At 42.9% G+C, this 232,850-nt stretch overlaps 5 protein-coding genes across 22 annotated transcripts; 1 reads left to right on the top strand and 4 right to left on the bottom strand.

The window, feature by feature from the left end:
* Positions 1-2,343: 2,343 nt before the first annotated feature.
* Positions 2,344-7,490, bottom strand: LOC110506360 (dnaJ homolog subfamily A member 2). The gene is made up of 9 exons (XM_036963416.2): positions 7,317-7,490; positions 6,078-6,137; positions 5,683-5,909; positions 5,452-5,532; positions 5,143-5,276; positions 4,642-4,838; positions 3,777-3,921; positions 3,531-3,658; positions 2,344-3,148 (listed from the first exon to the last, which is right to left on the bottom strand). Exons 1-9 carry the CDS (start codon positions 7,392-7,394, stop codon positions 2,963-2,965), a joined length of 1,236 nt encoding a protein of 411 aa, XP_036819311.1. The 5' UTR covers positions 7,395-7,490; the 3' UTR covers positions 2,344-2,962.
* Positions 7,491-8,837: 1,347 nt separating this feature from the next.
* On the bottom strand, positions 8,838-25,457 carry LOC110506357 (neuropilin and tolloid-like protein 2). Of its 2 annotated transcripts, XM_021585920.3 has the most exons (9): positions 24,934-25,457; positions 22,133-22,189; positions 21,833-21,979; positions 20,038-20,286; positions 19,678-19,725; positions 19,207-19,334; positions 18,310-18,538; positions 11,051-11,164; positions 8,838-10,925 (listed from the first exon to the last, which is right to left on the bottom strand). In XM_021585920.3, the coding sequence occupies exons 1-9, from the start codon at positions 24,941-24,943 to the stop codon at positions 10,261-10,263; spliced, it is 1,647 nt and encodes a 548-aa protein (XP_021441595.1). In that variant the 5' UTR covers positions 24,944-25,457; the 3' UTR covers positions 8,838-10,260. The 2 variants fall into 2 exon arrangements, with proteins under 2 accessions (XP_021441595.1, XP_021441597.1); XM_021585922.3 differs by lacking the exons at positions 21,833-21,979; positions 22,133-22,189 and having other exon boundaries at positions 24,934-25,336.
* Positions 25,458-25,929: 472 nt separating this feature from the next.
* Positions 25,930-144,885, bottom strand: itfg1 (integrin alpha FG-GAP repeat containing 1). 4 transcript variants are annotated; one of them, XR_016492228.1, is made up of 18 exons: positions 144,449-144,864; positions 143,946-144,030; positions 143,595-143,734; positions 143,403-143,454; positions 143,159-143,236; positions 142,851-142,945; positions 126,216-126,274; positions 122,589-122,670; positions 115,551-115,645; positions 104,203-104,375; positions 72,199-72,349; positions 70,648-70,756; positions 57,108-57,151; positions 53,992-54,070; positions 35,041-35,718; positions 33,015-33,097; positions 30,658-30,775; positions 25,930-27,272 (listed from the first exon to the last, which is right to left on the bottom strand). XR_016492228.1 is itself a non-coding variant. In XM_036963415.2 (18 exons), exons 1-18 carry the CDS (start codon positions 144,630-144,632, stop codon positions 27,213-27,215), a joined length of 1,812 nt encoding a protein of 603 aa, XP_036819310.2. In that variant the 5' UTR covers positions 144,633-144,885; the 3' UTR covers positions 25,930-27,212. The 4 variants fall into 4 exon arrangements, 3 of the variants coding, with proteins under 3 accessions (XP_036819310.2, XP_090078242.1, XP_090078243.1); XM_036963415.2 differs by having other exon boundaries at positions 35,594-35,718; positions 144,449-144,885; XM_090222116.1 differs by lacking the exons at positions 53,992-54,070; positions 57,108-57,151 and having other exon boundaries at positions 35,594-35,718.
* phkb (phosphorylase kinase, beta) lies at positions 144,865-204,459 on the top strand. 14 transcript variants are annotated; one of them, XR_016492227.1, is made up of 34 exons: positions 144,902-144,996; positions 147,796-147,899; positions 148,639-148,759; positions 150,052-150,138; positions 155,453-155,591; positions 158,265-158,364; positions 159,762-159,869; positions 159,969-160,049; positions 162,281-162,396; positions 165,520-165,583; positions 169,412-169,507; positions 170,063-170,260; positions 174,563-174,620; positions 174,768-174,845; positions 175,838-175,996; positions 176,339-176,433; positions 187,297-187,352; positions 188,405-188,498; positions 191,671-191,754; positions 192,506-192,610; positions 192,767-192,849; positions 193,153-193,243; positions 193,698-193,756; positions 193,890-194,052; positions 194,205-194,286; positions 195,742-195,799; positions 196,055-196,145; positions 198,585-198,675; positions 199,760-199,956; positions 200,131-200,265; positions 200,342-200,471; positions 202,340-202,447; positions 203,134-203,271; positions 203,700-204,459. XR_016492227.1 is itself a non-coding variant. In XM_090222111.1 (33 exons), exons 6-33 carry the CDS (start codon positions 158,281-158,283, stop codon positions 203,835-203,837), a joined length of 2,949 nt encoding a protein of 982 aa, XP_090078237.1. In that variant the 5' UTR covers positions 144,899-144,996; positions 147,796-147,899; positions 148,639-148,759; positions 150,052-150,138; positions 155,453-155,591; positions 158,265-158,280; the 3' UTR covers positions 203,838-204,459. The 14 variants fall into 14 exon arrangements, 11 of the variants coding, with proteins under 11 accessions (XP_036819305.1, XP_036819306.1, XP_090078240.1 ...); XR_016492226.1 differs by lacking the exon at positions 148,639-148,759 and having other exon boundaries at positions 144,876-144,996; XM_090222111.1 differs by lacking the exon at positions 196,055-196,145 and having other exon boundaries at positions 144,899-144,996.
* Positions 204,460-205,105: 646 nt separating this feature from the next.
* Positions 205,106-207,118, bottom strand: LOC149971369 (type-2 angiotensin II receptor-like). The gene has a single exon (XM_090222118.1). It carries the CDS (start codon positions 207,010-207,012, stop codon positions 206,077-206,079), a length of 936 nt encoding a protein of 311 aa, XP_090078244.1. The 5' UTR covers positions 207,013-207,118; the 3' UTR covers positions 205,106-206,076.
* Positions 207,119-232,850: the final 25,732 nt, after the last annotated feature.

Genomic DNA, 232,850 nt, shown 5'->3' with positions numbered 1-232,850 from the left:
GCAGAGAGCTGGGACCAAAGTAACAAAGCCCACCATCAGTAACACACTACGCCGCCAGGGACTCAAATCCTGCTGTGCCAGACGTGTCCCACTACATGTCCAGGCCCGTCTGAAGTTTGCATTTGGATGATCCAGAAGAAGATTGGGAGAATGTCATATGGTCAGATGAAACGAAAATAGAACATTTTGGTAAAAACTGAACTCGTCGTGTTTGGAGGACAAAGAATGCTGAGTTGCATCCAAAGAACACCATACCTACTGTGAAGCATGGGGATGGAAACATCACGCTTTGGGGCTGTTTTTCTGCAAAGGGACCAGGACGACTGATCCATATAAAGGAAAGAATGAATGGGGCCATGTATCGTGAGATTGAGTGAAAACCTTCCATCAGCAAGGGCATTGAAGATGAAACGTGGCTGGGTCTTTCAGCATGACTATGATCCCAAACACACCGCCCGGGCAACGAAGGAGTGGCTTCGTAAGAAGCATTTCAAGGTCCTGGAGTGGCCTAGCCAGTCTCCAGATCTCAACCCGATAGAAAATCTTTGGATCGAGTTGAAAGTCCGTGTTGCCCAGCAACAGCCCCAAAACATCACTGCTCTAGAGGAGATCTGTATGGAGGAATGGGCCAAAATACCAGCAACAGTGTGTGAAAACCTTGTGAAGACCTACAGAAAACGTTTGACCTCTGTCATTGCCAACAAAGGGTATATAAAGTATTGAGAAACTTTTGTTATTGACCAAATACTTATTTTCCACCATAATTTGCAAATCAATTCATGAAAAATCCTACGTGATTTTCTGGATTTTTTTTCCTAATTTTGTCAGATATAGTTGAAGTGCACCTATGATGAAAATTACAGGCCTCTCATCTTAAGTGGGAGAACTTGCACAATTGGTGGCTGACTAAATACTTTTTTGCCCCACTGTATATACGCTTAACATGGGAGGGGGAGAGCATACAGTAGGCATCCATGCCCAGGGGATGTTTGGGGCCCTAGTAGTTGCCTTAGACAGTCCAAACAGTGTCACCACGAGCATGCCCAGCAGTGGTCGGAACATTTGTTCCTTCAATGCATTCAACTGAAATTGTTACAGAAGAATGCTGTCCACGCACTATTATACATGACATTACAAAGTGACCTTGGCTGTGGTGTGACAAGTGCACAGCGCTGACACTGAGCCAAGGTAAGGAAGGCTCTTAATCCTTGTAGGCTCAGGGCTGCGGTCACACATCTTGTGAGGATCCAGGGAGAGACCGAAGGGTAAAATCGCACTTATGCCTGGCCCTGGAAGGCAAACTGCAGAAAACGCCTGTTCCGGTAACACAGGGATGGGAACCATTCCCTTGCGGCTAAAGTCTAGAGAACTTTTTTAAACATTAAATTCTGAACTGGACAAAAGTGTCTGTTTAGGTTGAGTAAAAGCCATCTTTAACTTCTGATCGCGCCCTTCCCCAGGAGTAGGTCAGGTGCTGCTGGGTAAATCGGCCGACAGCCATTCCGTTTCGTGGGGGATGGCGGCATCGCTGTCTGGTACTGGCAAGCACCTGTGTTGGGCTGAGTGTGTGGCAAGGTTCACACGTCATGCCTGGGATGTGGGTTCCAGTGAGTAGCCTAACTTCATTCTACGTTCGATGGCCCGCTCAGCAGGGCTGAAGAGCAGTCCGGGGACCACTAGGAGCTTTCTCAGCGTCCGTCTAGTTATCGGGTTTGGGCAAGCCACAACAAGGATGGACAGTCTAGCTCTCTGGTCATGAAAGCAAACACTTGCAGAGGTCCAGCTGGAGCATTATGTTCTGTGCTAACATGAGCACTGAAGAATTCCTGATGCGGGACGCTGTGTCGTAGGCCTGTGACAGTAGCTCATCTGTGGCCCTGCACTGAGGTCTTTTTCAGCGGGCCATGTTTTACGTTGCTCATGGCAGAGCGTCCTTGCTGCAGGAGCTGAACAGCACCTGCATAATGTATTTTTGCATGAGCCTAGCTATGACCAGAGCTGGAGCATGTTTAGACTTATTTATGCAAAACATGCACGAATGGCTGTTTGGTAAGCAACGCTAACAGTGGCAGCTGTGTGTGTGTGGGGGGGGGGCTAGAACATACCTACCGTCTGTGACAGCATGGGCAATGCCATTGAGGGTACAACTCAGGAAGCATGTTGGAAACCCTCAATGGTGCTGCCCATGCTAAAACATCATTTTGGCCACTAGAGGCCTCTATCATTCTTTATGATATATATCAACATTAATGACAAAGGACTGAGGCGGTAACTAAAATATAATTTTCCTGACTGATTTCCCAGACAAGAACAAGACAGAATCACAGACATCCAGTATTGCTGTTTGAGATTTGAAGAACGTTTATTTAACAACTTAATAAACCTTGTTTCACAGAAGTTATGCTGCTTTTAAATAGTATTTTTTCCCAGCTTCGCTCGATAGGTTGGATGTTTAATCAGTGCAGGAACCAATGCGGTCTTAACATGCACCAGGGTTGAGTACAGAAATAGGTGTTTTCCATTTGTATCACCACTGTATAAGCGCAGCTGATATAAAGCTCACCGACAATCACTTTCATATTATACACAATGTCTTATGTTTGAATTTAATATATAGAAAGGAAAACAAGTAAAAACCTACAAAAAGAAAAATCAAGTGGTAAAAATCAAGCACAGATACATACAAACCTAAAAATGCGATGTTTGTGTCCTGTGTCCTTTCAGGATCTTCCTCCCCTAACTCACACCTCACAGTCCAGAGGCTGAGGCCAAAACGGCATTTTATGGTTGGTTTAAATTAAATTGTAAATACTATGAAAAAATGCAAGTTACACACCAATCAAAGGAGAAATGACTTTTTCCCCCCATCTTATCTGGTGTTGCCACAAGGAGAGTGAGGGATGCGTGTTCGGGATGGAAGATTGGGCGGGTGCAACACATACATTCTCCCCTGCGCCAGATGCTACTGGTGGGCACACTGTACTCCAGGGCCGTGGTGGCCTCCCTCGTCGTCTGAGCTGTCGTTGTAGGCCTCACGTCGTCCTCCAGACGAGCCCTGGCTGACGTCGTAGTCCTGCAGGTCCACCTCCTCCGCATCCCCAGACACGATGGGAGCCTCGGCACGTGTTGGCAGCAAGTCCTCCAGCTCCTAGGGGTTGACAGAGGGTCACAGAAAATTAGAAAAACTATGCCTAGTTAGCAAAGCCCCCTATTCAGCATGCAGCTATCGCTACAAAACCCTTAAAAATAAATAAGACACTTGTGGGGTACCTTAGCTCTTAAATACCAATCTCATTAGTAATGGTGTTTAAAAGCTGAAGTAGCACAAGTGGCAGATTCACATAAGGGCTGTTTTTTAAAATGATATATAACAAAGCCCCGCTAAACATAACCAGTATGGTTTGGGTCAAAATCCTAATCTGTTAGGAATGATCAAATTGTGTCATTCAATCCCATAATAGAACAAACATTACCATAATATTCAAGCTTGTGACAGAAATGGACACGTCTTTTCATAGTCCATGACTTACATTGAGTTTATCGGGGCTGATCCAGTTGTTTTCTGGGAACTGCACATCAAATTTAATGTATAGGTCCCCCTTTTCAAATGGATTACGGTACTGTGGCATCCCTTCCCCTCGAACAACTCGGACAGAGCCTGTAAAATAAACATTGTATTAAAAGAAACATTGCTTTCACATACTGCACGGATTAATATTCACATGCTGTTGTATCATCTTCCACATGTAAAACTAGAAAAAAGATACAATTCTTACCTGGCTCAATGACTTTGCCAGCAGCATACTTGACTACAATCTGTCTGCCGTCTAAGTGTTTCAACGTAAACTGGAATCCACAAAGTGCTTCGACAAGGCCAATCTTATGGGTCATGTGCAGGTCATGGGCCGCTCTCTTGTATGTCTGTTGGCATGAGAAAACAGGCAGAGTGTCAATATAGTAAGAGACATGGTTATAGGCCAATTTAAAATCACACTTGATAGAAATGCAACTAACCGATACTGCTGGCACATAAATAATGAACATAAGATAGCAGCAGCAGCCCCCCCCCCCCCAGGAAGCAGTGCATATACATCCTGTCAGGGTATTGTACTGGTCTGTTTTCCACATGAGAGGCTGGTGCCATTAACATGTGTCTGTTCTCCCATCTTCAGAGAAGTGAGTGAGTCTGGAGGTGACAATGGAGTGGAAATGCTAGGACTACAAGATTAGGAACTACGTGCCACTCATGACTATAATTAATACCAAGTTATGCCAGACATGCAGGGGGGCTCAGAGGGTGGGGGGACAGTACTGGAAACTGGATTACATTGTGTTCTCATTGGCCTAGCAGCATTGTGCTGTCACTACAATCTGCTCCCAAAGGATCCCAGTCAAGAGTGCTGGAGGACCCAACTCAGCCAGCTGGACGCTTTTGTTCAACCAGCTACTATTCAACATTCGCCACCTATACTATACTCCTCATAGACATGCGAGACATAATAGCTGAGTAATAACAAGTTTACACATCAATGTTGCAGCTTCACTAATATGTTTCCACATTGTAATATTGCCCTTAGTTTACAAGAGCCAGTCTTAAGGTGTGGGGACCATGGTGTCCAGAGCACAGCAGTTAATCTCTACCTCGTGCTCTTTCTCTTGCAGGACGAGGACAATGTCTCCTGGCTCTACCCCAGGCGCCTGGTCGGCTTCCCCTCCGAAGGTGATCTTCTGCCCATGCTTCATGCCTTTGTCGACATGGACCTCCAGGATTTTCACCTCCTTGCTAACCTTCTTGCCCTCGCACTTTTTACAGCGGTCTTTCTCATTGATGACCTCACCTGTGGGTATAACAATAGAAGTCAAAGCCTTTTTGCTAACCACTAGGCTACCTTGGGCGGCAGGTTGCTGGATCAAATCCCCGAGCTGACAAGAGGGGAAAAACATCTGTCATTCTGCCCCCGAACAAGGCAGTTAACCCACTGTTCCCCAGTAAGCCGTCATTGTAAATAAGACTTTGTCCTTAACTGAATTGCCTAGTTGAAAGGTTTTTATTATTAAATAAATAAATAAATATATATGATTAAAATCATGTGTATCTGTGTACTACAAGTATAAGGGTTTCTAAACTGTACTGTTACTTACCTTCTCCATTACAATCAGTACAAACAGACTGCATCTGTTGGACCATCCCAGGAGCCAACTGTCTGATCATGATGCGCATACCACGCCCCCTGCAGGCCACACACTTCTGAACTGCGCCAGTCTTTCCACCCTGGCTGTTGAGAAGTTAACTTTTAGTCTAACACACCAACAAACCTACATGATCAACACGTATGAAGCAATAATTGACAAGCAAAAACAGCAAGATCTCAACACTGCTTCATGTGGGCTAGAGAAGTAATTGTGGGAAAATTGTTGCAGATACAAAAGGATGAACGTGGAAACACTTACCCATTACAAGTGCCACAAAGAACATTCTTGCTCAACTGCAGTTTAGTTGTTTTTCCATTGTACAGGTCTTCCAGTGAAACTCTAAAAAACCAATGCGCATAATTGGAGAGCGTAGCAAGGTCATAGAAACCACGGGTCACTTAAACAGTCAGACAATGAATCATAATATAAAAAACATTTAATTATCACTAAAGAGATCTGTGACACCACCAATCCATAGACTAAGCTTACTTGAGTGGGTGAACCATGTCCTCTCCTCTTCGTCTACCACCATTTCGGCTGCGCCCCTGTCCGCCCATGAAGCCAAAGAGTCCACCACCGAAGATGTGTGAAAATATGTCATCCATTCCCCCACCACCACCACCTCCTTCTCGCAGTCCCTGCTCCCCATAGCGATCATAAAGCTCCTTCTTCTCTGGATTAGTCAACACTTCATACGCAAAGCTGATCTCCTTGAACTGTTTTTGAAGGAGACCGGTGTACAGTAAGTGTTATGACATTTACAGATATTTGTTAACATTCGTTTTGCATCTACTCATTAGTTTAATGAACGATTGAACACTTTCCTCACATTAGACCACATCGTATCCCTTCCCCCCAAAATGTACTTCAAGCCATTTCAATACCTTGTCGCCAGCATTTGGGTTTTTATCGGGGTGATATTCCTTTGCTAGCTTCCGGTATGACTGAAAGAAAAGGCAAGCACATGAATACAACAAGGCACTGGTTTCGATTATTTATGCTAGCTAACGTTAGCCAATGAGTTGTATAAACATTTCCACTTTTTACGTAATCCCAGTAGTGGCCATCAATTAAATAGTGACAGGAATCTGACGTTGCTTTGTACGGTAAGGTTAGTTAGCTGGCCTAAATTAGCTAGCTAGTAAATTGAATTTAAAAAATCTGCGGAAGATAGCTAACTACTATATGCACGTTGACGGGCTAGCTAGCCACTTTCTCACAATGACTAAAGTAAGCTACTGGCTAAACAGTTCAAATGTTTTTCACAACTATTAACCAACTATGAATCAAATTTTCCCCCAACAAAATCAACCCAAAATGTCCGACCTTGGAGATTTGGCCCCAAAATGCCATTACTGTGAATGAATCTGTAAACACGTGAGTTAACGTCGTAGGTTAGCCGGCTAAATAACGCAACTAGCCAGCTAACTCGTTTGGTGGCACACACTACGTTAGCGAAGAGTTAGTTAAACGTTAAAAGATCAAACTGGGGTAACCTTGATATAGTAACTTATCTATAGCAACCTGGTATGAGGTGACTCGGTTGCGTCTTTTATCTGTTATAAGCAGACAGACGCACGAGAGTTAGCTAGCTACTAGCTAGTCATTGTCTTGGTTAACAACCACCAGTCTGGAAAAACGTAAACAAAACTGCTAATCCAGTGCTATCAAACGAGTTGATACAGTAAAATGTTTAATATTTAACAATACAGTGCGTATTATGCGGACTCTATACATGTGATAGAGCTACCAACCGCATGCTAACTTTTACAAAAAAGATACTCGAAGCCGGTGTTCGTTTTACGAGATGCCATCATTGTTGAAACTGAAAGCTAACGTAAGCGCAAAGTACAAACATCTAAAAGACTTTGCGCCAAAGACAGAGGTAGTTAGCTAAAACATTAAGGCAGAAAAATTGTAGTACAGGACACAGTTGACAAGTATTTGCTGATTGACGCTAACGTTTGTTAGCTAGAAACAGAGCTAGTCAAACTAGTTACCGTTTCTAGGCCAGACTAGCTTTTAGCCAGAATAACCTATTTCCTGTTTCTACGAACAATTCAAACTCCACAGCACCTAGATTAAATTTAACTCGATAAATCGGGAGCTACAGTCAACGTTACCTTTTTCAACTCATTTTCAGTGGCAGTGGGGGACACCCCTAGGATGTCATATAATTTAGTATCGACAACGTTCGCCATGATGAAGCTGGAGATCGGACCTTCTGCACGGGAAGCGAGAAGAGAAGGAAGAAGAGCCGGTCGAAAACGTCATACGCAACGTCAACTTTAACCTTTCTCCTGGCGTTAGAAAAAAAGAGGTGCATCTCAATTATAGGGTGACTTCCTTCTTTTCGCCTCATATATTTTCTCCTCTCTATTATACATGAGCAATTGATTCAGGTATTTTACAAGGCAGCAGCTACTCTTCCTGGGGTCCAGCAACATTAAGGCAGTTTATACAATTTTCAAAACATTACAATACATTCACAGACTGTGTGCCCTCAGGCCCCTACTCCACCACAACCACATAGATACAGTACAAAATCCATGTGTATGTGTGTATGCTATTGTGTGTGTGTGTGTGTGTGTATGCATGCATTTATCTGTTTTTTAAATCAAATTTTACTGTTTGCATGAGTTACTTGATGTTGAATAGAGTTCCATGTAGTCATTGCTCTATTTAGTACTGTGCGCCTTCTGGATTTGGGGACTGTGAAGAGACCACTTGTGGCATGTCTCTAAGATGAAACTTTGACAAAATCACAACCACACACATACAAGCTCGCACATGCACTTAAAGACACACAGTATTTGCTCAGTCTTCGTATGTGCTTCAGGAGTCATTTGTCCTCTCTTGGTTGACACAGTCCACCATATCTTTACATCAAGGCCTACAGAATCACATCATTGGGTCTATGTTGGTAGGAATATAGATCATAGATCATTTTTTGTGGGTTTCTCAGGGCTTCGTTGTAGCTTCAGACCCCATTGATACTTGTGGCACTCTGTGTGTGTCCTCTGCCTTTTAAAGACAGATGAAGCCCTAAGCGCATATCGTATTGTCTAATGCAACATGACAGCAGAGAGAGAGAGAGGTTGGGATGTTGGGTGGTGGAGAAAGAGATTCGGCTTCTATGACTGATGTCTGTCTCCGTGTTTTGTGTGTCTCATCTAACAATGGTGTTGCAGTAAATTAAGTGAAATAAAATGTAATTGACATTGATTGCTACAGACACTAATGGACATAAGATCCTATACACTGCATGCTACAGAGTGAATTTTGATTGAAGAGGAATTTTAAAAGGCCCGGTTGCACAAAACTCAGTCAAAAAAATGTTTTATTACATCGGTTCAATGTATAATATAATCATATAAATACATTTTTATAGGACTGAGCAGAGTCAATTATGGTAATTAATTACAATATACATAATATGAATTGGAGACTAATATTACATTTTTCTAAAATGGCTAAGAATACAATGTATTTGTACACATCAACTAAACAAAAACTTAACTTCAGGCTATTTTCAGTAGTTTCAATTCCCATGCTGTTTCATTAAGTTGTTGTGGGGTTTTGGTATTTTTTTTAATGTAGAGCAACTGTTAGTGTTTTCTTATCAAATGAAAGGCAGACACAGGTAAGTGAGTAGGGTCTCTTTTAATGAAACAATGAAATCCTACAACCAGTGATTGAAATAATAAATGGTGGCCCATGTCTGTCTGTCTGTCTGTTTGCTTTAAATGTCATATCAGAAGACAAAATCTCATCTGTGTAGTCCTTATTCCACCATTCAGGTAATATCAACATTTCTGAATTAAAAGTTGCTAGCCTATTTAGGCTACTTTCTCACATCACTCTGAATTTATCATCAGCTCCCGAATGACCCTTTTAGCTTTTATTTATCATTTAAAAACTTCATGGATATTCAACCCTGTACCAGGTGTGTTTGTGTCGGCATCCCAATCCCTTTATAGATTCCCCGTTTTATACTCTCTGGGTTCACCAACATAGTCCGCATCTGAACTCAAAATCCCCAAATGGAAACAAAATGTTAAAAAGCACACAGAAAACACATCTATTCCTCTGTCTATTTGATTTATTTTTATTTATCCAGGTAAGTTGACTGAGAACACGTTCTCATTTGCAGCAACGACCTGGGGAATAGTTACAGGGGAGAGGAGGGGGATGAATGAGCCAATTCTAAACTGGGGATTATTAGGTGACCGTGATGGTTTGAGGGCCAGATTGGGAATTTAGCCAGGACACCAGGGTTAACACCCCTACTCTTACGATAAGTGCCATGGGATCTTTAATGACCTCAGAGAGTCAGGACACCCGTTTAACGTCCCATCCGAAAGACGGCACCCTACAGTATCCCCAATCACTGCCCTGGGGCATTGGGATATTTTTTTAGACCAGAGGAAAGAGTGCCTCCTACTGGCCCACCAACACCACTTCCAGCAACATCTGGTCTCCAATCCAGGAACTGACCAGGACCAACCCTGCTTAGCTTCAGAAGCAAGCCAGCAGTGGTATGCAGGGTGGTATGCTGCTGGCAAATATCCTGTAGATATCCTACATGAAAATCTGCCACATCTGAATGTATATTTAGTGTGTTCCCTCAAGACATAGAATATTCATTGGGGCTCTGCATGTGTGTAGATGTGTGTGTGGTAATCATAACCTGCATCACATCATTGTCATCATATATGCACATTTTTATCAAATCAAACAATATCAAATGAATGGGTTAAAAGCAACAACATGAAGCTTGATACTCTGGTTTTAATATACAGTACATAGACGAAAATAAAGATGAAAATAGAAGGATAATATATATGTGCTTGACATGTGAATGAATGTAAATACAGTAAACAGTCAAGTAATTTTCATCTGACTGTTTCTCTGTGTGGCAGTGTCCCGTTATTTTGAGCATACAGGGGAAAGGCTGAATCTGCATGCGAGAGTCCCCCCTATTAAACTGATCAAAAGAAGGAAAACCAGAAAATAAACTTGAGTAAGGTTCCTCTCCTCCTTTACTTCCCCCTCTCCCATCTTCACCTAGAAGTCCATGGACATTGAACGCTGCTGGGGGTCGACGATGCTGGTGTTATTGCGGCCCCCGTTGCGGGAGCTGAGGGTGCCACAGCCTCCTGGCCCAGCACTTGGCCCGGCCGCTCCGCCGCGGACGTAGATCTCACAGGGGATCTCCTCCATGACACGGTCTTCAATGACATTCTCGGCGCAATCGTGAGTCTGTTTGTAGCCGTAGCAGCTTTTCTTATAGGTGCTGTTAAAGGTCTTCATGGGCGGTGGCTTGGAGAAGTCGTTGTGGTAGGAGAGCTCCATGGAGCTGAGGGTGGTGCGGCTCTGCTTCATGCTGCCTCCCGAGGCCTGCAAGCCACAATGGTGCTCGTGGACACAGCGCGACGTGGTGGAGGAGCGGCGCAGCTTGTGGTAGCTCTCCAGCTCCTCTGATAGGTCAGCCAGGTCAGAGGAGATCTCCTTGTCACGGAGGGAGAAGAGCTCGTAGTGGGGAGGGTCAAAGACCTCCTGGAAGCCAGCCTTGTTGAAGACTGGCCGGCGGGCTACCAACTTCTTCCTGGGCTGCTTCATCTGGACCAGGATGGAGATGATGAGTAGGACGAGAACCACGCCTGAGGACACGCCGATCACCGTGCCGTGGGTATTAGTAATCTGATGGAACAGGCCATTGGATTTCTTCTCTGTTTGTGAAGCGGAAAAAACAGTAAGTCTACTATAATGGTTTGGTTGTCGCAAGTCAAGTTACCACATGATAAAAGTACTAAATGATTAAAAGTAGAGAATGGGAAATGTAATTTTCACTCACCCTTACAATGGTTCTCATCCCAGGGGTAGACACAGTTCTGGACCCCATTACACACCAAGGAGTTATTGATGCACATGTTGCTATGGCAAAAAAATGTGTTGCTATTGCACGGGGCTGAAACAAGAGACAAGGTAAAGTTATTAAAGATGAAAACTACTGCGATAAAATGCTAGATGTCTGCAACTTGAAACCATACATCATCATTTACAGCTTGCATGACATGATCGGCAATTGAAATGGCTGCTTCTCCTAGCAAACATGCAGAGTGAAAAAAAAAACAGCGTAGAGTATGGAGTGCAGTAAATCAATTTAGACGGCCATCACGAGGCACAGATGGCCAGGCGCGCTGAGACTCCTGACTAAACTAGCTCTTACAAGGCTAGTCACGAGACAGCTGGGAAGGCTGGTAAATTGAACGTGGCTGCTGGGCCCAGGAGATGGATGTGCGAGGCTGGTTCTGTGGGTCCTAACAGGATGCCCCCCGCCACACATTTACATCCCCCTTCCTCCTGCCCCCCCCTGCCTCTCCCACCATTCTACATCAGAGATCTGAGCAGCTTGTCATCCCAAACCCCCCCCACACACACACACACCTCAAACCCCATCAGACAGTACGACACTAGCCCCCACCAGGTCCCACTGCACCCCTGACACATACACGCTGTTTAGGGCCGAACACCAAACCATTCCCCTCCACTGCCGCGAGGCTAAGCAGTTCTGACAGCGGGATGAAGGGGTCATAACACGCCTTTCGTCTCCCGTTGAGTGCGTAGAGTTCCCCTGACTATGCGCTCACTTCCAAACTGATTAGACATCTCTCGCCTTCAAAAAGCTTGTTCTCTCTCTGCGTGTCAGCGCCGGTTCGTGTTCCCCATCTTCACAGTTCCCCCTTGAGAGAGCCCAGAACCACAGAGGTAATGAAAATGATGATGCACAGTACTCTCTCTGCGTGTCAATGGTGTTCTGAGATGGACAAGGACTAAAATATCCAGGTAAAAGTGCCTTGACTGATTACTCAGATGAATGTCTCCGTTTTGTCCTTTAATTGAACCCCGGTCTATGACGTTGGGACAACATGAATTTGAAATGCAAGACAAACACCATGAAAAATGTGATATTTTTTCATATGCATCAGAATGTTTAAGAGCTCTTAAAAAAACATCTCTGTTGAATTTAAAAGGTAATGAAGTGCTGCAGTGATGGGAATAAAGAAAAATGATATCCAAAATGAAGACAGGAATGAATATATCTCTGATTATTCAGGCATTTAGTTAAACTATTACAGCGTGGTGGAGGAACAACTGAAGAGATTATTTCCAAAGTGCTATATCGACTAATTCTTCACATTTGTGTTTTTTCATGAGAAATGAATGGTTATGGGTGCCTATGTGTGTGTAAAATATTACTCTTCTCAGAATTTTAATTCATAGATTTTCGATGTTTATTTTTTATTTTATTTTATTTCACCTTTATTTAACCAGGTAGGCTAGTTGAGAACAAGTTCTCATTTACAACTGCGACCTGGCCAAGATAAAGCATAGCAGTGTGAACAGACAACAACACAGAGTTACACATGGAGTAAACAATAAACAAGTCAATAACACAGTAGAAAAAATTGTCTATATACATTGTGTGCAAAAGACATGAGGAGGTAGGCGAATAACTACAATTTAGCAGATTAACACTAGAGTGATAAATGATCAGATGATCATGTGCAAGTAGAGATACTGGTGTGCAAAAGAGCAGAACAGAAAATAAATAAAAACAGTATGGGGATGAGGTAGGTAGATTGGGTGGGATATTTACAGATGGACTATGTCCAGCTGCAGCGATTGGTTAGCTGCTCAGATAGCAGATGTTTAAAGTTGGTGTGGGAAATAAAAGCGATTTTTGCAATTTGTTCCAGTTACAGGTAGCAGAGAACTGGAAGGAAAGGCGGCCAAATGAGGTGTTGGCTTTAGGGATGATCAGTGAGATACACCTGCTGGAGCGCGTGCTACGGGTGGGTGTTGCCATCGTGACCAGTGAACTGAGATAAGGCAGAGCTTTACCTAGCATGGACTTGTAGATAACCTGGAGCCAGTGGGTCTGGCGGCGAAAATGTAGCGAGGGCCAGCCGACTAGAGCATACAGGTCGCAGTGGTGGGTGGTATAAGGTGCTTTAGTAACAAAACGGATGGCACTGTGATAAACTGCATCTAGTTTGCTGAGTAGAGTATAAGAAGCTATTTTGTAGATGACATCGCCGAAGTCGAGAATCGGTAGGAAAGTCCGTTTTACTAGGGTAAGTTTGGCGGCGTGAGTGAAGGAGGCTTTGTGGCGAAATATAAAGCCCACTCCAGATTTGATTTTGGATTGGAGATGTTTGATATGAGTCTGGAAGGAGAGTTTACAGGAGAGTTTACAGTCTAGCCAGACACCTAGGTACTTATAGATGTCCACATATTCTACGTCGGAAGCATCCAGGGTGGGCATGCGGGTGCAGGCAGCGAACGGTTGAAAAGCATGCATTTGGTTTTCCTAGCGTTTAAGAGCAGTTGGAGGCCACGGAAGGAGTGTTGTATGGCATTGAAGCTCGTTTGGAGGTTAGATAGCACAGTGTCCAAGGAAGGGCCAGAAGTATACAGAATGGTGTCGTCTGCGTAGAGGTGGATCAGGGAATCGCCCGCAGCAAGAGCAACATCATTGATATATACAGAGAAAAGAGCCTGAGAATTGAACCCTGTGGTACCCCCATAGAGACTGCCAGAGGACCGGACAACATGCCCTCCAATTTGACACACTGAACTCTGTCTGCAAAGTAGTTGGTGAACCAGGCAAGGCAGTCATTAGAAAAACCGAGGCTACTGAGTCTGCCGATAAGAATATGGTGATTGACAGAGTCGAAAGCCTTGGCCAGGTCGATGAAGACGGCTGCACAGTACTGTCTTTTATCGATGGCGGTTATGATGTCGTTTAGTACCTTGAGCGTGGCTGAAGTGCACCCGTGATCGGCTTGGAAACCGGATTGCACAGCGGAGAAGGTACGGTGGGATTCGAGATGGTCAGTGATCTGTTTGTTAACTTGGCTTTCGAAGACCTTCGATAGGCAGGGCAGGATGGATATAGGTCTGTAACAGTTTGGGTCCAGGGTGTCTCCCCCTTTGAAGAGGGGGATGACCGTGGCAGCTTTCCAATCCTTGGGGATCTCAGATGATACGAAAGAGAGGTTGAACAGGCTGGTAATAGGGGTTGCGACAATGGCGGCGGATAGTTTCAGAAATAGAGGGTCCAGATTGTCAAGCCCAGCAGATTTGTATGGGTCCAGGTTTTGCAGCTCTTTCAGAACATCTGCTATCTGGATTTGGGTAAAGGAGAAGCTGGGGAGGAAAAATGGGTTTTGTTGCAAATCGCTTAATATCCATTGTTTAGCTGGAATGGAATGTTTGTATCCTGTATATTTAACATATATACTAAACCCATCATAAATCTAACCTAATGCTATAGTGTTTGGTTAGTGTTAGGCCTTGTTCGACAGGGCACCCAAGTCCCTATATAGTGCACTACTTTTGACCAAAGTCCAAATTTCATATTACTGTATTGATTGATATACACTACCGTTCCAAAGTTTGTGGCCACTTAGAAATGTCCTTGTTTCTGAAAGAAAAGCACGTTTTTTTGTCCATTAAAATAACATCTAATTGATCAGAAATCAACAACAAATGGGACACAATCATGAAGTGGAACGACATTTATTGGATATTTCAAACTTTTTTAACAAATCAAAAACTGAAAAATTGGGCGTGCAACAAGACAATGATCCAAAACATAAAGCAAAATCTACAATGGAATGGTTCAAAAATAAACATATCCAGGTGTTAGAATGGCCAAGTCAAAGTCCAGACCTGAATCCAATTGAGAATCTGTGGAAAGAACTGAAAACTGCTGTTCACAAATGCTCTCAATCCAACCTCACTGAGCTCGAGCTGTTTTGCAAGGAGGAATGGGAAAAAATATGTGCAAAACTGATAGAGACATACCCCAAGCGACTTACAGCTGTAATCGCAGCAAAAGGTGGCGCTACAAAGTATTAACTTAAGGGGGCTGAATAATTTTGCACGCCAAATTTTTCAGTTTTTGATTTGTTAAAAAAGTTTGAAATATCCAATAAATGTCGTTCCACTTCATGATTGTGTCCCACTTGTTGTTGATTCTTCACAAAAAAATACAGTTTTATATCTTTATGTTTGAAGCCTGAAATGTGGCAAAAGGTTGCAAAGTTCAAGGGGGCCGAATACTTTCGCAAGGCACTGTATATTATATACAGTTGAAGTCCGAAGTTTACATACCTTAGCCAAATACATTCAAACTCAGTTTTTCACAACTCCTGACATTTAATCCTAGTAAAATTCCCTGTTTTAGGTAGGTCAGTTAGGATAACCACTTTATTTTAAGAATGTGAAATGTCAGAATAATAGTAGAGAGAATTATTTATTTCAGCTTTTATTTCTTTCATTCTTTCAGCCTTCCACAAGCTTCCCACAATAAGTTGGGTGAATTTTGGGCCCATTCCTCCTGACAGAGCTGGTGTAACTGAGTCAGGTTTGTAGGCCTCCTTGCTCACACATGCTGTTTCAGTTCTGCCCACCAGTTTTCAATCGGGTTGAGGTCAGGGCTTTGTGATGGCCACTCCAATACCTTGACTTTGTTGTCCTTAAGCCATTTTGCCACAACTTTGGAAGTATGCTTGGGGTCATTGTCCGTTTGGAAGACCCATTTGCGACCAAGCTTTAACTTCCTGACTGATGTCTTGAGATGTTGCTTCAATATTTCCACATAATTTGCCCTCCTCATGATGCCATCTATCCCTCCTGCATCAAAGCACCCCCACACCATGATGCTGCCACCCACGTGCTTCACAGTTGGGATGGTGTTCTTCGGCTTGCAAGGCTCCCCTTTATCCTGCAAAGATAACAATGGACATTATGGCCAGACAGTCCTATTTTTGTTTCATCCGACCAGAGGACATTGCTCCAAAAAGTACAATCTTTGTCCCCATGTGCAGTTGCAAACCGTTGTCTGTTTTTTTTATGGCTGGTTTGGAGCAGTGTTGAGCGGCCTTTCAGGTTATGTCGATATAGAACTCGTTTTACTGTGGATATAGATACCTTTGTACCTGTTTCCTCCAGCATCTTCACAAGGTCCTTTGCTGTTGTTCTGGGATTGATTTGTACTTTTCGCACCAAAGTACGTTAATCTCTAGGAGACAGAATGCGTCTCCTTCCTGAGCGGTGTGACAGCTGTGTGGTCCCATGGTGTTTATACTTGCGTACTATTGTTTGTACAGACGAACGTGGTACCTTCAGGCATTTGGAAATTGCTCCCAAAGATGAACCAGACTTGTGGAGGTCTACAATTTTTTTTATGAGGTCTTGGCTGATTTCTTTAGATTTTCCCATGATGTCAAGCAAAGAGGCACTGAGTTTGAAGATAGGCCTTGAAATACATCCACAGGCACACCTCCAATTGACTCAAATTATGTCAATTAGCCTATCAGAAGCTTCTAAAGCCATGACATCATTCTCTGGAATTTTCCAAGCTGTTTAATGGCACAGTCAACTTAGTGCATGTAAACTTCTGACACACTGGAATTGTGATATAGTGAATTATAAGTGAAATAATCTGTCTGTAAACAATTGTTAGAAAAATGACTTGTGTCGTGCACAAAGTGTCCTAACCGACTTGCCAAAACTATAATTTGTTAACAAGAAATTTGTGGAGTGGTTGAAAAACAAGTTAATGACTCCAACTTAAGTGTATGTAAACTTCCGACTTCAACACACACACACACACACACATATCATTTTTGAAAATATTGATGTCACAAATGTATCATTTTTACACACCAATTAATTTCAGAAGTTCTGTAGCCCTTTACACTCAAACCCGTTTACGGGCTGAGAATGGCAGATTTGGACACTGATAAGCACCTAAATTCAAACGCAGTGGCTGTACAGTAAGTAACATGTTATATTTAACTTCAGAGGTCAGGCTCTGCGCTTCTGAACTGGAGCACTGCACGCGACAAGACATTTCCCCCTACCCTTCCCGCTAGTTGGGCAACTCTTGCACATTTCTGTTGTCTGAGTGAGGGAAATGCGATCAATTAAAAATGACAATGCGTTTTGAAAGAGTGGACGTTGAGGATTACAATAAATACAGCTGTGATGTCATACAAACATGGAAAACACCTGAGTCCAAATGTGCACTTTACATTTCCGTGTCATAACACCCATGTCATATACAGTGTCAACATTCAGGATCTTTATGTTTGATGTCCAGTTACAAGATGACAGGGCGTGATGGGTCGTACTGAACAGAAGGAGCCTATGTTTGTCTATTGTGAAGGACATTTGCCGCACAACATGCACCTGAATGCACCTAGGACTCCTTTCTACACGCACCAAAATTACTATCTGTTTCTCTGAATTTCCTTGTGTAAGCCAAAGAAACATTTAAATATAGCCCTATCCATATAGGCCAAGAGTGTAAAGGTTTAAACAAAAAAAAGCTAATTTACTAACATTTCTGAAAATGGATATAGTGTTTTGGAATAAAAGTCTTCAACTGTTTCCTCCAAGGAAATGTTCTGTCATTTACAAACAACCTTTAAACCACATCTGCCATGCAAAAGGCAGCGCTTTATTCAGAGCATCTGATCCTAATGACATACTAACAATGACAAATGAGTCAGCTTTTCCATTCCTCAATGGGAAGATAAATCCCATTTGTCCATTGTGAATGATGACACATAATTATGGCCAATGCGTTACACCGTTATATGCATATTCAATAACTTGTCATTTTCTTTGAGGTACTCGGGCAAAGACGGTGGGAAAATAACTGGCTTTGCGATATCACTGCTTAGCATGCCACTTTAATTAACTTTCCCATTTCTAAAATGAGAGTTGAATGTCAGTCAGATATTTACTATTCAGAGGATGTGGATGTCGTCAATAAATCAAGGAGAATAATGGGCAGTTGGCCCCATCTATCTCTTCCAACCTTTCATAAATCTGCTGTGTGTCTGGACAAAATACTGACCACTAAATTGTGAGAATAAAAAAAAAATAAGGAGACAAGAGGACTTGCCAATTGATAAAGTCCCCAGACTGATCTGCAATTATTTATCTCCAAATTAACTCCTGGTTTAGACGGCCCACAATAACGGCAAGTAACATATTTTTTTGGGGGGGGGACGAAAGAAGGGGAACACTCACGGTCGACAAATGAGGTGAAGAGCATCTGGAAGCGGCTGAGTCGGCTCTTCTCGTCGGCCCACATCCGCACCACTCCCACCCCGTTGGTGAGCATGACGTCGTTAGCCACGGTGCTGCAGAACTTGGCCTTCAGGTTTTCGATGGCACTGCTGCCGTCGTACACGGCCACAAAGTTCTTGTCGCACTCGTTGGAGTGCTCCATCTGGTATTCCAGGAAGCGAATGAAAATCTACAGCCAGAAAATCACCACGTTACAACACGTTACCATGGCGACCCAGCTGACACTCAGAAAGGAAATGGTACCCAAAATGAAGTGGAAATTGAAGCATTTATAAAGGGATATTGGTACTGAATGACAATAGACTCATACTTGGATTAAGCCTATCCTCGTAGGCTTAGCCCAATTGTACAGCGCAAAACCACTGGGAATCATTGACCTCAGATTAATAGTTGTAGAACTAAATCTTTTGAGCGCAAGATGTATGCTGTGCACCCGAATAGGCTCTAATCTTAACAAACCTGCCTCTGTATCGCTGTAGAGATCACCTTGTGAATTTAGCCCGGGAACAATCCAGCCTCTTTAGCACATTTGAACTCGTAAGACCGCAGACATCAAGTGACTGCTTTTAGCTTCATTCCCAGTACTGCCGATTCTATTTTCTGCTATTTCTGCATTATTGGCCTAATACCCGCTGCCCTGGTTATTCTACTGCCAATTTGACATACTGCTAATTTGGTTTCCACAGCAGAGAGAGGGTCAGGGGACTGGTATGTCTTACTCCCAGTCTCCTGTGTTCAAATCAATGGGTGTGTTTACGGTGGCTGGACCTCTGCAGTGAGTGACGTGATGACCCATTTAGCCACTGGAGAGAAGGAGTGGGGGAACAAGATGTTCACCTTGGACTGAGGAGGAGCGCGGATGGTCCAGATACAGTCCAGAGCGTCACCAGGCTTAATCTTATCCTCCTCTTCTACCTGACTGGAGCGGATAACACCATCATAGCCACCAATCTCAAACTGACAATCTGAGAAGAGAGAAAGGTGGAGGACAAGGGAGGGGGGGGGGGGGGGGGGGTTATGGATAAGAGAAGGATTGCAGAAGAAAAGGTGAGCATAAGGGAAGATATAGAAAAACATGAACAAAGAAACAAGAGATGTTAGAGAGGAAGAGAGAGAGAGAGAGAGAGAGAGAGAGAGAGAGAGAGAGAGAGAGAGAGAGAGAGAGAGAGAGAGAGGAGAAAGAGATGTGTCTCTGTGTGTGAGAGCATGTGAGCATGTGTCAGTGAAAGATAGCAGCCAGTAAGCTTTAGAGCACAGAGCTCTTCAAATCGGATCGGACAAACACCGGTGAAATATTGAAGCGCTTACCTGGAATCGGGTTTAACAGTCCACCCACGTGCAGATGAAAATCTGGGTCTGAAATTAGAAACAGGAAAGAACATAAGTCTTGATCCACAGAGCTGGAATTCATGAGTAAAGAAAAGTGATAAGATTCCATTAAAGGAAGTCAGATAAACTGGGGAAGACCAATGGGAGCTAATATCTGTGACCCGATGTGAGACGCTGATTTTAGTGTCTTAGTATATACTATTGGATGGTAACAAACAAGTAAAATGAGGCCCTTGACAGTAAATCTGTGGATGTGCTGTAGTCCTTATTATCCACACCTATGGCTGCGTTTGTAATGAGGATATGCCCATTAGGCTAGCTCTAACTGAGAATGTGTACCTGCTATAAAGGTGTATTTGATACGGAACCCAACACCCTCCAGCTCCTCGTCGCTGGTGAACTTGATCCACATGAAGCGGCCCGTGGAGGTGACCAGGCCTGGGCTCTTCGACCCACAGAAGCGGTCGATGATCGGTGAGAAGCCGAACGGACCATCCCGCACCTCGATGTGATCAAAGCGGCACTCAAAGGAGGGCTCCATGTAGTAGTTCTTATCAAAGGCCAACTGGATTCTTTGACGAGGGAGAGCTGGAGGAGGTGAGAGAGGAGGAGGAGGAGGGGTGTGTTGGGTTTGGTTTCTGCTATAAAAGGCTTTGCTCCATGGACTGTGTTTACCAGTACAGCAGCATCTCAGTCTGCACACAAACTTGTTTAAAAATCTGGTAACAGCTAAACTCCTGTTTTCTACTCATATGCACAGTCAGTTTATGCACGCCTGCATAAATACACAAAGGTACCCAAGCTTAGTGCTCGATTCCATCCATTGATGCCGAAGTTCAGCCCTTACACTAATGCACATGTGCTGATGCATACACACAGGACTTAGCATGACTTGAAACGACTTGACATGTCAGCATGTTTCCTTACAGATTCTGAACCAAAACACAAAACTTCAACCATACATTTGAGTTTAGAAGTTCATGTCATGTAAATCACACCCCACATGACTGGCTCAAGTAGCCTCCCAGAATCAACATGACTACCACTTGCACATACCATTTTTATTAAAAATCTAGCTCATTCCTGTCTTCATAGATTAATTACATATGCATCAGACTGCCTGCAATGCTAAAATGTCAAACGGTAGAAAAATTGATAAGAGCGGGTAATGCCTTTGAACTGAAACAAATGATACCGCCATTTAAATGACGACGTCACAGCTCAGACACACGCGTAAATACAAATCATGTCACTAGCTCGCCCACACTGACACAAATCATGTCACCGCCGGCACACACACCGAAACAAATTAGCTGTACTTCGAAGGTATGTGGGAAGCAGTAATGCCACTATTTTAAACAGGAATAAATGACGGAAGCCTACCGTACAGATTCAGCCAAACCGGCAGTACTGTTATCAGAACACTAAATCACATGTATATTTCCCCTGGTAAGGACTAGAAACAAGAGCTTTCGGATAAAAGTAGCTACATACATACCACATATAGCTTAGCTTGATAACTCAATACAACAACATACTGAAACAATCAAACAAATACACAAATCGCTAACCAAGAGGCACACCATCTGAGAGACAAGAGAGTCTCTGGAATGCAGTCAACAAGTCATATCTTGTGAAATATAAACCAGGTTGACTGACATTTCTGACCGATCCGTATTGAGTGACTCACTCTCCTAAGACTTTTGGAGATGAGCGATGCCATTCATTATTGGGTTTGAGTCATTTATGATCTGGAGAATTGGCCTCGTTTAGCACTGCTCATTGTACAATGCACACGGATCATTTGGATCGTCAATGCCGTTTTGTCAATGTAGGTTCTATGGCTATGCTAGTTGATGTCTCCACAGGGGGAGCCCTTGAGCTTCACCAAGTCTTCAATTTATCTCCCTACTGACGAAATCCCACTATCAGTTCCTGCAGCCGACTTTGACTGGACTGAGTTTTACCCACAGACATATAGGTTTTGGACTTTTAAGATGACAGGACTCTGATAAGACGCATATAGTGACTGACAGGCTGTTAAAATTGCAACAAGCTAATAAGCAGCTGTTATCCACGTTCAAAGGCACTGCTGAGGCCATTTTCGTTTGAGCGGGCAGAAACGGACATGTACCTTCCAAGATGTAAACACACTCCTTGTTAGGGGGGTATGTGTTGGGGTAGTTGGGGGACGTGAAGAGTCCCCCGTTGATGTTGCGGACCCAGATGCCACATTCGTTAAGATTCTGAGGTGGACTGCCTTCATTCTGAGAAAAGGACTCTGAGAAAAAGACAGTGAAGAGAATCAAGACCATGTTTAAATTGGGAAATGTATGGGATTAGATCAATTTATTGTGCTGCTGCCAGTGAAAGTGTTTTACGTGCAACAACATGACCGATTATTCCCCCCATAAGATGACAACAGAAGACGCACCTTTAGTTCTCTGTGCCAGAGCAAATCCCTCTTCTATCAGAATAAGGAGTACCCAGGCTGCAAGGGAAAAACATTCCAATGTCAATGATTTGCACCGTTATTTTTCCTAAACGGACCATCAAATACGAGTGGAACAGGTACAAACAATTGAATCAAAGTGTTGAAATAATAGGCAATCTAACACACTAGCTCGCACACCCCTCATTAAAAAGCAATTATGTGAAGCTTGAAATCTGCTAGTTAAGATAGGAAATAGTAATTACCAGTTTAAATGAGAAACATGCCTTCTATTCTGTTGGGTGAGATAATTGTAAACCTTTTTTTATTTTTTATTTACAAAATGGTGTATGGATGATTATTGGAACAGCAGTGATGTAGGGGCTAGACCGGGCATCAGTAAGAACTATACCCCTACCATATCCATCATAACCTAACACAACCGTGCACGCAAGCACACACATAAGCACACACACTGTGAAAGAGCCAATGATCTACAACACTGACAGTAACATATAGTTAAAGATGCATCTTGCAATTGATGTGTACGATGTACAACAATACTTGACAGAATATTGATCCTTGGGTCTTGTAGATGTATCACTGCCTTGTATTTCATAGGTTGTGCCATTGAAAGCGTATCTAAAAAGCATCGTATCGGAGCCAAGACATATCACAACCAAAAGTCTGAAGCCAAACTCAGATGCCTAAAGAGCTCTCTCCTCCATACCATGTACAGCTAAACAAAGAAGGCTGTATATCTATGTATGTGTTATCATATTGTCCTCTGATGGTGTGTCAGGGAGCACTCATTGGTTGGCCCGCATCATCACGCCTATCAGAGCATCCGCCAACCCTTCAGCCTCCTGTCCTGAATGAAGACAGAACCAGAACAAATGGGATAAGGCTCACAGGCGGGATGCCATAATGAGAGACAGGCATCCGGAGGCAGCAGCAACAGCACTGCATTGTGTATTATATCTGTGCTAAAACTGCCGTACCCCTGTGCACATTTCAGCCCACGACACCACTGTCTTCTCCAGATAAGCCCGATGTAGGTTTACCCCCAACGGATTTTAATAGACTGCGCTGCTTATATCACATTAAACCATGAGCGAGAGCCTGACTGATGCATATTGAAACGTGGATTGACTATAGCCACCCAGGCTTGCAAAAAGAAATCAGACGGCATGTTCTCTACTATACAGAATTTAAAACACATATCCATGCGCACATACACACACCCTCTCTCTTCCCAGGCGTGATACGCTGGAGGCCAGAAGGCCAGACTGCAGACACACACACACACACACACACTTTTCCATGCACGGCCTGACTATGAGGCTATTCACAAAGATTTGCCCTTTCCGGATCCTACTCCGCTATGAGGGACCACTGAAAGACCATAATAACTACCTCTTAAAAGCAGTCTATGGCAGACATTCATTGTAGCACACAGTTGGTTCAAATAGCTTTGAATGGACCTGAAAGTCTGAATTGAAAAGGTTGAATGCCTTTACAAGATAGCCTACACTAATGGAAGAACATGAGTAGGAGTGCATTGTAAATACAAATGGATGGCCTACCAGATTGCTTGGTTAAATTAACCCAAAAAGCATAGATATGGCCTCTTTGGGTGTTTGCTGATGCATTTTGATCCTGCAATTATATTACAAAATAAAACATGGGGCTATGCGGAGTTAGAACGCTACAGTCATTTGTTGATAATTCTAAGACAACTAGACTTTGTGCCCTTCGCGACTGAAATAGCCCAGTCCTACTGAAGTGAACTCAACACGATTTTCTCCCCCTGGGTGATAAGATTCAGTGCAGTTTACAGGCTAGGTAAACTTGGCAGTCCCTTTAATAATAGGCCTAGAGTACAGTACAAAACACAATGATTTCACAGCAGAATATATCGCGTCTTAAAATGAGCTGCAAACCACAGCTGTGGCCTTGTCCCAGATGTGGCGCGAATCACCAGGAGCTGTCACTTCAGCACCATCCGCCGTTCAGCTAAAACATGGCGATTTTCAACTCCTAAATACATTAGGCTATTTGCTTTTACCATTTGTATTCATCACACATGACTTGAGATGTTCGGGATGTCTCATGGTCTGACAAACACGCTCTAGCTCTTGTCACCTTTTACCACAGACGCAGAAGTGTTACACATTGAGACGCATCCAATGCAAAAAAAAAAACAAAAAAAACACACATCTAGTTTAAATTGACCGATTTTTTTTTTTACAATTTGAATTTCTTTATGCTAATTAGATTTCCGCGGTGGCGCCGACATCGACCTTAGGCGTTAATAGAAAAGTAGCCATAATTGGAACGCATTCTTCCGGATTGTGTAGCCTTGTGCAAAGATCTCATCTTTATAAGTTCGGATATTGGCACGTTTCAAAGATGACTCCTTGCAATAGTCTAAAAAGCTAATATAACTGAATAGATGTAAACCTGCAGGTGGCGATGCCATTCAGGGATTTTGGCTTCTTACAAACATGCAGAACACAATAAAAACAACTTGGCGCAAGAGAAAATACAACGGGAGACATCTGGTAAGGGCGAGTTTCGTCTATCTTGCAGAATAATAAGGGATGAATTATATCACAATAAAAACAACTTGGCGCAAGATAAAATACAACGGGAGACATCTGGTAAGGGTGAGTTTCGTCTATCTTGCAGAATAATAAGGGATGAATTATATCACAGCCGATGCGAGTGATTAATAGCCTTTTGTATAATTTCAGTGGTCCTTAATACGATCCAAAAGCGCTGTGATGCCAAGTAAAACTCACCTCTTTGCATTTCCTCTCCCTGTGTGGTGGTGCCAAATACGTTCTCCTTCTTAAGCTTGGGGAGTTACACGCTTTCTCTCTCCATTTTATGGATCCAAGGCATTGAGTCGCTTTTTTATAAAATCCAACTTTTCATTGACCGCCTTAATTCCATAGTCAGAAAGACAATCATCAACTCCGAACTTCCTCTGAGGAAAATAAGCACTTGTTCTTCAACCACTCCCGATAAGTATTAGATACAACGTTAATTCCATCTAGACAGGTGTCTGGTAGTTCCACATGCAACATATGCTATTATTAAAGTAGGTTGCACTGTCCAGTGAGGTTGAGCAGCAGAGTATCCGAGAGACGCGCACAGAGAGATGCACAGAGTGGTCTGTGGCTGAACTGAAGTAATGGCACTAAACAAGGCTCATTTAAGCTCCGGGCGATGTTTGCGTGAATGAGCAGCTTGTACGCATGCACCCCATCACCGAGTGTAAAATCGGATGCGTTCTCTCTCGCTGCATACAAGTCTCTGCTCTGTTTATGTTGCATTGAAAGATTATATTGGTAACATTGAGCAAAGCCATTTATGTTATAATACAAAATGAATGGAGCAAGTTACAATGGGGTTATGTGCTTTGCGCAAAAAAACGGAAAAGTTGACAGCCTACCATTAGGATAATATTTACTCAGCAAGTTGTTGCCAAGAGACAATCGTGAAAAAACATCAACAGACAGTTAAACATCAACTGCTATTTAAATGATGGCTGCCATTTTATTAGACTACCATTTTACCATAAGTGCCAGATTGCAATACATTACGCTACATGAGCTAAAAAGAACTCAAAACTGTAGGCTATGCCAAGTTGTCACTTCCAATCGTTTCTTTGGTCATCAGCTCACTAGGATAATTCCATTTTTCGGATGGACGTGCCAGTCTATGAAACGGAAGGCAAAAGTGAGACGGAAATACATTTAAATGAATTCAAAACAAGTGAGAACCACCATGAATTAAGCACGATAAACACTTTTAATTTTCAACCCATCATCCCATAAACATTCTCAACAGAAATGATCATACTTCAGTTGAACATTTCCGATTATAAACACAATCCACACACAAACACAAAAATACAATCAATTAGACTGATCACTATCAATCATTATTTAAACCACAGACATGAGATGATAGCATGTGCCCCACTTTAATTCCAAATGAAATAGAATGATTAATAGAAGAAACTTGACATTGGTGATAATATTGATGATTGCACTTTCTGTTGGTTAATGAACAAACATATTTCCCCTTGTAAGTAGAAGTAGTTTAAGTGTTGTGTGGACCATTCTTCAGTTGACCGCCACAGTTTCATGTACGTTTTTAATGAACACATAAGTGTTTGAAACCCCAAGAACACACTGTGTTTATCATGCGAGACAAACACGATTATTAAGAGTGAGAAAGACTAAAAAGCGAAGGATGTGACCAAACCAGAGGCGTCAGTAATACAGGCCATTCCAAGACCACTGTGAGTGACGGCAGTGGGAGAGTGGGAGAGGTCAAACAAGGATAAGACATTGTGTCAGGGATTTGGAGGGGAATTTGAAAAAAGGAGAGGAAAAATACATAATGAACTTGACACATACAGTAACCCCTCATTATGGACCATGTACTATGTGCATTATATACAGTAGAGCACAATGGATGCATCCAGCGTAAATACCCTGTTTGGGTCAGTGGACTCTATGTGTAAGATCTCACTATAACAGTCCACGGAAAACAATAACCTTTGCAGATTGACATACAGGAAGACAATGGGTTTACAGACATAAATATTCAAGTAGAATTACAATAGCAATGCTTCCCCCAAAACAAACACATCGGTAATGTGTTTTGCAGATCAGGATGGCTTGGATTGAACATTATTGCAAAATTCATGACGTAAACTGTTAGTGCCCATTTGACAACCATACATAATGAGCTGAGCCAAACCATTGAATAAAAAAGTAAACTGGGATATAACTCAGTGTAATTTCACTCAGTAGTCCTGTTTAGATTTGAGTTCATCCATCATTTTGGCCCTTGAAATGTGCAAGTATACCAGAAGTAACCTGTCTGTCTCTTTTACATTTGATAATGTCTAATGGATATATAAACACTTTAAATGGCTCATCGTCAAGAGCCCGAGAGGATCAAATAAATAAACAATTCCATCGACCAGCAAACATAAATAAATAAATAAAACAGAAAGCTGGCATGACTTTTTTTCCCATGGTCCATCTCTTCCTGTGCTCCTTCACATGGCATCAAAATGGAACCGGTGTGCTTCCTGTCTCTTCTCCCGGTCGTCCGCTTTCTGAAACCCACACAGGGCAATGGTCAGGGGTCACGAGTCAGACCAACACAGACAAGCAGAGTCTAACAGTCAGTGATGGAGGGAGAGAGAGAGAGAGAGAGAGAGAGAGAGGTGGGGCTGACATCATTATAGAATTGTAATGAAACCGGCAGACCTACTGAGTGGTCATGGCTACAATCTGAGACAGGCAATCATTATTGCAAGTGTTAACGGGATCTCACTTCCACGTACGATTACGTACCCTCTGCGGATTCATCAGGATCATTCACGTTTATTTTTGAGCTTTCCCTTGACAACAGCACATAAAAGGCACGTATGATGAAAAAAAAAGGGGAAGCTTCAAAAATGCAGCGGAGATGAAGCTGACAGATGTGTTCTGGAACTACTCGCCATACGACAGACAGTCCTGATGGAGGACACCGACATCTAAGCAGCCGTGTCTGTGTTGCTCAGGACTTAAGGGAGCAGACTGTCTTTAGGACTGAGTGTTCAGTTACTTCCACTTGTTCTTATGGCGTGTACACAGTACATGAACATACTTTTATACGCTCCTCAGGTCTCATTCAGTGAACTGGCTTGTAAATCCTGTCAATATTTCTATTTCACTGTGATGTAGGAACACAAAATAATTGAGTGTTCAGGGGATATAATTGTGTCGTTATTCCGTGCGCGATATCCTCAGTGTCATTTATGGAAGGGTCTGAAACCTCCTGATTGAATGTGAAGTTCAGTAACACGATAACTTGACCTATTTGAGAGGTCTACTGTATGCTGTAACCTATCCATACTCTGTGCTAAGGCTATGGGGCCTTAAACTAAGCATAAAAGAAGACCTTTGTCACAATGTATGCATTATGCAACGCGGAGACATAATGCACCCTTCACTGCTCTGAAAAACCCTGCATTCTGTTTAAACCCACACCAAAATACAAATGGCTCAAACAAACACTGATTGATTCCTCAGGCATGAAACCAAAGTTATCGGATAAGTAAAGAGAATCCAAAATACCTCTCAGATTTACAGCTAGGCCAAAACAGAGAAAGCAGTTTTATTCAAATTTCGACAAGCTTTCTTATCGTTAACAGTGTTCTAACAACACTTCCTGAGCCAGTCTCGGCTGTTGCAGGAGGCACTGTTTCTCCAACCAGCCTCTGACGTCTATTTGATCATTGAGATTTGTGGAACAAATAGCAGGGGTCAGCGTAAATATGAAAAGTAAATCACCCATCGCACCGTGACCTGGTCAACCCCATACCGCAATGCAAATGGAAAGGTTTATGGAGATTATTTCTCTCCAAATGCTATTTTCCCCTGCGTGAAAGGTTAGACTCTCTTATCTAAGAGAGCCCCTTCAATGATGGTGTGTTATTGTGCTGGGCAGAGTGAGTCAGATAGAACAGGAGCACTCAGCAGCAGCCGGGCTCAGATATGACTTCAAGGCAAGCACACTTACAATGCATATGGCACACCCGACTAGACAAAAAGATGACAATGGGTCACGACCCTCCCCCATTAAAAGCAAACAAAGGCAGGTACCCACGCTCAAAAAGACCCACCACAGCGGAGATGTCGGCCATCCCAATACAACAGGAACAAAAACACACAGCCTCACAAGAACTGAGATGTCATACTGACACAAAAACAGGATGCAGATTCAAAAGATGTGACTCATCAGCTGCAACAGTAATAACATGAAGCAGATATAAAGGTAACTGCCAAAATAATTGAAACACTTGATTAAATAAGGGATGCAAAGTATATTAAAAGCAGGTGCTTCCACACAGGTGTGGCACATTAGTTAATTAAGCAATGTATAAAACATGTATTAATCATGAAAATGATCATGTTTAAACATGCTGGGCAGGCCATTATTTTGGCTACCATGGCTATGCCCCCATTGGATGACAATGCCCCCATCCACAGGGCACAACGTGGTCAATGGATGGTTTGATGAGCATGAAGAAAATGTAAACCATATGCCACGGCCGTCTCAATCACCAGATCTCAAACCAATTGAACACAACTAGGAGATCATTGAGCGGTGCCCGAGACAGCATTTTCCACCACCCTCAACAAAACACCAAATCATGGAATTTCTCGTGGAAGAATGATGTCGCATCCCTCCAATAAAGTTACAGAATCTCTGCCAAGGTGCATTGAAGCTGTTCTGGCTCGTGGTGACCCAACACCTTACTAAGTCACGCTATGTTGGTGTTTCCTTTATTTTGGCAGTTACCTGTATCTATGAAAATGAAGGGGGCTCTGAACTGAAGTACAGATCATCTAAACAAATGAACAGCTAGCTATTACCTGAGCTCCCATTACCTTGGCCATCATGAACATTATCAGTCAATCAACCTCTAATCAACAACGGACAAGGAGCCATGCCTCTGCCTCGCTCGCTTTCTGCTAAAATATAATTGCTGGGCTCAGTTCCTCAGATATGGAGCCAAACATGTTATTTTAATGCAGACTCAACTCCAATGAAGCTAGTGTTCCCGGAACAGTTCCCTGAGCGGAGAGCAATTATGGCTTCCTGCGTGCATTATAAAGCACCCACAGCAGATGGCTTTGAGAAGACGCCAACGTTGCTCGGCCTCGCTCGATGGAGAAACAGACCAGCCACGGCTGTACTGGGATGGGGATGAATCGCTCCGTGGTGTGTGCACGGTAGGCTGGACACACACCACACATGCATGTCGGCAACAGTTGCATGCAAACACATGCAAATGAGCACAAGTTTGCGAAATTCAAACAATACATGATTACCTTAAAACTCTATGTAAAATTCACAAACACCCACAGGAATGTAGCAAGACAACCAACACACACACACTCCCTAAAGGACATATTTACAGGGATTACGAACAAAATATTTGATATGCTGAAGGGGCAAAACAAAAGCAATTACAGCCGAGCGTCCTCACTCTAACAGCCGTGCTGGAGCTCTGTGGGAGGCTAGAGGACAGGGCCCATCTGCTGGTTTTGACCCATCTGTTCCTCTCCGAGTGAGCCCTGTTCCCACAGCGGGTCTCCTGCTCTCTGGACGAGCACCAGAGCTCCCCAGCAACCCCCTAGGGCCAGGAGAAGAGAAGACCCCCACCAGATACTATGGACTGGCAATGGTGGGGAGGATGAGAGAGGACACACACTGCTCTGACCAGAACATAACCGGCTTTGGCTCAGGCTATTAAGAGGAGGGGGAGGAGAGGATAGTGAGGAGGAATGCAAGGAAGAAGAGGAAAAATGACAAGACAGTACAGCTAATAATGAAGGGGAAGAGAGGAGGTTGATGGTGCTCATTACTATCGATTAAAACAGCAAGGGATGATAATGACGACGATAAACGGTGTAAGCGACGTATTTGTGTCATTCCGTTCTTACCTTCTCCTGCCAGTGGAGGATGCCAATGATGACCAGGATGAACACACACACTCCGCTCAGAGCGATGGCGGTCAGCAGGACTATGTTACTGGGGGTCAGATATAATTTCGCACTCCAACTAAAACAGGGAAAGGGTAGAGAGAGAGAACGAGCGTGTCAACTACTACGTGACGTGAAACTCGTTCAAAAAAGGCACGTCTCTCATCTCTTCCAACCCTATCAGAACGTAAGAGTCAACGTGCTATAATTTGGCATATTTTGCTTTATCAGAGGTGTTATTTGACACTAAAGTTCCTGTAATCACAAAATATGAAAATACCCTGAAAGTATGACGTGTCAGGTCAAAACGAATCGAGAAATGCTACATCCCCGTCAGAGATGAACCATTTCAATAAGATCAAAAACAAACAATGACAAGCTCATTTTACAGTCTTTCGATGCACATATTTTGTGACTATTGAAAAGAACGGAGAGTTCATTTGAACGGTTTGACTAAAAACAAGAACAGGCCCAGATTGTGGAGATACAATATTATTCTACATTAAATGGCTGAAGAACAATACATCTGCTCAAATATTAATCAAAAAAACCTTGTGAGAGAACTTCATTAAGACATTCTATCAGAACTAATAAACACATTAAATATTAGTGGTGAAAACAAAAACTACCAATAGCAACGTAGGACACAAAATTAGACACAATATGTTGCGTTAACCTGTGCCCAATAAACATTATGAGACTGAAAACACCTTCTTTACACAGCTATACACTGAGCATTCACGATAATGTAGGAACAGTACATGATGTATGCATCTACCTAATGTGGGTGTGTTTTTCTGAGTAATAAGGTAGTGTAGTAGCTATATACAGTGCATTCGGAAAGTATTCAGACCCCTTGATTCTTTCCACATTTTGTTACCTTACAGCCTTATTCTAAAATTGAATAAATATATGTATTTTCCCTCATCAATCTACAAACCACACCCCATAATGACAAAGCAAAAACCGTTTTTTTTGCAAATGTTTGAAAAATAAAAAACTGAAATATAACATTTTACATAAGTATTCAGACTCTTTACACAGTACTTTGTTGAAGTACCTTTGGCAGCAATTACTGCCTCGAGTCTTCTTGGGTATGACATTACAAGCTTGGCACATCTGTTTTTTGGGGAGTTTGTCCCACTCTTCTCTGCAGATCTCAAGCTCGGTCAGGTTAGATGGGGAGCATTGCTGCACATCTTTTTTTCCAGGTCTCTCCAGAGATGTTTGATCGGGTTCAAGTCCGGGCTCTTGCTGGGCCACCCAAGGACATTCCCGACTTGTCCCAAAGCCACTCCTACGTTGTTGTGGCTGTGTGCTTTGGGTCGTTGTCCTGTTGGAAGGTGAACCTTTGCCCCAGTCTGAGGTCCTGAGCACTCTGGAGCAGGTTCTCATCAAGGATCTCTCTGTACTTTGTTCCGTTCATCTTTCCCTCGATCCTGACTAGTCTCCCAGTCCCTGCCGCTGAAAAACATCTCCACAACATCGCCACCACCATGCTTCACCGTAGGGATGGTGCCAGGTTTCCTCTTGGTTTCATCACACCAGAGCATCTTGTTTCTCATGGTCTGAGAGTCTTTAGGTGCCTTTTGGCAAACTCCAAGCGGGCTGTCATGTGCCTTTTACTGAGGAGTGGCTTCCGTCTGGCCACTCTACCATAAAGGCCTGATTGGTGGAGTGCTGCATAGATGGGAGAACCTTCCAGAAGGACAACCATCTCCACAGAGGAACTCTGGAGCTCTGTCAAAGTGACCATCGGGTTCTTGGCCACCTCCTTGACCAAGGCCCTTTCCAAATCATGTCCAATCAATTTAATTTACCACAGGTGGACTCCAGTCAAGTTGTAGAAACATCTCAAGGATGATCAATGGAAACAGGATACACCCGAGCTCAATTTCAAGTCTCATAGCAACGGGTCTGAATACTTATGTAAAAACATTTGCAAAAATGTCTAAAAACCTGTTTTCGCTTTGTCATTATGGGGTATTGTGTGTAGATTGATGAGGGAAACAAATAATTTAATCCATTTTAGAATAAGTTAAGGGGTCTGAATACTTTCCGAAGGCACTGTATATGCAAGTGCAAGCTTTTGTCAGAGTGTGTGTGTTCCATGTGTTGGTGAGAGAATGTGTTAGCTGGCCATACGGAGAGAGAGAGAGGGGGGGGGTTCTGCCATCTGCTGGCACTCCTGGGGGTAGAACTACATGTGAATGACACAGAAAACCAATGGAAACATGGCCTGGGCATGTTTGTGGGTGTCCCAAGTACAGATGTATGAGTGTGTGTGTGTGTGTGTGTGTGTGTGTGTGTGTGTGTACCTGCGGGGCTCGTTGTGTGGGTATGGAATGACTATGAGCTGCGAGTTGGGGATGATGGCTGTCCACTCCTGCTTCCTCACATCCTGCAAGGCAGAAACAGAGAAACTATGTTATTAGTGCCTCGGGGAGGCAGAATGAAGGGGCAATAATGGAAAAAGTCTAGTTCAAAGCAGGCAATATATCCCATACTTCTCAGTGCAGATTCAATGTAGGGCCTGAGTCATTTCCTATACTGCACTACTGCTCTCCGGCTTCAGAGTTTAAGAAACTTCATTCTATGAAGATCAAGCTCAAAAGCTTTTCAAAGCCAGCTTCTATATTAATTACAAAAGGTAATTTTCCCCTCTTCAAGTTGCTACTGGATGGCAATCACTGGCAAACGTTAAATTCATCTTTCTCACAGAGTCCTCTAGGGAAGAGAGACTCATTTCCGACCACACATCTATCATTTGGCAACATTAAGGGATAAGGAAAACACACTTGCTCGCTCACGCACGCAGACGCACACGCAGTGTGTGCCGCCGGTACTTTGCGTCCTCGTTTACCCAGAACCACCCTAATGAGAGCCCAGGGGTTTCAGCTACCTATACCCGAGCTATTTAAAAGCCATGCATTTAAAACACAGACAGGCTAATAAATTAAATAAATGAGGTCTGCTGAAGTATCCCCCTGGTGTCAGCCTACTTCCTACAGTCCCATTAGCTGGGGTATCGTTACAATGCTGAGGGTTGTGTGGGTTAGGAAGCCACGCATATGACTCCGTCCTGACACTGAGAAATGTCAATAGAAGTGAATGACACACCTACATCGCTCAGCGATGCATATACTATGTAAGGCAAAGACTCATAGCGATTCAGAGCTGCAGATTCAGGGATTTTGATTTGCCAGTTGCTAGTGATTGTTAGGTTAAAGGAGAATAATGGCGAACTGGAATGAGTCACCTTGAGTCAGTGCACTGTGAACAGTGTGCTAGTTCATTACAAGTTGCAGTTCTTAACCTCCTAAGCTAACCCTGACATGTTGCTCTTCAATGCAGTGTGGTTTATGCAGAACGGCGGTGAGAGACAGTGACAGGCTGCGCTTCCGGCGCTTTGGCTAAGAGAAGACGCCTGCGTTTTAGAGGAGGAAAGCGTTTCTGGGTTTTCAGAGAGCGTTTCAAAGGAGAGCGCTGGTTCTGAAGTTGGGAGTGAAGTGGGTTTTTTGGAAGGCGAGAGCAGAGCGGGAATCTTGATTAGTGAAGTAAACCTTGTGAGCGGAGGAAAGGATCCTCATGGGATTGAGACAAGTGTACAGGAGGAGAGTAGAAGTAGAACACACTCCTCCTCTCTTTCTCTCTCCCTCCCTCCCTAACTCCCTCACAGGCCTCCTGAATGTTGAAGAAAGGGAGGGTTGAAGAAAGACCTGAGAGAGACAGATAGGAACTATCAGAGACAGTCAGACACACAGCTGTTCATTAAATGTGTACATCGAGTGTACATTTTTTAGGAACACCTTCCTAATATTGTGTTCCCCCCTGTTCCACAGGGATGCTGGCCCATGACTCCAATGCTCCCCACAGTTGTGTCAAGTAGGTTCGATGTCCTTTGGGTGGTGGACAATTCTTGATAAACGCAGGAAACTGTACCCAGCAGCATTGCAGTTCTTGACACAAACCGGTGCACCTGGCACCAACTACCATTTTCTCAAGGCTTAAAAATCCTTCTTTAACCTGTCTCCTCCCCTTCATCTACACTGATTGAAGTGGATTTAACAAGTGACATCAATAAGGGATCATAGATTTCACCTGGTCAGTCTATGTCATGGAAAGAGCAGGTGTTCTTAATGTTTTGTGCACTCAGTGTATGTAGCACTGAACACACCATATCCCTACACCCTCTGAAGGTAAAAATTGGTTAGCATAATACAAAGCATTATATTTTATTAACTGCTGTGTGGGGAAATGTGAACCTTTGTGGAAAGATTTTCTTGCATTACTCAAAGGGTGCGAGCGATAACAGAGCACGTTGCTGTACTTCAGATGCCTTACTCTGTACGAGCCTCGCTCCCAAGGTAGTGAGGTATGGGCAGAAATTTGCAATGCAAATCCGCTATGATGAAGACCTCTGTTCTTTTCTTTGACAGGCGAGGAACGGGAGCCGGCGTCTCAAATTCAAATAAGCCGCGCAGGGGAATCTATCGAGGAACCAACAAACAGCATTTCAAACGGCCTGCGATACGAGAGACAGAAGGCTGTCGCTCCACACGAACCCACACCACATGCCAATGTTTGAGGTAGCACAAAAGTGGGGGAACGAAGAAGATAACAAATTATTTACTGCACAATAGATCATCTACTTATCATATTGCAACAGGAAGAAACATGTACAGCATTTACATCAACCTGCAGTATAGTTAGTGTCAGCATCAGTGGCTCTGGGTGTGTTCTCCACATGGGTGCAGTGACTAGAAAAAGTATTTCGATGGTTCATTAACTAAGACCTGCTGTAGCTCCTACTGCATCCTGTCCTGTCCTGTGTTTTGTCTGGCATCTCCCTCCTCTCTGCTCCCCTCCCCCAGTGCTGCGGCGCACCATCCAGTACCTTGTCCCCGAGGGGCCGGGGGATACCCACGTACAGGTGGTCCAGGAAGTTGGCGCTGCGCCCCAGACCCAGGACGGTGTAAGGCAGCTGCAGGGAGAGGTGGGCCGACTGGCTCAGCTGGCCCGCTGCATGGAGGGGAAAACAAAAGGAGCCATTAGAGCCATAAACAAGCCTCATAAAAAGACACAAATCAGACCGTCCTATTCCTACCGTCGCCCAGCCAAGAGGCTTCTACCACCCCCCCCCCCTCCACCACCCCATCACTGGCCCCACGCACAGGCCCTGCCAAGCGCAGCCGACGACGTAAATCACCCGCTTTACAGTAAACAAAGAGAGCACCACAGCAACAAATCAGGATAAATGTGGATGGATTGCATGGCTGGTCTGGACCCACACTCAGATGGAAGCCTGTTTTTACATTTACAACGTGCAGCAAGCAAACGCTTCAATGACTGATTATAGTAATATATACAGTCCACATAAAAAAAACACACTGTGTTCTGCCTAGGTATTATGTACACACACAGCCTCAGTATAGAGCCTAAAAGCCCGGGGTTGAATGCCTGTCTATCAGTGAAGCACAAGTGTAACTCCATCTTGAGAGAATCTATATACTACCTTCCACCAATCTCCATTGTAACAGTTTGAAACGAGGACCATTAGTCCAGCTCCTCTGAAATAAAAGTGTGTGAGTGAGTGAGAGAGTGAGAGAGAGAGAGAGTGAGAGAGAGAGATTTTGAGCCCTGTTCCTGCTTTTCCGTAATTGATTGCAGTGACGGAGCAGGTTACATCGTGCAGCTTCAGAGCAGTTGCTGTAAAAGCCAAATGTAATCGCTTCAATCATTACAGGTAGAAATATGGTACCGTCTACATTTCTGTTAATAAAGTGGCTTGTCCATTGTAGCGACACTGATTCGGAGGTCCACGTCACAGCGCGAGTCACACCAGCAGGCTGACTGCTAATATGGACACCACACTGATCCCTCCCATCAGCGTTATGATACAATAGCAGGGTATTAACTCTGACACAATGCTACAGTGCAGTGCTGATTGTAGCGTGAGTGGAAGTAGGGAGAACATGCATTTTATGGCTTATAAAAAGTATAAGTGTTGACGGTGCTGAATGACAACTTAAAAACATGAACTTACTCATAAAAACAGCAGCTCTTCTCTGTGTTCACGGAGTCTCTACCAACCTTGCTGTACGTTCAAGGCTTCTTTTTACAGTCTATGGCTCTAAGGAAACTGAGCTGTCTGATTGGCCAGCAGTAGGCCCAGAGGTGCACTTGATTTGCTATCTGGGCCTGACGGGCAGGCAGAGACATGAAATGGTTCAAAATGGGAACATCTTGCCTTCCCGCCGTTAGGGCTGCTGAATCAAATGGCGCCAACAACGCAAAAAAAAAAAAAAACAACCAAAGAAAGGCACGCAAATGAATGCCTTGGAGATCGACCAGTTGGTGACCACTGGTGTAGATAAAGGGGCCAAGAGAGGTTAGAGAACGATTTTAAAGCCTTGAGACAGTTGAGACATGGATTGTGCATGTGTGCCACTCAGAGGGTGAATGTGCAAGACAAAATATTAAGAAAGTGCTTTTGAACGGGGTATGGTAGTAGGTGCCAGGTGCAACGGTTAGTGGGTTTCCCACGCTCAACAGTTTCCCGTGTGTATCAAGAATGATCCACCACCCAAAGGACATCTAGCCAATTTGACACAACTGTGTGAAGCATTGGAGTCAACGTGGGCCAGCATCCACGTGGAACACTTTTGAAACCTTGTAAGGTCCATGCCCTGACTAACTAAAGCTGTTCTGAGGGGAAAAGGGGCTGCAATTCAATATTAGGAAGGTGTTCCTAATGTTTTGAACACTCAGCGCATATGTTATGTGTGCAATCAATTTAGTCCTCTCTGGACACTCTCTAAAGACTGTTATGTATGTGTGGTGGGGAATGAGGTGCAGTTTCATGATGTTCTGACCAGGGGGCATCCAAGACCCTACAGCGGGGAGAGACGGGTTAATGATACTATTAAAAAGAAAAACACCCTACCTCTGTTCGGTAAAAAAAAATAAAAATCACAGTTTAGAGGTGTTACCGTGCTGGAAAAAAGGACTAAGGAAAGCTAATGACTTCATCCATGTACATTAAGATATTGTTTGAATTCTGGGTAACTGTCCTGGCTCTACTTTCTGGCTCTAGAGAGCTGAGGACGGAGTTGCAGTTTCGGCTTTGTCCACAAATGAGAAGACTCACACGAGGAGACCACACATAAACTGACAGAGTAACCTGATTAAGGTGTATATTGCTTCATCAGAATTACTCTTTGGGATAAAGTGATATGGTTCTAAACGTGGACAATGCATAAAGAGATGATAAACAATACTTTTGGGGGGGGGGGGGGGGTTCTAACTGGGCTACCAGGACCGGACCCAAGGATCTTTATCTATACTGTCAGGCACAGGACCAAAGGTTCAGACACACACACACACACACTAGTCAGCAGAAAGACGTGTGAGCACTGACTTGTCCCCATCTGAACTGTTGTCTCAAAACACACACACACACTGCAGCTTCTCCCTCCAACTGAATGGCAGAGCGAGCTCAGGAAGGTCATATCTGTTTAGTCAAGGTAATAATTGTTTGAAACTAAGAAACACACACGCACCTCTCTCTCTTCTCGACTTTCAAAATCCTCACATTAAAACGACCTTCTTTCCTGTGTTTTCTTCCCCCCGTCTCACTAACGTAGTGGGTGAGCACACTAAACCATGTGACACAGACGGGGTGACACGCCACAAGATTCTTCCCTTGATGTGATTAGATAGTTAACTCAAAGCAGCCTTATAAAAGGTTTTCAGTCAGAGATCCACGCTTGCCATACTGAGTTGAAATATCGAGCCAACACATTTTGACTTGAATAACATCGCTCGTGAACTCCAGAGCTGAAACGATTTGACACTTTGGCTTTGGTTAATAAAGGCAAGTACAAACGCATACGAGTGGCAGGCATGGCCTCGGCTGGAGAGTCGACACATCCTGGGTGATGCGGAACAACGTCATCATCTCACTGGCTTCTTCTCTGGCGAGCTCTCATTGGCCTATTACTGACCACCGTTCTCAAAAGTTGTCGTTGCACATCTCACACTACAAGAGCGTTGCAGATTTTGTGCAAATAAAAAAATCTAACGTTCGACAATATCGGGGCGTCTGGGATGGGTCAAAGACAGGAACAGTAGGCTTCTGATTGCGTCTCTGACCCGCTCATATTAAACAAGCATTGGTGACGGCCCGGAGTAGACAATGACATTGGGATTTTGTCTCCGATATCAAAAACGTACCCTAATCCTAAAAATGAGGGCCAAAATCGTCTAGTGCACGCCCAGCTTAAGTAACAACCATCTCTTAGGAAGTATGTGTAAGGTCTGGAGGAGAGGACGGTAGATGACAGACATTTTGAGGTTAACCAGCTACCCTAGCGACAGGCTGTTGTTAACTAAAAGATGTGTCATGTTGCGACTGGTGACAGTGAGGGGGGGGGTCACAGTGGTGCTCGGGACGCTGGCTGAAGGATGTGTCACTCAGAGAGAGAGGAAGCTGGCTTAGGGACTGCCACTCTGCAGGTGCGGAGGCTGGAGCAAGGCAATGCACTGGGGGGGGGGGGGGGGGGTGCTGGAGGAAGGCTGGAGGTGGGATGGGGATTCTGGCTAGCTGCTGCGGTCTACAGCCTGGAGTGGGAGTCTTATCTCCCTGCAGCGCGGCCGTGGAGCACACAGACAGACCTTGGCCAGGCGCTCCAGCCTGCAGCACATGACTGACAGGCTCCAATCCCCCTCTCAGACCACAAAACAGATTCAGAGCAGCCAGCCAGCCAAACAGCTCCCGAAGAGCAGGTTTTACTCAAGAAACCTTATGCTTCCACAGCTTATCACATTCACTCATTCCCAGGCTCTCTCCAATCTGGGTGTGAGGAGTGTCAAGCATGTTGAAAAGTACCACACACACACACACACATTCTAGAGCCTCTGAGTTTTGTCTGTGTGGCAAACAGAGCAGAACACATCATCACACCCAACAAGTCAGGATTCCTCAGCTCCAAAAGTTAATTCAGAAACATGTGCGAGTACAATACACACAACGCACACACAGTTAGCCAAAGAGACACCTCCCCACCCAGCATTAAAAGCCTCAGAACATAAAAGTTGCAGTGCTTGCTCTCCTGCCCCACAGAGTTCAGTTATCGAGTGGAGAGGAAGAGGTGAGGAACTTAGCCAGCTTCACAACAAACGGGAAGGAAAAGCTACTCTCCAGTCTCCTCCCCAACCACTCACTTCCAATGCTGCTCTGGTAAGTCAGGGAACAAGGGAGGAATCTCACAAGTTCAAACATACAGTTGAAGTCGGAAGTTTCCAAACACCTTATTCCCTGTCTTAGGTCAGTTAGGACCACCACTTTATTTTAATGTGAAATGTCAGAATAATAGTAGAGAGAATCATTTATATCAGCATTTATTTCTTTCATCACATTCCCAGTGGGTCAGAAGTTGGCATACACTCAATTAGTATTTGGTAGCATTGCCTTTAAATTGGTTAATTTGGGTCAAACGTTTCGGGAAGCCTTCCACAAGCTTCCCACAATAAGTTGGGTGAATTATGGCCCATTCCTCCTGACAGAGCTGGCGTAAATGAGTCAGGTTTGTAGGCCTCCTTGCTCACACACGCCTTTTCAGTTCTGCCCACAAATATTCTATAGCGTTGAGGTCAGGGTTTTGTGATGGCCACTCCAATACCTTGAATTTGTTGTCCTTAAGCCATTTTGCCACAACTTTAGAAGTATGCTTGGGGTCATTGTCCATTTGGAAGACCCATTTGCGACCAAGCTTTTACTTCCTGATTTATGTCTTGAGATGTTGCTTCAATATATCCACATAATTTTCCTGCCTCATGATGCCATCTATTTTGTGAAGTGCACCAGTCCCTCCTGCAGCAAAACACCCCCACAACATGATGCTGCCACCCCCGTGCTTCGGGGTTGGGATGGTGTTCTTCGGCTTGCAAGCTTCCCCCTTTTTCCTCCAAACATAACGATGGTGATTATGGCCAAACAGTTCTATTCTTGTTTCATCAGACCAGAGGACATTTCTCCAAAAAGTATGATCTTTGTCCCCATGTGCAATTGCAAACCGTGGCTTTTTTATGGCAGTTTTGGAGCAGTGGCTTCTTCCTTGTTGTGCGGCCATTCAGGTTATGTCGATATAGAACTCGTTTTACTGTGGATATAGATACTTTTGTACCCGTTTCCTCCAGCATCTTCACAAGGTCCTTTGCTGTTGTTCTGGGATTGATTTGCACTTTTGCACTAAAGTAGGTTCATCTCTAGGAGACCGAACGCGCCTCCTTCCTGAGCGGTATGACGGCTGTGTGATCCCATGGTGTTAACACTTAATTTTTTTCCTGAGGTCTTGGCACAACCCCAAATCCGTAAACACGGGCACCCTCAAAGATATCATCCTAACCACCTTGCCCTCCAAATACACCTCTGCTGTTTTCAACCAAGATCTCAGCGATCACTGCTTCATTGCTTACATCCGTAATGGGTCTGCGGTCAAACGACCACCCCTCATCACTGTCAAACGCTCCCTAAAACACTTCAGCGAGCAGGCCTTTCTAATCGACCTGGACCGGGTATCCTGGAAGGATGTTGACCTCATCCCGTCAATAGAGGATGCCTGGGTATTCTTTAAAAGTGCCTTACTCGCCATCTTAAATAAGCATGCTCCACTCAAAAAAAAAAAACAGGAACAGATATAGCCCTTGGTTCTCTCTAGACCTGACTGTCCTTGACCAGCACAAAAACATCCTGTGGCGTTCTGCATTAGTATCGAATAGCTCCCGTGATATGCAACTTTTCAGGGAAGTTAGGATCCAATATACACAGTCAGTTATGAAAGCTAAGGCTAGATTTTTTAAACAGAAATTTGCATCCTGCAGCACAAACTCGAAAAAGTTCTGGGACACTGTAAAATCCATGGAGAATAAGAGCACCTCCTCCCAGCTGCCCACTACACTGAGGCTAGGAAACACTGTCACCAATGATAAATTCACTATAATTGAGACTTTCAATAAGCATTTTTCTAAGGCTGGCCATGCTTTCCACCTGGCTACCCCTACCCCGATCAACAGCCCTCCACTCCCCACAGCAACTCGCTCAAGCCTCCCCCATTTCACCTTCACCCAAATCCAGATAGCTGATGTTCTGAAAGAGCTGCAAAATCTGGATCCCTACAAATCAGCCGGGCTAGACAATTTGGATCCTCTCTTTCAAAATTGATGTGCCGAAATTGTTGCAACCCCTATCACTAGCCTGTTCAACATCTCTTTCGTATCGTCTGAGATTCCCAAAGATTGGAATGCTGCCGCGGTCATCGTCCTCCTCAAAGGGAGAGGCACTCTAGACCCAAATTGTTATAGACCTATATCCATCCTGCCCTGCCTTTCTAAAATCTTCGAAAGCCAATTTAACAAACAGATCACAGACCATTTCGAATCCCACTGTACCTTCTCCACTATACAATCGGGTTTCAGAGCTGGTCGTGGGTGCAACTCAGCCACACTCAAGGTCCTAAACGATATCATAACCGCCATCGATAAGAGGCATTACTGTGCAGCCGTATTTATCAACCTGGCCAAGGCTTTCGACTCTGTCAATCACCACATCCTCATCGGCAGACTCAATAGCCTTGGTTCCTCAAATGATTGCCTCGCCTGGTTCACCAACTACCTCTCTGATAGAGTTCAGTGTGTCAAATCGGAGGGCCTGTTGTCCGGACCTCTGGCAGCCTCTATGGGGTTGCCACAGGGTTCAATTCTCGGGCCGACTCGCTTCTCTGTATACATCAATGATGTCGCTCTTGCTGCTGGTGATTCTCTGATCTACCTCTACGCAGACGACACCATTCTGTATACATCTGGCCCTTCTTTGGACACCGTGTTAACTAACCTCCAGACGAGCGTCAATGCTTCTTTTAAAGGAGCAATCACTGTACAAATACCTAGGTGTCTGGTTAGACTGTAAACTCTCCTTCCAGACTCACATTTAGCATCTCCAATCCAAAATTAAATCTAGAATCAGCTTCCTATTTCGCAACAAAGCATCGTTCACTTATGCTGCCAAACATACCCTCGTAAAACTGACCATTCTACCGATCTTCGACTTTGGCGATGTAATTTACATAACACTCTACTCAACAAATTGGATGCCGTCTATCACAGTGCCATTCGTTTTGTTTTTTGGGGCAAAAAAAGTATTTAGTCAGCCACCAATTGTGCAAGTTCTCCCACTTAAAAATATGAGAGAGGCCTGTAATTTTCCTCATAGGTACAACTTCAACTATGACAAACAAAATGAGAGAAAAAAATCCAGAAAATAACATTGTAGGATTTTTACTGAATTTATTTGCAAATTATGGTGGAAAATAAGTATTTGGTCAATAACAAACGTTTATCTCAATACTTTGTTATATACCCTTTGTTGGCAATGACAGAGGTCAAACGTTTTCTGCAAGTCTTCACAAGGTTTTCACACAATGTTGCTGGTATTTTGGCCCATTCCTCCATGCAGATCTCCTCTAGAGCAGTGATGTTTTGGGGCTGTTGCTGGGCAACACAGACTTTCAACTCCCTCCAAAGATTTTCTAAGGGGTTGAGATCTGGAGACTGGCTAGGCCACTCCAGGACCTTGAAATGTTTCTTACGAAGGCACTCCTTCGTTGCCCGGGCGGTGTGTTTGGGATCATTGTCATGCTGAAAGACCCAGCCACGTTTCATCTTCAATGCCCTTGCTGATGGAAGGAGGTTTTCACTCAAAATCTCACAATACATGGCCCCATTCATTCTTTCCTTTACACGGATCAGTCGTCCTGGTCCCTTTGCAGAAAAACAGCCCCAAAGCGTGATGTTTCCACCCCCATGCTTCACAGTAGGTATGGTGTTCTTTGTATGCAACTCAGCATTCTTTGTCCTCCAAACACGACGAGTTGAGTTTTTACCAAAAAGTTATATTTTGGTTTCATCTGACCATATGACATTCTCCCAAACTTCTTCTGGATCATGCAAATACTCTAGCAAACTTCAGACGGGCCTGGACATGTACTGGCTTAAGCAGGGGGACAAGTCTGGCACTGCAGGATTTGAGTCCCTGGCGGCGTAGTGTGTTACTGATGGTAGGCTTTGTTACTTTGGTCCCAGCTCTCTGCAGGTCATTCATTAGGTCCCCCCGTGTGGTTCTGGGATTTTTGCTCACCGTTCTTGTGATCATTTTGACCCCAAGGGGTGAGATCTTGCGTGGAGCCCCAGATCGAGGGAGATTATCAGTGGTCTTGTATGTCTTCCATTTCCTAATAATTGCTCCCACAGTTGATTTCTTCAAACCAAGCTGCTTACCTATTGCAGATTCAGTCTTCCCAGCCTGGTGCAGGTCTACAATTTTGTTTCTAGTGTCCTTTGACAGCTCTTTGGTCTTGGCCATAGTGAAGTTTGGAGTGTGATTGTTTGAGGTTGTGGACAGGTGTCTTTTATACTGATAACAACTTCAAACAGGTTCCATTAATACAGGTGACGAGTGGAGGACAGAGGAGCCTCTTAAAGAAGAAGTTACAGGTCTGTGAGAACCAGAAATCTTGCTTGTTTGTTATTGACTAAATACTTATTTTCCACCATCATTTGCAAATAAATTCATAAAAAATCCTACAATGTGATTTTCTGGATTTTTTTCCCTCATTTTGTCTGTCATAGTTGAAGTGTACCTATGATGAAAAGTACAGGTCTCTCTCATCTTTTTAAGTGGGAGAACTTGCACAATTGGTGGCTGACTAAATACTTTTTTGCCCCACTGTACTACCCACCACTGCGACCTGTATGTTCTTGTTGGCTAGCACTCGCTTCATACTCGACGCCAAACCCACTGGCTCCAGGTCATCTACAAGTCTCTGCTAGGTAAAGCCCCGCCTTATCTCAGCTCACTGGTCACCATAGCGCACCCACCGGTAGCACTCGCACCAGCAGGTCACCCCCAAAGCCAATTATTCCTTTGGCAGCCTTTCCTTCCAGTTCTCTGCTGCCAATGACTGGAACAAACTGCAAAAATCACTGAAGCTGGAGACACATATCTCCTCCATCAGCTTTAAGCACCAGCTGTCAGAGCAGCTCACAGATCACTGCACCTGTACATAACCCATCTGTAAATAGCCCATCCAACTACCTCATCCCCATACAGTATTTATTTATTTATCTTGCTCCTTTGCACCCCAGTATCTCTACTTGCACATTCATCTTCTGCACATCTACCACTCCAGTGTTTAATTGCTATATTGTAATTACTTCGCCACCATGGCCTATTTATTGCCTTTACCTCTCTTATCCTACCTCCAGTTGCACATACTGTAAATAGTATTTTTCTACTATTATTGACTGTATGTTTGTTTATTCCATATGTAACTCTGTGTTGTTGTATGTGTCAAACTGCTTTGCTTTATCTTGGCCAGGTCGCAGTTGCAAATGAGAACTTGTTCTCAACTAGCTTATCTGGTTAAATAAAGGTGAAAAAAAATATATATATACATTTAGATTTTCCATTGATGTCAAGCAAAGAGGCACTAAGTTTGAAGATAGGCCTTGAAATACATCCACAGGTACACCTCCAATTGACTCAAATCAGAAGCTTCTAAAGCCATGATATAATTTTGGGAATTTTCCAAGCTGTTTAAAGGCACAGTCAACTTAGTGTTTGTAAACTTCTGACCCACTGGAATTGTGATACAGTGAATAATAAGTGAAATAATCTGTCTGTAAACAATTGTTGGAAAAATGACTTGTGTCATGCACAAACTAGGAGGTCCTAACCGACTTTCCCAAAAATTTGTGGAGTGGTTGAAAAACGAGTTTTAATGAGTGTATGTAAACCTAATACTTCAACTATACCTTTAAAACCACTAGCTTTACCCCACACCTACCACATGTAACCCTCAAAAAGACATACACACGAACAATGGCAATTTGCAATACTCCTCACCGAGACTCAGAGACAGAAGAGAGGCACTGACGCCCAATGGTAGAGCAGAGAAGAGACAGGTGTGTGACCCCCCCCCCCCCCATACAGTGCGTTATTTAGAGCAGGACTCTCGCTCAGTGAGTAGAGGGACAAAGAGATAACTCAGGTCCTGAATTATGTCACAGAGTGTGACTCCAGCCCAGTCGTATTCAAGCCACTTTAGTCCCTCCACTCGCCCAGAGACACCAGCGGTAGAAGAGACTAGTTCTCTACGTGGGCCCACACACACACACACACACACACACACACACACACACACATCACACAAAAAACACACCGCAGGCTTTTGACCTTCATTGGTCACAGAGGAATGACAGCACATATCGAACACACAGAGAGTGGTAAACAACGGGAAGGCAACAGCCGCCATCAGGCAGACCCTAATGGAGATCAGCATGAGTATTGGGAGTATTGGTCACCCATAATTACGCAAAAAAAGTATCTTATGAATCATCATCTCAAATGGTGACCAGCGTGACCAGTAGCAATCTTTTAAACACCAGTGTATAAAGAATTCACACTGGCTACATCAAATCCTGCGTAGGTTGCACACAGCGAGACACACAAAGCCTCACCCTCACATCTTCCCAAGGCCCCGGATCATCTTTGGGCAACCTGTTTGCGGATAGATTCTCAACATCCGTCGCTATAGAACCCCCCCCCCCGATAGGGCACTTTCACAGCAATGGAAGGGACGGGAAGGACACATAGGGGCGATTGCGGACACTGCGGCGGCAGGGCCTGGGGGATAAAGGAATGAAGTGGTACACACTGAGCCACAGCTAAGCCTGGGAGAGGAGAGGGGGCCCTCAGCGCCCACACAATGCAAACGGCAGATTCAGACATTGATTTGTGGGGAGAAGCGGGTGTCTGTAGTGGAGGAGATAAGTGGCATGCCCATAGGGCTCCTCTCTTATCACTGGTGCTCTCGCAGGAGGAAAAGACCGAATTAAAGCTCACGGCACCGTGGGTGACACAGTGTTTGCTGAGATCCATCAGCGCGTCACGTCTGATCATCAGAAACACAATGAGGAGACGGTGAATGAAGCAAAACTGAGACCTGGGTTTGACAGATCCAAGACTGGCATTGAGAGAAGAGGTAACCAGAATAGGCGGTGACTTCCAACATGCTGGTTGTTTTCACTTGTTCCCCCATCTCTCCTTCTCTCTCGTTCCCCATCGCTCCTTCTACATATCCATTGTTCCCTCTCTCTATCGCTCTACCTCTTGTTCCCTCTCTCTCTTATCTCTCTCTCTCTCTCTCTCTCGTAATTGGACACCAGGCTGCAGTTGAGATGTGCCCTCTAATACAGGTTACTGTGGCGACAGAGCAGCCACTGAGAGGCATGCATATCTATTACATTAGGGGAGCACGGAAGATATTAGGACTGAGACCGTTACCACTGATGGAACACAGTGGTGAACATAACACACACACACCACAGGGAGAAGAGATGTAGAGACAATATTAACACACTACAGGGAGAAGAGGAGATGTAGAGACAATATTAACACACTACAGGGAGAAGAGGAGATGTAGAGACAATATTAACACACTACAGGGAGAAGAGGAGATGTAGAGACAATATTAACACACTACAGGGAGAAGAGGAGATGTAGAGACAATATTAACACACAACAGGGAGAAGAGGAGATGTAGAGACAATATTAACACACTGCAGGGAGAAGAGATGTAGAGACAATATTAACACACTACAGGGAGAAGAGGAGATGTAGAGACAATATTAACACACTACAGGGAGAAGAAGAGATGTAGAGACAATATCAACACATTACAGGGAGAAGAAGAGATGTAGAGACAATATTAACACACTACAGGGAGAAGAAGAGATGTAGAGACAATATCAACACACTACAGGGAGAAGAAGAGATGTAGAGACAATATTAACACACTACAGGGAGAAGAGGAGATGTAGAGACAATATTAACACACTACAGGGAGAAGAGGAGATGTAGAGACAATATTAACACACAACAGGGAGAAGAGGAGATGTAGAGACAATATTAACACACTGCAGGGAGAAGAGATGTAGAGACAATATTAACACACTACAGGGAGAAGAGGAGATGTAGAGACAATATTAACACACTACAGGGAGAAGAAGAGATGTAGAGACAATATCAACACATTACAGGGAGAAGAAGAGATGTAGAGGCAATATTAACACACTACAGGGAGAAGAAGAGATGTAGAGACAATATCAACACACTACAGGGAGAAGAAGAGATGTAGAGACAATATTAACACACTACAGGGAGAAGAGGAGATGTAGAGACAATATTAACACACTACAGGGAGAAGAGATGTAGAGACAATATTAACACACTACAGGGAGAAGAGGAGATGTAGAGACAATATTAACACACTACAGGGAGAAGAAGAGATGTAGAGACAATATCAACACATTACAGGGAGAAGAAGAGATGTAGAGACAATATTAACACACTACAGGGAGAAGAAGAGATGTAGAGACAATATTAACACACTACAGGGAGAAGAGATGTAGAGACAATATTAACACACTACAGGGAGAAGAGGAGATGTAGAGACAATATCAACACATTACAGGGAGAAGAAGAGATGTAGAGACAATATTAACACACTACAGGGAGAAGAGGAGATGTAGAGACAATATTAACACACTACAGGGAGAAAAGGAGATGTAGAGACAATATTAACACACTACAGGGAGAAGAGGAGATGTAGAGACAATATTAACACACTACAGGGAGAAGAAGAGATGTAGAGACAATATCAACACATTACAGGGAGAAGAAGAGATGTAGAGACAATATTAACACACTACAGGGAGAAGAAGAGATGTAGAGACAATATCAACACAATAAAGGGAGAAGAGGAGATGTAGAGACAATATTAACACACTACAGGGAGAAGAAGAGATGTAGAGACAATATTAACACACTACAGGGAGAAGAGATGTAGAGACAATATTAACACACTACAGGGAGAAGAAGAGATGTAGAGACAATATTAACACACTACAGGGAGAAGAGATGTAGAGACAATATCAACACACTACAGGGAGAAGAGGAGATGTAGAGACAATATCAACACATTACAGGGAGAAGAAGAGATGTAGAGACAATATCAACACACTACAGGGAGAAGAGATGTAGAGACAATATCAACACACTACAGGGAGAAGAGGAGATGTAGAGACAATATCAACACATTACAGGGAGAAGGATGTAGAGACAATATCAACACACTACAGGGAGAAGAGGAGATGTAGAGACAATATCAACACACTACAGGGAGAAGAGGAGATGTAGAGACAATATCAACACATTACAGGGAGAAGAAGAGATGTAGAGACAATATTAACACACTACAGGGAGAAGAAGAGATGTAGAGACAATATTAACACACTACAGGGAGAAGAGGAGAAGAATGACAGAGAGAAAGAGAGGGAGAGAGAGAAAGATATAGTACGCGTGAGAGAACGAGACAGAGTGAACGAAAGGAAAGAGAGCGAGTGTGTCGTGTGGTTTTGTAGGAGAGAGATAAACAGGAGGAGTTGAACAGGCGGAGGGGTAATCCTGCATTCAATTTGAGACCAATTAACTGGCCTGAGTGCAGAAACCCACAGGAGGGAAATCATGGGCAGAACAAAGCTCTGATCAATAATAATCCTCCCGCCCTCTCCCTCTCCAGTTGGTTAGCTCTGCTCACTTCCACACCTTCCACTGACTTCAGCCTGACAAGACACAGGTCCAGCCCAACAGGTGCCGTGTATGTGTGTGTGAGAGAGAGTGTGTGTAGTGTGCGCAGTGTTTGGTTACCTGGACATCTGTACGAAGAGTGACTTGTTCGACCTGACTTGATCACTCATGAGTGTCGCACAGAGGGTATCAAATCTGTGCCTCTCACAGCATAGAACAGTGATTGTGTGTGTAGGTGTCTGTGTCTGTGTGTGTCTGTGTAGGTGTCAGTGTCTGTGTGCGTGGGGGGGGGGGGTGTTATTCTCTGCTGTCCTTAATCCTCCATCCTCATTTGCCTAATTAAACAGAGCCTGCCGAAGTTCCCTAGCTGTTTGTTCCTCACCCCTCCTCACCCTCTCCTCCCTCCGCTCCTCCCTTCCAATGAGCCAGCCAAAAGCCCCGGCACCATGGCAGAGAAAAAGAGAGGGACGGAATAGAGAGATAGGTGGACAGAGAGAGCGCATCTCCACTCCTATTTTGTACTTGTGGTACGGTTCACTCACCATCCGTCATTTTTCAAATGACTGTGATTCCTCTGCTTCATTTCATCCAGTATTCTCTGTGCACAGAGAGACAAGCCCTCACACCCTCCTTCCTTCCCCTACGCAGTGGAAACAACACACACAGCCGTTGTCCTGTCAGCACCAGTCCAGGGTAATCGATCTTGTCTGCTTATTATGCCTGACACCACTAGCTTTACCCCACACCAACCACATATAGATTGTACCTTTAAAAACCACAGGGGACTGTAGATTACTCTATATGGTCTACTGATTTACTAACTGTGCAGAACAACAACTCCCTTGATCCAAATTGCACAGAAACCAACGGTACGGAACTCTACCGCTAAGGTCAATATTCATCTCTAATACAGCTGAATTCTAATTCCATAGGGGATAAGGAATGAGGGGAAAGGTAAGCTATTGCATACCAGGGCCTTATATAAATAGCCCGAGGGGTGAGGAGACTAAGGTGAGACGTTCAGATGGAGCATTGGTTCTCTGAGGACCAGACAGCACACAGACAGCACATGCATTGCTGCACAAACAGTAAATGAACTACCCCCCCACACACAGTCAATCAAGTACGCACATACACACAATCAAACACGTATGGTCGCACACACACGCACACACACGCACACACACACACACACACACACACACACACACACACACACACACACACACACACACACACACACACACACACACACACACACACACACACACACACACACACACACACACACACACACACACACACACACACACACACACACACACACACACACACACACACACACACACACACACACACACACACACGGCAGGCAGAGCCCACATTCATATTCTGTTGGTTGATTCACTAGCTCCAGCTGGAGATGTGGAGATGGAGACCGCCTGGGTCCTGGGGATCGATACACATCCAAAGCAGCCAGGCAGAGCAGCCAGGCAGAGCAGCCAGGCAGAGCAGCCAGGCAGAGCAGCCAGGCAGAGCAGCCAGGCAGAGCAGCCAGGGATCATCTGACAGGACCAGCCAGCCAGGCCTTTTAAATCCCCTATGTCCCTTAGCCTCAGTATCACAGACCCAGGCCTCCACAGAACCACTGAAACAGAGACACCACAGGTCACCGAGGCTAAATCGGCCACTGCCATACATGATAGTATGACGGGAGCTGCCTGTCCAGCACTAAAACCAAGGCTCAATACCATAACGAGATGGCAGAGCTGGGTCTGAGTTACGTACGCAGGTTCACCAATCAGAACTTGAAGCCCTGTGACACAGCGGTAAGAGCACTATCAGTGGACCACAGCATAGCGTAGTGTGTAGTGTGCATCCTACCTTATGAACCTTTATTTCCCCCGTCCCCTCTACTCCCTCGTTTCCATTGACCCAGATCTTCATTCCATTACCCATTACGCACTTGCCACTATTCGCTGCATTTGCTGCTATTTTTCAGCCATTTTAACCTCTCCCTCCACAGTATGTCTTTTCTATAGTCCTTTCCTTCCACATCCATTCATGTATTTGACTTCCCATCCCTCTGTCACCTCTTTTCCCTCTCTTTTAGTGCTGAAGAGTAAATGAAGAGCGTGGGGCCCCAGTAGAGAGAGCAGACAGTCCGCGCATCATCGCTCATTTCTGTCAGTCTACCTGCCTTCTCCCCATGCCCCTAGAATAAATACACTTTAAATCACCCTGCACACACTGGCTTTGTCCCGCACTGCACTTTATTACTGTCAAATAAGGAGCCCTGGGAATAACCCAGCCAGGGCTGACCCAGCCACTCTCCATACTGTACAGTATATCTAACCTATACTCTGAGCATCTCCCTCAGTCAGTGTACACACAGCTCTGGCCTTTCCCTCTCCTTCTCATTGGCTCAGCCTCCAGGAGGGCAGGTGTTGGGGCTTTTTCCTCAGGTCAGCCTGTTAGATGACCTTCTCAGGGAGAGGTGTCTGGTGCACACACAGCTGCTCTTAAGCCCACAGAGCAGAGCTCCAGCACAGGGGTCAAGAGGACAATCCTAAACCGCTGCATGTTGACACACCCGTTGGGTGTTGAATCCCAAATCTGGGCTTTAAATGAATCCAAGTCGTCTTTAAATAGCCTTGACCACAACCCGGAGGCTCAACATCCACACAGAATACAAACATGAATGGGAGAAAGGGAATTCTCCTTTTTTCCCCCCCTTGAAGATTACTCTCTGCAAAGAGAACTATCTGGACTTCTATTCTTCTTCATTCCCTCCAGTCAGACATGTATTATACTAGGTTTACCTCGCCGTTTCCCTCTCCTCTGTCAAGGTTTGAGTTTTTTCAATGTTTCCAAACACTTGAGAGAAGTTTACCTTTAACACAAGAAATAAGAGATTTTTTAATCTCACGGTTTGGTGTCTGAGAGTCCTGCAAAATGTAATAGCGGTTGGGGATTATTGAACAATAAACAAACTGTTTGGAAAGACGGAGGGCTTTCTGACTGTGGTTCTTTTGATTGTTACTCCTTGTGGACTGATTGATCTATTCTCTTGCCCCTATAAACGGGGTCCTGTCACAGAGAGGGAGGAGTGTTCTTCTTCTCAAAATTACGATTGTAATTGTTGCATTTTCCTTTAGTGAATGATTCCAACAGAACAGGATGTAGCTAGATACTAAAATAGATTCTCTGCTTTTTAGGCCTTGCTGTCCTATTCATCGTTGATACCCAGACACACACAGACGATGGATAAAATAAAAAATAAAAAATGGTGAACAGAACCAAGGCTTTTTAATAGATGGAATTACTCACTGAGGAAATCTTGCAAATACTTGAATCCATTCCTCAGCTTTCTGAAAATAACGTCTGTCCTCTAAGCAATTTTGCAATTTTGTCTTTGAAATGGCCTTGTCACCTCCTCGAGACAGCGGGGGAGACATTAGGCCTAATTCAACTCATCTGTCCTGTCCAGGCAACAGAACTACCTCCCTGAGTCATGCTTTAGCTGGCCTGCTTTTCACTGGCACCAGTCACACCTCGGACCGGACCAACATGGGCAGGTCCAAAACACTTCATTATCAAAAGTGTAACGCTGGTTGTCTATCAGTTCAGTTCTCAGGTGTTGAAGAATGAGACTGAATGGGCCTTGGTTTAATGTCTAGTCTGCCTTGTTCAGGCTGAACTAGGTTGGGTGTAAAGACCACTTCACAGTGCAGGTGTGTACTTACAATTCAGCCATTTTAACCAATTTTCAGGTTAAATAGCTCAGTCTGACATTGATTGTTACACATTCCATAAGTCATACAGCTTTGTATTGAGGAATGCGGCTAGCTTCATTAGAGAAATTCTGTCATTCTGTTGAAGCCTTTCTGATGAAGGGGACCTGACTGAGTGACCCAGAACGTGGCAATTCCACCTCTGCCTCCAAGCCACCCAGTCACACAGACGTAGACACAGAACCTTTCCTACAGATCTTTGTTAAGAACTCTATTCTTTCACCCTCCTCTTCACTGAGCCCTTGAAACGTTATCTCGGACGTATAGCTCGGTTCTTTTTCATCAAATCACTTTTATTTTTCCCAAAGGCAGGAGGCTCTTCTCCTCCTCCCTTTCAACCTCCTAACAAAGAGCACAGCAACAAAGCCCGCCGTTTCTTAGCAAGCAAACCAATAGCCCTCTACCCATCATGCCTTTCTCTAGCAGGAAACGCGCTGTGTCAACATTATCAGGCCGGGCGGTGAGATAACCTCCGGTGAGATGGGCAACAGGGCGATTGTCTGGGCAAACACAGAAGCCATGCTTCAATTAAACCCCTGGGGCTACAGCCCTGAAAAGGCCTCTCACCCACACACACACACACTGACCAACACCACAGCCCCGTCACTCAGACCAGCTACCGCAGCACAGATATTATGACCTCCAAGTAGAGGGGAAGTCTGTAGTCAACCCCATTCCCAATAGAACAACTGTCATGGCTGACGGCCCACCCAATCTGCACTATTACCAGAAAGCCTGTACAAGACGGCTGGCCGACTGTCAACTGTACACAGTATCTGTCCATGTTGGACTTACCCGAGGCGTTCTTCAGGTAGCCGTTGGAGTCCACAGTAGTGTAACTAACATACGGTCCAGGCTGGTTCACACCAAACGGCTGCAAGATCAAAACACACACACACACACACACACACACACACACACACACACACACACACACACACACACACACACACACACACACACACACACACACACACACACACACACACACACACACACACACACACACACACACACAATTAGAGACGAACACGCATATTAGTGGATCCATTATCCCTGAAACGACTGATCTCCCACCATTTAATTCTCAACACAGACGCCAAAGTCTTAACACAGACATCTGTCCCCTTCCATGACTCGCCTCAGGAGGTTTTGGCTGTGTGTACAGAGCGTGTGCGAACCCTCCTTGACCTTTCTGAAGCCAATGGGGATCTGGGTGCAAACCCCGGCAGCTCTAAGAAGCTAGAGCTGTCCTCTGGGTGAAATAAAGCACAGGTTCCGGGCAGACTGAGAACAGGCTACAGTGAGCCTGACATCACAGCCAGCTCCATCACATCCTCTGCATTATGCAGTCCTCCCCACTGCTCCTGGTAATCCCTCAAAATGCTAATGAACGGCACAATGTGGCGAATCGGAGATGAATTTTTAAACGGTTGGGAAAAGTAAATTAGGCCTATGCTATGTAGCTTTCTCTGTGTCTTCAAGGGAGGACTGGGGAAAGTTTAGGCCTGGACAGAGTGATCGTACATGAAGTTAGTTCGCCTTCTGATTTAGAGCCTATTGTCATCTTCTGGGTGGGTTACCATAGATACCAGTCACCGATGCAGTACCACCTCTGAGCAGATTTCTGAAAGGTCCTTCTCATTGAGGCAGCCATTTACAGATATGTACTGAATTATTATTTATTTTTTTAAACGACAACCAATTTTATTCTCAAGTTGTTGCACTCCAAAGCCACATAAACGCTAGACTTCATGATACACAAGTTGCCACTAAAACGGCTTGGGATGAAATCCACTGCCCTAACAAACTGCAGTGTAGCCCTGGACTGAGTCGAGGCTGCTTGGTAAAGGATTTTCACAATTCTTGACCCACCCAACCGTTTCTCCGGGTTTCCTATCTGAGAGAGCCCTGACCTCTGTGGCCTTCATCAGCTCTACAGTGTACAGCGTACGGTTGGGAATTGCCAGGGACCTCACGATATGATATTATCGGGATACTTCGGTGCCGATAAGAAACACGAAGTGGACAAAACATGAGGAACACCCACTCTTTCCATGACATAGACGGACCAGGTGAATCCAGGTGAAAGCTATGATCCCTTATTGATGTCATCTGTTAAATCCACTTCAATCAGTGTAGATGAAAGGGAAGGAGACAGGTTAAAGAAGGATTTTTAAGCCTTGCGACATGGATTGTGCATGTGTGCTATTCCGAGGGTGAATGGGCAAGACAAAAGATTTAAGTGCCTTTGAACAGTGTATGGTAGTAGGTGCCAGATTTGAGTGCGTCAAGAATTGCAACGCTGTTGGGTTTTTTCACACTCAACAGTTCAAAGGTACTTAAATCAACGCTCAACGGTTTCCTGTGTGTATCAAGAATGTTCCATCACCCAAAGAACATCCAACCAACTTGCCACATCTGTGGGAGGCACCGAAGTCAACATGAGCCAGCTTCCCTGTGGAACGCTTGACACCTTGTAGAGTCCATGCCCCAACGAATTGAGGCTGTTCTGAGGGAAACAAGGGGTGCAACTAAATATTAGGAAGGTGTTCCTAATTTTTTGTACACTCAGTGCATGTATTGCGATTCACACGATTCCCACAGTTCCATATGTAATGCGATTCACACGATTCCCACAATTCCATATGAATTGCGATTCACATGATTCCCACAGTTCCATATGTATTGCGATTCACACGATTCCCACAGTTCCATATGTATTGCGATTCACACAATTCCCACAATTCCATATGTATTGCGATTCACACGGTTCCATATTAATTGCAATTCTCACGATTCTATATGTATTGCGATTCGATACTGTGATTTTTTTTGCTATTGGATGTTCAAACGCATTGCTCATCCTATGTCTGCTGCAGAGAGACAGAATAGAGTTTTGATCAGTCATGGAAATAAAAGGCTCCCTATTTAAAATGAAGTTGGAAAACAAGTTAGGAAGGAAACATACTGGAGTTTGGGTTCAAGTACAGCTAACGAGTGCAAAAATAATATTGCAATATTGTCAAAACGACACATCGTCAAAAAATCATATCCAATTTTTTCCATCCACCACTAGTACTGTGGGGAGACGGTTCTCTCAGCATGCCGCGGGGTGGGGGTCTGAGGAGCAGTACATGACCTAGTGGTAATATGGAGGCTGTATGATCTCTTCATTATAGGCCGATGACGCCTAATGAAGAGAGCTTTCTGTCTGCCTCGGTTTTAACAGCCTAATGAAACGCTATGGCAGGCTGCTAGAGAATGCAGCCAGGCTCCCACACCGACAGACCCTCCCACACCGACAGACCCTCCCACACCGACAGACCCTCCCACACCGACAGACCCTCCCACACCGTACAGTATTATACATTGCATGTAGGCCTATAGCTTCATCAGACTGAACAGTTGTACAGTACTGGGATTGGAAATTGAACAAAGGTTCTGTGGAAACTAAAGGGAGGTGGATAGTGATAGACAATGAGACAATAGGTGGGAAGACAGACGGACAGAAGAGGGTTAGAGTGATGGATGTGAGGGACTTAAGGAGGAGGAGAGCGGAGAAAACAGCCCAAAGCTCCAGACATGGGCTCCATCAATCACCCGGCTGAGTCAGGCAATGGTGGGGTGAGTGTGAGCGGACACACAGTGGAGAGGCAAACAACCCAAACAAACACTACGACAGGACCAGCACCAAGCCTGTCTGTCACTAGCTCTGGGGACATTTCCATTTTTAGTCATTTAGCAGACGCTCTTACAGGACCAAGATGACTGACTAGTTACAAGATAAGCCTTTTCACTCTCTCAAAAATCATTCTAGAATTTGTATTTTTTTAATTTCAATATCTCCACGGCTATCTTTTTTTCATTGCGTTACAATGCACACGCATACACAGAGACACTAGTCTTACCTTGACGTTTCCCGGGCAGTCGTTAGAACAGAGTCCACTGAGCACTGAGGTGGAGAAAAGGAAGACTGATTAATTAGCAAGCAACAGGAATTTTATTTGTCCTACACAATCCCATACAGTGTGGGAGTTGTCTGTGACTAACAACACGGCTCGATGACGGCTCGAGTTAGACACTGTACGGTTAACGTCGTCATCCCGGTAGGAAAACCCAAACTTGGTAGACATAAGATAGACCTGCAATGCTTATTTTGTTTTTTCTGTGGATGCTTATTAATGGGGAAGCTAAATAAATTAAGTCATTGCATTAACATCGAACAGCCCCCAGGATATGCAACATTTCAGGGAAGTCAGGAACCAATATACACAGTCAGTTAGGAAAGCCAAGGCTAGATTTTTCAAACAGAAATTTGCATTCTGTAGCAGTAATTACCCAAAAGTTTTGGGACACTGTAAAGTCCATGGAGAATAAGAGCACCTCCTCCCAGCTATCCACTGCATGAGGCTAGGAAAAACTACGATAATCGAGAAATTCAATAAGCATTTTTCTACGGCTGGCAATGCTTTACACCTGGCTACCCCTACCAACAGCTCTGCACCTCGCGCAGTAACTTGCCCAAGCCCCCCCCACTTGTCCTTCACCCAAATGCAGATAGCTGATGTTCTGAAAGAGCTGCAACATCTGGATCCCTAGAAATCAGCCGGGCTAGACAATCTGGACCCTCTCTTTCTAAAGTTATCCGGCAAAATTTTTGCAACCCCTATTGCTAGCCTATTCAACCTCTATTTCGTATCGTCTGAGATCCCCAAAGATTGGAAAGCTGCCCCGGTCATCCCCCTCTTCAAAGGGGGAGACACGCTAGACCCAAACTGTAAAAGACCTATATCCGTCCTGCCCTGCCTTTCTAAAGTCTTCGAAAGCCAAGTTAACAAACAGATCACCAACCATTTCGAATCCCACCGTACCTTCTCCACTATGCAATCTGGTTTCCGAGCTGGTCCTGGGTGCACCTCAGCCACGCTCAAGGTCCTAAATGATATCATAACCGCTATCGATAAAATACAGTACTGTGCAGCCGTATTCATCGACCTGGCCAAGGCTTTCGACTCTGTTAATCACCACATTCTTATCGGCAGACTCAATAGCCTTGGTTTCTCAAATGACTGCCACGCCTGGTTCAGCTACTTCTCAGACAGAGTTCAGTGTGTCAAATCGGAGGGTTTGTTGTCCGGACCTCTGGCAGTCTCTATGGGGGTGCCACAGGGTTTAATTCTCGGGCCGAGTCCTTTCTCTGTATATATCAATGTCGTCGCTCTTGCTGCTGGTGATTCTCTGATCCATCTCTATGCAGACAACAACATTCTGTGTACATCTGGCCCTTCTTTGGACACCGTGTTAACAAACCTCCAAATGAGCTTCAATGCCATACAACACTCTTTCCGTGGCCTACAACTGCTCTTAAATGCTAGTAAAACTAAATGCATGCTCTTCAACCGATTGCTGCCCGCACCCTCCCGCCCATCTAGCACCACCACTCCGGATGATTCTGACTTAGAATATGTGGACAACTACAATGGTTCCTCCTTTAAAAGTTGCGAGCTTACACCGCGGGACTTAGAGGTACCCAGCGTCATGGCTTCATTGCTCCAGGCCACCACAAGGGGGAGTTAGAGCACTCATTATGCATTTGGGACCTTCTGCACACATAGACAACAGCCACCCTCGAAGCATTGTTAGCCATCACTCCACAAAAGCAGAGCAAGGGGAACAGCTAATTCCAGGTCTCAGAGTGAGTGACGTCACTGATTGAAACGCTATGAGTGCGCACCCCGCAAACTAGCTAGCCATTTCACACCGGTTACACCCAACTTGAAGAAAATCCAAAAGTACACATTGCGAGATATTTGGCGAAATAGACAGACATGCCTATATTTCCCCCCATAGGAAACAATGGGAAGACCGCATAGTTCCAATATTATTTTTGTTGTTGACATTTTGTTGTTTACATTTGAACTATAAAGCAACGTGAGCAGGTCTCATTGCCAACAATAGAGAAGCAGGCATTGTGACGTTGAACAATAAGCTGGGAATAGAACGTTCGGAAGGCAAGTTGGTGCCACGGTGCTCAATAGAACTAATAGGAGCTGGCAGGGTGAAAAATGCACAAAAATAAGGCCTGTTTTTTCCCGATTACTTCAAAACGGCGGCCTTACCAGCTCTGTTAGGGCGAGTAAAATGGTCAGAGTGGTCTCATTTGTGTCTGGAAGTAGCTAGCCAATGTTAGCTTGGGTGCTTGACTGCCGTTGTAAGGCCAGAATGCTCAAATCAACCCTACTCCTCGACCCGAATGTCCAGTGTGCACTCCGAGAGGGAAACGGTCTGAATTTACAAAACGGACAATTTCTCTCTGAAACACCAAAATATGAATCAAATTATTTAAGCCACATTTCTTAAAATCAATCTCATTTACTATGTTATTACAAAAAAGGTTTTAAATTCTCTGGTAATAATACGGAATACTATCAAATGCTTCTCAAACATGCCCTCTGGTGGTCAAATTAGAAATAACTTGCAGTAACAGAAGAAATAGCTGAGAATTAAATGACGTGCCACAGAATGCTGCAGCAGCACGCAGGGTGTGCCACAGTATGACACAACTTTTAAAGGAGGAATCATTGTACAAATACCTTGGTGTCTGGTTAGACTGTAAACTCTCCTTCCAGACTCACATTGAGCATCTCAAATCCAAAATTAAATCTAGAGTCGGCTTCCTATATCGCAACAAAGCCTCCGTCACCCATGCTGCCAAACATACCCTCGTAAAACTGACTATCCTACCGATCCTTGACTTCGGCAATGTCATTTACAAAATAGCCTCCAACACTCTACTCAGCAAATTGGATGTAGTCTATCACAGTGCCATCCGTTTTGTCACCAAAGCCCCATATACTACCCACCACTGCGACCTTTATGCTCTCGTTGGCTGGCCTTCGCTACATATTCGTCGCAAAAACCCACTGGCTCCAGGTCATCCATAAGTTTTTGCTAGGTAAAGCCCTGCCTTATCTCAGTTCACTGGTCACCATAGCAACACCCACCCGTCGCACGCACTCCAGCAGGTATATTTCACGGGTCATCCCCAAAGCCAACACATTCTTTGGCTGCCTTTCCTTCCAGTTCTCTGCTGCCAATGACTGGAACAAATTGCAAAAATCACTGAAGCTGGAGACTTATATCTCCCTCTCTAACTTTAAGCATCAGCTGTCAGAGCAACTTACCGATCATTGCACCTGTACACAGCCCATCTGTAAATAGCCCACCCAACTACCCCATTCCATATTTATTATTATTTTTTTGCTCTTTTGCACCCCAGTATCTCTATTTGCACATCATCATCTACACATCTATCACTCCAGTGTTAATGCCAAATTGTAATTATTTTGCCACTAAGGCCTACTTATTGCCTTACCTCCCTAATCTTACTACATTTGCACACACTGTACATATATTTTTCTATTGTGTTATTGACTGTATGTTTGTTTATCCCATGCGTAACTCTGTGTTGTTGTTTCTGTCGCACTGCTTTGCTTTATCTTGGCCAGGTCGCAGTTGTAAATGAGAACTTGTTCTCAACTGGCTTACCTGGTTAAACAAAAAAGGTGAAATATAATTATTTTTTAAATGTAATTGCACTGTAAATAAAATAGGAAAAAATACCAAGAGAAGAAAAAAAATATATTGGTAATAAAATAAACACAGAAAATAAATGAGCTCAATAATAAGCTGCAGGGGAAGTGTATTTGGGTATTTGTGTGCATATGGAGCAGCAAGGAAAAAAAATCCTGAATTCTTAAATCAGCAATAAGAGGAATTAATATATTAGCATACTAATTGGCTGGCGCTGGTAATTTGCACATTGAAGTTGAGCTGCTGAATACTTCTTTAATTAGGATCTACCATCATGCATCCTGTACTGCTGCTGCTCACTGACTGGACTCCTTAATGCAGATAAACAAACAACCCCACTCAAAAGTAAAACACATGAAAGTCATTCCTCTTTAGTGCCGCTACTAGGCTTAGTCCCAGAAACCGACCATCACTGTTGGACCGTGTAGCCGTGCCGTATGGAACTGAAGGACGTGTTTCGTGTTATCCAATTGGTAGTTACATTCTTGTCACATCGCTGCAACTTCAGTACGGACCTGTGACAGGCGAAGGTAGAGAGCCGTGCGTCCTCCGAAGCACGATCCTGCCAAGCCACACTGCTTCTTGACACACTACTCGCTGAACCCGGAAGCCAACCGCACCAAGGTGTCAGAGGAAACACCGTACGCCAGGCAACAGTGTTAGCATGCATGCTCCCGGCCCGCCACAGGAGTCGCTAGAGCGCGATGGTACAAGGACATCCCTGCCGGCAAAACCCTCCCCTAACCCGGACGACGCTGGGCCAACTGTGCGTCGCCTCATGGGTCTCCCGGTCACGGCCGGCTGCGACACAGCCCGGGATCAAACCCGGATCTGTAGTGACGCCAAGCACTGCAATGCCTTAGACCGCTGCGCCACTCGGGAGGCCCTGAGATGAGGCCCTTTGACCTCCACGTGGAGATATTCGTTGGGTTATATATATATACCTCTGTGGTCGATGGGATCGATACTGCCCACGTTGAAAGGTATATGTTCTGCTGCTGCTGATTTCATCGGTTACAGCCCTAAACAGGACATGAGAATACAGATATCTATCTGATCAAACACTGACCTGGGCCCGGTTTCCCAAAAGGATCTTAAGGCTACGTTCATTGTTGAAACCATTGAACTCAATTGTTCTAACGATTAACTTAGCCTTAACATGCTTCTGGGAAACCGGGGCCTGGGATCAGGTCTAACACCTGTCAGCCGTGTGCAGAGGACAGAGCAGGTCACTAGATCATAAAACGCTGGGCCTCTAAACCCAGAAGGGTGTTTCTGTTTTGCTCATTGAAAACCATGCGCAATACTGACCCAGTCTCTGCTTGGGTTGAACCGATCTCATATAGCTAAGGCTATCCTCTCCAAATTCATTTTGATTTTTGGAACTTGTATTACTATTCTCAGCATGCCAAGTTCCCAGAACGCCAAGTTAATTCCAATCCACACTGACCCATGGTGTAGAGGTTGGATTACAAACGCCTTCTCTTTCTAAGTGTTCATAACAAAGATGTGATCCCGAGTCACTCGTGGCCACTATAAAGAGGAGCAAGTGCAACATCTTCTCTGGCTTGTTTAAAGGACTATGGGGACTGTGATCGTGTGGTGCCGTAAATTGGTTAGTAGAATGGGTAAATCCAATCAATGGCGCTGACATAGAGACTCCATAAAGTGCCTGACGCAGGCAGTGATGCGTGGCTCGGGGAGAGAGACCGAGACGGGGAGCGTGCCTCGCCGCTGTCCTTCACGAATCACTGGCCATGCTTCTACTGCTCCAGGATGTGAATGCTTCTCTGTGTGCTAGGATAGACAACTCTCCCTCTCTGACTCTCACAGAGCAACCCCCCCCTGCCTTCTAAGAACCCGGTCTTACTTCACAGCTCGCTTTTTCTCTTTTGTTGTCATTCATTAAACTCGCACGCAACAGGTAGCAAAGTAAGGGTCACATACAGACCTGGGACCGCTAACACAGTAAGTATTCAGGGTTTATCCAGAAATCCACAACTGTGCACACAGACGCTGGTCTGCTGCCTCTACTCTGTTGGATAGAGCTATTTGTCAGAGGGAGCTGCGACAAGGGCAATGTCAATGCTGTCGGCAGCTCCCCAGCAGGACTTGCCCACTGACGTGGAGGATGAAATGGTATGTCAGTGTATTCTGCCTGCGTACGCCTGGGCCTGTCTACTAGTGTGTGTTTGTGTTCTTTGTGTGCACAGATGTAGGATCTTAATTTGATTCAGTTTGCTACAGCAGGAAAATAATCCTGCAGCAACAGGAAATGTGAATTATTATGTGGATCATATTTAATGGACATTGTTGTAGGGGTTACTACAGTTTACATTAGGGCAAATCAAGTATGACATTTCTAAGTGGAAATGACAAACTTTTAGAAGCCTTTTTAAAACTCAAATACACGACACGTTTGCATTCTCAGCAGCACAATAGTGATCAAATTAAGATCCCCCATCTGTAAAAAGTGACTGTAGAGAGTGAGTGCCCTCTAATGATATGCCAGTCTAGAGTGAAGTGTGGGACATACAGAACTCACAGGGTCGGGCTAAGAGAGCAGCTTTAGAGGAGAATAAATAAACATTCAAAAGACCTGATAAAATGTTTTTGATGAGCTTTTTATGGATTCATCTGATGGATAATGCGCTTCTTTATTGCCAGGGCTTTGTCCAAGAGCTTCATATAGCCTATAGTAGAGATAAGGGATTCTAAACACTGCAAACTATGACATCTTCAAGAGGGCTTCACATAATTCTCAACAGACATTCACTGAGGCATTTGGAGAGAAGACTTTTGGGTTTATTGAATGTCTATGCCTGCGAGGGACCATGCAGCAGAATGAGAACTTCGCTATCTCAGTTGCTGGCTGTCGCCATGAGTTAGGTGGGATTTCTTGTGGTGTTAGGATGTATGTCACACTGCTATCATGCTGCAATGTTTTAAGAGGTGGCATGTAGCTACTTTGCCGTCAGGCCGGTGCATGGGCTGTAGACTTATCAGACAGACGGGTTGATAAGGGAATGAGGGTCCGGTTCATCGCTCCGCCTCATTGAGCAGAACACCAAGCATGGCTCGGAGGAAATACCATCATGTGCACAAGCGCGCGCACACATGCATGCGCGCACACACACACACACACAATCGCACACACACAGATGAGGACAGCTGTCTGAGCTTTCTCTGACATCCTAATGAGAGCAGTAGGAGATGCCCTCCCTCTGTTCTTGGCTGCATCAGTTTGACCTGAAATCAGACAGCACCATAATTCAGAGCTGCACAGTGCTGTTGATGTGCTCTGAATGAGACTCTGTTCCATGACTGTAGAGTGGAGCTAACAAAACAGCAGGGTACATGCATCAGAGTCGGTAGCTGATCTGGGTTGACAACTGCCTTCCCAGGTCCAACGGTCCAAATCCTCCACCAGTCCAGTCCCTCCAGATCCTACCCATCTGGGTGTTGTCTGACGGCTCCCACATTTAAATCGCCTTCGCATCATCATCATAAAAAAATAAATCCATAGGGAACCATGGAAACCGAGCCAACGTCACAAGAAAAGAAGAGCCACTCCAAGCTGTCAGATGACGTCACACACGGAGCTGGGCTGGCTGCCTCTTGACAGGGGGAAGACATGTCATGTCACCACGCCACGCCAGTGGCTACAAATTTCAATCAATGAGCAATCTTACACTGACAGCTGAGCAGTCCGAGGTGCTGCTTTCCTTTTCCTCAAGGCCTAATCTGGGCTGGTGCTGACCCTAGGCTTCTTGTCTGCCAGACAGGCAGTGACACACATTTACATTGACATTTTAGTCATTTAGCAGACTCTCTTATCCTGAGCGACTTACAGGCGCAATTAGGGTGAAGTGCCTTGCTCAAGGGCACAGGCAGATTTTTCACCTAGTCGGGTCGGGGATTTGAACCAGCGACCTTTTCTTTCACTGGCCCAATGCTCTTAACTGGTAGGCTACCTGCCGCCACACACACACAATCATAACGCATGCACGCACACAGTCTTTCTACCCACTGCTCATTCATAGTTGAGTAATCCACGAAGGAAGTGTGTGTGTGTGTGTGTGTGTGTGTGTGTGTGTGTGCATAATGTCAATCTCCTCCAAGACGGTTTTGAAGTCTAGTTATCTGTCATGTCGGACTGATCTAATGGTAAGTCATGGTCATACCTCGCCTGCTGCTCTGACATCATTCAACTACCTTTGTTTGAGGCTTATTTGAAGGACACGCTTTAGCTGTCAATCATCTGCAGGCTGCAGACGTGAAATGAAATATTCCATCTGTACTCCCGGAGATGTATTATATTTGAGGGTGGTGGAGTAGACAGAAGACCTTTAAGACCAAAGTGAACAGATGACTACTGGACATGGGAGAATAGTTTACTTCAGCAAAATGATAACACTGGAAGTACTTTCAAAGTTGTGTCAGATTGACAGCTATTGGAGAGGGGAAACACAGTAATCAATATATTTTTATACTATATCCTTGTTTTCCAAATCTTCTTCTCACATTTGATATTTGCCTGTTTGAGCCCTTCACACATGTGCTGCCTATCTCAGTTTAATTCTGTATACTTTAATTCACCACTCGACATTACACACCAAATGCAGAATTAACCAATAAACCAGCAGGGAAACCTCCAGAAATATGGACTTGTGTCTTGAAATTCCAAAAGAGAGCGAAGAGCAATGTCTCTATGAAAGCTCCCTCATCTGTTGAGCTGAATTAAAATGTGAGCGAGGGCGGATACTTCCTGACTGACAGCTTGGCAGAGGCGGAGAGAGAAAGGGAAAGGAGGATGTGTACTGGACTAAACAAAGCCTGCAGATGTTCCTCAATGCAGCGAATCTGCATCTCAACTCGAGAGGAGGAGAACGTAAATCAGCTCACATTGTTCTGGTCGGTCCGTCACACACACACAACATCTCTGCAACCCCTTTCTAACGTTTCTACTTTGACTCTCAATGTCTCTGTCTTTTTATGAATCACCTGGTAGATCATGGGGGATTTGACTGCTGAACTCGGCTAGTTCAGTGTAGTAAATACTTGTAACATTGTATGAGCAGTGCCACACTGCCTATTTCTTCAGTCAAAACAGATCTCTGACTTTCTGTGATAGACGGATCCTGGTCTCCCCTAACGGCTGAGAATCATCTTCCCTGGGTCCCGGTGTGACGCTCAGCTACCTGATTAACTCCCCTAATTGAAGGGCCAGTTTGAGTTAACACTGGCCTCAATGAGGCAGTAATTAGAGCCAGTTTTATAGGCCAGGGGTCGTCAAACTTTTCTTGCCATCAAACTTTTCTTGCCCAGGGACCCCCATTGTGCGTTTGTTCAAAATCATCAGGTGAATGATAATTGCAAAGGAGAAGTAATCTACATTTAAAAATGAATAGATTTGGAAAATCGTTTTTCATTATTATAATTGGGAAGCTTACACTGTAACATAGCCTATTAGATAGAAAGGTACAGTAACTCCAAACACATTTTCACTAAGAGCAGCTGTTTAGCTGGTTACACAAATTGGTGCAAAAATTGGCCCAGCGCCACCTCAGTTAGAGGAGGTTTTGGCTTTACTTGGCTTATCGTGCACTAGCGACTCCTTGTGTCAACTGCGTTTATTTTCAGCAAACTTAACATGTGTAAATATTTGTATGAAGATACCAAGATTCAACAACTGAGACATAAACTGAACAAGTTCCACAGACATGTGACTAACATAAATTTAATAATGTGTCCCTGAACAAAGGGTTGAGGTCAAAATCAAAAGTAACAGTAAGTATTTGGTGTGGCCACCAGCTGCCTTAAGTACTGCCGTGCATCTCCTGATCATGGACTGCACCAGATTTGCCCGTTCTTGCTGTGAGATGTTTCCCCACTCTTCCACCAAGGCACCTGCAAGTTCCCAGACATTTCTGGTTGGAATGGCCCTAACCCTCACCCTCCGATCCAACAGGTCCCAGACGTGCTCAAAGTGATTGAGTTCCGGGCTCTTCGCTGGCCATGGCAGAATACTGACATTCCTGTCTTGCAGGAAATCACGCACAGAATAAGCAGTATGGCTGGTGGCATTGTCATGTCAGAATGAGCCTGCAGGAAGGGTGCCACATGAGGGAGGAGGATGTCTTTCCTGTAACACACAGCATTGAGATTGCCTGCAATGACAACAAGCTCTGTCCAATGATGCTGTGACACACTGTCCCAGATCATGACGGACCCTCCACCTCGATCCCGCTCCAGAGTACAGGCCTCGGTGTAACGCTCATTCCTTTGACCATAAATGCGAATCCGACCATCACCCCTGGTGAGACAAAACCAAGACTCGTCAGTGAAGAGCACTTTTTGCCAGTCCTGTCTGGTCCAGCGACGGTGGGTTTATGGCCATAGGCGACGTTGTTGCCGGTGATGTCTGGTGAGGACCTGCCTTACAACAGGCCTACAAGCCCTCAGTCCAGCCTCTCTCAGCCTAATGCAGACAGTCCAAGCACTGATGGAGGGATTGTGCGTTCCTGGTGTAACTCGGGCAGTTGTTGTTGCCATCCTGTACCTGTCCCGCAGGTGTGATGTTCGGATGTGCCGATCCTGTGCAGGTGTTGTTACACGTGGTTTGCCACTTTGAGGACGATCAGCTGTCCATCCTGTTTCCCTGTAGCGCTGTCTTAGTACGGACATGGCAATTTATTGCCCTGGCCACATCTGCAGTCATCATGCCTCCTTGCAGCATGCCTAAGGCACGTTCATGCAGATGAGAAGGGACCCTGGGCATCTTTCTTTTGGTGTTTTCCAGAGTCAGTATAAAGGCCTCTTTAGTGTCCAAAGTTTTCATAACTGTGACCTTAATTGCCTACGTCTGTAAGCTGTCAGTGTCTTAACGACCATTCCACAGGTGCATGTTCATTAATTGTTACTTGAACAAGCGTGGGAAACAGTGTTTAAACCCTTTACAATGAAGATCTGTGAAGTTACTTGGATTTTTAAGAATTAACTTTGAAAGACAGGGTCCTGAAAAAGGGTCGTTTACACACACACACACACACACACACACACACACACACACACACACACACACACACACACACAATTAGGGACGAACACGCATATTAGTGGATCCAACTCCTGTGTTCCAATGGCACGTTGTGTTAGCTAATCCAAGTTCATCATTTTAAAAAGCTAATTGATCATTAGAAAAACATTTAGCAATTATCTGAAAACTGTTGTTCTGATTAAAGAAGCAATAAAACTGGCCTTCTTTAGACTAGATGAGTATCTGGATCATTTGGCTACCTACCGGGGAGGTTAACCCACTGTTCCTAGGCCGTCGTTGTAAATAAGAATTTGTTCTTAACTGACTTGCCTAGTTAAATAGAGGTGAAATACATTTTAAAAAATCTGCATTTGTGGGTTCAATTACAGGCTCAAAATGGCCGGAAACAAAGTACTTTCTTCTGAAACTCGTCAGTCTATTCTTGTGAGAAATGAAGGGTATTCCATGAGAGAAATTGCCAAGTAGCAGAAGATCTGGTACAATGCTGTGTACTACTCCCTTCACAGAACAGCACAAACTGTCTCCAACCAGAATAGAAAGAGTAGTGGGAGGCCCCGGTGCACAACTGAGCAAGAGAACAAGTACATTAGAGTGTCTAGTTTGAGAAACAGACGCCTCACAAGTCCTCAACTGGCAGCTTCATTAAATAGTACCCACAAAACACCAGTCTCAACATCAACAGTGAAGAGGCGACTCTGGGATGCTTGCCTTCCAGGCAGAGTTGCAAAGAAAAAGACATCTCAGACTGGCCAATAAAAAGAAAAGATTAAGATGGGCAAACCAGTAGACCAGCAGACCAGTGACCTGCAGAGCACCGGGCGCTGGCACGTTAACCATAATAGCACCGGAGCCTCAGGAACCAGAGGCGGGCGCCGTTTGAAGATGAGTTTAAATAGATCAATCCTGGGCCTAGGCTGGCCACTGAATACAGAAATGAGCTGTGTCTCTGGGTCCCACCCTGGGCCATATCTTATCATTTCATCCCGCAAGTGACCCAGACTTAAAGTCAATACCACAGCGAGGCCGCTCGATAAGAGCTCAGGGGATCTGAAGCCGACGGAAAGCAGCCCCCGTCACCAGGGGGGGCCGCCACCTCCTGATGTACAACACACCAACAAGGGGAGGAGGGTGGGGTTGCTCGGGTCTGAGCCTTGTCAAAAGTCACCTTATGGACTGGCAGCAACAAAACCCCATCCATTATTGATTGCATGTTGGTAGAACCCCAGAAACTGTCATCCTGAATGGACTTCCATTAGGCCAGATCACCTGCTCCTCTTCCATCAATGTCCACCTTCTTCAATGTTCAACACTGACAAGTCTGTCAATCAATCCCAACCTTAAATTCCTTCACATGTTCCCGTTCCCTCCCTCTCTAACCCTGACACCGTCACTCTGTTCACCACAACAACACAGTCAGACTGTGAGTGAACCCCGGGTCCATCTTCCCTCTGCACCCAATCACAGTTTACCTACCCATAATCCTTCTAAACACCTCCGACCATTACTACGTTCACATGCTTTCTTCCAGCTGAGGGCTGGGCGGGAAGGAAGACGCGGCTCGTGTTTCAAACAGTCACAGCCGAATTGCGAGACAGCAGAGTTTGCTCTGCATGCCCACCAGTGTGTGGAGAGGATATCCACACTGCGCTGAGCGCTCTAGCAGACGGGAGGAGTACGTTAGAGCAATAGGCGGACGGCGCTCGTCTCTCTGGGTTCACGGCGTGCGTCGTCAAGAGGCGCATGCACAACGCAGCAGGCCACTTGACGTGTACTGTACGCCACAGCAGGAGAAAGAGGGCACAGGCAGCCTGGGAGCAGTTTGAGATTCATAGTTAATTACCAGAGTGCTTCCTCCATCTCCGGGCCACTTGACAACTTCAGCACACTCCTTATCTATCAGTGCTTTACTGAAGAGAAACAACCAACAGCTCAGAAAAGAGAAGTGGAAAAATCCTCCTGGGGTCAGTCGTGTGAGTTGAGGGAGTGTATGTGTGCAAGTCAGTCTCCGTGTCTGGGCCTGATGTTATAGGCAGAGGAGCAGTCATAGCTAAAAAAAAAGCCCACCAGTGGGGCTGTGAGGGAGAGAAGGGACGAGAGAATGAAGGAGAAGAAAATAAGTGCTTTTCCTTTAATTAAAACCCAGCAGGCAGAATAAAAATGGCATGAAAGTAGCTTTTTAGGGGACACTTTCCGTTTTCCAAAAATGTCAGCTTCCCAAATGTCCGCCATCACTACAGCCACACTGCTACTTTTTCTTATAGGTTGGGGAGGGGAGCCACACAGAGGAATGGAGGTGAGGAGTTCAGTTAAAACACCCAAAGGATGCTGGGAGATGCATGCCCTGCAGTCATTCGTGTTTGTATCGATGCGTGTGCTGTTGTCTAATGCAAACTAATAGGGATGTAGCCTGCAGTCAACGGAGCGTATGCACCGCTGCCGACTCTTGTCTCAGGGAATGAGGACGTCCTTGTGATATCCTGAAAACAGTCCGATAGAAAAAAAACTCCTGTGCTCTTCTTCGCCCCCCCCCCTTATGTTGAGAGGAGTGCATTAAAAAAACAAAACTTTTATGCAGTGGGGAAAAGGGGAGATTCACATTAAAATGTTCAAAACAGAACTGTCGAGTCTAAACAGAACTGGAGAGAAACAAAGGCATGCACACAGAAAAGGAATACAATGCATGCATACATACAAATGTGGATGTTCACAAACATGGACTCATGCGCGCGAGCGCACACACACACACACACACACGCGCGCGCGGTAACTGCAGAAGGTGAAAAGTTCCGACTCACCAATCACTTTGACGAAGTACGCGTCGGCTTCAAAGTTGTTCTTCAAAGCGTGGATGATGAAGCCCTCTTTCCCCTCCTCTTTGCTGAGCACGATCATATCCAATATTCCCTGCAAATGAGAAATGGTAATACATGACGGACAAAAGGAACCGGGGGCAAAGCTTCCTTTGACGGTCTCTTCTGATGTACCACTTCATCCCCGTTATAAACGGAGGACAAATCCTCCATTACAGCAGTTATCTGCACTTCTCTCACACGCTCTCTGTCAGGGAATTACAGAGAAAATGAGCCAACTCCCAGAGACAGGAGATGGATACCTACTCCCTCCACTGAAACGATGAGACAGGGTATACCGCACTAAAACACACGTCATAAATAAATCCCACAGCCAAAACAAACACATTGATTATGTAAACTCTAAGAAGGCCGTCTTGGACGCGGCAATGAAGGAGAGGGATGCCAGGAGGCAGGCAGTGACGGAGTGAAGTCAGAGCGAGACAGCGCTCTCACGGAGAAGGATGGGGACTGAGGAGTGGAGGAAAACTTTGACTAAATAAGCTGTCCCAGATGGTGAATCTTGGGCAGGATGAAAGCTACGTGTGTGTTTAAAGATTTTAAAAAAGACCACCAGATTTGAGATGCAGCCGAGCCCCACTCTCCAAATCTCCTGAAGAGCTGTTGGGCCCCAACCTGTCTTATCTACACACCTCGTCCACACACATCTCATCTCAGAGGGGGGCTGTGCTGTGAGCTGATTGGGCTCCTAGGGGGACAATGACCGCGCTCCGTCTGTCAGGCCCTGTCGCTACACTGTGCCAGGGCCGGGCTCGCATCCTGCGCTAGTCGTGCCCTGCAGTGACATGCTCGTCTTGGCACACCCTTCCGTCGGCCCAGAGTGGGATTAGGAGAGAGATGCTGCTCTAATCTGCAGGCCAGCGTGGGAGAGAGTGCCTCATGAGCGTGCCATTTCCAGCCTCGGCTGAAGCCTCTCAGGGAGACTGTTGTCAAAAGAGGATCCAAGGCCACCCACAAACAGGACAATTAACAAGACTAACCATACTGGAAGATGCATTGAAAAGAGCCAATTCTTGCAGACATAATGAAAAACACTCCCAATGGATTTCTGTGCCATTCAAATTTGGAATTTGTGGGGGTTGTCATACAAATTGAAACAAAATCCTACTAAACTCTGCTCTGCGATGATATAAATTAGACTACATGACAAACTTGACTGTCAGGGTGATCTAACCTGCCCTATCCACAGCTGCGGGTGGGATCTAGACTACAAGACAGAGAGAAAAACAGCTATCCTAAAGTGATTGACAGCGGCTAGTCTGCCAGTTTCCTAGTAACAACTCCGCTGCTGGTTAATGATGAGACGCGAGAGCCCGAGGTCACCATTGGTCTTCCTTTAAAAAAAAAATCAGCAGAGCTGTTGGTTGTGTGACAGCGTCAAGGCGTGAAGAGGGAAGCCTGGGCTAATTCGAGAGAAAGAGAGCGAGAGAGTGGAGGAGAGGTTGAGAGGAAAGAGGAATAGAGGGATGTGCTCACATCCTCATAGATGTCGAAGAAGGTGGCCACGGCGGCCCCGGGGATGGCCCCCAGGTCAGACTGGTCCCAGTGGACACGAAACATGCGGCCCACATCCTTACAGCTGGCGTTGTCACACGGAACATTCTCCAGGAGGAAGGCCTGCTGACCACTACAACACAGAGGAGAGAGGGGGAGAGATGCCGTTAGGGACTGTACAAACACATCCTGCGTTAAAATCGATGGATACTGTACACACACGGAAAGGAACACAGACAAGGTCGGACAAAACAACAGAGGAAAGTAGTCATCGAAAGAGGCTTCAACATAAGTGATCAGAGCTGAAAATTGACTAGAGCAGGGTTGTCAAACTCATTTTGCCCCAGGGGCCGCATTTGGTCTTCACCGAGGTCTGGAGTGCCACACTGAAAAATGTGTTATATTTCCTCGCCGTCAAAATTAGCTAAAATTAGTCCTCTAGCCATCCTTTTGGGAATGTTTTATATTCCCCCTACTGCCTTCCATTTTGGTGATTTTAAGCGAGCTGGACACAGTAAAGAAACTGTATGCATGTAGGTCCATTATCATTCCTATTGGAATTGGGCTGATTGGGCTGTACGTTTGGCTCCCCTGGACAATGTATCCTCTGCGACAACTTACACACAGAAGATATCGCTGTGTATCGACTATAAAACACACTCATCAATTAGTGAAGCAATACCCAAATGAAAACACAAGTGCGGTAAAACATGTAGAATTACACAGAAAACAGAGAATGGGAGCAACGACACAACAGAGACCTGGGCAGAAAATACTCAGCTAATAGGCAATTAGTAGCACTGTACAATTACGTCGGAGATACAAACATGAGACTTATTTCAATCCATTTGAATGGAGGGGGGGGGGGGGGGGGGTGTAGAACTCCAGACTGTATTGAATAGGGAAATAGTTTGGTTGCAGAGCTTTCATTTCCACACCATTATCCAACATTTGTTAGAGGTGTGTTTTTTTTCCCTTTCTTCTTTCCTGTACCCATTTTCTGTCGAGACGGTTACCCGTGTATACGGAGTGATCAGGAGTGTCGAAATGGAGCAAGCCTAAAAATAGAATCAGCATGAAAATGTTCTCATTTTCCGCCTGTCTTTTCCTTCCATTCTCTCTCCCCCTCTCCGTCTTGAGCATTGAAGGGAGCGAACCAGCGGCTATGTGGCTGATAGAAACTCTCACCCTCGAGGACGGCTTGTCAGTGTGTGTGTGTGTGTGTGTGTGTGTGTGTTGAGAGACAAGGTATGAGTGAAAATGTGTTTCCACCTTTGTGTGTCGCAGAAATACTGAGAAATGTGACACCGCAACGAGGTTCCATTGGTATGCTCAACACAGAGCCTAGCGCGATGGAGAGAGATCAACAAACTTGGAGATGGAAGACAGTCTCCCACTCCGACACACACACACACCAAAGCATGTCCTTCCACATTATGAAGCCAGAGGACAAACTCACACATTCCCTATATGCCCAGTCTCTCTCTACTCCCACCAGGACACACACGTCTCTATATTAATTTTACCAGAACAAAAAAAGCACAGCTTCTATCAGACTGAGAGGACCTTGAGACCAAGCTGCTGAAATAACAACCTGCTGTACTTCCAGTACGGAGCCGTCGTCTACCAGCCACTTCGGAAGGGATTGGAAGGATAGGTGAAATTACACATGTAGTGAAGGTTTGCTTTTGACTTCTCTTGTCAGTCAATATGGCCATTTGCATTTTCCTCTCCAACACACCGCATTAGCCTTTAAATTGTTAGAATAACCATCCAGAACTTTCTATTAACATCAGATGTTAAACTAAAAGAAGTCTGAGCAACACAAGGCACTGTCTGGACACAGATTGAAGTCACAAATTGGTCATCAAACTGTTCACTTGAATGATTGACCCGTCATAAAGGCTTTGATGTGCCAAATTCATTAGGGCGTGTGGTGTCACTCCCAATGTGTGGCATGACTAGGTCTAACTAATGCCACTCTGGAGTGGCACCACACGCCCTAATGAATTTGGCACATCAAAGCCTTTATGACGGGTCTATCGTTCAAGTGAACAGTTTGACGCATTACCGTACATCTGAATGCCCATGTTCTGTGCAGCTCACAGAATCTCACGCCTGATACAGGGTTAGAAATGTGGTTGAGGACCTTTTGGCTGTAAAAGCCTAACACAAAAAGGGTATTTTTCCCTCATTCCAAATCGGATAAGGCAGACAACGGTCTGGAATTGTCCCCTGTGGATGCCAGTCTGAGTGAATGCCCCCAGTGCCCAGCCTTCAGGGGTGGGCACAGAGACCTGCAGAGAGGACTGTTACTACACACACACACTCATGTGGACATGCATCCTTCCACAGCTAACCAAATACACACACCGTGTCCTGTTGGAGACAAGGATTCCTTCTAGCTTCCAAGTGGTTAACCACATCAAGCCCAACACCTCCTAGAACAGCATCCTGGGTAAATACAATTCAGCACTCTTGTCAGAAAGAGATTTCCTTGGGAGGACACTCAATCAGTAATATCTATTTGCAATTGGATGAAAGTTCTAAGATTCTGTCTTTGATCGTATCTTCACCCCATAATCAGCCCCACGTCTCAATCGAACTGATGCCTGTGCTTATCGATCTCCTCTGTACAGCTAACGATAGCGTGTGTTGCGTCAGGAGAGTGATGCTGGCATTTAAAGAGTTTCAGGCTGAACGGTAGCGAGAGCACCCATTGTTATTTAACGCTGTGTGGGTGAGTGTGTGTTCTCGCTCTCTGGGCCTTTGTGTCTTCTGAAGAGCCTGTCTTGCGCCACAGGGGATGTGATGGCTGTGATGAGCACATGGTCAGGAGAGGTGCCAGCGTCACTGATAAAGGGCAATAGCCTGAGTGCATTGCAAATCATCAAGGTAGGATACACTAGAGAGAGCGTGCGTGCACACACACACCTAGATTCTAGAGCATCCAAGTCTTGTCTGAGTGACAAACAGAGCAGAACACATGTTCACACCCAACGAGTCAGTTCCAAAAGCTCACTCAGAAACACACCGCACACACACACACACACACACACACACACACACACACACACACACACACACACACACACACACACAGGTAAACAGACAGAGATGCAGTACACAAGTCTTGCTCTCCACCAAGTTCGATTTTTTACCGCAGCAGAATAATTCAACTGCAGTCACACTTGTACGAGCTGCACCAAATTGAATGTGCTTCTCAACCCTACACAATTACTTACGGTCACAGAAATTCAATAGTATTACATCCTATAGACCAGGGTTTTCCAAACTCGGTATACAGTGCATTCGGAAAGTATTCAGACCCGTTCCCTTTTTCCACATTCTGTTACGTTACAGCCTTATTCTAAAATGTATTGAAAAAAATACAGAAATCCTCTACCCACAATACAATGCAAAAACAGGTTTTTAAAAATGTTTGCAAAAAAAAAAAAAAAGCATCCGGTTCTCATTGATCATCCTTGAGATGTTTCTACAACTTGATTGGAGTCCACCTGTGGTAAATTCAATTGACTGGACATGATTTAGAAACATTTCAGCAGCATTGAAGGTCACCAAGAACACAGTGGCATCCATCATTTTTTAAATGGAATAAGTTTGGAAAAACCAAGATTCTTTCTAGAGCTGACCAATCGGGGGAGAAGGACCTTGGTCATGGAGGTGACCAAGAACCCGATGGTCACACTGAAAGAGCTCCAGTGTTCCTCTGTGGAGATGGGAGAACCTTGCAGAAGGACAATCATCTCTGCAGCACTCCACCAATCAGGCCAAGCATGGTGGTGGCAGCATCATGCTGTGGGGATGTTTTTCAGCTGCAGGGACTGGGAGACTAGTCAGGATTGAGGGAAAGGTGAATGGAGCAAAGTACAGAGAAATCCTTGAAGAAAACCATCTCAAAAACGCTCAGGACCTCAGACTGGGGCAAAGGTTCACCTTCCAACAGGACAACGGCCCTAAGCACACAGCCAAGACAATGCAGGAGTGGCTTCGGGACAAATCTCTGACTGTCCTTGAGAGGCCCATCCAGAGCCTGGACTTTAACCCGATTGTGGTGCAGCGACTCCCCATCCAACCTGACAGAGCTTGAGAGGATCTGCAGAGAACTATTTGAGAAACTCCCCAAATACAGGTGAGCCAAGCTTGAAGTGTCATACCCAAAAATACTTGAGGCTGTAATAGCTGCCAAAGGTGCTTCAACATAGTACTGAGTGAAGGGTCTGAATAGTTCAATAAAATGTGATATTTCAGTTTTTTTTATTATTTATACATTTTCAAACATTTCTAAAAAAAAAACAGTTTTTGCTTTGTCATTATGGGGTATTGTGTGTAGATTGATGAGGGGGGAAAAAACGATTTAATCAATTTTAGAATAAGGCTGTAATGTAACAAAATGTGGTAACAGTCAAGGGGTCTGAATACTTTGTACTCATTTTTGCCCTAGTACTACACAGCTGATTCAAATAATCAAAGCTTAATGATCAGTTGGTTACTGAATCAGCTGTGTAGTCCTAGGGACAAAACCAAAACGTGCACGCAGGGTGGGCCCCAGGATTGAGTTTGGGAACCGTGCTATGGGCGAGCGATTCCACGCCAGCGTAGACAGAAAATATTTTTGTTATCTCCGGTTTGTTTAGGCAATCCTCACAAACTTCATTGGGAGGGAGGAAGGATGTCTGACATGCTTTTTTTAAAAACATTTTATCACAAACCATTTCTGAGAAAAAAAATGATGATGATAGTGGTTATTTTAGGCCAGTTTTAGTAGACCTATCCATTCCTCATGTAAGTCCCTACGATCTGTGAACCGTACACGATACAGACAACACCTTGCTGTTATTATACTCCTTATAGTGAGCTCTAACATTCTGAAATACACAATTTCCCATTCATTTATTCAATTTTAAAACTATGAATATTCATATCTCAAAAGTACTTATCCCCCCCCAAAAAAATCCGCCGACGCTGAAAATCGGCCATACAAGGCAATAAATACCCTCTCAGCACAGAGCCTACTTCTGCAATGAGACTGACACTGAACAATGAAATCACACAAGAAACAACTGGAGACTGCAGACAGACCCTCTGAGTAATAGAAAGCCTGAACATCAAAACCCATTTCACCACTCAGCACAGCAGTGTTCGACCGAGGGAAGAAGCATTTTAGCTGTCATCAGCCCCCTGCAGCGGTGGACTGTGGACGCGGAAAGATCCAGACAAATCAATGAAATGCACAGAATCCATATTAAAGATGTCTCAGATCCACTCTCATTAGCAGGAACAAACAGATAGGAGATCAGGTAACCGGTTTTTAGAAAGATGTGTAACTCTTCGACTGTGTGTGTCTATGTGAGCTCAAGGGCTCAGCACTGGGCCTGTTATTTCAGACACAGAGCCCCCGTCCCCTCCAATGCGGGTGCGAGTCCTGACCGGGGACCTGCCGTGCCAAAGCACTCTCGGGCTCCTCACTAATTGGCCACTGTGGACCCTCTGAGAGGCCAGACTGACAGGGTGCCTGTTGCCTGACCTCTCTCTCCTCCTTTTCCTCTCCTCCATCCACCAGCCAGCCCAGCCTGTCTGGAGAGGACACCCATCCCAGGGGGTTTACCAGCCTAGACCAGCCAGCCTCCCCCCGAGGAAGAGAACTCACTGGTCATTGAAACTCAGCAAGACCAACTACTTCTGCCATAGAATGTGTGTGTGAGAGAAAGAGGGGGAAACAGAAAGAGAGAGAGACACAGAGAGCGAACAAGAGATATAGGCAGGAGGGTGTGGTTTTAGAGGGAGCTGGGTGATCCATAGAGGCTGAAAATGACAGAAAGACAGTGTGAGGCTTCAGTTCCTTCCTGTCTGTCCATCCCCCTAAGGGTGCTTCAAAGGGAGAGAGATGGAGAGACAGAGATAGAATGTGAGTGAGACAGAGGTAGAGAGAAGACAAGCCCTTCATAATGACATACTATTCAGCCCTTGCCCATTCTACCCGTAGCATATTCCGTGCCCGTCCACCTAGCGCCTTCCCCTAACCTGGCCAGCCTCCAGCCTCAGCCCCCTCCTTCTGTTCCTCTCCCTGCTACTCCCTGAGCACCGTGCCCTCTGATCTTCAGCCTGTGATTATTCATCTAAAAAAGGACACTGGCCCATTTAAAGAGGACAATACACCACAAACCACATTCAGATTCTTTGTTTGAGAGCATGCCCTTTTCTGAGTGCGCCTAAATCTTAAAATCTACAGTAGAGAAATAAGATTACAAAACGTGAAAGGGTCATTCGATTGTTGTTAGGATGAGAGATGTGAGCAAGCATGATCTCTCCTTCGTATGTAGCAAAAACACCTTTCAGTCCACCAAAGGGCAACAGGCATTATCTGTCAGAGTCATAGACTGTATATTATAGTCTGAGTGCTGGTCTACTGAGACGAGATTAGCCCTGCCATTCGACCAGGTAAGGGGCACAACATCACACATGTCAACATACGTGCGCCACCTCTTTCTAGGAAGGCAAGTGTCTATGACAAGGTAACATTACATTTCCACCTCTTCCCGTGAATTTAAACCAAAGCAACATTCATAACCTCTCCCCCACCGGCTCAGACAGACATCCCTCCTCTCTTTTCAAGGTCAGTTAAAGAGAAGCTACGGTGCTGTCGGTGTCACAATAACACACTTATGTTCACAGGACTCAGGGATTTATGGGTCCATGATAATGTAATGACATGTACAATATATCTCTTTTAAAGAGGTATCAGCTAGTTGTGGCTAAGCCTAACTGACAAAAAAGCAACTCCTGCTTTCCTAGGCTTGCTACCCACGTAAGTGATTTAATGGCATTGCCTAGCAACACCGTGTCTGGCTGTGGAGGACCCAGTAGGGGTGCATACAAATAGAACACCACAAAGAGCCACAGCTCAGTGTGTGAGGACATAGTACTAGTGGAATGGAAGGTCAGTGTGTGTGGATATAGTACTAGTGGAATGGAAGGTCAGTGTGTGTGGATATAGTACTAGTGGAATGGAAGGTCAGTGTGTGTGGATATAGTACTAGTGGAATAGTAGGTCAGTGTGTGGATATAGTACTAGTGTAATGGAAAGTCAGTGTATGTGTGGATATACTACTAGTGTGATGGAAGGTCAATGTGTGTGGATATAGTACTAGTGGAATGGAAGGTCAGTGTGTGTGGATATAGTACTAGTGGAATGGAAGGTCAGTGTGTTTGTGTGGATATACTACTAGTGTAATGGTAGGTCAGTGTGTGTGGATATAGTACTAGTGTAATGGAAAGTCAGTGTATGTGTGGATATACTACTAGTGTGATGGAAGGTCAGTGTGTGTGGATATACTACTAGTGTGATGGAAGGTCAGTGTGTGTGGATATACTACTAGTGTGATGGAAGGTCAGTGTGTGTGGATATAGTACTAGTGGAATGGAAGGTCAGTGTGTGTGGATATAGTACTAGTGTAATGGAAAGTCAGTGTATGTGTGGATATACTACTAGTGTGATGGAAGGTCAATGTGTGTGGATATAGTACTAGTGGAATGGAAGATCAGTGTGTGTGGATATAGTACTAGTGTAATGGAAGGTCAGTGTGTGTGTGGATATAGAACTAGTGTAATGGAAGGTCAGTGTGTTCGTGTTCGTGTGTGTGTGTGTGTGTGTGTGTGGATATAGTACTAGTGTAATGGAAGGTCAGTGTGTGTGTGTGTGTGTGTGTGTGTGTGTGTGTGGATATAGTACTAGTGTGATGGAAGGTCAGTGTGTGTGTGTGTGGATATAGTACTAGTGGAATGGAAGGTCAGTGTGTGTGGATATAGTACTAGTGGAATGGAAGGTCAGTGTGTGTGGATATAGTACTAGTGGAATGGAAGGTCAGTGTGTGGATATAGTACTAGTGGAATGGAAAGTCAGTGTATGTGTGGATATACTACTAGTGTGATGGAAGGTCAGTGTGTGTGGATATACTACTAGTGTGATGGAAGGTCAGTGTGTGTGGATATACTACTAGTGTGATGGAAAGTCAGTGTATGTGTGGATATACTACTAGTGTGATGGAAGGTCAATGTGTGTGGATATAGTACTAGTGGAATGGAAGGTCAGTGTGTGTGGATATAGTACTAGTGTAATGGAAGGTCAGTGTGTGTGTGGATATAGAACTAGTGTAATGGAAGGTCAGTGTGTTCGTGTGTGTGTGTGTGTGGATATAGTACTAGTGTAATGGAAGGTCAGTGTGTGTGTGTGTGTGTGTGTGTGGATATAGTACTAGTGTAATGGAAGGTCAGTGTGTGTGTGTGTGGATATAGTACTAGTGGAATGGAAGGTCAGTGTGTGTGGATATAGTACTAGTGTAATGGAAGGTCAGTGTGTGTGTGTGTGTGTGTGGATATAGTACTAATGGAATGGAAGGTCAGTGTGTGTGTGTGTGTGTGTGTGTGTGTGTGTGTGGATATAGTACTAGTGGAATGGAAGGTCAGTGTGTGTGGATATAGTACTAGTGGAATGGAAGATCAACGTGTGTGTGTGTGTGTGTGTGTGTGTATAGTACTAGTGTAATGGAAGGTCAGTGTGTGTGGATATAGTACTAGTGGAATGGAAGGTCAGTGTGTGTGTGTGTGTGTGTGTGTGGATATAGTACTAATGGAATGGAAGGTCAGTGTGTGTGTGGATATACTACTAGTGTGATGGAAGGTCAGTGTGTGTGGATATACTACTAGTGTAATGGAAGGTCAGTGTGTGTGTGGATATAGTACTAGTGTAAAGGAAGGTCAGTGTGTGTGGATATAGTACTAGTGGAATGGAAGGTCAGTGTGTGTGGATATAGTACTAGTGTAATGGAAGGTCAGTGTGTGTGGATATAGTACTAGTGGAATGGAAGGTCAGTGTGTGTGGATATAGTACTAGTGGAATGGAAGGTCAGTGTGTGTGGATATACTACTAGTGGAATGGAAGGTCAGTGTGTGTGGATATACTACTAGTGGAACGGAAGGTCAGTGTGTGTGGATATAGTACTAGTGGAACGGAAGGTCAGTGTGTGGATATAGTACTAGTGGAATGGAAGGTCAGTGTGTGGATATAGTACTAGTGGAATGGAAGGTCAGTGTGTGTGGATATAGTACTAGTGGAATGGAAGGTCAGTGTGTGTGGATATGTGTGTAGATATAGTACTTGTGGAATGGAAGGTCTGTGTGTTTGGATGTAACTGACGGGTGGATTCTAGATTTGGCCTAAATCTCCATACACTCTGATTACAAAATGAAGAGAAGCAGTAAACCTTGTTAGTCTTTGATTCCCTTCCTCATTTGCATTGGTTTGACAAGCCAAATTATGTTGGTCACAATAATTGGAAAACAAGTAGGGCAGTCAGAAGTGGGGCAGAGGCATGTTGACCAGGTCACAGGCAAAGTGGAGTCAGGGTTAGTTCTTCTGATAGCCCCACTAAGAAGAACGGGGTACGCTACTTTGATGTGAGAGCAATTACAAGATACACCTAATTAAAAACAAATGTATCGCTGATCGTGTTTGTACTTAGGCAGACTACAAGTGTCAGAGTTTAAATGGATTATGCCTACCCTTTGTGCCAGATTGCCATTGACCTACAGTGCGAGAAGCACCAAATCATAATTTCTGCTGTGTGACTTCTTTCACACCCACCCCACCTCCCCGAAGAGTACACGGTCTCCTCACTGAAACAACACACCTATCACAAGAAATATCCCAACATCATAAAGCTGCCGTTTATTGATGATTAGCATTCCTTCATGGATTTAGGTGGTCTGCTAACTCTTTCGCTATCCCTTCTGCAAGTGAACGCTCCCTTGAGTTAGATAGCAATCAGGGTAAGCCATTTTCATTAGTGACCTCCTTTCCCTTTCTAGAAATACCCTCCAAGACCGGAGCACACACCTACAGTTCTAAGCGGTGTGACGTTCTTCTCCTGACAGGGGCTCTATTATGAAGCAAGGAAACCATTGCACGTGAAACGGTGTAAAACAGTGCTAACCAGCGAGACACTTGCTTTCTCTGTATGAGAGAGTGGGTGGGTGGACTGCCTGGGTAGAACCAATCTTGTGTAAAAAATATATATAATTGCCCCCTATACGCTCTAGAAATATCCTAAATCTTCAGAGAAAACACAGGTCTTTCATCATCTTTACGAAAACATGAACTCTACAAAGTACTCAATGCTCTCATTGGTATGAGATTACGTCTCAGGTGTGTATAAACCGACGCAACACTGAAACATAGGAAGTGGCATCAGTCATACTTGTATGCTTACAACCCTGTGCACAATTGAGAGGGCTGAGAATAAATGACTATTCCTCAAAATGGCTGCCTATTTACCTGCTCCTTGACGCCGCCGACAGATGCCGTCAGGGTGTAGTAAGACAGGCAGAGGACATCTGAGGAAACGATTAAGAGAAACATGCGTAATGCATACTAACTCTGGGGAGTTGCATGCAAACCACAATGGCCACGTTGCACGAGTGTTTCAAAATACACTACCGGTCAAAAGAACACTTACTCATTCAAGGATTTTTATTTATTTTGTATAATAATAGTGAAGGCTTCAACACTATGAAATAACACATATGGAATCATATAGTAACCAAAAAAGGGTTAAACAAATCTAAATATATTTTATATTCTTCAAAGTAGCCATCCTTTGACTTGATGACATCGTCGCACACTCTTGGCATTCTCTCAACCAGTTTCATGAGGTAGTCACTTGGAAAGTATTTCAATTAACAGGTGTCCCTTCTTATAAGTTAATTAGTGGAATTTCTTTCATTCTTAATGCCTTTGAGCCAATCAGTTGTGTTGTGACAAGGTGGGGGGGAGTATACGGAAGATAGCCCTATTTGGTAAAAGATTCATAGTCCATATTATGGCAAGAACAGCTCAAATAAGCAAAGATGAATGACAGTCCATCATTACTTTAAGACATGAAGGTCAGTCAATAAGGAACATTTCAGGAACTTTGAAGGTTTCTTCAAGTGCAGTCACAAAAACCATCAAGCGCTATGATGAAACTGGCTCTCATGAGGACTGCCACAGGAATGGAAGACCCAGAGTTACCTCTGCTGCAGAGGAAAAGTTAATCATAGTTACCAGCCTCAGAAATTTCAGTCCAAATAAAAGTAACAGAAAACTCAACATCAACTGTTCAGAGGAGACTGTGTGAATTATTTGATTTGACCTTTATTTAACTAGGCAAGTCAGTTAAGAACAAATTCTTATTTACAATGAGGGCCAACACCGGCCAAACCCGGACAACAGGGCCAAACCCGGACAACGCTGGGCCAATTGTGCACCGCTCTATGGGACTGCCAATCACAGCCGGTTGTGAAAAAGCCTCGAGCACTGAGATGCAGTGCCTTAGAGCGCTGCGCCACTCGGGAGCACTAAAAATCAGGCCTTCATGGTCAAATTGCTGCAAAGAAACCACTACTAAAAGGACCCAAATAATAAGAAGAGAGGTGCTTGGGCCAAGAAACACAAGCAATGGACATTAGACCGTTGGAAATGTGTCCTTTGGTCTGGAGTCCAAATTTAAGATTTTTGGTTCCAACCGCTGTGTCTTTGTGAGACGCAGAGTAGGTTTACAGATGATCTCCGCAAGTGAATTTCCCACCGTAAAAGCATTGAGAAGGAGGTGTTATGGTGTGGGGGTGCTTTGCTGGTAACACAGTCTGGGATGTATTTAGAATTCAAGACACACTTAACCAGCATGGCTACCACAGCAATCTGCAGCGATACACCATCCCATCTGGTTTGGGCTTAGTGGGACTATCATTTGTTTATCAACAGGACAATGACCCAACACACCTCCAGGCTGTGTAGGTGCTATTTTACCAAGAAGGAGAGTGATGGAGTGCTGCATCAGATGACCTGGCCTCCACAATCCCCTGACCTCAACAAAATTGAAAAGGTTGGGGATGAGCCGGGCCGCAGAGTGAAGGAAATGCAGCCAACAAGTGTTCAGCATATGAGGGAACTCCTTCAAGACTGTTGGAAAATAATTCCAGGTGAAGCTGGTTGCCCAGACCATGCAAAGCTGTCATTAAGGCAAAGGGTGGCTATTTGAAGAAAATACATTGAGATTTGAGATTTTTTGGTTACTACATGATTCCATTTGTTATTTCATAGTTTTTGATGTCGTCACTATACACTACAATGTAGAAAACAGCAAAAATAAAATAAAACCACTGAATGAGTAGGTGTTCTAAAACTTTTGACCGGTAGTGTACATATACACGTACAGTTGAAGTCGGAAGTTAACATACACCTTTGCCAAATACATTTAAACTCAGTTTTTCACAATTCTTGACATTTAATCCTAGTAAAAATTCCCTGTCTTAGGTCAGTTAGGATCACCACTTTATTTTAGGAATGTGAAATTTCAGAATAATGGTAGAGAGAATGATTTATTTCAGCTTTTATTTCTTTCATCACATTCCCAGTGGGTCAGAAGTTTACATACACTCAATTAGTATTTGGTAGCATTGCCTTCAAATTGCTTAACTTGGGTCAAACATTTTGGGTAGCCTTCCACAAGCTTCCCACAATAAGTTTGGTGAATTTTAGCCCATTCCTCCTGACAGAACTGGTGTAACTGAGTCAGGTTTGAAGGCCTCCTTGCTTGCACACACTTTTTCAGTTCTGCCCACACATTTTCTAAATGATTGAGTTCACGGCTTTGTGATGGCCACTCCAATACCTTGACTTTGTTGTCCTTAAGCCATTTTGCCACAACTTTGGAAGTATGCTTGGGGTCATTGTCCATTTGGAAGACCCATTTGCGACCAAGCTTTAACTTCCCGACTGATGTCTTGAGATGTTGCTTCAATATGTCCACTTCATTTTTCCTACCTCATGATGCCATCTATTTTGTGAAGTGCACCAGTCACTCCTGCAGCAAAGCACCCCCACAACATGATGCTGCCACCCCCGTGCTTCTCGGTTGGGATGGTGTTCTTCGGCTTGCAAGCCTCCCCCTTTTCACTCCAAACATAACAATAGTCATTATGGCCAAACAGTTCTATTTTTGTTTCATCAGATCAGAGGACATTTCTCCAAAAAGTACGATCTTTGTCCCCATGTGCAGTTTCAAAACGTACTCTGGCTTTTTTATGACGGTTTAGGAGCATTGGATTCTTCCTTGCTGAGTAGCCTTTCAGGTTATGTCGATATACGACTCGTTTTACTGTGGATATAGATACCTTTGTACCTGTTTCCTCCAGCATCTTCACAAGGTCCTTTGCTATTGTTCTGGGATTGATTTGTACTTTTTGCATTTGCATTTGTACGTTTATCTCTAGGAGACAGAACGCGTCTCCTTCCTGAGTGGTATGACGGCTGCGTGGTCCCATGGTGTTTATACTTGCGTTCTATTGTTTGTACAGATGAACGTGGTACCTTCAGGCGTTTGGAAATTTCTCCCAAGGATGAACCAGACTTGTGGAGGTCTACAGGTTTTTCCTGAGGTCTTGGCTTATCTTTTCTTTTCCCATAATGTCAAGGAAAGAGGCACTGAGTTTGAAGATAGGCCTTGAAATACATCCACAGGTACACCTCCAATTGATTAAAATGAGGCCAATTAGCCTATCAAAGCTTCTAAAGCCATGACATAATTTTCTGGAATTTCCCAAGCTGTTTAAAGGCACAGTCAACTTAGTGCATGTAAACTTCTGACCCACTGGAATTGTGATATAGTGAATTATAAGTGAAATAATCTGTCTGTGAACAATTGTTGGAAAAATTACTTGTGTCATGCACAAAGTAGATGTCCTAAACGACTTGCCAAAACTATAATTTGTTCACAAGACATTTGTGGAGTGGTTGAAAAAAACTAGGTTTAATGACTCCAACCTAAGTGTATGTAAATTTCCAACTTCATTAACTGTATGTTAGTCAAACATTTCACCCACACCTCCCAGCCACGTGAACGAGCGTCTGCATAGCCAAGTGCTAAGAGAGTCATTTGTTTACAGGAGCATACAACCCAACGTGGGTATTTGAAAGATTAACGAGGAGAACGATTAATCATAGATAACCCTCAAAACTTGAGACATCTCTGGCATTGTGTTGTGTGACAAAACTGCACATTTTAGAGTGGTCTTTTATAGTCTCCAGCACAAGGTGCACTTGTGTGATGATCATGCTGTTTAATAATCAGCTTCTTGATATGCCACACCTGTCAAGTGAATATATTATCTTGGCAAAGTATAAATGCTCACTAACAGGGATGTGAACACATTTGAGTACAACATTTGAGAGAAATAAGCTTTTTGTGCGTATGGAACATTTCTGGGATCTTTTATTTCAGCTCATGAAACATGGGACCAACACTTTACATGTTGCGTTTATATTTTTGTTCAGTGTACGTTTGCCAAACAACTTAAAATTAAAGCATGGGCTCTATGTAATCAACATAGATGTGTTCTATGGAAAATAATGAACGACGTGGAAAGTGTGTTCCTAGAAATGCTGCTAGAAATGTGGTAATTTGCTGGTAGAAATGTGTTCAACATCAACTGACGTAGCTAGCTAGCTAGCTAGCAAGCTTACTTGATAGCTCCAGTAGTTACCTTGGTAACCAAACAAGGAGACTTGCTAGTTTAGCTAACCAAACATCACCAGTCCTAGCTTGCTTTTTTGAAAATCGAATTCAACAATGACGTTTTCAATTCGTCTTTTGCTTTTAAAAGCAGCTTAAACATAGAACATGTAAGAATGAACTACTTAACAGCCCTTAAATTCTACCGTGCTGATATACCGTGCATTATAGGGAAATAATGCACTCTAGAATGCCCTTCAAGCCAATCAGTATTAAACAAATAAAAAATAAAAAAAGTATTCAACAAAGCCATTGTATAACATAGCAAGAAGGCCCAAAGGGGTGTGGTATATGGCCAATATTCCACGGCTAAGGGTTGTTCTTAGACACAATGTGATCCCTGAGGTGCCTTACTGTATAAACTGTTTATTAAGGTAATTAGAACAGTAAACAAGTCATTTTGTGTCATACTCGTGGCTTTCATCCAATCAGCATTCAGGGCTTGAATGACCTGGTTTATAACTCAAAATATAACTTTTTGTAGAATATTACAGCCACTATTCCCATGCCTTCTACATATGAGCACTTGCGGCAGCATAGGCTACTATGCACAGACTAGTAAAATAATTGTCACGCCCTGACCGTAGAGAGTGTTTTATGTCTCTATTTTGGTTTGATCAGGGTGTGATTTGGGTGGGCAGTCTATGTTCTATGTTCTATGATTTTCTATTTCTATGTGTTTGGCCGGGTGTGGTTCTCAATCAGAGGCAGCTGTCTATCGTTGTCTCTGATTGAGAACCATACTTAGGTACCCTTTTCCCCCACCTGTTTTGTGGGAAGTTAACTTTGACTTTGTTCAGGGCACATAGCCCAAAGCTTTGCGGTTTGGTTTTGTCAGCATAATTTTTAATAAAAAGAAAATGTACACTTACCATGCTACACCTTGGTCCAGTCCTCCAGCCAGCCGTGACAATAATACAACTTAAATGATGATATTCTGTTCTTTTGAAATACAATTGATTTGTTTTTTTTATGTTTCTAAAGAAATGCCTAAACAAAATAATAATGCATTTCTTTGTGATGGTGTATAACACTTGAATTGTGGTGTTATGCATTTCAGGTAAAATAACAACCCATTGTTCATCTATCAGGACAAATTAGCTAGCAATAGCAAGATAGCTACATTTCAATGAATGTCATCTGTGTTTGACATGCGCCCAAGTTAATATAGTTGTTTCACAGTTGGTTTTGATATTTTAACCTGCGTGTTATGATCGTGTCTGGTGTGGATGGACAAAATCAACATAAGCACGAGGATGCAGGGGCGTGTCCGGTGTAGTCAGTATGTTACGGAAGCAAACAAACAAACGCCAACCCACCCAACCACATCCCAGCTAAATCACCCTATCTTTCCCACAGTGAGGGGATGATAGGTGTTTGATGAGTGCTGATGCGTTGTGACATGATTGGCAGCTGAGAGAGTAATCAAGGCGACAGGAAAAGAACACACCTGCTGATCTGCAAGATGTGCATGATTCGATTCACCAGAAAGAGACGATTCACAGCTTCAAAAGCACTGCTGCCAGCTTTATTCAAAGTCTGTCTGTCTTCAGAGACAGCTGGAGATCAAAGACTTTCCAAACAACATTAGCCAGCTGAGACCACAGTGACTGCAACACACCTGTCATTCATCTCAGAGACAAGCTGTAAGGTCAGAGAGTGGTCACACAGACCTAAAGTGACCGGGCCTGAATTGGTCATGGTTGTGGTTCAACTACGTAAGCAACAATATACATAGACCACCACCAAAAGTTAAGTTATAGAAACGCTTCTCTGACAGGTTTGTTTGATTCGAGCCCAGGGCCTGAACTGGGCCTGAACTGTTTGACAACCTGTCCTCTCCTGATATGACTTGATTCGACAAATAAATACAAAATGAATTCTCCTCATCATGTACTTAATAAATAGTTAAATTCATTATGCTAATAGTATTGGACCTAATGTAATAATTATATATGTCCTAGTGTGTGGGGATGTACAGTAGGAGGGACAAACCATTGAATTATGTTACAAAATCAATAAACCAGAATAAACCGACTGACTTGAAAAGGTTTGGGGAGAATGCTGTGGACCATAAGCCCTTGTCAACCCCCCCCCCCTCCCCTTGTCCAAACATCTTCACCATTAATCAACATGCTACACCTCTCTTCGTCCCACTCCAGCCATTGAGCCCAACAGCCCAAACCGTTAATGCAGAACGTTAATTACATTTCAAACTAAACGGATGGAGAGCGCCGGCTATTATCTCCGGGCTGAGCTGTGGCGGGGAGTGACTTTGATCTGCAAAAGCAGGGAGAATAGAAGAGGGGGGAAAGAAAGAAAAACACTCACGTTTGAATGGCTCTCCAGTGTGCTAACGGACAGAGGGAGAGCGAGAGAAGACATGTCATGGGAAAAACATATGCGATACTATCCAACGTGATCAATGTAAAGGGAAATCGCTACATCTGGGGATTCTTCACTGTCAATGTTTGTGTGCTCCTGGCTGCCGCTGGGCCGGTCCACTGCAAGTAGAGCTCCTTCCTCGCCTACACAAACTGTGTTGACTTTATTACGACAAACAGCCACTTAATTTGTGCAAAGACTGTAAGTGAGATGCCAACGTGCTGCACAGCAAGATACCTTCCTGATGAAAGAAGAGACTATTGATAAAAGTCGTCTCTTTTACTCCATTAAGTCTATAGACATTACGGAAAATTGAATTATATGAATTAAGGAACAGCAGCAGATGGTGGTGAGCGACTGGCTAAACATAGATATACTTAGGGGACGCTAGCCAAAGAGTGTCGCCATTATCCGAATCAGAAAGCCAAGCTGAGAATTGTATCAATTTCTTGAAAGAGGAAAAGGTCCACGGACCATGGACCCAGGGATGGTGGCGGTTGGCTGAAATGGAGCAGATGGCCCGGATGCTGTCCAGGGATACTGTAACTCATTTGGTTCCTGGCTTTCGGGACACGTTAAGAAAAGCAGATGAGACGTGTCAAGAGTGGTGGTGGGTTGGTCGTTGGCATTGCAATCTGTGTGTCTCATCAGACTCCTGCCCTGGGGAAGGTCACAGGTTAACATGGCAGCAGCTGCTGCTGCTTTTCAAGTATCAATCTCCTGGTAGCAAAGGCATGCTTCACTGTTGATTGTGATCACATGGCTCTTTAATGCACACAACACACTGATCGGGAAGGAATCCCAGCAACATCTAATATTCAAGTGACACGCGCTGAGACCGACCGCAATGCTCATTTGTTTTTAATCGAATCCGAAAACACTGTGCTGTACTCGGATTTGTGGTCTGGATAATTCCACAGCATTGTTGAGGCCAGGGCTTGGTGCTAGTCTATTCATGCTCTGGTTTGGGAGAGAGTGGTTGTGTGTCATTATCCTCAGACAGAGGAGCTCGACAGTGAAGAGGGTTTATACACTAGCATGGCAGGTGGCAGAGTTACATTATGGCATATGTCCTCAAATCAACTGCCAATGTTCCCTCACTGTGAGCGAGGAATCTGGCAAACCCTCTCGTAAACTCACTGCCATTTTGTATGGAAGGAGTCAAGGGTGCAAGTGAGGGGAGAAAGAGACTGGGTAAAATGAATAAGAACAGAATGTAAGCAGAAAGAATGAGAGACTGCCCCTGAGTTTCTCCAGTCTAAGAACAGTCGGTGAGAGAGAGGGAGAAAGTGAGTCACAAGGTTAGCCTTCAGCACAGACAAACAGGTATTGACTCCAGGACAGAGACTGAGTTCAGACTGCAGGTGAACTAGTCTGAAAGGCCTGGGGCCAGTGACACACAGACAGTCCTCTCAGCCCAAGCTCCTGATTGAGTTCTGAGTGCACCTCACCTGGACTGAACCCCCTGCTGCTTCCCCTGAGTGTCTCTCAGCTCCATAAAACACCATTCACAGTTGACACAGATGCCGAGAAGAGGAGTGGAGTAAGGAGCAAGGGAGGGTTGGTGTGAAATGGGGATATAACAGCTCTCTCCTCCTCCTGAGACATATTCCTTTTAGAAATAAGTCGGAATCTGTTGCTCTCCCACTGAGAAAGACTGTCATTAGAAGTCATGCCCAAAATGAGCTGCTGGCATTTTTACATCACCACATTAGTGAATTATATACAGTACCAGTCAAAAGTTTGGACACACCTACAGTACTCATTCAAGGGTTTTTCTTTATTTTTGACTATTCTTTTCTACATTGTAGAATAATAGTGAAGACATCAAAAACTATGAAATAACACATACTGTATGGAATCACGTAATAACTAAAAAAAAGTGTTAAAATAAATCATTTATTTTAGATTCTTCAAAGTAGCCACCCTTTGCCTTGATGACAGCTTTGCACATTCTTGGCATTCTCTCAACCAGGTTCATCTGGAATGCTTTTCAAACAGTCTTGAAGGGGTTTCCATATACGCTGAGCACTTGTTGGCTGCTTTTCCTTCACTCTGTGGTCTAACTCATCCCAAACCATCTCAATTGGGTTGACGTCAGGTCATCTGATGCAGCACTCCATCACTCTCCTTCTTGGTCAAATAGGCCTTACACAGCCTGGATGTGTGTTGGGTCATTGTCCTGTTGAAAAACAAATTATAGTCCCACTAAGCGCAAAGAAGATGGGATGGCGTATCGCTGCAGAATGCTGTTGTAGCCACGCTGGTTAAGTGTGCCTTGAAAAATAAATAAATCACAGACAGTGTCATCAGCAAAGCACCCCCACACCATCACACATCCCCCTCCTCCATGCTTCACAGTTGGAACCGCACATGCGGAGATCATCAGTTCACCGACTGCGTCTTACAAAAACACAGCGGTTTGAACCAAAAATCTCAAATTTGGACTCAGACTAAAAGACAGATTTATGTCCATTGCTCATGTTTCTTGGACCAAGCAAATATCATCTTATTGGTGTCCTTTAGTAGTGGTTTCTTTGCAGAACTTCGACCATGAAGGCATGATTCACCCAGTCTCCTCTGAACAGTTGATGTTGAGATGTGTCTGTTACTTGAACTCTGTGACGCATTTCATTGGGCTGCAATTGGGCTCGTAACTCTAATGAACTTATCCTCTGCAGTAGAGTTAACCCTGGGTCTTCCTTTCCTGTGGCGGTCCTCATGAGAGCCACTTTTATCATAGCGCTTGATGGCTTTTGCGACTGCACTTTTTCCGGGTTTGACTGACCTTCATGTCTTAAAGTAATGATGGACTGTCATTTCTTTTTGCTTATTTGAGCTGTTCATGCCATTATATGGACTTGGTATTTTACCAAAATTAGGGCTATCTTCTGTATACCACCGCTACCTTGTCACAACACAACTTTTAACAAGGCACACCTGTTAATTGAAATAAATTCCAGGTGACTACCTCATGAAGCTGGCTGAGAGAATGCCAAGAGTGTGCAAAGCTGACATCAAGGTAAAGGGTGGCTACTTTGAAGAAAGTAGAGTAAGAGTTTAAACAGCATATACAGTGGGGCAAAAAAGTATTTAGTCAGCCACCAATTGTGCAAGTTCTATCACTTAAAAAGATGAGAGGCCTGTACTTTTCATCATAGGTACACTCCAACTATGACAGACAAAATGAGAAGAAAAAATCCAGAAAATCACATTGTAGGATTTTTTATGAATTTATTGGCAAATTATGGTGGGAAATAAGTATTTGGTCACCTACAAACAAGCAAGATTTCTGGCTCTCACAAACCTGTAACTTCTTCTTTAAGAGGCTCCTCTGTCCTCCACTCGTTACCTGTATTAATGGCACCTGTTTGAACTTGTTATCAGTATAAAATACACCTGTCCACAACCTCAAACAGTCACACTCCAAACTCCACTATGGCCAAGACCAAAGAGCTGTCAAAAGACACCAGAAACAAAATTGTAGACCTGCACCAGGCTGGGAAGACTGAATCTGCAATGGGTAAGCAGCTTGGTTTGAAGAAATCAACTGTGGGAGCAATTATTAGGAAATGGAAGACGTACAAGACCACTGATAATCTCCCTCGATCTGGGGCTCCACGCAGGATCTCACCCCGTGGGGTCAAAATGATCACAAGAACCACACAGGGGGACCTAGCGAATGACCTGCAGAGACCTGGGACCAAAGTAACAAAGCCTACCATCAGTAACACACTACGCCGCCAGGGACTCAAATCCTGCAGTGCCAGTACATGTCCAGGCCCGTCTGAAGTTTGCTAGAGAGCATTTGGATGATCCAGAAGAAGATTGGGAGAATGTCATATGGTCAGATGTTTGGAGGACAAAGAATGTTGAGTTGCATCCAAAGTACACCTACTGTGAAGCATGGGGGTGGAAACATCATGCTTTGGGGCTGTTTTTCTGCAAAGGGACCAGGACGACTGATCCGTGTAAAGGAAAGAATGAATGGGGCCATGTATCGTGAGATTTTGAGTGAAAACCTCCTTCCATCAGCAAGGGCATTGAAGATGAAACGTGGCTGGGTCTTTCAGCATGACAATGATCCCAAACACACCGCCCGGGTAACGAAGGAGTGGCTTCGTAAGAGGCATTTCAAGGTCATGGAGTGGCCTAGCCAGTCTCCAGATCTCAACCCCATAGAAAATCTTTGGATCACTGCTCTAGAGGAGATCTGCATGGAGGAATGGGCTAAAATACCAGCAACAGTGTGTGAAAACCTTGTGAAGACTTACAGAAAACGCATTGCCAACAAAGGGTATATAACAAAGTATTGAGATAAACTTTTGTTATTGACCAAATACTTATTTTCCACCATAATTTGCAAATAAATTCATTAAAAATCCTACAATGTGATTTTCTGGATTTTTTTTCTAATTTTGTCTGTAGTTGAAGTGTACCTATGATGGAAATTACAAGCCTCTCATCTTTTTAAGTGGGAGAACTTGCACAATTGGTGGCTGACTAAATACTTTTTTGCCCCACTGTATATATATATATATATATGAGTGTGCTTAAAGTGCATTGAAAGGGCTCTGGGGTGATGTAGACTAATACCCTATTTGATCAGAGCACCATGCACTTCCCTACTTTGTTGGTTTAAAACTGTATAAAGGAGGACACAAGAGTGCAACACTTAAATAAATTAACTGTAAGAATGGAAAATACACTCGGCTGACATTCAGATTGCTCTTGACTGCTTCTGCTTTCAGAGACCACTGGATTAGTGGGTTTCTCCAGGATGCGCTGTGATAAATATGAGGTGTTTTAACTGGTGCCCATTCTTCAGTGAAAGGATACCTCGCTGAAAGGGTCCCATTACACCGTCATCCATAGATCTCAGCATCCCGACCACTCCATCCGAACATATTGATTACGGTCTGTCTGCAATAGCCTCTGAATGCCCAGAGTTATTATGTGCTTGTCAGCTGCTAAATTGGTCAAATGGGTGAAAACCTCTCTCCTGTTGGCATCTGTACAGGAAAGTAGGGCTACATCTGTGTGTTTGTGGAGTGTTGCAATGAACCACTCATCTGGCTTGGTTCATACAAGAACAAACAAAATGTGTGTCCATCTATGAAGAAAGGGAGACAATTTAGGAGAAAATCAAAAAGATTCTTATTCCCATCACTGGCAACTCCTCCCAAAATCCTCTGACAGTTCACCTGGAGGACATGTTATGTTCAGGTCAGAGCATGTGCCGCAGGGGAACAGTCCTTAGATTTACGCATGCAAGCACACACGCAAGCACATGGACACACAGACACATGCTATGAACCACTGTATAAGGGCAGACATTCACTCTTTCTCCTCCTAAACAAGCCGTCAAATTTGTGCTGATGCTCTGGGGAAAAACATCACCTGAGTCATCATGCTGTCATGACTGTTCTGTGAGGATCCAAACTGGTCAGATCAGGTTTGCAATGAATAACTTCAACCAGACCCCCTCTCACCCGCAGAGGGGGGGAGGGGAGGAGAGAACTGGTGGGGATGAAAAACTCACGTCCTGTTGTAAATCAAGAGAAGATCGAGGTCTCCCTCTCTAAATTCACCAAAGGAATGTGCCTTTGTTTCAAGAAACTTTTTCCCGCCGAAACTCTACCATGTTCAAAAGCGGATACTGGAAAAAATATTTCTAACATAGAACGTGCGGAATGGTGTCTAAAGAACACGAATGTTGTTTTGATGTAATTAAAAATGTTAGAAAGGAAATACTGTAACTTGGAAAGTATACCCACGACATGTGTGAAGTGTCCATCCTATGCTTTGTGCATGAAATATGAAAATGATGAATGTGTTTTTGTTAATATTACGATTTTTGTATTTTGAATTTCGCGCTCTGCAATTTCACCGGATGTTGTCGAGGTGGTGTGCTAGCGGCAAGTCTAGTCCAAAGAGGTTTTAAGAGAGGGATGTGATTTTAGGAGCCATAAGAGATAATTGAGTGAGGTGTGAGACTGTCAGCCTGACGGAACCTCCCTTTTGAACAAACTGTATAAAATGATGGGTTAAGAATGAACATATCAGACCAGAAGAGCATGAAGCAACAGCTGCATGTTTAAAGTGGTCTGAACTTTGAATCTCAACACGAGGTAGAAAAAATAAACTCACCTCCCGGACAATCACTGGTATGGCTGATTAGCTGTCCTAAGTAAAGTATCTAGAAAAGCTCATTTAAGTGGGACCATTCTACTACTCTGCTCAAACCATCTTATTAAGCTACTCTCATCATCCCACTGGGAACCATCGACACGGCTGGCTAGCCAATCTTCAAAAGAGGCATCTTCAGGAGCGAATGGAAGGATAATCAACTCTGCAGTTCTGTTCTGGACTACACGACAAGTCACCAGATAACTACAAAGAAGAACAGTAGAAGACTTGTTGGAACCATTTTTGGACAATCAGAACTTTAAAAGCGTGCTGCGAAAAGGCCCAACCCTCTTTCCAAGGCTGCCCTGTCCACCTAGAGAGATCCACGGCAAACCAAGGCATTTCACATAAATACATGAATGATTTCTTACTCCAAGTGGGCGGCGGTTCATCTGCAAAGTATTGGATTACTGTAAGTGAGAGTAGTTTCTAAATGTACCAACGTTAAGTGTGTCTGTCCCTCTCTCTCTCGCCCTCTCTGTGTCTTTCGTAACAAGCAGCCATATTGTTGTCAGTCCGCTCGGGAACTGTTAACGTTTTAAGTGTGTATTTTTATCCTGTGTTACCATTTAATTAGCTAGTACATGTAAATAAATAATTAAACCAATTTGTGTAGTACTGAATCATAAGTAAGGCTCATGTTTTTGCAGATGCAGGAGGTTACGATTGTTCAGAATGATGGCATGATACGAGGTTATGACTAATAAGTTGACTGTTTATAGATGTGATAGGTAAAGACCTTTTAGAGTTGAATTAAATTATTAAACAACCGCTCTCGTGGTTCCCCAGATCCTAATGAGTTAATTGTTTCATGATTCATTAAACCTATTTAGGTAATAAGATAAATAAGTCTTCAGACTAATGTTAGTCAAGTCACGACAATACTGTCATTCAGACAGTCACAGTCCCACGAACTAAACCACTGAAACACTAGAGCACTACTCTATCCTCAGAGGTATAGAATCCATTCTGTTTGCGTTGAAGAGCTGTGTGAAATATACACAACCTACACTGACTGTACAAAACATTATAAACATCTTCCTAATATTGAGTTGAACACCCCTCTTTTGCCCTCAGAATAGCCTCACTTGGTCAAGGCAAGGACTCTACAAGGTGTCGAAAGCGTTCCACAGGGATGCTGGCCCATGTTGACTCCAATGCTTCCCACAGCTGTGTCAAGCTGGCTGGATGTCCTTTTGGTGGTGGACCATTCTTGATACACACAGGAAACTGTGTGAAAGTGTGAAAAACCCAGCAGCATTGCAGTTCTTGACACACTCAAACCTGGCACCTGGCACCCTGTTCAAAGGCACTTAAATCTTTGGTCTTATCTAAAGGCTTAAAAATCCTTTGTTAACCTGGCTCCTCACCTTCATCTACACTGATTGAAGTGGATAACAGGTGACATCAATAAGGGATCGCCTTATTTCACCTGGATTCACCTGGTTAGTCTATGTCAAGGGTGTCAAACACATTCCACGGAGGTACGAGTGTCTACAGGTTTGAGTTTTTTCCTTTCAATTAAGACCTAGACAACCAGGTTGAGGGCAGTTCCTTACTAATTAGTGACCTTAATTCATCAATCCAATCAAGTACAAGGGTGGAAAGAAAACCCGCAGACACTTGGCCCTCTGTGGAATGAGTTTTGTACACTCAGTGTATGAGATCAGTGAAGACTGTCGTGGAAAATTGCGAGATTATGTTATAGTGCTTTAAAGATTAGATTATAATCTTTGTATTGCATTAGAATGGTTGTTTTATTCAACAGAATATAATCTGTTGTGTTGTGTGTTCAGTGTTCCACTGAGGATGGGACTCTATGAGATAGCATTGAGAGGGGAGATTTACGATGTCTTTGGCCAATAAATCCTAAAGAGCATTCCAGATAGTGAGGTAATGTTTTTGTACTATGAAGTACCAGGAACGAGATTAGAACCTCGTCTTAGAGACCAAACTGAACGATAATTTATAGCGAATGCTATCTGGCTATGGGATACTCCTCTCTCAAGTAAAAGTCTTTCTTTGTGAACAGTTCCTATTATCTGTGGTTTGTCATGTCGACTAGGGGGTGGATCTTTGCTATAAAGGATCTCAGTTGCCATTATGTTGACCACGCAACTTTTCATTAGAGATGCTGAAATGTTGAAAGTTGAAGTTTAAGTATAACTCTGACTGGTGTGTGGTTTGTAATCTCTGCTCATTTGGTAATACAGGAAATTGCCATGACAAGATCCAACATCATGATAATACATTTGGGAATAGCATGAGGGAATATACGACAATGCGTGTGTGAGAGTGTGGACATGTTTTACTATTCTTGTAGTGAGTGCTATAAACAAACAAAAACATTTGACCAACTGGGGAAATTGTGTTAGTCCCCGTGAGGTCAAATACTATTCCTAAGGGATTTAAGGTCAGAATTAGTGTTATAATTACGTTAAGGGTTAGTAGCTCGGGTTAGGGTTAGGAGCTAGGGTTAAGGTTTTTGGGTCAGGGAGTACAGGTTAGGGTTAGGTTAATGGTTAGAGAAAATAGGAATTTGAATGGGATTGAATTGTGTCCCCACAAGGATAGCTGTACAAGACTGTGTGTATTTGTGTGCGTTTGGAAACAGTGGGTAAGAAAGTGAGTGACTTGTGTGTAGCCAGCAGAGCAGAAACCTCCATCTGGGAGAAGTGTGATGAAGTAATCAAGTGCATGTTGTATGATGCAGAGAAGCACAATCCATACTGCGGGCACAGTGGAAGAGCCCAAACTGCCAATCTAACTCCCATTGAACCTGACACAAACAAACCATTCCATAAAGAAAACTGGTGTCCCTATAGTATGACAAACCATGTTACACTGAACAAAAATATAAATCGCAAAAAACTTTAATGAGCAAACCTTCCTTCATCAACTGGCCTCTGTAAAATGGTATAGAATCAACTTGATCCCCCCCCTGTCGTAGAGGCTTGGACCTTCTTTTTGATTTAGTCAGTGGTATTGTTAACAAACACGCTCCCATGAAGAAAATCATAATTAAAAACAGGTTCAGCCCCTGGATTGACTGTGATCTTGCAGAGTTACTCCACCTCAAGAATTGCATTTGGCAAAAGGCTCGGCACACGCATACTCAGGCTGACTGGCTCTCGTTCAGGATAATGAGAAATAAGTGCACTCAGGCTATCCAGAAGGCCAAAGTGAGTTACTTGATGGAGAAGTTCTCTCTGTGTGGGTCTAACCCCAACAAGCTCTGGAAAAAGGTTAAACGGTTAAAGACCTGTAGATTAAACCCTCCTCCTCACAGCTGCCCATGTCCCTTAAAGTTGATGATGTGGTTGTTATTGACAAGAAGCACATGGCTGAGCTCTTCAATCACCACTTCATTAAGTCAGGATTCCTATTTGACTCAGCCATGCCTCCTTGCCCGTCCAACATTTCCTCATCTCCCACACCTTTAAATGTGACTATCCCCGATGCGTCTCCCCTTTTCCCCTGCCCCCCTAAAAAAATTATTCCTGCAGGCGGTCACTGACTCCGAGGTGCTAGAGGAGCTCCTGAACCTTGACCCCATCTGGGTCAGATGGTTTAGACCCTTTCTTCTTTAAGGTTGCTGCCCCTATCATCGCCAAGCCGATCTCCAACCTTTTTAAACGTTCTCTCCTTTCTGGGGAGGTTCCCATTGCTTGGAAGCCAGCCACGGTTCGTCCACTATTTAAAGGGGGAGTGGAAGCTGATCCTAACTGTTATAGGACTATTTCTATTTTGCCCTGTTTATCAAAAGTGTTGAACAAAAACTATAGTATTCTCTCAGGTATACAATCTGTTTCCCGCTCAGGTTATGGATGTGTCACTGCAATCTTAAACGTCCTCAATGATGTCACCGTTGACCTTGATTCTAAGCAATATTGTGCTGCTATTTTTATTGACTTGGCCAAAGCTTTTGATACGGTACACCATTCCATTCTTGTGGGCCAGCTAAGTAGTATTGGTGTCTCTGAGGGGTCTTTGGCCTGGTTTGCTAACTACCTCTCTCAAAGAGTCAGAAATTCAGAAAATCTGCTGTCTCAGACACTGCCTGTCACCAAGGGAGTGCCTCAAGGCTCGATCCTAGGCCCCACACTCTTCTCAATTTACAGTAACAACATAGCTCAGGCAGTAGGAAGCTCTCTCATCCATTTATATGCAGATGATACAGTCATACTCAGCTGGCCCCTCCCCTGATTTTGTGTTAAATGCTCTACAACAAAGCTTTCTTAGTGTTCAACAAGCTTTCTCTACCCTTAACCTTGTTTTGAACTCCTCCAAAACAGAGGTCATATGGTTTGGTAAGAAGAATGACTGTTCTTCTCTCAGCACATATCAAAGCTGCAGGCTAAAGTTAAATCTAGACTTGGTCTCCTCTATCGTAATCACTCCTCTTTCACCCCAGCTGCCAAACTAACCCTGATTCAGATGACCATCCTACCCATGCTAGATTACGGAGACATAATTTATAGATCAGAAGGTAAGGGTGCTTTTGAGCGGCTAGATGTTCTTTACCATTCAGCCATCCGATTTACCATCAATGCTCCTTATAGGACACATCACTGCACTCCATACTCCTCTGTAAACTGGTCATCTCTGTGTACCCATCGCTGGACCCACTGGTTGATGCTTATTTATAAAACCCTCTTAGGACTCACTCCGCCCTATTTGAGATATCTACTGCAGCCCTCATCCTCCACATACAACACCCTTTCTGCCAGTCATATTATGTTAAAGGTCCCCAAAACACACACATCCCTGGGTCGCTCGTCTTTTCAGTTCGCTGCAGCTAGCGACTGGAACGAGCTGCAACAAACACCCAAACTGGACAGTTTACTTCAATCTCTTCATTCAAAGAATCAATCATGGACACTCTTACTGACAGTTGTGGCTGCTGTATGTGATGTATTGTTGTCTCGTCCTTTGTGCTGTTGTCTGTGCCCAACAATGTTTGTACCATGTTTTGTGCTGCTACTATGTTGTGTTGCTACCATGTTGTTGTCATGTTGTGTTGCTACCATGCTGTTTTGTCATGTGTTGCTGCCTTGCTTTGTTGTGGTCTTAGGTCTCTCTTTATGTAGTGTTGTGTTGTCCCCTTGTCATGATGTGTGTTTTGTCCTATATTTATATGTAATTAAAATAAAATTCTCCTCCGTCCCCGCAGGAGATCTTTTCCAATTTGGTAGGCCGTCATTGTAAATAAGAATTTGTTCTTAACTGACTTGCCTAGTTAAATAAGTAAATGTAATGTGTTGGTCTCATGTTTCATGAGATTAAATAAAAGATCCCCATATGCACAAAAAGCTTATTTCGCTAAAATGTTGTGCACACATTTGTTTAAAACTCTGTTAGTGAGCATTTCTCCTTTGCCAAGATAATCCATCCACCTGACAGGTGTGGCATATCATCTAAAAATATAATGGAAACCTATTGTTCTTATGTAATTCCACCTCCCAGATTGCAACTCCTATGGCTTCCACTACATGTCAACAGTCTTAATTCAAGGTTTCAGGCTTGTTTCTTGAAAAACGAGTAAGAATTCTGAGTTTCAGTGAAGAGAGCCACGGAACAATATTAGTCTTTCGACATGCGGTGAAGAGGACAAGCGCTTACTAATTTTACTTTCCTATTCACAGACTACTTTCCGTATGAAATATTATAGTTTATTTACATTTTAGGGTACATGAGGATTATGTAGAAAAGTTGTTTGACTTGTTTGGACGAAGTTTAGCGGTAGCTTTTTGGACTCTTTTGTCTGCATGTTGAACAAGTGGATTACTGAAATCAATGGCGCCAACTAAACAGACTTTTTGGGATATAAAGAAGGATTTTATCTAACAAAACAACCATTCATGTTGTAGCTGGGACTCCTGGGATTGCAAAAAGAGGAAGATTTTCAAAAGTAAATTATTTATTTAATCGCTATTTGTGATATTGTGAAGCCTGTGCTGGTTGATGTGGGGCGCCGTCTTCAGACAATCGCATGGTATGCTTTCGCTGTAAAGCCCATTGTAAACCGGACAACGCAGTTAGATGAACAAGAATTTAAGCTTTTAAATTATTTCAGATACTTGTATGTTCATGAATGTTTAATATTACGATTATTTATTTGAATTGCGCGCCCTCCAATTTCACCAGATGTTGTCGACAGGTGTCCCGCTAGCGGGATGTCTGTCCCTAAAAGCAGCATGATCATTACACAAGTGCATCTTGTGCTGGGGACAATAAAAGGCCACTCTAAAATGTGCAGTTTTGTGACAACACAATGGCACAGATGTCTCAAGTTGAGGGAGTGTGCAATTGGTATGCTGACTGCAAGAAGGTCCACCAGAGCTGTTGCCAGAGAATTTAATGTTAATTTCTCTACCAAAAGCCGCCTCCAACGTAGTTTTAGAGAATATGTCCAACCGGCCTCACAACCACACACCACATGTATGGCATCGTGTGGGCGAGCGGTTTGCTGAGTGCCCCATGGTGGCGGTGGGTTATGGTATGGGCAGGCTTAAGCTACGGACAAAGAACACAATTTCATTTTATGGATGGCAATTTGAATGCACAGAGATACCGTGATGAGAGCCTAAGGCCCATTGTTGTGCCATTCTTCCGCCGCCATCTCCTCATGTTTCAGCATGAAAATGCACGGCCCCATGTCGCAAGGATATGTACACGCTGAAAATTTCCCAGTTCTTCCATGACCTGCATACTTACCAGATATGTCACTAGTTGAACATGTTTGGGATGCACTGGATCGACGTGCACGACAGTGCGTTCCAGTTCCCGCCAATATTCAGCAACTTTGCACAGCCGTTGAAGAGGAGTGGGACAACATTCCACAGGCCACAATCAACAGCCGGATCAACTCTATGCAAAGGAGATGTGTTGCGCCGCATGAGGCAAATGGCTGTCACACCAGATACTGACTGGTTTTCTGATCCATGCCCCTACCTTTTTTAAAAGGTATCTGTGAGCAATAGATCTGTATTCCCAGTCATGTGAAATCCATAGATTAGGGCATCATGAATTTATTTAAATTGACTGATTTCCTTCTATGAACTGTAACTTGGTAAAATCCTCAAAAGTGTTGCATGTTGCGTTTATATTTGACCTCTAAACTAATGAAGCAATGAGTCTTCAACTGCTAAGGGCCTGAAATTCATATTTTTTGATTGACACCTCCTCAGACGAGTCAATAAAAGCCTGAGGCTGATGGCTCTGGCATAGAGTGTTGCTCATTAAATTAAAACATGATCATACTATTTGAAAAGGTCAAATGTCAATCTCTTTGGCAGGAAATAGGTTGGAGACTGCCATGCTTAAACATTGCGTGCCATGGCGCCTCAAACGAGCCCCAGAGCAGCTATTACCATTCATCACAGCCACTCTGCAGGGACGAGGCCGGCGCAACGTTTTCCCCTATTCCTCGTTACATAGGAACTGTTTTGACTTCCAGTTCCCAACACGACACATTGATTGGTTCCCAGAAACAAAATGGCTTTTTGGGCTCATCTTAAAATTCAAATATACATTTATTCTGTAACGATAGGAAGTGTGTGGGCAGGCAGGACTTTCATCCATAACCCAGCTAGAAATAACAAGCGATTGGGAGCGAAAGAATAGAAGAGAAGAAAAAGAGAGTGTGAGAACGAGAGAGAGAGAGAGAGTGGGAGGCACATTAAACTGGCCAAACATTTGGTAAGCAGAGTCAGTTCGAGCACAGAGTACACTCAACCAATGAACACCAAATGCGGCACGAAACTGCAGACAATTACAAACTAACGTCAATATGTATGAAAATGTAGGCTCGATCTACACAATGTCACAAACACAGGCCATGACGGGGTCTTGGGATGAAACCGGACCATCTGTTTTGATGGTATTTTTTTACAGTACTACATACCATTAACATGGTTTGTAGTTACTGACAAGATAATCTTTAATAATCGTCACCATCGTCAATCATCACAGCAATCTTCTGTCCATGTTCCTCATCTGGTTTTAAACTATCACCCTTTGGTCATGTATGATGGTTGGTACAGGGCTCAATATGTGATTCAATTCCATGGCTTAGAGACATGGTCTTGGTGGGATTAGAATAGACCTCCCAGGATGAAGGTGACCCAAAGAAGAAGGAGTTAATCTGCCAGAGAGATTCGACTGACCCTCCCCCGGAAATTAAGGTTCACATGTTCAAGTATGTGTGTGTGTGTGTGTGTGTGTCTTTCACCAATGTCCCAGAAAATTTTCCACAGCTTCTTTACTTTGTCTTCGTCTATTATGAAGTCATACAGAAGGAAGAGAACAATCGGCATAAAAAGGCCTAGCTTGGGCCCTGTCCTGACTGATATCTTATCTCAATCTATGGGCTGCTGATAATCCACACATCCTCTTCCTGCTGTCTGTCATCTCGGACCGTGCCACCTCATCCCAGGGTCAGGAGCGTTTTAAAGACTGCTGCTAACTTTGGCTCTTATCGGTCATGTCCCCATGCTGAAGTGTGACCTGGGATTTTCACTTCATCACTGAACATTCATTCCTCTAATCTATTTAAATCTAAAGCCATTCAAGGTTAGAATGACATGTTTTATATGTATATTGACACATAATATTGGCCTTCAACGTATAATCATACTGTCTGTAAACTAATCTAATCCAAAAAGCATTTTGGGTCAGTGAACATAAAATAGATCATTGAAAGTCGTGGAGATTACCAATGTATCCTTATCTAACAGAGCCTAATTTGACCTGGCATGAGACCTCTCAGTGTGCCACTCACCTCCCGCTAGTATTGCGCAGGATGACCAGGGCGTCAGGGAAGCCGTCCATGTTGTAGTCTCCCAGGTGCAGAGTGATGGGGTTGTGGAGCTCCCCAGCAGGAGGGGTAGTCTGGGGGGGCACGAAGCCCCAGAGAGTCTCCCTCCTCTGGAAATCGGTCAGGACTGGCACCCACTGCAACCGGAGAGAAAACAACGACGCTGGTTCAGCTCATTGATGATATACTACACCGGAATGAGACTCGGAGTGAAAAGAAAATGAAACAACATGGACTATTATTAACTGCTGTTGTATTTAGCAGAAATGACATCGCGGTGAGAGCGGGGCTCAGTAGGGTTGCTGAATCATCGCCATTAATGCCACAAGTCAAAAGATAGAAATAAGTGCTAGGGCAGAGGGAATTTCTTCCTTCCTGTTCCCAGCAATAAAACCGTCATTTTCCATCAGAACATATTTTGGATTTGAAAAGAGCTGCAGAATTGAGATATATCACTGTGAAACCTACTGTGACTGTGTGGCCCATCCTTGACCTGCCTTGATTATACAGTACCATGATAAATATTGCAGTGAAAGAGATATATATATATATATACACACACACACACACACTCGCTCCCGCATAGCTCTATCAACACATATTCCACCCCTGACAGCTCAACTGAGTAGTCAATAAACCCTGGGAGCCTATTTCTCTCTGACAGTGACTGATGTTCATCATAATAGAATGTGAATGTACAAAAATCATACTTACTAACTACTGTGGGTAAATTCACATTAAATTATATTTACAAAAACGTACGCACTCACGACTGTAAGTTGCTAAGGATAAGAGCGCCTGCTAAATTACTAAAATGTAAATATTGAATTAGTCACTGAACACGTAACGAATAGTGAATCAAATCCAAGTAAGATTCCGTAATAGAGTGTTGCATCCACTGCTAAAAATGGCAAGTCTCACAGAGCAACATCCTCAGATACCATCATTAGTAACCGTTTTCTGAATGGACGGATGTGAATACGAGAACTACATAAAGAGCTTTAAAAAGAGAGGGCAGCGGAGATAGGAGCTATTCTTTCTGCAGCTGAACGCCTCTCTGTTTTCCCCTCGCCTCCACAAGGCCCACCTATTACTGGAAAGCGCTGGGGAGGCGGGAATGCAGATGCCATGGGTTTAAATATTCATGAATGTTAAACAGGAAAAGCCAGGTGCATCTCTGCACATTATATCCGCCAGAGGAAGCGCCACGAGGGTAGCGGTAATGGCTGCTAATATGGCTGTTCTCCCTCTCTGAATACATAAACACAGTCAACATATTGACAGATGGAGAAAAGAGCAGCAGGAAGAGAGGAGAGTCGAGGTCATAAGAAAGTGTCTCGGAGGAAAGTGTATAGTCCTGTGTGAGTATTTATAGGGGATAGACCTCGGCGCTGTATCAGTACCACATAGGCTCTGATGTATAACCCTGTTGATTTGGCGCCACTACAAGATATGGCAAGGGAAGACGGTGTGATACGTACGGCTGCACCAGGAGGGAATGCGTTAGGGATGAGGGACGCGTGGGAGAGGCAAGTGTTTTTGTCTGGACAGTGTGGGTGAAACAATTGTGAGTGTGTATGATGTATGAGCTATGTACAATTTGTGCAGGGTGAAATGGCATCTCCATCTTAGGGCTCTTGGCCGGAAAGCCTGTCATACAATCCCACCCAGGTGGTTAAAGTCCCGGTGAGACGAGCTCAGACCCATGTCTTTAGCAGGCCTGGTCGGGGAGTTAAAAAAAAAAATTGAGTGATGCGTCATTGGCTGCAGAGGTTGATTGGCCGCTTCCCTGTCACAGGGACTGCCGACAACGATAACTTTAAATAAATGTGAAAGGTTATGACAACTTGACAACTTCCTTCAAGTGATATTAACATGACGACAAATGACAACTTCAATGATGACAAATGACAACAAATGACAACTTCCTTCAAGTGATATTAACATGACGGGTCATGACGAAGTTGAATGATCATTCAGCTTGCGTGTGATGAATACTGACTGGTTTTAATGATGGTTTCATGATTGGCTATGATCATCTAAATACAGTAGAAGTTATGACTGAAACAGCCATGTAAATAAGTCCTAATGATTTGTTTTGGCCAGGTTACGTAGAAATGGGGGTATGAAACCTAAAATGGTGTATTTGAGCTAATTAGTACGCGGTAACAAACGCTGCACCGTTAAATGGACCTGCAGAGCCCACGCACGCACATCCACAGTGTCTCACTTCTCGAAGTGCTCCCAAAAGCACTCTGAAAGCACGACACATTTTTAGAGCTTAACTGCCACTTAGCAACAAACAAACATAAACTATGCTAATGGCAACTTGGGATGAAGCTCACCTTGGACACAGCAGTGCACAGATAACCTTGATCACTCCATTGTGCCACAAAATGGATTACGCTGGGTCACTGGCGAGTGGATCCTAAACCGTTGAGTCTGATAATAAAAAGAGGAACTTCTCTGCATCTTGGCTAGGAGTGCTGCTTCACTGTCAGCTCTACTCACAGCTGGTCTACACCGGGGAGCAGAAGTCTATCATCAGCATTGTGCTGACTGAAGATTTACTAGGTTTCTTAGACCTCAACGCTGTCCACTGTACATGCAAATCCTCCCCATTGATTCATAGACATACTTATGAGAGGGGTGATGGAGAAAGAAATGCAGAGAGAGAACAAGCGAGAGAGACAGAGAGCGAAGACTAAGAGTACGTTGACTAAAGGGATTTCAGACACTTTTTCAATGGAAGACATCCAGACAAAGTTTATAAATAACCGTAAGGAGCTGCCAGGCAGCCTGAGTGCCAGCTGGTCAGTCGTACTGTGAGGCAGTGGGTGACTCCAGGAGTTGAACAAACCCAAACCATCCCTACCAGACTAACATACTTTCCTGCACAACAATCCCACTAGATTGCCGAAGACGTATACAACACATCAGCACATCATATTCCAGGCCTGCGGCTTGATGAGTCCTGCTTTCTGTTTCCTTTCTAATGCCAATTTTAGGAGGGAGAGAGAAGAGAAGAGAGGAGAAGGAGGGGAAGAGAAGGAGAGGATGTGTTCAGAATACCAACAGGAGGACTGACTGAGCCTCCCAGTGGCAAGGCAGTCTGCTGAGCTGAAGCCTGCTGTAACTGTTCCAGAGCTGCCTACAGAGGCGTGACTGACTGGGGGGAAACAGGGAGGGGTAGCGGATTGCTGGTCCTGGATTTGACTGAAGAAGTGCGTCCATTGTCCCAGTGTCTTTACAGAGATCTCTCTCTGCCACTTTGCCGTAGGTCTGATCCCTCCTGGAAGAGAAAGTAGATTTATGCTGCATGTCGGAGGGAAGGGAGGGGCAGTGCTCCTCTGACGGATGGAGACAATCATCCTTCATTACCCTGCTGGATCATGGCTCGATCTCCATTCACATGAGTCAGTCTCTAGGCCTCCACTTCAGTGTCTCAGGTTTGTGCATAGACACACAGAGGAGCCAGTGCCTAGTTGAACATGGTGTGTGTCCATCTTTCAGGTACCCACAAGCTAACATGGCAACAAAAAAAGGACATGTTCTGGTCTTCAAGGTGAAGACCACTTCTTTGCATTGGGCCCATTTAAAAAGGCACATCACATGCTCTCGTCTGTACCATGACTGACAGAGGAGCAAAGGAGAGGAGTGGAGATGTGACGGTGGAGATGAGAGGAATTGTACATTTTTGCTGCAGGTGTTTGGAGGGGAGAGATCTAGGTCCGGTTTGATCCGACGGGATGTTCTAAAAACACACATAAGGTATTCTCCTTGCGTCTCCCGATCCTCACCGCTCCTGATTGGGTTGATCAGCCTGAGCAGAACACAGAGGATCAACCCATAGCTTAATCAAGCAGGAACCAGAAAAGGAGAGGCAATCAGTGTCATCCTAGACAACCAGCCTCTCAGTAATTAACTGACTCCGTTAGGGAATTTCCATTTATTTAAACATTTTTGTTGCTATTATTATTATTATTATTATTTCTTCTTGGTCATTAGGGGAAACACACCAACCATGTATTTGCCTTTGTTGTGCCACTCAAGCAAAAACATAGTAATGTCCCCACAAACAGAAACTTTTCCCATACACAGCATTAACAGCAGTTTGGGATGTTTCGAACTCATTTACTGACTAAAATCTGAAAATATTGTTTATATCAGGCATTGAGTCACTGCCAGAAACATCACAACGACTCAAAAGGGTGTGTTCTTCTGAAAGTCAGGCCGACTAGACATCCTCAATCAAGGCCAACACGCAAAGAGGAGCAAGAGACAGACACCACCTTGTAAGAGGTGTGGGTAAAGTAAACATTCCAAAGTAAAATAGGACCCGCAACACATCGAGTGCATGTTGATGGCATCAGCATTATTATTATACAGCAGGTGCAGTGTGTGGAAGAGGAGATCATGCATGATTACCCAGGTAATATGAGTGGTACAGTCAGCGAGGCCTGCATTAATAGACTCATAAGGTCACAAAACCTTGAGATAATTTGAAGGGCAGGCAGAGAAGCGAAGCACATTTTAATAATGAGGTGAGCATGAAGCCTAACATACAACAGTATGTTATTGAAATGAAGTTGTTAAACACTACTTATGTGTGTGTAATCATTCAGAGGTGGCCAATTTTTTCGATTTTTATAGGAGTGCCCTTAAACAACTCACTTAAATTCTGAAATTCATTGGATCAAAAGGTCAATGGATTATACATATATCACTGGAAGAGGTGAAGGTGCAGGGACATAAATACACGATCTTATTAAATCGGAATATGGTGTTTTCTCCTCCAATGTAATTCAAAATGTTTGATGGTGAGAGGGAAGCGACAGGCATAACAAATGTCATTTTATCAATCCCAGAGAAATCTCAGCGCACAACGCAGCACACACACACACTTCTCGTCGTCACATTGTTTACTAAAGCGAAAAAAGGCTACAGTGTTAGCAGTTCCGAACTCCTATCGATTCACCACTGCGGGAACAACGGCTCATTAGGCCAAGAAAATAAAATTTCAGAAGCCACGGGGAACGGCAGACGAGGTGCCATTATATCCATAGAGAACACAGGCGTCGCCGCGGACAACATGGTAAAAACATACTTCTAATGAACTCCCTGCTTTATGATCCGCAGTGGAAAACTCATCACATTATCACTGCAAAGCCCATTCCAGTTCATTCACAAGACTGCATATAGCGCGCAGCTGTTTTGTTCTTTCAATTCCCATGGAAAGCAGACTATTATTATAATTTATACCACATTATTGTTGAATAGTCATTTCTGATTTGCTAAAGGGGAATTTTATAGTTGGCATTAAAACCAGATATGGGACAGTTGGAAAAACGTAGCTAACTGGGATTAATTTGTTTTTGCAGCATCTGATGACCTAACGTGGTGAATGATCCGTCAATGAGTACGGTGCGCACAATAATGCAATAGTTCGATTAAAACGTTTACATGCTTTGCCAAAATAACAATTTCCCTAATAATCCTATTTACATCTGAAATCAGGCTACCTGATGGCACTCTGATAAACAATTATGATTTCATGTCTACCTATAATAACTATATAATTATTAATATACACCTACTGTATAATAGCTAGAAAATTAATTAGCTAACTAACGTTAGCCTGGAACTTATGAAGTGAAATGTTTTATTTACACCATTTCCAAAAGCTAACCAAACAAAAACATCATTACTTTTATGAGAGGTGTTTGTGCCACCATGTGCATTAGTAGCACAATTTCGAACATTTTTACTTACACGTGTATGTTGACTTATCCATATTGACGTTGAGGTTTTGAATTTCGGTTTACTTTTCTCATCGGATGTACAATAATCGCGAATTGAATTCTGGGGGGCGTTTCAAACTCCATCAAAAACGAGGGCCGAGGGGCTTATGTTGCGAAATTCCCTTGTTTGGACCGACGTTCAAGATGATGACCTGGATTCCCCAAAATGCATAAGGGTAAGTGGACGAGGGTGTTTTTTTCAATGAGTTTGAAACGCAGCCATTCAGTTGTTCCGAACTCACTTCACTATTGCTAAAGAGGTTCGCTCGGCTGGTGATAGCACATGTGCAGATCAAATACACTACTGGAACGCCAATTAAGGTTACATGTCCTAATATTGACTACTGGTTTATGCCGACTTCGAGTTTGATCTTAAACCGATTTAAGATAAACAGAGTAAGGTGTTTACATGACTATTGCATAATCTGCCAACTGTCATAATCAGTTTAATATCGAATTATTACTGTGCATGTAAATGTCCTCAATGCTGCAGTCATCGTGTAAAATGTCACTGCTGTCAAATCCTCCCACATGTTTCTACACTGAACAAAATTATAAACGCAACATGTAAAGTGTTGGTCCCATGTTAAATGAGCTGAAATAAAAGATCCCAGACATTTTCCATACGCACAAAAAGCTCATTTCTCTCAGATTTTGTGAATACATTTGTTACATCCCTGTTAGTAAGCATTTCTCCTTTGCCACAATAATCCATGTTTAACAGTATTTCTGTCTGTAATAAAGCCATTTTGTGGGGAAAACTCATTCTGATTGGCTGGGCCTGGCTCCCAGTGGGTGTGCCTGGTTCCCCAGTGGGTGGGGCCTATGCCCTTCAAGGCCCATCCATGGTTGTACCATGGGCCTAATGAATTTATTTCAAATGACTGATTTCCTCATACAAACTAACTCAGTAAAAACTTTGAAATTGTTGCATTTATTTTTGTTCAGTATAGTTTCACGAGCTGTTTTCAGCAACTGGTATTGTTGAATTCAGTTGTTATATTGGCAGATTTGCTAGTACCAAACGATTTAGTTGGCTTTTCGCCTAGTGTTTCATTTGCAATGTGATCTCCTGTACTGTAATGAACAGTGAAGAGTGAGTAACTTCTTTGCCAGGTGAAATGGTGAATCATCAGCTCATTGTTATGGATGTATCCAAATAAATGCCACTAGAAAACATCTTATGCAAATGCAGCTACTCTGCTGTTATTCTGGCTGCACTGTTTGACGTGACTGTGCTAGCTATAGTTGGCTAGCTAGCAAGCAAGGGATAAGAACGTTGCCGGCCATCATGGCAACCGAATAAAAGAACGAACGACTGGATTACGTCTTTGGCAACGGACGAGCAACTAGGTCTGGTGGGATGGTAAAAAAAAAAGTATAAATGTACTTATTAAAATATAAATGAAACCCTGTCATTTCTATTCTATACCAGAAATGTGTGCTTTAGTATTGTTTTCTTTGGAATCTGTGGTACTGTATATGCGGGATAAAACCCCTCCACTCTGTATATTACCTTGGAAAAATTAACTCCACAGAGGGACTCAGCAAAATCATCGTCCTAGTGCGTCGTCCATTCATTCCAAGGTAATGTATAGAAAGTTGGCGTTCATCCCTTAAATTGTGTATATAATCTATGATGGACTTCTGTACATTTCTCTCCTGATAGAGTTAGAGATGCAGAGAATTTTTTAAGTCAGATTTGACAAGTTAACAATTGAGGCCAAGATAAAATTCCTTCTAACACAAATGTGAAAAAAAAGTTACAGAATAGGTGAAATGCAAGAGGTGCTAATGAGTGAGGAAGAGCAAAAGAAAAAGAGAAAAAGAGTGTATTTCATTGCCCTGTGATGAATAACGAAACATTGGACAGGTGTCCATGAGAGAGAAAGAGTTCGGGGAGGCAGAGCTGATGACAAAGCTGGTGACAGACTACACCCACATGTCAGCATGTCACAAAGACCGAGGTTATCTGTGGATGTCACCTGGTGCTACCGTGCCCTGTGTCTGGCTGTCTCAGACTGATGGCCTGACTCTTTCACATTGGAAATTTGCCACTGTATATTAAAGCGGTGGGGTGGAGAAAATGGCCATGTCCTGTTCCCACTCTCATATGCATCAAGTGATGTGGGCTTTGGCTGGGATTCAACTGTCTGTTCCCACTCATGTCGTGAGTCTTCAGATGATTGACTGGCCATCCAAATGGATCAAGAAGACGTAGGCTACCTAACATTGTACACACACTCGGTTCAGGAACATATATGATTTATCTTCCTCCCAAAAAGAAATACAAAAGAAAATCCAACCAGCTCCAGATACTGTCAAACCTAGGGACAAAGGTTTGGATATGCAGTACATGAAAATGAAATTAATAACAGTGTGGTGCTCTGGGCTGGGGAGGGGAGGTGGAGCTGTACGGGCCAACCCATGTACCCCACTCTCCCTCCCCTGCACATTGGAATTCCTTGCACATCCCTAGGTGCTTACTCATGCCTCCTCAGACAATCTGCCGTTCCCCTCTCCATGTTTTATGGATGGGCTTTCCTCCCGGCACGCCGATTAAGGGACAATCAAATTCTAGGCCACCTCCCGGCCCACGGATCCCAGTGTCTGGAGGAAGGGCCGGCTATAGGTTCCATTAACATGTCTGGATCCTGTCGGAGCTGGGACACGTGACTCCTCCTCCGACCACGGACACAGAGGGCTGGGTGAAATTAAGCCCAGTGGCTTGCGAAAGTATTCACCCCCGTTTGCATTTGCCCGATTTGGTTGCCTTACAACCTGGAATTAAAATACATTTTTGGGGGGTTTGTATCATTTGATTTACACAACATGCCTACCACTTTGAATATGCAAAATATTTTTTTATAGTGAAAAAAACAAGAAATAACAAAACTTTACTTGAGCGTGCATAACTATTCACCCCCCTAAAGTCAATACTTTGTAGAGCCACCGTTTGCAGCAATTACAGCTGCAAGTCTCTTGGGGTATGTCGCTATAAGCTTGGCACATATAGCCACTGGGATTTCTGCCGATTCTTCAAGGCAAAACTGCTCAAGCTCCTTCAAGTTGGATGGGTTCCTCTGGTGTACAGCAATCTTTAAGTCATACCACAGATTCTCAACTGGATTGAGGTCTGGGCTTTCACTAGGCCATTCCAAGACATTTAAATCTTTCCCCTTAAACCACTTGAGTGTTGCTTTAGCAGTATGCTTTGGGTCATTGTCCTGCTGGAAGGTGAACCTCCGACCCAGTCTCAAATCTCTGGAAGACTGAAACAGGTTTCCCTCAAGAATTTCCCTATATTTAGTGCCATCCAGCATTCCTTCAATTCTGACCAGTTTCCAATTCTGACCAGTTTCCCCACAGCATGATGCTGCTACCACCATGCTTCACTGTGGGGATGTGGATCCTCGGGGTAATGATGTGTTGGGTTTGCGCCAGACATGGCCAAAACGCTCAATTTTAGTCTCATCTGATCAGAGTACCTTCTTCCATATGTTTGGGGAGTCTCCCACATGCCTTTTGGTGAACTCCGAACGTGTTTGCTTATTTTTTTCCTTTAAGCAATGGCTTTTTTCTGGACACTCTTCCGTAAAGCTAGCTCTGTGGAGTGTACGGCTTAAAGTGGTCCTATGGACACACTCCAATCTCCGCTGTGGAGCTTTGCAGCTCCTTCTGGGTTATCTTTGGTCTCTTTGTTGCCTCTCTGATTAATGCCCTCCTTGCCTGGTCTGTGAGTTTTGGTGGGTGACCCTCTCTTGGCAGGTTTGTTGTGTTGCCATATTCTTACATTTTTTTAATGAATTTAATGGTGCTCCGTGGGCTGTTCAAAGTGTTTAATTTTTTTATAACCCAACCCCGATCTGTACTTCTCCACAACTTTGTCCCTGACCTGTTTGGAGAGTTCCTTGGTCTTCATGGTGCCGCTTGCTTGGTGGGGCCCCTTGCTTAGTGGTGTTGGGGCCTTTCAGAACAGGTGTGTATATATATATACACTGAGATCATGTGACAGATCATGTGACACAGGTGGGATTAATTTAACTATGACTTCTGAAGGTAATTGGTTCCACAGGATCTTATTTAGGGGCTTCATAACAAAGGAGGTGAATACATATGCACGCACCACTTGTACTTTTTAGATTTTAATTTTTAGAATTTTTTTGAAACAAGTAATTTTTTTCATTTCACTTCACCAATTTGGGCTATTTTGTGTATGTCCATTACATGATAAATAAAAATCCATTTAAATGACAGGTTGTAATGCAACAAAATAGGAAAAAACGGCAAGGGGGATGAATACTTTTGAAAGGCACTGTACACTCAAGAGAGAAACGAATACTTCATGGATATGGGGTGGATTGGTATAGCTTCTGGATGGATATGGTAGGTAGATGTATGGAGTTCCACCTATAGGAGAAAATAGCCTATCCCTTCTCATGCAGCAATTCAATGAGACCCAGTGTGCTGTGCTCATATTCAGAGGGCGTGTACACATGCTGTGTGAGTGAATATAATGGACAGCCTCTGTAAACAGTCTAATGAGTGTGAAGCTACATGTTTACGCTGTCAATGAGCAGCGGATTAGCGTGATAGGAAAAACACACCGCGAGATCAAATGGCCTCGATCAGTGTGGGAGGGGAAAGCAGGGGGAGCCATGTTCCTGCACACACAGACACCTCTCTACAGAAGCATACACACCTGCAGGAACGTACCGGAACGCGTACCTACACAGACAAAAGATCCCAGACACTGATTGAACAGAGCATCTCCTCCTACCAAGCTTCTAATCCAATCATGTCTCGTAGCCTGAGGTCAGAGGGAACTACACAGGCTAGCTGAGAGAAAACGAGCAGGAACTCAGTGGTGAGAGGAAAGAGAGAGAGAGATACAGTTTTGAGTGAGTAAAGGTATAAGTAGCTAGCTAGAGGATCGCTAATGGAATCAACTATGGAAAACTTTTCCATTCTCATCTCTTGACGGCGAAGAACTGCACAGTATGACAACCAAACAAAAGCCAACATATGTTCTGCCATCTTTCTCCTTTCCTTCTCCCTCAGTCTCCCCCTGCTCAAATCATAATTGTCTGTGACAGGCACACAAAAGCAGACGTTTGTGGGGGAAAATGTGAAAGCCGTGCTGACTGTTATCTTCTCTGCAAGACTCTCATTAGTCTCGGAGTGGCTATGAACCCATTTTCTCTATTGTTGTCCTGCCACTTATGAGTGTGTGCTGTCAATCTCCTGGATGAGGGGGGTGGTTACTGGGGAGAGTGGTTCTGAAACTAAGAGATGGGGTGATGCAGGTATTGGCTGTGTCACTCAGCAGCTCTTCTAAAGGACCCCTGGTGTTTTCAACATGACCAAGATGCTCATGTCTGAAAGAAGAAAAAAAAAACAACCTGACACTCAAAATGGCAGCCTGTGAAGGACAAAGGCAGGGCTAGTTCAGTTGAAGGATGGAGCAGGATTCGAGGTCTCTTGTCAGGTTTCAATGGAGGAGTACTGTACCTCAGGTTCCCCTGGCTTAGAAAGGTAGATGGCACTCCCGTGGCATGCATCGTCCAGACACACTGGAAGAAGGTGGTCCTGGAACCCATCTCCATCTGGAAGAAAAAAGAGAAAGACACGAATAAAACAAGGAGCAACAAAAAGCAGGATGATGGGAAAAACTGAAATGAACAGAGACAGAACGGAGGGAGGAGTAAAAACATTTCATCAGAGCATTGAGGAAAAAGAGAGAGACAGGTAGGTAGGGAGGGAGAGAGATGAGAGTGAGGTAAAAGGTGAATGATAGAGACTAAAACAGTTTCACAAATCGGAGCAAGCTTGTCAGTCTTTTCTGCATTATCATCCACTGATGTTTATTGTCAGACTAGTAGGATGGCACTGGCTTCCACTGATGAAGCACATTATTATTCAGACAGTGTGAGAAGGAAAAGACACAGAGAGAGGGAGAGATAGGAGGAGAAGAAAGTGAGAGGGAAACCGCAGTGCCTGGTGAAGCTCTGATGCAGGGTGACAACCCCATTGGCATTCATAGGATACAACACAGGACCAATAACAATGTAAATCAGAGGCCGGGCCTGCAGAGAAACCCAGAGATTACACACTCTCCACACTTCCTGTATTCCCCTGGCCCAGGGAACCAGCCTGCAGCCAGACACATTACAACACCCCAGTCTGTAATCTGATCTGGACCCTGTCATGCAACCAGACTTGGGAAGGAGGCTCTCTCTGTGTGTCAATGTGAAAAGTTGGACACATTTTTATTTGTGTGTGTGTGTGTTGGTGCGCGCCGATTAAAGAGAAAACGATGTACAAGGCATTATCCTTGAGGACGACCATGAAGTATTTCAGACTTCCTCACGACAATGCAAAAGCTAAGAATAACGTGTGTCACTAGTTTGCCTCTCCAACACTGCTCTCAGAAAAAAAGAGGCAGAGAAGATGAAGTGTACCTCGACAACGTCAGAGAAATATCACACCAGAGATGAACAAAATAATAAATACTGCCTGGGAGAGAGAGGGGGTGGGGGGACCATCACAAATACCCCATTCATATTTCAAAAGCATTACCTGAGAAGACTCTGTGCACATGGACCCCTGTAGTTCTACCACAGAGCTGTCACTTTTAAGACACTAACGGAGAGGAAATACTCCGCGAAGCGCTCAGGTAAAAAAAAGAAAAAAAAGTCGTCACCTCAGAAGTACGCTCGTACATGAGCTACCTCCGCTTGGAGAAAAAACAGAACACAAATCGTCACGTCGTCGACGTAATTCCTCTACCTGCATTAGCAGTCAACTCCTCCGGTGGTCCTTAGCTGTGCAGTCTCCATCAATGACTTACGCATCGGCCGCTGTCGCTTTGAGAAATGCAATTACGGCTACGATAAGGCGGACGGGAATGTTTTGTCTGGTGTATGTTGTGCACGCATTAATACTACGGTGGCGTGGCTACAGTGTGACGGAAGCGCTGCACCAGCGGATGCAGCCGTTAAACTGTGGTTTACGTCAGACATTCTCGTGGAGTCATTCTAATGCGCGTCAAACTCATTTTACGGAGGGCAGAGCGTCTGCGGGTTTTCCCTCAAACCTTGTACTTGATTGTTGAATTAAGGTCAATCATTAGTAAGGAACTCCCTTCACCTGGTTGTCTAGATCTTAACTTCTTCGATATAGGGGGCGCTCTTTTAATTTTTGGATAAAAAAACGTTCCCGTTTTAAACAACATATTTTGTCACAAAGATGCTCGACTATGCATATAATTGACAGCTTTGGAAAGAAAACACTGACGTTTCCAAATCTGCAAAGATATTATCTGTGAGTGCCACAGAACTGATGCTACAGGCAAAACCAAGATGAAATTTCAAACAGGAAATGCCCCAGATTTTGAAGGCGCTGTGTTCCAATGTCTCCTTATATGGCTGTGAATGCGCAAGGAATGAGTCTACACTTTCTGTCATTTCCCCAAGGTGTCTGCAGCATTGTGACGTATTTGTAGGCATATCATTGGAAGATTGACCATAAGAGACTACATTTACCAGGTGCTCGCCTGGTATCCTCCGTTGCAATTATTGTGTAATCTCCAGCTGCGTGCATTTTTCCATTTGCTTCAGAGGAGAAACCCAACTGCCACGAATGACTTATCATCAAATAGATATGTGAAAAACACCTTGATGATTGATTCTAAACAACGTTTGCCATGTTTGTCGATATTATGGAGTTAATTTGGAAAAAAGTTTGTTGTAATGACTGAATTTTCGTTTTTTTTTCTTAGCCAAACGTGATGAACAAAACGGAGCGATTTCTCCTACACAAATAATATTTTTGGAAAAACTGAACATTTGCTATCTAACTGAGAGTCTCCTCATTGAAAACATCCGAAGTTCTTCAAAGGTAAATTATTTTATTTGAATGCTTTTCTTGTTTTTGTGAAAATGTTGCCTGCTGAATGCTAGGCTTAATGCTATGCTAGCTATCAATACTCTCACACAAATGCTAGTATAGCTATGGTTGAAAAGCATATTTTGAAAATCTGAGATGAGTGTTGTTAACAAAAGCCTAAGCTTGTGAGCCAATATATTTCTTTCATTTGCGATTTTCATGAATAGTTAACGTTGCGTTATGCTAATGAGCTCGAGGCTATGATTACGCTCTCGGATACGGGATTGCTCGACGCAAGAAGTTAACTGAAAGGAGAAAAAAACAACTAAAACCTGCACACCCTCCATGGAATGAGTTTGACACGCCTGACTAAAGAGTCTTTGGAAGAAAGGCTAACCTTAGTTGGTAACACTGAAAATCACACAATGAATGTAAAATGGAAACAGCCCATCATTACATTATCACCATTTGAAAGCGTCTAGATTAATTTTATGGATGAATTGTTGATGTAGTGAGTAAGGCGATAGAGATGGTGTGTGTTGGAGAAGAGGTTTAGGAGGAAGGTCTCTCCTGTATCCGCCATCTATCACTGAGGTGTATGTGGAAATTGAAAGCTTGGAGTGTGATCAGAATAACTCCCACTCCGATATCAAGCAGACGCGTCACGCTCTTCGTTTTCCTATCTCCCTCTCTCTCAGCTTCATCTGCCTCTCTCTATTCCCCCCTCTTCCAGCTCCATCTCTCTATTCCTCCCTCTCCCAGCTCCATCTCCCTATTCCTCCCTCTCCCAGATCCATCTCCCTTTTCCTCCCTCTCCCAGCTCCATCTCCCTCTCTCTATTCCTCCCAACTCCATCTCTATTCCTCCCTCTCCCAGCTCCATCTCCCTATTCCTCCCTCTCCCAGCTCCATTCCTCCCTCTCCCAGCTCCATTCCTCCCTATTCCTCCCTCTCCCAGCTCCATTCCTCCCTATTCCTCCCTCTCCCAGCTCCATTCCTCCCTCTCCCAGCTCCATTCCTCCCTTTTCCTCCCTCTCCCAGCTCCATTCCTCCCTATTCCTCCCTCTCCCAGCTCCATTCCTCCCTATTCCTTCCTCTCCCAGCTCCATTCCTCCCTATTCCTCCCTCTCCCAGCTCCATTCCTCCCTCTCCCAGCTCCATTCCTCCCTATTCCTCCCTCTCCCAGCTCCCTATTCCTCCCTCTCCCAGCTCCATTCCTCCCTCTCCCAGCTCCATTCCTCCCTCTCCCAGCTCCATTCCTCCCTCTCCCAGCTCCCTATTCCTCCCTTTCCCAGCTCCCTATTCCTCCCTCTCCCAGCTCCCTATTCCTCCCTCTCCCAGCTCCCTATTCCTCCCTCTCCCAGCTCCCTATTCCTCCCTCTCCCAGCTCCCTATTCCTCCCTCTCCCAGCTCCATTCCTCCCTCTCCCAGCTCCCTATTACTCCCTCTCCCAGCTCCATCTCCCTATTCCCCCCTCTCCCAGCTCCATCTCCCTATTCCCCCCTCTCCCAGCTCCATCTCCCTATTCCCCCCTCTCCCAGCTCCATCTCCCCCTGTCTGTGTTCTATCTGCACACATCCAGCTTTTCTGTGCTGCTTTTTCCTTTTTATTTCTCGCACATTGAAATCATTTGAGTCTTTGAAGCGCCCAGTCTCCTTCTCGTTCATTCCTCTCCCGGAGGTCATACAACCCCCCCAGAACAGGTGCTCTGAATCCAATATTTGTCTTATAATTAGATGCTGATATTCAAAAATCGGCACCAAAAGCTCTGTCGACTCCGGGAACAAAAGTGAAATCAAGGATAACGTGCTTTGAAGATCAGTGCAATTAAGCTCTTTAAACCCGTTGCAGGTGTTACAGGCGTGTGCTGGCTTATGCCCCGGTTCTCCTGCCTGCCTGGCATGATGCAGTGACAAGGGCCAAGAGAAAGCAAGCGCAGAAAAATATGGAAAATATGAATTCCGAGGGGTTAATAGAAGGCAACGAGAGGGCAACGCGGAGTAATTGGGAGCTCCAACAACAGCCAACATTCAACACTCATTGAGTTTCATACTATGAATGGTCAGTCCGTCTTCATTCATTCGTCATCCTTTTTCCATTTAAACGGCATCACCTACACATGTGCACAGCTGATCAAAACAGTGACGCGTCACATAAACAAACGGGGGCAAAAGCATTGATGCGTTCCTCCGATTCCCGTCGGTCCTGATTAACCTCCAGAGCCTGAAAGTGTAACAGCGTTGACAAGATATATCCCTCTGAATCTTTAAGGAAAGTCTTTGAGCATCCTCCTCTTAACCTTCCCTAACCATGGTAACAGCTTGAAGTGACATTTCCATAGTGATAAAGTGAAAAGATGATTAAAGAAGAAAAAGTTTGCTCAGATAAGCTTGACATTTGAACAAAAAGGCCAAGTCCGTCAGAAATAAAGAATTAAATAGACACAGAAAACCACATGGGTAATTTCCCTTGGTATTTCCCTGGGCTCAAGAAACATTTGCATTTTTGGGATGAGGAAATTTGTACTCTAAATATTTTATGACACTTCTGACTGTTAAAATATTGATCTTGGCAATGATGTGTATGTATGTATGTATGTACAGTGCCTTGCGAAAGTATTCGGCCCCCTTGAACTTTGCGACCTTTTGCCACATTTCAGGCTTCAAACATAAAGATATAAAACTGTATTTTTTTGTGAAGAATCAACAACAAGTGGGACACAATCATGAAGTGGAACGACATTTATTGGATATTTCAAACTTTTTTAACAAATCAAAAACTGAAAAATTGGGCGTGCAAAATTATTCAGCCCCTTTACTTTCAGTGCAGCAAACTCTCTCCAGAAGTTCAGTGAGGATCTCTGAATGATCGAATGTTGACCTAAATGACTAATGATGATAAATACAATCCACCTGTGTGTAATCAAGTCTCCGTATAAATTCACCTGCACTGTGATAGTCTCAGAGGTCCGTTAAAAGCGCAGAGAGCATCATGAAGAACAAGGAACACACCAGGCAGGTCCGAGATACTGTTGTGAAGAAGTTTAAAGCCGGATTTGGATACAAAAAGATTTCCCAAGCAGCACTGTGCAAGCGATAATATTGAAATGGAAGGAGTATCAGACCACTGCAAATCTACCAAGACCTGGCCGTCCCTCTAAACTTTCAGCTCATACAAGGAGAAGACTGATCAGAGATGCAGCCAAGAGGCCCATGATCACTCTGGGTGAACTGCAGAGATCTACAGCTGAGGTGGGAGACTCTGTCCATAGGACAACAATCAGTCATATATTACACAAATCTGGCCTTTATGGAAGAGTGGCAAGAAGAAAGCCATTTCTTAAAGATATCCATAAAAAGTGTTGTTTAAAGTTTGCCACAAGCCACCTGGGAGACACACCAAACATGTGGAAGAAGGTGCTCTGGTCAGATGAAACCAAAATTGAACTTTTTGGCAACAATGCAAAACGTTATGTTTGGCGTAAAAGCAACACAGCTCATCACCCTGAACACACCATCCCCACTGTCAAACATGGTGGTGGCAGCATCATGGTTTGGGCCTGCTTTTCTTCAGCTGGGACAGGGAAGATGGTTAAAATTGATGGGAAGATGGATGGAGCCAAATACAGGACCATTCTGGAAGAAAACCTGATGGAGTCTGCAAAAGACCTGAGACTGGGATGGAGATTTGTCTTCCAACAAGACAATGATCCAAAACATTAAGCAAAATCTACAATGGAATGGTTCAAAAATAGAACATATCCAGGTGTTAGAATGGCCAAGTCAAAGTCCAGACCTGAATCCAATCGAGAATCTGTGGAAAGAACTGAAAACTGCTGTTCACAAATGCTCTCTATCCAACCTCACTGAGCTCGAGCTGTTTTGCAAGGAGGAATGGGAAAAAATGTCAGTCTCTCGATGTGCAAAACTGATAGAGACATACCCCAAGCGACTTACAGCTGTTATCGCAGCAAAAGGTGGCGCTACAAAGTATTAACTTAAGGGGGATGAATAATTTTGCACGCCCAATTTTTCAGTTTTGTATTTGTTAAAAGTTTGAAATATCCAATAAATGTCGTTCCACTTCATGATTGTGTCCCACTTGTTGTTGATTCTTCACAAAAAAATACAGTTTTATATCTTTATGTTTGAAGCCTGAAATGTGGCAAAAGGTCGCAAAGTTCAAGGGGGCCGAATACTTTCGCAAGGCACTGTATGTATTTTTTTGTTTGTGTGTTTCATCCAGTCAAAATGTAACAAATAGTTTACTTAGAGTGGATAGGATGCTTCATGATATGGAAATGATTAGAACCCTGTGGCCCATCTAGAAATCCAATCTGATTGTGGACCTACTTCAACTTTAAGATTACAACTCATCTACTGGGACTGAATTTTTACTTCAACGCCAAAGCCAACAAACTTCTGAACAATGAGTAAAGCTGAGACATTCTAACAAGATAGGATGTTGGGAAACCCTGTGCTCTCTCTGTCTGGGAAATCCTATTAGATCAGAGCTGTTTGAAAATGTCATCCCGAAAGAGCACAGACAGTTACGTTTAGGGGCCTTTGAAGACAGACACCAACAATTCCTGATACTGCGAAAGAGCAACGATGGAACTGGGAGTTTAAAAGACCGAATGAGAAAACACGGAAAGAGAACTCACTAAAGTCGACAAAAGAAGACTGGCCAACTTTCTTGACATTTTCTGGTATACTTCCGGGCTGGGTTTTGGTGAAGTTCCCATCCTGAAAAAAAAGGAACGTTCAAATTAAAACGTAGATAGTTGGCTACTGTACATTTAAAAACTGAATGATGGACAGAGTGAAAGGACAAATGACATGGTACTTTGACCATCCATTAGTAAGGGGCTGCTTTAATTGTGTGAGCAGGCAGAGTGGGTGATGGGACTTGAGTCGACACAGGGGTGACAGTGGAACAGTAGCAAAGCAAATAACATAGCTGTGCTTTGAGATTCAAGCTGGAATAGTCTCTCTATACAAAAGGTTTCTCTTTACTGTATATGAATATGGCAGGAGTATCAGCGTGTGTGTGTCCTCTCTAGACTCTGGGCTCTTGGGGGACTGGTGTCCAGTGACCCACGTAGTGGCATTCATTAACACAGAGCTCTCAGCGGACCCTGACACAAGGGAGAGCAGGAACACTCCTGTTACCATGTCGAAGACCCTCTGGCCTTTACACTCCAGCCAGAGGGAACACGCTGCACCCAAAAAAGCATGCAGCGAGCTACATATATAGACACACACTAGCAGGCTGGGATACACACGGCACAGTCGTAGGTTCTGCCGGCTTCTTGCAAACCAAACATATGGCCCCTTAGAATGTGAGGTCCCGAAAAGATAACGTCAAATACTTTTTCTCAAACAGGAGTTGCTTTAGTTTTGATACCATAACGTGAACGCAGCAGGACTTCCCTCCCTGCTCCGTGACTCTACACGATGTGGCATAATGAATCGTGTATTTGGTACAAAAACAGAAAAGGGGGAGATATTGGGGGGGGGGCTGTAAAACTCTTCCGCTCTTCTTATCTCCTTCTCCCTTCTGGAGCAGCAGATGAGAACCCGGCCCGGTAGGAAAGAGGAGTCCTACCGAGCAACCCATTACTGATTTATGGCATCTGGGAATATTTTCAGAGAGAAGAGGGTAAAAACAAAAAAACATCAATTTTTTTTTCACGATTCTTCCTTTCTGCTTGTGCTTATTTATTACCTGGCATTCAGACAAAAAGTAGGCAGCTTTTCAGACTGAGCGAGCATGTGAGTGTCTCCCGCCTGCCCATCCATCACGCATCTCTCTCTCTCAGTACCTACCTACCTACCGAGCAGCCACGGCATGGCAGGACGCACCGCTCCACAGTGTGGCTCTGCTGATTTGGGTCTGTGTTATGTTACACGGTGATCATCTGATTGAGTCTGGGGTTGACTCATGGAGCACCGATGATGGTGTGTTTGGAGAACAGACACCTGGATGGTTAAATCGGTTCGTAACACACGGAGATGCTCCGACTGAGTGCGTTTTGATTGAGTGTGTCCATGTGCGTATGTGTGTGTGTGTGTGTGTGACTAACTCGTGGATTGCGGGCGTGCTTTAAAAACAAGAAGATTGAGTTGTGGGGGTACCCCGAGTGGCGCAGTGGTCTAAGGCACTGCATCGCAGTGCTAGAGGCGTCACTACAGACCTGGGTTTGTTGCCGGGCTGTGTCGCAACCGGCCGTGATCGGGAGTCCCATAGGGACACAAATGGCCTGGCATCGTCCAGGTTAGGGGAGGGTTTGGCCGGAGGGGCTTTACTTGGCTCATCACGCTCTAGCGACTCCTTGTGGCGGGCCGGGCATCTGCAGGCTGACCTCAGTTGTCAGTTGAACGGTGTTTCCTCCGACACATTGGTGCGGTAGGCTTCTGGGTTTGGCAGGTCATGTTTCGGAGGAAGGGTGACTCGACCTTCACTTCCCGAGCCCGTTGGGGAGTTGCAGCGATGAGACAAGATCGTAATTGGGGAGAAAAAGGGAGTAAAATACCAACAACCCCCCCCCAAAAAAAAAAAACGTATGATGCAGTCGGTGTTAACCATCTCTAGAGTATAGTAGGGGAGATCTAAGTCTTTGTGATTGACTGGTGGTGGCCTACTGATTGAGCATTTGAGGCACGGAAGCCGTTCCTGATTAAATCTGTCGTGTCGCCTTTCTGATTGAGTGAGGAGCGCTGATTGAAGTGTGAAGATCCGCAGACTACGGCAGCAGGTTCACGTTTACACACCGTGCATTTGGCGTCTCTCATGCAACGACGTGCTTTTCGAATCCACTTTACTGCGACTACTGAGAAAACCTATCAAACAGCTAATGCATTCCCTGCATGATTGTTTAGCAGGAACGGCTCCTTCAGCTGGTGAATTGACAGATCATATCAGGTATTAAAGTAAAGGGGTTGCCCATGGCTTGGTATTAGCCAATGAAAAGCATCCCCTCTGCCTTTCCATTCTCCACAAACAAAAGGCTGTTCTTGCGTAATCAGAGAGAAGAGCAGAAGGATGCCCGGGGAGTCTTCGGAAAGAAAGTCATTAAAATGAAGTGTTGAAATGGGTGAAAGCACTGGCCTGTTACCTGCAGCTGTTAAACGAAAGACAGCCCAGTAAAGGCAGCAGCCAGGAATCACTGGGGTCTTACACAGAGGAAACCAGGAAATGAGTCTCTGGTGTGTGTCTGTCACAGGGTGTGTGTGTGTGTGTGTGCGCGCGTGTGTGTTGCGTCTGTGAATTAAATCATGGACACACTTCAATAACTCTGTTGCCACCAATCACTGGTGCATTCCACCATCAACCCCAAAACCAAACCCCTCGTCCTCCCAAAATACGTTCTAGAAACAAAAAGAACACCAACAGGAACGGGTAAACCGGCTGGATGAAGGATTTGGTGAACACACCTCTGCTTTTAATCACCCAACCCAATTATCCCCTGCTGGACTGTCTGTCTTTGGCTGATGCACTGTGCAGTGTCCCTACAGGCTGAGGTAAAGCAGCACGGCCCGGGGAACAAAGGGGAGATTACCTCCATAAAAATAGATTATTAAAGCACTGTCAGAAAGGTTCCCTCCAGCTCAAAGACAGACCAGTTGCAGCACTGGAGAGGTCAAACTCAGCAGGAGGTGAACAGGGTCCATCTACAATACTGCACCAAAGAAACTCTTCCTCCCCTATTCCACCGTTTTCATCCATTTTGCCCTCCTTCCTATCCCTCCCTCAGTCACATTTTCCATATCCCTGCAACCTCAACCCTTCCCTCCTCCTCTCTTCTTCTTCTTCTTCTTCTTCACAAAAGGCGGGTGCCCTGCCTGTGCTTCGTGAGCCTCTGCATCCTGAATTTTAAATACCCTAAAAAACCTGAACTGACTGTACCAATGCACTTGCAGAATGCAAACTACCACATCAGTGGAAGCGCTGAATAAAATCTACCAAAAATAATGTCTCTCTGAAATGACTGCTGTGAGAGAAACAACTACATTTACATGTTTGTCATTTAGCAGACGCTCTTATCCAAGCAATATCCAAGCAATTTACAGCAGCAATTTGGATTATGTGCCTTGCTCAAGGGCACGTCGGCAGATTTTTCACCTCGTCTGCTTCGGGATTCGAACCAGCGACCTTTTGGTTACTGGCCCAATGCTCTTAACCACTAGGCTTCCTGCTGCCCCAACTAAACTCTACCCATGTTTTCACTGACTGTAGATTGTCATTGTACACCGAGTCAACATAAAAGAGAAATGTGATTGTGTCGTACCTTATTAATCCACGTCTCGAAGCCCAGACCATTGCCAACTTGGGTTGTGAGGAACAAATCTGAAAATATGAGAGAAAGTATGATATTATTCACTGGGAGCCATTCCTATGGTAGAACCAAAGAAAACCAGAGACAAATGGAACCGTCTGAGGCCTACAGTGACTTTCGCAGAGGTGTAAAATAGAGAACAGAAGCCAACAGTATAGAAACAGAAGCTATAGCAACCCTTGACTATGCAGTAAAAAAAAAAGTTAGGTTGATTTTGCTTGTGGAGCCGGAACGGCTGATGGAAGCAGGAGCCTATCTCCTGTTTCTGTAGAGTGAGTCAGCTTGATGTGCAAGTACACCCCCTGGACAGGATGCTAGTCTATCGCAGGGCCATACCTCCAATATATCGCATTAATGCTGAGTGCCAAGCAGAGATGGATCGGGTGCCATTTTTACAGTATGTGGTATGACTCAGCTGGGGATCTAACTCCCAAACTTCCAATCTCAGGGTGGACACAAACTAACCACAAGGCCACTGAATTAGTAGGTTTGTTCATCATATTCATCACATCTCCTGCATTGTACTGTCCAATCACACGTCAGTTCACAGTGTGACACTGGTAGGCCCTATGTCCAGAGAGAGAGAAAAGATGGCGAATAGTAAAAACAGATGAACACTTTTCTTTTCAGTATCAGTCAAAAAGTTTGGACACACCTACTCATTCAAGGGTTTTTCTGTATTTTTTTACATTGTAGAATACTAGTGAAGATATCAAAACTATGAAATAACACATACTGAAGTGTGAAGCAAATATAAATATAGATTTGATTACAGCTTTGTACATTTGGTATGCCCTCAACCAGATTCATGAAGTAGTCACCTGGAATGCATTTCAATTAACAGGTGTGCCTCGTTAATAGTACATTTGTAGAATTTCTTTCCTTCTTAATGCGTTTGAGCCAATCGGTTGTGTTGTTACACGGTAGGGGTGGTATACAGAAGATAGCCCTATTTGGTAAAAGACCAAGAACAAGTCCATATTATGGCAAGAACAGCTCAAATATGCGTAGAGAAACGACAGTCAATCATAACTTTAAGACATGAAGGTCAGTCAATGAGTAACATTAAGAACTTTGAACGTTTCTTCAAGTGCAGTCGCAAAAATCATCTAGCTCTACGATGAAACTAGTTCTCATAAGACCCAGGGTTACCTCTGCTGCAGAGAATACGTTTATTAGAGTTACCAGCCTCAAATTGCAGCCCAAATAAATGCTTCATAGAGTTCAAGTAACAGATACATCTCAACATTAGCTGTTCAGAGGAGACTGTGTGAATTAGGCCTTCATGGTCGAATTGCTGCAAAGAAACCACTACTAAAGGAAACCAATAAGAAGAGACTTGCTTGGGACAAGAAACACAAGCAATGGACATTAGACCGGTGGAAATCTGTCCTTTGGTTTGATGAGTCCAAGTTTGAGATTTTAGGTTTGACCCAACACACCTCCAGGCTGTGTAAGGGCTATTTGATTAAGGAGAGTGATGGAGTGCTGCATCAGATGACCTGGCCTCCACAATCACCTGACCTCAACCCAATTGAGATGGTTTGGGATGAGTTGGACCCCAGAGTGAAGGAAAAGCTGTCAACAAGTGCTCAGCATATGTGGGAAAACCTTCAAGAATGTTGGAAAAGCATTCCAGGTGAAGCTGGTTGAGAAAATGCCAAGAGTGTGCAAAGCTGTCAAGGCAAAGGATGGCTACTTTGAAGAATCTAATATATCTAAAATATATTTAGATAAGTTTAACACTTTTTGTTTACTACATGATTCCATATGTGTTAATTCTACAATGTAGAAAATAGTAAAAATAAAGAAAAACCCTTGAATGAGTTGGTGTGTCCAAACTTTTGACAGGTAGTTTACATATTTCAGTGCTTTTTCTTTTCACTTCCGCTCCGCAGAAATTATTCAGTTTTTTTTTCTCTCAATTTAATTCTAAATGACTTTACACTTTTAGAAGCAACCTCCAGTCTGCAGAAAAGCTAATTGTACATGAACAAATGGTCGTGATGAGCACGTGGGCTCCCTGTTTAGCTCAGGGCTGGGGGAACTCAGCAACAACACTAAGAAGGAAGGAAAAAGGATGGAATAACTTAGCCGGGATCCCTATCTCTCCAGTTATTAATGAATCTATTGTGAGACATCGCATGCAAGACAGAATACTAAATTAAACCTCTCAACGTGTCTTCTAACATTACCAGGGTGGCAGGAAAAAAAATGCGTCTTCTCCCTATAGAAATATGCTTGTCATAATAAGTGAAAAGCACTTATGTTCGGGGCACTGTAAAAGACAGCATGATAATTCGGATGGTGTCTTCCAATTCCATAGAGATATTAAACAGATTTTTGGAGTAGAGTGCTGCCCTTTTCTCTTAAGTCAACATTCCTATTCCACTCGTGCAGTGTCTGCTTCATACCGCCCATGGAAATCCAACATCGAACCGTGATAAGCCTAAGTGTGGCAAAATGGAAGGCACACAAAGAAAACTCCACACACCACATGGGCCTTTAAAAATCGGCCATCATGCAGGCAGATGCCCTTTTCACGGAAGGGAGCGATAATCTCATCCACAGAGAGGCTGCTTTGATCAATAGTCCCACTGTGGGTAGCAGATTCAGAGGGGAGTGGGGTGGAGAGGTTATCCATACAGATAGATAGAGACCTTTGGAGACAGGCACTACTATACATTTCACAGTGTGTTGCTGAGGGAACCGCAGAGTTTAGCTGCATTCTCCCTTTCCATGAGTCTCTCTCTCTCTCGCACTCCCTCTGTGATCTTCAGACGTGTGGCCCGTGTGGAGTGTGTAGCCTCCTGCAGTCTGCTGATGAGGAGTAAACAGGTTCATTAAATCAGGCTGTAAGGAAGCTCTCCCCAGCTAGCGGTGGGTATCTGCCTGTCTGATTAGAGGGGGCATGGACGAGGCAGGGGAGCTCTCCACATCACTGAGAAATCCTGTAAACACTTACAGCCTCCCACGGGACACTCCTCCTCTCCTCGTCATCCTCCTCCTCTCCCTGGTTCACAGTAACGACATACTTCAGTGGCTCTATAAAGACCTCTGCCCAGTAAAATTAAAACGGCTGTATAAACTTCTTCCGTCACTTGGTTTTACACAGTTCTACGTGTATAACACATTTTTATTTATTTATTTATTTTTACAAATGGCACCGCTACTTGAGCAAGAGAGATATCAGGAAAACCCAATAGTAGTCAATATAACACAATATAAATGGGATGTGCTCCCACCCATCCAGTACATCTACTAGAAACAGTGGCAGAGGGAAGGCCCGCGGCATGATCAAAAACCCCCCACACACACACCCCCCAGCCACGAGCTGTCGGGAAGATGGTGTCGGAACATGAGGTCTGATAGAAACTGTCTCTGAGCCTGTTGGTATCAACAAGCCATCAGACTGCTGAACACTTGAACTGGTCTGCCCACCTGCTCTGATTCTCCCCATCTTAGCACACCCATACATCACAACTGCTGCTATCAGACTCTTACAATTATTGCTAAATATTGCAAAATTGAAAATACTTGCCCTCCAATCCCCCCCCTTCCCCACTTGTTAATATTGGACTATAAATTGTGACTTCCTGTATTATACTAATATCATGACATGATTTGATCAATTACATTACGCATGGAAAAGTACTGATGAACATAAAAATGTCATGGTGAAATGATCCAATGTATTTATAATCGAAGTGACTGTGTTATGACAGTTGTGAAAGCTTGGGTTAATTCAAAGTCTGTGAAGACGGCAGTAATTACTCTCCTCCTCTACACAGTGATAATGAGAGTGAACTATGTGGCTTGTCTTCACCTTTCTCATGCCATGTATGAATAATAGTCCTATTACCTATTCATTAGACTTCTCCATAGACAGACAGGTTGCCCCCCTCAACGTATCAATGTTCCGGCTTACACAAGCTTTCACAAGTGGCTAGTTTGCATCAACTACATTCACTAAAATCACTGCTTTATAACGGCAAACTTTGGTATCGGATCGCAACGTTCCAGCACGACTCGTGATTTGTTGGGAGAGTTGTCTGTCTGAGGCTCCGCCCCTGAATGACATTTTTTTTCCTTTTCAAAGTTACCAAGAGAGTCCGTCATTCATCCCAGACCCTAGTCACTGCTGTTGCCTAGGGCCAGAGTTCCCGACAATAATTAATTTGGGAAAGCCATTCATCATGACTTTAAATACAAAACAAATTACAAAAGGTGCAGAAACTTGCAGGTTGATATACACAGTACAGGCAATTGGATAGACTTCGAAACAGACTTGTGCATATTCAACCCGTGACTCCAATGAATGCATAATTCAGGTATGCGTAAAGGCTCTGGGCTCTAAGTGATATGTCATGTCACAGTCTAGTTGCAGGATTGCAACCACAAAGCTAATTAAAGAAAGTCTTAATTATTAAAAAGGTGCCCTATGCAGAAATCGCTCCGCCATTTCCTAGTTGCTAAAATTGGAATAAGTTACATATTGCAGCTTTAAAATAGAGAATATATTGTTTTATTACACCAAGACTTCCAAGCTGTGGCATTGGAGTAAAAAAATCAGGTGCATCTGCGGATAAACCTACGAAGCAGCAAATCCCAACAGTGATTTCTAACATCTTAATTGCAAAGTGTTCAACCTTAATCAGTTGATTGTTTCTCCCACCTCCTCTCTTGGATTAGGGGTGATTATGTTTGTTTCAGTTAATATTCTCCTCGTAAGAATAGAATAATCTAAGAAAACACACAAGACCATAAATATGTTCACAGATGAGGTAGGCTAATTGTTACTTGCAGGATAAGCATTGTCGATTTGAGCCCGCCATTACAGATCCAGAGAGTGGGTATCAGTTTACCGCTCCTTTTCATGGAGCCTGATGTAGCCCATTCAATCAGCTCAAATCAAGTGTCCTTTCAGTCTTACTGCCTCCTTAATTGCACAGTGAAAGCCTCAGTCCTCTTCTCTGTGGTTGGTTGTTTGTTTTTCAAGGCCTGCTTGGCATGCTACCTCTCCATTATGGCATGCATATTTCAAAGAACTCCAGGATTAATATATTAACGAGCACATTTTAGATTACACCTTTAGGGGAAACCTGCCATAAAAAGTAAATCCAAAGAGAGCTATTAAAGAAAATATTATTCTATTCATGCCCTGACAGACTTCACACATACAGGTCTACATAGACATGGCTATGCAGCAGCTAAACATGACATGGTATGGGAATTACTTGATTGAATAGTGTCTATGGAATTGACAATTAATCATGAAATGACTATGCAAGCGAATTTGGAGAAAGGCGCAAAGCATGATCCCAAACATAGTTACATAACACACATTTACAAAAAAAAACACATTTATCCATCTGGCTTGCTGTGTTACACACATATTATCTATCTAATACGGATTACAATGACAAACATAAAAAAGCAAAGGGAGGGGACCTATTGTTTGAGAAACATTATCCCGCAGTTGTTAGCAATATTCAGTTAAGTCTAATGAGAGTGTTTAATCGAGAGCACTGTGTGGAGTTCCATCCCCACATCCATAATCTCAGTGCTGGGAATACCAGGCAATACGATGGGTTTGAATGCTCTTCCTTGTGCTCTGCTTTGGAGCAGGACACATGTTGGGAGACAGGGAGTCCCACAGAAAGGGAATAGGGGGCTCAAGGGAAAAGGAGGCAACTCTGGAGAATTCAGTCTTCTTCTCCAACACTCTATACTGACCTTCCCTGTTGCCCATCTTTCTGAGTGGAGGAAGGAGACGCCAAAGCGACGAGTTAATTTCTCTGATACATTTCAGCAACTACGGCAACTACAGCAACTTCCCCTGAACAAGGCAGTTCACCCACTGTTCCCCGGTAAGCCGTCATTATAAATAATAATTTGCTTTCAACTGACTTGCCTAGTTAAATAAAGGTTAAAGGTTAAAAAAATGTATCCGCTGACAGTTTGACTTAGAATGTATTATAGCTCTCAATTCCATTATATTATAGGGAGCAGGGATGAAGCGCCACAATATCCCTGCATCACATTACCTTGTAAACAAACAGAGCCACCGTTCTGATCTCTACCCAGGTGGAAGCGGGGCTTTGACACAGTGTATAATAGAGCGGGGTATTCTCTCACTCCCCAACCACCTGCATCGATTTCCCTTTCTCTCACACTTCTTTTCTGCCTGACATCATTTCATTATTGCTGGGTAAATCCTAGACGGGAACCTTCAGCTAAGGATTGAGGATAACAGGTAAGGATAGTTCAATGGCTTGAGCTGGAAGACGGAAGCAAACCCGTAAATAGACTCACTGTGAGCCGAGGTGGCTGTTATTGGGTTATGATGTCAGTCGCAGGCCGTCTGCCACTGCAGTTTGCAGCCTTTGGCATGATAGAGCTGCAAGAGTAAGGTAGTGTGAGAATATTTCTTGCTAAATACTAATCAATGGAATTCCAGATTAACCTCATAGTAAATTACCCCAGAGTTTTCAGGGTATTGCAGTGTCTGATTGCAGAGAAAATTCTCCTCAAACTAATTCTCTGAATCTATTAATGTTACATCCAGAGTTGGGAAAAAAGTTGTTCAAAGTTAAAGACTAGTAGTGCTGAGCGATTAATCGAAATGTGGGTTATTTTTTCTCTCAGTTTTAACAAACATTGACTTAGGTCAGTTCAATTATTTGAATTCCATTTTAAAATTTATATTTCTATTATGTGAGCTCGATGTGCAGTTTCTGTAGAGATAAATCAGATCAAGACTGAACTGTGGCACGTAGTAGGGAGTTGAGTTTCCAACAGGCCCATATTCGACATAGTTTAGCACAGAAAACGTGGTACAATGACCATAAATCAATTGCGTGACCGCTTAAAACTTGTCCGGTCTGTGTGGAGCAGACATGGAGACAAAGAAGAGAGACATGCGATCGAGAGGGATAGAAAGCAGTTGCTTCGCGAGGCTGAAAATACATTATCTAAGTCAGGGGTGTCAAACTCATTCCATGGAGAGCCGAATGTCTGCGGTGTTTTGTTTTTTTAAGACCTAGACAACCAGATGAAGGGAGTTCCTTACTAATTATTGACCTTAATTCATCAATCAAGTACAAGGTTTGAGCGAAAACCCGCAGACACAAAGCCCTCCTTGGAATGAGTTATGTTAACATATGACATATGTTCTAAATGATTGATAGTTGCAATTCAGCAGTCATAAAGTATGGCCTTACTTACTTTGAAGAACTACAACATTTTTGAATTTGTCAGACAGCATAGGGAGCAGCTCTATAGAGATGAGATGACTTGGAATTAAATAAAGTCATCAAATAAAATATTTTATTCAAGTAAAGTGAATTAATGATAGTTAATAAGTGATAAGCAGTAATGGGCAGTCACTAACATCACGGGACTTTTATTAACAGTTTCATTTAGTGTTGTCATAGCATTCAACCCACAATGCATAGTGCATTTGGTGTCAAAAAATACAAAATCTAAACCGAAATTGAAAGCTGTGATTATTTTTTCAATAACCGATCGGACACCAAACATACCTCACAAAACACGAATCGCCCAGCACTAAAGGCTAGAAATCACTCCTACTAGGTTATCATAGAGTCAACAGGGAGGAGCAGCAGTCATGCCATCAGGCCAAATTATGAGTTTGGGACTAACTAAATGAAACATTAAATCTCCTCCTCCTTCCATTCTCCTACTGACAATGATGATTAAAGCTCGATATACTTCTCTGGGTCAGACACTAAGGACTGTTAATTGGAGAGAGATTCTGTTTGGAGAAAATGAAGGGAAAACAAACAGCAGCAGCTGATGACAAATGGGGGTGAGCACATTTGAAGATAATTATAGTGCATCCACAGCTCAACCTCAAGTTTCACACAATGCTCACACTGTATGTGGGATGCTCAGCCATCCCTACTGTCTCTAGCATGTGCTACAGCTGGCTGGCGTTGACACCCACTCTCACACAAGCCAGGCGGTTCAGCAAGGTGCGGTGCAGTGCAGTTAATGAGCAGTCTTGGTGGCTTTTCTCTCCCACCATTGTTCATTTATTCAAATAGAGGTGCGTTGTACTTGGAGTCAGAGGAAGGCAGTCTCCTGAGAGGTTTCCTCCATGCCAGACAGAACATCTTCACACAGAGAACAAGGCTAGGCCTAACGAGGAGGAATCAAACTGCTGACAGTCTTCCAACAAAAAGATGTCAAATTAACCAGGGCTTTGTTGTGACATATTTTCTTTGGTTTTCCAACGGGGAAAAAAATACAGTTAATGGGTTGTCTTGACAAAGATAGTTACATGAATGGTGCATAAGGTATGAGAACAAAGTGCATCATAGTCAGTAATAACCAATCTACAAGATTATCACAGCATCCCATTTCAGAATGATGCAAGTGTTAAAGTTGCATCAACAGGCCAACTGCATTTAGAGCTAGTTAAACCCTGCCTGCTTTAAACCCGTGGTTAATGCCTAAAGCCCAAAGCCTCCTGCCAGCAATGCTGTAAACCAAACAAGACATTCCTCTGCCCCCTCTGCATTAGTGTCCCATGAATCCAGACACCTCCCAAGCCCCACCTGTCTGCAGTTATCACTGCTGCGCCCGCTCCCATTAGCTGAGATGGGGAGCCTAAAAGCAACCCTCTCCTCTCTCCATAGGCTTTAATGCCCCTGAGCAGCATATTTGTTAGACTGTTACTCAGCAAACAAGCTGTGACTCCAATTCCCTGCTCAGTGACAGACGGAGGGGAACAGAGAGGGCGGGGTGAGAGGCGAGCGCTTCACCCCTCAGGCTGGAGAGGAGATGGGATCATGCAGGGCCAAGTGAGTTTGATCTCATTTATCTGCCCAGGGGTTGGAGGCCGGATGTCAATTTGTGTACGAGTGAGGACTCAGAAGGGAAATATGGGTTGAATTAGGCAGCCCATAACGAGGGAAAAATTAAGCCATAATTGTGCTTGTGTGCGGGTGCTAAATATTCAGAGCCCTGAGATAGGCCATTCCGTTCTCATCGGTTTGTCAATTGCGTTTTCATGCATTGTGTTCTTATACAATGATGGGTAGGCCGTCACTGTAAATAAGAATGTGTTCTTCGCTGACTTGCCTAGTTAAATCAAAATAAATGAAAATGTACCTCCCTACTCCAGTCCACGTTTCTGCTGTTGCACGGGAGAAAGAAGCCTTTGACATTATAAAGGAAATGTCATGTCAGTCATCAGTGAAATGGATACCTCAACCACCAGACATAGGGAGCCTTCCAGAGATAAGCAGGGATGGTAGCTTCAAGCTACTGAATCCCTGCACCGACAAAATCCTTGCGGAACAGTACTGGCGTAGATAGAATTCAGGAGAAAAACAGGCTAAACACAAGGTAAAAACAACTAGGCCAATATCCCAGAGTCAATCCCTGTGTGACATGAGGATCCAGGGTACATCTCTATGAGACTAGAAAGAGACCTTCACCTCACAGTGGAGTGCTCAAATCTGTTATTTTCTCAGGTGCCGGTAAACATTTTTTATTTAAAAAAATTATAATAATTGAATTTCAGACCTGCTGTACATCAGGTAGGCAATGGTTGAAACGTTAGCCATGCCGAATCGATGATAGCCAAATAGCCATTCTGATGAAAATATGCAGCCAGGAAAATCTAAATAAATGAAAAATTGACATTTACTTGAATCATTCAAAAGAATCATTTCTGTGCTGCTGAAAATGCCAGACATTTATGCTCCAATGACTACTGCTTGAGCAAGGACAGACAGGACATGGACACTCAGTGGTTAGAGGTTTACTCGCCACACTACACGGCTACAGTATATATTCTCTCTCAAGGACAGTAAACCCAACACTCAGCCCATTGTCCTATTAAAGAAGATGGGAAGGGAGAGATACAGACTGCCTGGCCAGCTTGAATGAAATGTGGCTCTGTCTTCTGCAGGGAGGAGGTGATCAGACCGTGAAACTACCAATTTAAAACTTGCCAAAGCCCAAAGGAGGATTTAGGCATGACATTAAAAGATGCAATGACAGCATTGAGATACAAAAACCTCAACATATTGTTGGTATTTGTACGATATTGTACGTAGCTTTCAAGGAATGAAAAAAAAACAACAACTAGACAGGCCGGAGAAAAATGCACGAGAGCTGGACTGAGCCGACACTCTTCATGCAATAATCTCTAAAATAAAATACCATATTGTATCAATGTTTTCCCCCTTCACCTCGTTTGTGTAACTGAAATGAAACGAGTTAGGGACAAACCCAAAAGACCGACATGAAGCAAAAAAAAGAGCATGGAGAAGAGCGTGAAATTCAGGGCAGGAAAAAAGTGAAATCCCATAAATAAATCCTCCATAAGCCAATTCCTGTCCATATACACAGTGTGCCTTCAACCCAAAGCACCTCATTCACAAACATGACACAACGGCACCAGAAAATGGAAAGATGCTATTCTGAGGAGAAATAATCTCATAAAACCATTAAAGGGAACAACGTAGGTGCATTATGGGGGATTACACCAACTCCTCATACACTGGATTCCATTTCTCTGCCACTTGATTCTGGGGAGCAAAAACAGGAGTTTAACTGCTCACTGAAGTCCTGTAACAAGCTTAGGAAGCCCACCCTTGCAGTGGAGTATAGCCTACGTACATAGTTAGGCCTATGTGAGCAATGTTATTGTGCCCATGTCGGAGAGTGTGTGTGTGTGTGTACTTGCAAACCTATTTGATTCCTGTAGTGAACATGGCTTTGCTCCAGACGCCCCTCAAGGTACTTAAAAATCAGAACTACTGTGTGGGTTTGACAAAGATTTTACTTACAGAGAGAGCAGTTACATCTTTCCATGTTGAGTGAGTGCATACGGTAGATCTTTCAATAAAAACTATTTATTCAAACAATTAAGCTTCAGGCAGATACTGCTGTGTGTTTGGTCTATATGGATGAACCCTGTTTGGTATTATGGTAATATACACCACTATAAGCCTGGAGGGGGAGAGTACTACACGTAAGAGGATTGCATTGGAAACAGCTGCACAACCAGAGGCCACAGATACACTGTATACAGTACATCAGTGAGAAATTAGATGCTTTATTTATTCATGCATTCATTTATCTACACAAACTGATGTAAACAAATGTATTGTACGTCTGATACTCAGACAGCTTTCCGGGAAGAGACTCAGCGTAAACATTGCACCTCAAAGCCTGGTCCCTCACGAGCACACTGTGCTCGTTTCGACTCTGTACTTATTCAAATGAGTACCGAACACTGCAAGTGTAGAACACTAGAATGTACGGTTCATTGTTAAGACGATCACAGAGAAAGTTGCCGTGTCTGACCTATGGCAGGTATCTTTTTGGGGTACTGAGCTGGGACAATTTAACCAGCACATAATCATTCATATTTAAGCTGCTCAGGGATTAGAAAGCCATACTCCTTTGGACACGCCCACCTGGAGAGAGTATCTTAAAGGTTAGACTTCTTTGCTACATCACAGACAGGCTGTTACAGTTTGGATTATGATTTCTTTCTGTGCTGGGTAAAGGATTGGCACTGTGGGTGTTGACCACCTTCGTCAAATGCAAGCAGGAATGTTACAACTGACAGGTTCAGCCAGTCAGTCCGTTTGAATGACTGCTCGCTGCCTGTTTCTCATATTCATCTTGAGACTGTCGACAAGAGCATCTGTCCTAGTTTTTGTTGTTGTTTGTTGCCTAGGTCTACAGAGAAGCAGAGACCTGAGCCCCGGGGCACACGTCACGCTGGCAGGAGCCTGGCAAGAGTGCCGCGCCCAAACCAGGAGGCTGCCCTGTCGCCGTGGAAACGCTGTAGAGAAAATGGCTGCAGATTAAAAACAGCACAGAAATGTACAATTATATGGTCTTCTGCAGTGGGTGTCTGGTGCAGCCGCGTTTTAGCTGTGAAGAGCTTAGTGTGGGAGTGAGGATGCTGCTTTTCAGGAGGAAATGAATTAGAGAATTAGGTGAATCAGAGCGGTGTCTTTCAACTGCACCTCACCTGCCTGCCTCTCTAAGCATGGGGAGAGAGGGACTGGGATATGACTGTGTCGCCTGCACTAGAGGTCAAGAGAGTGTGCAAAGTTGTTCCCATGTTTTCCAATACCCCATAGCAGTGGCTCCCAAACTTTTTATAGTCCTGTACCCCTTCAAACATTCAACCTCCAGCTGTGTACCCCCTCTAGCACCAGGGTCAAAGCCCACTGAATTTTTTTTGCCATCATTGTAAGCCTGCCACACACTACCGTTAATTTATTCAACATAAAAATGAATGTGAGTTTGTCACAACCAGGCATGTGGGAATTGACAAAGAGCTCTTATAGGACCAGGGCACAAATAATAATCAATAATTTTGCTCATTATTTAACCATCATACATATAAGACCATATTTGTTCATCGAAAATTCTGAATAAATCACCACAGGTTAATGAGAAGGGTGTGCTTGAAAGGATGCACATAACTCTGCAATGTTGGGTTGGAGAGAGTCTCAGTCTTAAATAATTTCCCACACAGTCTGTGCCTGTATTTAGTTTTCATGGTAGTGAGGGCAGAGAATCCACTCTCACATAGGTACGTGGTTGCAAAGGGCATCAGTGTCTTAACAGCTCAATTTTCCAGGGCGCAGGCCTATCCAGAAATCTGGCAGTGGCTTCTGATTAAATTCAATATTCACAGAATTGCAATTTTGATGAGGCTCTCTTGTTCAGATATCGGTAAGTGGACTGGAGGCAGGGCATGAAAGGGATAACGAATCCAGTTGTTTGTGTCATCTGTTTCGGGAAAGTGCCTGTGTAATTGCGCACCCAACTCACTCAGGTGCTTCGCTCTATTACATATGACATTGTCCATAAGCTTGAGTTCATTTGCACACACAAAATCATACAATGATGGAAAGACCTGTGTGCAGTCCTCTTTGTGGGCTATACTTGGCCTTGTCTCAGGATGGTAAGTTGGTGCTTGAAGATATTCCTCTAGTGGTGTGGGGTCTGTGCTTTGGCAAAGTGGGTGGGGTTATATCCTTCCTGTTTGGCCCTGTCCGGGGGTGTCATCGGATGGGGCCACAGTGTCTCCTGACCACTCCTGTCTCAGCCTCCAGTATTTATGCTGCAGTAGTTTGTGTCGGTGGGCTAGGGTCAGTTTGTTATATCTGGAGTACTTCTCCTGTCCTATCCGGTGTCCTGTGTGAATTTGCTCTCTCTAATTCTCTCTTTCTTTCTCTCTCTCGGAGGACCTGAGCCCTAGGACCATGCCTCAGGACTACCTAACATGATGACTCCTTGCTGTCTCCAGTCCACCTGGCCATGCTGCTGCTCCAGTTTCAACTGTTCTGCCTGTGATTATTATTATTTGACCATGCTGGTCATTTATGAAAATTTTAACATCTTGGCCATGTTCTGTTATAATCTCCACCTGGCACAGCCAGAAGAGGACTGGCCACCCACATAGCCTGGTTCCTCTCTAGGTTTCTTCTTAGGTTTTGGCCTTTCTAGGGAGTTTTTCCTAGCCACCGTGCTTCTACACCTGCATTGCTTGCTGTTTGGGGTTTTTAGGCTGGGTTTCTGTACAGCACTTTGAGATATCAGCTGATGTACGAAGGGCTATATAAATTAATTTGATTTGACCTCATGGTTTGGACCACCACTTGCTATCTTTGTGGCCTGGTCAGCAGCATCACAGAGAGGTATTGTATTATCATGCGCCCTATTCGGGGATGATCAGAGGAGGGTCAACCCCGTGTTGCGACTCCAATTTTAGTTGTGTTTAAAGCTGTAAACATACACGGCCGAGGTGCATCCAGTGACCCTCTACCCACGACTCCTTTTAAGAGATCTGAAATTGCTTCCTGTTCAATGTCAAGGCCTCATTTAAGCTGTAAATTGGACCGCCGAGCAGCCGCTGTCCCCCTCTACAGTATATCACATGACCAGTCTGTATCATGTCTCACCTCTCTCTTCCACTTCTGGTGTTTTCTGTTCACTCCTCCTCATCCCCTATCTGATCTATGTTCTGGTAGTTTATTAAGATGAGCAGCTTGTGATTACTACAGATGGTTAAGTATCCCTGTAAAAATGCTCCTAAATGGCTAATTCTGACACACTTGAGTGGTTCTACTGCTACAAAGATCACCGAGTCAGCACTGACACAATAAGACGAGCAAAAGATGCTTAACGTGACAACGAGCTCTAATAAGCCTCTAGCATCACATAACAACCTTGAGGGATTTTTACATGTAATTGTATTTTGCTCTGTTATATCTTACTACAGTGTGGAGGTTCCCTGGAGTCGGTATCAGTTTCAGATCTCGATAATGGTTTTGCTATGCCGGGGAATCGGAATGCGAGAACTCATTAGAAAAAGGTGGTAATTGCCAAATAATTATAAATGTCATTATGCACAAAGACACCGAACCGATACTATCATATGGCTTGTCGCTAGGCAACGTGGCTTTGCAACACTCCCCGCAGTATCCAATTAGGAATCATTTTTTCGGTTCGAGAGAAGTTGATTGTTGGTGTAATGTAAGGGAAATAGATTTGCCTCATCAAGGTTACTGGAGTGGGACTTCATAAAGGGATTGACTCATTGCAGAACTGGATGATTTTAAAAGGCATATTTAGATGTTTGGCCTGTTTTGAATCACTGTGTCACATTTTGCATGTTAGAAGCATCGTTGTTTTTTTTGTTTTGTTTTTTTAATGTATACAGAATCATTTCTGGTTTTGTCGTGGAATATTCTAATCAAGTGAGAGAGACTTTGTCATTTCTTCTAACAATCATAAGTCGCCTCAGGTTCATCTTGTGGTTAGTGGTAGCCGAGTGGTTAGAGCATTGGGCCAGTAACCGAAAGGTTGCTGGATCGAATCCCTGGGCTGACATGGTAAAATTCTGTCATTCTTCCCTTGAACAAGGCAGTTAACCCACTGTTTCCCGGTAGGCTGTCATTGTAAATAATAATTTGTTCTTAATTGACTTGCCTTGTTAAATAAAGGTTCAATTAATTACATTTAAAAAAACAACCTGGCTTAGTTTCCCAGATGCCAGGATGATTAGGAACAATGAGGGGTTTGCTCTACTCCTCGTGTCTATGGAATGCAGTCTTTAACTCAATTGTCAGCTCAAGCTGTCTCTAGTGATTATATGCCCAGATTAACTGCAGGGAGCTAGAGTGGAGACCCTCCCTTTAAAAAAAACAACACAGCATTAGTAGAATGTCTTGTTAAGTATTAATTGTTACCTATTAATATCAAACAAATACATACTTATATTTCCATAATATTGATTAGGTTACCATATGTTTGCGAAGTGTTTGGCATTGGCCTACCTGTTTTTAAAGATCTATTGTAGGCCTACGTGAAGCATTTATAACATATGCTGTAAATTAACATGATATAATAACCACATAGATTTTATACAGATATTGCAATCATGAAAGGATGAAATTAGTCGATATCTCATGATGGTATTGTACTGACTCTTCCTTAATATGGGATTTGACTTCCTGGGAGAAAAAAAATTGAAAAGTAGTCTAAGTGACAGGTTTGTCGGATGGAATTTTGTGGAAAAAGAGAAATCAAGTAAAACAAGAAGAAGCCGATTAATTTAGTCAGTGGTGAGGAAAATGGGAATTCCTCTCTCTCTTAGTCAACTTAAATTGTTGAACTATATTATATTTTAATCCAATTGTTTGGAGCGTAAGGAACTCTTAGGAGAAAGTTTGTGTACCACACAATAGAAAAAAAAGGGATAATTGCCTTGACAGATCATCTACCCAGCTGTCTCATGAAACTTGTGGAGTAGGCCATCAGGCCGGGACGATACCAGTACCGCGATACTCATTAGTGTCGTGGCAAGGAAAGAAAACACAAACCGGATTTAACTTCTTTAGGAAAACAGCCCTAATGTTGGAAACAAACATTATGTTGTCATCCAGAGTAATTTTTTTTCTTCCAAGCTATAGCACACAATGTTTGGAGTGCTTCGAGTTTGGTCTGCTTCGTGTTTTCATTTTTGCGATGGAAAATAATATTGTGATACCGGCCCTAGTATGCCAACATTCTCTCCAAGGGTTGAATACCACAAGGTAACCCACATACTTATCCCAATACTGACGGGAAATCTTTACCAAGTTACTACATCATATCAATTCAGAAAGATATGAAGAGAAGAGGATGGGCTGCCAAGAACAGACTCAAATTCCCTGCTTTTGTATACAGTATGTGAAATGCTGATTTTGACCATTTATAGAAGCATCTAGAAGAGTGCCCAATTACGCAGAATGAACTCACTACTCTTGACTCTAATGCTAAAGAGACTGATCACACAGCCATTAGATTGCTATGCACCACTGTCCATATGTTTCATTGTAGAAAGTGAGTCTATAGACTCCAATCTTGCTGAAGAAATTGAAAAGATATTGCACACCAGCACTACACACACCATGTAAAACAATCTAATCTGGTATGGTTCCAAATTAGCTTCCATCCAGCCTGTCTGTAATACCAGATTACTGAGTCTGGCAATGCAAGGTTCCAATAACCCATTTAGGATATTTGTCTACTCACCGGCGGTGAAATCCTTATTTATGTCGATGAAAGCATTGGAATGAGGAATACGTATCTTGACAGGTGAACTAAGAGCTGGCTGCCACACTGCGTTCCTGTGAGGAAAGAACACAACACAACATGATTCATGTGCTCAGCAGACATTCTGAAAAAACACAGAACAACAAAGGTACTATTTTTAACACTACATACATCTACAATATTTCAATTGCAATTGAGTTTTGTCAAGACATGGAGAATAATGTAAAATAAAACAATGTCTATGGGGACTGCAAAGCATTGAGTCACTTTTCGAATCTCCACCTTACCTTCCAGTAAGATAGCAGACTTCAGTGGAGAAATCAGCAGAAACCCCAAAGATGTCTGGAATCATGTCCCCATTGAAGCTGCGTAAGATAATTTCATTTATAAAACCGTCAAAACTCCCAACTCATGAGCAAGATCATAGGACTAAGTTTAGGAAAACAATATTGCTTACATGGAAACTCATCATAGAAAACAACTCCTACAGGTGATTTGTAAAAAAAAAAAAATGTTCCATGCATAACCTACTCCATTATCAGAGGTTGGTCCACAAATGTCTTATTAAGGTCAACTTGTTCATCTGCAAAACCAGATAAGAGATGTTAATCAGTTAGCTATTTAATAACAGTGAACAGAAGTAATTTTTCTGACTGTATTAGAGTATATTATTTCTTTGTATTCCATAAGCCTGAATCTAGGCCTAATAAAGCAACAATTTACCCAGGGTTTGGTTGTTTCCCCAGAATACAACAACCATTGTGTCTGAGGTGGCCTTGGTCTTGAGCTGAACTGTAAGCAGCACATCCATCTGAGAATCTCCATCGTAGTCTCCGGGAACAACACTGGTTATGATACAATTGCTGAGAGAGGAAAGATGTTTACAGAGTGCCAGCTGTTGACATAAGCCAGTAAATAATAGCGTAAGGCTTTTCTCAGTGACAGCTAAAATCATCTTGTGTCAATCTACCCTAACCCACAGAGTTTGACTGGACAATGTGGAATTATTGATGCTTCAAGGTGAGAAGTGATGTGTGCACTAGTACAATTGAGAGAATAAGATCAGAAACTTACACAGGCAAATCCTTTTTAGTGATATGTACTTTTGGCTTGAAGTATGGGGCTTTCAGATCAGCCAAGAATATCACCAACTCAGATTCTGAAAGTTCAATGAAATATGCAATAAAAAACAATGCACACAATACTCAATTTCAAAGTCACCACAGCACTCACAAAACCATTTCAACAATGCAGTGACTAATTCACTGAAATACATTCATTGGTGAGAGATCTAGACCCATTTTATGCTTTTGTTTCAATCTAGTTACTAGGCTACTGTGTCTTGTAATGTAGGTAATGCATTGAACACCAAACAGCTTTTCAAAGCAGAGAAAATAGATTTCTACGTCATCACTGTTTTCATTGCTCTGCTAGATTAGCTAGCATCTTTGAAACACATGCACAGCAAATGTCAATAATTCAAATATCCTCATCTAGTATCTAGCTAAAGTTTCTATATTATTCACTAAGGAAATGTATCCTATTGAAAAGCCAGCTAGCTAACGTTAGCTACTCACGTTCTCTGATGATGAAAATATCTGTCTGTTTATCCGAGTTGAAATCACCAAAAGCAGCCACAGTGCCATGATTTTCAGACCCAAACAAGTCAGTTGTTACATCTTGAAGAGCAGATGCTGAATACTTCCCTGCAAAATACACAGTAAATGTAAAAATATTGATAAACAATATCCACATCCTCATAGTTCAATTCAAACACAAACTGGAATACTGCAGTGCGTGTTCGGTTTACGGCAGATGGTGAATTGACAGCAAGCAATGCCTTAAGCCTAAATGAGTGGGGTTTGACACTTGTGAAGAAAAAAAAAATCTAGCCTTATTTAGTCGTATGTATAAAGTTAAAGAACATAATTGGTACAAGAGGTAGAAAGACTCTTGACACGTTCATCAAAGGGGTGGTGTGACGTCACACATTCAGCGCTTCCTAGTTTACTGCAGTGTCGCAACGTACTGTCACTTGGTAAACACAGAGAACCAACCAACATGTCAAGCTTGGGAGATGTCGGCAGGAAACTCCTGGAAATCAAAGCCAGACAAAAGCGTTCAGGTTTGACAGTGTGTTATTGTAACATGCATTTTTGTTGTATTTCTGCAAACCTCTGAATGTCCTGAGTGAAAAACAAACGAAACAGATTAACGTTATATCAGTTACTTGCCTGCTATAGCGGGCTTGCATGAGCATGAAAGGTCAAGCTTATACGTTTGCTGCTACTGAAGCTATTTTAGGAACTTCACATCAGGTGTTGCTTCTACCCTTGTCGTTTGTGTTAGGCTACATAAAACAGCAATGTTATCATACTGAACGAGAATGAATGTACATGTAGGCCAAAGGAGGCTGGTGGGAGGAGCAATAGGACGGGCTCATTGTCATGGCTGGAGTGGAATAAATGAAACCGAGTCAAACGTGGTTAACGCAATTTGAATACCATTCCAGCGAGCCTCATACTCATACTGTGGGGAGAACAAGTATTTGATAACCTGCAAAATCGGCAGTATTTCCTACTTAAAGCATGTAGAGGTCTGTAAGACAACTGTGAGACATGGAATCTAAAACAAAAATCTAGAAAATCACATTGTATGATTTTTAAGTAATTAATTTGCATTTTATTGCATGACAAGTATTTGATACATCAGAAAAGCAGAACTTTAATATTTGGTACAGAAACCTGTGTTTGCAATTACAGAGATCATATGTTTCCTGTAGTTATTGACCAGGTTTGCACACACTGCAGCAGGGATTTTGGCCCACTCCTCCATACAGACCTTCTCCAGATCCTTCATGTTTCGGGGCTGTCGCTGGGCAATACGGACTTTCAGCTCCCTCCAAAGATTTTCTGTTGGGTTCAGGTCTGGAGACTGGCTAGGCCACTCCAGGACCTTGAGATGCTTCTTACGGAGCCACTCCTTAGTTGCCCTGGCTGTGTGTTTCGGGTCGTTGTCATGCTGGAAGACCCAGCCACGACCCATTTTCAATGCTCTTACTGAGGGAAGGAGGTTGTTGGCCAAGATCTCGTGATACATGGCCCCATCCATCCTCCCCTCAATACGGTGCAGTCGTCCTGTCTCTTTTGCAGAAAAGCATCCCCAAAGAATGATGTTTCCACCTCCATGCTTCACGGTTGGGATGGTGTTCTTGGGGGTACTCATCCTTCTTCCTCCAAACACGGCGAGTGGAGTTTAGACCAAAAAGCTCTATTTTTGTCTCATCAGACCACATGACCTTCTCCCATTCCTCCTCTGGATCATCCAGATGGTCATTGGCAAACTTCAGATGGCCCTGGACATGCGCTGGCTTGAGCAGGGGGACCTTGCGAGCGCTGCAGGATTTTAATCCATGACGGCGTAGTGTGTTACTAATGGTTTTCTTTGAGACTGTGGTCCCAGCTCTCTTCAGGTCATTGACCAGGTCCTGCCGTGTAGTTCTGGGCTGATCCCTCACCTTCCTCATGATCATTGATGCCCCACGAGGTGAGATCTTGCATGGAGCCCCAGACCGAGGGAGATTGACCGTCATCTTGAACTTCTTTCATTTTCTACTAATTGCGCCAACAGTTGTTGCCTTCTCACCAAGCTGCTTGCCTATTGTACTGTAGCCCATCCCAGCCTTGTGCAGGTCTACAATTTAACCCTGATGTCCTTACACAGCTCTCTGGGCTTGGCCATTTTGGAGAGGTTGGAGTCTATTTGATTGAGTGTGTGGACAGGTGTCTTTTATACAGGTAACGAGTTCAAACAGGTGCAGTTAATACAGGTAATGAGTGGAGAACAGGTGGGCTTCTTAAAGAAAAACTAACAGGTCTGTGAGAGCCGGAATTCTTACTGGTTGGTAGGTGATCAAATACTTATGTCATGCAAATGAATTACTTAAAAATCATACAATGTGATTTTCTGGATTGGTTTAGATTCCGTCTCTCACAGTTGAAGTGTACCTATGACAAAAATTACAGACCTTTACATGCTTTGTAAGTAGGAAACACTGCCGATTTTGCAGGTTATCAAATACTTGTTCTCCCCACTGTAGCTCCTCCCACCGGCCTCCCCTGATGTAGGCTATGTTCATCAGGCTAACTGCCATTACACTTGCCAACATGGCAACCTGTTCACATAGACAGTGCAGGGGTAGGACCTGTTTTTTTTGTCGGTGTGAATCATCTTGAGTCCGAAAGAGATTATATTGGAAAATAATAATTTCATACCTTGATTATATTGAGACACAATCAAATATGGCGGGTAGCCTAGCAGTTAAGAGCATTGGGCCAGTAACTGAAAGGCCGCTGGTTTGAATCCCCGAGCAGACTGGGTGAAAAATCTGTTAAAGTGCCCTTGAGCAAGGGGGGTGGGAGGTGTAATCACTCGCGGGCTTTGCCTATGTCCATGTTTTCAATCTGAAGTCATAAAGCTCGTATACTGATTTTGATTATGATCAATGGTTAATCAAGCCTGCTGTCAATTAAAGGCCTCATGCAATAGTTGGTTATTTAAGAAATACTTTATCATCATAATAGTTTATTTGTTTAGTATCACTCATAAAAAAAACATTATAGTTTGACGAATGAATGCCTGAAAATATGTATACACATTTACAGCAGACTGTATTTGAAAACAGACACATTCAGACATTAGGCTAATTCAAACCGTCATAACTCATCTTAACTATCATATGCCAACATACAAATAATTTCCAAGTAGGCTAATCTTTTAATGATCATTGTAGGCTACATGGCATATTAATGTGTTGTCATTTGTCTGTTTTGTAGCCACCCAATATTAACTTGCTTTGTGATTTCTGATTGATTTTGTTTTTCTTCTTAATCCGCTCTACTAACCCTCCTGTGAATTGCTGTAGATTTGTAATTTAGCTCAGAGACGATTGCCCTTTACCTCACCTTTTGAAAATGGCCAGTTCGGAATGTGAGATTTCCAAAGCTCCTCGGAAACTTAAAAGATATGGTAAGTAGTGAATTGAGCTTATGTAACTATTCTCCAGGTCGTTGATGTAAATGAGAATGTGTTCTCAATCAACTTAACTGGCAAAATGTTTTTTTTTTTTTTTTTTTTTTATAGAGGTAGGTAAGCACACCCAAACCCAAAGCCTTTCAAATTTGGTTGAACTAAATTTTGATTCAATCGAGTGTAATTCTTGTATATCATTATATGAGAAAATTCTCAGGATGACACCACTCCAAATGATACATTTCAATTAATAATCATGCCAGCCAGAGTTTTGTATTACTCTACCACCCTAGTATCATATGTCAGTTTCAGTGGAGGCTGCTGAGGGGAGGATGGCAAGCAGCATACCACCCTGCATCCCACTGCTGGCTTGCTTCTGAAGCTAAGCAGGGTTGGTTCTGGTCAGACCCTGGATGGGAGAACAGATGCTGCTGGAAGTGGTGTTGGAGGGCCAGTAGTAGGCACCCTTTCCTCTGGTAAAAAAAAAATGTCCCAATGCCCCAGGTCAATGATTGCCCTGTGTAGGGTGCCATCTTGCTGATGGGATGTTGAACAGGAGTCCTGACTCTCTGTGGTCACTAAAAGATCCAATGGCACTTATCGCAAGAGTAGGAGTGATAACCCCGGTGGCCTGGCTAAATTCCCAATCTGGCTCTCACGCCATCATGGTCACCTAATCATCCCCAGCTTACAATTGGCTCATTTATCCCTCCTCTCCCCTGTAACTATTCCCCAGGTCGCTGCTGTAAATGAGTCAACTTACCTGGTTAAATAAAATAAAACGGACCGAATGGCATCAAACACATGGAAACTTTTCCACATCAGGATTTATCACACGCCTGTCCTCCCCAATTAAGGTACCACCAACCTCCTGTGTTCAGTTTTCTTCAGGTGAATGGTATGATATGCTGAAAATGCTGTGATACACTATTAATGCTGTCTTACGTGGCTTGGTCAGGATGCTATACCAATATACCTGTCGTGGATGTAGGCTGCTACGTTCAATTCATGGGGTATATTTTGTGAGGTAAAATATGGTATACACTACTGTATCTAAAAATGATCCAAGTTGTTATAATTCACGTTATAATTCATTTTTTGCTGCAACTATGATTCACAGTCTCTCCCTAGGGTTTCCACCAAAGATAGTACAACTATTGTACTTATATTGTTTAATGGAAATAGAAAATTATACTAACCAGTATACAGTACTAAACCTAGTATTAACAAATATTGAACTCTCTCAGTGAAATTAATCACACAATATTTCCAAGCAACCACATACTTCAATCCGTGTTTCTATTCAGTAGAAATTAAATAAAACCTTTCATTTGCATATTAGCCTCGCACTGCCTTTGCAGAGTTATCTTGAAAAGCGATGGCTTTGTCCCTGCCACTTAAAAGCTGATGGAAATTATGGTAATTTGACTGGAAATTTGGATTTTTTTTTTTTGCCAGTACCTGAGGTATTGACCCAAAGATTGATCCCATTAAAATGTAAATCACTCCAAAGTAAAAATGTGTCTGAAATAGTGGTCCAACAGATGGGGTTCCCCTGAAATTCACTTTGCTCTGAAGAAATGATGGCAAGTTCCATTATATTTTAAATTTGTGCTCAGCGTAGGAAATCACACTTCATGCTGGAGATTTGTTTTGGTATTTGCAGTGACTAAATGTGAGTTGGAAATGGGGCCTTGTCGTGATTGCATGCGTCAATGCATTGTGGTTTTTGTGGGACCAGGACTGTTCATTGTATTCTGACGGAAATCACAAAAAACATGGCTGATACTGAATTATTTTGACCATGTGTTTATGATGATGTTCTTCAGTCCCTTGTGTAGCTAAAGTCTTCATTAACAGCATTATCTAAAAACAACATTCTGTAAAATATGTTTAGCATTTAGGTCTAAATAGATTTGCTTCTGAAGATTTAAGATAGAATTGCTGATAACTAGAAACCTTTTGTAGCATCAGTCTTACAGCCAACTACTCCCCAAGTGTTCATGGGGGTCTTTCTATGACATATATTTACTGTAGTGTGTGGGAAAGTATCACAGAGGCGCCTGAGACATGAACAAATGAACTCCAATTGAGCTCTGGCTCAGCAATTCATGTTCTGTAAATAATTGTGTTTTGTATCTCTCCTCAGGCTCCATCTATGAACCTCTCAAGCTCTCCATTCTCCACCGGGAGGATGAGCCACTATGGGAGAGACTTGACCGTTACTACAATGCAGGTGAGCACTGTGATTATGTTTAAAGTACTTAGTATTTAAAATCCTTGTTTTGAAGATCTCCTCAAAGGTGAGGTCCTTTCAAGTTTATTTTTCTATTTGTAGGTGGTGTACCTTTTGAAGTATTTGTGTTTGAAATATGGATAGAATGTTGTATGTTACTCTGAAATATGGATAGAATGTTGTATGTTACTCTGAAATATGGATAGAATGTTGTATGTTACTCTGAAATATGGATAGAATTTTGTATGTTACTCTGAAATATGGATAGAATGTTGTATGTTACTCTGAAATATGGATAGAATGTTGTATGTTACTCTGAAATATGGATAGAATGTTGTATGTTACTCTGAAATATGGATAGAATGTTGTATGTTACTCTGAAATATGGATAGAATGTTGTATGTTACTCTGAAATATGGATAGAATTTTGTATGTTACTCTGAAATATGGATAGAATGTTGTATGTTACTCTGAAATATGGATAGAATTGTGTATGTTACTCTGAAATATGGATAGAATTTTGTATGTTACTCTGAAATATGGATAGAAAGTTGTATGTTACTCTGAAATATGGATAGAATGTTGTATGTTACTCTGAAATATGGATAGAATGTTGTATGTTACTCTGAAATATGGATAGAATGTTGTATGTTACTCTGAAATATGGATAGAATGTTGTATGTTACTCTGAAATATGGATAGAATTTTGTATGTTACTCTGAAATATGGATAGAATTTTGTATGTTACTCTGAAATATGGATAGAATTGTGTATGTTACTCTGAAATATGGATAGAATTTTGTATGTTACTCTGAAATATGGATAGAATGTTGTATGTTACTCTGAAATATGGATAGAATTTTGTATGTTACTCTGAAATATGGATAGAATGTTGTATGTTACTCTGAAATATGGATAGAATTTTGTATGTTACTCTGAAATATGGATAGAATTTTGTATGTTACTCTGAAATATGGATAGAATGTTGTATGTTACTCTGAAATATGGATAGAATTGTGTATGTTACTCTGAAATATGGACACAATGGTAAATCTAAGTGTAGGCAGTAGTGCTTTTGGTTCAGTGGTGTGTCAGAAATATTTTCTCTATTTTCACTGTCACAATTATTAAGGCCTAAAAAGATAACTAAGAATTAAAATTAGAAACAAAACAAAGAAACAACTTGTTTTAAATAGGCTTTGTCACACTTACAGGCCAGATAAGTTCTCTCTGTGGGCATAGAATATTAAAACAATGCAGAATATGGATGGTTTTTACACACATCTATAAATCCAAAGCGGGACCTGCATGGCTAAAATATTGTGGGCCTGCCTACAATGCATAGATAAAAAGTGAATGTCAGCTCACTGTTTTACTCCTCTCAGACTTGATATTTGAATAAGGCTTTGGTGATTTAAGATTTATTTCCAAGCGGTCTCAGGAGCCAAGTCCTTTATCGACAATTGCATTGGGCACACAAAAAAAGCCTTAATTGAGAGGAGGGGAGGTTATGCTTGGTTTTTAATCAAATAATACTAAATGTAATAACATATTTGTTTTTTTATGTTTCTAAATACGAAGTATACAGGCGACCAAAAGCACATTAGGCTACTCTTGTTCCATGGGCAGTGTGCGTCACGGCTGGATCGGCTGCGTTTCCACTGTCAAAATTCATACGGCTAAAACCAGCTTTTGATTGGTCTTAAATATCCCTATCAGCGCTGCCTGAAATTAGCACTTTGGATCATGTTTTTAAGGACACACCTCAAATATTTCCACCATGCCCATCTGAGCGTATGCAAGCTGATATTTAAGACAGATAAATTGACGAACCTGGCATTGGGGCTGGAAAATGCCAGTGCGCCAATTTTTACATGACGAAATTTCAAACTAACGTGCATTTGACACTAGCGCTGCCTTAACACCAGCCGAAAATAGAGCCATGCAATTGTCACAGGTTACCGTACCATTGGCAGACATGTCACACCCCATTGGTCAGTTGTGATGATGACAGGGGGGCATGGATACAGCCTGGCAACTTATTTCATGGCTTCCTTTCTTTAATGGCACATCTCCCTTTGCTCAGTTTGGAAACAGAGGAAGTGTATTGTATTACGTAGTCATTTTATGAAGGATATTGTGATATGTGCTTTGCTGTGACCTGGGGCTGTGGTCCAAATGCAATATCTATGTTCAAGACAAATTACTTTTCAAGGGCAATACAGCTTCTATTATATTTTATGTTGTGAGCCTATTTGAAGAGAGAAGAAACAAATGTTTGTTCTACTGAAGACGGGCAACAAAGATACTTCAATGAGTTCTCAAAGATGTTCCCCATGTTCTTGGGGAGCATAGTTTATCAATATGGTTTCATGTTTGAAAATCCCAAGGGTTGTATTATGTTTGTATCCCGCTCCCATAGGCTAGTATAAGACAAAGAGACAGCGAGGGTTATTTGAGGATGCTACAGGAAAAGCAGCCAAGTGAAAGACACTAGGGGAGCAACTGGTCCCTCATCTGAAACCAGTGTGAACTCATGGTGACAGACATCCCCAAAGAGAACAACCTATCAGTGTTTCTCACCACCTGAGCTCCCCGGGTGAAAATGAATCACTCTCATTACTCCATGAATTTTGCGTTCATTGTTACCACTGTAGCTTTTATATGTTTGGTGCATGTTTTGTTCTTCACAGTAAACGGATGCAATTTTAGCTTTTGAAATAATGTGCCAGTACACTTTTTGTGATGTAGGCTATATTATAGTAATATTTGACACAGTGCTTTTCCCATGCCTTTTTCTGCTCCGTCAGATTGGTCGAAATTCTGAAAGCTTTAGATTGCCCTTGGTGAGTGATTTTATTCTACTAGCAATGTACGAAAGAGTACTGTGACAGTAACATGCATGTTGCTCTCTTGGAAACGTTCTCCGTGAGATGACAATATGTTGAAATGTTCTTGCTTAATTTTGTGGTCGGTACGCAGCAATTTAAGCAGGGAGCAAAGCAGCAGTTGTTATCGCCAATGCACGTGGGATGAATCCCCCCCCCCCCTTTTTTGTACTTCATGGGTAAATGACGACTCAGATCTTTCTCTATCTACTAAAAAATAGTGCAGTTGTAAAGCCAGTGGCATTACATGCGCTTATGATTCAGTGTGGACCAATTCTCTCTCATTTCTGAGCAAACGACATTAGGGATATCACTGTCCCTCACAGTTTGTCTTATTTTTCTCCTGTGCGGGCCTCAGGTTTCTTATTTATGTGGTAATGTGGCCACACTCCAGTGCCTCTTTATTTTATTCTCCCACTTGATTATAGTGGAGGCGCAGGGCTGCTATCTGACTGGCTCGGGGAGATTTAAGAAATGGTAGAGTAAGTTTTATGTTTTGTTGTGGAGGTCTCTTAGCTCTCATTTGTTCTTTCTTTTTCTTTCTTTCTTTCTTTCTTTTCTTTCTTTCTTTCTTTCTTTCTTTCTTTCTTTCTTTCTTTCTTTCTTTCTTTCTTTCTTTCTTTCTTTCTTTCTTTCTTTCTTTCTTCTTTCTTTCTTTCTTTCTTTCTTTCTTTCTTTCTTTCTTTCTTTCTTTCTTTCTTTCTTTCTTTCTTTCTTTCTTTCTTTCTTTCTTTCTTTCTTTCTTTCTTTCTTTCTTTCTTTCTTTCTTTCTTTCTTTCTTTCTTTCTTTCTTTCTTTCTTTCTTTCTTTCTTTCTTTCTTTCTTTCTTTCTTTCTTTCTTTCTTTCTTTCTTTCTTTCTTTCTTTCTTTCTTTCTTTCTTTCTTTCTTTCTTTCTTTCTTTCTTTCTTTCTTTCTTTCTTTCTTTCTTTCTTTCTTTCTTTCTTTCTTTCTTTCTTTCTTTCTTTCTTTCTTTCTTTCTTTCTTTCTTTCTTTCTTTCTTTCTTTCTTTCTTTCTTTCTTTCTTTCTTTCTTTCTTTCTTTCTTTCTTTCTTTCTTTCTTTCTTTCTTTCTTTCTTTCTTTCTTTCTTTCTTTCTTTCTTTCTTTCTTTCTTTCTTTCTTTCTTTCTTTCTTTCTTTCTTTCTTTCTTTCTTTCTTTCTTTCTTTCTTTCTTTCTTTCTTTCACATAGACTGTGTCTAAAGCGTTAGCTGTTGATTTAGTGGGTCATTAGGTCGGTGGATGATATGAGGCTGAGCAACTCCAATCTCAGTTTATTTGCATCTAGAGTGTTGTTGTGTCTTTTGGAGTTAGAGAATAATAACATATTTTAACCGTGGTTTTGATTCAGAGGAGTCTTACTAAGGTGCCATTTTTTCTCTTTGATGTGCCTCAAATACATTATATTGCCGTTAATAACATATGAATCCTAGTCAGAAGAAGCACTGTACTTTTTTTAATGTGTTTTTTCCCAAGCAGCCTCTGGGGGTCAAAGTAATTGTCACTTCCGAGTTACTGAAGGGAGTTTATTAATATTCTGCTTAATTCCCCCCACCTCTTTATCCTGGCAATGCTGACTTTGTCTCTTTGAATTGACCCGGACTCCCTGTAACCAAACGATCTCGCAGAATGGATGTCCCCCTTCATTTGCTCTGGCATAACGTGGCGATGAAAAATTAAGTACCCTGTTCAGACAGATTATTAGTCGGTGAGGGAGGACGGGGAAGGGTAGATGGTGGTGTGGTGACAAATACATTCCTGTGATTCCAGGCCTTCTGTTTTAGTGTGACTTTTTATTCAAACAAAATACTATTTAGAGGATTTGCATGAAGATAAACATTTGTGTCACTCTGTAATGTACAGTATGTGACCTGAAGCCAAAGTTAATGTCACCTTCACATGTGCAGTAACACACCTTGTTAGGATGTCTGGTTTTACAGCAATAACTACACAATATACAGCTGCTAACATACCTTTATATTGCATTCCATTTCACAATTTTTCTGATTTTTTTATATTTTTTATATCAAACCATTTCTGGGTAACTTACTGCAACAGTTGTCCACTACAATGGTCTAAAAACTATTTATCAAGCAAGAATTTAGCTAGGACTGTCTGGGACTGGTCCGGGACTGTCTGGGAGTGTGGAGAGCGGTTTGGAACTCTCTTTGTTATTGGTCTATTAACCAATTAACCACATGGTTATGTCACCACGCAAGCCTAAACTCCCACCCATGCAAACAGGCTGATTAGAAGCTGCTGTGGAGATGGTATTTCTTACCAGCAACTATCAGGAAATAACACTGATCAATGTTAGTTTCGTCAGCTGTTGGACAATATTATGCAAAATACAGGAACATATAGTTTTGACTGTACTGAGCCTTTAAAGGCTGAGGGATCACCTGTATCTCCCTTGTTTCTGTCTCTAGTGAAGACCACCATTCTGAACTACCAGAGCCCTACCACTGGCCTCTTCCCTACCAAGACATGTTCCAGCTGCAAGGAAGCCAAGGTGCGGGACTCCCTGTACTGTGCAGCCAGTTCCTGGGCCCTGGCTTTAGCTTACAGGTGACACACACACACACACACACACACACACACACACACACACACACACACACACACACACACACACATCTACAGCCACCTTAGCTCACTGTATATTAAAGTTGATCTTAGTAATGAATCTAGTACAACCTTAGTTAATGGGCTCCATCAGGGACCGATATTCTTAATCAAAGCAGACGGCTTTTGTAACGCCAAGGGGGTGCTGCGCATTGGCATGTACTGCTGCTGCTGCAGCATCCAGACTACACAGAGTGCAGAAAACATTAGGAATACCTACTCTTTCCATGACATAGCTTTCACCTGGTCAGTCTATGATCCCTTATGGATGTCACTTGTTAAATCCACTTCAATCAGTGTCGATGAAGAGGAGGAGACGGGTTAAAGAAGGATTTTTAAAGCCTTGAGACAATTGAGACATGGCTTGTGTATGTGTGTCATTCAGAGGGCGAATGGACAAGACAAAAGATTTAAGTGCCTTTGAACGGGGTATGGCAGTATTTGCCAGGCTCACCGGTTTGTGTCAAGAACTGCAACGCTGCAGGGTTTTTCCACGCTCAACAGTTTCCCGCGTGTATCAAGAATGATCCACCACCCAAAGAGCATCCAGCCAACTTGACACAACTGTGGGAAGCATTGGAGTCAACATGGGCCAGCATCCCTGTAGAACGCTTTTGGCATCATGTAGAGCACATGCCCCGAAAAATTGAGGGAGGGGGGGGGGGGGGGGGACTTCAGCTGCACCATATTTCCTTTTAATTTTTCTCTAGTCCCCAGGCACAATGCTCTCGCCTTCAGACATTCTGTTGATTCTGTATCTGATTATAAAACAGGTCACTTTTTTCCCTTTGTGGTAATGTGTCCTTCACTTCATACAGTTCAAGGGGAGCTCTGAGATACTCAAAATAGTCAGGGACTTTCTCCACTAGACCTTCTAACCAAGTGCTCTTTCGAAACCCACGGGTGTGCATTTTTTTTCTCCAACGGGACACGAGAGTAAAAATAGAATGTTCAAGTAGACCAGAGGGGCCTACTCATTCGTCATGGTTTCTTCCTGTTAAAATTGTCACAGGAATTTAATTAAGACGACTCCAATCTGACAGCACAGGCCCAAACCATTACTTACCCTCCCATGTGACTAGAGAGGACTGGAGTGGGTGCTTTATATTGGAGTAAATGGGTGGATGGATGGGCAGATGCCCATGCACTGGTGGAAATGTATGTTTCAAAGTAAGTGAATGTCATTAATGAAAACATACGAGGTCTACTTGCAGTGCATTCGAAAGTATTCAGACCCCTTCACTTTTTCCACATTTTGTTATTTTACAGCCTTATTCAAAAATGTATTCAATAGTCCCCCCCCCCTCATCAGTCTACAGTACACAAAATACCCCATACTGACAAAGCAAAAACAGGTTTTTAGAAAAAAAAAAATTGAATTCATGAAAAAGACTGAAATATTTACATAAGTATCCAGACCCTTTATTCAGTACTTTGTTGAAGCTCCTTTGGCAGCGATTCCAGCCTTGAGTCTTCTTGGGTATGATGCTACAAGTTTGGCACACCTATATTTGGAAACAGGATGCACATGAGCTCAATTTCGAGTCTCATAGCAAAGGGTCTGAATATCGAGAGCATCCTGACTGGTTGCATCACCGCCTGGTATGGCAACTGCTTGGCCTCTGACAAGGCAAGGCAAGGCACGCAAGGCACTACAGAGGGTAGTGTGTATGGCCAAGTACATTACTGGGGCCAAGCTTCCTGCTATCCAGGACCTCTTTACCAGGTAGTGTCAGAGGAAGGCCCAAAAAATTGCCAATGACTCCAGCCACCACAGTCATAGACTGTTCTGTTCTATGTACATATTAACTAAATTACCTTGACTAACCTGTGCCCCCGCACATTGACTCTGTACCGGTACCCCCTGTATATAGCCTCGCTATTGATATTTTATTGTTGCTTCTTAATTAGTTTTTATTTTATTTATTTCTTACTTCAGTTTATTTTAGTAAATACTTTCTTTAACACTTTTTTTCTTAACTGCATTGTTGGTTAAGGGCTTGTAAGTAAACATTTCACTGTAATGACAAATATGATTTGATTTGAATACTTATGTAAATAAGGTATTTCTGTTTTTTATTTACCAAATTTCCAAGAATGTCTAAACCTGTTTTCGTTTTGTTATTGTGTGTAGATTGAGGATTTTTTTTTTTTTTATCCATTTTAGATTAATGTTATTAAGTTACAAAATGTGGAAAAAGGGAACAGGTCTGACTACCTTCCAAATGCAATGTAGATGCCATTGTTTATGTCAACAGTATACTGGAAGCATTTGGGTCATTTTCAAGTGTGATTTTGATGAGAGGTCAATTGGAATGTAGTATGTCCTTGCTTGTCTTAGGAATAGGAATAACAACTGTCAATAATGTCACAACTGTCATTAATGTCCTAAAATGATTTAAAACCTGTCTATGACTGTGTACAAATACAATAGGTTGTCCCCATGTAATATGTACCATTTAATATATGCACAGACAGGATAACCAGACCCTAGTAATTGTGTGTGGTGAAAAGTAGGATAATTTAGGATGATTTAACATGCTCTTCTGCTCGTTGGGCCGTTTTTTTCCCTCCATCTCATTGTGGCACATGGCGGCGATCAACCCTGTCGTGCAGACGCATCGATGATGACATGGGACGCACCCATGAGTTGGAGCACTCAGCCATCAAGTGCATGAGGGGCATCCTCTACTGTTACATGCGCCAGTCTGACAAGGTGAGTCCACAAACGAAACGTCAGACCACAGGAAACACTGTAGTTCATTCTTAGTGATCTAAACAAATGCCATTATCCAGTAATGAATATAGATTTTTAGCAAACACAGAAACTGTCACTAATGGGGGGGGGATGAAGATCTCTCCTTTTACTGATCTTCTCTGTTCTCACGCTTCAGTGGTTTATTATCTCGCGCTTGGACTGGTTGTATCTCTATGTGGATGGAATAATATAGATGTTTCCAAATGGTTTCTGCCTCAACAGAACCCTTTTGTTTAAAGCATCTGAGCAGACCGTTCAGTCAAAATATCAGCGTCTATATTGTTTAAAGACCTCTATGAAAGCAGCTTTAGTACAATAGAACACTGGTCTTGTTCTGGTCTGTAATTGCACATCTCTGTTGGCTTTTGAAATGGTTTTGTTTCATTTGCTCATGACCTTGACGACCTAATTTATGGGAAAGCTTTTCTGTGTCTTAATTATAATGCACCGTTTCTTCAGTTAATTACACAGTGCAGCGCTCATTAACATCTGTCTCTGGCATTCACAGAGAACATGCCATTTTTAATGGACCCACAATACAGAGCGACTAGGAAGCACATTTTTTATTTATTTTTTTAAACAACTACAGAGCCATTAAAGAGAGGGCATCAAAGTTTACCACAATGTACCAATGAAACTAAACACAGTCTTAACGAATTAGCCACACGACACAAGCTTCTCAAATGTTTTCTGACAGATTTAGCTCCGGAACCATTTCACGCTAAGATCACACACACTCACTGACACACAGTGACATTTGGCAAGATTCATAAACAGCACTATTGTGGAAATGCACTTTCAATACAAATGTTAGGCTATTTTGGAACGGAACAGTTATTGGTTCAGTCAGTGCCAAATGTTGGCACAAAATAATGTACCATGTGAAGCAAACTCAAACAGAGTGTAACTGTTCTATGTGTATCACGCAAATCTGACCTGGGATGGTTTGAGGAGGAGAAGTCATATGTGTACATCTTTGGCATGACTCAATAATTGCTTAATGCACCACGATATAAATAAATGGTATGTCTGTTATTCATGCATACCAGCGGTTTGCTCATGTCTTCAGAGCCATTCATTCAAAATTCTAGTGTGTGTGCTAGTGATGACGCAGTGGAATATCCATGAGCCATCCTAGTCCCGGTTTTCACCTCACGTACCTTTTTGTGAGGATAGGATAAATAATTGAAATATGCCCAGTGAGTAAGGTGTGTGTGTGTATATATATATATATATATATATATATATATATATATATATTGATTTATTTTATGGACTGACTCCTCTTTTATTTGCCCTTTCGTTCTCTTTTTCTCTTCCTTTCACTCTCTTTCTTCACCTTCATTCTATTTCAGGTGGAGGAATTCAAACAGGACCCCAGCCCCTCCAAGTGCCTGCACTCAATATTCAATGTCGACACAGGAGATGAGATTCTGTCCTACGATGACTACCATCACCTACAGGTAAACCCGCTCACAAACATTGTCATGATAATGCATAAAGTCCGAACGGATTCCGGTCTCACGCTCTTCACCATTGTAAATACCGTCTCCCTCCGTCAGATTGATGCCTTGTCCCTCTTCCTGCTCTATTTGGTGGAGATGGTCTGCTCCGGCCTCCAGATCATCTACAACACGGATGAGGTACGGCCCACTGGCCTTAGGCACGTGACCTCTCTCTCAGAAAGAACACGTCTGTCTGCGGAGCACAACTCTTACGCAGCATGGCTTCTTCATAGTGATTCGATGGGGGGGGGGGTAATAGAGTATGATCAACCTAAGGGGAAACCCAGTGTCAACAGGGAGCAGAAACGAACATACGGACAAGACTATAAACAACGCAAGCCAAGAAAGCTCCTGTGTGCCAAAGTGCCCTGAGACAGTTAATCGTAGAGACAGCAGCTGAATAAGCAGTAGTTAACGGTCCATGCATCTTTAGAAACGCAGCTATTTACATGTGATGATTTGATGACTATGTAACGGTTTTAAAATTCAATACACCTGCCTCTTGACTTACACTAACTTATGCAGCACCCTTTTTCATTGGTGAGCAAATTATTGAGTTGGAGGCCTAGTAAAACGGACAGCTAAAGTAATAGCAACTCCTTCGTTATAGTGGTCCTTTAAGGTGGCTGCAGCCGTAAGTGCTGTTAATTCTCTTATAGCCCTTTGGGAGATTTGAAATTCATTAATTCCATCTCTTAATTCAGTTGTCTGCTCACTGGGAGATTTACTTTTAGGCACAGGGGTGAAATTATTGCCTTCAGAAAAAGCTTTCTTTTTTTTTTGATCCAGACTTATCTTCAAAAATAGAGCTGTTCTAGAACATTATGCCCGGAAGCAATTACAGTGAGCATTCACTTTGTTTACAGAAAATTGAAAGCCTCACATTAAATATATATATATTTTTTTTTCCCCCAACGGCAAACAAATTGCCTGTGTAGCTTCAATGGGGCCAGTCCTATTTGCAAAGCAGACCTAATTTGCACATTTAAATAGTGCTTATTGAGCTGCGTAATACAAGTAAAGGGCATGAACATGAAATCAACGAGCATGTATCCTTTTATTAATCTACATCAGAACAAATAAACAGGAAATGGGACTCTTAATGTGTGTCATTTCTGCACCGCATTTAAATGCATCTTTTGGTATTCTCATTATTCCAATTTTGGCTCTTAGCAGTGGTTCAGTATATTTTCCCGACTGGAAGTTCAATACAATTGAATCTTGCAGTATTAATACAGGTAGATGCTTTGTGTGTGTGTGTGTGTTTTGTGTATGCGCCCAACGTTCACGATGATACTATCAAGATTCCAGAAAGATACCTCTCAGTCGTTAAGACAAATTGAAAAATCCTATGCTTCTTTCTCTAAATATTGAACGTGCGTGGGTGACAGAGAGGAACAAAATGGCGCAGTTTGAGTAGATAGGGGTGAGACCAGGTGGGTCTGAGCAGGTGTGATGTCGTTGATGTTTGTGTGAGTCGGTATTGTTGTCTTTTGTATGTTTTGTGTTGTACTTCTTTTTTTTTTCTCAATAAAAAAGGTAATCAAGATCCTTACATTAATCATTCTATTAAAGCCCAAAATAAAATAACCCGCAATGTCCTTATTTCAGTGGCTCTGTTTAGTTCCCTGTCTTCTCTCCTTGCCTGTCCCATTTTTGTACACTTTAGGCCCTGTCTGTTTACCTGTTGTCAGTCACATCTCCCCCAGTACTTTCACATTTTTCCTTCATGGCCTCTTAAGTCATAATTTAAAAATATTTTTGTGAAGTTTCCGTCTCTTTTTTTTTATTTCATCTTGATTTAACCAGGTGGGCAAGTTGAGAACAAGTTCTCATTTACAACTGCGACCTGGCCAAGATAAAGCAAAGCAGTTTGACACATACAACGACACAGAGTTACACATGGAGTAAAACAAACATACAGTCAATAATACAGTAGAAACAAGTCTATATACGATGTGAGCAAATGAGGTGAGATAAGGGAGGTAAAGGCAAAAAAAAAGGCCATGGTGGCATCTGCACATAGAGAAGAGCCATTCCTCCTTGTTCCAGATGAAATTAAGGACATGGTTTTGACTACCCATGTGACTGGGTGATGTTTGTCTTTTAACTTGGGGCACACAAATGTTAATTCCATCAGGGGCAAAATGTTAATGTGTTTTATTCAATAAATAACTTACTGAAAATGTGCATGAAATGAGAGAATAGTTTATTCCATTTAAATGTGAGTACATTCTTCCCGAAGTTGCATGAGCTCTTCTTTTGACAATATGATTACACAGTACAGTTTAATTCCAGGGAGAAAGCGTTCAATGTTGAGATTGAGAGATCTCGTTCATGTGATATTGTCGTGTTTTCTACCTCTGCAGGTATCTTTCATCCAGAACCTGGTGTTCTGTGTAGAGAGGGCGTACAGAGTGCCTGACTTTGGAATGTGGGAGAGAGGGAGCAAGTACAACAATGGAAGCACTGAGCTGCACTCCAGGTCTGTCTTGTCCTCCTCTAGTGAATACTTTGATTTATAAAGATATGAACACATTGCTAGACAGTCTCCACACATGGAATGTGTTAATCTCTCCACAAAAAAAAAAGAGGATATATTTTAGGGTAGTAAAGGTAATGTCGATGACCTATCATTGGAGCAGTAGAACTGCCTCTCCCTCTCCCAAGACCTCGATAATGATTCTGTTTCCTCTGTCCCTTATCTCTGGAAAACATTGGTTTCTTCTAAAGAATGTAGCAAAATTGGTTGCAACTTACCACCATTTCCTAGAGAAAAAAATCTGACTTTGCATTCTACATAGACAATACTTCGACACCATGTCCATTAGTCAAATTCAGAATGACTGATTTGTAGTTCAGTTTCCATAATACACATTAAAATGCAGTAATGTAAACAGAGAGCAATTGCGGGGGCAGAATAACAACTTTTTACTTTCTGAGTTCATTATCTTCATGCGGAGTCATTCACCAAGTTTCAGGGGCGCGGTTACAATGGGGGGGGGACTGTTCCATTAACTCAGTGTACCAGACTGCCGATGGGTACGTAGGCCTGTGTGTGGCTGAGTGTCAGGGAAAGCTGTGATGAATGCCTTCATCTAGAGAATTGAATCATGATATTCAAGCTCGGCTGAAAGGAAAATGGCAGTCATTATAAAACAATGTTAATGTCATCAATCCTAGATGGTATTGAGTTTGTGCAAAAATGGCTAAGCTGTAGTCCTATCGAGCTTGGTTACCCCTTGGCAATCTCTCGCCAAGTTAAAATATAGAGCAACTTAATTCTAATATTTAGCTTTGTTCAACTGCGTTAGGTTTCTAACCTATAGTAGGTTTCAACCGAACTGCACTCATTGGGACGTGTTGACAGAAGCTGTCAACATCAGTCAGGATGAATTACATCATAGAATAGTACGTTAGTGTATGTATGTTTCTCCCTTTTGTAAAAATTGTATGACAAGATACTGTGTTGTGCTTGTTGTCTGCAACTTGTTACTATTATCAAACCAATGCCCACCCTGCTCCCTGAAACTACAGCACTGTGTGCACATTCAATGTTTTCAACCTTCGACCAAGGCGTCACGCTCACTCAGAACTGTTGACAGCTCTTACGCATTATGTCCAGGCAAGTTCGGACAGAAAATCAATAGACTTTCAAAAAAGGCCTCATGTTGCTTGATTGTGATCATTGCTGCTGATTTTGTCAGAGAGGGAGCTGAAGTTGTGTTTTGGGAAAGCTGGTTTCAACTATGTTCTGTTATTTTTCTGCATTTTTGTATCGGTTTAGGCCCTGTGTTTGTGGGATTGAACACCTTTTTTACTTGTCGGTGTATCTTGCAACTCTCCTTGCCACGTCGTCGTCTTCCTTTTATAGAGACCTATTAAGAGGGAAAGGAAATGCACTGCTATTTTCTCTGCATAGTAAAGTGCACAATGATTTCAGCAACAATTAAATCTACAAGTCATCTGTTTGCATTACATTATTAAACTATTCAAATGTATACTTGTAGGCATTTTACAGTATAATTGTAAGGCTCGTTACAAGGCAAGGAGTGTTTGTTTTGGGAGTCATGTGCCTTGTACATAGGGGGTTCATAAAAAGTTTAACCAAACCCCCATTTATAAAGTATCTCCAGTTGAAGTTTACATACACTTAGGTTGGAGTCATTAAAACTCATTTTTCAACCACTCCACACATTTCTTGTTAACAAACTCTAATATTTCCAAGTTGGTTAGGACATCTACTTCATGCATGACACAAGTCATTTTTCCAACAATTGTTTACAGACAAATTATTTCACTAATAATTCACTTTCACTAATAATTCACTCGCAATTCCAGTGGGTCAGAAGTTCACATACTAAGTTGACTGTGCCTTTTTAAACAGCTTGGAAAATTCCAGAAAATGATGTCATGGCTTTAGAAGCTTCTGTTAGGCTCATTTACATCATTTCAGTCAATTGGAGGTGTACCTGTGGATCTATTTCAAGGCCTACCTTCAAACTCAGTGCCTCTTTGCTTGACATCATGGGAAAATCAGAAGAAATCAGCCAAGACCTCAGAAAAAGAATTGCAGACCTCCACAAGTCTGGTTCATCCTTGGGAGCAATTTCCAAATGCCTGAAGGTACCAAGTTCATCTGTACAAACAATAGAACGCAAGTATAAACACCATGGGACCACGCAGCCGTCATACCGCTCAGGAAGGAGACGTGTTCTGTCTCTTAGAGATAACGTACTTTGGTGCGAAAAGTGAAAATAAATCCCAGAACAACAGCTAAGGACCTTGTGAAGATGCTGGAGGAAACCTGTACAAAGGTATCTATATCCACAGTAAAACGAGTAGTATTGACATAACCTGAAAGGCCGCTCAGCAAGGAAGAAGCCACTGCTCCAAACCGCCATAAAACAGACTACGGTTTCCAACTGCACATGGGGACAAAGATTGTACTTTTTGGAGAAATGTCCTCTGGTCTGATGAAACAAAAATGGCCATAAAGACCATTGTTATGTTTGGAGGAAAAAAGGGGGGGCTTGCAAGCCAAAGAACACCATCCCAACCGTGAAGCACGGGGGTGGCAGCATCATGTTGTGGGGGTGCTTTGCTGCAAGAGGGACTGGTGCACTTCACAGAATAGATGGCATCATGAGGAGGAAAAGTATGCGAATATATTGAAGCAACATCTCAAGACATCAGTCAGTAAGTTAATGTTAGGTCGCAAATGGGTCTTCCAAATGGACATTGACCCCAAGCATACTTCCAAAGTTGTAGCAAAATAGCTTAAGGACAACAAAGTCAAGGTATTGGAGTGGCCAACACAAAGCCCCGACCTCAATAAAGTGGTGATCCTAACTGACCTAAGACATGGAATTTTTACTAGGATTAAATGTCAGGAATTGTGAAAAACGTAGTTTAAATATTAAGTATTTGGCAAAGGTGTATGTAAACTTCAACTGAATATTAAGTAACCTGTGTATGTTAGTCTTGCATATAACTTGGAGCCATGGAACAGATCAGAAAATGTGTGTCCTATGATATTTCAATTATAAATACCATTAGTGCTTTCAGGTTTATATTGGGTTTCTTAAACATGTTCTTTCTTTTGCAGTTCTGTGGGGCTGGCTAAAGCTGCTCTCGAGGCTATCAATGGATTCAACCTGTTTGGGAATCAGGTATTTGATTTATCCTCCAACTTTCATCCACATTCTGTCAAGAGACCTAGCCATTGTCCTCACTTACTCTGAAGATAAGAGTTTAGGATTTTAATGACCGAACTGCGTATGCACCTCTGGTGTAACAGCGTCTGATGCGTTAAGATTGCATTATAGATAGTGTGTAACTGATCTAATGCTTCAAATTGGGAGTCCCATTACATCACCATCCATCTTCAAGATCTTATAGATGGTCATAGTACAACAGTTCTCAGAGATTTAATTAATCACATTTCTTTAATATATATTTAAATTTGATTGAACCTTTTATTTAACTCGGCAAGTCAGTTAAGAACAAATTCTTATTTACAATGATGGCCAAACCCGGACGACGCTGGGCCAATTGTGTGCCGCCCCATGGGACTCCCAATCACAGCCGGATGTGATGCAGCCTGAAGCCGGTGATGTGATGCAAATGACCGGATATCATCATTTTCTGCCTGTGGAAAGTGAACCACACACTCAGGGGGTTTATTGAGTGGGCTTGTGTTGTACTCGGGGCTGACTAGCTAGATGTCTATGCACTAACAGCTTTGATAGATTACTGCTGTTCCCATTTCCTTGATTTCCTTGCTCCTTTCTGGATCAGACATTTTGTAGGTTTAATTTGTTTTTGCTGTCTAGAGTAAAGACGGGAATGTGAACATCCATTCTATGTGCTAATGGATTGGAAAACTGAAAAAAAACCTCCACTTAGCATTCTTGTTTTTCTCAAAACAGATTTCTTTCTCTTCCATTTTGTTCGTTCATGCACGCAGCACGACGCATTTCAAGCAAATAAAGCACAACAACAACATTGTGTCCCGTGTGAACCTACCATGAATAATATCTTACCCCTAGTGATTATACAGTTCCTTCGGAAAGTGTTCACAAACCCCTTGACCTTTTCCTAATTTTTGCTGTGTTATTTCAAATGGATTCAATTGATCGTTTTTGTGTCACTGGCCAACACACAATACCCCATAATGTCAAAGTGGAATGATGTTTTAACAAAATAATTGAAATGATTTCAAAATTAAAAGCTGAGATGTCTGGAGTCAGTAACTATTCAACCCCGTTTGTTATGGCACGCCCAAATAGGTTCAGGAGTAAAAATGTAAGTTGCAAAATGCAATAATTGTGTTTAACATGATTTTTGAATGACTACTGTATCTCATCAGAGGAAGAAACCGCTCAGGGATTTCACAGAGGTTTAATGGCTGTGATAGGAGAAAACTGAGGTGGGATCAACAATAATGTAGTTAGTCCACAATACTAACCTAATTGACAGAGTGAAAAGAAGGAAGCCTGTACAGAATACAAATATTCCAAAACATGCATCCTGTTTGCAACAAGGCACTAAAGTCATACCGCAACAAATGTGGCAAAACAGTCAACCTTTTGTCCTGAAAACAAAGTGTTATGTTTGGGGAAAATCCAATACAACACATTACTATCATGTTATGGTTATGCTTGTAATCATTAAGGACTGGGGAGTTTTTCTGGATAAAATGAAAATCCTAGAGGAAAACCTGGTTCAGTCTGCTTTCCACAAGACACTGGCATATGAATTCACCTTTCAGCAGAACAATAACCTAAAACACAAGGCCAAATCTACACTGGAGTTCCTTACCAAGAAGACAGTGAATGTTCCTGAGTGGCCGAGTTAGTTTTGACTTAAAACTGCTTGAAAATCTATAGCATGGCCTGAAAAATGGTTGTCTAGCAATGATCAATAACCCATTTGAAAGAGCTTGAAGAATCTTTGAAAAGAATAAAGGGCAAATGTTGTGGAAAGCTCTTAGAGATTTACCCAGAAAGACTCCCGCTGTAATCGCAGCCAAAGGAGATTCTAACATTTATTGACTCAGGGGGTTGAATAAGATATCAAGATATATTCATGTTTTATTTTTCATAATAGTTTTTTGTGTATTTTGTGTAGATTGTTGACAAAAATGACAATTAAATCCATTTTAATCCCACTTTGTAACAAAACAAAATGTAGAAAAGTTCAAGGGTTGTGAATACTTTCCGAAGGCACCTTATGATCGTTATAGTCTCTTTTGCTACTGTTATCAGTGATTTAATGAAGGGCTCTTCTTCTTAGCCACCTCCTTCTTCATCTAATTAATCCACTGCCAATGAGGTTAAATTGACTCATTGATGATCAGAGTTTTAGATTAAACTCTGTGCCCCACTGGGTTTGGTTCCTGTCATTAGGCAGTAGTATAGTAGTGGCTGGTGTGTCTGGGGCTGCTGTGTGGGGATGGAGTGGCTATGAGTCATCACCTAGGTTATTAATGATGTGCCCTCAGTGCCCCTCTGACTTCCCTCCAGATTTTCAACTGAGAATAAGCCATGATCAGTGACTCTCCCCAGCTGTGTTTCTTAGAGGCAACAGCCAATCAATGACTAGCCAGAGCACAATGGTCGAGAGGGAGCCAATCACTAACTTTACCCAGCTTTTATGTGTGGGTTGTCAGTTTATTAAGTGACTGCCTGCTTCAGAGCAAAATGTGGAGTGCAATCAATAAAGGTACGGTACTAAGAAGCGTAGGTCACAGTGGAGACCACGTTCTGTGCTGTCACAATCATTTACATCCCATTCCACCAAACCCTGCAGTATGTACAGTAAATCACTAAAGCAGGCCTGATGAGAGTCACTCTGATGGCTAAAAGCTTTGGTTGGCTTGTTCGAAAGCAGCATACATAATGCATTGTGCAGAAACTGCTTTTTTTTTTTTTTTTGCCTTAATGTGAACATTTTTGAGGTGTCAGTGAACAAACGTGTCCGGGAACATTTGCAACAGACATTTTGTGAGATGTGTTAATCCAGAAATGGTACAGTAAACTAACCCAGAAAAAGCACTCAGACCCTCATTTCAACAGAGGGGCTCGAGGGTAGGTAAATCATACCGTGGGCAAAGAGTTTGCAGTGTAACAACATGATGTGGTATCGAGGTGATTGGATGGCCCTTCATGGATGGAGTGCCCCCGCACTGTGCTCAAAGCATAGAAAAACTAGGCTTTTTAGCTTTGTACCCAAAAAGATCAAATGGTCGGGCAATACTGACTCTTTTGTAAGAGTAAGGTTGTAATATTGCTGCCTTCGTAGCTGGTTTTGCTCAGCAGAGGCGGCAGGTGAGACGTTGGAGGCTCGGAGTGTGTGCAGCACTTCATCCTCCGGGCTGGATTCACAGTAACGTAAACAAAACGGGTCTTCTGCCATGTAGAGGATGTGCTATGTCGTGTGTGTGTACACGTTGGTACGTGTATCCGTGAGCGAGTGTCAAAATCAAATCGTATCAAATTGTATTGGTCACATAGACATATTTAGCAGATGTTGTTATTGCGGGCGTAAAGAAATGCTTGTGTTCATGGTTGTGACATTTTGATGTTGTTTCCTGCGTATTAAGGCTTCTTTTCAGGGAGCTAGTGGAAGTGGTGGTGACAGCTGCAGTGCGACAGGCCTATATCGGGTCATGCTGGGAACAGCCAGTAGCTGCCATCCATGCCCTGCAGTCCCATGGCTCACTAGTGGCACAGTTCAACAGCACGGACGGAATGGCTATAAATGTGTCCTAGATGTTTTGAGTTCTGATTGGCTGTGAAAGTCGGTGTTCAACCAGGTTTCCTATATGCGTTATGTCCAAACATGTAAGCACATGCAGGCTACATTGAATCTTGCATTGTGACAAAACGGAAGCGCTACAATTTTCATCCACATCGAATCGGTAACAGACCTTGTCTGACCTGCATCAATCTTACAAGCACCAGTGAATATGACTCGTCATCTCTGTGGGTCTGCAGGGTTGCTCTTGGTCTGTCATCTTCGTGGACCTGGATGCCCACAACAGGAACAGACAGACACTGTCCTCCCTCCTACCCAGAGAATCCAGGTCCCACGTGAGTAAAGACAATTAAACCACTCATTGCTAAATACCACTCCGTACCCAATGATGTATTGGCTCAGTGACCAGTCCAGTCTCCCAGTTCACCAGTAAAGAGGGGGCTAATAATTTTTCTCCGGCAGTAAGAGCAACTTGACAGAAAAGTGCTCCTGTAAATGAATTGGTTTAATTAGGGGAGATGGAAGAAATGCATTGGCGCCACATCTACAACATGGGCTAATGGGAGGGAGAGGTGGGGATGGAGTGAGAGAGGGCTGCGGAGGAAGGAGGGGAAGGGAGTACAGTACAAGGCTTATGCAAATAAAACGTTGAGCATCTTAATTATATATGAGTCTCTGACTAATGTGTTATTAAATGTCAGCCTCTTTAATTTTGGAAAGTGACCATTAGCAGGGAGAGAAAGAGAGTGGGTCCCTTAGTCTCTTAACCCTTTACTAACTACCTGACAGCTGGCACATGGGGGTGAAGGGTTGACTTAGGAAATGATCAAAAACGGGTATCTGTGTTTTAAATGCTCCGCATTTTAAACCTTCTTTGAACCCTAACACAGAATACGGACGCTGCCCTCCTGCCCTGCATCAGTTACCCTGCGTTCGCTGTGGATGACGACGCCCTTTACAGTCAGACCCTGGACAAGGTGGTGCGCAAACTAAAGGGGAAGTACGGCTTCAAGCGCTTCCTGCGTGACGGCTACAGGACCGCCAATGAAGACGAGAATAGGAGACACTACAAACCGGCTGAGATGAAGGTCTGTGGTTTAGTTTAAAAGCCAACCCTGCAGACTGATTGTGATGACTAACATGTGCTACTCTGACTTGACTTTTTCCATTTCAGCTCTTAAAACCCCTTACGCTCTTCGTGAATTGGCCTATTATGGATAAGGCTAAATTGAAGGGTTTCTTACATAAGAAATACGGAAAGCATATGCATAACAATGGTAGCAATTCAAAGGGAACCGTTTGGAAATTATGGGGAAATTATTAGACGTAAGGTTAGGACACAGTTCACCTGACATGGTTGGCATAATTTGAAAAAAATGTCTATTGACAAAAGGACTATCTAAATGATAAAATATGATCTTAGTCTTAGGATTTCACTACAAATACAAATACTAGTGAATTCAGAGAAGCAGATATGAATTTTGGTGCGCATAGACTGGAGACACAATTGCATTCTGATGTGTGGTCCGTGGCAAAGTTTCTCCAACAAACAGGCTCATTCTGTTCAGGACAACCCAGGATGTAACACCACGTCATCTTGTAACTGCACATCAAACATGGTGATTATAAATGTTGGCATTACATGAGTTTTATGAGATAGCTAGCAGTTGATGCTGTTCTTCAATAACACAGACCCCAAAGCAAGGGGGAAAAAAGAAAGAAAGAAAAAAAAAAGAACAAATCATAGATGTTATGCTGGGAAGTAAGATGCTCAATGTTAATTGTTTCCTGTCCTCAATGATTCTCCATAGAACAAAGTGACGGGATGTAATTTATAACCCCCAACCCTAGCCTGTGGTTGACCAATTAGAATTCTTTGCAGTAGAATTGGGCCAATGGCCAAATAACAAGTATCCTGTTTCAGGCTCAATTCCTACACAGATTCTAACCAGGTGTTGAATTGAAAACAATTCCATTGATTGTTAATTCCCTATTGGCCTCTAGTCCTCTGTGTATTATCTTAAAATATTATTTTTAGCAATTAAACACTGGAATTAAACACTGGAGTGATAATTGATAGCAATTAAACACTGAAGTGATAGATATGCAGATGATGATGTGCAAGTAGAGATACTGGAGTGCAAAAGAGCAAGAGGATAAATAACAATATGGGGATAAGGTAGTTGGGTGTGCTATTTACAGATTGGCTGTGTACAGTTACAGTGATCGCTAAGTTGCTGTGACAGCTGATGCTTAAAGTTAGTGAGGGAGATATAAGTCTCCAGCTTCAGAGATTTTTGCAATTCGTTCCAGTCATTGGCAGCAGAGAACTGGAAGGAAAGGGGGCCAAAGGAAGTTTTGGCTTTGGGGATGACCAGTGAAATATACCTGCTGGAGCATGTGCTACGGGTGGGTGTTGCTATGGTGACCAGTGAGCTGAGATAAGGCAGGGCTTTACCTAGCAAAGACTTAAAGATGACCTGCAGCCAGTGGGTTACAGGTCGCAGTGGTGGGTAGTATATGGGGCTTTGGTGTCAGAACGGATGGCACTGTGATAGACTTCATCCAGTTTGCTGAGTAGAGGGTTGGAGGCTATTTTGTAAATGACATCGCCAAAGTCAAGGATCAGTAGGATAGTCAGTTTTATGAGGGTATGTTTGGCAGCATGAGTGAAGGAGGCTTTGTTGCGAAATAGGAAGCCGATTTCTAGATTTAATTTTGGATTTGAGATGCTTACTGTGGAAGGAAGGAGAGTTTACAGTCTAACCAGATACCTAGGTATTTGTAGTTGTCCAGATATTCTAAGTCAGAACCGTCCAAAGTAGTGATGTTGGTCGGGCGGGAGGGTGTGGGCAGCAATTGGTTGAAGAGCATGCACTTAGTTTTACTAGCATTTAAATGCAGTTGGTGGCCACAGAAGGAGTGTTGTATGGCGTTGAAGCTCGTTTGAAGGTTTGTTAGCACAGTGTCCAAAATATTCTTACAAGATGGAAATGTGGACAGACTCTGAGGTGTTTTGGCTTGCTTGTGTGACATCAAAGCGGTATTTCTTATCCTCAACATCTCATCTGTAAAAATACATAGAGTCCTCATAATTTACAGCATTTCCCTCACTCAGACATTTTTTTCTTTGCCAAGTTACCAAATTTAGCGTGAGGAATGAGGCAACTTCTTGTCGCGTTCAGAACGACTGTCAGTCAAAACCCATACAGCGCTGTGAAGTGGAGACACTGAGCTCTGTCGTCATGTATTGCATGTTACTGTACAGCCACTGCGTTCCAATCTGTGCCCAAATCTGCCATTGTCAACCCATATACGGGTACGAGTGTGTAAAGGGTTAATCCAGATGTTGTTTTCCTACGACAGAAGCCACGCAACTGTGGCTGCTCTGCCGTTGATGAATCCCAACTGAAGGCGTATTAACGTCAGGATTAGCTGCTGTGCCTGCAGAGTGTGAATTTGAAGCAGGGCAGCTATTTAACACTGAGCAAATCATTGCATTAGCCGCAGCACTGACCTCCCGGAATTAATGAGCTTGGATTCATCAGGGGGAAACACAAAGGTAGGAAATATGGGAATAATCTGAGCCACTAAACTTTAAAGTTTCATTATAGGATTTAGACTAGGTGCAATCAACAGGTCCCAGTCAGACCATTTCGGAGAAATGGGAGCTGGATATTACACTATAAAATGCTTCGTGATGAATCATTTTGAAATCTCATCCATTACAGTAGGTAAATGTGGTAGGCCATTACATAACATTGTAGATGGAATGGTTCTCTGCACATGCAAAACCTCTTCTTGCTGCCCACTCAAATAGCTAGAAGTCACATGTATGGGACCACGAAGGACGTTGTACATCATATTTTATTGTTGAAAAATTCATTTTCAGGTGGGAGGGCGTTGATTGCAGGTTTATTCAATTTGAAAACGCACACCTTGTTAGATTTTCTAAAGTCTGTAACGTTACCCGCTACAAGTGAAGGAGTGCATCCTGTTGTACAATATAGAGTTTTATAATCTGTGGAATAGCTGAGGCTCCTGGGATAGCTGGTGTTTATACTGCAGATGTAGGCCTCAGTGACTGCTCTCTCCATCCTTGTAACATTTTATTAAATATCTCCATCATTTTGTACCTTATCCCCACTGGCACAGACACGCAAGCAAGCACGCACTCACTCACACACACTAGCATGACCCAGCTGTGTCAGCCTAACCCTTGAGCGATGACAAACAACTCGCAGTACGGTATGCAACATAGCTTTGGTAAAGCTGATAACAAAATACAAGAATAGAGATGGAGAATAGAGATGGCTGGGGGGAATCATATGTTAGATTTATTTTTGATTTGATGGACTGATGGCTGAAGCGGTCCCTGTTATCTCTGCTATAACAGCCAAACCGCAGCCTGGGAAATGTGTGACCACTCCAATTAACAGCCTTTATTTCATTACGTTGTAGTCACTCTCTTATCTCCTATTGCCATGGAGATTGTCTGCCGAGATGGGAGACGGCGATAGCAAAGTCTTAATTGCATTTCAGGAGTCGTTATGCTCCTCCTCTCTCTGAAGGCGAGGAAGCCAAGCATACCACGAAAGTGAGTTGCTGCTTTGGTCCCAAAAAGAGCCCTTAGGTGACTGTCTGAGAGCTAGTCAATTTGAAGAAGGGTTGTTACGTAATGCAGATATATCCTTGGGTCTGTTTCATTCAGTTGTTCTTTTAGTGTGTCCTCGGGTAATTGATCCACTAAGTTTAAATTATTTATGTTGCCTTTTTGGTTTGTGAATGCTACATGAAAACTGAACCAAGGACACTATCTGACAAACGAGGAATACCAACAACAACAAACATGTACTTAAGACTTATTACGTCCTCACAGTTACTGTTGAAGTTTCTCCTTGGAAATATTGAAATTAATACATTGCCGTTTCGCTCTACAAACATCTCTACATTTGGCTTGTTTTTAATTTCAACCCCAGATGATTTATGGGTATGGGTGGTAAGGTAAGAAGTCTAAAGCTATGTAATGGAGTTTCTGGTTGGCTGGGACTCTGATAGCATCTCAGAAGTAATTGTTTTTGCCTCTGTTAAACTGTTAGAATTGGAAAACGAACTCGCCAGTCTTCACCTGTTAAGAAGTGTTTTGAGTATGTGTTTTGGGACAGGCCCATCATTTTCTACGTGCTGCATTTGTTCTAAAAGCTGAGCATTTTTATTGTGTTCAATATGCAACCACTGACACAAAGCAATATATTTTGAGATTAATGCACTTGCATGCCATGTTTATTTCTCTTTCGGGTTAGGAAACGAGTGACCTTTTCAGTGTTATGTCTTTTTTTCATTTCTTCAAAGACACTTTTATGAAAATCTAATGTACTTTTCTATTTCAGCTTTTTGATGGAATTGAATGCGAGTTTCCCATATTTTTCATCTTCATGATGATTGATGGTGAGTCGTACACAGTAAACACCACAATAGTTGTGATGTTAATATTGTTTTCAAATGGTTGTGAGTATTCTGTTACATAGAACTTGAATATCTGCCACTTTTTAGCCATTTTACGGTCTCCTCTACTCACCTGTATTTGATTTCCAGGGGTCTTCAGGGGGAACAACGCCCAAGTCAAAGAATACCAAGATCTGTTAACGCCTATAATTTTTCAATCTTTTGAGGGTGAGTTTTCCTCCTCCCTTGGTGATCTGTGTTCTTCTGGAACTACTGTGCACATATACTGCCACGCACATGCACATACACACTCAATTACTCTAGCAGTGTTTCCCCTAGGATTTTTTTCAGCAGTGGTGTCAAGGGTGGTGGGGTGAATTGTTACTGGGGCGGGGGGGTGCACTGCTACTAGCGTTAGCATAATGGCATGCTAGCTGTTAGAGCCTAGCGACTATCCATTTCAAAGCGTATCTCAGCAGGACATTTTTTATTGTACAAAATTACATCAGATTTGTTGCGGCGCTGGCAACAATTCAGCAGTGGTGGGCCACCGCTGCTAAATTAATATAGGGGAAACACTTATTTGTCCCTCTCACATACACATTCAAGCTGGCATCCGTGGGAGTCTTTTGAGAAATGCACATACATTTTGGTTGCGAAGGTTACTGTTATTTTCATATTATACACATTACAATATCCATCCATATTCATCTCCCACACGCTGAGTGCACAGAAGCTGTTCACATATTTTAAGGACCAGGCTTTCATATCAGCCTTCACACAAAACTGTATTTTTTTCCCCAGTAAAGAAACCACATTAAAAGATTCTCGGGAGCCAATAGCCTCTGAAGCATGCATGCTGCTTTAGGAATACATCTCAGTGGTTGCAGACAGAGTTGTCACCTCCTTTGGCTTTGTGGTGTCTTTGCATTTGTTATGCAGAGAAAGCATTGTACTCCCGGTGCGTTCCATCTTGGAAATGTGACATTTCTTCACGTGTGTCTGTTGAGATACCTTTGAATAGATAACTACCACTCCCTTCTCCTGAGCAGCAGACACATAAGCTGCACTCCTTTCTCCTGAGCAGCAGACACATAAACTGCACTCCTTTCGATGTATCAACCTCCTGGGAATTCCATTAGTGCCCTCTATTCGACATGTTTGTAATCACCCAGCACAGTAAAGTATATCTATCTCCCGTCCTGTGTGTCGTGGGTCAGGCCATGCTGTCATCCCGAAGTACTACCGCGTACCTGCCGACTTTGTGGAGGCGGAGCAGAAGAAGCACGGGAGCCAGAAGCGTTTCCCTGCCAACACAGGCCAAGACGGCATGCTGTTCCTGTGGGGCCAGGCCCTCTTCAACATCGCCAGGCTGCTGGGTCAGTCTCTCTGTCTGTCTTCTCTTCACTGACCTCACCTCACTGTCAAATATCTTCTCTTCTCTGACCTCTCGCTGGAGAGGTATTTGCTATAGAGCATGCTCGCTGGGGTGTTCACTATACTGTTGTCACGTCAGACTGCAGAGGTCACAGAGTTCAGATATTCAGTTCAGCATATGTATTTGTTTGTGAAGTTGCTCACAGGTTAATGGGTTCTCATTACAAAGTAAGGACTTTTTGTAAGGAAAAGTAATTTTATGGGGTGTATGTCCAGTATATCAGTTGGAACCTTTAGTGTGCTCTCTGTGTTCACCCCTCCATTTTGCCATGTCTCTTTTCCAGTGGATGAGCTGATCAGCCCCCAAGACATTGACCCAATCAAACGCTACGTACCCCGCCAGGATCAGAGGAACGTCAGCATGAGATACTCCAATCAGGTTTCGACTCCCATTCCCATGTGACCAGCCATGTTTGGCCATCACTATAATCAGAGATACTACAGTGCCTTGCGAAAGTATTCGGCCCCCTTGAACTTTGCGACCTTTTGCCACATTTCAGGCTTCAAACATAAAGATATAAAACTGTATTTTTTTGTGAAGAATCAACAACAAGTGGGACACAATCATGAAGTGGAACGACATTTATTGGATATTTCAAACTTATTTAACAAATCCAAAACTGAAAAATTGGGCGTGCAAAATTATTCAGCCCCCTTAAGTTAATACTTTGTAGCGCCAACTTTTGCTGCGATTACAGCTGTAAGTCGCTTGGGGTATGTCTCTATCAGTTTTGCACATCGAGAGACTGAATTTTTTTCCCATTCCTCCTTGCAAAACAGCTCGAGCTCAGTGAGGTTGGATGGAGAGCATTTGTGAACAGCAGTTTTCAGTTCTTTCCACAGATTCTCGATTGGATTCAGGTCTGGACTTTGACTTGGCCATTCTAACACCTGGATATGTTTATTTTTGAACCATTCCATTGTAGATTTTGGATCATTGTCTTGTTGGAAGACAAATCTCCGTCCCAGTCTCAGTTTCTTCCAGAATGGTCCTGTATTTGGCTCCATCCATCTTCCCATCAATTTTAACCATCTTCCCTGTCCCTGCTGAAGAAAAGCAGGCCCAAACCATGATGCTGCCACCACCATGTTTGACAGTGGGGATGGTGTGTTCAGCTGTGTTGCTTTTACGCCAAACATAACGTTTTGCATTGTTGCCAAAAAGTTCAATTTTGGTTTCATCTAACCAGAGCACCTTCTTCCACATGTTTGGTGTGTCTCCCAGGTGGCTTGTGGCAAACTTTAAACAACACTTTTTATGGATATCTTTAAGAAATGGCTTTCTTCTTGCCACTCTTCCATAAAGGCCAGATTTGTGCAATATACGACTGATTGTTGTCCTATGGACAGAGTCTCCCACCTCAGCTGTAGATCTCTGCAGTTCATCCAGAGTGATCATGGGCCTCTTGGCTGCATCTCTGATCAGTCTTCTCCGTGTATGAGCTGAAAGTTTAGAGGGACGGCCAGGTCTTGGTAGATTTGCAGTGGTCTGATACTCCTTCCATTTCAATATTATCGCTTGCACAGTGCTCCTTGGGATGTTTAAAGCTTGGGAAATCTTTTTGTATCCAAATCCGGCTTTAAACTTCTTCACAACAGTATCTCGGACCTGCCTGGTGTGTTCCTTGTTCTTCATGATGCTCTCTGCGCATTTGACGGACCTCTGAGACTATCACAGTGCAGGTGCATTTATACGGAGACTTGATTACACACAGGTGGATTCTATTTATCATCATTAGTCATTTAGGTCAACATTGGATCATTCAGAGATCCTCACTGAACTTCTGGAGAGAGTTTGCTGCACTGAAAGTAAAGGGGCTGAATAATTTTGCACGCCCAATTTTTCAGTTTTTGATTTGTTAAAAAAGTTTGAAATATCCAATAAATGTCGTTCCACTTCATGATTGTGTCCCACTTGTTGTTGATTCTTCACAAAAAAATACAGTTTTATATCTTTATGTTTGAAGCCTGAAATGTGGCAAAAGGTCGCAAAGTTCAAGGGGGCCGAATACTTTCGCAAGACACTGTACAACGACGAGATGCTTGTGTCTCCGCCCTAACAATGGGATTCGCTGTCCACAGAGTAGAACGGCAGGCTGTCAAGCTCCTGCCTATTCCTCTCTTTGTATTGGTTGATGCATGTCGTTATTTTAATACTTTTTTGAATATTCTATGAGGAGTGTTAACGTCAACTGCCTGTATCCAATGGAGAGTGAGTGCAAGCCTCATGAATATGCATAGACAGTCTAGAATTTCAGGGAACAACTCTAATATTAAGTGTTGTTTCTCAAAGTAGCCGGGATGTCACTTCAATCAGTGTAAAGAATGATTTTTAAACCTTGAGACATTTGAGACATGGATTTTGAATGTGTGCCATTCAGACGGTGAATGGGCAAGACAAAAGATTTAAGTGCCTTTGAACGGGGTATGGTAGTAGATGCCATGCACACCGGTTTGTGTCAGCAACTTAATATTAGGAAGGTGTTCGTAATGTTTTGTACACTCAGTGTACACTCTTAACATTACAAAACTTCTATTAGATCAAATAAGCCTAATTTATTTTTATCTTGACCAAATTCTACCCCAAATTCTATCTCATTGCCCCCCATACAAAAACTCCTCACTTAATGATCTGCTTAACGTGGACAGATTTTGGGCAGAGTTAAGCCTCTCGCTTCGCCTCTTCCTCTCCGCTATAATTAACCTTATAAACTGTGTAGTTTGGGTCCTGGATGCTGATTGGCTGAAACAGCATTCCAGCCATGTGTAGACAATATACCAGGGGTATGACTCAAAATAACTTGTTTACTGTTCTAATGATGTTGGCGAGCAGTTTATAATAGCAATAAAGCACCTCAGGGGTTTGTTTTATATGAACAATATACCACGGCTAAGGGCTGTATCCAGGTGTTGCGTTGTGCATAAAAACAGCCCTCAGCCGTGGTATGTTAGCCATATACCACACCTTCACGATCCTTGCTTAAATAGTTAACCTGCTATACCGGCACTACTGCAGACTACTATACACCCTCTGCATGTATACATGAGTCTGCATAATTCTATATATCATTGATTCAGATGTCATATATTCTTACTTGCTAGGACAAACTTTGATGTATTATTCCAAACCTGTGTTGATATGCGAGTGCCACAAGGCTCAAACGAGAGGTAAAAAAAATCAATGGGGAAGGAGAGAGATCAGGAGTCTACATAATTTATCTTGAGTTTACCTTTCCTCCTGCATGAAAGTCTAGCTCACCTCGGTGGAAAAACAGGTTGTTGTTTTATTCATGACGCAAATGCTCAGCTAAGCAGCTCACCCTGGAGCAGAGGTTGGAGCTCCGGTACCTTCTCAAGCCTTTCACCCTGGAACGGGGCTACGGTTTGCGTCGTTGGGAGAGCATGCTGGGAGGGGGTTGCATAATGTTCACAAGCGCGTGGAGCGGCTGTCTCGTTGCCTTCTCATCACTATAACCCTTTGGTCTGTGGGGGGCGGCGCCTGCGTGCGTGGGTGCGCTGAGCTTTCACATGGAATCTACTGTTGATTTTTGTGCTCTCATTTCGGCTGAGATACTCTTCGCATCGTCATGCCTCCAATGCACTTAAAGGCACACTACATAAGACCATTCCATGATACATTAGACTAGACCTGCTAAAAAATATTCTGAATAAGTGTCTGAATGGATGGGGGCAGTGCAGCCAGACGCCGCTGTGGTGTAACGGTAAATAGAATAGCACACATTAACACTGCATTAGAATGGCGAATGTGGGGTTACATTTAGATTGGACTGTTCAGCAAGCTTGATGCTATGCATTTAAATGTGTCATGTGATAATACAGCCAGGTGATGCCCTGCGACCTTCTAGATAATTCACAAGAGAATGGGATTCACATAGTTTACGTGTTATTTATGTGATGTTAGTGTTAAACATATTATGAAGAATATAGTGCGACTGTGTATGCTGAGCAGCTCTGAATTGAAACGTCCTAAAATTCCCAGAGCCTGTATACTGTACTTTAAATTGTTATTAACTGATACAAATAGTACACTATTTTTGGTGGCGCACATATTTGATGCACTTCCCAGAGTGTCAGACCCAGTAAGCACTAGACCCAGATCTGTGTGTGTGTGGATCGGGGTAGTTTAGTATTTAGAAACCATTAGGAGAATGTGAAGTGAATGCTCCTTGTCTGTGGTTTGTTCCACATGAGAAGTGATGCGTTTTGCTAGGCTCAGAGGTTGAGTCAGATCAAACGCACCCCAGGGAGTTTCAGGAAACACTCTCCAAATAAACACGGAACAAAAGCCAGAGAGGAGATATCATTAAGCCATATGCCTTAAAATATACACCCACACACACACACACACACACATCATCAAAGCACGCACGCAGCAAACACGTAATACTATACACCAGATTAGCTAATCGGACACATGAAACAAATGCACACATTTTCACTACCGTAATACTGAGTCAAAGAAGGACACACATGAACACAAATACACAAAAGATGGATTCAAACACATAATAATTCATTGTATTTTTTATGTAACCTCAAAGGGCTTTACTTTGTGGGGGGGAACTCACCTCATCCACCACCAATGAAATTAGCAAATAAATACTAGTATTTTCTTTCACTCTCTTTCTACATGCGTACACATACTCTCATAACACACACCTATTCACAGTATCGCATAAGTGTACTGTACAGTTGCTCTCTGGCAGCCAACGCCTTATCGCTCTAGTCCCCACAACAGAAACACAGCTCTCTCTTTAACTGAGTGATTCTGTGAGCCACAGAACAAGGTTAATGGGAATTTCCAAAGCACAGTGCATCCTGGGGGCTGTCACTCAGCCCTGCATCTGTGATGAGGTCTAAAGGTGAGAGGGCTTCAATTGGCCGTCACACTATGAGGCACAAACAAGCCCCTTCAGAGAAAGAGAGGCGCAACATGGAAGGCATTTTGAGGTTGTCGATTTTAGTGTCTCTACTAAATGCACAATGTTGTTGTGGAATTCAGTTTTACAGTCCTGACAGTAAGTCAAAATGTATTTTTCCAACTTTCCAAGCTTTTGAAAGTCAAACTCTAAACCCCCTTGCTCATACCTTTTCTGCATCCTGGGTTCCATACTACAGGTTTGTTTTGTATCACCATATGAAGGGAAAGGCTTCTCGAATCCATTGCAGAACAAAGGAAAACATATTGTGATTGATTATGTAACAAAATAAAATAGAAGAATTAGCATGTTTTAACACAGTAAAACAAACATTAGAGGGACACCATTTTTTAGATGCATAATCCAGACTTCCCTGTTTTGATGTGACACCCTGAATGGTTGTGAACAGATGGATGTTATTTTTTCCCTTGCATCCAAAGATAAATAATATTCATTAGCAGGACAGGGCTGCCAAATGGCACGCTGACAGCACTGTAGAGCAGGGCTGGGCCCCCCTCTTGACAGCAGGAGCCCAGGAGAGATTGCCAGTGACCTGAACCGGCAGGGAGTAGGCCATCTCTCACATAATGGGACAGCAAAAGTGGATCACAGTGTCTGCTTTAGAAACTTTACAAGGCCCCGGTCCCAAGTCAAATCCACATTAATGAGTTTTTTATACATTTGGCCCACTGGTTTCTTCAAGCTCACTGTTTGGTTTATTGGCCATAATGACTATAGTAACTCTCCCAGCCTCTCATACCTAAGGGGAAGTGACCTGTGAGCAGGAGAACTTCCAATTTGTCTTTATTTGTCTTTCCAAAGGCAAGCATCTACAAAGCTGACCACCACCTCGACAGGCAAACACAGTTTGGTCTTTCATCATAGAGCTCCATGCTGCTGAACGTGATTCTTTCTGTGAGTCTCGCGGAATGTGGCCAAGCTCACAGCAGTGATGTAGAGTACAATCGTGTGCTCTCCCTCTCTCCCAGTGCCCTATATGAGAAAGGTCTCTATTTGGGTAAAAACAACAGTTGTGTGTTATCATCCCTATCTGGGCATATCAATTATCTATCATGGGGATCACTGTGCTGGGGTTAGAGCCAGGTCAGTCACATGCGCCAGAGCAGAGACCATTTAGATGGCACAGCCATATGGGTCTCCTAACTCGCCCGTGCTGCTGCAGTTGCCATGCCAATGTTATTGCACACCAGGCTCGGTGCTTAATAAACTAAAAAATGGCTTGTGGGTGGCGAGCTGGAAAAGGGCTTTGACATTATACGAGCAATTACTGCCACGTAGGTGTCTGTCAGTCTCCACATTTACACTCCACGCCCTTCCTTTCCTCTATGTCATGCAGTCCCGTCTTCCATCCCCATTTTAATAAGACTTTAATCCATAATGGCAAAACGGTACTTGAATATGGGCTGAACCTGTCAGCTTAGAGGGCTTTATTGTCTGGGCTGGTGTGTCCGCTCTCTGGGTGACGATGCCGCAGCACCCATACAGAGCCTTTCATAGGTAGGCCTGATTTATCAAAGACGGTCTCTCCCAGTCTCCCCAATAGAATCTCAATGGGAATTACATCAAATATAACAGGTTTGACAAGCCCAAGGCTCAAGGAGGCTTTCATAGGGCTCAGCTTAATATAAATTGATTTTTTATTTTTTTGGGGTCATAAGGATTGCCGAGTAAACCTAATATATCTGCGGTGTGCCCAGTGAGAGGGAGAAAGAGCGATGCGTATCAAATTCTCAGCAAGCATCCCTCCGTAATTACATAGCGACGAATCCAATCCCCACCGTTTTCAATTTCTGTGAAGTGATTGTGTCTGTGCCTCCACTATTACATTCAATAAGTCTGCCTTTTTCATGCTACCTGGAAATGTAAAATGAGAGGAAATAAAGTGTGCTTTTAAATGCCAACCTTGAGAAAGTACAATCAAAAACGTGGCTCCCGCTTGGCTGTCTGCGCACTTACAATGTGTAGCACGTCACTGCCGATAGTGAGATAGCGTTGTCTTCGTGCCTTGTCAAGCTTATTTTAAACAACACACTAGTAACACAGTGATGCGAGTTTAGTGTATGTAAATTCAAGTCATTGTCCCTTTGATCTAAACTTGCATGTAAAAAATGCTGAGCAACAACATAGTGCATTTTATCTGGTGTCCGTTTGTTGTGTGCACACTCATGGGTACATTCATGTGTATGTATAGGATTGTCTATGTATACTGAACAAAATATTAACAAAACATGTAACAATTTCAAAGATTTGACTGAGTTGCAGTTCATATATAAAGAAATCAATCAATTGAAATAAATTCATTAAGCCCTAATCTATGGATTTCTGTTCTGAGGGCAAAAAAATGAGGAAGGTGTTCCTAGAGTGGCGTGGCATATGCACAAAATGCGCGCTAGACATGCTGTGAAGGCTCATGGCCAGTCCCGGTGGAGCTGTGTAACCTTGAGCTGGTTAGCTTAGGTCAGTGGACAGAAGGGCTCAGCAGGGCCTAACACTGAATCACTGAAGACATATTGAGAGGAGAGGAGGGATGGGAGAGGAGGGATGGATGGGAGTGGGACAGGAGGGATGGATGGGAGTGGGATAGGAGGGATGGATGGGAGTGGGATAGGAGAGATAGATGGGAGTGGGAGATGTGGGAGATGGGAGAGGAGGGATAGGATGGGAGAGGAGCGATGGGAGAGGAGGGATGGGAGTGGGAGAGATGGGGTAGGAGGGATTGTTGTCTTCACAAGCTGGACCAACACTGTCATTTTCCCCTGTGAAATGATTCCGTCTCAGTCAAAATTTACATAGTGACTATTCTTTTGAAGTAGTGTTTTTTTCAGGCTATTGACCATGTATTTGGAGTACATTCACAGTTCAATTGCTTTGGGGAGATAGGCCTATGTGTATATTTCAGTTACCTACATTATGCTTTCCGGATGCTTGGAGAGTTCCACTGTGTGAAATGCACTCTGTATGCAAAGGACACGTATTGGTACCCAGCGTTTGGGTAGACACGGTGCAGTGTGAGAAGAAGCCTGAAGGGGCCTTTTCCCTCCATGCAACAATGGAGGGAAAAGTGTAACATTTCAACTCTTTTAATTTGGGAAAATCTCAAATGAAGCAGAGATTAAACTAATGTATATTTGCAGTCTGGGAGTGGCACTCCTGACTAAGCTTGTTTTGCAATTGGGCTTTTACTAGTTGAGATGCACGTTTCTCATGCCTAGAAGCTACTGTTGACGCAAATTGCTGACCTAAATTTGAGTTTTGTTTTCTTATTTTTTTTCTTTTTCAGGGGCAATTTATTGTACTCATTCTTTTCAACAGCTTGTTGTAGAAGAAGAGCATTTATTCCAAATAGTTAGATTTTCTTTCTGACAGCCGTTTCGGTTCTCAATGTATTCATGTTATTACTTTTAGTAGTAGCACACGGAGAATGTAAAATATTGACATTTCAGCTCTCCTTCAGACAGAAGAGCTTCAGGTACTGTATGTACTGCACTATTAAATAAGACCATCATTACACCTAAAAGGAAAACAAATAAAGAACTAAGACACTCTCCATCTATCTCTTCCTCTGCAAACAATACACGTCTTCCTCCAACCCCGGTCAAAATGTTAATTATTTTGTTTGTGTTTATATTGCCCGACCAAGCAAAAAGCCAGTAACTGCTCATAGCGTGGAACTGAGAAAAGTAGCTTTTATTTACCTTTGTTTCACAGTAACCTAGTGCTCTTACTGCTAATATGACTCCCATTTTCTCCAAAACACAATACAGTAGAGGCAGGATACTTGTCCACATGATTAAGCATGTATTTAATGTAGCAAAAATGACTAACTCATTTTCGACCAAATGAGCAGTTACTGCCGTTTTGCTTGGTAGGGCAGTGTATACAGTATGTGTCCGTTCACACATTTACTGAGCATTGAGGTGGCCTTGTGAGAGACTGTTAGTGTCTCCCGGCTGTAGTGTCGTCAGTGTGTTGTCCCTCCATCTGCTCTGGCCCCGGTTACCTCAGGGGCTGGGGGGCCCATGGCCCAGGACCTAGGGCCCAGAGCCAGATGCCAGCAGGCACGAACATGAGGTGCTAATTGAAGCTTGACCAGTCTTATCCAGGTTTTTTTCCTGAGACATAACAAGATCTCTGCATCACCTATTAAGATGTTCCAGTACATTCTGCTGTCCAATCGAAGCTTTGCTTTAAACCTAATTACCCACCAGGTAGGTATAGTGGTGAGCTGGAGAGAGAGAAGATATTTCCTGCATTATTTTTTTTGCATCTTCATTTCTTATTTTCTTTATTTCTTTCTCTCCTCAAATGATTCCTTTTGTGTTTTGGAGCAGAATGCTAATGAGAGATTTCCATTGCAGTTTTTTGGAAGCCGCTGCTCACAATTAATCAGAAGAGATTTCTGTGAACCTCTCTCTCCCCCGTCCCGGATTCCTCTGATTAATGATAATGAGGGTGTTGAGAAAAACCTGCTCTTTCCGCCCAAACAAAATGGCTTCCAGCTTTCTCTTCTCAGGCTTCCTGCGGGGCCATCTAACGGAGCATTGCCTCTGATGAACAGCCCTCCTGTTAATCACAATATGTTATTTTCAAATGGCCCAGGGATTTTAGTCATTTAACTCCAGTGATATGATTCACTCTGTTTACAAATCACTTACCTCTGAATACATCTCCCGGGATTCAGCGGAGGGAGGCAGAAATGCAATTGCTGCAAATAGAAGAGAAAGGAAGCATGATCCTTAGATCAACGTCATTCGATCCTCAAAGATGACTCCTTGAAAGATTCACAGGTGTATGACAGGCTGTTGTATCATACCTTTCACCTTGTTCAGAGTCAGGAGCTTTATTCGTGTAACTAAATTCTGAAGCAAAGGCACTGCTTCTCTGCATCTGTGACAACGTTTGCATGCACACCAATATCCTGTTATTATTCAGGATGCTCAAGTATTCTGTTTTTGAGCTGACCCATATAAACATCATATCCCGTTTACAATAACCCGAAAAAGCTTGTATCCCGGTTATGTGACGCCAGGATATAATGCCTGGGATATGCTGATCTTAGACGGGATACTGTAAAGATCTTAGTAGTAAACGGGGTGTTTTTTTCTCTCCGTCTGCGCAGGCTCAGTTGCACATTATCATGGGTGTTGTGTGATGGTGATTTCATCTGATTGTCAAACAAATCACTTCAAAAAAGTAGGCTACCTGCGCAGTTCGAGACACCATAATCATTTATTTGTCTTATACTCCGTACTGGGCCATATAGCATACTGGCCACTTTCACTCTTTAATTTAAACAAGTTTCTGCTTATAATTTCCGACATTTGGTAGGCCATTTGTTTGTCAACTATAGTTAGATATAGGCAACTTCTTACATTGATAGAATGCATGCGCTAACCCCGTTAACACCAGTAAAGTTGTCTGTTTCATTAAGGGACCTTTTCATTAAGGAAATTAAAAGCTGAGAAAACGATTAAACACGTTTCTGATAAGACTTCAAGTTCGTCTTGGGCGCATATTTTATATGGTTGAAATAGTCTGCTTGCATAACAGCATCAAAGATAACACATTACACGCGCAGTCACGTTTACTCGAGATTCTGAAAGAAAGAAATCCGATTTCTCCACTCCTGTAGCCGAGACAAAATGAACTTTTGTTGTATAATTTTACAGCAAGAAATGCATAATTCTGCAAGAGTTCATATTATATTACTCTACGAGTGAGAGGTTATAGGCCTACAGTCGGTGCCCATATTTCAGTTAATATTCCATTTAACCCATATGATCTTACATTAGGAATATTCTGTTTTCTTTTATTTAGATATACTCGTTAGCAGGATATCAAAGGTGCATTCATGTACACAGCTTATCCCGAAATAAGACCTTAAGTGGGCTATGAACTACTATCTGGAATACAGTGCCTATGTAGTCACTGACTCTTCTGATTTACTATGGCCAATCCAACTCCTACGAAATCAGTAGTTTACAACCACTATAAAGATTACCACTGTTCAAACTTCTGTAATGACAGGGTACGGTGAGGTATGGTTCACCTCTCTTCCCTCATCACTCTTTTGTTCCCTCAAACCCCTTTATCTCCTATTCAAAGCTTTCCTTTACAAGTGGAGCAATTTTCACTGCAATGTATTATACAAGATAACAGTTCAGTATATTATTGTGATTTTGTTATATACTATAAACTGAAATCGTATTTTCCCCTGTAAGGTGAGCGTTCTCTCTCTCTCTCGCTCTCTCTCGCTCTCTCTCTCTCGCTCTGTGTTCCAGGGTCCCATTGATAATGACACGGTGGTCCATGTAGCCCTGATTGCTGAGAGCCAGAGGTAGGTGATGGGAAAGATGAATAGGACACTGTGTGAGGTAGGTAGCTATGTGTCTCTGAGATGAGAGAGTTGGTGTGCGTGTGTGAGAGAGAGTTTGTGGTAGTTCGTAAAGCTGGCTGTTTTTCTCCCTCTCTCCTTCACTCTTCTGTGTTTTGTTGTTGTTGCACTGTGCACATTAAGCGCTTGGCCATTGCATGGTCTTCACCTGTTAGCACCCTCATTTAGCTGTGGAGTCAGAGAGAGGGAGGTTAAAGTGGTCGGCTGGCCAGCTGAAGCCTGTTAACCTGTCCTGCTGTTCCATTCAGACGGCAGGTCTTAACCTAGCACTCGTACTTCAGCCTGCTCATTTCCTCCTAGCCGTTACCTATTGCTGCGTTTGTTTCAGAGAGTTTTTCAAGATGTAGCTTGTACAAAACCCTATAGCTTTAATCATTAAACCCTTATTGAACCGTCTCTCTGGCTAGGACGTGGAGACAAACTCTGTGTGACTTTTCAGCTGCAGTAGAGTTGACCGTCCTCAACCGGACCCTATTGTCCAGTGGCAGAGGCCCAATTCACACCAATGTGTTTAGGGACCAGGTTGTCAGGGAACAGATTCAGCTGACCTGGTCAGCCAATCAATAGCCTAGCCTGGGAGCAGCCGAATCCCACTCTGCCTCTCAACACTTCAGTTTTTTCCAGGAGGAGGGCAGGTTGAGTCAACCTCTAAACTCCCGTCCTCCACATCAACTCACCTTTGAACCTTTCCACATGGACAATCCTTCTTCTGTTCTCCCTGACTGGTGTTTTAGTGTGTTGTCAAAATTACTATACACGATTCACGACAACACTTTCAGTAGTCAAACCTCATTGTTTGCTGTGTGTCTGTTTGGTAATAAATGTGCGTTCGGTACATGTCTCCTACTGGTCATTTACGTCCTACCTCTATCGGAGTCCGCCACCAGTAGTTGGCACTCTTTTTCATAGCTAATATTCTTTTGGCCACCCAGACTGTTGGGCTTCCTAAACAGTCCCAGCTGTGTAGCCTAACAGTGTGTTGTGTTGTGTTGCAGACTGCAGGTGTTCCTGAACACCTATGGCATCCAGACTCAGACACCCCAACAGGTGGAGCCCATTCAGATCTGGGCCCAGAAGGAGCTGGTTAATGTGAGTTATACCACAGAATGAAATAGGAGTGATGTTCATCACTATGGGTAACACCGCAACCTGACCGAGGCCATAAAATGCTCACTGCAAGGAGAGAAGATTGTGGGACGTTTACGTAAATTTTTCTGAAAGTTTTAGGAAACGTACATGATTTTAGAAAGCAATAAACTAATCAGTCAATTTACCTAGATGTCCAAGGCCATCTATCAATATGTCAGCCGAGCATATGGGCTTAGTCAATTCATCTGACTTTCAATCTTTGCAGCCACGATCTATTAAGCTATCCCTCTTGGTTGCTCAATCAGTCAGAGTGAGGCTGGAGATCGGCCAATGGGATTGACCAGTTGACCTGTCCAATATGTCATTTTGGCAACCAGCGTATTCTTCTTGTGGGATGTCTATAGTATCCAGTGCATCAAGACTAAAAGTATTACTGTATTGGTGTAATGCGTATAGAAATGACCACTGCCTTTCCTAATATATTAATACATCTTAGAAAGCTCTGCCTCTGCTCTTCCTCCCTGTTGTTGGGCATGTAGTTATGCAGCAATGGATTGGGTGGGTGTCACGAGCCAGGGCGAGCAGCATGCTAAATATTAAATCACATTTGAATCTGTTAAAGGCTGGGGCAGCGCTCTGCATTGCGTCGCTCGCTTCATCTCTCTCTCTCTGCCGTTCGATTGTGTTTCCAACAGCTGCTTGACGACAGGAGAGCGGCAATTACATCCAGCAGCATGTTATTTATCTCAACCCAGGTGGCACAGCAACAGCGCTGCCAAAATAGCTTCCATTCTCCTTGGTGACGCCTCCCCAACCCATCTGCATGTCGTTTGACCCATCTCCCAGCGATCATGTCTATAAAAGCCAACGGTCGTTCCACCAATTCTTGGTGCCAAGTGGAACTTGGTCCAAAAAAACTTTAGATTTTAACATTGTCATAAAAGGAAACACATTTCCCCCATCTCATGAAGTTAAATGAAAAAGTACTATAGTAAGTGCCTATTAGGTGCCAAATAAACAGGGTTGACGATATCTTCTTAAACCTTAAAATGAGGGACAGATGTAAATGAATACCTAATCACATGAAATATATTATAATCTTCATATTTTTTATTTAACTAGGCAAGTCAGTTAAGAACAAATTATTATTTACAATGAAGGGCAAACCCGGACGACGCTGGGCCAATTGTGCGCCGCCTGATGTGAAACAGCCTGGATTCGAACCAGGGACCGTAGTGACGCCTCAAAAGAACTAGGGCTTTCTAATGATGAAACTGATGGATGATGGAAAATCTTCCTAGAGGTGACAGGGTTGATGGAGGGACATGTCGATATGCTGAATTTTTGCACTTTAGCGAGCCTTTATTCCATTGAAAATACCATTTGAATTCTCCATGTGTGTCTATATTAAAGTGTACTTCATTTAATATAATAGGATTTTAAAATTCAAAATTGGTGCACAATTTCTACTTTTAAATATCAAAGGCCCCCCTTTTCATGGAACGACCCAGATGTCTAGGAGAGAGGAGAGCAGGTTTTCGATTGATGAACAGAGACACTGCGACACTAAAGCCTTCTGTTACAACTGTCATTCTCTTACAACAGGCCTCATATCACCCAACCTAATGACACGCTCAGAATGTAGCCATCTTGATGGCATTAACAGCAATCACATTAGCAGTTTGGTTGCTTTTGATTGTGGTCTAAATGAGAGAACTTTGATGTGAGCCGTGTGCTGTGTTCATTGGTATTCTTCAGGCAGGGACAGGGAGCCGTGGGTGCAGACAAAGGTTCACACAACGTCTCTCCTCAAACAGGCCACATGGCCAGGGGCGCTGGGAATTTATTGTGCGACTTAATTCTGAATAAATATTTGCCGTCTTTCTGAACTCTGCTTTTTGAAATATTATCATAATATTCTGTTAATTGCTTGATTCATCTATTATCTTTCCTACTTTCCACCCATGTATAATTTGTTTCCAACTCATTTGAAGATGGGAAAAGCAGGAGGAGTGGCAGAGCTCCATCTAGTGGTAGGATATACACATTGCTCTTTGGTAAGACTGGTGATTGCTGTGTATTGAAGCTTGTTAGCTACGTTTCCTGCAGCGCCACTGAAGTATACAGCCAGTGTTATTGTTTATTGATTGGATTGATTAGGAGGAATAATTGACATGTATAGCCCGGTGTGGGAAGATCAGCGCTGAGTTCATCTCATCATCTCGTAAAGGGACAGTATGACACAGAGGTCACAGGGACTGCAATGTGCCTCCTCACATGCATGGATCAGGTGCTGTAAAATCAATTCCCTTTATCCGCATTGTGGATTGACAACAATTTTCCTCATCACTCTGGCATACAGGTTGTTACCTCTTTCTCTCAGTTTCAGTGTCTTCAGGGCATAGACACTCTGTGACCTTGTACCATTACATAGTGAAAGTGGAATTCAAATATATTTAAAATACCATTAGCCAAGGAAAATTTACACCAAGACCTAACCAGGTAGAAGTGAAAGAATGGGGAGCAGTGAGGGCCGATCCTGACTGACGGAGCCTACTAACTAACTGAGCTACTTGGTGTTGCTTTACAGTAAGGACCTGCAGGGGACCTTTCTATCTCTGCCTTCTGACAACTCTCCATTAAACCCACCGGCACCATGGCACTAAACAGAACCATAGGGGTGTTAGGCTCCACAACAGAGCCATCATAGGCAGGGGCCGTTAGCTACTGGCGCGTCTCAACTTCAGAGGGAGGTAATTTTAGATTATGGATCGCAACAAAAGAAAAATCATTGGGGATATGAGGAGGTTTGATCTTTTTAGAGGTGCAATAACTTTCCCTGCCTGGCATTTTTAAAATGACTCCCATTATGATCTCTGTCATATCGAGCTGAGTGTGTTGTCAGATCTGAAGGCTAGATATGTGTAAGAGAGGAAAGGAAGGTAGCTAGCTAGCTACATGATAGCAGTTCTCTATGGATCTGTGACTTGCCGGAGGGAATAGAAGGAGGGTAATCTATGTTGTGGTCTGTTTGTCAGTTGTAATGTAAATGGTGTTGGTCAATAGGCCATGGTCTAAGATTTGATGTGTAATTTCAAAAACTAGGCTTTAAAAAAAATGTAAAAAATAAACTAAACTGAAATAGGTATGCATTTCTTTCTTTCTCCCCCAGGCGTACCGCTTCCTGGCCGTCAATAAGAAGCTGGGGCTGAGTGGGCGTCCGGAAAGGCCAGTGGGCTGCATGGGGACTTGCAAGGTGAGTGTTCACCACTCATTGCTACCACATACTCCGAGGTCCTGGGCACACCACCACCTTCCTCACTGATGAACATAAACCAGCACTTTTCAGTGTGCAACCACAGCTCAGAAACGGAATAATATTCATTTACATGTACAGATATAATGTACATAGATGTTATACATATTTTTGCCTGACTCTTAACATTGTACAAAGTACTGCTGCCATGCAATCCATGATGGAAATATGTGTCATTCAATTTCGTAATCCACTTTGATATTGTGAGCTGCTGTCATTCAACTGTTGTTGGTATTCCTTCTAGTTGTCCCCAGTGAAGGACATTTTAAATAAGTTGTTTTATTTTTTATTGCCAAATGAATCAATCACAGTTCCAAACCTATTACTAAGACAATTTTTGAATGGAACATTTATGTGTTCTGATGGAATAGGGCGTCCTGCCAGAGGGCATTCTAATAATCTCTTTGTTTGTGTGCGTGGTAGCGCTTGTGCTTTAGAAACGGACAGGGAGAACGAGTGTGCCTGTGCATATGTGTTTGTTTGTAGAGGAGAGGTTGTGTGTTAGTTTTAGGAAGTGTCTGTGCTCGCAGGACTGTAACGTCTATGCGTTCTAGCTTCGGTGTATTCCTTCCTCAAGATCGATGGGTTGTTTTATGTCCTGTCCAGAGTAATGTATATGTCGGTACCTCCGAGCCATCCATCTTGGCCTGCAGGATCAGGTAATGCAATGTGTCTGCTCCACTCCCCACAGATTTATCGGATCCTGGGGAAGACTGTGGTGTGCTACCCAATCGTCTTTGATCTCAGTGACTTCTACTTATCCCAGGATGTCATGCTGCTGATTGATGACATCAAGGTGAGCTGGGGTGAACTCCCCTCATAAACACTTCTGTTTAGAGATTTGTCTGGTTTAATCCTTGTTCTGGGGAATGCACACTCACCACATTGTGTCCCTAACTGTCTGTCTGTTTGGTCAATATAAGTTTAATGTGTTACATATCTTTGTATGTAGAATGCGCTGCAGTTCATCAAGCATAGCTGGAAAATGAAAGGTCGCCCACTCTTCCTGGTCCTCATCAGAGAGGACAACATCAAGTAAGATCTACTTTTGTATTTTCTTCTGTACTGTAATTGTTACTGCTTTTAGAGTGTATTGGAATCTAGCACAGGAGGTATACCTGTATTTGCCAATAATAGTTTTGTTGTTGTCATTTATATCACTTTAGCTTGGGTGCTATGCTGATCACAGCAGTATTGATCACTATCCAAAGAGCACCTTTTTAAATGCAATAAAATTGCTTACCATCCCACAGTAGAGGTTGTGCTAGTGGAGTCCGTGGAAAGCATATACTCATTAGGTTAATATGGAGAAAATGATAACAGTAGAATATCCTTCAGGGGGAGCCGTTTCAACCCAGTCCTGGACATGTTGGCATCGTTCAAGAAGGGGCGTGTCGGTGGGGTCAAAGTTCACGTGGACAGGCTTCAGGTTCTCAACACTTTTACTTGTTTCAGTCCACTCACACTTCTTTGAGGCATTGTGATATCTACCCTCACAGTACTGTTGGTTCTCCTTTCCTTTGGAAATGCATTTAGAAATAGTGAATATGTATGTTTGCAAATCCAATGCCTTTGAATTGCCTTCACCGAGTTCTATTTCCTACTGTTACAATGACTTTCAGTGTCTCTAGAGAGTTCTTTCGATGTTTTGATGTGACGTCTTTTATGAACGACACTCAATATTCCCCTCACACCTAGCTCTAGGAGCAGACACAGGGCTCCATCCCTCATAGTCAATCTCTTTTATCATCTCATTCTTCTGGGAACATAATTCCCCTTTGTACATGTGACTGGCTGTCCTCATATCGATGTGACTTCACCTGAATTGTCCATATCCCATGTAAATGAGATTCCTTGATTTCACTATTAAATCGTCCTTCCAGACCCTGATATCAGGAGCTATTGTGGAGCAGTTGGACTTCCTTCGTGTCAACGAAACAGAGTAAGAGCTTGTTCCTGTCATTTCCGCCTTTTGTGTTTTGTGACACTTTTTTTTTTTTATAGAGGAATCAGCGTGTAAAGGATTTAACTTGCCTGTAAACCTGAAAATACTCCTGTAACTTCCCCTGGTCTAGAATCCCAGAGTTTAAGAACTTTCAGGAGCTGGAGATGCCCAAACACTCCAAGGTGAAGAGGCAGACGAGCACGCCCAATGCCTCAAACCTGGAGCAGCAGCCTGAGATCGACATCGAGGAGTGGAAACACAAATCCACCAACGAGATCATGCAGAAATTCTATGTGAGTACAGGAGTACTGTGTCAATATTAGGACAGCTACAATCAAAAGGAGATGGGTGTTTTAATGTCAGGGCCCTAGATCTGACTCTTAACTGTCTTTACACCGCCATTGGCATGACCTTTGACCTCTTTCTGTGTTTTTGTCTTTCTCAGGACTGTGACTGCCTGGCCAGTCAAGCACAGCTTGCCAGTATTCTCATGAAGAAAGAGGGTCCTGACTTCTTTGCCAAGGATGGTAGGCACGGAAACAAAAACACACGTGCAAAATGGTTTTACTCTGTTAAAGTAACAGTCCAGTGAAAATCTCTTCTTACTAATATTCTGTTTGCTCATACCCAAATAATGTTGTTGACTCGTCCTTTACTTGTTATTGTAGCCAAACATAAATGAGAGAAAAATCTCTCAGTAAAACCGAATCTTAACTTAATTTTGAAACAAACTGTTAAAAAAAATGTGTGAAATTTGCCTGGATAATGACGTCATCCTCTTTGGCAGAGACAGGCCCGTATGTGATTGGTCCAGCAGCTTTTTTGATTTTATATATTTTTCTCCGGTGGAGAGAAGGATCCTTCTCGAGGCACAGGAGTGCACACACTGCACGCACACAAGCAAGCCAGCTAGCCAACAATCCACAGTTGCTGTTATCAAACAACTATCTCGCCAGTCACTTCTATTTCAAATTGCGTGGTTTGTAAGAGTTGGCCTGCTGGCTGTTTAGAAGCAGTTATCTAACTAGCGTGCTAAGGTTTTCTATCGCGGCTAACTGGCTAGCCAACAAGAAAGCAAGTCAAAGCAGATCCTCCACACAACAGCCACCTCTCCATTCCCTTCTATTTTAAATCCTGTGGTTTGTAGCTAAAAGTTTTATGTCAAGAGGAAACCCAGTTAGCTGTTGTTGACTTATATACAGGTAACTGCCAAAATAAAGGAAACACCAACATAAAGTGTCTTAATAGGGTGTTGGGCCACCATGAATCAGAAAAGCTTCAATGCACCTTGGCATAGATTCTACAAGTGTCTGGAACTCTATTGAAGGGATGCGACACCACTCTTCCATTTGGTATTTTGTTGGTGGTGGTGGAAAACGCTGTCTCAGGCGCTGCTCCAGAATCTCCCCAAAGTGTTCAATTGGGTTGAGATTTGGTGACTGAGATCACTCTGTTTCCTAACAGGCCAAGCAGAGGCACAGAGCAAATCTGCTTTTTAACATCCTAATTATATTGTTTTGGAAGGACATCTATTTAATTCATATTGTAATTTATTGCAGGTACTATTTTATTTTCCAAAAAAATTTGGTAACACTGAACAGATACTTTAACACTATTCATCAGAGCCAGACTACCAGGCCAACTAGCCCCAGGGTGGGAATCAGTGCATCACTGTAAATTAAATGTCCATAGCCTAATCCATTTAGCACCCCCGTGACTAACTGATTTAGTTTGGATCTGTGTCTCCTCTGTGTTAGAAATAATACAAAGAACAAATGGGGTCAATTCAACCAAGGCATAGCCTATGCCGCTAGTGTCATGAATAGCAGTGTCTTGTCAAACACTGTTTTCAGGCCCAATCATCCACAGTTTACATTGTTCTAGAATGTGTGTATATATATATATATATATATATATATATATATACACACAATGATTTGCATTGCTCAGTTCACTTACAGAGGCCTTTTAACTGTTTCCAGAGACCCTAATGGAAGACATGGAGAGACTCTACAGAAGAGCTGGGACCAGGAAGCTTTGGTCAGATTTTCTTCTTTCCCTAGCTTCTTTCCCTATCATTCCCTTTTCATTTAATCCTGAAAGAATAGTTTGTATTTTATTTCATGTGGCAGGTAATATCCATCCATTTCGTACCGTACCTCCATGAAGAGTCTTCAACTTTTTTGCCTTTCAGATCATTTTACTAATCGTTTCAAGATTGAAGTAACATTTTCTCTTGTTCTCTACTGAATTCCAAACTGTTGTAAACAATGATACATATTTCTATGGGTGTAGGCTGGCGGTGCGTTACGCTGCGGCCGTTATCATGAAGTTTGCCAGTTCTATTGCCCCTCATATCACCACACTGGTGGTCCATGGCAAGCAGGTAATGGAGTAGAGTTGATGTGTAGAGTCTGTGTAGCATGTGTACTGTATTAGCTCAGCTAGCCAGTCAGTCACTGTGCACAGCGTGTACCATTAACTGTGAGTGCTATGCTTCAATCATGCACTACTTCCCTCTGCAGCACTGTCCATTTGCTCTCTATGGACGGTCAATTTCACGTTCACATGCTCCATTGGCCTTTTTGTTCTTGCCGTTGTTGTTGTTGTTGTTGTGGTTTTGCTGTGTCAAGGGAGCTGGTCGTGAGTTTTCATATTGCTCAGCGCTAAGATTGAACATAATTGCAGAGGGACCTGAGAGTCAGAGAGTGGAACAGCCTATAGGCCAGGCTCCACCTTGCTCTGGAACCACGTCAATACTCTCATTTATTTAACGTGGGTTGAAATAAGTTCCTTTTATATTACACAACATCAATGGTTTAACATCACACACCATGAGCATTTAGCCTGACATTTCCTGGACAAAATATGTAGAAGTATAAGCCGTAGACCATATCTGTGCTAAAAAGATATGAGCACAATTTACAATAAGTGAAAGAATAGATGGCTGGATGTGGTAAATGGGAGGTGAATGTTGTCGATACGATGAAAGTACACTTTTTTTGGGGGGGGGGGTCTGGGTTTTACTAAAACCTACAATTCATTTTAATTTGATTTCTATTGAAATCGTTTTTTGAAGTTGACGTGTACGGCTAAGCAACCCTGTCTGCTGCCATGTACACTCCCCTCCGTAATTATTTGGACAGTGAAGCTAGAACATTACATTTGTCCCTGTGCTCCAGAATTGGAGGTCAATATGTGTCATATGAGACAACAGCACAGAATGTCACCTTTTATTTGAGGGTATTTTTCTTACGTATCTGTTACCGTTTAGAAGTGAAAGCACTATGTACACGACATGACCAAAAGTACATGGACACCTGCTTGTCAAACATCTCATTCCAAAACAAGGACATTAATATGTAGCTCGTCCCTGCTTGGCTGCTACAACAGCCTCCACTCTTCTGGGAAGGCTTTCCACTAGATGTTGGAACATTGCTGTGGGGGCTTCCATTCAGCCACAAGAGCATTCGTGAGGTCTGGCACTGATGTTGGAGATTGCATGGCTGTGTGCTTGAGTTTTATACACCTCTCAGCAATGGGTGTGGCTGAAATAGCCGAAACCACTAATTTGAAGGGGTGTCCACATACTTTTGTGTATATATAGTGTATCTAGTCCCCCCATTTTGAAGGTGACATAAGTATTTGGACAAATTCCCTTGTAGTGTATTAAAGTATAAAAGTAGTGTATTCAAGTAGTGTATTAAAAGTTAAGTATATGGTCCCATGTTCCTAGCACGCAAGTGAAAAAGTTACAGATGCACAAAGATCATACCTCTAACTTTCTCACTCGTCATTATGCACGATTCATTCAGGATTATCCGTAATCATGATTAGCGTCCTTATTAATGTAGAAGTGTTCAGAAACATTTATATTCTTATTTACAATAAAAGTGACTCCAAAATAACACACTTCATTATTTACCATTAATTTATATTGGGCACAACCCCAAAGAACTGCAAATGCTTCCAACAAGTTTGTAGAGTCACAAGTTTGATGTAATCATTGCATGTTCGGAAAATAGCGACCAAATACTACACTTTTGACTATTTTAATACACTATAAGTGAATGTGTCCAAATGGGGGGAATAGATACATAAAGTGCTTTCATTTCTAAACGGTAAAAACTGATTTCTATTAAAATACCCTAAAATTAAAGGTGACATTCTGTACTGTCGCCTCATATATAAAATCTCATATCCAAAATGCTGGAGTATAGAGACACATTTTAGTGTTTGCTTACTGTCCAAATAAATACGGAGGGGAGCGTATGTACCATAACCACAGCCAATACCTGTTGCTTTTTCCTCACAGGAACCCAGCAAGCAGGAGGCGACGCATTGCACAGTCACTCTAGCGAATAATGCAATCGTAAATTAGTGAACATTCAAATATGTCTGGTCATTTATTGGACAATCTGGAGGTGAAATCCAGAGTTGAGTTGATTTTAGATTTGTTTTTCCATTTGCTTAGCAATAATAATACAAACATGGACCTGTAGAACAGTAGCATAATACGTCTCTTTGTACTGTATAGACACGCTGGTGGACATGAGTGGGACATGCCACGCACATGACTTTACAGCTTTGTTTTAGAACTTCATTATGTTAATTGCACCTTCAGTAATGTGCCTCAACTCACGTTATACAGCCCATCAGCGTTAATGTCATGGTTATACTGTGTGTATGGTTTTTATGATAGAGAACACAGCAGACTACATTGTTATTGCAGTCGGCCATTATGAACTGTTCCTACTGTCGAGTTAACGTATTGACACATATAGTGTTGACCCTATTAAGGATCTCCTTGTGTTTTGTTCACCAGGGGAGTTGTACGAATCGCAGCCAGTGTGATAACTAAGCTAGTGGACAGCATTGCCCCAAGTATTACTAGTGTTTTAGTGCATGGGAAGCAGGTAAGTGGACATTTTGAAAATGGGGGCCAATTTTTCAGTTGAACCATGTTTTGTTTTTTTCCTCAAGTCAGATGCCTATTTCCACCACAAGCTTTATGTTCTGATTTATCAATGAATTGGATGAAATGATGTCAATTTTGAAAGTATTAGGAACGTTCAGTTGACTGAGCTCCCGCATGTTATTGTCCTATAGGAAATGCTTAGTGTTATTGCAGTTGCACGCTTCATATTTCCCAGCTACCTCACTGTGCTTTAGCCCTGTAGCAAGGCTGCTATTGTGTTACGTAAAAGTAACCAGGGTTTAACAGGCTCTATGTATACCGTGACCTGACCTATGACCTAATATACTGTAAGCTCCCCTTTCCCTTGGATCTATATGAAGTGAGCTGCCTTGGCCACTGTTTTATCATTATACTTTTTTCTCTTAAATATTACACAGAGATAAGTTGCTTCCTAACAGTCCCCATTTCTGGCCTCATTTTGGGCGGTTCTTTGCTTTGAAGTACCTCCAAGGTGTGAATCTGCATATAGATTGCATCGTAGCAGATTTAAAAACTGTGATTTGCCATCTAACTTGAGAACATCAGTCTGCAACCATTAGTTTGAAGGCGCTATTTTTCAAAGGGATATTAAAGGATATCTTGTTTGGGAAGAATAATGATTACCCGGGTGTAATTTTCATGTGGCCTTTATGCTTTGAAAATAGGAAATATCACAAGATAATCTTGGTTATTATCTTTTGTCCCTTTCATGTTCTACTCTGTGGGGGTGCAGTTTTACAGTGGCAAGATGGATAGTTTAAGCGAAGGGGACACAGAGACATCAGCATTTCTATATAATATTGCACCCTATCTGGTCAGTCAAAAAGCTTATAGGTAGAGTGATGTCACCCATAATAGAAAATAAAATATAATCTAAGTTTTTGTTTGAACCTTTTTGACTATTTGTTCCTTGTTATCCATGATGTAAACACATCTATCTTCCTGGTTCATCACTCTGTCCTCTTAGTAAAAGAATCCCCAACAAACAATAACGGCACTGCAGACATTTCTCTGACACTGGCTGGGCTGTGCTCTGTTGCCAGGTAACGCTGGGACTGTTTGGGCATGAGGAGGAGGTGATCTCCAATCCCCTCTCACCTGGGGTCATCAAGGGCATCCTCTACAGCAAGTGCTACGGGGAGAGGGAGGCCGTGCTGCAGCAGGAGCTGGTCATCCACATCGGCTGGATCATCTCCAACACCCCCGAGCTGTTCAGCGGCATGCTCAAGATCCGCGTTGGGTACGAATAGAGCCCGGGAGGAATAGAGCTAGGCAGGCTATAGCCATGGCCATTCGGATCCTACAGCTGGGTGGTTGTTATTCTGTTTGTCTCTCAAGTTGTCTGTTTGTGGATAGCCATCTGTGGTTATGAGATGCATTGTTTTTGCTTCGTATTCCGCTGGTATTGGTGCAGGTGGATCGTCCAGGCCATGAAGCATGAGTTAGAGATCCGAGCAGGAGACATGCCACCCCAGGACATTTACCAGATGTCCCCCAGCGATGTTAAACAGCTGCTGCTGGACGTCCTTCAGCCACAACAGCACGGCAGGTAAACACTCACAAACACACACACACACATTTTTTTATTCAATTTGATTAATTTCCCTATTCGTTACCCATACCAGGTCCTGGATCAACAGGCGTCAGATCGATGGTTCCCTCAACAGGACTCCCCATGGCTTCTACGACCGAGTGTGGCAGACTTTGGAGAGAACTTGTAATGGCATCGTAGTGGCAGGGATCCATCTCCCACAGGTAGTGTTGGTAATTGCAACAGTGACATAATAATCCTTCTTAGTTTACATCCTCAAACTCCACATTTAATCACATCTCTGAAGGACCACACTATAGGCTGGCCATGCTTTCCACCTGGCTACCCCCTACCCCGGTCAACAGCACTGCACCCCCCACAGCAACTCGCCCAAGCCTTCCCCATTTTTCCTTCTCCCAAATCCAGTCAGATAATGTTCTGAAAGAGCTGCAAAATCTGGACCCCTACAAATCAGCCGGGCTAGACAATCTGGACCCTTTCTTTCTAAAATTATCGGCCGAAATTGTTGCAACCCCTATTACTAGCCTGTTCAACCTCTCTTTCGTGTCGTCTGAGATTCCCAAAGATTGGAAAACAGCTGCGGTCATCCCCCTCTTCAAAGGGGGGGGACACTCTTGACCCAAACTGCTACAGACCTATATCTATCCTACCCTGCCTTTCTAAGGTCTTCGAAAGCCAAGTCAACAAACAGATTACTGACCATTTTGAATCCCACCATACCTTCTCCGCTATGCAATCTAGTTTCAGAGCTGGTCATGGGTGCACCTCAGCCACGCTCAAGGTCCTAAACGATATCTTAACTGCCATCGATAAGAAACATTACTGTGCAGCCGTATTCATTGACCTGGCCAAGTCTTTCAACTCTGTCAATCACCACATCCTCATCGGCAGACTCAATAGCCTCAAATGATTGCCTCGCCTGGTTCACCAACTACTTCTCTGATAGAGTTCAGTGTGTCAAATCGGAGGGCCTGTTGTCCGGGCCTCTGGCAGTCTCTATGGGGGTGCCACAGGGTTCAATTCTTGGACCGACTCTCTTCTCTGTATACATCAATGATGTCGCTCTTGCTGCTGGTGAGTCTCTGATCAATCTCTACGCAGACAACACCATTCTGTATACTTCTGGCCCTTCTTTGGACACTGTGTTAACAACCCTCCAGACGAGCTTCAATGCCATACAACTCTCCTTCCGTGGCCTCCAATTGCTCTTAAATACAAGTAAAACTAAATACATGCTCTTCAACCGATCGCTGCCTGCACCTGCCCACCCGTCCAGCATCACTACTCTGGACCATTCTGACTTAGAATATGTGGACAACTACAAATACCTAGGTGTCTAGTTAGACTGTAAACTCTCCTTCCAGACTCACATCAAATCTCCAATCCAAAGTTAAATGTAGAAATGTCACCCTGGCCTAACCAAAATAATAAAGAGAACACAGAATACTAAGACCAGGGCGTGACAGTATATCTCTCTGGTCACCCCCAAAACCAATTCTTCCTTTGTCCACCTCTCCTTCCAGTTCTCTGCTGCCAATGACTGGAACGAACTACAAAAATCTCTGAAACTGGAAACACTTATCTCCCTCACTAGGTTTAAGCACCAGCTGTCAGAGCAGCTCACAGATTACTGCACCTGTACATAGCCCATCTATAATTTAGCCCAAACAACTATCTCTACTGTATTTATTTTGCTCCTTTGCACATTATTTCTATCTCTACCTTGCACATTCTTCCACTGCAAATCTACCATTCCAGTGTTTTACTTGCTATATTGTATTTACTTTGCCACCATGGCCTTTTTTTTTTTTTTTTTTTTTGCCTTTACCTCCCTTATCTCACCTCATTTGCTCACATTGTATATAGACTTATTATTGACTGTATGTTTGTTTTACTCCATGTGTAACTCTGTGTTGTTGTCTGTGTCGAACTGCTTTGCCAGGTGGCAATTGTAAATGACAACTTGTTCTCAACTTGCCTACCTGGTGAAATAAATAAACAAAATAAAACCATCGGGGTGTTCTTGCCTAAAGCATTAATGTTAAAATCTTCCACTTCCCTTCCATTGCAGCAACCTACTCTGTCTGACATGACCATGTATGAGATGAACTTTTCTCTGCTGGTGGAAGACACACTGAAGGACATTGTGCTGCCTGAGTACAGGCAGATAGTAGTAGAGGTAAGGGCCAATCAGATTTCACTGTAATTTACAGCTGCATGTTTTCCACACACTGCTATTGGTCAAACGGGTTGCTCGATTGACTATCTCATCCACACATTTCCTCTAACAACGCTTCCGCTACACATTGGGTTAACAATACAAAAATCCTATTGGGGTGCTGTACTGCAGCGCCAGCTGTGCCACCAGAGACTCTGGGTTCGCGCCCATGCTCTGTTGTAGCCGGCCGCGACCGGGAGGTCCGTGGGGCGACACACAATTGGCCTAGCGTCGTCCGGGTTAGGGAGGGTTTGGCCGGTAGGGATATCCTAGTCTCATCGCGCACCAGCGACTCCTGTGGCGGGCCAGGCGCAGTGCGCGCTAACCAAGGTCGCCAGGTGCACGGTGTTTCCTCCGACACATTGGTGCGGCTGGCTTCCGGGTTGGATGCGCGCTGTGTTAAGAAGCAGTGTGGCTTGGTTGGGTTGGGTATCGGAGGACGCATGACTTTCAACCTTCGTCTCTCCCGAGCCTGTACGGGAGTTGTAGCGATGAGACAAGATAGTAGCTACTAACAATTGGATACCACGAAATTGGGGAGAAAAGGGGGTAAAATTCACACAAAAAAAAAAACAATACAAAAATCCTAATTGTACACACATTTTCTCATGGCTCTATTTTCTTACATCTAATCTCCATGGTTGCAGCTGCTGATGGTGGTGTCCATAGTGTTGGAGAGAAACCCGGAGCTGGAGTTCTCGGAGAAGGTGGACCTGGATGTTCTGGTGAAGGAGGCCTTCCATGACTTCCAGAAGGACAGGAGTCGGGAGGGGACGAAGAAACCGGTAGGTGCTATGCTCTGGCCTACCCAGTCCACTGGGCTCACAGGATCAGAGGGTGGGTCAGACCACTGTCACACACGGTTTTTGGAGTTCATATAGCATGCGAGCTTAGCTGTTGTACTTCCACAATGATGTACAGTACATGTTATCTCCGCTAAGTAGACGCAGACCTCATATTCGAGGTGAGGATACCTTGGGAGCTTTGGTGATCATTTTTCTGGTCAGTCTACTTAATTAACACTGAATGTTAAGGATGGACATAATTGTGTCACTTGTTTACTTGTAATGCATATCATATATTTCCATTCTGAATAATTGTTCGCTCTGCATGTCGTTGCGGAAAAGCAGTGCTTTGTTAAACAACTTTTGACAGTTCGCACTGTATATAACAGTACCGCTAGTTTACAATGAAAAAAAAAAATTGTCCGCAGGATGACATGGAGGAGTTCTATAAGACACCGCCGATGGGCAGGAGAGGTACCTCCAGTTACCTGACCAAGGCTGTGATGATTCAGCTGCTTCAGGGAGACGTGAAGCCCTCCAAGGATGACCCCTGCTCGGTCAGCTAAACTAAACTCATTCAGCAGAGTGGAGGAATCCACCGCTACTCTACTTTGTCGAACTACTAACAACACGCTAAATTAGTCAGCAGCACTGACTGTTGTTCCACCGGCAATACCCTTCTTGTTCTGTTAGCTTCAAGCTATTTATACAGGATGTATCAGATCTTATCAACACCGTTATTACTGTTAATAACATTGAACTGTTACCCACCCGAAATCCTTGCATGCAGAATTGTACGTATAGCATTAGCATTGTGGGGCAGCCCACATTGTTGATTTGTAGTTAATCAATGGCATGATATGCAAATCTAGAGTTGCATCCCAGTGCACACTTCTTCTTTTTTTTGTCTGTCTTAGTATGTCCGGGTCTTTTTGAAAGCCTGATCGCTGTATTTTTGTGAATGTGGTCACGCGTTCCTTCACTCTATGAAAGTGATATATTAAGTTGTTTAATGTTGATGTGTTTACACGTGGTTTGAGTGTGCCTATCCAGTTTAGTGAATCTGAATTGAACTTTTTCAATGTGTGTGTGTGTGTGATGTTGGCTGATGTGTTCCGTCACTCTGTCAAGGTGATTTTGGAAGCTCCATACTAGTTTCAAAAAAATAAACTTGAGGCATCCTGTTGATTTATTTGCTTGGTTCATCATTTTTGAATTTTGCGGTGCGTTACCCCTACTATAGACAATTAGCCTTGTATCAGCTAAATGCCCTTGTATAAGCTAAATGTGTAAAAGGCATTATAATCACAACCTGGTGTAACACATTTATTTTTCATTTGGGCTGCAGTTGCAACAGAAATGTCATGATTATTCAAGCGTGTCAGTTCGTGCCTGGTGGTACTGTATGTGTATTGAATCTCACCACTAGTAACTCCCACTCATGTTAGCTTAGCTGCAGTCATACCAATCTCACTGCTGGAGCTGGAAAATAACATAATTTGACATTTAAAAAAAAAGAGGGTTAAACACTGAGAAAAGCAGAGGAATTATTTCTTGCGTAGGACTCGGTACATTATATTTACTTCAGAATCTGTTCTAAAGCTGCTCCATCACTTGGACTGGAGAATGGGATTGATAGTTCGAGAAAAGCTTTAAAAAGGTCATTTCAGTGTCCTGAAGCGAGGAAGTTCATAAATAAGGGTGATATTCAAACCATGAGAAGTATGCTCATCGTACATACAGTACATGTATGCTTTAGTTATTATTAGTTAGAGCAGAGTACGTAGTCTGCAATCTAGATCAGGCCGGTGTATGAAATGACAGTAGCAATAGCATTTGTGGAGAGCAATTTATTAAAATGATAGTGTAATTTATTGTACACCTGGGTCTGATTCTTCAAAAATTGACGAAAGAATTTCGTAGGAAAATAAAATATTCTAGTTGTATATGCTACAATAACATGATCCTTTATGACCAGACTCAATTCACAGTTCAATTCCAATCTGCAGAGCAGAACAATCTTTCATATTTACTGAGTAAGGCCTCATCGCTGTAAAAGGTGTAATGTGTTCGCTTAAAGAACACCCATAAAAGTTAACTGTGCATAAAAGTCAGACTATATTTTTTGCTAGCTGCAGTAAAAGCACATTTTATTTGCCTGTCTCAAGTGTTTGGGCCTGACAGTCAGAGCTTTTTTCCTGCTCCATCTGCATCAACACACTGTACCATGAAGGGCATCAAAGACTTGAGCCACTTGAAGATGTCCAGGCCAATGTTTCACGTTTTTTTGCAACATTATTGTCACTTTATGGTCTGAGGAACCAAAGGGCTGAATAAATAATGAAAGTTGATGTAAAGTGTGTGAGAGAACCAAGGGCTCTCTGTGGTCAGGGTTTGACAGTCATGTTGAAGATACTGACAAAACAGTTTTCTCACCTACTCTTATCTACCACTTCCTGCAAAGCGAATTGATCATTTCACTTTCAATTTTGCAGTTACCATGTTGCCTTGATGCATTTCAGTACTGACCAAGTTTGCATGGTTTGAAAGGAGACATTGAAGATTGCTTCAAGCTGCTTCGTGATAATTTTTTTGTTGTTAGATTTCATTCTGTTTCTGCTTTTACCAAAATTGTTGGTCTTTGGTCAATCATGATGAAGCTGTTTACCATTTAAACGTTATCTCAATATAGGTAACCTCTGCACCTCAAGCTGTGGTGCCTCCCTCCCTCTGATTTTAAATGCACAGCTCAAATAAAATAAAAATATAACAATCACAAAGAAGCATAAATGATTGACAGAATTATTACACACCGATCTGAATAGCAGGGTCTGCTCTCTCCCGCTTATCTGGTCTTCTCTGCCAAATTCTCTGAAAGGCAAACGCATACAGAAAGGGGTCCACACAACTGTTAACAAATGTAAGGCACTTTGCAAAGTCCCGTGTCAACTCCGCAAAGGTCGTCAACTTAGCAGATGTAACAGGGTGTGAATACTTCAGTAAGGTGGCTGAGATGTCCACAATGTTAACAACATGACCAGGAACCCAGAGAATGATGAAGGCCACAGTAATTCCAGTGACCAATCTGGTCATCCTTTGGGTGCTGAAGAGGGCTGTCTGGTTCACTCGCTTGTGAAGTAAGAAATAAAAAATCACCAGAATGGAACCCAGAACAAAACCCACCAATGTCTCGAAAAAAAGAACAGCCACTCTTTCCCAGTCCGATTCAGTGTGTCTTTGACATCTTAGACCAGAACCAGTAACCACTGTTTTCCTTGTTGCAACAGCAGGCCCAGTTAGGATGCATGCAAGTCCCCATAGTGCAGGTAGCAATACCTTCTCACCTCTCCTTCCCAGCCTGGCCCACTGGTGGGGGTAGAGAACCGACACGTAGCGCTGCACACTCATCACAGTTACAGTCATGATATTGATGTATAGGCTGCAATAGACCATGAAGGAGAAGAACTTACAAAGCCCACGGCCAAGATTCCAACCACACAGGAGGGAATAGATCCACACAGGGAGGGAGGCCAGACACAGGATGTCAGAACAAGCCAGATTCAGCATCAGTTTCAGGGTGACATTATCTATTTTTACCTGGCGCAGAATGACCATCACGACAACTATATTTGCAGGGAGGCCCACTAGGCAGCACAGTCCCAGCAGTGTACTGGAGACAACGTTGCCAGGATTCCCTGAGGTGATGTTGGAGATTGAGATGTTGAGCTGATCCACGGTCATGACTTGAGAGAGATTGTTGTGATGATCAGAGTGGTGTGAAGTCAGGAAACTCACTGTACTTCACACTTGCCCTGTGCATGGTCTATTTTTAAACACATGCAGTGCCTTCAGGGCCGCCATCTGGGTGGGGGGTGGAAGAAATAGGTTTCGATTATGTTTTATTGGTAATGGGGAGATACGTAAATGCCAACAAAATACCTTTTCGGTCAGTGTGGTGTGTGTGCGTGTGTAACCTTTATTTAACTAGGTAAGTCAGTTAAGAACAAATTCTTTTTTTACAATGACGGCCTACCCCGGCCAAACCCGGATGACGCTGGGCCAATTGTGCACCGCCCTATGGGACTCCTAATCATGGCCGGATGTGATACGGCCTGGATTCAAACCAGGGAATGTAGTGACGCCTCTTGCACAGATGCAGTGCCTTAAACCGCTGTGTCCATGTGTGCACTATTTAACTGTACTAGAATGCTTAAAAGGCCACAACATTTTTAAATATCGGTTATCGGTATCGTTTTTTTTTGGCAAGGAAAATATTCAATATTGGTATCGGCCAAAAATGTCATATCGGTGCATCACTAGTATTCACTGTAGTGTTTTTGCTGACATTACTTTAGTATTTAGTGTAATATTTTTTGGGACATTACTAGTATACCATAGTATTCACTATAGTGTTTTAGAGGACTTTACTGTAGTAGTCACTGTAGTGTTTTTGCGGACTTTACTGTAGTATTTACTGTAGTGTTTTCACATACATGACTGTAGTATACTATAGTGTGTTTGCAATCATGACTATAGTACAGTGGCTTGCGAAAGTATTCACCCCCTTGGCATTTTTCCTATTTTGTTGCCTTACAACCTGGAAATCAAATAGATTTTGGGGGGGGTTGTATCATTTGATTTACACAACATGCCTACCTCTTTGAAGATGCAAAATATTTTTTATTGTGAATCAAACAACAAATGACACACAAAAAAACAGAACTTGAGCATGCATAACTATTCACCCCCCCCAAAGTCAATACTTTGTAGAGCCACCTTTTGCAGCAATTACAGCTGTAAGTCTCTTGGAGTATGTCTCTATAAACTTGCCACATCTAGCCACTGGAATTTTTGCCCATTCTTCAAGGCAAAACTGCTTCAGCTCTTTCAAGTTGGATGGGTTCCACTGGTGTACAGCAATCTTTAAGTCATACCACAGATTATCAATTGGATTGAGGTCTGGGCTTTGACTAGGCCATTCCAAGACATGTAAATGTTTCCCCTTAAACCACTCGAGTGTTGCTTTAGCAACATGCTTTGGGTAATTGTCCTGCTGGAAGGTGAACCTCCTTCCCAGTCTCAAATCTTTGGAAGACTGAAACAGGTTTCCCTCAAGAATTTCCATGTATTGAACCCCCCTTTGTTCAGGGACACATTATTCCATTTCTATTAGTCACATGTCTGTGGAACTTGTTCAGTTTATGTCTCAGTTGTTGAATCTTGTTATGGTCATACAAATATTTACACATTAAGTTTGCTGAAAATAAACATAGTTGACAGTGAGATGACATTTATTTTTTTGCTGAGTTTATGTGAACCCTTTGGAATTGTAACGGATTTCCTCCTCTTCGTCTGAGGAGGAGTAAGGATCGGACCAAAGCGCAGCGTGGTAAGTGTTCATGATGATTTTTAATTCAAACTTATAACACTAAACAGAAAATAACAACGTGAATTTACAAAACCGAAACAGTACCGTGTGGCCAAAACACTCACACGGAAACAAACACCCACAAACCAAAAGTGAAACCTAAGTATGATACTAAGTCAGCGACAACCAACAACACCTGCCTCTGATTGAGAACCATACTAGGCCGAACTCAAAAACCAACATAGAAAAACAAACAGACTGCCCAACTCACGCCCTGACCATACTAAAACAAAGAATAAAATAACAGAACTATGGTCAGAACGTGACAGGAATTACCTGGATTTCTGCATAAATTGGTCAGAAAATTTGATCTGATCTTCATCACAACAAGTCACAAAAACAGACAAACACGGTCTGCTTAAACGAATAACACACAACCAATTATACATTTTCATGTCTTTATTGAACACACCGTGTAAACATTCACAGCGCAAGGTGGAAAAAGTATGTGAATCCTTGGATTTAATAATAATAATAATAATAATAACTGGTTGACCCTCCTTTGGCAGCAATAGCCTCAACCAAACAGTTTCTGTAGTTGTGGATCAGACCTGCACAACGGTCAGGAGGGATTTTGGACCATTCCTCTAAACAATACTGTTCCAGTTCAGAAATATTCTTGGGATTTCTGGTGTGAACCGCTCTCTTGAGGTTATGCCACAGAATCTCAATTGGGTTGAGGTCAGGACTCTGACTGGGCCTCTCCGTTATTGATTTGCTTCTGTGTTTTGGGTCGTTGTCCTGTTGCATCACCCAAATTCTGTTGAGCTTCATTTGGAGAACAGATAGCTTTACATCATCCTGCAAAATGTATTGATAAAGTTGGGAATTCATTTTTCCGTCGATGATAGCAAGCTGTCCAGCAAAGCAGCCCCAAACCATGACGCTCCCTCCACCATACTTTACAGTTGGGATGAGGTTTTGGTGTTGGTGTGCTGTGCCTTTTTTTCTCCCCACATAGTGTTGTGTGTTCCTTCCAAACTTCCTTCAGACGTGCAGCAATGGATTTTTTGGAACAGCAGTGGCTTCTTCCATGGTGTCCTCCGATGAACACCATTTTTGTTTAGTGTTTTATGTATCGTAGACTCGTCAACAGAGATGTTAGCATGTTCCAGAGATTTCTGTAAGTCTTTAGCTGACACTCTAGAATTCTTCTTAACCTCATTGAGCATTCTGCGCTGTGCTCTTGCAGTCATCTTTCCAGGACGGCCACTCCTAGGGAGAGTAGCAACGGACAATCTGTCTTAGTCCGGACTGATGACCATTTATTTGTTTTTTATTTTTTTAACCCTTATTTAACTAGGCAAGTCAGTTAAGAACAAATTCAGATTTTGACCTTGTCAGCTCGGGGATTCAATCTTGCAACCTTTCGCTTACATGTCCAACGCTCTAACCACTAGGCTACCTGCCACTCCTTTCCAGACAAACATCAAGGCTTTTAGAGATACTTTTGTAAACCTTTCCAGCTTTATGCAAGTCAACAATTCGTAATCTTAGGTCTTCTGAGATCTCTTTTATTCGAGGCATGGTTCCCATCAGGCAATGCTTTTTGTGAATAGCGAACTCAAATTTTGTGAGTGTTTTTTTTATACGGGAGGGCAGCTCTGACCCAACATCTCCAATCTCGTCTCATTGATTAGACTCCAGGTTAGCTGACTCCGGCCTCCAGTTCGATTTTGGAGAAGTCATTAGCCTAGGGGTCCTTACACCATGGCAACCCTGCCTCCCTACAAGCTAGGGGTATTGATCATGTTCCGGCCTCTGTTAGAAAAGGGTACCGCCTTTAACAGTTAAACCAAAGGGATTTACAAACCACATGCCACTAACTACCCTGGATTAAATTAAGATATGGATTTCTCACCCTTCCTGTAGAGTCGTGAGAGGTCCATTTGCTGTCATCTGGTGGACATTTTGCTCAATTGCCCTCAGCTATGTTCAGACTGTTGTTGTTCATGTTTCGCTGTGTACTATGGAATATATTGCTTTCTTATTCTTGACACTTCTCCCAGTCATATTTAAGGTTAGGACTACTTTTCTAAGTGTTCTGATACTTCTAGCTTGGAGTTGTATTTTTATGATAATATGGCTACAGTATTTCACTTTTTAATGTGTATAGTATTGCTTACTAGGTGTGTCCAATCAATTTTGCAACCGCTCCCTCTTCCAATTAGGGCTAATTGGAAAAGCTGTTCAAAAGAGGACATTGTATTATTTCTTTGTACTCCCTAACGAAGGCCATGCAGCCTCCTTTCTTTTTGGTGACCAATTCACCCCTTTTACCAAAGAGCACCTTCTGTCTACCAAAATGTACTATTGTGTACCTTAGTAGCACTTCCCTTCCTCCTTTTTCTACTGTTTGTCTATTGTTGTGACTTAGATGGAAAGGGGACTATCTTGGTAGGAGATGAATGAGGTGAATAATTAGTTCAACAGATGAGCCCTAAGACTTTTTGATCATGAATGTGTGGCATCGTGGTTTATACATCAGCAAGGCTCTCTGAGGTGGGCTCTGCAAAGCAGGCTGATGGGATGTAAGTCATCCTTATAGACTAATGATATTATAGGCAAACCTAGCCAGTCATGTACAGTGCCTTGCGAAAGTATTCAGCCCCCTTGAACTTTGCGACCTTTTGCCACATTTCAGGCTTCAAACATAAAGATATAAAACTTTATTTTTTTGTGAAGAATCAACAACAAGTGGGACACAATCATGAAGTAGAACGACATTTATTGGATATTTCAAACTTTTTTAACAAATCAAAAACTGAAAAATTGGGCGTGCAAAATTATTCAGCCCCCTTAAGTTAATACTTTGTAGCGCCACCTTTTGCTGCGATTACAGCTGTAAGTCGCTTGGGGTATGTCTCTATCAGTTTTGAACATCGAGAGACTGAAATTTTTTCCCATTCCTCCTTGCAAAACAGCTCGAGCTCAGTGAGGTTGGATGGAGAGCATTTGTGAACAGCAGTTTTCAGTTCTTTCCACAGATTCTCGATTGGATTCAGGTCTGGACTTTGACTTGGCCATTCTAACACCTGGATATGTTTATTTTTGAACCATTCCATTGTAGATTTTGCTTTATGTTTTGGATCATTGTCTTGTTGGAAGACAAATCTCAGTCCCAGTCTCAGGTCTTTTGCAGACTCCATCAGGTTTTCTTCCAGAATGGTCCTGTATTTGGCTCCATTCATCTTCCCATCAATTTTAACCATCTTCCCTGTCCCTGCTGAAGAAAAGCAGGCCCAAACCATGATGCTGCCACCACCATGTTTGACAGTTGGGATGGTGTGTTCAGCTGTGTTGCTTTTACGCCAAACATAACGTTTTGCATTGTTGCCAAAAAGTTAAATTTTGGTTTCATCTGACCAGAGCACCTTCTTCCACATGTTTGGTGTGTCTCCCAGGTGGCTTGTGGCAAACTTTAAACAACACTTTTTATGGATATCTTTAAGAAATGGCTTTCTTCTTGCCACTCTTCCATAAAGGCCAGATTTGTGCAATATACGACTGATTGTTGTCCTATGGACAGAGTCTCCCACCTCAGCTGTAGATCTCTGCAGTTCATCCAGAGTGATCATGGGCTTCTTGGCTGCATCTCTGATCAGTCTTCTCCTTGTATGAGCTGAAAGTTTAGAGGGACGGCCAGGTCTTGGTAGATTTGCAGTGGTCTGATACTCCTTCCATTTCAATATTATCGCTTGCACAGTGCTCCTTGGGATGTTTACAGCTTGGGAAATCTTTTTGTATCCAAATCCGGCTTTAAACTTCTTCACAACAGTATCTCGGACCTGCATGGTGTGTTCCTTGTTCTTCATGATGCTCTCTGCGCTTTTAACGGACCTCTGAGACTATCACAGTGCAGGTGCATTTATACGGAGACTTGATTACACACAGGTGGATTGTATTTATCATCATTAGTCATTTAGGTCAACATTGGATCATTCAGAGATCCTCACTGAACTTCTGGAGAGAGTTTGCTGCACTGAAAGTAAAGGGGCTGAATAATTTTGCACGCCCAATTTTTCAGTTTTTGATTTGTTAAAAAAGTTTGAAATATCCAATAAATGTCGTTCCACTTCATGATTGTGTCCCACTTGTTGTTGATTCTTCACAAAAAAATACAGTTTTATATATTTATGTTTGAAGCCTGAAATGTGGCAAAAGGTCGCAAAGTTCAAGGGGGCCGAATACTTTCGCAAGGCACTGTAGAATACACAGTCCTGAACAGCAGGAGTATTTCTGCGTACTGTGGCGTATGGACGATAAAAATGGAAATTCATACATTCGTAAAATGTAAGGCCAAGGGAATTGGCCAAATAAGTGGGGGCGGGGCATTATACAGAACATTAACATGAATAGGGTTGGCTCGTCAGGCTTTGTTTAATGCTAGTGGCAGGTCATTAGTAAACATAGAAAAGAGTAGAGAGCTGCCCTGCGGTACGCCACACTTTGCATGTTTAACATTAGAGAAGCTTCCATTAAAGAATACCATTCTGTGTTCTATTGGATAGATAGCTCTGAATCTACAATATGGCAGAGGTTGAAAAGCCATAACACATACTGTACATTTTTTCAACAATAGGTTATGGTCAGGTTTGGCTTCCCTCCAGGTCTGAGGACAAACATTTTGGCAACAAAGGGTTTTGTGACAGATGAGCAATCTGATTCAATGAAAGACGGAGTTTAATTAGTCTTAGAGCCTATAATTTAATATAAATTATTCCAAAGCCTTTTCCATCATACTTAGTCATTTATCTTGGTTTCTTAATACAATTTCAAATTTTTGTCCAGTGACATAATTCCTCAATTTACAGCAAATTTGCCAATCAGATGTGCAGCTAGACTTATTCATCACTCTTTTTGCCTCATCCCTATCAACCCTCTCCCTCTCCCGAGCAGTGGTGTAAAGTACTTAAGTAAAACTACTTTAAAGTACTACTTAAATAGTTTTTTGGGGGGTATCTGTACTTTAATTTTTATATTTTTGCCAACTTTTAATTTTACTTCACTACATTCCTAGAGAAAATAATGTACTTTTTACTCACTACATTTTCCTTGACACCCAAAAGTACTCGATATCTTTTGACAGGAAATGGACCAATTCACACACTTATCTAGAAAACATCCGTGGTCATCCCTACTGCCTCTGATCTGTTACTCATTAAACACAAATGCTTTGTTTGTAAATTATGTCTGATTGTTGGAGTGTGCCCATGGCTATCTGTCAATAAAAATAAAATTGTGCCATCTGGTTTGTTTAATATAAGGAAATTATTTATACTTTTACTTTTGATACTTAAGTACATTTGAGCAATTCCATTTACTTTGACACTTAAGTATATTTAAAACAAATACTTCTAACTTGTACTCAAGTAGTATTTTACTGGGTGACTTTCCCTTTGTACTTGAGTCATTTTCTATTACGGTATCTTCACTTTTACTCAAGTATGACAATTGAGAACTTTTTCCACCACTGCTCTTGAGTGGAAAGCTTGATGAAAACCAGTCTATATTCAGGTCACCCAGAAACTAGACCTCTGTTAACATTGCATATTATCAAGCAATGTACACATAATATTCAGATAATTCATGTTGGTACTTGGTGGACTATAGCAGCACCCCAAAAGAAGAGGCTTTTGTGAATAAGTGAAGGAGAAAACCTTTGAAGCTCACTAGGGTATTTTTCTCCTGCCCTTTTCTCATAGTCATTTCTTGGATTTGGATAGCCATGTTGTGGAGTCTTTACAACCCTTTGCTACCACTTGGTAGACATCCCCTTAGATGTGCATAAGCAGAAATACCTATATCCGTCCACCAGGGGACAGCAAAAGTCACTTATGGTGATGGTTAAGCTTGGTAAAGAGTTTGTTGTCCTAAAATGACAAATGACTGTCTCCTGGATGTTAGAATTCTTAATTTCAAATAATTTCCCATTGTTAAGACAACATCTTATACGTGACGTTTTTTCTTCTCTGCACAATAAAAAAAAGACGGGGAAAAGAATGACAGACTGTAAACTGTTAAGATAAACAAATGTACTGTTTTTGCGCAGTGGCCAGACAGAGTTAGCTTTTCCACCAGATAAGCTTGCTAGGAACAATACAAGGTGACAATGTGAGAGAGCTGGCAGCAGCAGCTGCTTGGCTTGGCCTGACCTGAGAGAGCAAGCCCAGAGCTGCTGAGCTGGGGAGAACGGGAATTATGGGTGATGTATTGTTGTGCAGACAGATGAGCTGTGGATGTGGGACTACACAACACTCTCTCTCTCTCCTTGAATCTAAGTATTCACATGGCAGTTTAATCAGCCCTTTCCCTGGAGTAGACGGAACATGATATGTCAACATAGAGATAGCATGAAAAGTTAAAAAATACACTTAAATTATATCTGATACATAAGGTGTCTCTGATGTACTCTCCTAGACTGCCAGAGCTAGTCCCCTTAAAAACAACTCAAGCCTTCCAGTTGGTTTCAATTTATTTCCAATGAGAAAAACAAAACATCACAACCTTATCCATAATGGTTTATGAAGCAAGTTTACTTTACTTATTCCTTGTGCAAAACAACTAGATCAAAAATTTAAAACTGAGACCCATGCCTCTGCTGCAAACGACTGGTTGTCAAGTAGAGGTCATATGGTATCTTGCATTTCTTTACAAGCTGAATATGGTGTTTGGCCTTATCACACACCTTTTCCCTTGTTCTCCCAGATACAACATCTGTGCAGAGCAGTGCTTTGGCTTCTAGTAAAACACATTGAGCTTTCTCTTTATCTAAGATTGATAATAGCCATGAAATCACTGCAAAGACTATGGTACGGCTCCACTGAGATTACAGCTCATGTTGTTAGTAACACAACATTTTGCATCCCGGGGCAGTTCTGAGAAGAGACTATCTTTTCATTACATCTGTGCAGTGTGTCAGTGCAGAAAGAATGAATTAGGAAGACCCCGTCACATTGAATAGGTCCTACAGTCACCCCATCCCTCATGTACTGGCAGCAGAATAAGGAGTGTGACATGATGACATACACCCATCAGCACATGCCTCATGTCACAGATATCTTGCACAACACAGAGAACTTTAGAGATAAACCAGAAAGGATGATCTGAGAGCATGGTTGATGCCTGGAAACATGTGTTACAGTATCATACACAGCATCTGCATCACAGGAGGCTGCTGCGGGGAGGAAGGCTCATAGTAATGGCTGGAATGGAGTGAATAGAATGGTATCAAACACATGGCCAACCACGTGTTTGACGTGTTGGATAGCAATCCGTTGATTCCGTTCCAGGCATTACTATGAGCCCGTCCTCCCCAATTACGGTGCCACCAACCTCCTGTGATCCGCAGTACACACAACCTTTTTTTGGTAGTAGTTTCAGCATTTATTCAGTGTTTAAGTGCAAATAAGGATTATTTATAGATTTAAATGATAAAGCATCCATAACCTACTCACTGTATTGTTTCAGCATTCAGTTGTCACACTGTTGGGGCAAATTAATACAAACTCAAGAGAACAAATTATAAACATATGTATCTAACACACCCACCCTTAAGGAAAACATGCAGAAAATAGGATAAAATTCTAATTTCCATCAATTAGTAGTGGTTGATTTTTAAGTGCTGTATTGTGCTTGGCACCCCTTGCCATGTCTCGGCTGGCAGAGCCTGTGTGTGTTGTGGCAACATAAGGGAACAAATAGCATGGTTGCTATTTGCGCGTACATTTTTGATTTTCAGAACCATGAGCTAAAACCAAAAGGGAGAAAGTCTATCCGCAGTGGCAGCCTGTGCAAGTCATAACTCAGCTAAAGGCTTGTGGCTGCCAAGGCATGGCATAGGTAACGCTCTCTGTATCACACGTTCACTCATCACATAGTCCTAATGTTCAGTTTACCCTCAACACTTTCCTCTTGACGTTGCTCTTTCCTCTTGAAAAACAACAATGCGCAATGTGTTTCATCCCCAATGTATGATTTCTCTTTTTTTAAAGATTCAAACAATGACTATATTGGCTGCTGTTGTATAACGTTCAGGATAAACTTTAAATGATGGATACTTTTAGTATAATAGTAACTACGCTGTGCTTCGTTGGCTACTGTTATAGGACATACACATACTGTAATATGCCACTTATCTTACCATAATATGCAGTACCAGTCTAAAGTTTGGACACAACTACTCATTCCAGGGTTTTTCTTTATTTGGACTATTTTCTACATTGTAGAATAGTAGTTAAACTGGACCCGCTAAATGTACAGTAGCCCTTATCCAGCTATCCAGTTAGCTAAACACTCATTTAAATAACTCCGTGGGAAGCAGGGTGCCGTTTTGGAAGTTTACTTGAATCACAGTGTGAAACTGCAACAAACACAAAAGTACATGTTTTCAGTTACAGTAGTATAGTGCAAATCAAATCCCAAATCAAATCAAATTTTATTTGTCACATACACATGGTTAGCAGATGTTAATGCGAGTGTAGCGAAATGCTTGTGCTTCTAGTTCCGACAATGCAGTAATAACCAACAAGTAATCTAACTAACAATTTCAAAACTACTGTCTTGTACACAGTGTGAGGGGATAAAGAATATGTACATAAGGATATATGAATGAGTGATGGTACAGAGCAGCATAGTCAAGATACAGTAGATGGTATCGAGTACAGTATATACATGAGGTGAGTATGTAAACAAAGTGGCATAGTTAAAGTGGCTAGTGATACATGTATTACATAAGGATACAGTCGATGATATAGAGTACAGTATATACGTATGCATATGAGATGAATAATGTAGGGTAAGTAACATTATATAAGGTAGCATTGTTTAAAGTGGCTAGTGATATATTTACATAATTTCCCATCAATTCCCATTATTAAAGTGGCTGGAGTTGAGTCAGTGTCAGTGTGTTGGCAGCAGCCACTCAATGTTAGTGGTGGCTGTTTAACAGTCTGATGGCCTTGAGATAGAAGCTGTTTTTCAGTCTCTCGGTCCCAGCTTTGATGCACCTGTACTGACCTCGCCTTCTGGATGATAGCGGGGTGAACAGGCAGTGGCTCGGGTGGTTGATGTCCTTGATGATCTTTATGGCCTTCCTGTGACATCGGGTGGTGTAGGTGTCCTGGAGGGCAGGTAGTTTGCCCCCGGTGATGCGTTGTGCAGACCTCACTACCCTCTGGAGAGCCTTACGGTTGAGGGCGGAGCAGTTGCCGTACCAGGCGGTGATACAGCCCGCCAGGATGCTCTCGATTGTGCATCTGTAGAAGTTTGTGAGTGCTTTTGGTGACAAGCCGAATTTCTTCAGCCTCCTGAGGTTGAAGAGGCGCTGCTGCGCCTTCTTCACAATGCTGTCTGTGTGAGTGGACCAATTCAGTTTGTCTGTGATGTGTATGCCGAGGAACTTAAAACTTGCTACCCTCTCCACTACTGTTCCATCGATGTGGATAGGGGGGTGTTCCCTCTGCTGTTTCCTGAAGTCCACAATAATCTCCTTAGTTTTGTTGACGTTGAGTGTGAGGTTATTTTCCTGACACCACACTCCGAGGGCCCTCACCTCCTCCCTGTAGGCCGTCTCGTCGTTGTTGGTAATCAAGCCTACCACTGTTGTGTCGTCCGCAAACTTGATGATTGAGTTGGAGGCGTGCGTGGCCACGCAGTCGTGGGTGAACAGGGAGTACAGGAGAGGGCTCAGAACGCACCCTTGTGGGGCCCCAGTGTTGAGGATCAGCGGGGAGGAGATGTTGTTGCCTACCCTCACCACCTGGGGGTGGCCCGTCAGGAAGTCCAGTACCCAGTTGCACAGGGCGGGGTCGAGACCCAGGGTCTCGAGCTTGATGACGAGCTTGGAGGGTACTATGGTGTTAAATGCTGAGCTGTAGTCAATGAACAGCATTCTCACATAGGTATTCCTCTTGTCCAGATGGGTTAGGGCAGTGTGCAGTGTGGTTGAGATTGCATCGTCTGTGGACCTATTTGGGCGGTAAGCAAATTGGAGTGGGTCTAGGGTGTCAGGTAGGGTGGAGGTGATATGGTCCTTGACTAGTCTCTCAAAGCACTTCATGATGACGGAAGTGAGTGCTACGGGGCGGTAGTCGTTTAGCTCAGTTACCTTAGCTTTCTTGGGAACAGGAACAATGGTGGCCCTCTTGAAGCATGTGGGAACAGCAGACTGGTATAGGGATTGATTGAATATGTCCGTAAACACACCGGCCAGCTGGTCTGCGCATGCTCTGAGGGCGCGGCTGGGGATGCCGTCTGGGCCTGCAGCCTTGCGAGGGTTAACACGTTTAAATGTCTTACTCACCTCGGCTGCAGTGAAGGAGAGACCGCATGTTTTCGTTGCAGGCCGTGTCAGTGGCACTGTATTGTCCTCAAAGCGGGCAAAAAAGTTATTTAGTCTGCCTGGGAGCAGGACATCCTGGTCCGTGACTGGGCTGGATTTCTTCCTGTAGTCCGTGATTGACTGTAGACCCTGCCACATGCCTCTTGTGTCTGAGCCATTGAATTGAGATTCTACTTTGTCTCTGTACTGACGCTTAGCTTGTTTGATAGCCTTGCGGAGGGAATAGCTGCACTGTTTGTATTCGGTCATGTTACCAGACACCTTGCCCTGATTAAAAGCAGTGGTTCGCGCTTTCAGTTTCACGCGAATGCTGCCATCAATCCACGGTTTCTGGTTAGGGAATGTTTTAATCGTTGCTATGGGAACGACATCTTCAACGCACGTTCTAATGAACTCGCACACCGAATCAGCGTATTCGTCAATGTTGTTGTCTGACGCAATACGAAACATGTCCCAGTCCACGTGATGGAAGCAGTCTTGGAGTGTGGAGTCAGCTTGGTCGGACCAGCGTTGGACAGACCTCAGCGTGGGAGCCTCTTGTTTTAGTTTTAGTTTCACAGAATGTCTTCCACAATAACTGTAATAAATGTATGAAATAAGGAATAAGAGTACTCAATAAACAGCCAAATATAAAACAAAGTTACTAGAATGCATCTGTATGCTTGATATTACTCAGCTAGGTATCCTTAGGGAGAAATAGCATTGAAGCTAATGCAAAGTAGCTAACAGCTATTTAAAATATATATATATATTTCACCTTTGTTTAATCAGGTAGGCCAGTTGAGAACAAGTTCTCATTTACAACTGTGACCTGGCCAAGATAAAGCAAAGCAGTGCGACAAAAAACAACAACACAGTGTTACACATAAACAAACGTACAGTCAATAACACAATAGAAAAATCTATGTACAGTGTGTGCAAATGTAGAAGATTAGGGAGGTAAGGCAATAAATCGGCCATAGAGGCTAAATAATTACAATTTAGCATCAACACTGGAGTGATAGATGTGCAGATGACGATGTGGAAGTAGAGATACTGGGGTGCAAAAAGATAAATAACAATATTGGGATGAGGTAGTTGGGTGGGCTATTTAAAGATTGGCTGTGTACGGGTACAGTGATCGGTAAGCTCCTCTGACTGCTGATGCTTAAAGTTAGAGAGGAAGATATAAGACTCCAGCTTCAGTGATTTTTGCAATTCGTTCTAGTCATTGGCAGCAGAGAACTGGAAGGAAAGGTGGCCAAAGGAAGTGTTGGCTTTGGGGATGACCAGTGGTGAAATATACCTGCTGGAGTGCGTGCTACAGGTGGGTGTTGCTATGGTGACTAGTGAGCTGAGATAAGGCGGGGCTTTAGCTAGCAAAGACTTATAGATGACCTGGAGCCAGTAGTGGGTTTGGCGACGAATATGTAGCGAGGGCCAGCCAAAGAGAGCATACAGGTCGCAGTGGTGGGTAGTATATATGGCTTTGGTGACTAAATGGATGGCACTGTGATAGACTACATCCAGTTTGCTGAGTAGAGTGTTGAAGGCTATTTTGTAAATGACATTGCCGAAGTCAAGGATCGGTAGTATAGTCCGTTTTACGAGGGTATGTCTGGCAGCATGAGTGAAGGAGGCTATTTTGCAAAATAGGAAGCCGATTCTAGAATAAATGTTGGATTGGAGATGCTTAATGTGAGTCTGGAAGGAGAGTTTACAGTCTAACCAGACATTTACAGTTGAAGTCGGGCGTTTACATACACCTTAGCCAAATACATTTCAACACAGTTCACAATTCCTGACATTTAATCCTAGTAAAAATTCCCTGTCTAAGGTCAGTTAGGATCACCACTTAATTTTAAGAATGTGAAATGTCAGAATGATAGTACAGAGAATGATTTATTTCAGCTTTTATTTCTTTCATCACATTCCCAGTGGGTCAGAAGTTAGTTACACTCAATTAGTATTTGGTAGCATTGCCTTTAAATTGTTTAACTTGGGTCAAACATTTCAGGTAGCCTTCCACGAGCTTCCCACAATAAGTTGGGTGAATTTTGGCCCATTCCTCCTGACAGAGCTGGTGTAACTGAGTCAGGTTTGTAGGCCTCCTTGCGAGCACACACTTTTTCGGTTCTGCTCACACATTTTCTATTGGCTTGAGGTCAGGGATTTGTGCTGGCCACTCCAATACCTTGACTTTGTTGCCATGTTGCCACAACTTTGGAAGTATGCTAGGAGTCATTGTCCATTTGGAAAACCCATTTGCGACCAAGCTTTAACTTCCTGACTTCACGGTTGGGATGTTCTTCAGCTTGCAAGCCTCCTCCTTTTTCCTCCAAACATAACGATGGTCATTATTGGCAAACAGTTCTATTTTTGTTTCATCAGACCAGAGCACATTTCTCCAAATAGTACGATCTTTGTTCCCAAACCGGAGTCAGGCTTTTTTATGGCGGTTTTGGAGCAGTGGCTTCTTCCTTGCTGAGTGGCCTTTCAGGTTATGTCGATATAGAACTTGTTTTACTGTGGATATACTGTAGATACCTTTTGTACCTGTTTCCTCCAGCATCTTCACAAGGTCCTTTGCTGTTGTTCTGGGATTGATTTGCACTTTTCGCACCAAAGTATGTTCATCTCTAGGAGACAGAACGCGTCTCCTTCCTGAGCGGTATGACGGCTGCGTGGTTCTATGGTGTTTATATTTACTATTATTTTGAACTATTGTGTGAACAGATGAACGTGGTACCGTCATGTATTTGAAAATTGCTCCCAAGGATGAACCAGACTTGTGGAGGTCTACGATAGTTTTTCTGAAGTCTTGGCTGATTTCTTTCGATTTTCCCATGATGTCAAGCAAAGAGGCACTGAGTTTGAAGGTAGGCCTTGAAATACATCCACAGGTACACCTTCAATTGACTCAAATGATGTCTATACGCCTATCAGAAGCTTGTAAAGCCATGACATCATTTTCTGGAATTTTCCAAGCTGTTTAAAGGCACAGTCAACTTAGTGTATGTTAACTTCTGACCCACTCGAATTGTGATACAGTGAATTATAAGTGAAATAATCTGTCTGTAAACAATTGCTGCAAAAATTACTTGTGTCATGCACAAAGTAGATGTCCTAACTGACTTGCCAGTACTACAGTTTGTTACACAACATTTCTGGAGTGGTTGAAAAACGAGTTTTAATGACTCCAACATAAGTGTATGTAAGCTTCCGACTTCAACTGTAGGTATTTGTAGTTGTCCACATATTCTAAGTCAGAACCGTCCAGAGTTGTGATACTTGTCGGGCGGGCCGGAATCGGTTGAAGAGCATGCATTTAGTTTTACTAGCATTTAAAAGCAGTTGGAGTCCACAGAAGGAATGTTGTATGGCATTGAAGCTCGTTTGGAGATTTGTTAACACAGTGTCCAAAGAAGGGCCAGATGTATACAGAATGGGGTCGTCTGTGTAGAGGTGGATCAGAGAATCACCAGCAGCAAGAGCGACATCATTGATATATACAGAGTTAAGAGTCGGCCCAAGAATTGAACACTGTGGCACCCCCATAGAGTCTGCCAGAGGTCCGAACAACAGGCCCTCCGATTTGACACACATAACTCTTTCCAAGAAATAGTTGGTGAACCAGGCGAGGCAGTCATTTGAGAAACCAAGGCTATTGAGTCTGCCGATAAGAATGCAGTTGAAAGCCTTGGCCAGATCGATGAAGACTGCTGCACAGTACTGTCTTTTATCGATGGCAGTTATGATATCATTTAGGACCGTGAGCGTAATGGTCAGTGATTGGTTTGTTAAATTGGCTTTCAAAGAGTTTAGAAAGGCAGGGCAGGATGGATATAGGACCATAACAGTTTTGGTCTAGTGTCTCCCCCTTTGAAGAGGGGGATGACCTCGGCAGCTTTCCAATCTTTGGGGATCTCAGACAATATGAAAGAGAGGTTGAACAGGCTAGTAATAGGGTTTGCAAATTTCGGCGGATAATTTTATAAAGAGAGGGTCCAGATTAGAGGTAGACCGATTATGATTTTTCAACGCTGATACCGATACGATTATTGGAGGACCAAAAACAGCCGATACCGATTAATCGGACAATTTTTTAAACATTTATTTGTAATAATGACAATTACAACAATAAACACTTATTTTAACTTAATATAATACATCAATAAAATCAATTTAGCATAAAATAAAATGAAACATGTTCAATTTGGTTTAAATAATGCAAAAACAAAGTGTTGGAGAAGAAAGTAAAAGTGCAATATGTGCCATGTAAAAAAGCTAATGTTTAAGTTCCTTGCTCAGAATATGAGAACATATGAAAGCTGGTGGTTCCTTTTAACAGGAGTCTTCAATATTTCCAGGTAAGAAGTTTTAGGTTGTAGTTATTATAGGAATTATAGGACAATTTCTCTCTATACGATTTGTATTTCATATACCTTTGACTATTGGATGTTCTTATAGGCACTTTAGTATTGCCAGTGTAACAGTATAGCTTCCGTCCCTCTCCTCGCCCATACCTGGGCTCGAACCAGGAACACATCGACAACAGTCACCCTAGAAGCAGCGTTACTCATCGCTCCACAAAAGCCGCAGCCCTTGCAGAGCAAGGGGAACAACCACTCCAAGTCTCAGAGTGAGTGACGTTTGAAACGCTATTAGCGTGCACCCTGCTAACTAGCTAGCCATTTCACATCGGTTACACCAGCCTGATCTCGGGAGTTGATAGGCTTGAAGTCATAAACAGCTCAATGCTTGAAGCACAGCGATGAGCTGCTAGCAAAACGCACAAAAGTGCTGTTTGAATGAATGCTTACGAGCCTGCTGGTGCCTACCTTCGCTCAGTCAGACTGCTCTATCAAATCATAGACTTAGTTATAACATAATAACACACAGAAATACGAGCCTTAGGTCATTAATATGGTCGAATCCGGAAACTATCATCTCGAAAACAAGACGTTTATTCTTTCAGGGAAATACGGAACCGTTACTTATTTAATCTAACGGGTGGCATCCATAAGTCTAAATATTCCTGTTACATTGCACAACCTTCAATGTTATGTCATAATTACGTAAAATTCTGGCAAATTAGGTGGCCCAAACTGTTGCTTATACAGTGACTCTGCGTGCAATGAACGCAAGAGAAGTGACACAATTTCACCTGGTTAATATTGCCTACTAACCTGGATTTCTTTTAGCAAAATATGAATGTTTAAAACTATATACTTCTGTGTATTGATTTTAAGAAAGGCATTGATGTTTATGGTTAGGTACACATTGCAGCAAGACAGTCCTTTTTCGCGAATACGCACCACATCGATTATATGCAACACAGGACACGTTAGATAAACTAGTAATATCATCAACCATGTGTAGTTAACTAGTGATTATGATTGATTGATTGTTTTTATAAGATAAGTTTAATGCTAGCTAGTAACTTACCTTGGCTTCTTACTGCATTCGCGTAAGAAGCCAAGGCAGTCTCCTCGTGGAGTGCAATGTAATCAGGTAGTTAGAGCATTGGATTAGTTAACTGTAAATTTGCAAGATTGAATCACCTAGCTGACAAGGTAAAAATATGTCATGCTGCCCCTGAACAAGGCAGTTAACCCACCGCCGTCATTGGAAGTTACTATAAAGGAGTTAAATAAAGGAGAAATAAAGGTGTATAAATAAATAAAGGTGTACATTTTTTTAAACACATCGGCCAAATCGGTGTCCAAAAATACCGATTTACGATTGTTATGAAAACTTGAAATCGGCCCTAATTAATCGCCCATTCCGATTAAATGGTTGACCTCTGGTCCAGATTGTCTAGCCCAGCTGATTTGTAGGGATCCAGATTTTGCACCTCTTTCAGAACATCAGCTGTCTGGATTTGGGTGAAGGAGAAGCGGGGGGGCTTGGGCAAGTTCCTGCAGGGGGTGCAGAGCTGTTGGCCGGGGTAGGGGTAGCCAGGTGGAAAGCATGGCCAGCCGTAGAAAAATGCTTATTGAAATGATCAATTATCGTAGATTTATCGGTGGTGACAGTGTTTCCTAGCCTCAGTGCAGTGGGCAGCTGGGAGGAGGTGCTAACTCAATTATTTTTTTACAGAAACATGAAAATGATATGTGATAAACATTTATCTTGTGTTAATAAACAAATGTACTTACAGACATTGCATCACACGATGCCTATAAAGAAAGATGTTGAAGGATTGTAACTACTCTGTCACACTTGCACATCTTAAACATTGCTTCACTTCTGAAACTGCTGCCTGTCACATGACATAAACAGGTAAATTCTAGACTGCTAAACTTAAACTGCCACTAGGGAGTGCTAAACAACTGAGAGGTCCAGAACAATAGTGAAGACAACAAAACTTGAAATAACACACATGGAATCATGTAGTAGCCTAAAAAGGGTTAAAACAAATAAAAATATATTTTTTACCATTCTGCCTGCCCTAACCCCGAGCCTGCCTGCCACTCTGTACCTCCTGGGCTCTGACCTGGTTTTGATATTTTGCCTGTCCACGACCATTGTCTTGCCTACCACTTGGGCTGTAATAAATATCAGATTCTAACCATCTGCCTCCCCTGTCTGCATCTGGGTCTTGCCATGTGCCCTTATTGAGTTAGACCGCAGAGTGAAGGAAAAGCAGCCAACAAATGCTCAGTATATGTGGGAACTCCTTCAAGACTGTTGGAAAAGCATTCCAGGTGAAGCTGGTTGTTAGAATGCCAAGAGTGTGCAAAGCTGTCATCAAGGGAAAGGGTGGCTACTTTGAAGAATCAAAAATGTATTTAGATTTGTTTAAAAAGTTTTTTGTACATGATTCCATATGTGTTATTTCATAGTTTTGATGTCTTCTATTATTCTACAATGTAGAAAATAAGGAAAAACCTTTTGAATGAGTAGGTTTGTCCAAACTTTTGACTGGTATGTTATTTTTTGTATTAATGACCCTATCAAAGAGAATATAGTCTTCTATCCAACAGATGGAGCTTTCAAAATGTTAAGCATATTTCTCCATTTCCACCTCTGCATTAATCATTAGCACTGCTGGCAAATGTTGCATTGTTCTATCTCCTGTTTCATCTCAGAACAAACAAGACATTTCTAGAGCCTTCAGCCAGAAGAGCACTGACACTCATATTAGAGAAGGAAAGGCTGTTTAATCTGTCTCGTGTCCAGCTCTGATACGGTGACTATTCCCCAATCTACTCATTCAGATGTACATAGTGATGTGGGTTTTTATCTCCCTGTGATTTGTTGGCTGAGGACTGCATGCAGGATGCCCTGCTATATCCTCTGTGTAATCCCACTGCGGGATGATGTCATCAACCTCCGGATGGTTCCAGGGATAATGGAGTGTGGACAGGCCTTGGATTTGGGAGCCGATTTGCCATGGGAAGCCGGTCACAAGCACATTATACTCCCATTATACCGCTAATGTTAGACAGTGCTGCCTCTTGCACTCGTTTCTCTCAGAGACTCTGCTGGTTCTGGTATGTTCATGCCTGTGGCTCCAACATTAAGCATTGCTAACCACAGGCTAAGCAGGCATACACAAGAGTCTACAAAGGACTTTGAGTCTCAGGGTTTGAGATAGTGTTCACTTTGAGGTGGCATCTTCTTACAGTTTAATATTTTTTTTATGACAGGTAGAACCTCGGTTCCTTCAGACATCAGCAAACAAATACAAGAGAATAAAGCTATTTGAAACGATAAATCATCAGGAAGAGACAAAAAAAAAACGTTTATATTTGCAGATGCATCAACAACAGTAAATGGCCCCATGGAATGGAAAGGGAAATGGAATGTTTTTGGAAAGGAATCATTTCCAGTTCCAATGTCTTAAAACTATCTCTGCTAGAATCTATGCTCAATAGGAAATAAAATATTCATATTATTTATTGTAATATATTCCTGGAGATTCTTAGGAAGAAGTACCCTGGAATATCAGCATCTGACTAAATGAGTTTGGAGGAACAAGGTCATTGAGTGTGAAATCATTCTGTTCTTGCACTATGGGTGCAGTAATTGGTGGAGTTACAGCTGAAGGTCAGGGTCTTTTTGAAGTTTGGTGAGTGAGTTTATTATATACAGTAACAGTCAAAAGTTTAGACACCTACTCATTCAAGGGTTTATCTTTATTTTTACTATTGTCGACATTGTAGTGAAGACATGAAAACAATTAAATAACACATATGGAATCATGTAGTAACCAAAAAAGTGTTAAACAAATCAAAATATATTTTATAGTTGAGATTCTTCAAAGGAGCCACCCTTTGTCTTGATTACAGCTTTGCACACTCTTTGTATTCTCTCAACCAGCTTCATGAGGAATCTGGAATCTATTTCAGTTAACAGGTGTGCCTTGTTAAAAGTTAATTTGTGGAATTTCTTTCCTTCTTAATGTGTTTGAGCCAATCAGTTGTGTTGTGACAAGGTAGGAGTGGTGTACAGAAGATATCCCTTTTTGGTAAAAGATTCATAGTTCATATTATGGCAAGAACAGCTCAAATAAGCAAAGAGAAACGGCAGTCCATCATTACTTTAAGACATGAAGATCAGTAAATCCGGAAAATTTCAAGAACTTTGAAAGTTTCTTCAAGTGCAGTCACAAAAAACATCAACTCTCTTGATGAAATAGGCTCTCATGAGGATTGCCACAGAAATGGAAGACCAGGAGTTAACTCTGCTGCAGAGGAAAAGTTCATTAGAGTTACCAGCCTCAGAAATTGCAGCCTAAAGAAATGCTTCACAGAGTTCAAGTAACTGACACATCTCAACATCAACTGTTCAGAGGAGACTGCGTGAATCAGGCCTTCATGGTCAAATTTCTGAAACCACTACTAAAGGACACCAATAATAAGAAGAGACTTGCTTGGGCCAAGAAACACAAGCAATAGACATTAGACTGTTGGAAATATGTCCTTTTGTCTGATGAGTTCAGATTTTTTATTTTTGGTTTCAAACGCTGTTTCTTTGTGTGACGCAGAGTAGGTGAACGGATTATCTCCTCACTGTGAAGCATGGAGGAGGAGGTGGGATAGTATGGGGGTGCTTTGCTGGTGACACTGTCTGATTTATTTAGAATTCGGAAAAAAATATTCCAATGCCCCAGGGCAGTGATTGGGGACATTGCCCTGTGTAAGGTACCATCTTTCAGATGGGATGTTAAAAGGGTGTCCTGACTCTCTATGGTCATTACAAATCCAATGGCACTTATCATAAGATCAGGGGTGTTAACCCTGGTGTCCTGGCTAATTCCCATTCTGGCTCTCATACCATTATGGCCACCTAATCATCCAATTGGCTCATTCATCCCCCCTTCTCCCCCCTGTAACTGTTCCCCGGGTTGTTGCTGTAAATGACAATGTGTTCTCAGTCAATTTACCTGGTAAAATAAGGGTTACATCAATATATAATGTGGCCTTGCGTGTGACCAAAAAATGATGTCATTTGATACACTTTGTTGCATGATAATTTTGCTTGTATACGGATTAGAATTTACCACAGAATTATAAACTGAGTCAGGATGTGAACGTCTAACATGTCACACAGAATGCTCATAAAACAACACAGTTTGTTATTTCTGTTGGGTAAATAGCTAGTATATATGTAAATAAACTGAGCATTGAGAAAACTTGCTCAAACATGATGACCCTGATGCTTTGCTGACTGCTTTGGGGTAAACACATTTCAGAGGATTTCTTGTTACCCTTCCTCACTGCAAAGATGTTTTATTTTAGGCACCGATTCCAGATTGTGACTGCAGGTCCTCGATTGTCTCTATGAATTAGGATTACACGGATCCAAACCCAATCCCACAAGGTATGACTCCAAACACCCAGAAAAGGCTACTCTTCTTGATATTATCCTCACAAATAATCCTTATAGGTATCAGTCTGGTGTTTTCTGTAATGATCTTAGAGATCACTGTTTTACAGCCTGTGTTCGTAATGGCTGCTCAGTGAAACAACCTGTCCTGATTTGTCATAGACACTTGCTAGAAAACTTTAATGGGCAAGCCTTCCTTCATGACCTGGCCTCTGTAAATTGGTAGAGAATCAGTTTGATCCCCTCTGTCAAAGACGCTTGGACCTTCTTTTTTTGATAATTTCAGTGATATTGTCAACAAACATGCCCCCAAAAAGAAAATGAGAATTAAAAACAGGTTCAGCCCCTGGTTCGACCATGATCTTTCATAGTTACTCCACCTCAAGAATTCCATTTGGCGAAAGGCTTGGCACACGCATACTCAGGTTGACTGGCTCTCGTTCAGGAAAATGAGAATCAAATTAGTTACTTTAAGGAGCAGGAAAACGGTTAAAGACCTGGAGATTAAACCCTCCTTCTCACAGATACCCATGTCCCTTAAAGTTGATGATGTGGTTGTTACTGACAAGAAGCACATGGCTGAGACTTTTTATCACCACTTCATTATTAAGTCAGGGTTCCTATTTGACTCAGCCATGCCTCCTTGCCCGTCCAACATTTCCTGATCTCCCACCACTTCTAATGCGACTAGCCCCAACGCTCCTCCCTCTTTTCCCCCTGCCCCTCTACAAAGTTTCTCCCTGCAAGCGGTCACTGAGTCCGAGGTGCTAAAGGAGCTCCTTAAACTTGACCCCAAAATACATCTGGGTTTCGATTAGAGGTCGACCGATTAATCGAAATGGCCAATTAATTAGGGACGATTTCAAGTTTTCATAACAATCGGTAATTGGCATTTTTGGACACCGATTATGGCCGATTACATTGCACTCCATGAGGAGACTGCGTGGCAGGCTGACTACCTGTTACGCGAGTGCAGCAAGGAGCCAAGGTAAGTTGCTAGCTAGCATTAAACTTATCTTATAAAAAACAATCAATCTTAACATAATCACTAGTTAACTACACATGGTTGATGATATTACTAGTTTATCTAGCTTGCATATAATCGATGCAGTGCCTGTTAATTTATCATCGAATCACAGCCTACTTTGCCAAACGGGTGATGATTTAACGAGCGCATTCACGAAAAAAGTACTGTCGTTGCACCAATGTGTACCTAACCATTGTGCAATGTAACAGCAATATTTACACTTAGGGATGCCACCCGTTCGATAAAATACGGAACGGTTCCGTATTTCACTGAAATAATAAACATTTTGTTTTTGTTTTTTAATGACCTAAGGCTCATATTTCTGTGTGTTATTATATTATAATTAAGTCTATGATTTTATATTTGATAGAGCAGTCTGACTGAGCGGTGGTAGGCAGCAGCAGGCTCGTAAGCATTCATTCAAACAGCACTTTCCTGCATTTGCCAGCAGTTCTTCGGTGTGCTTCAAGCATTGCGCTGTTTATGACGTCAAACCTATCAACTCCCGAGATAAGGCTGGCAATACTATAGTGCCTATTAGAACATCCAATAGAACATCCAATAGTCAAAGGTATATTAAATACAAATGGAATAGAGAGAAATAGTCCTATAATTCGTATAATAACTACAACCTAAAACTTCTTACCTGGGAATATTGAAGACTCATGTTAAAAGGAACCACTGGCTTTCATATGTTCTCATGTTCTGAGCAAGGAACTTAAACATTAGCTTTTTTACATGGCAAATATTGCACTTTTACTTTCTTCAACACTTTGTTTTTGAATTACTTAAACCAAATTGAACACGTTTCATTATTTATTTGAGACTAAATTGATTTTATCTCATGTATTATTTTAAGTTAAAATTGTTCATTCAGTATTGTTGTAATTGTCATTATTACAAATATATATATATATATAAAAATCAGCCGATTAATCGGTATCGGCTTTTTGGTCCTCCAATAATCGGTATCGGTATCATAATCATAAAAATCATAATCGGTCGACCTCAAGTTTCGACCCTTTCTTCTTTAAGGTTGCTACCCCTATCTCTGCTATCCCTATCTCTGCTACCCCTATCTCTGACCTTTTTAACCGGTCTCTCCCATTGCTTGGAAAGGCAGCCACGGTTCGTTCTCTATTTAAAGAGGAAGATCAAGTTGATCCTAACTGCTATAGGCCTATTTCTATTTTTCCCTGTTAATCAAAAGTGTTGGAAAAACTTGTCAATAATCAACTGACTGCTTTCTCAGTGTCTATAGTATTCTCTCTGGTATGCAATTGGGTTTCCGCGTAGGTTATGGATGTGTCACTGCAACCTTAAAGGTCCTCAATGATGTCACCATTGCCCTTGATTCTAAGCAATGTTGTGCTGCTATTGTTATTGACTTGGCCAAAGCTTTTGATACAGTAGACCATTCCATTCTTGTGGGCCGGCTAAGGAGTATTGGTGTCTCTGAGGGGTCTTTGGCCTGGTTTAATGACTACCTCTCTCACAGAGTGCAGTCTATAAAGTTAGAACATCTGGTGTCTCAGTCACTGCCTGTCACCAAGGGAGTGCCTCAAGGCTCGATCCTAGGCCCCACGCTCTTTATATTTACAGTGCCTTGCGAAAGTATTCGGCCCCCTTGAACTTTGCGACCGTTTGCCACATTTCAGGCTTCAAACATAAAGATATAAAACTGTATTTTTTTGTGAAGAATCAACAACAAGTGGGACACAATCATGAAGTGGAACGACATTTATTGGATATTTCAAACTTTTTTAACAAATCAAAAACTGAAAAATTGGGCGTGCAAAATTATTCAGCCCCCTTAAGTTAATACTTTGTAGCGTCACCTTTTGCTGCGATTACAGCTGTAAGTCGCTTGGGGTATGTCTCTATCAGTTTTGCACATCGAGAGACTGAATTTTTTTCCCATTCCTCCTTGCAAAACAGCTCGAGCTCAGTGAGGTTGGATGGAGAGCATTTGTGAACAGCAGTTTTCAGTTCTTTCCACAGATTCTCGATTGGATTCAGGTCTGGACTTTGACTTGGCCATTCTAACACCTGGATATGTTTATTTTTGAACCATTCCATTGTAGATTTTGCTTTATGTTTTGGATCATTGTCTTGTTGGAAGACAAATCTCCGTCCCAGTCTCAGGTCTTTTGCAGACTCCATCAGGTTTTCTTCCAGAGTGGTCCTGTATTTGGCTCCATCCATCTTCCCATCAATTTTAACCATCTTCCCTGTCCCTGCTGAAGAAAAGCAGGCCCAAACCATGATGCTGCCACCACCATGTTTGACAGTGGGGATGGTGTGTTCAGCTGTGTTGCTTTTACGCCAAACATAACGTTTTGCATTGTTGCCAAAAAGTTCAATTTTGGTTTCATCTGACCAGAGCACCTTCTTCCACGTTTGGTGTGTCTCCCAGGTGGCTTGTGGCAAACTTTAAACAACACTTTTTATGGATATCTTTAAGAAATGGCTTTCTTCTTGCCACTCTTCCATAAAGGCCAGATTTGTGCAATATACGACTGATTGTTGTCCTATGGACAGAGTCTCCCACCTCAGCTGTAGATCTCTGCAGTTCATCCAGAGTGATCATGGGCCTCTTGGCTGCATCTCTGATCAGTCTTCTCCGTGTATGAGCTGAAAGTTTAGAGGGACGGCCAGGTCTTGGTAGATTTGCAGTGGTCTGATACTCCTTCCATTTCAATATTATCGCTTGCACAGTGCTCCTTGGGATGTTTAAAGCTTGGGAAATCTTTTTGTATCCAAATCCGGCTTTAAACTTCTTCACAACCGAATACTTTCGCAAGGCACTGTATATCAACAACATAGCTCAGGCAGGAGGAAGCTCTCTGGGGCGGCAGGGTAGCCTAGTGGTTAGAGCGTTGGACTAGTAACCGGAAGGTTGCAAGTTCAAACCCCCGAGCTGACAAGGTACAAATCTGTCGTTCTGCCCCTGAACAGGCAGTTAA

The sequence above is a fragment of the Oncorhynchus mykiss genome, chromosome 26 (genome assembly GCF_057628025.1).
Source record: "Oncorhynchus mykiss isolate SJ-2025 chromosome 26, ASM5762802v1, whole genome shotgun sequence".
NCBI lineage: Eukaryota > Metazoa > Chordata > Actinopteri > Salmoniformes > Salmonidae > Oncorhynchus > Oncorhynchus mykiss.
The sequence above is the reverse complement of the archived record's forward strand: the minus strand, read 5'-3'. Positions and strand labels throughout refer to the sequence as shown.

Excerpts from the sequence above, each read along its gene's own strand:
- LOC110506360 (XM_036963416.2), bottom strand. The coding sequence starts at position 7,394 with ATGGCGAACGTTGTCGATACTAAATTATATGACATCCTAGGGGTGTCC. Across the intron at positions 5,277-5,451 it reads CTTTGTGGCACTTGTAATGG|CCAGGGTGGAAAGACTGGCG; the intron begins GTAAGTGTTTCC and ends ACTTCTCAACAG. Across the intron at positions 3,149-3,530 it reads TCAGCCCCGATAAACTCAAT|GAGCTGGAGGACTTGCTGCC; the intron begins GTAAGTCATGGA and ends GTCAACCCCTAG.
- LOC110506357 (XM_021585920.3), bottom strand. Across the intron at positions 21,980-22,132 it reads TCTGGCACAGAGAACTAAAG|AGTCCTTTTCTCAGAATGAA; the intron begins GTGCGTCTTCTG and ends TCTTTTTCTCAG. Across the intron at positions 19,335-19,677 it reads ACTGTTAAACCCGATTCCAG|ATTGTCAGTTTGAGATTGGT; the intron begins GTAAGCGCTTCA and ends CTCTCTTCTCAG.
- itfg1 (XM_036963415.2), bottom strand. The coding sequence starts at position 144,632 with ATGAGGATGTGGATATTGTTTATCAATATTTTTACATTTACTGTGTAT. Across the intron at positions 144,031-144,448 it reads TATTTTCATCATCAGAGAAC|AATCTGAGTTGGTGATATTC; the intron begins GTGAGTAGCTAA and ends TTGAACTTTCAG. Across the intron at positions 30,776-33,014 it reads CCACACAACGAGCCCCGCAG|TTGGAGTGCGAAATTATATC; the intron begins GTACACACACAC and ends TCCCTGTTTTAG.
- phkb (XM_036963410.2), top strand. The coding sequence starts at position 144,933 with ATGTCAAGCTTGGGAGATGTCGGCAGGAAACTCCTGGAAATCAAAGCC. Across the intron at positions 188,499-191,670 it reads CCCAGAAGGAGCTGGTTAAT|GCGTACCGCTTCCTGGCCGT; the intron begins GTGAGTTATACC and ends TTTCTCCCCCAG. Across the intron at positions 200,266-200,341 it reads CAGCCACAACAGCACGGCAG|GTCCTGGATCAACAGGCGTC; the intron begins GTAAACACTCAC and ends TACCCATACCAG.
- LOC149971369 (XM_090222118.1), bottom strand. The coding sequence starts at position 207,012 with ATGACCGTGGATCAGCTCAACATCTCAATCTCCAACATCACCTCAGGG.